The 288,358-nt window shown below is 38.7% G+C and overlaps 1 protein-coding gene across 1 annotated transcript; it reads left to right on the top strand.

Moving 5' to 3' along the window:
* Positions 1 to 98,422: 98,422 nt before the first annotated feature.
* Positions 98,423 to 270,079, top strand: TUSC3 (tumor suppressor candidate 3). Its single transcript, XM_060778557.2, has 10 exons — positions 98,423 to 98,636; positions 161,729 to 161,898; positions 191,817 to 191,934; positions 193,744 to 193,884; positions 195,945 to 196,085; positions 206,640 to 206,729; positions 237,744 to 237,807; positions 256,375 to 256,449; positions 260,166 to 260,256; positions 269,574 to 270,079. Exons 1-10 carry the CDS (start codon positions 98,517 to 98,519, stop codon positions 269,587 to 269,589), a joined length of 1,026 nt encoding a protein of 341 aa, XP_060634540.2. The 5' UTR covers positions 98,423 to 98,516; the 3' UTR covers positions 269,590 to 270,079.
* Positions 270,080 to 288,358: the final 18,279 nt, after the last annotated feature.

Below are 288,358 nucleotides of genomic sequence, written 5' to 3'. Positions count from 1 at the left end.
ATAAAATTGTCCCAAGCATTTCAAGTTTCATCCTGATAGCCATAACAATGGAGAAACAACCTCTAAAGTTTTCCCTAGAGTTTAAAGGACACCAAGTTTCCTGGAAATTCAGGTAGTCTGTACAGTGGGATCAAGAGCACCAATCTGCTATCCAGACAGGATCCTGGTACCATCCCCTTTCCCCTGCACTGATCAGTGTAGAGAAAAGGGATGGATCATGGCCACTCTTAGGCAGTCACAGAGCATGTCAGAATGGGGTGGCACATGAACTGCAAGAAGAAAGAGATATCATCCCCTTTCTTCTTGTTGGTTACATGGGCACGCTGTTCTAACATCAGCAGAGATTCCACAATAGCATGGAGGTTATGGCTGGCTAAGAGCAATGGCGGCTATATGGAGGAGATGACAGTGGTCCCAGATGTGTGCAGACAGTGGAGTATATAGAAATCAGTATATTTTATGACTCCATCCTTCCAGGGTTCTCTGCAGTTGAAAGTACTTGGACTCGGATGAAGCTTGGGCTATTTACTTAGGGAAATAAGTTTTGGTACTTTACCCAGGTCTTCCTACCCAAAGGACTCAAGACTCCAATTGACCACAGAGAGTCCCCTGCAGTATTTCTATCTACCAGCCTTACAGAGTGTAATATAAAGCTTACATTGGCTTTCGCTTTCTGCTAAGATAACATTTACTACAGCTACCTTAGTGGAACAGGGTATATCTACCACCAGATGTCACCTAGAATTGTCCAAAGTAATGTTTTACTCTGCCAAACAAGGAATACTTTGCTAAACATGGGCTGAACATGGGCTGAACATGGACTGCATGGACTGTCCTGGCCTTCACTCCAATGGACACGATCTTCTTCCTCCAATATATCCATGGGAAGAATAAATTTAGAGTTGCACCTCATCTCCAGTTAATAAAGAAGCATGCTGTGCACAGAACCCATTTGTTTGCACATGAGCTCTGGATTAATGACATTAAATTTGAACTGTCTTGTTACTTGGATAAACAACGTAATATATCTGTCTTGCAATGTAACAAATGCACAGAAGAAGCAAAAATATTGTGTTTAGAGCTAATCAGAAGGCAAACAAAGACAATGAAAGTAAGAGGGGAGGAAATGGAAAAAAAAATATGAGATGGCAAACAGCAGGAACACAAGCACATTATTGGGATTCCGTTAAAAAAAACTTTTGAAAAGCAAAGTGCAACATACAAAACATGGGAAGCATTATTATGAGAGGCTTGGGATGTGAAAATGTATTTTTTATTATTATTTACCACATTTGTACCCTGCCATTCTCCACCCCGAGGGTGGACTTTACACATCGGCAATAATTCAATGCCATAAAAACATACAATTAAATAAACATTTGTGTTAAAAACCACAGAATTAAAAGTTAAAAATCTCTTGATCTCGATTTAACTGTGCTTTTTCAATCCATGCCTCACTTTATTTGGATCAGACATATCTTCATGGCCTGACGTTAAACCCATGTACCAGCGGGATTGAAGACAGCTCGCAGGTTCGAATCTAGGGAGAGCGTGGGTGAGTTCCCTATATCAGCTCCAGCTCCTCATGCGGGGACATGAGAGAAGCCTCCTACAAGGATGGTAAAGGTTCAAAAACACCTGGGCGTACCCTGGGCAATGTCCTTGCAGTTGGCCAATTCTCTCACACCAGAAGTGACTTGTAGTTTCTCAAGTTACTCCTTACACGTAAAAAAAAATGACCTGAAAGTGAATTCCCAAAGGCAGAATAATACAGTAAAAGAACATATAGTTAAAACATACAGACATTGATGTTAAAACAGTATTAAACTTAGAGTAGTAGTGAAATAATTAAAGTATTACTTTAGAACAAGGATTAAAAACAGTACTGTATCATATAAAAAAAAACCCCTTATCTTGTTAGCAACCAATTTCCAAATGCTAAGTAGAATAGAAAGGCCATAGAAAAGGGAATAAGAAAGGAGCCATGCTAACATCCTTGGGAAGAGAGTGTGGAAGCAACCACAGAGATAAATACATCTCCCCCAATGTGTGAATCTACTTACAATTAGTTTATCTAAACATGCATTTTACCCCATCAATGAAAGCATTTTTGGTATGTGCTTTTTCAATGTACACATTTTAGTCATTCACAATATAAGTTGCTCACATTATTTTATTTGAATTTCCATTCTCAAAAAAGCAGTGTATTCTAAAATGAGAATTCTTAAGGAGAAATTAGGGGTTTTTTTTCCTCACAATGAGGCTGTTGTGTAAGTATGTGTATGTGGAAAAAAAATGACTTTTGATGGAATTATTGAATACAACAAAATCTGTTCCCATGTTCTAGGAGTGGCATTATGTTAATCTATGTGTGGGAAGGAGTTCTATGATTGTAAAAATGTAAACCACATAACAACTTTGAAAGTAATAATTCAGTCATTTCCCCCTCCCATTAGTTAGAGCAAATACAATTTATACAGATTCCTGATAGATATGTTCATTTTTTTTATGAAACCACATGCGACGCTGTTCCTGAAATGCATTTCCCATGGCTAGATGCTTTCATGCTTTCGTATTTCAATTGATCTCACTTTCTCTGGGATAGAGATTAATACTAAGCCTTAACACAAGCATTAAGGCTTTAGTTTCTAAGGCAAATACAGACAATTGGATTTGGAAAATGCATGAGCTAAATGCTAAGAATGCCCTCACCCAATTCTTCAGGAATTGAATTTATTGCCATGAGAGAAATTGGGAAAGTTCAGATGGTTGCTGAATTAAACTGCAAATAAATATTGAGGAAAAATAATTAATAGGAAGGTATAGTGAGAAGGACTATGCAGCTTATCAGTTATCATGTCAAAAAATGTTCTTTTCCTTCCTCTATAATAACAAACATACATCTTTATACTATCTGTGATCCTATTATCTCCCCCATCCCGGTTCAAACTGTGGTCTTAAAAAATCTTATTTAGCTTACAATGTACTAAGAACTTTATCACAGGGTAGTGGCAAACCAGCATAGAATCAAGACTTTGCTGATGGCAGTGTGAAGTATCCACTGTCACTTTGCCACCTCCCTGTGACAAAACCATCTCCTGCTATTAACTAGAAAACCCATAAATAGCCCTGATTGTGCCATAGTCCTGCAATTTTTGTGGTGAGATACCAGACACTTTTGTGCCACCATTCCAGTGATGTCCAGGGGAAAGGATTATCCTCCTCTCCCACTGTCCCCTCACTGTAAAAGTTTTTTAAAATAAAAAAATGACCTTTAATATGTGGAATTGTCAAGTTTCTTTTACAGGTTAAAAAAATTAAACAGGAGAAGCATCGCAGTGGGAAAGCAGAGTTGCATCTCTCATTTGGAAGTGCTGCCATGGGACCTCTCGCTGCCAGAGTGTCATAGTTACATGACACTTGCAGCAATATGATAATGAGAATCACCATACTGATACATTGTCAGTATCCCTGAACACTCAAATGGCATGGGATAGCTGCATTATGTGATAAGGTCCTTAAGTCATGCATTTCACAAATGAATGAGTAAAGCAGAATAACATTAGCCTTAATCCTGGGGGTGGGGTGTGGGGAGGAATCATTGTTAAAATATATATTATTTACACTCCTTATCATGTCTCTGGATATCTTAGCTTCTTGGATGTCATCTGCCTAAAAGAGTACAGCATTTTCCCAGATACTTAGTTGAAGCTCTTGATTAGAGGAGGGTGAGTGAGGGTGACAATATTATTGGGAACAGTAGCTTATCAAGGCCCAGAGTGATCAGCCCAAAGGCTAAAGAGATGTTTGGAGAAACACAAGTACCAAGCAGTGAGAGGACAACCAGGCCCGTAGCCAGGATTTCGTTTCGGGGGGGGGGGGCTGAATTTTTTTTAAGGGTGTTTCGGGGGGGGGGCTGAGTCTGAGTGAAAGAGGGTCTAGCCTAGCAAACCTTTTGTATCATTACCCCAATACCCCCATGCATATGGGATATATTGAGTATGGTGATCAGATCATGATATGAATAAACATAACAGTCTAAATAATGCACCAATAAGGCCTTTTCACGAACCACCATGAAAATTTTGGCTGAAGCCCCCCGAGCCCCCCCCCCCCCCCCGGCTACATGTCTGAGGACAACAATCTCAAATAAACAACCAGTATCAAATAAACAGGCTTAGATGTCTTTACACTAATGCTCAGAGCATGGGAAATAAACAAGATGAGCTGGAACTTTTAGCTCGACAAAACAGTTACAATGTAATAGGTATAACTGAAACCTGGCTTAGTCCTATAATTGGAATGTAGCAATGGAGGGACATAACCTATTTCAGAGAAATAGACCAAATAGGAGAGGGTGTGGAGTAGCATTATATGTCAAAAATATTTATACCTGTGAAGAGATGCAAGACTTCAGTCCTGGAAGCCAGGTTGAGAGCATCTGGATAAGAATTAAGGGAACAAGGATTGGAAAAGATGTAGTCATAGGGGTCTACAACAGACCTCCAAGCCAGACTGAAGAATTGGATGAAGCCTTCCTTGAGCAGAAGAATAAACATGCAGAAAGAAGAGACGTAGTAGTAACGGGAGACTTCAACTACCCTGATATCTGTTGGAAAACAAACAAATTCTTCACTTGCCTTGCAGACAATTTTCTTGTCCAGAAGGTAAAAGAGGCAACATGGGGAACAGCTATTCTGAATCTGATCCTAATCAACACTGAGAATCTGGTCAATGGAGTGGAAGTGGTGGGATCATTAGTGACCATGTGCTCCTGGCATTTGTGATACAAAAGGAAGAGTGTAACTAAAAGGTCAAACATGCATTCAAGGGCTCTTCCACACAGTCCTACATCCCAGAATATCAAGGCAGAAAATCCCACAATATCCGCTTTGAACTGGATTATTTGAGTCCACACTCAGATAATGTGGGATTTTCTGCCTTGATATTCTGGGATATAAGGCTGTGTGGAAGGGCCCTAGATGTTAGGAGAGCTGATTTCTGAAAAATGAAGGAAATACTGAGTGTGATTCCATAGACAGGAATACTAAAAAGGAAGGGTTAATTGGAATGATAAATTGGAGTTTCTTAAAAGTGAAATAGTGAAGGTTCAATTGCAAACAGTGCCAACAAGGAGAAAAAATAGAAGAAGTTTAAAGCAATCAGAATGATTGCACCTTTCCCGCATGGCAGGGGGTTGAACTAGATAGTCCATATGGTCTCTTCCAGCCCTATGATACTATTATTCTAATACAATTGGAAAGCCTACTGAACTCTACCAGAACTCCAGGAGATGGAAGGAATCAGGTCCTCCTTTCTGTGCTCTCAGGAAAGATTTCAGTGTATTCTGTTTCTTTGTTGCATCAACAACAGAATATCTGGGCTTAGTTTTTCATTTCTTCCATGACTAAACTTGTGTAATTATGTTCTGTTTGAACAGAACATGTTGCCTGTAATTCTTCTTATAGTGGTTTCCTTTTCTGCTGACATGTTTGGACTTAAAAAAGAATATTGTGATGAATTCATTCCCTCTTTTAAATGTCAGTTATTTCTTATTCTTTTTGTTATTATTGGATTTTTATGCATTGAATTTTTTCACATTGCCCTGGTAAAATATTTGGTGGTTTGGGGAGGCATGATATAATTTTAATAAATAGATGTCATATAATTTTGCAGGTATAGCTATTTCGCAGACCTGTGGTCACATGGGAGAAGACTATTGTGCAGAACTCTATATGCATAGTATCAAAACATGCATAGTATCAAAACTGATATTTTGGGACCTACCAGGGCTAAGGAGAATTTCAGCTGGTATGGAGATAAGGGTTCACTGTTCTGCATAGCCTCTTGCTCCTTCAATAGACAGAAGTAGCATTTCAAATATGAATAGAATGGTTGCTTTCATACAAACCGATGCACATGTCCTTGATATCAATAGTGTAAGAAGATCAGTTTTCATAATGCATTTTCCTAGCTATGAATTCATTGTGATGCCCCCCCCCCCCAACAGATTTTTCAAAGCACAATTTACACATAGACCTTAATAAACTTGAAATATGCTTGGGAAATGTTAATTTCTTCTTTACGGGATAACATAAGTGGGCCGGTAATCAGCAATAGCCTTCCTGACAGCAACAGTTATATAACCTGAAGGGAGAAATTAGTACATTAAGACTGCAAGACAAATGTTCCAATGCTTGGTCTCCTTAGGAAAATTAACGTCTTTACCATCTGATCTTCAGGGCTGTCAGACCAATCAAAACCCTACCAGTGCTGTTTAGGTTGCTTCTGAGGGAGTAGAAAAGGATCCCCCACCACCATTTGCCAGCTGGTGCTATACAAACATTTCCTTTGCACATGAATATTCCGGTTCAGTGCCATGTTTCTGGCCCTCAAGCAAGCCTCTGCACATGCATTCTGCCTTTATGACCTGTTCTGCATTTATTAAGCAAACCATACATTCACACAGGGCTTTGAAATATTACTTTTTTGGACTATACCCTCACCCACAAAGGCAATGTTACTAAGCCCTGGCACTTTAATTGTGAATTCATGACAGCTAGTTTTAACTATAGATGGTCTGTGTTTTTAAATTATGTTGTTTTATTTTGTTTTATGTGTCGATAGTGGTTGTTTTTATCATTTTATGTCATATTGTTTAATACTCATATATCATTTTATGTTATATAGTGTACATGGAGTGCCTTCTAAGCTACCCCGAGACCCTTTTGGGAGATGGTGGCCAGGCCTGTAGCCAGGATTTTGATTGGGGGGGGGGGGTGAGTTTGATTCGGGGTGGCTGAGTCTGAGTGAAAGAGGGTCTACCCTAGCAAATCTTTTGAATTGTTACCCCAATACCCCTATGCATACGGGATATATTGCATATGGTGATCAAATCATGATATGAATAAACATAACAGTTTAAATAATGCACCAGTAAGGCCTTTTCGCATACCACCATGAGAATTTGGGGGGGGGGTGAAGCCCCTCAACCCCCCCCCCCCCCAGCTACATGCCTGATGGTGGCAGAATATAAATAAAGTTTATTATTTATTATTATTAAGCTATATCTTTACATAAGACAGTTGTCTTTGTGGATTGGTTAAGCATGACTTATTAGTCAAAGCCAAATCGATGCTAAAAAGGGGTGAGGATTCTAAGCTACTGATGGGAGTTTATTGTTTTGCTTCATGGAGAAGGGAATTGGGAGGAAAGAGGAGGGATTTGCATGCCCACAGGGACACCAGAGATGCCATGACTTCTAACCAATTTGTTCTGTTATTTTAAGTATAATTTTAGTAAAGTTCACTGAGAGTTTCCCAGTATACTGTACCTCAGCCCTTCTGCACAAATAAATCTCACATCAGTCTCAAGGAAACCAGCAATGGTCGCCAGTAGTCCATAAGGTAAAAAACAGACCAACAGTCATGGTGTAAGATAGTATTGATAATACCATATTTTCTCAAGTGTAATGTGCATCTTTTTTGGCTAAATGCATTGCCAAAATTAGAGTGTGCATTAATATTCAGTATTACAGTAATCTTAGTGCAGAGGCAAACAAAAATAGAAAGTTGCTTCAGAAGCACCATGAAACTTGCAAACAGGGGTCAGCTGTGGGGAAAAGAGGAGGTAAAGAGAAAAGAAAATAAAGTTACTTGATTTTAAACCATTTTCTTCTTCCTTTTTCCAAGGTTAGAGTGCTACTGAAGCCAAATGGAGGACTTGTGAGATGGGGAAGAAGCCCGGTTGGGAGGGGAGGAGAGGGAGCAGTTGATGCTTACAAAGTGATTTTTTTACAACTCCTTCATCTGAAATATAAATTATTTTTTGGACTATACCTTCATTCATTGGTATTCATTGAGGGTCTCCTTTCAAATATGAATTATCACTTATCCTGCTTAGCTTCCAAGATCAGATAGGACTTAACTCGTCCCACTTTAAAACTTCCTGCAGAATTCTGTAGTTGTAGTTCAGTGAGCCCCAGGACTTCTCTTGTCGAAAATCAGATAAGCCCCTCCCTAAACTACAAGCCCCAGAATCTTGCAGAAGGCAGCCACTGAAAGTGGGTGCAGACTCAAAATCCTATTTTTGGAGGGGGTAGAGAGAGGATGGATGATTTCCTTTGGAGTATTTAGTCCCCATAATTCCTTCCAGTAAGTCAGAGGGATTTCCATGAGATTTGTTTGTGGTTCCCTTTGCAGCTCTAAGTAGATTTGGGGGCTAAAGTCTAGGACCCTAGCATAGCCCTCCTTGGATGCATCCACACTGGTATTAATGCAGTTTGACACCACTTTTAATTGCTATTGCTCAGTACTATGCAATCCTGGGAGTGTAGTTTGATGAGATACCAGCATACTTTGGCAGAGAAGGCTGAAGATTTATTATTTATTTATTTTATTTACCACATTTGTATATGGCCTTTCTCATCCCGGAGACAACTTACGACAATTCACAGTCGGCAGCAATTTGATAACTCAACAATTATAAAATACAATTAAAACATTTAGCATATAATATAAAATCTGTACAAAGTCATAAAAAGACAGATCTTGTAAACTACTGCCCCATGGTTCATAGCATTGAACCACAGCAGTGAAAGTGGTGTTAGACTGCATTAATTCCAGTGTAGATTCACTCATGAACTTTGGAAACACCTAGGATGCACTATACTGTAAGCATGTAGGCTGTTTTATAATACAGAGAATACTATTATTCAGTCTACAGAATGCCGGGGTTTGTAGTTTGGGGAGACACCAGCCCTCTTTGGCAGAGAAGGTTAAAGAGCTTGTAGAACTACAATTTCCAGGATTCTGTAGCATTGAGCCAGGGGAATTAAAGTGATGTCAAGCTTCATTCATTCTATAGCATAGATTCACTCAAAGAAGTTGAAGTATGATAAATAGGGAAGGCTTCCTTGAGGGAAAGGTTATGTATTTCTCTGGTTTTCATTTCAATTGCTAGAAGATTTGGTGTCCTAACACTTTGGTTGTTAAAGAAGCAATTCTAAGCAGGCAGAAACTGTAATGCACACCTTTTTTGGCCAAATGACAAGGAGTGAATTTTCTGCTGATACACATGACATTCAGCAGAATTATTATTATTATTATTATTATTGGTTTCAGGGTTTTGAAAATTGAGGTGCGCAGTACATTCGCTGGCTCACAAGTTGAATAAATACATGTATGCAAACATAATCAACACTATCTTACTTATTTTGGTAAAGAGGAGGTAGCCTTGTTTTCAGGCACTAATGTTCATTAGAGAATATCTTACTGTCATGCCCTCTAGAGGCATAATGCCATATTGAAATGCTTCATAACACAGAACCCGATACTCCTATAATCTTGCATTTGAAGCTGCTTCCCATATGAAAAAAAAAATCAAACTTACAATTTTACTTCCAATAAATGAAAATATATTCAATGTTGTAATAAAAGATAAAAATAAATTTTGTTGGACCTCATCTTCACAAAAGTAGCATTTTCACACCTCTCAAAATCTGTTGTGAGAAAACTGCACTCATCTTGGGTGTTTGCCCTGCTTTAGGATTTATTGACTCATTCAAAGAAATAAAAGTATGCACAAAGCAATGCATGTTTTGAAAATGTCAGTGGTTATCAAACTATGTATGACTGAAAAAAAGTGTAAATATGCTTTTAACATTTGGAGACCATTGAGTAAATTCAGCAAATAATGCAAAGAAATGCACAAATTTTTACTACTGAGAAACAAGAGACTACTACAAAGTCCAACCGGAAGTCAAAAACTGTGGTCTAATTATTTAATGCTAATTGCCCTACAAACTCTAAAGAAGGGGGAGGGTCTGCCTATCTTTAACCTGGTAAGCGATTTCAGTGGGAAATAACTGAAGTTAGTTTCCAATATAACCCTATAACTGTGCTTAGAAATCAATCCCACTAAGTTTAACAGGGCTTGCTGCCAAGTGGCTATATGACTGCAGTCTTGCCACCTCATCACACAGGGGTTTTTTTGGCCCCTGGCTCCTCTTTGGCAATACATCCTGCTGAATGCCATCATATGACACAGGCCGTGGCCCTGCCCCATCAGTGGCCAAAGTGGTGAGGAAGCATTGCAAGATGCTTCCTTGCCAAACACACTGAGTAAATCATCTTTGGGTAGCTCCAATGGAGCTATCCACTTTTTTCAGGCTTTCCCCCCATCTGATGGGGGGAACAGCAATATACCAGCATACATTGCCACACTTCCCCTGTCTGATGGGGGACGGGGCAGGGCACCAACACATCTTGGCCCGATATGCCACCCTTCTCATTTTTGATAGGGGAAGGAGGGAGGGTTATGGCTCGCCATGAGGTGCCACAAACATCTTCCATTTCATCAGTAATTGCTGCTGAAAAGGGAAGGGGGCATCAATATGATGAGGTCCATGGTCTAGATCTAGTCCATCATTATGGCAAATTATGTTTTCATGTTCATTTTAAATGTATTGTCAAAAGAGTTTACCCATTTTTTCCCAGGATAAATATTTCCATTTTTATGTTCAGCTGCTGGCATTTTTCCTATTCAATGACATCTATAAGAACTCAGGAACTGACTTGTTAAACAAAACTCTAACCTTTTTTTTACTGAACCCACCTGAACAGGCTAGTGGTAGCCTAAGTGTCTATTAGTGATATGCAACAGATTTGGATTAAATCCAGCCTGATCCACAGGGGGTTCCTTCAGTTACGCTTGACATTTCTTAAGACACAGTGGGTTTTCTGTTGAAACTTTGTGCAGGGTTTGGGTTTATAGAAAGCAGGAAACAACAACAAAATATACTTTAGGTTTCATTTATATGAAAACAAGTAGGATGTAAGACAGACAAAAGGTAGGGTTACTAACTGACAAGAGTTAGTCTAATCCAGTGGTTCTCACCCTGTGGTCCATGGCCACCAGTGGTCCACAAAAATTAAAATATGGTCCACAGCCTCACCATTGCAACAAGAGCAACTAGTCTCGCGAAACCCTCTTATAGTGCCAAGGCTTATTAAATATGGTTTTCTATGGGTGAGCAGATGGAGACTACTGGATGGCATATGTTCTGTATCAGATACTAGAGATGATGTGGTCTATAAAATAATAATATAATAATAATAACTTTATTTTTATATCCCACCAACCATCTCCCCTAGGGGACTCTGGGAGGCTTACAATGCAATTTTCTCAATCAGCACCCCAAATAACCAAACCAAATCTAAAGTTGACCAAAAACTGATTCATAACCCTTTTGGTACTAATATTGGAAAGTGGTCCTGGTCAAGGTGGTCCCTGGTCAAAGTAGTCCCTGGTCAAGTGGTCCCTGGTCAAAAAAGGTGTTGGAAACCACTGTTCTAGTCCCATGGTATATAAAGTAAATGTGTGGCTTTTTTGTTCCTCAAATAGCTATATTTTAAGGGAGGAGTTGCGAATTTACTGTACAGTTGCTTCTATCTTACTCTCAGTGCTTGGAATTACTCCTACCCTGCCCTTTCAAAATTTGGAAGACTCTTTGCCTCAAGATACTAGCATTAATCATGTTCTTTTCTTGCAAACTGAAAACATTGAATGAATCCCTCTTTCTCCGGGGAAAATTCAGGATCCACATAAATCATCAATTGAAACTTTGCAAGCTGCTTATTTTGGTTTATTTCCACGTGGGGCTACTTTTGTGACATTTAGTGAGGGAAAGATCCCAGGAAGTAGATAGGAATCTTCTCCTTCCTTTTACTTTAAAGAGTTATAGTTCAAAAGAATGGCTTGCTGTAAGTTTTAAAAGTAATCTTGACAGATTTTATCCCTTTAGAGTCTGTAAAAACTTCATCCATTTCTACAAAGATTTTTTTATAGAAAGTCACGAATAGTTCTGTTAAACTTTGACCCAAATTATATGGAAGTTGGCAATTAATTTTAAATGGTTAGTATATCTGTAAGTTTCATTTAATTCTGACAAAGGTTCTAATTTTCAAGTGATAACACAATGTAACACGATTTTTGTTCCCGGGTTATAAATGTCATTTCTTAATTGGTTCTATCCTAAAAATATGGAAAAGTGCTATTAGATTGCAAAAACTTTGTTTTTGCTGGACATCCTGTAGCACATTTTGTTAAAGTTTTTCAATGAATACCTCGTAGAGACTCAATTCAACATAGTTTGTGGCAACCATAAAAATGAAGTTTCTGGTGTATGACAACTACTTTGAAAGAACATGCTGCACAATTAAATAGGAAATAACACTTTCAAATGGGGAACAGATTTTTTTTTTCAAATTTTGTTACATAATGTAATTGATGGGAAGAATTAACATTCCTTTTTCTGGAATGAATTAAATTAGGGTTGCATTTTGTTACCATCTATTGTAATGATATAGCATCTACAGACTTACCATAAAGAGAAGATTCCCAGTTATTCATCAAATAACCCAAATCTGTTAATTAACATATGCTGAATCGTGATGAATATTCTATTGTCCTAAAGGTCACCTTCAAGGGTCATAACGTTTAAAATATTAATAGGGGAAACTAAATGTGAAATGGGGACACTAGTCTTGAGTGTCAAAGGTCATCTACTTAATATTTTAACAGGTTGCAAATTAATATCAATAAATCTACAAACCTGGATGGATTAAGGGATCAAAGCATCTCTCAATTATTTTTCAAGGGCACCCAAAATGTAAGGCAATTTTGTTATTATAATATAACATATATATTGTAATACCATATTATATACTAAGATAATGATGCATTTTATTAATGTATGTTATAGAATATGTTATCATTGTATACTATCATTTTAGTATGTAATATATATGTTATTATAAATCATAAAATATTGACAGAAGAAATGTATTTATATCCTCTTCATCATTTCTATATCACTGTAGAGATAGAGCAGTATACTCTTTGACAGCGGAACACTGTCAGACCAAAGATTTATCTTGAAAGCATCTTGAACATATATTTGCCACACATAGATATTCATTATCAAAGAATGAGCATCCAGATACATTTTATGCTTATTTTCATCTCAGATTCTTTGTTCAGGCTAAGAAAAACAACTTGCTGTAATATGGATTACTTGGCATCATCCTTAGGTTTCTTCCTTTCATCTACTATAAAAAATAGTTTATTTTTCAAAATGCAGCCAACTGCATGTATGATACATGTAGCTGATTGTAGTTGTATCATGTATAAAAGGTATCCACGTTCAAGTTTTTTTTCTAATGAGCTGTGTAGCTACATGCTCCCAGACTATCAACATCTTTGAGGCAGGGCCAAGCTGTGTTATGAGTCCAAATTTCATGTTTTTTTCTTCCATAGGATGGTTCTTAGATAACATTAATTTAGACAAGGCTCATTATAAAGAAAAAAACTGACACAGAAGGTCAGATTTTCAAGAAATGAAGAAACTCAATGGAGCTACACCAATTAATCCATTCTGAAGATGTGTACATTATTGCATAGTTGCCATCTGGAATTCAATTTCATTAAGATTCTTTGGATTTAAGTGCTTGAACTATATGCCTTTTCCTGCTGAAATGACACATAATTCATTTCCTTCTTAAGGCCAAACTCGATGTGGTGGTAAGCAAGCATCTGCCACCAAAAAGAGTTGCTTACACTGCACATTTAGCTTCCTTTGCTGTCAATACAGTAGACTTTGCCTATGCCCCAATGTCAGTACTAGTGATACAATTTTTAACTAATTTCTGTGTCAAATGAAACAAAGGTTAATTTTGGAAATTTCTGCTGACCACTAGAAAGCCTTCAAATTTCAAAGAGCATTTGCAGTTCGGGACATATTCTACATAAACATTTGGCATTCGTGCACAAAAAAACACAGTATTTCCCTGCAATATTCTCTGCAGATATTTTTTTTGTTTTCAGCACACATACAAAAAACCATATACTTTCTATTACTGATTACAATACACATAAACATGGCAAACATTCAATGTCATTTAGACATACAACATATGTAGACAGACACAGAGGCAATTTAATATTCCATTTTTTCTGGCTTGATTGCATGAGCATAATGGCTATCATATCCCTGCTTAACCTTCTCTTCTCCAAGCTAAACATATAAAGGTCTCTAAGCCACTCCACATAGTAACCTTCACAGAATCATAGAGTTGGAAGAGCCCTCATGGGCCATCTGGTCCAACCCCCTGCCATGCAGGAAAAACACAATCAAAGAAGCCCTGACAGATGGCCATCCAGCTTCTATTTAAACGCATCCAAACCTTCTTGAAAATCCTAGTGAGGCAGGGTTTGCCTGATGAAGCATTCAATTTGCATCTTGAGATATTAGATGAAGAGCCAAACCAAATATGAAATAGATGCAATTAATTGGCAAGTTTTAAAATTATAAGTAACTGCCTTTGTTGTAGTAGAGTGTGCTGAGCAAGCTACAACAAGTAGTAGAAGGGCAAAGAGGGCTGCTCAGGTGTTGGATCAAGAGCAGCAAAGAAGCGAATTAGGGAAATATTCATGACACCTACAGATACTGAGTCATTCGAAGGGTTTACAGATTCTGAGATGGAGGAGGAGGGAGAGGAAGGTAGAGGTTTGAAGCGGGTTACTCGGGATCAAGAATCAGAGGAAGAGAGGGAAAGGAAGCAGATCCGTGAAATACTTAATGCTCCGATTGAAGTGGAAGACTTCATGGGGTTCACAGGGAGTGATGGGACTGGGAGTGATGACTGGGAGGATGGGCTAGATTGGACCCGTGTATAAGAGATCAGGGACATATGTACTCAACCCACCTCAAGTGAGGAGTTTGAAGGGTTCTTGGGAGACTGGCAACCTGGAAATACATGGGGTGATCTAAGTCTTGATAGACGCTGGAAAAGCTGGAGGGATGGGCGGTGGCGAGCAGCTGTGGAAGCGAAAGCACCTGAGAACGATGAGGACAGGGTTGAGTCCAGCTCCACCTCTGATGAGGAGTTATAGGATAAAAGTAAGGTATCAAACTATTGGAACTTTGCAGTAGGCAAAGTGTTGTATTGGGCTTGGGACTTTGTTGCTGCCTTTACTGTCGCCTTGGGTCCTGGTACTGCAGATCATTGTGCTTCCGTGCTTCTACCGACTGGAATCCTGTAAGTGCTGACTTCTACTCCTTGCTGACTTCGGATTGTTTTTGGATGATGACATCACGTTTTAAACTTAACTTCTGCTTTTGGACTTGCCTCGACCTTGGACTGTTTCCTGACTACGTTTTCGCTTGCTCCCACCTTGTTACCTTGTATTTTGTGAATTCTGAATTTTTGAAGCAGTTTGCTTATAGTTTTTGTTATACTGGATTCTCACCTGATGGTTGAGGAAAGCGGTAGACAAGTAAAGTAAATAAATAATAAATTATATCTCTGAATAATCCGGATTATTCTCCAAGTTGCGTTTTTTGCTTAGCAGTTGCTACAGACTTTGTTTTATTCCTAGACTCACTGAATTCAAGTGTTTCTAAGCTATTTCTGTTTGTTAATAAACCTTGTTTTCACCTTTTACTTGTGTTTGGCTCCTTTAAGGCTTCTGGTTCACGACAGCCTTGGGAAGGCTGGGTGTTTTTAAGACAATGATATTTCATCATCAGTTTTAGGTGAGTTTGTAGTGAGAATTTTAACTGTTTTTCTCTCCATCATGATTTTAACAGAAATGTTTAGCTGAAGTTGCATTTGTATTGCAAGCTATGAATAGGAAATATTTAGTCTTCCAGATTCGGTTCCAGAAGCTTTAGTCAGCATGGTCAATAGCATCCTGGCAAGTGGAATCCAAAATATCTGAAATGTGTTAGAGGTGTCAGAGGCAGCAATGTCAGCATATCTATACTCAGTAACTATTAGTTTAGATGTGTCTCTCAGAGTTTAGGCATATATGTTCGTGCTATTATTTGTATTAGTCTTATTTGCATTGACATTTCCATTCCCACAATACAGGCAATCTCCAAGTTGAATTTGTATGTAAGTCAGAACAGGTATATTTTTAAGTGTAACTTCAGCCAAAATATATATGTTTTTGCTTTGGATAACATAGGGAAGGGTTAACACCCCTGAGGTGTTTGTTTTGTTCTCTGTGCCCCTCTTCAGAAGATATTGTCTCACTTTTTGTCCCTGTGATAACTGGATTTATAAAAATGTGACTTGTAGTGGAAACAAAGATTGGTGATAAAACTTCAGTGGAGACACTTTTTCCCCATGATAATTCTTCCGGGAGTGAATTTCCTTTTCCCAGGGGTATATTTCTCTCTCTTCTTGTTGTCTCATCCTTGTTCTTAACTATAAGTCATTTGCAAAACAGATCTTTGTAACTTGGGGACTGGCTGTACTGAACAATAAGACTGAAATTACAGTTCCCATTGTATTGGACCACAATATTATTTCACATCCCAACAATGCATTAGTGATGCTTTGTCTGGGATTCTCTGCATGTGATTACTTGTGCAACAAGTTGTATGCACAAAACCTTTACCATTTCATTGATGCTAAATGTGTAATATTATGAAATAGCATATCATGTTCAATTATTCCCTTTTTCTGATTTTTCACATAAATCTGATCAGATTCACTGCCCCTTCAGGATACTTATCTGCAAAATTGAACATATAATTTTACATGAAGAGCAATTCACAGCAACACTTGAAACTCCTGCCAGATGCTCAGTTTAAATCAAATTTTGTATATCTTATATCAAAACATAAATTATGCAAAGGTGCAATGTGTGGGTCCCAAAGCAATGTCTTGAAAACAGCTGGCAGGGAGCAATAAGTGAGATCTGGGAAAAAGTCTTACAATGAGGATTACTTCTGTAGAAGATTCTGGTCATCTGTACCCTTTCCCAAAATACTGATTTTATCCCTCTCTTCCCTGTTCTTCCTCTTTCCTCTCTAATTAGAGAATGTTCTGCCATAACTGAAAATGCTCAGTATTTATTGGGCTTTTTTATGAAAGGTTCCAACCAAATAACTCGAGTTTTTCAAAACTGTAATTTCTACAAATTTGATCATCAAAGGGCTGTTAATCAAGCAAAGTTCACATTTCCAAAAATTAGGCAAGCTTTAACAGGCCTTCCTCTTCAATCTATTCCTACAGCTACGATCAATGACAGATATTCTTATACCCCTCTAGCCCTCCAATTGTGTATTTGTAGAGCCCCAAAAATTGAGGTTTGCCACATTATTTGCTCTCCTGCTCATTATATTATGAACCAAAAATCAAATTCTTTGAATGTATTCTGTTTTAATCAACATTTCAATAATGTTTCAAGGAAGATTTCCTAACCCCTGTGTAATACTGGTTCAATGATAACTTGCAATGCTTCTTCTTTTTGCTCTTACATCAATGAAAATTCAGGAAATTTTACCATTAATATTACAGTTGATTGCTCTCGGGATGCTCTTGTCTAATCTAATTTTAATCCAAATTTTAGTATTGTATACTTAAAATATGGTATCCTATTTTAATTGCATTGATTTTTTTCAATAAGCTAGTGTAATATGCTAATTATTTCATGTTTTAGTATTATATTGTTACACTTTTATACCATATCAATTTTGTAGGTAAATGCCCTGCGTTTTAAGTATCAATACTCTATACCACTGGAGAAATTACACTGTCTAGCCGGTATTGCACCACCTGACATCTGCCAGGAGGTAGCAGCCAATAATGAAAGAACCAAGGCAATGACATCTCCAGCCCATCCCCTGTTCTTATATCAGCCAGCACGCCAACGCCTTAAATCAAGAAATAGTTTTCTAAGATATACACAGATACTCACAGGAACACCTCAGCAAGCGAGAGTCCAAAATTGGCAGGCTAAAACCCGGAACCTCAAACCATGGCTGATACCAAATGAGAGACTTACTCCTGGGTAACTAGGAAAGTGCTGAACAGACTGCACCACGAGATGCAAAGCCAACCTTAGAAATGGGGCTACAAAGTGGAGTCCATGACATGTGAGTGTGGAGAAGAGCAAACCATAGACCACCTATTATAATGCAGCTTGAGCCCTGCCACATGCACAATGGAGGATCTTCTTATAGCAACACCTGTGGCCAGCTATTGGTCAAATGATATTTAATAGAATGCCAAGTTTTTAAACTTTGTGTTTTCTCAAATACATTGGTTTGCTCCTGATACAATAAATATAAATAGCTTCAATAAAACTACTATACACATTTATCAGTCAGATAATGCTATATTAGTTAGAAATGCAACTCCATGTGATTTATTGTGTGTATGAAACATTCTTTCTGAACATGTGGTCGCTAAAATCCACCAAAGGTTAAGTAAGTGGTGGGACTGGCTAAAGCATCTGAGTCATGGCCATGTGACAGGAATTGCAAGATTTGGATGATTTCCTTTGTCCCTGGGCATGACAGGTAACCAGTGTGGGTATATAAAGAGTGGAGAGTCATGTGCTCACTCTTTTTGAAGATGGCCAGAGAGAGACCACCACCATCACCACCACCACTCTAGATAACTGCTTCCATTGCTGAAACACTCTTGCCATCAAGATGTTCCTTCAAATGTACATTTGTGATCAATCCTTCTGTAATTTATACTCATAAGATCTGATCCTACAGTCTAGGGCAGTAGAGATTAGTCATACTCCCTTCTCTCTGTGACAGCCATCAATATATTTAAGAGAGCAGGTTTGAACATGCCCAGCTCCTTCAACCTTTCATCATATGTTTTGTTCTTCATATCTTTTATCATACTGTTGTCCTTCTCTGATCTCATTCCAATCAGTCTACATCTTAGTTAAAATAAGACTGCTTTATAGGACCATCATACATAGGGTCACCATAAGTGGAAGCATATCAATTAACAACATGGACTGTTTTTTGAATTAGTTATTGGACTTCAATATCTTTATCTATGTATCCTAGTTCTCTGCTTATATAATCAATCAAAACATGGAAAGTCATTTTGACACTGCTATAAATAGCAGATGATTTGTTTCAAAAATAGGTTTCCAACTGTCTGCTTTTTATTTCATTAGAACTGGAAAGTCAGAGACTATCTGAAGAATATTCCAAATTCACTTCTAGGTAACTAGAATGCAAATATACAATAACACATTTCCATTCATTATTTGTTCCCTTTCTGCATTTCTCATCACATTCATTTTTCCGCCAAAGACAAAAATGATGCTAATTTTTTTGACCTCTTTGCATTAGATAGCCATCAGCAGAGTTATGCCTAAGCTAGACAAGTGGACAGAACAAAATAGGTTATTATTTCTTTGACATACCTGCAAACAAAAATGTCAGCCGATCCCCAACAGTATCACCAGTTATGCCTGTGGGAGTCATGCAGGAGGATAGTAATTCAGAAAATAACTTGTGCCAGCAAATCATTATTGCAGTTGGTTATTTAGAAACAGAATACCTAGTACTTATATGATTTCAGATGGAGGTTGTAAAAATCTGAATGGAACAACAATATTTATTAAAATATACATTGCATTCTGGTTTATCAATAGTTCGCAGAATGTAAAATCCCAGGAAGATTTGATTCCATAGAAAATGAAGGGGGGGGGGGATTCAGAAATATAACAAAGCCCACTGGCAGAGCAGTCTCGTTGGTAGAGCAGGGACAAAATGGAAAGTAGAGGAACCACGACAAGAACTGGCATGGTATATTAGTTTGAATGTTGTATCACAACTTCAGATACCAGGGTTCTAACTTCCTCTTTTTCATGGAAAGCCATTTGGTGACCTTGAGCAAGTCACAGTCTCTCAGCCTTAGAGGGAGACAATGGCAAAATCCCCTCTGAACAAAACCTTTTAAGAAAAACCCATGATAAATTAGTCTTAAGTCAAAAATGTGGGTATGTGTGTTTAGGAGAAAGAAAATGTAGGAAATCAAGCTAGTTTATGTTATAATTAGATTACTGAAAAGCAAAGAAGGAATCTATGGGTGAATAGACAGTTAATTTTCTAACTTTTTTTTCTCAATTTGACTGAATTACAATTCAAATTCCCCCAATTAAACTTAAAACAAAAAATATAAACACATATACTAAATTAAAGCCACCAAAACAGTACTAGAATAATCCTTCCCTCCCCATGGCTTTCCCCACAACCCCTGTGTATCCTTTTATTAAATATAAAAAATACAATTTATATATACAGTAATGTTATATATACATTGCAATGTTGTGGTGCTAAATGTCTTGCTTATCCAACTTTCACTCAACCAATGTTCTGTATTATCCAACACAGTCTGTCTCCTGCCAGGATCCACAACTGTTTCAATACATTGCAATGTTTTGGTGCTAAATTCATAAATACAGTAATTACTACATAACGTTACCATGTACTGAACTGTTTCTGTCAATTTGTTGTAAAATATGATGTTTTTGTGTTTAATTTGTAAAATCATAATATAATTTGACATTTAATAGGCTTTTCCTTAATCCCTCCTTATTATCCAACATTTTTGCTTATCCAACGTTCTGCCGGCCTGTTTATGTTGGATAAGTGAGACTCTACTGTGTGTGTGTGTGTGTGTGTGTATCACAAGTGACTTTTCCCCCGTCAAGACATAGTGTCTATCAGAATATAGTAATATACTTCTGTTTTACTGGTTGTTTAAACTTCTGCTACATCTACGAAAATGTATTTAAAAGTAATGCCTAAAGGTAAAGGTAAAGGTAGTCCCCTGACATTAAGTCCAGTCATGACTGACTCTGGGGTATGGTGCTCATCTCCATTTCTAAGCCGAAGAGCCACTGGTAAACTAACATTAATACAGTTTGAACATTTTGGCTAAAATTAAATTCTTGTAATTTTGTTTTTTTAATATATATCTCATATCAATACCCCTTCCCATTTTTGTCTTTTTTTATCTAGATTGATTTTACTGTGTTTCAGCATTTTCTTCAATGTAATTTTTTGTATTTCCTCCTTCAAGATTGTTTTTCCTACATAAAAGTCTACATTTTATTTTAGTTCTTCCAGAGTTATGTTTGTTAACCCAGGCCCCTTCTCAAAGTTTTCCTTGTATAGCAGGCCATCCACCTACCCATGAGTAAATGTATACAATTTGAACATTTTGGCTATAATTCAGTTCTTGTAATTTCATCTTTTGATATTTTATCTTATATTCCTTCTCATTTTTCTTTCTTTCATGATAATAATATTTGCTGGTTTAACTTGATCATAACTGACAACAGATATAAATTTACAGGATTTGATTCTCTGTTTTATTTTTCATAATAATAGCAAAAGATGTTTAGCCAATAGCATCATTCATATTTCACATCATCCAAGAATGAAAAACTTAGCCAGTAAGTTAAAGCCAAAAACCAAGTCTTTCTTTCTAACTCAAACAGAACCAGATTCTATCTTTAGTCTTGCTGATGTCATATATTTGTACAAAACAAGGCTTTATGCAAAAAAATTGGCAGGCCTGTCTTCGGTTTAGAATCTATCCTGTTAATTCACATCAGATCTCCAAAACTCCTAAAAAAGCTGGAAGGGTTTTTTTTTTAATCGCCATTAAGTCCTAAGGCATCAAAAATAAGTATTACCACATTGGAACATTGTGTGTGCCAACAGAACCAAAACTGTTGGTAATGATGCATTTTTTGAGGTAATGATGCATTATTTAACCTGTGTAGACTCAGTCATAGTTTCTTGTCTGGAAAGACCTGAGGCCATTTCATACTACAGCAGTATGATTGCATATTAATAATGACCAAGGCTTATATAGAATCCTGGGATTTTTAGTTTAGAGAGTGATATTTAGAATATCAAACATTAGGGAACATAAACGGCATGGAACTATTGTGCTTATCTTCCATTTGTAGACTTGCCATAGGCATTTTGTTGGCCATTGTTGGGACTGAATGTGGGTGTCTTCAACACTAAGTAATTATAACATTATCATTCTGCATTAACTCCTATGAAACAATCTTATGAAATCTTGGGATTTAATATTTAGAGAAGGGCATACTTTCTAAGCCAGGGTACTCTAGTGCCCCAGAAAACTACAAATTTCAAGATTTCATAGAATATTACCATGGTAAATATAGTGACATCATACTGTAATAATTATGTCGTGTAAAATGATACGTACTAGTATGGAAGAACAAAAACACTTCATCCAAGTTATTATCTGAATTGAAAAGAGAGTTAGGTCATGTCTCCTACAACCACTTCATCCAGAGCCAGTCCCCCATGTTATGCTGTGAACTGGCCCCAGATTCACTATGAAGGTGGTCATGTTCACCAGTCAAAACCTTTTGCAGTGTTGTCTTGATGTTAAATCAGTCCAGCCGGATCGAGACTGCATCACCCCATTGGGCTGTCCCCTTGTCATCCATGTCTCTGCCACTACTCCTTATTGGCAATCTTCTCCTTCTTAATGATCACCAAGGTGCCCCATTCTGACCTCAGAAGGTGCAAGAATGACAGCCAAGTGCTCTCGGGTAGCCAATGGGGCAATGACATGGGGGACAACCTATCCTCTTCCCTGTGCTGATCAGTGCAGGGAAAAAGTAATGATAGTGACATCTCTGTGGATAAAGGATTGGACTAAAAAAGAGCCAATCCAATTGCTGTAAAGACTCTGGATACTCCAGAGTTCCCTACAAATTCCAGATTTTTTTCTGACTTTGCTTAGTGCAGAACAAAGTCAGGTTGAGGGCACAAAACTCTAGATACTTACTGGAGGTCCCTGCACATTATGAAGACTGGCAGCACTTGATCGAGGGTGCCAACTGATTTTAACTAGTGTAGACAAGCCCTTAAAACCATTGAATATGACACATTTGTTTCAAAAATGGTACAAATTAAAAGTTCAGAAAACCAAAGCTTAAATTACAAGCAGAATGAAAAATATAATATCTATAATGCTTTATTACTTTGCCTCGGGTGTTTACTCATGTATGGCACAAAGATTGCCCTTATTTCTCTAGCTCCAGGGGATGAAATCTAAAGAAATCTAAAGAATACATCTTGCCATGCCAAAACAGATTGTCCCTAGATGCAAATGTTGCAATCTGAGTGCCACTGCTCTGCCCCATATGTCTTTCACTTTCAGAACTTCTCTGGTGTGACTGCTTGGAAGTAAATGGAATTGACATGATGAAGACTCATATGGATGTAAACCTGTTTACATGATCAGTGCTGCAGGGCTTTGATCTTCAAGGTCAAGCACTTTTTTCCTGCTCTCTCCGTGCTAGGGCTGCTGGTTGGAGAAGGGAACTGCAAGCAGTGCAATCTGAGTTTTGAAACAATAATTTCAACTCATCATCATGGTCCCTGAAATCAGGAGTGAATCCAAATCCCACAATGAAGTTTTCCATCCTCAGAATTCTTAGATGTATAGTTTGGTGAGGCTTAGGAATATCTACCAGAAAGATCTAGCACTTTATTTCAGTGAATAGTTTCAAGCAATGCAAAGCTTTTCACTAAGCTTCAGATTGCAGAATTCTGTCGGGTATACCCTCCCATGACATGTATAGTGATTTCAAGGTGATACATGTGTATTGTATGGATATATTTCCATCACACTGCATGCCACAAAGGTCTCCGAACATTTGTATTTCTTCTGTGAATAGCTGCACTGATATTTAGCCTGATGAGACAAGATCATATTGCCTTTCAGACTACTACCCATCAAACCCTCCATTATTACTCCTAGGTTGGTCCTATCAGTTATGGATCTCTTCATCCAGGCTGGTTCTACCAAACTAGTTACTTCTGCTTCCAGACTATCCAACATCTATCTGTCTGATCTAGGTATTTGCCAAAATCTGGAAGTCCTAAGCATTCAGTTGGAAAGTGATATTTTCACTCTTCCCAGGTTGCAAAGGGAGAAAAGATTGTTTAAACTGGTTATATCTTAGTATTTTGGCTGAAGAAATGAATTGGGGATAAGGTGATAGGCTTAGCTTTTCCCCTCTACTTCCAAAGGGCTCTTTCTTCATTATGAATGAGGGTTAATGTCCAAAGCCATAGTTGCCTGTCATGGCAGTACATCCAAGAACCAGATGCCTGGAATCCCACTGGTGTCTATGAAACAAGTTTTATTTTGTCCTTGGCACCTACCTCTGACAAATGGCTATGGGGAATTAAAAGGAAATAAATGATCTGCTCACATTGTGAGCAGTCCAGCAAACATTTGGGTGTGATGTTTTAGCTCAAGTTCCTATCAGAGCAGAAAACTGTAGGGATCAGTTGTCATTAAAATAGCAGAAAGCAAGCTGAGCAAGCCACTGCAGTATTATCTTCTACTCGCTCAGCTGAAACCACCGTTACTGCTGCTGCTGACATTTCTTTTCATTCACTTGTGCCTCCATTACTTTCAGTAAGTCTACCACTGTTTGTTCATCACTCATAATAATACTGCTGTATATGCACATCAGGGATTCTGAGCTAGCATGCTCTATTTATCTAATTTTATTGCCGTTATTATTAAAAAGGAAAGCCTTCCACTGTTCTCAGTGATCTTCTCAAAGTCTACTATTTGGATTATATTGTGATATCTTTTTTTTCTTTTTTCCTCAGATTAATAACGCCTAGAAATGGATTGGTCTGTTGATAAATCTTTCAGAAACATTTCCTAACATACATTCACAGAGGTCATGGGATCATCAACACCTTCTGAGTTTTCATTAAGTCATCCAAATAACAATGTGATTGCTACTTGTCAGGAAGCATGCGAGGTATTAAAATTTCTAAGGTGCTTGGAATAGTTACATAAATATTGCTGACCACATAAAACTCTGGTCTTGCTATTTTTTAAGCCCTTTGCAGAGAACTGGCAATGGTATGACAAAATGTGTAAGACTATATGAGATTGCAAAATCCTGTTAGAAAGATATTATATTTTTAATAATTAATCACAAACTCTCAGCTGTTCTCCTGTAATTTTATCTGCCTTTGTTTGTCATTGTACATGCTTTAAGTCAACTCTAACTTATGATGAGCTTATCCTAGGGTTATCTTGGCAATATTTATTCAAAGCGGGTCTGCCATTCCTTCCTTTTAGGCTGAGGGAATGTGAGTGCCAAAGACCATATAGTGGGGTTGCTATGATTAAATGTGGAATTCAAACCCTGGTCTCCCTGAGCTCTAGACCAACACCTAAAGCAATGCACCATGTTTACCATTATATCATCACACTGTCCTGTTTAAAACTGGTGAATGACCAGATAAGCACACCTATAGTCCACAAGACCTGGCAGAAGGCTACTAAGGCTTACATGGGGTTACAAATAGAAATGTAGTCTAAACAGTCCAAGGTTCAAAGGAAGAAACCAAAAAGGGAGCTGCTAGGAAGATGAGTCCAAAAGTACATTCTAAATTTCAGGAAACCACAGATGGCAGACAGAGTTGTAAAGATGTTTGAAACTGTTGTTCTCTAGCAATGTAATGGTCTGGGCTCAGCCGATGTATATCCAGCAGGAAATCAGCCCGTCTAGTCTAATTTGCTTATATTTAAAGAGCAACAGGGTTTTCCCTGATCTTTTAAACCCAGCATTTTAATTTGTGTCTCTTTTAGTAGTGGAGTGAACCTGGTTCTTTTTCCTGATCTGCACCTGTTACATGGGACAGACCAGGTTCTACCTCCACTGGTGCCATGAACCACACCAGGGGATGGGAGCCATTTTCCACTGGTGAACCACATAAGGTGACCAGCATATTTTGGCATTCTAATAGTGATGCAACATCACTTCTGGATACTATTTTGGCCAATTTTCAGTCCATATTTTATGTTTATTTATTTATCTGTTGTGATGAGAAGACAGCTTGGATGACTCTTACCAGTTTTGATTGGCATTAGCTTGTTTGATGGTAAATCTGAAAACCTGGGAACTTTGGAGGAGATTCAGGGACTACACTTATGCACCTACCTTTTTTTGCTCATTTTAACAATTAATTGGTCTAATGGTTTTTAGTATAGGACTACAATGAGAAGAGCAGAGGGTGACTCCCCAATCTAGCATAGAAATCCACTGGGTTACCTTAACAAGCCATATTTTTCAGCCCCAGAAAATCCCATGATAGGTATGCCTTGGGTCACATAAGTAGAAAATAACTTGAAGTCACACAATAACAGTTCACCCCATCTGGATTAATTTGATACTCTCTTACAATTTCAGATCCTCCCCATCTATCATATAAATATACAAATAACTATACAGACCTAACTTAAAGAGTTGCTGTAGTGCATACAACGGAATATTTGATAATCCAAATTCTTTGGAGCCACAACTAGCATGGCCAATAGTAATTGACTGTGTGAGTTTTAATTCAAGATATTTATTATTATCCCTGCTTTATTGTAGTTAAAGCAAGTTAACAAATAATAAGAGAGCCGACATTGTGTAGTGGTTGAGTGTTGGACTACATGACTCTGGAAACCTGGGGTTAAATACCCACTTGGCCATGGAAACCCATCTTATGGTCTTGAGTGGTTCAATCTCTCCCAGCCTCACAGGAAGGCAAAATCATATCTCCTTTGTCAAAATCTTGCCAAGAAAATTGTGTGAACCACATTAGGGTCATAATAATTCAGAAGCTACCTGACAATAAAATAAGGAATAGCTATTCCTTGATTACTTTGCGCTGTGATTTGGATAATTTTGTGAGGAGGGAGATGACCATTTTCTGCTTTGCCTCAGGAAGCAAAATGACATGGATGGCACCACAACTGTCTTATTACTGAAATCAAGCATGTGATTTCAGAGGACATTTTTTAAAACAAAGAATCAATATACTAACATGTTGAAGCCAATGACAAATCTGTAGTGATGGGCATAGTTATGGATGGCTTCATTGTGCCATTTTATTTATTCTTCAAAAACTAACTTCTCAAGTTCTGCCCAACCACTGCAACACTCAGCAGCAACCACTGAACTGTTTATCCTTTAGAGAAATGGCCCCATCGACTCTGGGTCAATACACCAATTTGTGTGCTTTCGTATCTGAATTTAAACCTGGCTTTCTCTTTCCTCTGGGATCCAGTTCAAAGCTGTGAAAAACTTAGAATGACCTGGAGAGAAGGCAAACGTTATTTGAAAAAAATCAATGAGGATATCTGAGAAGCCCAAAAAGGGGAGGGAAGAAGAACTGGTACCACAACTATTAGCCAGCACTTGCTGCCAGAGGAAAAAATTCTTTGCAGCCTAGGGATAGGACTAATAGAACATTCAAGGAGCAAAAACATGTTTAGAGGAAGAATGAGAGAAGACAGATTAGAACAGATTTGCTAATCAGATGCATACTATATTGGATTATTAACAAACTCCCACACACTGCAGACCAATTATAAAGATTAGGGGATTTATTTATTAGCAGATTCCACCAGCTGACACCATTTGCAATGGAATGTGGCTTCTTTAAGTAAAAATCAAAAGCTGAATAAGCTGGCTGAAAACCTTCTGGCTGAAAACCTTTCAAGAGCACACTGGCCACCACCACACTTAAAAGAGATATTTAGCTCTTGTCTTGTCTTGAGTTATCTTTAGGCTAGAATGTGCTGGATTCGCACTCAGGCTTTATATTCTGAGGCAACAATGAAGATATTACTTTTTAAAATATACGCTAGCACCATTTAACCTTTGATTTCTTCAGTAAACCGCTTTAGATCTTTACACACAGAGACACACTGAGGCAGTGATTGTGAACCAAGAACAATGTTGTTTATTTGAGAGAACTTGAACAAAACAGGCATTAAGCTTAGCTGTTTCAATGTTGAATAAAGCGTGTGGTTTCTTCAAACAGTTCAAAACTTAGTTGCAAATAACCCTCCTCTTTCCTTCCAGAAACTACTGACAGGAATTCCTCTCTGCCTGGTATTCCTAAACTCCACACAGACAGTCCTTTCCTTTTTTTTTTTTTTGGATCTGTCTCTTCACTCCTCCACCAGCTATCTTTCCCAATAGCTTTAAAAACCTTCTCATTAACTAACTCTGCTGACTAACCGACCAACTTCGGACTTCCCTGTCTCTTCTCTTCTTCACACCAAAGCCTAACTCTTTCTTCTTTGACACCCAGACTCAATCTGAGCTTTCAGGTTTTAAAATGTCCCCTTAAAGTGTTTTTTTCTTTTCTCAAGGTAAGCTTTGCTCACTCTCTCCCAGCCAATCATTAACTCCCCTCTTCCCTCCAAGCTGCTCCTAAGCCTGCCCCCTTCAGGAAATGAGTTTCTAAGATGATGCCCCCAGGCACCCATCTAAAATGGCTGCTGAACTTCCTGGGCATACTTTTCTTAGCCTTTCCTAGCCTAACAGGTAGGGAATTCATCACACATACACTCCAACATTTCATACATAAAAGCTGTGGCACATTTTGTTAAGACAGAAAAAGTTATTAATATGGAAGAACAAATGAATTAGAAAAGGAATGTGCAGAGCCTATTGGGAACAGCACAATGTTGCATGCTCCTCTTCTCTCGCCCCTGCTCAGAAGAATGCGCAATATTTTTGCACTTTTAACTCAGTTTGCAACAACAGAGGTCAGCTGAGGACTGTTGTTGTTTTAGCCCAGTGGTTCTCAACCTGTGCTTCCCCAGATGTTTTGTCCTTCAACTTCCAGAAATCCTAACAACTGGTAAACTGGCTGGGATTTCTGGGAGTTGTAGGTTGAGAACCCATAGGCTGAGAACCACTGGTTTAGCCCAACCATTTCCCACTTTTCAGAAAGGGGAGGAGGAAAAAACTGGGGCATTTTAAAAGCTGCTGAAACACTGGAAATGGTTGGATAAAACATCATCATCATCACTATTATTATTCCCTGATTTTCCCCAAAATTGGGACCTCAAATGGCTCACCATTTAAAATGCAATATATTTACAAATATACAAAAAGTAAATATTACAGTAGAATTAAATAATTATTAAAACAATTCAGTTAAAATACTGTACTTTTTAAACAGAACTATGCATTGTGCAGTCATTTTTGGTGTCAAAATAATTTTCTCTAGATCCCTCCTGCATTTTATTTCCATTCTTCTTTGATGTCAGGTTCCAAGAATACATTTTCTGTTTGTTCTGAAACTCAATGACATTTCCCCCAATTTACACATTAGTTTGATCAAATAACCAGATTTGTGCAACTTTCATCCCTCCATTGATTAAAGAATTACGGTATTTTCAATTATGTTCAAATAGGCATGTACCCTGTTTCTTGGAAACTCCGAAGCTTTGCACATTGGCAAATATTCATGGGCCTCATGAGGTTCAAAAAGGCTAGTTTACTTAAGTGTGCCAATTTCTTTCCATCTCCAGATTACATTTATCCAAAATCTGAACTGAAATTTAATTATGCTATTAGCCAGATTGAATTGAAACCAGGTTCAGTCTCACTTAGAACAAAAGAAGTAAAAAGTATTTGCCAATTTTCCCTTTGGACAGCATCCTGTTACGTACTTACATTATCATAAACTGATTTATGATCACCTAGAGGAGAATTGGGAGCTCATCTACATGGACATAATAACCTATATTCATCATGCCTGTCTTCACAATATTCTTCAATTTCCAGTATGTATTGTGAGGACAACTGAGTTAATCTGGTTTAGCCATGTGTGCGTATATGATATATTTTATATACACACACATACGATGTGTGTGTGTGTGTGTGTGTGTGTGTGTATCAAGAGATGATCTGGAAGGATTTTTTGCAGAGAAAGGAAGGTGGATTATACCCAGATTACTGCCATTGCCACTCCCAGATGGCTTCATCTTCTTCTTCGTCATGTGGGTGCCTCTGTTGATGTTAAACTCTATAACAGTCTGGGAGCATTGATGGTGACATGAATGGTAAGATAGAATTATAGAATAATAGAATTGGAAGAGACCAATGAGCCATCTAATCCAACCCCCTGCCATGCAGGAAAGCATAATCAAAGTATTGCTGACAGATGGCCTTCTGACCTCTGTTTAAATGTTTCCAAGGAAGGAGCTTCCACCATACTACAAGGCAGAGAGTTCCACTGTTGAACAGTTCATACAGACAGAAAGTTCTTTCTAATGTTCAGGTGGATTCTCCTTTCCTGTAACTTGAACCCAATGCTCTGAGTTTCAAGGGTAGCAGAAAACAAGCCTGCTCCCTCTTCCTTATGTTGTTCCACTAGAACCAATTTGATCTTGATTCAGCTGGGCCACCTGGGCTTTGACTTGGTGCAGTTCATTCTGGTGTGTGTGACTTGTTTCAGACTAGCCCCAGATTAACCAGCCTGTGTACGGAAAGACAAAGACATGGTACAACATTTGTATTCTATGGAGAGAAACAGAAATCTCCAGGACAGTTTTTAAACACAACGAACAACATGGCCAGAATGTTGCACGAGGGCACTAGACTGCTGTAGGACTCATTGGGCAATGGGACTCCTATGGTGAAACAAGACACTATGTAGGATGCTTTAATATGCATTGGCACAATTTACTGGAAGCATTTGTGTCCTGTCTGAAATGTAGCTTGTTCATTCGTTCAGTCGTCTCTTCGTGACCTCATGGACCAGCCCACGCCAGAGCTCCCTGTCGGCCGTCACCACCTCCAGCTCATTCAAGGTCAGTCCAGTCACTTCAAGGATGCCATCCATCCATCCATCTTGCCCTTGGTCGGCCCCTCTTCCTTTTTCCTTCTACTTTCCCCAGCATAATTGTCTTCCTAGGCTTTGCTGTCTCCTCATGATGTGGCCAAAGTACTTCAACTTTGTCTCTAGTATCCTTCCCTCCAGTGAGCAGTCGGGCTTTATTTCCTGGAGGATGGACTGGTTGGATCTTCTCGCAGTCCAAGGCACTCTCAGAACTTTCCTCCAGCACCACAGCTCAAAAGCATCTATCTTCCTTCGCTCAGCCTTCCCTAAGGTCCAGCTTTCACATCCATAGGTTACTACAGGGAATACCATGGCTTTGACTAGGCGGATCTTTGTTGCTAGTGTGATGTCTCTACTCTTTACTATTTTATCGAGATTGGACATTGCTCTCCTCCCAAGAAGTAAGCGTCTTCTGATTTCCTGGCCATAGTCTGCATCTGCAGTAATCTTTGCACCTAGAAATACAAAGTCTGTCATGGCCTCCACAATTTCTCCCTCTATTTTCCAGTTGTCAATCATTCTTGTTGCCATAATCTTGGTTTTTTTTATGTTTAGCTGCAACCCGGCTTTTGCGCTTTCTTCTTTCACCTTGATTAGAAGGCTCCTCAGCTCCTCCTCGCTTTCGGCCATCAGAGTGGTGTCATCTGCATATCTGAGGTTGTTAATGTTTCTTCCAGTAATTTTCACCCCAGCTTTGCATTCATCCAGCCCCGCACATCGCATTATGTGTTCTGCATACAAGTTAAAATGTAGCTATAACATTGTAAAGTTACAAATCATAGACTCAATGCAGAATCTAGGGCTATATAATTGACTGTGCACAAGCATGTTGATTGGGTGTTCCTGCGTGGCAGGGAGTTGGACTGGATGGCCCTTATGTTCCAACTCCATGATTCTATGAAATAATAATTCTTTATATGTTTCACAAAGAGCACCAAGGTTGTTGCTTTCGCCGCCAGACTCTGAGTGTATTAATGAGCGTGAGACCAGAGCTCTTCAGGGCTTGCCTTGATTTCTCTGTTGGTGAAATCTTTTGCGAACTTTCATATTTGATTACACTCTGCTAGAAAGAGACACTACTATCTCTCACATTTCCAGCCCAAACTCTCACATCCTTCTATTAAGGAAAGCACAGACAAGCAGCAATTATAGAAAGACAGGATCACTGATGGCAACATGTAAGCAAACTATACATGCTTAGATGTTTAACAAGTCAGACACAATAGCAGATCATACAAAAATACCATAACTTATACCGAAACTGTTTGCACAATTTGCTCAGATAAGGTCTATGTAATATGAAAGGCTTTGCAAAAAATGTGTAACCCCTTCCCATACGTACAAACACACTGTTTCAATCTTACCTAACAGGGAGGGGGGAAAGCTGAGAGTTTTCATTCTTCTGTGATGGAATGGTGTAACTAGGTTCACCTCTCTGGAGCAGACCTAATGAAATCAATGGGAGGTAAAGCACAACTGTGTTAAGACCCATTGATTTCAGTGAACCAGAATGGTATAGTTTGCTTAATTTTATATATTATAGGTAATATGATACCAGAAACAAAGCAAGAAGGAAATCAAAATACATTTTTTAAAAAGAATGGGGGGGGGGGAATCAAAAGCTAACTTCCCATCTTCTTCTCAGCAGTTATATATAGAGGTTGAGTAACCCTTAACCTTAGATATGCAGATGATACCACTTTGATGGCCAAAAGCGAGGAGGAGCTGAGGAGCTTTCTAATCAAGATGAAAGAAGAAAGTGCAAAAGCTGGGTTGCAGTTAAACATCAAAAAAGAAAACAAGATTATGGCAACCAGACTGATTGATAACTGGCCGAAGAGGGAGAAAACATGGAGGCAGTGACAGACTTTGTATTTCTAGGTGCAAAGATTACTGCAGATGCTGACTGCAGCCAGGAAATCAGAAGATGCTTACTTCTTGGGAGGAGAGCAATGACCAATCTTGATAAAATAATGAAGAGTAGAGACATCACGCTGGCAACAAAGATCCACATAGTTAAAGCAATGGTATTCCCTGTAGTAACCTATGGATGTGAGAGCTGTACCATAGGGAAGGCTGAGCAAAGGAAGATAGATCCTTTTGAACTGCGGTGTTGGAGGAAAGTTCTGAGAGTGCCTTGGACTGTGAGAAGATCCAACCAGTCCAAACTTCAGGAAATAAAGCCTGACTGCTCATTGGAGGGAAGGATATTAGAGGTCAAGATGAAGTATTTTGGCCACATAATGAGAAGACAGGAAAGTTTAGAGAAGACAGTTATGCTGGGGAAAATGGAAGGAAAAAGGAAGAGGGGCTGACCAAGGGCAAGATGGATGGATGGTATCCTTGAAGTGACTGGATTGACCTTGAAGGAGCTGGAGTGGCCACAGCCGACAGGGAGCTCTGGCATGTGCTGGTCCATGAGGTCATGAAGAGTCAGAAGCGACTGAACGAATGAACAACAACCCGTTATCCAAAAAGTCAGTGACCAGATGAGTTTTGGATTTCAGATTGTAATAGTTTATGCTATTCCCATATACATAATGAGATATCTTGGAGATGGGATCCAAGTCAAAACATAAAATTCATTGATTTTTCATATGTGTACTGTACACCGCCATGAGTCGCCCGTAAGGGCTGAGAATGGCGGTTAATAAGTGCATCTAATAAATAATAAATAAAATAAATAAACACCTTATACACAAGTAATTTTATACATGATATTTTCAATATTGTTTTTGTGCATGAAGTAAAATTTCTGTATATTGAACCATCAGAAAGAAAGATATTACTATCCCAGCCACCCATGTTTTGGACTTTAGAATTTTGAATGTGAAACCTTTAAAAAGTAACTATTCCTGCCTAACAGTAACATAAGCTCACCTCTTTTGATAACCAACCTTTGCTAATACTTAAACAGTGTTGACAGTTCATTTCCCTTTTTTCCACAAAAGCTCATGAGGAGTTCCCATTTTTAAAGAAATGATACTAATGTCCTTTCTCTAATCACTCATGAAAATTGATCCATTTCTGCTAAATCATTCAATTTCAACAACCACACATCTATAGTCATTAAATCTTCCATCTTTGTGCATACAATAAGGTTGCTATTGTGTTCATATATTGCAGTGGTCTCCCATGGTTCAGCTCCAGCTGCACATCCATCAATCCAAAAGAAGCAATAATAGTTTAATTAATCTTTGAAACCCTCTGCATAAATGTATGCATTTAAATCTGATACTTCATAGGTTTTTCACACATCCACCACAAACATCACTTTATGGTGCTCAAATTCCCTCTATATATGGGGAAAGTAGTATAGTGGTGTAGATCAGTGGTTCTCAACCTGTGAGCCACCAGATGTTTTGGCCTTCAACTCCCATAAATCCTAACAGCTGGTGAACTGGCTGGGATTTCTGGGAGTTGTAGGCCAAAACACCTGGAGGCCCACAGGTTGTGAACCACTGGTATAGACTAAGAATCCAGAAGATAGGTTTTCCAACCCACTCAGCTGTGAAAACTGAATGGGTGACCTTGGGCATGTGACACTTTCTAAGCTTTGGAGGAAGGCAATGGCAAATACATCTTTCCAAAAAAATAATAATAAGCTCTTTTAGAATAATAATAAACTACATCTAGATCCCACCCTTATTTTTAAAAAAGAAAGAAAATCCTGCATGCTAAATTGTGGAATTACAAACACTCTGTTAGAACATATCATATTTTAAAAAATTAAACTGCTTAAGTTTTGTTCTTGGAAACAAGGCCTGAATTACTAAAATGCAGAGCCTTGTTCAAAAGGACACATCAATTCTCTAAATATCAGTGTGGTTTTCCCTTTACCACACTGTCCTACATAAATACCTCATCTTCACAGGAAAGGTTATTTATTTTATCATGTCCTTCATTGAAGTCTTGGCTTCCCATGGGGATTTAACACACAATTGCCCTGAACAATCAGGAACTACATATCCTGGCTGAAAGGAATTCTACAAGGATAAATATTTCACAGATGCAGAGTCAAAGGACTTCAGCAAAGTGAAGGTTGTGCAAAAACATCTTTGATGAATGCAGTTGCATATTTCTTGGTGAAAACTTATTGCTTGTTTTCCTAATTTCTTATTTTATTCACACACAAATACTTGCAAACACAATATAGTTTTGTCTTGTCTTCAAGATTACAATCCAGAACATTTCATGCATTTTTAATGGACTTTTTAAAGCTACCATATAAGAGTAACTAATTATTGGTTGTTTAGTAGCAAACATTCCACAGTTTAGTGTTCTCTGCCTAAGGAAGTTTCCTGTAGGAGATATAAAGTAGGCTATAAATAAATACAACAACAACAACAATATTTGTTTATTTATTTACTATATTTATACCACACTTTTCTCACTCAAAGGGGACTCAAAGCAGCTTACAGATTATGGCAAAATTCAATGTTGTATTATACATACAAATAATAAATAAAAAATAAAACATCTCAACTAATAAAACAGTTAAAACATTTATATTGTTTTAAGACACCATAAAGAAAAAAGATCAGAAAATGTTGAGCAACCAAAAGGAAGGAGGAAATCCTGATGGCTCTTTGTCATAGTGTATAGAGCAACAACACCCCCTGGACTTGAGCCCAATCCTCATGGCACCAAAAACAGCTGGACACTGAATCGAAACAAACCACCTACTTCTGTTCTGTTTGTGTATTGTCTATACAAACCGGCATTGAATGTTGCTGTGTATGTGTACTGTGATCTGCCCTGAGTCCCCTTCGGGGTGAGAAGGGTGAAATATAAATAAAGTGTTGTTATTATTGTTTGTTTGTTTGTTTGTTTGTTGTATTTATATACAATAATACAGATTAAAATATAGTGCCAAGTCCTATAGTCATTATCAAGCTGCTACATTCAAGTCAGATTCAATATTGCACTACTCCCTGAATGCCTGTGTGAAAAGCCATATATTTAGCTTTTTCCTCAACACCAGGTGGGAAGGGTCCAGTCTGATGTCATTGGGGAGGGAGTTCCATAGCCAAGGGACTGAGAAGGCCCTCTCTCTCGTTCTCATAGTTGCACCTCCCCAACAGATCTTAAGGCTCTAATTGTCTCAAAAAGAGATATGTTAAGACAGGTAGGTTGGACCAGAACTGTTGAGGACTTTATAAGCCTAAGCCAGCACTTTGAATTGAGCCTGGTAGCAAACTGGCAACCAGTGGAGCTAACGTAACATGGGGATTGTACGTTCCCTGTATGCTACTCCAGTGAAAAATCTGACTGCTGCCCGTTGGACTACTTGGAGCTTCAAAACAGTCTTCAAAGGTAGCCCCACATAGAGTGCATTGCAGTAGTCTATATGAGATGTAACCAGGGTGTGGACCACTGTGGCCAAGTCTGACTTCCCAAGGTATGGGCACAGCTGGTGCACAAGTTTTAATTATGCAAAAGCTCTCCTGGACACCACTGAAACCTGAGGTTTCAGGCTCAGCAATTAGTCCAGGATCACTCCCAAGTTGTGAACCTGTGCCTTCAGGGGGAGTGCAACCCCGTCCACCACAGGATGTAACCCTATACCCTGTTCAGCCTTCTGACTGACCAGGAGTATTTCTGTCATCTCTGGATTCAATATCAATTTGTACTCCCTCATCCAGATTGGCACAGCTGCTAAACACCGGTTCAGGACCTGATCAGCCTCCTTAGCAGCAGGTGGAAAGGAGTTATAAAGATGGACATCATCTGCATGCAGATGGCATCAAACTCTAAAACTCTGGATGATCTCTCCCAGTGGCTTCATGTAGATATTCAACAAGATGGGAGACAATACTGTACCCTGCAGGATTCCACAGAACAAAAGCTGTGGGGCCAAGCAGGTGTCCCCCAACAACACCTTCTGAAAACGACTTTTGAAGAAGGATTAGAGCCACTGCAAAACAGTACCTCCAAGTTCCATTCTCACAAGGTGTCTCAGAAGGATACAGTAATCTATGGTATCAAAGGCCACTGAGAGGTCCAAGAGAACCAACAGGGACACACTCCCCTGCTCAAGTTCCCTACATAGATCATCTACTAAGGAGAACAAAGCTGTTTCAGTTCCATGGCCTGGCCTAAAGCCAGACTGTGATGGGTCCAGATAATCAGTTTCTTCCAAGAATACCTGAAGTTGCCAGGCAACCACACATTCCAAGACTTTTCCCAAAAAGGAGAGATTGGAAACTGGCTGAAAGTTTTTTAGTTGAGTGGGGTCCAGTAATAATAAAGCAGCTACCTTCACTAATGAGAGAAACAAACTGGGTCTCGAGGAAAGTTACTTTTCTGTTGCCGGTGAAGTTAAAAATGTATTGCCCACCTTTTATTGCCCTTTGTCCCTAGTCCCCACGTTGCCAAGAGGAAAATGTTTGCTTGCAATGAGATTCCTCCAGGACAACTGAACTACAACAGAAATGACATCTGATACAAAATGTAGGCTTGTGACTCTACAATTATCATGTTTCATCTCCTGTATAGTTTTTAACATATTTTGCCTGACAAAGAAGCCAGTGGAGTGACAAAAGTTTGTGTGATGCATGTTATGCATTGTACTTGGCCAGTAAAGCTATTACCTTTTTGAGAGTTTTGGATTTTGTTGCATTTTGCTGAATGGCCAGTATGGCTCCCTGTGATTTGCTTCCAACATTTCACAGCTGAAAGACAGGGTACAGAGGGATAATGTTATTAACAAGAAAGCACAGAATTATAGAGTTAGAAGAGACCACAAATCCAACCCCCTCTCATGCAAGAACACACAATCAAAGCCAAAAGAAAGAAAGAACACACCAAAGCAAAGAACACCTGGAACTTATATTCAGTTTTTTAAAAAGTGAGGTTTAAAAAGAAAGAAAGAAAGAAAGAAAGAAAGAAAGGAAATGTAATCAGTAAATATAATTTTGTGTGGGCATGTTTGAGCAGAAATGATTCACCACAAATATATTATGTACTGTGGAAATATTCTGAAATAAAAACAACTCTATCAGTACAGCTCTCACTCAGATATCTCACGGCCCAAAGAACAGATTGAGAGTATTTACCTGTTCATTATTATGGTCCAAATTGTTTGTCCCAAAATCTAGTCATTCCATTGAATCAATTACTGATTTATAAGATACTTCTTAAGTAAATCCTTTTGGTCTATTCCAGTTCAGAACGGCAATTATCTCAAGATCAGGGGAGATTGGGTTCTGCTTCATTCATTATTTATCGTAATAGATATGATAAATATGTCAGAAAAAGATCAATCCATTTTAGCATATAATAACTCTATTGTAGCCAGCACCACAATCCAATGCTCTTATTGTGTACCCTCTTCCCTCCTATAGTCTCCTCATGATCTAAAAATAATAAAGAAAATGTTCCAGAGTCTGTTAAGTGGCCAGAATAGTTGTTGGTACCAGAAAGAGCTCCCCAACACAGGAAGGGGGGGATTATTTTTATGCTACCATAAGCACCATTATTTTAAGACTTTGAGACAGCAATAATTAAGCATCTGAAACTTTAGGCTCCTTTTTCATGAGAACTATGATTTAGGAAAAGTAGGAATTTCACACTGTGACCAAGGCACTCCCATCTGGACCAAGTATGGTAGCCCTAACAAGAAACTTAGCATGAAAGTGTTAACTGTGATACTTCAAAATATTCAGAATAACCTGAAATTAGGACATCTTGCACATACCACAGGGAGGTACAGCATATGGTGCAGGCCGTTCTTGTCAAAGTATACCTTAAGGTAAGCCGTGCCATTCCCAACTCATTTTCAGAGATGACAAAAACATCTTTTTTAGGATTACCTTGTCAGAAACCTGTCAAGTAGATTAGAATCCCAAAAAGGGTGCTCGCATGTGTTTTGAATTTAATATAATTGACTTTACACAATGCCTGTGTCAGAAACTGAAGAATCAATTGTGTTTGGGCAGTGAATTGTAATAACATAAATTCTCAGAAAAATGACAGGGTAACTATTTGACTATGCAATGAATGTGTATTTTCTATGTGAACATAGTTAACTTTAAAAGTACAAGTAACTAAGAAGAAATGTTTAATCAGGGACAAATTCTGTCCAAGAGACTGGAGTGAAGCAGGCCATTTTGTCCTACATAACAAACCCTACTTAACAAAAGTCCTGCTCATTGGAGACTCATAGTAAACCAACACATGGCCATGAAGAACAATTTTGCCTAACCTCACTATTCCCAACACACTAATTCATAAATCTGAATACAGCCTATGCATAAATGTACCAAGGGGAAGATTCTACTCAAACTTTTGAAGTGAAGATGCCAGACAATATACTCTCCCAATGCCTAACATGTGGGTTGTCACTGTGTGCACAAAGGAAAAGGAATTCGGGTATCAAAGTCCTCCCTTCCTTGATAATATTACCACATATAGGGATACAAAATGTTTATTTTGTCCTCATCAACAAGAGAAAATAATTCCCACAGTTTTCCATACTACATGAAAATAGGAGGGATTCTGCACTCTGTTTTCTTTGCAATACCTTTCAGGACAAATGGTATATTCTTGTTTTCAGCACACAAAAAACTACATTTATTTTTTGCACAGATGAATTTTCCCCAAAAGATATCCTAGAATATGAAAGCTCTCAGAGCGGTTCTCCTTTCCAAGTGTAAAGATGTCCCTTTTCACTGAAGGAAGTAACTAATGCAGTTTATATAAAAGATGTAGTGGCTTCTAGCAGGGGCCTATGGGCACCAGCACTCTTTGACAGAGAAGTACTCATAAGACTACAACTCCCATGATTCCATAGCATTGAGTCATGGCAGTTAAAATGGTGTCAAATTGCCTTCATTCTATGTGTATATACACTCTTAGTCTCAGTTCATATACTTGTATCAGAGGAAGTAGACAATGGAAGCTTATTCTGCCAACTTTCTTCCCTTAGTTTCTAAGGTGCTACAAGATCCCTTTACAAAGAAATTGGTGTAAGGTTTAGAGCTCTGCCCTGCCCTGAACTACAGTGGCTGGTAGTTTCCATGCTAGTAGGGTGGTGAATATAATGCATGTTTAATGCTATTCTGAAATAGCTATCCAAGGTGCTGAAACTATATTGGGATAGAATAGTCACAGCCCCACTAACTGGACCTGAGGTTTTCTTTGTCATTTTCTTTCTTTCAGTAGAGCTTGCTTGAAACTGACTTGTGATGGGGTTAAACCCTTGTGCTGCTGAACTGCTGACCTGAAGATTGGCAGTTCGAATCTGGGTAAGCTCCAGTCTGTCAGCCCTAGCTCCTGCCAACCCATCAGTTCAAAAGCATGTAAATGTGAGGATATAAATCGGTACTGCTTTGGTAGGAAAAGGCAAAGAGACACTCTAATAAATCTTGCCAGCACATGACCAGGAGGTGACAGCATAGGCTCCTCTGCTTGAAAATGAAGAAAAGCACCTCCCAAGAACCAGAGAGGAGCACCACCTCCAGAAACCGGGAATGAAAGGAGAAGCCTTTGCCTGTGTTTGTGTGTCTAATTGTATATGATTGTAAAAGCACTTAATGTTTGCCTATGTATGCAAATGCTGTAATCCACATTGAGTCCCCCAGGGGAGAAGAGCGGAGTATTGTGCTAGCTTTTCTGTCATACCTAGAAAGGCTTCTTAAGAAAAAAATTGGCTCACTTCCTATTAGGGCATAATTCATAAGAACTGAAGTTGTTCTTAATTATGGCTGTTTCCTCTGATAATGCCTTTAAGGATCCTTAAACCTGTCTAGTATACCTCAAATAAAACTGTGTTTACAACCTCTAATGCATTAGATTTTTAATCAGGTGACATGTAATGTTACACTCCTTATAAATGGTTTTAATGCTGAAATGTTAAGTATTTCCACAATCAGGCACTTTATAGGACTTCTTTTCCATTACTGATGTGAGGGAAGGTTTCTTAAGACAAGAAGGCAAGCTGTTTTCTTTTGCTTGGAGGATTTCAGGGTGGGTGAAATCAAAGTATGTCTCATGAGCGCCCAATGGTGCAATGTACTGAAGAACATGTGCTTAACTCTTTCAAACAGCCATTCTGTGATGTGCAGTGTTAATGTGCTTGGCAGTAACATGTAGTAACTAAACTGTGAAATTGAGTTGCACAGTGCCCAAAGTCAGACGCTTCAAATGAAAGGAACTCTTTGACTTCAAAGGAGGCGCATGTTGAAAGGACACAAAAGCTACTCCAGTCAAAGGCTAGCCATTACAGAAGTCACTGCAAACCATGACAGTGGGAGGTTATAACTGCAACAGCAAGAGATATTTCAGAGTAAGTGACCTAGCATTTAAATATATTTTACAGAATAAAGTAAATCACTTTTTTAAAAAACAGTCGAGCATAATTATATTCATGTTTATCAAAAAGCCTCTATCACATATCTTATAAAGAGAATGTACAGTAAAAATTGTGTATAGTTGCCCCTTTGTAGCTATGGATTCAGTATCAATGAATTCAACCATCTATAGCTTGAAAATACACCAGCACCCCTTACCAGAAAACCTTGATAGTGTCATTTGATATAAGGGACATCATTTTGCCATTGTATATTATGAGACTTGCACATTCATGGATTTTGATCCTAGAACCCAACCACTGTACATGTAATATGTTTGCATCAAGAGAAGTAAAGGCTAGAGCAAAAATACATAAAGATTCAGATGGGAGGTGCTTTTTTTCCATTTTTTCTAAAAGCTCCCTCCCCACGCCGAAAAATGGAAAAAATGATTATTAAACTTTTTATTTAAGAATGATGAATTGATGTTTAATATATTTATTTCTCCAAGAACACTTCCTGTATGAATATGAAAATGTGGATTTTTGGTCAAGCCTTTGGACATATTGTGCAATAGATAAATATGAAATTATCTGCAATGACTATTGGAATAATCGAGACTATGACTTTGGATAATATGGTTAACAGTGAAGGTATTATTTATATGTTTAAAATATTTTATGTATTTTATAATTCTTTTTATAAGCATATTTTAATTGTACATTGTTTTGGAAGGCATTGAATAGCTGCCAAAATGTAAGCTGCCTTGAGTCCCCTCCAGAGTGGAGAAAGGCAGGGTAAAAATGTTGTAAATAAAATAAAATAAAACAATGTAAAAGGAAGGCTTTTATGTAGGACTATGTACAGTGTCAAACCAGTTCTTGGTTTCCTTTCTCGGGTTTTTTCAATGTGTGTGCTTTGTCCACTTAACACAATATTGGCAAAATTAATGAAGTTCATTATAGGTTCTAATGTTCCTTACAGTTCAGGAACTTGGAGCTTCATTTGCCATTTTTTATAAAAGAAATAACATTTATATAAGTAAAACCATTTTATTATTTTCAGAAAAACTTGTACTTGTACTAAACCAAATGTGATTATATTTAAAACTTCCTAGGTCTGGATCCAACTCAATGAAATGACACTAAGCTGTACTTCATAAAACATTTGATGAATTCATTAACTTTCCCAAACTGCCCAGATAATACTGTATTGCTGACATAAAAATCCAACATCAATTTTTGAAAATAGTTTTTTATAATGGTCAGAATCCTGTGTGACAGTGTATCATAGAGTCACGTGCTCATGATGGTTCCAGAGTCCATAGTAATGTTCCATGAATGGGCGTTGAGGGGGTGGGGAAGGAAGCGGAGGCAGTGGCAGGAAGGAGGTGCGGAAAGAAGGACAAAGAAGGCAGCAAGGAAGAAGAAGTGGAGCCCCACTGCCAGAGACCCCCAGAGCCCCATTTTGGGACTGGCAAAACCACACCCCGCACAAAGCTGGATGCAGTAGAGGAAGAAGTAATGTTCCACAGTCATGATACTCACACAGATCCTAGATTAGGGGCTATGTATGGACCATGAAAGACCCACATCTGCACTTACAAGGAATCAGCTGAAGTCATTGGTTAGAATCTGTTCTCTATTGCTTAGGAAGGAGCTGATGGTTGTCCCCACTCCCACTCCCCTTGCATGAGCAATGTCCAGTGCAAGGGGGAATTGTGACGTGGGTCCTTCATCTACCTATTACCCCAGGAGTCATTTGTGGTAGAGGTAACGGCCTCCCAAGTGATGGGGAACAGATGCCTGTTGAATACAATGACTGCTTACTGATAAGCGGGGTTTAGGATAGAGTCGGAATTTAGTATGCGTCATCAAATGATGATGTATGGAGAAAAATTATTGAAAAAGGATTAAAAAATAAAGAAGTAAAATTACCTCCACAAGAAGAATTGAAATTTTGATATGTAAAAGCTGTGGCTGATGGGGAGCACAGCGGTGAGGGTTAGAAAATATGTATAAGCAGAAAAATAACACTAGGTGCCAAAGTTAAAATATGGTAGGTTGTATTGAATAATATGTATCTGCTGCAAAACAAACAATGTATAACAAATGTATTGAATCATGATAAAATAATAAAACATATATTAAAAAAGGAATTTAGTATGCAATGCCATTACTATGGTTCTCGCGTATATACAAAGAAAATGCAGGATTCCAACCAATGACACCCTCTATCATCCCCCCCCCCCCTCAATTTCCCTGTTCCCTTTGACTTCAACTAGCAGTTGAAGGGAAAATAGATTTTTCTAGCAACAAATGTACAGTCCTGAGTTATCCATACTGCAAACAAAACTATTTGGACTTGGCTGGGTCTTAAATAAGCATGGCCTATTACCTTTATGAATAACCCGCTCCTAGTGGAAAGAAAATTTCTAAGAATGTTATTAGAATCACTTGTATTTTTAGAATCCCATTCCTCTCTGAATAGTCATGATGAGTGCTTGCACTTCAGCATTTGCCAATATATCACTGCATATATACATCATATGCAAAACAGCAAAAATCAACCAACAAGAATGTGTCCTGTGCTCATTATATCTCTCCTGCTCCTGTTTTCTATGCATTTCATTCAGTGTTCAGTACGTTCCAGTAATCAGGAAAATCTGGAACATATTGACAATTGTCCTTCCACAGCATTTGAGTATTGATGTAGTCACCCCTGCAGCAATTGTAGAGATTTAAAACGAGCGATAATGGAAATCGCTGCAGCCTTTCTCATATTTGTGAGTGAGTCACAACCATGTTAATGTGTGAGCTTGGCCATTGTTTTATTTTAGAAGTGGGGGTTACTTACCATAAGACAAGCCTGCAGAAAATTGAATCAGTTCATTTGTCAAAATAGGTATACAACATTTTTCTTCCAAAAAGATGTTGCTGTGTGTTTGTAAATTTGCATGTCATTTCATTGAATAATCAATAGCATGCTTCCTATCACTGAGCAGATTAAGGAACATTTTACCTAAACGTGAGCCCATAAGCAAGTAAGCAGACCTCACTGTTTGAGTAACAAGAGATGCAATCAGAATGATTAACTTTATAGTACCAAGTGTGCCTCTGTTAGCTATTCGACCTACTGAGTAACAAGCCCATAGCCAGGATTTCGTTTTTTTTTGGGGGGGGGGCTGATTTTTTTTCAGGGGGGGGGTTCGGGGGGCTGAGTTTTGGGGGGGCTGAGTCTGAGTGAAAGAGGGTCTAGCCTAGCAAACCTTTTGTATCATTACCCCAATACCCCCATGGGATATATTGAGTATGGTGATCAGCTCATGATATGAATAAACATAACAGTTTAAATAATGCACCAGTAAGGCCTTTTCACGAACCACCACGAGAATTTGGGGGGGGGGGGGACTGAAGCTCCTCAAGCCCTCCCCCTGGCTACATGCCTGCTGAGTAAGGGTGAAGGCTGTAAGAATGCAGCCTCTTCTCCTTTTCCAGTGAAGCCCAGCACAAATAATAATAATAATAATTATTATTATTATTATTATTATTATTATTTCTTACCTGCCTCTCCTCAAGGCTGAGAAAGTTATCATAACACCAATGAATGTTGCTGAAACATCTTTTGGAGAACACCACTTGCCATTGTGACAATTGGCATTTTAGAAATGATGTTTCTTTTTAAGTACTGCCCTTTTTAATGTAGCCTTGAAAAGGAGGAAAATTGGTAAATTAATGTACTTTTCTATGATAACTCTATATAATTAAAGTGTCTAGATCTTGCTTCCCTGTTTAATCCTGTCTCACCTTCCTTCTTTGTAACAGTACACATGAGGTAGACTCTTCTTCTCTCCTCTATAAAGTAACATACACAGTCAGCCCTTCACATTTGCAAATTTGACTCTTACAGATTCAATTATTTTCAGCTATCATTAAAATAATATCTCTATGAATCTTTAGTCTTTCTAGTGTGACTCTATTAACCTCCACCACAAGTTGATAATAGATCCATACTGCAGGATCTAAAGATTCCTAGAGAGATTTTCTTTCCTGTAACATTGTGTTTTTTAAAAACTTCCATTGGGGTCCTGCACCCTCAACCCTAGTGAATGTGTAGAGCTGACTGTACATTAGGCTTGTGCATTAATCAGTTTAGCCATTTTCCTTTGGCCAATCCAGCTTCTTCAGCTGGGTTGGGTTGCTGTAACAGCAAGGGCCCAGACATCACGAATTCCCATCTCTAATGGGACCACGTGGCATTTGATCACTGCTCCTCCATACTTATTTGGCATCACAGTTGCATCCTGGCTTCAGTGTATTTTTTTTTTTTTTGCTTGGCTTCTGGCTTGGTCTTTCTCTTGAATCTTTTTGATTTTCCTTTATTTTCTTGATTCTTTTTATTTAGTGGGTCTGTCTAGGAGTTGGGAACATGCAGGATGGGTGTGGGGTGTGTGTGCACGTGCATTTGGGGGCTTGGAAAGTCACACTTTTAGTTTCTTTATCTCCTCCCCTCCTCTACTTCAGAAAATACTTCCAATAGATAATTATTATTAATAATCACAATCCCAGCAAACAAAAAGAAAAGCCTCATTCTCAGAAAACTATTACCACCTCTCCTGTAGAGTAGAAACTCTACAGGAGTTGCCTCTCCTGTAGAGTAGAAAGTAGAAACAGCTTTAAGGAAGCATCAAATCCACAGAAAGACATGAAGGTGAAAAGGTCACGACTCCAGGCAGGGCAAAGAGATGGCTTTTTAAAGGAAGTCCAGAAAGATCGCTCCAGGTCAACTGCTCTTTCTTCCTTGGGAAGTGGGAAGTCTCCTTAAAATGCCTTGGAAAGCTACATGCAGGGAGAGCACACACATACCTGTAGTGCCTGTATCCTCTATAGTAGACAGAAACAGCTTTAATGAAGCATTGAAATTGGTCGACTACAGACAGAAGGAAAAGCATTGCAGAAAGAGTGGTATTGAAGTCTCACGCTTTTAATCCATGTATATAATGAAGGATATAAGGACAAACAATGCCTAAAATGACAAGAAAGGGTGTTCTGGGAAGTCCCCTACCCCATAATAGGCATGATAGGGTGCTTTCTTAACCTCGTTGCTGATACCCAGGCTCCCTTGAAGGAAAAAAAGAAAAGGGTCCCAGAAATAGAAAGCAGACCCTCGTAAATTTCCCATTGCTGCCAATGGGCTGGAGCAAGTCATATTTTTTGAGTGGGGACCAAAAAAGACTATCCAGCTATCCACCCATTTTCGGGAGGCACGGGAAAACAGATATGGGGGTCTATCGGAATCTGGACAGCAGAAACAAATTGAGATTCAGCCAAAATGCATAAGTCTACTGTACATCATCCATTTTACAGAAGAAAAGAGGAAATGGAAGAAAAGGAGGAGGGAGGAAAGGAGAAAAAGAATTTCTGTTGACATCGAGTTCTTTTAGTAAAGTGGCAGAAAAATGACATTTTCCGATATCTAACTCTTCGGCACTTATTATCAAAATATGTTGTCGGGATTCATGATCTGTTATGAAGCTTTTGCTTCAAAGGATTTTTGTTCCTTCTTGTTCATGGCACACATACAAACAAAACCTGAAAAGAAAATTTGTCTTCCCCCCACATGGCTCTTTTCAAATGTTGTTCATACTGTTCATCTCTGACAGATATTTTATCTTCTTTGGAACTCAGTGGGATATCCACGTTGTGCCAACATTTTGTTCAGCACATCTACATCTACACCTTTCACCCTTGTATTCTTTGGTTTTCCTACCTCTAGATCTGAAACTTTTTTTCAAACACATTCATATATATTAGAATATTTTAAAATAGTGAATTTGTTATTGACCATGACTCCCTAGTATGGCCTGACCTTACAATCCTTCACTGATACTTTATTCCTGCCTTTGGAAATCCTTGCCAAAGATTGTGGAATGATTTTGCAGCAGTATTTGCTTTTGATATTTCATGCTGTGGGTGATCCTTTCTATAGGCCCCCTGCTTCTGTGGAACAAGGCAAAAATGAAAGAAAGAAAACCAGAGGTGACTTCTGAAGTGTTCTAGATACCTTTCTCCAAAGCAAACAGGAAAATGTTTCGGTTCCTTGGACAGTGCATTGTTTGGAAGACTGAATGGAAAATGTCACATACATTTAAGAATTTTAGTCAGAAACTCCTATTTGTACACAAAATTAATAAAACAAAATTTACAAATATATCTCTATAGTGCTTTCAGTTATAAATGTTATGGGCATCTAGCTCATAGATGTCCAACATCAGCATAGCATAACTCACAAGGTTAAAATTGGGAAGGCATATGTGGCCATTTAAAATTCTAAAAGATGGGGAAATCTATCTTTTTCATTGTCTAAAACATTGGAATTTTGTTGATGTTGGTAAATTGTCATTAAAAGATTAAACTTTTACTTTATTGGATGGAATTTTCATCCATCTATGTGTGAGGGAACACGGAGTGGTTAACCTGTGGCAGCCTGGAACATACATGGGAGCACAATGATAAAACGACGAGACCAGAGACAGAGGTAGTACGGCCAGCAAATTATTAAAACTGGTTTTCTTTTCTTGTTCCTTTTCTTGTAAATGCCTCATAAAGCAATGGTGCTATATAAATAAATAATAATTGCCTTTACCCTGTGGGTGGCACCATTTAAGATGCTCAAAAGCTGGAGATCACATGAAGCACCTCATGGAAGATACTGTAAACTTAGAAAGTGAATGTGGTGAGGCTTCAGCAAGATGTCTGAGTTGGGTGTGTGGCTAGGAGAAGGGAACTGCAGGGTCAAGGCACCATAATGACCAGTAAGGTGCTTTGGTGAAGAATTCATAGAAGGTGGTATGTGTGTGAGAGAGACACACACAGAGCACATAGTAGGTACTGGCTACTAGCTACTTACTAGCTCCCATTCCCACTCTACCCTTTCCATTGGTTATTGAGGAATGTTTCTGTAGAGCTATATGTAATATCTGTAGAACATGCCTATACTTGCACGATTTCTATGCGTCATCAGTCATTTTGTAGCTTAATTTGTGCCCTGAAGTAATTGCCATAGAAGGAGGATTCCTTCCTGTTCCAAAACATCCATATGAAACTATCGCATGCTCCTTAGGTTTTCTTTATTCTGCACTCAGCTTTTGAAATATTGGTAAATCAATTATTAATGTAGTTAATATTTATTTAATATCCCCAACGAGGGACCCACAATGACTCAAACATGAGTTAAAACAAGGTATCTTAATTATAAAGTCAGTTAAAAGTTCCTAAGTGCAAGAAAAAATTGCTAACAATATAAATGTCCATGTGAAGACAATAATTGTTAAATAATATACATGATATAATGTATAATGATAATTAATAGTCATAGCTATAGTCATAAAATCTATTTGTTGATTAAATATGAACTATTTATCTTAAAATGTCCCTGTTCAAAGTGTGCAACTAAGTTTCTTTGTTGTTGTTCATTCGTTCAGTCGTCTCCGACTCTTCGTGACCTCATGGACCAGCCCACGCCAGAGCTCCCTGTCGGCCGTTACCACCCCCAGCTCCCTCAAGGTCAGTCCAGTCACTTCAAGGATGCCATCCATCTTGCCCTTGGTCGGCCCCTCTTCCTTTTGCCTTCCACTTTCCCCAGCATAATTGTCTTCTCTAGGCTTTCCTGTCTCCTCATGATGTGGCCAAAGTACTTCAACTTTGTCTCTAAGTTTCTTTACATAATCAAATATTGGATTCTAAAGAAATGTAGAATGGTATTTCTTACAGATATTTCTGATATACCAGAACGCTGGCAACAGATTTCAATTCAAAAAATATCCTGCACTTTGCATCTAAAATGCAAAAGTATATTTTTTGTTTGGGATATAAACAAAAAGCACATGTATTTATATATGTGAGGCTTCATATTTACATAAATGTTTTATTACTTCTGGTTTGCACACAAGGATCAATGAATCTGAGAAAAGCAAATATGCTAGTTAGCTAAATAAGATTTCTATGAACTTGTGTGTGTGTGTGTGTGTGTGTGTATGCACACACATTTGCCTTTACATAGCATTGGGCCCATACTTACAAGTGGCACCATGAAGAGAAATCACTTGCAACAAATAGGTATCTGTAAACTTAATGGAATGATTTCACACAGAAAGAGGACAGGAAGGAAGCATTTGAGGGAAAGAAACAAATACAAATCCTGATGCCAAGTTAAATTCATTTCTGCAATATGGCAAAACTGTGCTCCTGCAAAGCTTGGGGAGAAATGGATTCTTAAGTTGATAGCAAAGGACATAGTGATGGATCTCAAGTTCACAAAAAGTGCAAGCCTATGGAGTTTACTGTAGCTCCAAGGTCTGCAGTATTCCACATATGCAGCTACATGCCATCTAAAATGAGTGCTACAAACTAACAATGTGGCTTCTCGCCATATTCTTGATAATGTTCTTGAGAAGACTAACACTTGACTTCTTATCCTAGAGTTCCTGTTCTGCTCTGAAATAAAGTATGACTGAGAGATTATTTCCACATCTAAAAGTGAATGTTTCAGTTCATCACAATAAACATGCACAAGATATTCATAGTGACATGGAAACTCTGGAGCACACTTAAGAATATATCAACTCATTTCCCCCATTTCTAATTCAAGCAATGCCTTAAGATTTGTCCCTGAACATATATGTCAAAAGGTTCAGGTCTGAGATCCCTAGATTGAGTCATTGTTTGGATTAAATTAACAATTAAATTAAAAATTAAAAACGGTTCTGGCCCAACTTACCTATCCAAATGCATATGAACCATCTAGGACCTTAAGATCATCTGGGGAGGCCCTGCTCTCATTACTGTCTTTATCACAAGTATGTTTGGCATGGACGAGAGACAGGGCCTTCTAGGTGGTGGCCCCTCAGCTGTGGAGCGCCCTCTCTAGCAATATCAGATCAGCCCCCTCCCTTTTAACATTCCAGAAAAGAGTTAAGACGTGGCTTTTTGAGCAAGCGATTGCAAACGCAGAGTAACTGATATAGGAAAATGGAACTACTAGACGATGGAACCGGACAATGTTTTTAACAAGGAGGCACTATGGATTTATGTTTTTATTTATTTTGTTATGGTTTCTATTATATGTTAATGTTTTAAATTGTATTTGTGGTATTGTGGACATTGAATTTTGTCCTGTAAACTGCCTTGAGTCACCTGCGGGCTGAGAAAGATGGTATACAAATACAATAAATAAATAAATAAATAAATAAATAAATAAATAAATAAATAAATTCTGTACCCTTCTACTTAGAAGTCAGTCATTGTATTCAGTGGTGTTTAGTTCCAGAAAAGTGTGTACAACACTTTTATTATAGGCAGTGCTTATCTGTACACAAAATAAAAGCCACATTCTGATCTTTTGTTGAACACACTGATATGGATTAAGCCTATAAAAGTGACCTTCGTCTCCTCTATATGTTTGACTTATGCATGAGGAGAATGTCTCAAATTGACCAGATTTGAAAAGGACATAATGTAGTCTGAATTGATGCTTGTGTGAATGAGACTGTTGTCTAAAACCATGTGACAAAATGGTGTCCGGCTCACCAAAAGAATTATGTCACAAAAACTATTTGTTTTTATGCTTTTAGGTTCATGCTCAAGCCCTATCTGTAGACAAAGCCATTTAGCTGCCTCAGGTGGCAGAAGCTAAAATGTAAGCTTGTACCAGAAAGTCTGCTCTACACCTCACAAGCTGGCTTGTTACCTTCAGGTGCAATGTGGCCTCTTACCTTTAAAAAGCTATGTTGAAGAAAGACCCTACTACCAGTCCAGTTACTGTTTGTATATGAACTGGGAGAGGGGGCTTTCTTTTCCTTTGACTTTTCCTGTGTTGGGATATATTGTACTGGATATATTGCAGTTTAAAATACTGTATAACTTTGTTATTAAACAAAGTATTTACTCTGATTAAATTAAGTATTTAAAACACACACATACACTAGGTTTTAAGAAACTTTACACTTAACAGAAGTATTTCCATTAGCTTTCAACTGTATGGAGTTCTGCCTTTTCCCTCTACCCTGTTTCCACCTTTGAAGTTATTAATTCCCCCCTCTCTGTAAATGGAGTGTTTTTAATGCATTTGTCAGTGTCTTCACATAGGAGATACGAGCATAGAATGTGATTACTTTTTGAAAACGAATACATTCAAATTGCTTTGAGAGACACTGGTTAACAACATGGATCTGGGATTGAGGATCAAGAAGGTAATATTTGGTGATGGCTATTTGAAATTGATACATGGATTTAATTTATGCCTTTCTTGAATTTGCAGGAGTATTTGCTTTTCCTTGTGTGAGTGAATATGTGTTTTTAAATGATACAGGCATCAACAGCCCTGGCATAATGATTTAAATGAGTATTTTTTCACTCACCTTTTGTTCAAAAGGCCCTTTAAAGCAGGAATGAATTTCCATGTGGAAAACAAGTATCTCTATTGAAGATCTAAACTATAATTAACCAAACACTGGAACAAGTTATTACTGGAGACTCAGCTACAGCTATTATACCTAGAGATAGACCACATGCAGTGGTCAAAAGGAGGCTAGGAATAAAGCTCTTAAAGAGGCAGACATGGGTCAAACTGAACAGAAGCAAATTGTGTAGTTGAAGACAGGCTGGTAGATGTATTTCACTTTAAGGAGACATGTCAAGGAGGAGGCATACCTAATAATAGGGCAGCACAACCTGTGGTTCTCTACGTGTTTGATACTCTAGAACCCCAAGCCAGCTTGTCTAATGGTCAGTAATTCTGGGAGCTGAAATTCACTCAGAGGGCCTCAGGTTGTGCAGGTCTAAGTGACCTGTCCAGGAGGCATATCAAAGGCATATTTTAGTTCTAGAAAGCATATCAAGCTCCTTTGTGAGACAAATTGCTCTCACCGAGGGCTTCTTAAAGTCTAAGAGGCATCACAAATTGACAATGTCGTCTACAAATTGAGGCTTTGAAATCCAATCTGGCTGGAACTAGTGGCAGATAATGGCTCCCATGGTGAATCTACTCTGGGGATTTGTTTGAATGATAAAGGTGCTGTCCAAGGTGCTGATCCCCTTGGGTAGTTGTATGGAAGCCACCAGCTGGAACTATAATCTACAATGTGCCTTTTCAATCTTTGATCATCCAGTTGTTTGAATGGCAACTACCAGAAACATCCAATGATGACAGATTACAGGAGATAAAGTCCAAAATATCTGGAAGACCAAAGACTTAGATTAACTGGCCTAGAGAGAACCATAAGAAGCAATTCACTAAAGCCCAACTGCTGCAAAGTATACTATGGGGGAACACTCCTCCATATAACCCAGAACTAGGCCATTTAGGGCTTTAAATGCAAACAGTGGGATTTTTAATTGAGCTTGGAAACCAATCAGGAATTAATTATTTTAAAATTGTTTTCTTGAACCTGTCATAATCAACAGTCCAGTTGTTTTTGAGAACTCTTCAGACTGAACCTCAGTAAAGTGTGGTCATCTAGTCTACATTTGGACAGAGCATGAAATAGTGCAGTTGGGTCATATATCTCTAGGAAATAGCACAGAACAACACAATGTGATATAAGTGTTCCTCTTCTTTGACACCACATGGATAAAAAAAAACTCAATGTGAAAGCAAATCCAACGTTCACAATGGAAAGCCACCCAACAGATATTGTATACCTCACCACAATCCATTTTAGTCCCCATCAATATTATTTGATCTTGCCTGGATCAGGCTGCAGTTTGTTGGTCCTCATCCAACCCATTAGAGTTCACAAATACTATCTACATAGTATTTCACTGCTTTGTTGTCAGATCATCTTAGGTATCTCATTACCATTTTAGATATGGAAGAACTGCTTTCATCTTATTGTTTCTCTGAACACTGAGGAGACTGAAGTGTCTATTAGACTTTGAAAAACAGAAACCCTTTCAAACAATTTGGCCACAATTTTAGGACTACACTTTTAAAAGTCCCCTTTAAAGGCTGTTTGTCTGTGGTGGGAAACTACATTGTTAATGGTATGGATATATAATATGAATTATTTTGTTTACACTTACATTAATTTTCAGAATTACATCCTGAAGTTGTGGCAAATAGTCATGAAATTTCCCAGCCTAACTCTTCCTCCTTTATTATTATTATTATTATTATTATAACTTTATTTGTACCCCGCTAGCATCTCCCCAAGGGATTCGATGAGGCTTACACAGGCCGAAGCCCCAAAACACAATACAACAAAACAATACCCAAAGCAAATTAAAACAGTTAAGCAGAAAAACAATAATGGTAAACAATACAACAAGACACTATTAAAACTGGGCTGGCCGGAGTAGGGGTATTGGGTTAAAAGTGCTGGTGTGGCAGGAGGGATGTAGGATTAAATATAAGTGCGATGTGCAGTGTGCAGTGATCTTTCCACCACATTTGGGCAAAAGAAAGCTACCCTGCTGACAACATCATATGTAACATTTGAACCTAAAGGAGGGAAGAGACCAAGGTGAGATGGTATTAATGGTTTTAGTGCTGATCCTGTGTTACACTTGGAAATCAATGAAATTTCAATGTATGCTTTACTGACTGCCAAAATGAATATAGATGCAAAGTATGTGCATTTGTGTTTTCCTTCCGTGCATTTTTATGTCCCCAATATTTTAAATATATTTCTTTCTTTCTTTTCAATTTCCCACTATAGAGACCTTGAGGCCCAAGTACCAAATCCCAGGAAGTATCCTAAGAGTGAAAGAGCAAACTGAATGACTGGAACTCAAGAACTGGAAACAGAGGGTAAATTAGATGAGTTACCCTTTCCAAGTACTTTTAACCATTTCCAGAAACAGAAGAAAACTATAAACATTTTGGTATGTAGGATTGTTGGGTCTTGAATTCTGGATGATACTGTCCCATTTTGGAATGGAACAAAGTAAACAAGATGTTTCTGTCTGGTTTGAGCTTTGGGCAAAGCATACTATATCTCCATTTCCACTGCTCTACCAATACATATCTTTCCCCTAAATGGCCTATCTTTTAATTACTACTAAATTCTTTTCCAGCTGCTCATTCATCAATAACATTTTCATCTTGTAAACTTATTCTGTAGCTCCTATATCCATCAGTTAGACAGTGTGGATTTTTATATACACAGTATCAGGACACATTCAATATCTTAAAACAGCCTTGAAAAACCCCAAAGACATATGAAACCATTTACAGCTCCATCACTTTCATAATCCATTACAGCCAAATCTCTGAATTTAACCATAGGCTGCCAAAGGATCTAAGTATTGTAATCTGAGAAAAATAGGGAAGGGAAAATCTAAGCAATGTGATATAAATAGCACAATTTGTTTTTCTTATATTGTCTCTTCTTCAAAAAAAAAACAAGTATTGTGCGTAGGGCTAAATAATATTAGCTGTAGTCCTAAATGTATGTAAGAGAAAGAGAGCAAGATTACACTGTCATTGTCAAGCAAAAACACAGGGCGTGTTTCCAATGTTACAAGCAAAGCAGAGCAGTGTTGAGAATCCAGCTGCTAAATGTACACCAAACTCATGAGAGATGATTTCAATTTTTTAACCTTTGACTCCCTTCCACTAGTATTATTATTATTATTATTATTATTATTATTCTACATTTATACCCCACCCTTCTCACCCCAATGGGGGACTCAGGGTGGCTTACAGACCGTGGTCACACTACACATATAATAATAAACAGGATATATCAATTTAAACAATTAGCATATCAATTTAGACATACAGTAATCAACATGACATATCAATTGAACAATTCAAATATAAATACAATAAATAGCTTAAAAATAAACATTCAATCCCAACCGAAGTGGGCTGATGACATATCAATTAAACAATCAATTACACAAGTCAATAAAAATACAATAAAACATATTTAAAGTAAACATATAATCCCAACCAAAGTGGGTTGATGGAATAAGTGGCCAGAAGAAGCAAGCAACAGGTAAGGTGGGGGAACCCCAAAAATGAGCACTCACACAAGTCTTTCAATATCTGGATTATGAGTGATATGGCCATTAAAGTAGCCGTGCAGCAATGCAGTGGGGGCCATGTTCTGTCCTTGGAGCCTGCTGGATCAGCTGGCTGGAATGAGAGTGTGGCTGCAGGTAAGACCAGGGCTGAGCAGGCTACAAAGCTGGATGGCAAATACTCAGACCCCAGGGTCTCTCCTGCAGTAGGGCTCAACAAAGCTCTGTTCTGTTTACTGTTTTTCCTTCATTTCATTTGTTGCCATTTTAATCAAAGTTAAATGATTTGGTAAAGTTAGAGAACAACTACCGATGTCTATGATTGGCTCATTAGTTTGCTTTCTACTTTTATTAGAATTCCAAGAATCACTAACCAAAGTTATGTGCAAAATGGTAGCCATTATTACAAACAGGTGAAAATGGCTCAGTCTAACAATAACCAACAATATTTTATGAACGTGGGTGATCTGCATAATACCTGAATATATCTACATCTGGGTCACAGCAGAATGGGGGTTCTAAAGGCATAATTTAGAGATGAAATGCCTCACAGAAAGAGCCTTTACCCAATTTTCACTGACAACCCATTTCTTTTGTCTCACAATTTAATCAACAAGTAGCCCCAGATTACTATCTAAATTTTAGCAAGCCCCTTCATCTCTCTGTGAAGCAATTTTTGAAGCCATAAGAAGGATGGAAGAGTTTGCTATAGAAAGTATAGAGACAAGGAAATCTGCTTTTGTTCGTCCAATTGCATGTGTGTTGGGGCACCTCTACACTATACAGTTAATGCAGTTCGGCACCCCTTTAATTGCCATGGCCCAATGCTATGGAATCATGGGAGTTGTAGTTTGCTGAGGCAACAACACTTTGGCAGAGAAAGCTAAAGACCTTGTAAAAGACCTTGTAAAAAAACCCCATGATTTTATAGCATGTAGCTGTGGCAATTAAAGGGTACCAGATTGCATTAATCCTATTGTGTAGATGCACCCTATGTCTGATTCAAAGCAATGACACCAAATGGATGGGAAAAAGTAGACTCTAATAATGCAGATGTATTGTTACCTCCATTGTATTGTATTAGATGTTAGCATTGAAGACCAAGATACATTGGTGATGGGTTAAGAAGCAGGTCTGTTTAGCATAAAATCTAGACCTGTTATATTGTAGATTGCTTAAGAAGTTCTATGGTGGAAGAAAGGCAGGACACAGCTCTACCAAATAAATGAATGTGGAAAGGGCAAGTTAATATTATGAAGTTTTGGGCACCAACCTTATCAATGTGGGAGAACCTAAACTAGAGGGTTCTGAAGACTGGGAATCTGGAGTTAAACTTGAGGTATTCCTCTAGTGCAGAGTTTCTCAAACTGTGCTCCTTCAGATACTTTGGACTTTAGTTCCCACAATTCCAAACATCTGGGAAGCTGGCTGGGATTTCTGGAGAAACACTGGAGAAACACTGCTTTAGTGTGTTGTGTGTGTGAGGGCATGTAAATACTGTGCTTTATAGGGGGTATTACTATTTAGTGCTGGGGAAAATGGAAGGAAAAAGGAAGAGGGGCCGACCAAGGACAAGATGGATGGATGGGATCCTTGAAGTGGCTGGATTGGCCTTGAAGGAGCTGGAGGTGGTGACGGCTGACAGGAAGCTCTGGCGTGGGCTGGTCCATGAGGTCATGAAGAGTTGGAAACGACTGAACAAATGAACAACAACAAAAAATTATTTAGTGAACTGGGCATTATGACACCATATCTTTTGATTTAGCATATTTGCAAATAGAACGGCATCTCAATCTCCACTCTGACAGATCTGCAATTAAATTATTCATTTTAAGATTATATATCATACAGCTGTTCTGCGTAATTTATATAGCAGGTATCATCAAAAGAAATGTTACATTGGCAATGATAACTTTATTTATGCTCATATTCACCTGGATTATTTAAGACTAGAGTCGGGTAATAAATCCCTGCTGTGAATTGAATGCAGAACATCTAGCAGTCTGACACCTCACAGAGAGCCATTGGCTTATGTGCTCTGTGCCTTTTTTATTACAGGACCCATATCTTTTGGATAAATGAGTGTTTAGGTTTTACGTTTCATCTTCTCATGTTGAAGGGAAAGCGCTTGCCTGCTTGGGTGGACAGAGTAGTATCATCTTTCTCTTCCTGCATCTCCTCCAGCTCATCAACCCAGTGCCATCTCAAGAATTATTATTATTATTTAAAACTTTTGTATCCTGATCTTCTCTACCTCCATAGGGGGACTCAGACCCTAGATGTTCTGCATTCAATTCACAGCAGGGATTTATTACCCAACTCTAGTCTTAAATAACCCAGGTGAATATGAACATAAATAAAGTATTTATATGCTTGGGCTCCTTTTGTTTTATCAGTTTTATACTTATTTAATTATACAATGCTTTTGGCACAAAATAAATGCATGGCTTGACTTTAGTTACTAGATGTCAGCTGCAGTTAAAGAATGTGGACTGCAAGGATGGTGTTGGTTAAAGGAGGATATATTCACCTCTTTCCACGTTCCATGCTCACCATCCAATGATGGTGCTGGGGGTTTTATACCAGAAATTGCAACACACTCTTTCACCCCTTTGATTATGAAGCCATTGCAGGTAAGATTGGGGGTGGGGACCTGCAATGGCATAATAATCAAACGGGAGAAAGAAATAGTTTGTTGCAATTACCGGGATTGTGACACACCGGGATTGTGGTGCAACTGGCTGAGTGTCAGCTGCATTAAGATCACTTTGACCAAAAGGTAATGAGTTCAAAGCCAGCCCGGGTTGGAGTGGGTTTCCAACCAATTGTTTGTAGCCTGTTGTCGAACTTTGCAACCCGAAAGACAGTTGCATCTGTCAAGTAGGAAAATTAGGTACCACCTTAAAGTGTGGGGAGGCTAAATTAATTAAATTAACTAATTTATGAGGCCATAAAGAAGACTCCAGCAGAGCATTCCAGCGGGAAGCATGCGGGGAATGCGAAAGTACTTCATCAGCATCGCAGATGGACAATGAAAAGCAACAGCTCCCCTGGCGGCTAGAAAAAGTTAAATAGCTTCTGTGTATGTCTGTATATGTTTGTATGTCAAAAAATGGCATTGAATGTTTGCCATATGTGTACACCGTAACCCGCCCTGAGTCCTCTGCGGGGTGAGAAGGGTGAAATATGAAAGCTGTAAATAAATAAATAAATAAATAGTGTGTCTCAACAGTTATTCTTTTTGTATTGCCGAAGGCTTTCATGGCCGGAATCACTCAGTTCTTGTGGGTTTTTTCGGGCTATATGGCCATGTTCTAGAGGCATTTCTCCTGACGTTTCGCCTGCATCTATGGCAAGCATCCTCAGAGGTCTGCTGGAAATGGGAAAAAAGGGGGTTTATATATCTTTGGAATGACCAGGGTGAGACAAAAGGCTTTTGTAAGTTGGGCTAGGTGTGAATCTTTTCAACTGACCACCTTGATTAGCATACAATGGGCTGACAGTGCCTGGAGCAAACTCTTCTTGAAAGGTGATTAGATGTCCCTGCCTGTTTTTCTCTCTGCTGTTTTAATTTTAGATTTTTTTTAATACTGGTAGCCAGATTTTGTTCATTTTCATGGTTTCTTCCTTTCTGTTGAAATTGTCCACATGTTTGTGGATTTCAATGGATTTCAGAGAAGCCATTGAAATCCACAAACATGTGGACAATTTCAACAGAAAGGAAGAAACCATGAAAATGAACAAAATCTGGCTACCAGTATTAAAAAAATTCTAAAATTAAAACAGCAGAGAGAAAAACAGGCAGGGACATCTAATCACCTTTCAAGAAGAGTTTGCTCCAGGCACTGTCAGCCCATTGTATGCTAATCAAGGTGGTCAGTTGAAAAGATTCACACCTAGCCCAACTTACAAAAGCCTTTTGTCTCACCCTGGTCATTCCACAGATATATAAACCCCCTTTTTTCCCATTTCCAGCAGACCTCTGAGGATGCTTGCCATAGATGCAGGCGAAACGTCAGGAGAAATGCCTCTAGAACATGGCCATATAGCCCGAAAAAACCCACAAGAACTGAGTTATTCTTTTTACTGTAATGTTGTTTTAAATAATTAATTTTATTGAACCTTTACCTGAGATGCTATGACACTTTATTGACTGACAGACTCACTGACTGATTGATTGATTGATTGATTGGTTTTTATCCCATCTTTCTCTTAGGATTTATATTGCTAACCAATTCCATCAATAAAATACAAAAAAAAAAAATTCTTGTGCTTGACTATCTTCAGTAAGTCTCCAATTGCTAACACTAGGAATGTAATGCAGGGACAAATAATTTCAGGTCTTTACTCCACTAAGGAAGAGTTTTGCTCATTAAAAAAAAGACTTTCTGCATTTCAGAAATTGCATGCAAAAAAATCAAAATTCCCAAAGGTTTTTTTTTTTTTTTTTTTTTTTTTTTGGAGAAGGGGACACAAAGACTCTCATGTAAATTGGGCATTTTTCAGCCACATTTCTCTGTGTCAAGATAATCTTTCTCAGCAAGGTTAAAATGTTTATGCTTGAGTTCTGTTTTGGAGAAAGGCCTAAGATGTAGAAACAGCTAAAAAATAACCATCTGTGAGGGAAGGATAATATCCTTGTCAACATTACTCCTTATTGCAATCCTATTATAGAGTTTTCTTGTTTTTTTTTTTCCAGAGAGAATTTGCCACTGCCTTTCTCTGAGCCTGAATGTGGCTTGCTCAAGACTTCCATGCCTGAGCAGTAATTTGAACCTATCTCCTGGATTCCTTGTCCAACACTTGAACCATCTCCTCGGCTCTCCTATAAGACACTTTGCATTTAGACAAACTCCTTAATAAGTGTAGTTCATAGTTCCTATAACTTGCTTTACCTCTGAGCAGAGTATCATTCTGAATTCATTCCTTTACTCATTCTAATGGCAGAGTAGTAAAGGAAAACATATTTGAATCTGAAAATCTGAGGAACCCTTGTGACAAATTGAAATCTAGAGACTTGAAGGTTTGATTATCCTAATATTAATTCTTCCCTGAGAGTGGGAAACAGTGAATGAATGTGCATAAGAGCTATTTCCCAGCTCCAGTTCACAGATTTATGGCCTAATTTGACCCTGTTAAGGTCATATCCACTTGTTTAAATCTGAAGCCAAATTTGTTTTGAAAGTCACACATCCTTCTCCCTCCACCTCAGAAATCTGTCAGTACAAAAAGGCATTTCTGACATGTCAATAAGTCTACTGTCTGTGATAATTTTAGGTCACATGAGCAGAGTGCTTGCAGGGTTTTTTCCTTCCTGGCATGCATGCAGACCTATGTATTTCCAAATAAATCAATTAATAACCTTTCTTCTCTTCATGTCAGTCTTTCCACCCACTTGATTTCCCACTGGATGGTTTCCCCCATCCCATCCCCTTCCCCTCTCCTGTCCAAGTTACTGAGTGAGCATAGCAATTTTTACTTTAATGGCCTAAACTGACCAAGAATGCATTTAATTATCTAAAAGAGACACATACACATCCTGCTCCCTCCATCTGTCACAGAGGCCCATGCACCACCCACATATCCTTCTCCATGTCTTCTGTCCACTCCCTTCCCAGCATCCTTCTTGAGTGAGTAATTGAGTGGATCAGCAGACATGCCCTCCTTCCCTGTCTGATCCTCTTCTCATGCTCCAAGTCACTATCTGAGCAACTGATCAGGGGATCATGAGGATGGCTGGGCACCCCTAACCCCTGAAAATATGTAGGAACAACTGTATGTGATAAGAAGTTAATACAATAAAACATTTCATGTAACACCTAAATCCCAGCAAGCAGAGAATCTCAGACCTTCAGCAACCAGAGGTGATCAAAGTTCATTGTGGGAGGGGTTCCAATGGGATTTCCTTTAGTGTCCAGACCTGGCAAGCATGGTATCAGCATTTTGTTTGATTTCATTGTATGTAGGATGGATGTGTTTTTGAATATTATTATTATTTATTTTTTACTATATTTGTATACTGCTCTTCTCAGCCCTCAGGCAACTCAGGGCAGTATACAATGGCAATGATTTGATGCCCCAAAACACCATAAAACGTTTAAAAGCATTATCACATAATATAAAATCATAACAAGAGTATTAAAAACATAAATCATTTGCGTCTCCTAATAAAAAACATTGTCTAATCTCGTCGTCCAGTCATTCCCAATTCCTATGTCTTTTACCTTGCATTTTCAAATGCTTGCTCAAACAACCAAGTCTTGACTCTTTTCCAAAATGTTAAGAAGGAGGGGGCTGAACTAATGTCCCCAGGAAGGGCATCCCAAAGTTCCTTCAGATATTCAAATATGAAGTGTTAAGCATACATATGTACAATGAAGTAAGAAAAATATGGATGCCCTTTGGAATCCTGCCCAACATGAACTTTGCTCACCTCCCATACATACTCGTATATAAACTGAAAGTTTCGGAAGACCTGTTGGCCTTCAGTTATACAAATATTCACTGAACATTAAAAAGAATGAGGACACAATTCTTTCCAGACCTAAGTAAACTGAAAGTTTCAGAAGATCTGTTAACCTTCAGTTATATTAATATTCACTGAACATTTTTTAAAGGAGGACATCATGCTTTCCAGGTCTAAATAATCCAGCCACTAACCTGTTCTGCTCTCCAACCACTCCATCCCACCATTACACTTTGATCCCAATTCAGGGCTCAGGACACATATTGCAAAATAAATAAATAATACCACTGCTTTTTCCTAGAAATTGTGAAGTCAACATTTTTTTAAAAAAACAATGACTTTAAAAATGAGGAACTGGGGACGAGGTCAGGAAGACACCCAGCCAGCATTGTCCTTGTGAGCAGTGTGGAAAATTGTATCAATGTGTACACATCTGTACTTTTGGAATTAAATTGTTTTAATGTGTTCTCCTGCCTTAACAAAAGAAGCTTTTTGTAGAAAACAAAAGGGGTTTTCATAGGAAAGCCTAATACAAATTGAAGTTCACTCTAATGAAAAGGGTACGAGAATATATCTTGGACAAGAAAATGAGACTATTCCTTCTTAGAGATCTTTGCAAGAAATACACTCTTTTTGTTCATCACCAACCAATTATGTGTTCCTTCCACACTAAGTATAAATGAAAGCAACTCTGCAAAGACTTATTTAATCCAGAGAACCTTATTACCTCTTCATTAGACTGAAATTGCCAACTGTCGTAATGCAAACAAGCACAAATGTGTGCTATTCCTGTTCTAGTTTGTCCCTTCTTAGAACCTGTAGCACCTTGCTGATTTAATCCATCATACAGCAATAAAACTTGGAAAAGGCTATGCTGAAAAACGCTTTCTTTTTGTTTAAATGCTTAAATCCTTCTTGTAAGCTATATTCTATATTTAATACAATATTGACCACATCACATAACAATCTGTGTCTGCCAGAAGATCAGATAATAATGACACAATTTCAGAATCCTCTCAAATACCAATTGAAATTATGCAAGTATGACTATTGGGTAGAAACAAATCCTTTTTAGTTCTCCCCTTCGATTATTAATTTGCAGATTTTTTTTCTATGTTGCTTGTCTCCCAAAGTGGGAGAAAGAAAAGAAAATGAAAACTCTCTTGCCTGTCTGGATTTTATAAATATTGGGGTATTTTGTTAGCAATATTTATTTCAACTAGTAGTAAGAAATTTTAGGAGTTAGTATAGTTGGAAACTCATATGCTATTATAGACTACCAATCCTCAAATCAAGGAATTTGCTCTAAATTAAGCAAGATGAGTTCCTTTTTTTCCAGGTGGGTATTGCATTGCATAATAATAACAACAATAATAATAATTTAATCCAATATAACAGCCAGCAGAGTGATCTTGTTTGCTGTGGACTCATCTTGTTGTGTTTCTAATAATAATAATAATAATAATAATAATAATAATAATAATAATAATAATTTTTCAGGGGCAGCGTTGATGGAATCATTCCAGGAGTTGTGTATGATGTCTGTAGACAGTCCACATTTTGCAGGCATATAGTAGGGTTGGGAGGACAATGGCTTTATAAACAAGCACCTTGGTATCCTAAGGATGCCCCAATCCTCAAACACACTCTGCTTCATTTGGAAAAATACTACACTCACAGAGTTCAGGCAGTGTTTTGTATTTCAGTGTCAATGTTGCCTTTTGTGGAGAGGTGGCTGCCAAGGAAGCAGAAATGGTCAACATTTTCTAATGTTATACCATTAAGCTGTATATCTGACATTGCAGAGGGATTGGATGGTGACTGCTGGAAGAGCACTTTGGTTTTCTCAACGATTAATGAGAGGCCGAGCTTCTTGTATGCTTCTACAAAGATGTTTAGAGTGGCTTGTAGGTCTTCTTCTGAAAGTGCATAGATAACGTTGTCATCAGCATATCACAGTTGTGTAACAGATGTTGTTGTGACCTTGGTTTTGGCTTACAGTCTGCTGAGGTTAAATAGCTTGTCATCTGTCTGATAGATGATTTCCACTCCAGTGGGAAGCTTCCCATCATCAAGTAAAGTATCATAGCAATGTAGATGGAAAATAAGTTTGGGGCAATAACACATCCCTGTTTGACACCTGATTCCACCTTAAATGGGTTTCTTTGGGAGCCATTGCTGTCCAAGACTGTTGCCATTGTTAGAGATCATTTCTTAAGTAGCAAACAGTAAGTGTTGCAAAGATCAATGCAGCAGGGAATGAGCCAAACCACCTGGCCAACATTGTATGGTTACAGCTAGGGTGAGGCAGCTGCAAGGGGAATAAAGGAAACAAAGCACTGCTCCTTGTTGTGGGTTGCTGGAGCTGGATTGTTGGAGAGGTGTGTTTGGAGGAGTTCGCTAGAAGGAGTTTGGAGTTACACAAGGCTTCTGTCTCAAAGAGAACATTTGGACTCTGTGTATGTATATATGTTCTTTTATATCAACTCTGCAAAAGACAAACAACTGGGTTTGTTCCTTGGTCAAAGGCAAAAAGCTTCTATGTCTCTGAGTGTCTACATTGATCTTCATTGCGACAGCCATCATGTCATCATGGAGGAGCTACAGGATGTTCACAAATTTGTTAGAGCACCCGATTTTTTGGAGGATGGTCCAGAGAGCACTACGATTCACTCAGTCAAATGCCTCTGCAATGTCAATGAATGCCATGTACAGAGGTTGATTTTGTTCCTTGATTTTTTTCTTGGTACTGTTGTACTCCAAGAACAATATTTCAGTGGAAGACCTCCGGGGCCATCTAGTCCAACAAGCTTCTACCGTGCAGAAAAAGCACAATCAAATCACCCACTGTGTGGTGGGAAGGAAATGGAGTTTTGGAAGTAAGCAAGGAAATGAGGGAAGGATCTGGACAGCAAGGTACGTGAGGAAAAATGCTCTTTTGTGGCAAGGAGGCTTTTGACAGCTATGAGGTGGGCTAAGAGGAGGAGCAGGAAAGAAGACAGAAAGCTTGGAGGGAGGAAGGAACTATGGGGCCCTTCTGTATGCTTCGTGGAGCTCCAAGATCTCAGTGGAGCACACTTTGAGAACTGCTGCTACAGATTATTAGTTTGATGAAGCACCAGAACCCTTTAACAAAGAAGAGGACATTCTAAAACTACAACACTCATGATTCCAAAGCATCAAGCCATGGAAATTAAAATGGTGTCAAACTGCATTCTGCTATGTAGGTACTTGTAACCTCTTGGCAAATTAAACTTGTTCCTAACTTCTCATATTCTGGCTTGACACTCATATTGTTCATTCAAGCTCTTTCACTTTGAAAATGGCAAAGCATGATAATCAACAACCAATTATGTATCATGCGCTCTTTCTCTCTTCCTCTCCCTGTTTGTGTGTGTGTTAATATGATGCTATTAATGTAAATAACAACCACTTGTCAAGTTCTCCTCTGAAGCTTCCAAAAAGACCCTAACAGTTCACAAAACCGGTGCCATTACAGAAAAGACCACACACTCAAACTCACAGGAAAGTATTTTCTTTGCAAAGAAAACATGGAACAGAGTCTTTAGCCGTCTCTTTTGGGCACAGTCAAGCTGCCTGCTTTCCATGAAACCAATTGTGGTGTGAAATTGCCTGGACTGAACTGTGCTCGTCCTTTTTTTGTTTTTAGTATTGCTCTATTTCCCATTACAGGATACAGTAAAAAAAGGGTAGTTTAGATTTCATTACCATTGAAGGACACTTCCATTTGGGTTGTTATTTCAGGGTCCAAAATTGCTTTTATTTCCTAAGTATATATTGGAGGTGGTTGTTCAAAAGAACTTAACTAATAGGGTTCCTGTGGGGAACATGAGTATTAAGCTACCAAAAGACAAGGGGTTTTTTTTTGTTTTTTTTTTGCTACAGTAGGTATACATGGAGGAGGCCAGTTTGTTTCTTTTATTCACTTCTTGTTCAAAACCAATAAATGTCTGCATAATGTAGTCAGAAAAATTCCACAGTCATGTTTGCCTGTAAACTGATATATGAATGTTGACATAAGCATATGAGGCTTTCCAGTAGCAGAAAAGCTTCATACTAACTAATAATCAAATCTATAAAAGTTAAACAAATATATAAGAAGCATCTTCTCTTTCATCATCTATCTGCTCACCTGATGAGATCTTCTTTGGAAGCTGTCTTACATAGTTCAACAATCCCAACATTATTTTGGAATAAGACTGCTTACAGTTAGGTTTAGCTATGTGGCCTTCTCAATGGTTGAAGCTAGATTCCAACATTCACTGCCAAAAGAGGGCCATCTCACTTTCTAAGAACCATGTGTAAATTGGTGAATACCGTTTTTATATGAAAGTAATCTCATTGATAAGTCACTCTTATAATTAGTTTGTACTTTCTGATATTTTGAAAATTTTTGACTGCTGTGCATTGCATCCTTCATATCCTGTTTTATGTTATGAATGGATGGATGTATTGAATCAGATAAGATAAAGAGGCTGTGATTATTCTGTTTGAGGTGGAGGCTAGTAGTGGAGTTGATGCTGTGGATGGAGAACAAATCTCTTCTGGATTTTACAGCTGATCTCTTTCAATAGCTGTTATAGATTGAGCAGGGTCCTACCAGAATTTAATTCTGAACAAGCAGAACTCCCATCCATCTTGAAGAAGTGATAGGGGGAACACTGGTAAAATCCCCTCTAGATCAACCATCCTGACATGCAATAGATATTCAGCTCACCCTGATTTAGGAAAGGGGTTTCCTACAAGTTTCCCTTTTTAATTGCCATGGAGCAATGCTACTGAATCATGAGAACTGTCATTTCACAGGACATTTAGCCTTCTCTGTCAAAAGGTGCTGGTGCTTCACCAAACTACAGTTCCCAGGATTTCGTAACATTGAGATAAAATAACGTCAAACTGCATTAGTTCTACACTGCAGATGCACTCTTATGACTTCATTACAAGGCCTTAGGGCTTGGTTTCCATGCATTTCAGAAATGGAGCCCCACGGGAATCCCACAGAGGCCATCACATGACATAACGGCACTTCCACTGGGACCTCATGGGGCTCCATTTCTGCAGCATGTTGAAACCGAGCCCTAAAGCTGTTTTTGGGAGTTGGGTGTTATCCGACTTCAAATGGGGAAAAAGCAGCAGACAGTGGGGAAAAGACGGGCCTCCATGCAGAAAGGATGTGGGATGGCTGGCCATACCAGAAGATGAGAAAAGATGGAAGGAAGTAGAGTAAGATGGTTCATAGTATGTTGTACATACTATGAAAATGTTATGTAACTGTTAAGAAATCTATTCCATTCTGTAGAAAAGGTTCATCCAAACTATTTTTGTACTGGAGGTAAATCAACAAGTAGCACCATTCTTACTTCCCGTCCCCTGTCATGGTTCATAGCAAAGTTATGTAGGATCATAAGATGAAACAACAAAACAGGCAAACAAACAAAATCTCTCCACAAACACCACTTCTTCCCTCTGGCAGTAACAAAAATTCAATAATAAAGATTTTAAAAAATGAATCACAAACAAATTGCTCTTTCACTGTTCAGTGACAGTTTCTCCTTCACCAGACATATAAGTTCTGAAGTGACTATTTCATCCTCACAAGACAATCTGGCTCAGCTTTAAACAGAACAGACAATTTCTAACATTTTTCTGGAATACGTTTATATTCCCGGCACTGGATAATGCAACAAATCATGTTAACAACTAATTGTTTTAGTTTTGTATGTAGATTATCCATTTCATTTTGTATGCCCCCCTGCAATGAAATTGGCATATTAACATCTGTGTAGAGAGACCAAGGAAAAGAAGTGATTTCCATTTTATAAATGTAATTAGCATTAATAGGGAAACATGCACTTTGAAATTTCAGATAATATGGTTGCTTTTATTTCCTTTCCCTAGTTGATTACAAATGATTCCAAAGTAAGCCTTCCTCTAATTAAATTGTTCTAACAGCGATAAGTCGGCAGGATGAGCTTGCAGGGCTCAGTGGTGCTTCATGTTTGCAATAACCTTTTTCAAACGAGGATAATTTTTAAAAAATGAAAGAGAAAGAAACTAGATTATCATGGGGTTTTTTCCAAGTCATGGTGTAAGGAGATTTAAATCCTTATCTTTGCACAATAACATTTTTAAGAATTATATTTCCCTGTTGTCTTTGAACAACTTCTATTAAGTCCAAGTCAGACATGTGTCAGCCATTTCAAAAGAATTTGGCTTGAAGTTATTTTAGACTTTTTATAGAAGATCTCCATATAACTCAGTTTTTCTCCCTTTTAACACAAGTATTTTAAAAGCTAAACATAGTTGGAATTTTGAGATGGTTTTGTAAACATCTCTGTAAATGCATTGCCTTTTGAAATACTTCTTAATATAAATTTTAAAGATTTTGCTTCACAGTATGGTAATGAAGCTTTCTGTCATGGTTGAAACCTGAAGCTCAATGTGGGAAGAAGATGAGCCATTTGAATCTGACATTGCTGATAACATCAAACGAAAATACCTCCCAAGCCACCCAAATGATTCTACACTCCAGTCAGCAAGTGTTATCAGGAATTATCATCATCATCATCATCATCATCATCACTTTATTTCTTAATTAGTCGCTCTCCACCAAGGTGCTCCGAGCGACTTACAATTTAAAACAGTTTATACACAATATAAAACATTCAACATAAAAAACATTCAACATAAAAACATTCAACATAAAAACATTCAGCAGTGACTATGGCAAAATTTGATCCGGTTACTTAAATGTACAACCAAACAGCCAAGTCTTGAGCGCCTTTGCAAAAGGTTGCAACTCCGACCTTGCTCTAATATATGGAGGCAATGAGTTCCACAGAATTGGAGCATAGATCGAAAAAGCTCTACGCCTTGTAGCTTCCAAATGTGCCTCCCTAGGACCCGGTATGTAGAGGAGATTTTCCTAGGTGGATCGAGGTGACCACTGATGGGGAAAAGAAATGAGGCAGTCCCTAAGATATAAAGGTCCTTGGCCATTTTGAGCTCTAAATGTCAGGATCAGTATCTTGTAAGAGATCCGATGTTCTATTGGTAGCCAATGCAGTTGTTGCAGAATCGGTGTAATATGGGATCTTATAGATGATCCCGCTAGCAGCCTGGCTGCCGCATTTTGGACCATCCGAATCTTCTGGGTCGTTGACTTTGGAAGGCCAGCATATAAGACATTGCAATAGTCCAACCTGGTGGTTAGGTGGTTAGAATGCAAGATATGTCAAATAGTTAGTTCAGTCCTGTTGAGTCATAGGTTATCTAACTAAATGAAGGGCCAAACAAAAGGGTGGTCACCAGTCAGACCAGGAGTTGTTATAACAATTCAGCAGCCCAGATACAAGAAACCAGCAAGATACAAACAGAGTCACAGAAGCATAGCCAGTCTAAGGCAGGAAAATAGGAATGTCAAAGAATAGAATCAATCATCCAGATAAGACCGTTGTGATCAACAGATATGCTGGGGAGTTACTGAATGATGTATGGCAGCTACCTCCAAACACCAGATTCCTAATTATTCAGCATCTCCTATTTAACAGAAACTGGGATCAAAAACACTTTTTGTTGTTCAAAAAAAAAAAAAAGGATGGTGGCATGGCTTCAGCATCTGTCACCTACTGCTGGGGAACAGGAGGCGGCAGTGCCTCAGTCTCTAGCTCCTCAAACTCAAAGAGATCGCTGTCTTCCACATTCTTGGGCATTTTGTATCTGAACCATCCAAGGCACACACTAGCCAAGTGGCCACATTAAAAAAAGAAGTGTTGATCTTCAGTTCAAATGTGAACACCTTTTAAATGGATCAGGTAAAACTTCAAAGAAATAGATGGAAATGAGCCTTTCTTCAACCATAGTTGGCACAAGTTGTTCACTTGGAGCTTTCCATAGTGCTGAAACCATTGCTGCAGCTGGATGAGTGCCTTCTCATTATTTCACAGACGAAAAACAACCAAAGAAAAAAAACAAGTTCTCTGCTCTCTGCAGCATATAACCAATTCGAAGGGAAACCAATACCAACCCTAGAAGCAGATGATCCAGGAGATGGCTTATAATGACAGGATAAAGTGGTGGGATGCTAGACTTGAGGCCACCTCTGATGGGCTAACCCTCCATAAACTCATGAAATATGTAGCAGAAGTAATTCATCTTTACATAGAAAGTTGGCAGTTCTGCAGGATGACCACTATAGTAATGTTATTTTTATAGAGAAAGCTAACAAGTGATTAAACTGAAAGTATCAGAACCCACTTAATAAATGACATGCCTGACAATAATGTGCTGATACTCATTGTATTAAACCATAGTGAGCAAGTGAGGCCACAAGTCTGAAATAATCATTCAAAGTTTATTTTTAGGTCTTGACTCCTCCAGATTCCACAGGCCACCTTTTCTTTTTTATAGTTAAAAGGTTGAATTTCATGGCCAAAAGGTTGAATCATGATTTTTTTTTAAAAAAAAAATCTTTTTCAGCAGCAGAAATGAACTTTCACCTGTTTCCAGGTTTTGCCTGGAGGTATTTTGATAATCTCTTCAGCCTCTGGAGGCTTCCAGGGGCAGAACATTGGATCCTAGACTCATTACAGTTGCCCACCCCTGAATTTAGCTGATGGTAATAATTCATACACACCTCCATGAAGCACTCAAATGTTAAGTCAATGGGACAACCTAGCAACCTAATGTTGCTAGATTTTCCAATTAGCAATGCAAGTTGACATTCCATGATATATGAGGGTGGACAAACCAGAAATAGCTATTAAAAAGTTTGTGCTGTACCTAAATACCAATGAAAAGTGCAGTGAGTCCTCCACATTTCCTAGAGTAAGGAAGGAGAACTCTGTGTAAGTAGAGAAACCATATGTAAAAATGCTGGATATTTACCTCTCCAAACGTATTCTCCCCTATGAACCATCTAGATTATTAAGATCATATGGAGAGGCCCTGCTCTCGGTCCCACCGGCCTCGCAAGCGCGTCTGGTGGGGACGAGGGACAGGGCCTTCTCGGTGGTGGCCCCTCAGCACTGGAACTCTCTCCCACTGGAGATCAGAACCGCCCCTTCTATCCTGACATTTAGGAAACAGGTGAAGACTTGGCTATGGAGACAGGTATTCGACGAGTGAGTCAACACCCTGAGATATAGATGGAGGATGATGAGCAACGATTTTAGTCTGACGACTGACCATTGTAGTTATTGATTGTAATTGCTGTTTTAATGTTTTAATGTTTTACTGTAATATGAATTATGATGTTTTATTGATTGTATGTGATATTATGGTTGGAAACCGGTCTGAGTCCCTCAAGAGAGATGAGAAGGCCGGTATATAAAACTTTTAAATAAATAAATAAATACCTGAGAGAACCCATCTCTGGGAATCTCAAGATCCTCCAGTGCAATTCTGTGGTCAGCTTCCAGCAAAAGTTGACCATGGAATCACACTGTGGAATCTAGAATTTCCTGGAGAGACCATATTAGTCAAACTAACATATAACCAAATCTATAAAAGTTAAACAAACAAATGTGGAAGGTCAACTCTTGGTGCATCTACACTTTCATGCAGTTTGACAACCAGTGCTAGGGAATCTGAAAGTTGTAGTTTTACTATGTTTTTAGCCTCCTCTGCCAAATAGTGATGGTGCCTCACTAAACTACAATTTCCAGGATCTCATAGCATTGAGCCATGGCAGTTAAACCAAATTAATTATACAGTGTAGATGCACACTATATTGCTTTTTTAAAAGTAGCTTTGTAAAATATTGTCTACAAGAATTATAAGATTCACATATTGTGATCTTCATGAAGAACATACAATTGGGGTGGGGGCCGGGGGAAGACATTTTATTCAATCGATATAAAAGGAAAGGCTTTTGGCTATCAAATCAAGAACATCCTTTAAAACAAGGCATACCTGACAACCCTACAAATGATGCCTATAAACATTTATTTTAAAACAATAACTTTCCGAGTGTCCCAACCCACAATTTTTCTCATCTTTTCATAAGCAAGATATTTTCAGCAGTAGCTACCTCACATCTCACTCTTGGGGGCAAAAGCAAGATAAAAATAAAATGATTGATTGAATGATTGATTGATTGATTGAGTGCTATAATTGTTTGGTTTTGTTTCAACAATCTTCTCAATTATTTTGGTTGTGTTAAAAAACCTGCATCCAAATCAACACTGATTGCAGAACTGGGGGGAAAAAGTTGGAAAGAGTGTGCATAATTAAATCCAAATTGTTTCACCAAGATCCAATATACTCAAGCACACTTCTAGAAAATTAGCTCATATGTGGTTTTAGGTAGAGAAATAATGACAGCAGATAACTGAATGTCTGTTTTTCTAGATTTAAAACTAGCCTTCCTTCTTACAAAATAAGAAATGGGGAGGGAGGAATATCCAGGAACCATTTGGTTCATCAGGATTTATGGTATAAGAGCTTCTTGCTTGATTGAAATGTTGTCTCTATACACAAAGAGGACAGATGTGTTGCATTAATAAGTGATCTGTGATGCTGTTAACATCAGTTTGCCTGGTAACAGTTAGGCGCCGCATACTAATGCCTCTAAAAGAAAAGATACATATGTTTGAATGGGCTTTTGAAACAGCTGCATTGCCACCTGCTTTAGTTTGATGAGGACATTTCTGCTTTTTATGGCTGTCACCTCAGATTTTGCATCAGGTAGCTGTAGGGTTGAAATGACTGTGTTTTTCTTCTTTATGATCAGGGATGACTGTGGAATGAACCCACAATGAAAATGCCCTAAAATTGGTTCTCCCCACATTCAGCTTTTAAGTGGGACAGTGCTGTTTGCTGTTTTTCAGCCCTTAGTCAAATGGAAATGTTTCTGTAAACCTATAGACATTATATTCTATGGATAATCCAAAACAATTGGGCATGGGGAGGGTTATAGGGCACAGACTGAAGATGGAGCACACACTTTGCAATGTATGAGAAGAACTCTCAAAATGAAAGACAGGCTACAGCCTGGTACCCCAGAAAGCTATTGCCAAAACTGAGGCATCTTCAGATATCTTTCTATGTTTCTAGGTGTACTATACAATATGCCCTCCTTATCCACAAATTCAATGACCATTGTTTCGCTTATCTATACTCTAAAAAATGAGGGACTCTATAGATCCTCCAATATGATTTTATGGTGTGCCTATGATCCTGATACAGTCAAAATATAGGGATTGCTATTTTCTCCCGTTTCAGGTATCCACAGGAGATCTTTGACCACATCTGCAACAGATATGGTGATAATACTGTATGTAGTTTAAGGTATTCTCTGCAACTTTAGATTCTTTTCTTTTGATTAAAACCTAATAAAACAGATTACTAACTCAAAAATACCATAATTGCTACAACCTGGTGGGGAAGTACTGGAGACAGTTGAAATAGAAGAGGGAGGTGGAAAAGTGGTAGGGAGAACAGAATTCAAATGTCTCTTTGTTGTTTCCTGTTCAGAAGCAGCCACATCTGTAGAACAACCATAGTAAGAGGTGTATGTATTAGGGCTGGGCGGTTTCGTTTCGTTAATTCGTAATTCATTAAAAATTCGTTATTTTTTTTGTTAACGAAGCGATAACGAACCATTCTGGAGCAACTTAAAAATGAAACGAATTTTTCAATTCGTTTCGTAAATGCTTCATATTTCGTTATGTATTCGTTTCGTTATTGGTTTGAGGTCGTTTCGTTATTATTTCCGCATGTCTAGGGGAAGTTTTATAGTTGTTTTTTGTTTAATTAGTGAAAAATTTTTTATAATACCACACCAACAACAGAGGGAGAGGGAAGCTTCAGAAGTTTTTTTAGCGTATTGCGCGATCGTGGCCGCCATTAATGAATCAATTCGTTATTGTTTCGTTATTGTTTTGTAATTTTTTTACCATTTACGAAATTTTGTAAATATCGAACTTTTTTTAAGGAAAATTTCGGAATTCTTTTAAATATCGAAACGCAAAAAAACCCCCAAAAAACGAATCGATTTTAGAAACAATTTTTTCCGTTGTTACCCAGGCCTAGTATGTATATGTTCTCACGTGAAATCTCTTTAACTTCCTGTTTTAAAAGCAAGGGTTAGCTGAAAAGGTCACAGGCACCATATTGGACACTATTATCTACCATGATCGGGATTGCTAATACTACTGATTAAACTATGAAAGTCTTGTATATTTCCAAAGGTTTGTCTCCCGTCTCACCATCCTGTAAACTATACATTATAGGCAAGAAATGCCATTGATGGAAACTATTGCTTTTGAGGCAAGAACAATCAGTTTATTTGTTTGTTGGATTATTCTATAATATGTCTTTTTCTTTTCAATTTACATGTTAAAACAGTGAAACAAATCTATATACATGTATATATGCATGAACAAGTACAATACTTCCTGACATCTATACAATATTTGTATTTGGTTATATTCTCCTCTTCTCCAACCCAATTTAGTAACTTCCTGTCCCTTGGGTTGGAGACATCCATATATGATTCCATTCTCCCTTGCTATTACATTGTTTATCTATTCTTCCTTCTGGCCTGATTTTTATTATTTATAATTCCCAACAATGATTCTAACGGGTTAAATTATGAAGCCTTCTTTTAAAAAAATGATTCTTTTTTTTCTTTTTTTAACAAAGTTTAGAAATAGTTCCCAGTTCTTGATAAAGTTTTGTGTGTATGTGTGTGTGTTTTTCTTTATTCTGCATGGTTAATTTGTCAATTTCTGCTATTTTAAAGACTTTAATCATCCACTTTGAAGCATGTTTATTAGTTTGGATGAAAGATTGGCTAACCTTAAGAAATGAGAGACTGTTAAAATTAGAAGGTCATAATTAACATTTTGGGTGGCATGCCTATCTTTGGTATCAAAAAGCAAAAGTACATGCAGATTTTGATCACCATTTTATAAGATGAGCCATACTAAGGAAAATTAAACTATGTCCAAAACCTTATTATTAATTTCAACAAATGAAGCTTTTTACAAGTTAGATAAGAAGAAAGGAGAATGCTTGATTACATACAGAGATTTAACAATACATGAAGATGATAAATGCAAATTTAAAACTCAAGACCTGAAGGAAGCAGGACTTCACCTACCATGGTACAGATATAAGCAACTGAAAGAAAGATTTGAATCAGACAATAAAAATATGGAATTCAAAAGAGACCAGTCAGAAGGAACTGTATACTAATGAAGAACATTTTATTGGAAAAAATATATAGAGTATTACTGAAGATGGAAATGAAAACAGAACTGATAAAGGATTGTATAGTTTAAAATGGACACTAAATATCGGGCACAACATAGAACTAGATAAATGGGAAAATGTGTGGACTATTGGCTTAAAGTAAATTTGGTGCTATGACCTTAGATAATTTTTTTATAAAAATGATGAACAGGTGGTACCTAACCTCAGCAAAACTAGCTAAAATGTATCAGAGAAGAAACAACGAGTGCTGGAAATGTAAAGAACAGGAAGGAACTTCCTTCCTCATTCTGGAGGCCTCTTAGTGAAAGCACTCACCTAGCCCTGGCTTTGTCCCTTTCAAGCTGAAAATAACTTTTTCAGATTTCTCTTCTCCCCCCCCCCCCAAAAAAAACCCCTTTCTATTAGTTTGCTCTTATCTTATCTTAGTTTACTATTACCTTAAACATTCTGAATTGACATTAAAGATTTTGGTGAAGCATCTCCTCCTTGTCTTTTTATTATTCTTCTGAGGAGTGCCAATGCTCTGCTCGCTAGCTTTTCAGAAGAAAGGTCCAACAAGATCAAGGAGAGATAATTTATATTATCTTTAAATTCTACCTTACAGGGAGTATTTTCCCTGCCTAGTGCATTGAATTGTCATCTCCTTCTCTTATGTATGTCGGGGGGGGGGGGGCAGCATAGAGCATAGCTTCTTAAACTTTTTCCACTTGTGGCCCCCCTCCTGCCTGAGAAAGTTTTATGTGACTCTGGGTATATAAAATAGGTCCAAAATCAAATATTTACTGCTAATAAACCAGCTTTGCAAGGCTTGCTAAAGAGGCTGGTTTTCCTTGTTATGTAAAGAAGCTGGTTTTCCTTTTTATAGAGTACAGTGGAAGCATTTTCTGCAGAGTCCATTGTAAACCCTACACATCATTGCTAACAGATTTGTGTAAATGTCTAGGTGATGTTGAAAAACCTCCTACAGTTGGCAATTTTTTTGTCACTGCAACATTGAGTTAAACAAATCCCATTTGGGGTCAGGACCCATAATTTAATAAACAGTGTGTTAGCGGATTATATTTGAACCTCCTTCTTCATTTCATCTCTCCCACCTCTCAGCAACACCCAAAGCTTCACACTGCTTAACTCCAAAGCCCTTGCTGTCTTGCAAGATTTTTCAATTTAAATTAATCTTTCCTAATTCTAAAACAACTAGGTTTTCATGGAATCACTGGGTTGCTATGAGTTTTTAGGGTCTATACTGGAACATGCCATACAGCCCAAAAAACCCACAGCAACCCAACTAGACTCTGTTAGGTAGTTGTTTCTGTATGTACTATCTGCCATTCATGAAGCTCTATCACAATATTTTTTATGCTTGCTATGCCCCTACCACAGTGTTTACAATGAAATTATTCTTTAGATCTTGATTATAGTGTCTTCAATAGCAGTCCCCTTTTATAGATTTCTGTGTGAATATGGGTTACTGATTCCAACTTGTCTAAGATTCACTATTCTGAGGTCACAATATCATTTCTATGTATTTGAATGCAGACATGTATGTATAAGTTTATTCATGGGCTATGAAAATATCTGATAACATCCCTTTTCATAGTGAGCATGTAGATTGACTCTAATGAAAATTCTGCCTGTGGTATTATATCTAGTGAATTCATAATGCAAATAATCAAAGAATAAACATGGATTTATCAACTACACATATTTTCTACAATCTAATGCTCCCCAGATAATTGCTAGCCTGATAAAAAATTAGTTCCTATTGAAAAGGCCAATAGTTAGGACAGGGAATGTTAAAGTATAGTATGTCTGGTAGTTCCCAGGCAAAGGGATGATGGGAATTGTAGTCTACAGCCTTTGAGCATAATCAAGTGAAAAAATCGATTGAGCTACAAACATGAATTAGTGCCTTAAGATTTTTAAGAAGTGTTCATTGAGGTGAGTACTTGTAAAAATACTAAGGCTAACTCAGAATATCAATGTTTATTTGGAAATTGCTTCATTTCCCCTGGAATACATAAGAATATATTTCAGAAGCCACTAAATACTTTATTTAAATGCGTATCCAAGTTTTAAAGGGCACCCCATGCCATAGGTGGAGGGTGTAGGAAACAATAGATGAATAGTACAAGGAACTTATCTATAACAAGGATATTATGAAACCATTTCTTCTGCAAATAGAAAGGGAGCTATCCATTTTTTTTTATTAAAACACTGTTTTTACCAGCTCTATCTCAGAAGAATGCATTTAGATATACTGGTGCTTTACAATGGGTTAGGTCTAACTATCTGGAGAACGATTTAATGTTCACCGACACCCTCTCTTTCAGAGTTAACCCATAACTTCCAAACAAATCTTTCCTCCTGAGGCAGGAGCAATGATGAAGTTGCCTTCATGCTTGAATGCATTGGCAATACTCTAGCCAGAATTGGAGAAATGTGCAGACAGTGCTACTGATGTTATGTCAGCAGAAATGAATGAGATGAAAGCAATTAATCTAGCCTTCTTGAGAATTTTCAATGTAGGCACGATTGAAGAAAAATGAGGCAGAAGTTGTTGATGTGGGCGGGAAAGAATAGAGCTTGGGAGAGTTCCTTTTGGAGACTACACATCTCAGAAACCCCAATAATTTTGTCAGCTTTAGTTCAAAAAAGCACCCTTTGAAGAACTCTGGGGTGGGGATTTTTAGTCTGAGCAGCTAAATATCTGAGCAATAAAGTCTGGGACTTTCCCATGCCAGCAATGTGGTGATTTCAAATATTTTGTGTGTTTGAACTTTAAAGGAGCCATTGAAAGTGCTCAAATATTTTAAGGATAGGTGTTAAACTAGACTAGAACTCAGAATGAATCCCCCACTCAGTTACCATTGTCTGGTCATTTTACAGGGATTCATTACTAAACTCTCCTCAGGCCAGAGTGGAAAACACATGGCACTCTGTTAGCTCATTTATCAAGGTTTGGAGAGTCAGGGGTTTGTTAGTGCCTCTGAGAAGACAGCTCAATAGAAGCAGGGTGTCTCAGGTGAGCCTCCCCTTGACAGGGGAATCACTTTCAAGACTGGATGCACAATGGTCTACATGTATCACGATGCCAGGGCTCTGATTTATTCAGGTAGAGATGAATCAAACAAACACCCAGTTTGTGCTAAACAATTTAATTAAAGCAGCACTTACTGCCTGGCTCTTTTAATAGTCCAAAATATAAAGCATAAAGATAGCACTCAGCCACAGAATAAACAAAAACTGACAGCAAACACTGTTGAAGGTTCAAGATAACCCCATAGTCAAAAGGTCCAGTCCAGTGGTCAAACACTGAGAGTTCAATGAGCAAGTCCAGGGATCAAGATTCTATATCGTAGTCAAAAGCCAGTCCAAAGATTCAAGGTTCCAGGATTCCAAAGGTTCAGGAGACAGGTCAGGATACCAAAAATCCACAAACCTGGGGGAAAACCAGCAGCATCAACCACCAAGATAAAAAAAATACTTTTCTCCCAAAGATCAGTCCCAAGGCTAGCTCATTATATCCATAAACACCCATCTGCAACCTATCTCTTGCATACCTCCACTCTTAATTGCTTTCACTCATGAACTCTTACTTACAGATTACTCAACCCTTTAGAATTAAGACTTACATTGACCCTTCCATCACCAACTGCTAGGCCTGCCACCACCAACTACCATCAACTTCAGAGCATGATACATGACAACATGGGACTTGAACAGGGTGCCACTGTTCAAGGGAAAACATGTTGTTTAATTCACCTCTTGTACAACTGCTTCCTTATTCTTCAAAGTCTTCATTAATTATTGGCTGGATGACTTCTGAGTATGCTCAGTAATTGGGTGTGCTCAACTTTCTGATCAAATTCCAAAAGAAGAAGTTGTGGCAAAGAAATCCATTAAAAAAAGACTCTTCAACTTGACTTACATAATTTGATATATCGCAAATGACCAGGTCTCTGAATGTTTATTTTAGAAATGTATAGCCTGAAAACCTTTTAAAATAATATATTCACTAAATAGTACACTTTCAGTAGAGGGATAGGAACGGTTTGTAGGAGCTGAAATGGGTGGAGAAGGATCAAGAGGAGCTGTGTTTGTGCGTGTGTGTGAATAGATGACAGGGTGAGCGGATGGGGCATTAACAAACTTTAGTTCTGCTTGGAATTATTCCCCCTTCCCACACACACACACTTTTTGCAGTCATTATTTTAATTTCTTGACTCAGTTTCTTGGCCTCCTAGGAGTAACTTTATGTATGACTTTGTGGATTGTTATCATTATTTTGTTGTTTTTTATTTATAATCAATTGTTTAATTACTGTTTAAAATATTTTAATGTATTGCTGATTCTTGATTGTTTTTATGGTCGGCATCCTATGATGCTTTTGTGAGACTGCCCTGAGTCCCCCTTTGGGGGTGAGAAGGGTGGGGTAAAAATATAGGAAATAATAAATTATTTGCAGAGATGGATTGAAGATGTTCATGGTTGATTTGGGGATGCTTGTGCGTAATATCCAAATAACTAGTACTTATCACTGTTCCAAAGACTGTTTTCCATGCAGAGCTATTCCACCTCTACAGACCATATTTTGGCAATGATTGCTTTTATACACTTATGCATACAGATTCAATATCTTTATAACCTACAAGAAGCATATGCAGGCATAAGACAACCTTATGCTTATGTTTTCAATGCAGCAGTCGGTACACCTCCTTCCCATCACCACTAACTTTACAGCCACTGTAGACTGCTCTCATGACTACCACATGACTGTTTTCTGCTTGATGGAAAGACAGGGATTAGAAAATTATCTTTCAATGTCCCCATAGCTAATGCACATGCATACATGATCTATTGACTTCAAAAAGACTTCTACAGATAATGTAAACATTTAATTTCTCTGATCTTCCCTTGCTCTTCACCAAGCACAGTATAGCCTTGAAGTGAAGGAACTCCAGCAGCTCTATATGAGTTGAGGGTTCGTGAATAGACTGCTATCGTATGCAAAGCCATTTGTGTGTTGCCGGAGCAAATGTGTTATAATGCATATAATCAGACTGTTCAGCTAATTGAAGTTTCAGGGTCGATACAGAAATGTTAATGCTGCCCTCTGTTGTACTTTGCATTTTATTTGTGGGTTATTTGTCATTCCGTTATTTAATTTCTATCCTATCATTTTGAAAATAGCTCACAAATGCATGCTGCGGTGGTAGGGGAGGATGACTTCAGAAATGTTCTTGAAAACTGTTTAAAACTGTTTCAGAGCCCCAGCTACCTGAAATTGAGCTTTGATTACCTCTTTCCTTTCATAGAGGCAAGAGGAGCCACAGAAATATCAATTGGGAAGTAGTTTGGAGGGAATGAGTAGGTCAGGGAAGAAAAGGCAGTGGTATTGAGAAGAAAGGAATCTCTGGGATCAGAGACTGGAAATAGCTAATTGAAGTACATATTAAATTATTTCAACTATTTCACCTAATCTTATAGATCCGTCACTTAACACTGAATTTTAAAATATGCATTCAGATATTAAATTGTTAGAATTTGCCTCTTCTTTAGTGAAGTTCAGAAAAGCAAGAACTGGAGGAAATGTGTTACATGACACCATCATTAGTCAGGCTAATCTGTCTGATATCTTTAGGAAGGCAGCAGGGAGAGGGGTGAGAAAGAAGTATCCAGAGCAAAAGAGATGCATTTATGAAGAACTGGTACATCTGGGGAAGAATAGAAAATATCTTGGAATAGAATGGGTGTGGGGGCAGTGATCTGTTTGCTTTGTAGGAGACCAAAGCTCTCAAGCAGCCAGGGACCTTTCAGAATGTCAGACTTCAGGTATGAAAAGCCTCCTGTCTCTGCCTGAAGATCTTGCCTGGAAGGAAGCTGTTTTCATGAAACCCATCACCTTATTATTTCTCTTTAATTTCTTCTTGTCTCTCAGTATTCTTCCTCTTCCTCCTCTTCTTCTTTTTTACCCACCCCTTTATAATTACTAGGCTTGGTGGATACTTATCAAAACTTATTTTGGATGTAAGTGGTTCGATTCTAAAGTCACTTCCAAATTTTTCCAAAGAAAAATTCAAAACTTTCCAAAACTTCAGAAGCTTCTGAATCAAGTCATTAATGTGGACGCACATGCACAATAGAGAAAAACACCACTGGCACTGGGGAAATTTCAGGGGATTCTCCTTCCCTCATGTTTAGACCAATCCTGATGAAACTTGCTACTTTGGTAGGACACATGGACCATGGTTAGCTCACCAAATTTCATAACTTTTGACTTATCCATGGATTTTTGGTGAATTTTTAAAGTTTTTATTAAAAAACCCATTTATAATAGTAAAGAAAATCTGTTCCTGGCTTGAAAGTATTATTTCCTGTTTGATTGAGTGGTCTTTACTTTGAAAGTAGTTGTTCTGCTCCAGAAACTTTGTTTGTGTGGCACAAACTGTGTTAAATTGGTGGAGAACAGAAATCATAATGCAGACCCCATCAAGGGACATCTAGACTGACCCCCTTCTTCTGGGCAGAAAGGCAGCATCCAAACTCTCCTGACATCCATTTGCTTCCTCTAATGAGTTGGAGGGGACCCTTAAGACACATCCATCCATTTATTCCTATTTGCAGATGCAATCATTCATTTTATTTTATCATTACTTACTGACTGTAAAGGACTGCCTGGCTGGCTGTGGCTGGCTACCCCAGCGCCTTGTTTATGGCAATCAGACCTAAGTGAAATGATTGGGTTTTTCAGCAGTTTATATTTTCTTGGCTTTGCAAAAGTTGCTTATTGCTTTGCTGCCTTCTTTAGACTCGTTTGTAGACTCAGTTTATTTTATATTTAGATGAAGACTGCTACAGATTGCTATTTTTGGGTCCTTCAGCCATTTTGGCTAATGAGCAGGTGTGAATTGTGGGAAATGTAATTTGACAGCAGGGCCTTTTGGAATCTCTACCATTGGAGGCCTGGCCTTCCCAAACTACAGTTAAAGATGGCTATGATGGCTTCTCTTCTTGCAGCGCCAGTGGAAATAATGAAATTTTAAAAATTCCCTTGCCTTTACCAAAGTTGCTTAATGGTTGTGAAAATTAAAATAACCTTGGGAGACATCCAGACATTATAGAATATTTCTGGGGGGGAAAGGTAAGTGATTCAAATATGGATTGCCCTCTCCCCACCTTTCCTGCATGGTTCAAAACTGCTTCAGATGTCCAAATTAGTATGTTTTTCCAGAATTTCAGTTATTTCAGAGAGAACCTATCCAACCCTAATAATTACAAAGGTAAAGTAAGATCCATGCAGAGAAGAATGGTTATGTTAGGTATCTGATCATTAAAACAGCAGATGCCACAGATGGCATTTGGGATCTCTGACTTCTGCACATAAAATATCTTCTTTGCCACTGGCCTTTGCAGATCACACTTGCTGACTGGGAGTGGGGAGGTGAAAGGGTTCAGTGATTCAGTTATGCAGAAAAATGTTCTGCATTTGCAGAGAGATTCTTAAAATCTTCACATTAAGAACCCACTTTTGATTAACTGATGGATCTTTGTAGCTATCCATTTATTGCTATACTTGTGGAAGACCAGTGCCCTCTAACAGAAATAAATAATTCTTTATTAACCAATACCAGACACCTGAAGAGGAAACAAAATATGTATGCTAATGAGGGAAAAGAAAGAGCAGTTGAAGTATTGTTGAGTCAGACAGGTCCTATTCCTTTTGGGGACAACCTTCCCCAACCTGGCAGTTTCCAGATGTGTTGTATTCCTACCATTTCCAAGAAAGAAACCTGTTATGGCCTCTATAGTCCAAACAAAGAAAAAAAATCAGCAACAAATTGCATGGTCCCGAGGTCACCAGTTCAACCTCTGTGCCATTTGCTGTAAATCCTAGGACCTGACCTAATATTAAGAATTTCATTGAAATTGAATTATTTCAATTGTTAATTTGTGTTAGCAAATTAATTTCCCAGTTTCTAATGGTTGACATTATCAATTTAATTTTCAAACTTAATGTTCCAAGTTCTGATAGAAATGCACATAAGAGAAACATAGAGGCCCCAACTAATTTAGTTGAGTCAAGGGTCAGCAGTGTTGTGAGGATTCATCATGAAAATTGCTTCCTGGATGAAAAATGATAATGGGATGAATCATCAGCAAGTTGCCAGAAATCCCAGCACATACTGCTCATGGGTCAATAAAATTCACAGCCCTTAGGGAAGGTGAGGGTGCTATCAGGATGAAAGGGCTTGTGGATGCAACAGTCTTAAATAAAACAATTTTCTTCCAAGCACAACCCCTGTGTTTGGCTTCATTTGTCTGACTAGTATTAAGGAATGAGAAGACCTGGAGTGAAACAAATTAACGAAGACAGACAAAACAATGTTCCAGACATGGTAAATTCAGCCATGAGTTCTATGGAGCATTCAATCTAAATCAAACCTCAAAAGGTCCAACTAAATTTATCAAGGAGATAGAAGAAACTTTTCCACTGGGATAGAGAACAGGATTTGTTCTGAGGGGGTTGTTTTTGCCTTCCTCTTAAGTTGACAGAGGATGACTTGACCAAGGTCAACCAGTAGATTTCATGGCTCTGTCTAAAGCCCAACACTCATACACAACCCTACATCTCACATCATTCTCCACCAGAAATGAACCAGTGTCACTTCTCCTCCCTGTAGGTATCTCATAAGTATTCTGGGAATAGAATGCTGGTCAAGAATAAGGCTTTTGTATGATTTTATATATCATATATTGTGGCCAAAATCCTACATCTGAACATTTATTTGTGGCACATAGCTGTGATACATTTCCAAACTGTGGTATATCCTCAACCCACTTTTTCGGTGTGGCAGTATGCCCTTCACATCAAGGTTGACAGAACACTAGACAATGCAGCAGAGGTGCATTTTTGCCCATTTCTGTAAAAAAAAATAATACTGGAAAATGCAGTGACTGTAGTTGCAATTGAAAGGTTATTTGTAGCATGGTGATTGCTCAGTGTATTCTAATGTATTTGAGTGCTTAGTTTCCCAAAGGGAAAGTAACATGTTTTCCATAGAAAGAAAAGTTTTATGAAAAGCATATTTTACTCAAATTGCAGAAACTCTGATGGCACTTTTTGTGGCATGTGGATGTTGCACTCGCAACCAGGGAGAGATCAGCTCTTGAAGGCATGGAACTACCTTGGTATGTTAAGACAGCTAGCCTTCACTAGAAAGCCCACAATGACAATATTTCATCATAGCCCTAGGTGTGTCAATTAGTTTCCGAGCAAAGTACAAAGTGTTGGTTTTGATTTTTGAAGCCCTACATGGTTTGGGCCCAGGTTACCTGCAGGATCACTTTCCTCCATACAATCTACTTATGGGGAGGGGGCTACTCCAGCCAGCCAGAACCCCACTGACAACTGTCACACACAGGACCTTTTTATTGGCCACCCCAAGACCATGGAATGACCTGCCAGAAGAGCTCTGACAGCTAAATGAGGTGCTGGCACTTAAAACACAACTGAAGACCTATCTCTTTTGACAGGCCAATCCAATCAATTTTAACTATGAATTTTTAAAATACAGTAAATGCAAGAAGTAGAAATATCTTTTAATATTATATAATGTTTTATGATTATGTGTTTTTAGCTATGTATTATTAAATTTATTTATTTATTTATTTATTTATTGCATTTATTAACCGCCGCTCTCAGCCCTAGGGCGACTCGTGGCGGTGTACAGCACATAGAAGACAATTTACAATAAGCCAAGACAACAACAACATATTACTAATACACAACATCTAATTATACTAAAAATCCGCTTCGTCTTATCATGGGATCATAATCAATCTCGTAGTCGTAGTCCATTCCGGTTGTCATTTCCAATAACATAGCACTCAGTTGAAGGCCATCTCGAAAAGCCATGTTTTCAGGCCCTTACGAAAGGCCATAAGGGAGGGCGCCTGTCTAATTTCAGCAGGGAGGGTGTTCCACAGCCGGGGGGCCACCACCGAGAAGGCCCGCTCTCTCGTCCCCGCCAGGCGTGCCTGTGAGGCAGGCGGGATCGAGAGAAGGGCCTCCCCGGATGATCTCAAGGTCCTCGTGGGCTCATAGGCCGAGATGCGGTCCGCAAGGTACTTTGGGCCGGAACCGTTTAGGGCTTTGTAGGATAACACCAGCACCTTAAATTGGGCCCGGTAGCAAATCGGCAGCCAGTGGAGCTGGAACAACAAGGGCGTTGTATGCTCCCTGCGTCCTGCTCCTGTTAACAACATGGCCACCGCGCGCTGGACTAGCTGAAGCTTCCGGGCTGTCTTCAAGGGCAGCCCCACGTAGAGAGCGTTGCAGTAGTCGAGGCGGGATGTGACCAGAGCGTGTACCACCGTGGCCAAATCAGACTTCCCAAGGTACGGGCGCAGCTGGCGCACGAGCCTAAGCTGTGCAAATGCTCCCCTGGTCACCGCTGAAACCTGGGGGTCCAGGCTCAACGATGAATCCAGGATCACACCCAAGCTGCGAACCTGCGCCTTCAAGGGGAGTGCGGCCCCATCCAGCACAGGCTGTAACCCTATACCCTGCTCGGCCTTGCGACTGACCAGGAGTACCTCTGTCTTGTCTGGATTTAATTTCAGTTTGTTCGCCCTCATCCAGACCATTACAGCGGCCAGGCACTGGTTCAGGACTTCGACAGCCTCCTTAGTAGCAGGTGGAAAGGAGTGACAGAGTTGGACATCATCTGCGTACAGATGACACCGCACCCCGAAACTCCGGATGATCTCACCCAGCGGCTTCATGTAGATGTTAAACAGCATGGGGGACAGTATAGAGCCCTGAGGAACTCCACAGGTCAAAGGCTGTGGTGTTGAACAGGAGTCCCCCAATAACACCTTCTGGGTACGGCCCTCCAGAAATGACTGGAGCCACTGCAAAGCAGTACCCCCAAGACCCATCTCTGCAAGGCGCCCCAGAAGAATACCGTGGTCGACGGTATCGAAGGCCGCTGAGAGGTCCAGGAGCACCAACAGGGACACACTCCCCCTGTCTAGCTCCCGGCGCAGATCATCCACTAAGGCGACCAAGACCGTCTCGGTACCATGTCCCAGTCTGAAACCAGACTGTGCCGAATCCAGATAATCCGTGTCTCTCAAGAATACCTGGAGTTGTGAGGCCACCACGCTTTCCATGACTTTGCCCAAAAAGGGAAGATTGGAAACAGGCCGAAAGTTGTCAAATTTAGTGGGGTCCAATGATGGTTTCTTCAACAGCGGTTTTATAATAGCCTGTTTTAGGCTCGCTGGAATCTTGCCTTCCCGAAGGGAGGCATTAACCACCACCGTTACCCACTCAGCCAATCCCCCTCTGGCCTCCTTCAGAAGCCAGGATGGACAGGGGTCTAGGATGGACGTGGTGGGCCTCATTCCTCCAAGTATCTTGTCCACATCCTCGGGTTTCACAAACTGAAAAGAATCCATCAAAATGGGACAAGCAGGTGCTCGTGTCACATTCACGGAGACTGCATTTAATATGGTGTCCAGCCCAGAACGGATCAAAGCGACTTTGTCTGCAAAGAACCGAGCAAATGCTTCACAGCGCGTGGCCGAATTGTCAGGGCTCCCGCCTGAAGTGGGGGGAGTTAAAAGACATCTGACAATCCGAAACAACTCCGCCGGACGGTTTTTTGCAGACGCAATAGTGGCTGCAAAGAAAGTTTTCTTTGCGGCTTTTATTGCCGCGGCGTATGCCCTTAAAAAGGACACAAACCGTGCTCGATTTGGCTCGCTTGGGTCCGAGCGCCACACGCTCTCTAGTTCCCTCTTCCTTCGCTTCATCACTGCCAGCTCCTCAGTAAACCAAGGAGCTGGTTTAGCTCGGTTACTTGAGAGGGGACGTTCCGGAGCGATCATGTCAATTGCCCTGGTCATCTCCCCATTCCAGAGAGCGACCAAGGCCTCGACATGATCACCTACCGAGGTGGCGGGAAAATCCCCAAGAGCCGTCAGGAATCCATTCGGATCCATAAGCCTCCTGGGGCGGACCATCTTAATGGGTCCTCCACCTTTGCGGAGGTTAGGGGGCGCAGTGAGCCTAAATCTGATCAGGAAGTGGTCGGTCCATGGCAACGGAGAGATGGACAACTCCTCCACACCGCCACCCTGCTCCCATCCCTGGCAGAAAACCAAGTCCAATGTGTGTCCAGCACAGTGGGTGGGGCCAGTTATTCGTTGGGACAGCCCCATGGTTGCCATGGCAGACATGAAGTCCTGAGCCGCTCCTGTGAGGGTCGCCTCGGCATGGATGTTGAAGTCCCCCAGCACAAGAAGCCATTGAGACTCCAACGCCAGGCTCGAGACCACCCCCGCTAGCTCAGGTAGGGAGACTGTAGTGCAGCGAGGTGGACGGTACACTAACAGAATCCCTATTCTGTCCCGGTCACCCACCCTCAGGTGGACGCATTCAAAATTTGTGGTCTGCGGGATGGGACTCCTGGTCAGATGGATGGAATCTCTATAGACCACTGCGACCCCGCCTCCCCGTCCTCCGGATCTTGGCTGGTGTTGTATGGAGAAGCCTGGAGGACAAAGCTGGGTGAGGTTTGCGCCTCCAGCTTCATCCAACCAGGTCTCCGTGATGCACGCCAGATCTGCCCGCTCATCCAGGATTAGATCCTGGATCCAGGTCGTTTTTCCGTTGACAGATCTGGCGTTCAACAACACCACCTTCAAACCGGAGGGCCCGCTCACCTGGTTACACCAATTTACCTTAGGAGACCGGTTGGGGGTTGTTAATATAGATAAGCGGTCTGAATTAGGCCAAATTTGAGGTCTCCTAAATGTGATCCAGCAGGACATTTCTCTTGATCCTAAAGCAGCAAACCCTTAAAGGCATATCTTTTTTTTTTCAGAATAGGTAACCCAGCTGGAGAATATGTGATATAAATAAATGAGTAAATAAATAAATAAATAACAACCTGAAACATGGTCAGAATGCATTTATGTTCTCATAGTCACTATCTATTCACCAAACCATCAGCATAAGTACTCTGCTATTCTAGGTCACACTGTGTGGCTTCCAGGCATGCTAGAGGGACATCTCACATCCTTTCCCAACAGAAATGAACCATTGGCCTTCCACCTTTCCCTTTCCATCTGCCACCATGGCTACTTGAAATGTTTATATCAGAGTGCAGGCACAGAAAGGCATCTATTATAGATAAGTGAAATTGTTAAATTAATTAATGGATGTGCAGTGTCAGCTAGCCACCTTTCAAAAGGATCATCAAGGTGAATGTATCAGAGTTCTTTCAAAGTTTTTTAAAGTTCAGATAAAATCACGTTAGTGCCTTACTTAAGCAATAGGACTTGTAAGAATTCTCATGTTAATAATATCTTTGTGAAAATGCCATCTATATTAATTGCCTCTTGGGCTTTTTTCACTAGTTATTTTTAGTACTGGGGCTGTAGTAAGTCATCCTTAGGCTGTGGATGTTTTTCTTCCTCTTAGCCATTATTTTAGTTATTATTTCAGTTCTTTAATTATTATTGCAGTTCTTTTTCGGCCTTTTTCAATTCATAATGATACGCTGGCACTCTTCTAAAAGCTAATCCTCCTGTTCATTATGCCATTTATAGTATTGCAGTTGATTTGCTTTTCCTCATCTAGAGCAAAATCTTTTTTCTATGCACCTATACTTATTTTCATTTTATTTCAGGAGCCTGTCAATAGACCTTCAATCAGATTGAGACTATTTGATATAAGTTTGTTTTATAGCAGCAGTCTGCAAACAGCCCCTTTTCATGTGGCAATGACCAAGATGGCCCAAGACCAAACAGTATCCTAGATGAAGAGCTTATATTGGGATTCCCTACATTTGTTCAATGCAAACTGGCATTACACAAAAGTCTCTTGGCTATCAATCTGTTCAATTTCTCCTGAAGTTTACAGCAACTTTGCTTGGGAGCCACATTTGGAACTTGGTGGAGCAAGCAAAGTGAAGTTACAAGTAATATAATTTTTCATTCTGAATGATCTATGATATCAGATCTACTGGAATGACAAAGAAGTGAAATGGAGAATAAGTTAGAAGAAAAATTGCATCTGAGTTCATACCTAAGCACTGATTTTGTAATGAGAATATTAATCATGGTACATCATATCTAAATGAACAGCATTTGACAAAGTACCTGAGAGCAAAATCAGATTTTACTGCTTTTATTTTGCACCAGTCCTGAAAGCTTAGCTTACTTGGCAGCAAACAGCCATGAAGGCACTGAACCAAGAAGTCTCAGTTTGGCAACCACTAGACACAAAGAACTTGTCAACAAAACAGAAGTTGAAAGTTATTTCCAAGTATACATCTCTAAGGCCTACAATCCCTCTATTCATTAGAGTATAATCTTCAACTGTCCCAATTTGCAGGGATAGTTCTGAATAATGTTTTGTTGTTTCACTTTTAATATGCTTTTAAAAGGTTTACCTGTATTCTTCCCACTTTCCCAGTTTGAACCTATCTTGCTTCAATTGTTGCTTGGTCATAATGTTGTTTATGTGTTCTGTTAGTACTCCATATTTGCTGGGGTTAGAATATAAGACCTGCTCAAAAGTAGAGAAGACCTCTCTGGGAATCTCTAGATCCTGGAGTGCAAATCTGTGTGCAAGTCCAGCTGGAATATAACAATGGAATCAGATGAGGATCTGCAGATAAGTAGAGAAGTATTGTATCTTGGAATCTCTAAATCCTCCATTGCAAATAATAAAACCTGTAAAAATGAAACTCACAAATGTGGCAGGCCAACTGTAATATGGTTCAAATCCCGATCATGTCATGAATATATGTTTGGTTTCAATGAAACTGTATGAAAGATGTACGATTGAGACTTGGAGATGCCATTCCAAGAAATGTGGGCTGGAAAATCAATGAACTCATGGACTGTAATTAAAAGTTGCTGATGAGAACTGCTGATGACCAGAGACAAATGATTAACTGATGAACTCTTGGTGGAAAACAACATGTTTACATACCATAAGAAATATTGCTATATAAGAGACACTTTACTATTCCAAAACTGTTGCAGGTGGGAGGAATCTTATCCACCAATCTTCTCCAAGGAACAGAGGAACATGGTGTATTTGCAGAATGGCAGATTTACTGAGAACGTAACTTGGCCTACTTGGGTCTCCTTTCCAGGAGAGGGATGAAGAGATAGTAATGTATGCATGATGATGAATGAATGTTTATATATGTGTGAACATAGTATCCCTTTTGTTTGTGTACCTAATGTAGCTAGAGTCTGTGTCTACTTTCTTTCTGTGTGTTGTCTGTGGTATACTCTGTCTCATTGTGAATGAAATAAAGTAGCATTTTAATGCTTTTAAATGTTTAAAAAGTATTCATGGTAGTCAGAGTTCTGAATTTAGAAATACTGTTCTCTATAGTTGCATCTTCATAGCTGAAAGCAGTAGCTAAAATCTGACACCTACATAATTGGGTCTCCAAGGACTGGATCTAGCTGCCTGGCCTCATTTATTGTTTTGTTCATGCTGTTATTGACATAGACAAGCATAAGTTGCATTTCATGAGTAATGGTTTGACTGGATGTTGTACAATGGTCACATCCACGTTATGGAAACAGAAATACCAATCCGCTTCTGAGTATACATGCTCTATAATGAGTCTCCTCTTATTTTGTAAGGGGGCCCAAGGTTCTACTATGGAGTGACCCTGAGGTTCTACTACATGCTTTACCATGAGCTTCTACTGTAGAATGCAGAACATATCTCGGTGCACATCTCCAAGTATTAGCCATATGCTTTTTTTTGGGGAAAGCAATAAAAAGCAAATCTGGAAGATAAAGGGCCACTATATCGAGCAAGTAAAAAAATTCAAATACCCAGGACTTTGTTTCAGCAACAATCTGTCATGGTCCACCCATTTAAAATACACACTGGCCTGGGCTCAATTAAGCAACAGTGCTACCAGGAGGTTATTTTTCCACTCCAGAGGCAACCAATATATCTCCCCAGCTCTACAAGTTTATCAAGCAAAGGTGATAGCACAACTACAGTACTCTATGGAGCTCCCATTTGGTTAATCCCTAATAATAGTGCCATCCAATCTTTCCACTCAAAATTCCTCCACAAATTATTTAGTTTCTCAAACTGCATCCCATACACAGTTCTATGTCTAGAATCTGACCATACAATATAGAGGCCACTATCTGGCTTTTGTTGTTCATTTGTTCAGTCGTCTCCGACTCTTCATGACCTCATGGACCAGCCCACGCCAGAGCTCCCTGTCGGCTGTCACCACCCCCAGCTCCTTCAAGGTCAAGCCAGTCACTTCAAGGATGCCATCCATCCATCTTGCCCTTGGTCGGCCCCTCTTCCTTTTGCCTTCCACTTTCCCCAGCATCATTGTCTTCTCTAGGCTTTGCTGTCTCCTCATGATGTGGCCAAAGTACTTCAACTTTGTCTCTAGTATCCTTCCCTCCAGTGAGCAGTCAGGCTTTCTTTCTTGGAGGATGGACTGGTTGGATCTTCTCGCAGTCCAAGGCACTCTCAGAACTTTCCTCCAGCACCACAGTTCAAAAGCATCTATCTTCCTTCGCTCAGCCTTTCCTAAGGTCCAGCTCTCACATCCATAGGTTACTACAGGGAATACCATGGCTTTGACTAGGCAGATCTTTGTTGCCAGTGTGATGTCTCTGCTCTTTACTATTTTATTGAGATTGGACATTGCTCTCCTCCCAAGAATTAAGCATCTTCTGATTTCCTGGCCACAGTCTGCATCTGCAGTAATCTTTGCACCTAGAAATACAAAGTCTGTCACGGCCTCCACATTTTCTCCCTCTATTTCCCAGTTGTCAATCATTCTTGTTGCCATAATCTTTGTTTTTTGATGTTTAGCTGCAACCCGGCTTTTGCGCTTTCTTCTGGCTAAACTATCTGGCTAAACATCATAAAATTTTGGCTATATATTCACTATCAAAGCCCAGTAACTCTGTGACCCAACTCACCTTGAGCAAACTCCACCACTCAAAATGGTGTACAACAGTCTTAGCAAAGATTGAGGAATTGGGCTATGATAGCAACTTCTTGAACATGCTAACTTTCACTGAAATCTCTACCCACATTAAAAAGAGGTTGCTAGAAAGGGATTATAAACAACTGCTGAGCTTGGCCAATAAACCCTGTTTGCCTATGAACATGGCAATCCTATTCATACAGGAAAACCTAGCCTTTTATATTGCAGCACTCACTAACCTCTCATACAGGAGAGCCTACATGCTGACTAGATTTCATATTATGCCATCTCCACTCCATAGAGAAAGACTCAATGGTCTACCAAGCGAGAAGAAGCTTTGTCCCTGTATCACAGGACAACAAGATTCCATCCCGCATATTCTTCTGCACTGCCCACTTTACCAGGATTGAAGATCTAGTTTACTACCACAAGTTATAGATGCGTTGAAAAACCATACTGACCCAAACAAAGTAATTATGCTTTTAAACTGCCAAGATGTTAACCGTTGTCTTTCAGTGGTAAGATTCCTGAATGAAATCTGTAAAATGAAAGTGTAGCAAACATGAAGTTTCCTTTTTATAATTTACTAGCTTTCCCCTGCCACACATTGCTGTGGCCCAGTATGGTGATCTGGAAAATAAAGTAATGAGAAAGTGTTGGTTTCTAATATATGTAATTTATTTATGTTTGCGTTGATGTAGAGATTGTCTGGTTGATCTACTCTGGAGCATGCCACATAGAATTGTCCTTGTTTAGGGGTCCCTTTCAAATCTATGATACTATATCTCTCTCTGTGTGTGTCATATATTTCTCTTTATATCTATGACTGGATGGCTCTTTGTCAGGAGGGCTTTGATTATGTTTTCTTGCCCTGGTAAAGGGAGTTGGACTGGATGGCCTTAAGTATTTTCTGTTGGTCATGGAAGTTCTGTGTGGGAGGTTTGTCCCAATTCTGTCGTTAGTGGGGTTCAGAACGCTCTTTGATTGTAGGTGAACTATGAATCCCAGTAAGTAAAATTCCCAAATGTTAAGGCCTATCTCCCCCCCCCCCCCAACTCCACCAGTGTTCACATTAGGGCATATGGAATATCCATGCCAAATTTGGTCCAGATCCATCATTGTTTGAGTCCACACTGCTCTGTGGATGTAGGTGAACTATAACTCCCAAATTCAAGGTCAATGCCCACCAAACCCAGTATTTTCTGTTGGTCATGGGAGTTCTGTGTGTGATGGAGGCTCCTACTTTGGAAGCTTTTAAACAGAGGCTGGATGGCCATTTGTTGGGCGTGCTTTGAATGTGAGTTTCCTGCTTTTAGGCAGGGGGATGGACTGGATGGCCCATGAGGTCTCTTCTAACTCTATGATTCTATGATTAAATTCCATCGTTGATGGAGTTCAGCATGCTCTTTGATTGTAGGTGAACTATAAATCCCAGCAACTACAACTCCCAAATGACAAAATCATATTTTTTTGAGTGATGGTCACTCCTTGTATAGTGAGACGTTTTGTTACCAAATTTGGTGTGATTTCGTTCATTTGTTGTTTTGTTTTTAAGGTACTCATTATGCACAGAGCATTTTATATATATATATATATATATATATATATATATATATATATATATATATATATATTGTAGGTGAACTATAAATCTTAGCAACTACAACTCCCAAATGACAAAATCATATTTTTTGAGTGATGGTCACTCCTTGTGTAGTGAGACGTTTTGTTGCCAAATTTGGTGTGATTTTGTTCATTGGTTCTTTTGTTTTTAAGGTACTCATTATGCAAAGTGCATTTATATATATATAGATAGATATTGTATTTTATACTGTCTTGTTATATATGCCAACAAAGTCCTATTGGATTGGATTGGATTAGCCATATGCCTTTAAATGGTCAGCATACATTGTGCTAAAGTGGTATCCCTTCTAGGGATTGCATAATGCAAATGAAAAACAACTTCACTGGCAGTTATTTATGCTGTCCTACGGCAATTCAGAATATTAGCCAGTGTTACCATTTTCTAAAATGATCAAAAGCACATTTCCCTACTTTTCAACAAGCTGCATGCCATCTTAAAAATCTTGCAATGCCCACCAAAATACTTTTCTCTCCCATCAGTAACCCATTAATGTTTAATAAGAATACACCCCAGAGCTTAAAAATTACTTTAAAATGCACTAAGTCACTCATTATGAAACCAAAATGTGGAGGAAATAAACTTGTTACATTTTGCTGGAGTTCCTTTAATTAAAACATTAAAAATGGGTAAAATGAGGTAGGTGAGAATCCTTCAAAATGTATCCCAAAGGCAACTGTTTTAGTCTGAAGAAGAAAGTATGATTCCATGAAAGCAAATCACCTGTTACTATGATTCTATGAAAACAAGTCAATTGTTACTTTGCAAACATTGTTGCACAAAATTGAAACATTAATTGCCATTAAGCTATTTTGCAAAAACAACAGCTGGAATTCTTTATGGCAATACAAATGTGCAACCTAGTGTTATACACTCTAAGCTGTTACATATTCATGATTCTTATGTAGCTTCCAGTTCAGTGGCTACATAGGGATCATGAAAGTCTCCAGTCCCTATTACTGAGCAACCGTCCCTGTGATCAATGGGGGCCTGGTTTGCTGACTGGAAAGCAATCAGCTCACTTTGTGTGAGTAATCTCCAGCACAAGGGGTAATTGTGTCAAGGGTTCTGCTTCTGCCTGTTTCAATGCAGGTGGCTCATGGAATAAAATGTGAACATCCTTTAGCTGTTTCCCAAGTGATGGGGAACAGATCACTATCAAACATTGCCTAGTAAATGGGAAGGATTTACTTTGAAGCACTGTATGGCCCTTGATCAAGTGTGCCTCCCATACAGGATTCCAACCTCGTTAATATAATAATAATAATAATAATAATAATAATAATAATAATAATTGCAACTGCAAAACTGCAACTGCAAAATAACTGTCATCTGCCACCTTACTTGGATCTGCACACATCATTCGAAAATACTCTCCGAAGCTCTAGGTGCCCTTACTGCCTATTACAGGGAAAACCAGCTGATCCCTAACCCATCTAAAACACAGACATGTGCTTTTCATCTGAAGAACAGACAAGAATCCCGAGCTCTGAGGATCACCTGGGAAAGAATACCACTGGAGCATTGCAGTGCACCCAAATACCTGGGAGTCACTCTGGACCGTGCTCTTACCTACAAGTAGCACTGCCTGAACATCAAGCAAAAAGTGGGTGCTCAAAACAATATCATATGAAAGCTGACTGGCACAACCTGGGGATCACAACCAGATACAGTGAAGACATCTGCCCTTGCGCTATGCTACTCTGCTGCTGAGTATGCATGCCCAGTGTGGAACACATTTCACCATGCTAAAACAGTGGATGTTGCTCTTAATGAGACATGCCGCATTATCACAGAGTGTCTGCGCCCTACACCACTGGAGAAATTACACTGTTTAGCAGGTATTGCACCACCTGACATCTGCCGGGAAGTGGCAGCCAATAGTGAAAGGACCAAGGCAGAGACATATCCAGCTCATCCCTTGTTTGGGTATCAGCCAGCACATCAACAACTTAAATCAAGAAATAGATTTCTAAGCTCTACAGTGACACTCGCTGGAACACCTCAGCAAGCGAGAGTCCAAAAGTGGCAGACTCAAACCCAGAACTTCAATCAATGGCTGATACCAAATGAGAGACTCCCTCCTGGGCACACAGAAAACTGGGCGATTTAGAAGGTGCTGAACAGACTGCGCTCTGGCACCACGAGATGCAGAGCCAACCTCAAGAAATGGGGCCACAAAGTGGAATCCACAACATGCGAGTGTGGAGAAAAGCAAACTACAGACCACCTGCTGCAATGCAACCTGAGCCCTGCCACATGCACAATGGAGGACCTCCTTGCAGCAACACCAGAAGCACTCCAAGTGGCCAGATACTGGTCAAAGGACATTTAATCAACTACCAAGCTTGCAAACTCTGTTTTGTCTGTTTGTTAAAAATTTGTTTAAAATGTAATACGATTGTCTGGTTGATACTGACACGATGAATAAATAAATAAATTCGAAAATACATCACACAGTCCTAGACACTTGGGAAGTGTTTGACTTGTGATTTGGTGATACGAAATCCAGCATATAGATCTCATTTGCTGTGACATACTGTGTTTTTGTGTCAGTAAAATAATAATAATAATAATAATAATAATAATAATAATAATACAGTTCCTTGACAAAATTGAAGGAAAAGCTGACAGGGAGAAGACCTTGTTATGGCTCACAAATGGAACACTGAAGAAGAAGACAGAAGGCCTGATTCTTGTAGTCCAGGAGCAAGCCATCAGAACCAATGCAATTAAGGCCAGGATTGAAAAATCAGCTGATGATCCAAAATGCAGACTGTGCAAGGAAGCTGATGAAACCATTGATCTTATCCTCAGCTGCTGCAAGAAAATCGCACAGACGGACTACAAACGGAGGCACAACTCTGTGGTCCAAATGATTCATTGGAACTTATGTCACAAGTACCACCTGCTAGAAGTAAAGAACTGGTGGGATCATAAACCTGCAAAGGGTCTGAAATTTATCCCATTCATTTCATTAATGCTTCTTTTGTTCTGTCCATTCGGATGGCATGAAACGGAAAGGCCCTTTCTGAAACAAAAATGCAATTGATACAAAATGCAGGTGGGCCTATTTTTTGGATGGATTGTGTGGGGCCTAGCAGTGCCTGCAGCCAAGTGCCAAGTAAGGAGTGCTCCTTACTCAGTGCTCAGCTGCAGGCAACCTGGCACTTTGGGTCTACGTGCCTGAGCCTGGCAGGGCCTGTGGCCAAGCACTGCATAAGGAACACTCCTTACTCGGTACTCAGCTGCAGGCCCTGCCAGGCTCAGGCACATAGGCTGGGAAGCCTGCACCCGTACACTCAAAGTACCTGGGCCTACGGGTGCAAGCTTTGGGCCTATACAGTAGGGCCTGGCAGAGCCTTCAGCTGCACACTGAGTAAGAAGTGCTCCTTACTTGGTACTTGGCTGCAGAACCTGCTAGGTGTAGCAGGCTCAAAGCCTGCACCTGTAAGCCCAGGTGCTTTGGGCCTATGGGTGAAGCCCCCTTCCCCAATAATGAAAAAGAAAAGAAAATGAAAACAAAAAACAAATATCTGACCTCCCAATTTTAGGAGGCTCAGATGAAATTTCAAGAGGCTCAGGGGCCTCACCGAAAGCCAAGACACGAAATGGATCAAGGTAACTCCTAAATGCACATGACTAGTATTTACAATGGACTGCTGAGTTTTTCCTTGGATTCCCTTATCAAAACCAAACTTTGATTTATCATTTTGGTTTTATTGTTTTAATTATATTTTACTGTTATATGTTATATCAGTGTTTCTCAACCTAGGGGTTGGGACCTCTGGAGGGGTCGCGAGGGGGGTTTCAGAGGTGTCGCCAAAGACCATCAGAAAACACGTATTTCTGAGGGTCTTAGGAACCCTTTGGCAGAGAAGGCTGAAGATCTCTCCGCCTGACCTTCTCTTCCTTTTTGGTGTTGGTGAACTACAACTCCCAGAATTCAAAAACATCCCCCCAACCCCACCAGCATTCGGTGTTGGCTGTGTAGGTAGTGTGCCAAGTTTGATGCAGATTCATCATGGACTGGGTTCAGAGTGTTCCTTTATTGTAGGTTAACTATAAATCCCAGCAACTACAACTCCCAAATATCAAGGTCTATTTTCTTCAAACTCTACCAGTGTTCACATTTGGGCATATTAAGTATCTGTGACAAGTTTGGACCAGATCCATCATTATTTGAGTCCACGGTGTTGGTCATGGGAATTCTGTCTGCCAAGTTGGGTTCAATTCTATCATTGGTGGAGCAACTACAACTCCCAAATGACAAAATCATTTTTTTCAGTGGAGGGCTTATATATCTGTGGAATGACCAGGGTGGGACAAAGGACTCTTGTCTGCTGGAGCTAGGTGTGAATGTTTCAACTGACCTCCTTGATCAGCATATAATGGCCTGGCAGTGCCTGGAGCAAACTTTTCTTGAGAGGTGATTAGATGTCCTTGTTTGTTTTTTCCTAGTTACAACAGACCTCACTACCTCTGAGGACGCTTGCCATAGATGCAGGCGAAACGTCAGGAGAGAATGCCTCTAGACCATGGCCATATAGCCCGAAAAAACCTACAACAACCTAACTGTTTGTAATAATTATTTGTTATCGCTTTTGTTTATTGATGTGTTGTGGGCTTGGCCTCATGTAAGCCGCACCAAGTCCCTTGGGGAGATGGTAAAGGTAAAGGTAGTCCCCTGACATTAAGTCCAGTCATGTCTGACTCTGGGGTGTGGTGCTCATCTCCATTTCTAAGCCGAAGAGCCAGCGTTGTCCGTAGACACCTCCAAGGTCATGTGGTCGGCATGACTGCATGGCGCGCCGTTACCCTCCCGCCGGAGCGGTACCTATTGTAGTGGGGTACAAATAAATATTATTATTATTATTATTATTATTATTATTATTATTATTATTATTATTATTATTATGAGCATTCAGCACTTTGCATTACATAGTTGGGTGTTAGTTGCCTTGAGAGTCCCAGTTATAAACAGAATGAATGAACAAAGGGAGCCTTCTTTCTGAGGCAAGGTGCATGGGATCCAATATACTTTTGGCAACGAGGGCAAAGCAACAGCAACCCAAACCCATCCTCGTGGGAAAGAGAAACAGGAGGTTGATCAGAGTGATGGAGGAGGTTGAGAGAGAGAAAGACTACATTTCCCAGAAGGTTTTGCAGCGCAGCCTGCCTGTGTGCAGGCTCATTGGCCGGCCCAATCAGCGCCCAGGAAAACGGCGTGGATAACGGCGTTCTCCTTGGCCAGGTACTCCGGAGGAAGGCGACGCGATTGGGAAGCCATGGCTTCATCCTCACCACCGCCACCACCTTTCTCCTGGCACCTGCCCGCAAGGGGCGGCCTCCTTTTCCTCCTCCTCCTCTTTTGTGTCCAGCTCGGGGAAAGCCAAAAGAAGAAGGAGGTAGACTCGTTAGCTTCTCGGGGTTTCCATCCCTCCTGATCCCTCCTCCCTCTTCCCAGTACAAAGGCGAAAAGAATACCCAGCAAACCCCTTTGCCCCCCAATTCCCACCACATTGCCAGCCTCTTGTTTCTTGAATCAAGCATCTTCTGTCCCTTCCTTGCAACCTCAACTGTGCTCTTTGTGTCTCAGCATCTCCCTTTTTGTTTCCTTGATTGTGGCTCTTTTTTGTTGCTGATTAATTGTATAATAATAATTATAATAATACAGGTGTTATTATTATTATTATTTGATTTTTTTGGGACCTGAAATATTTGGGACATTGTTTTCTTTTGGATTTGGGAGTCCTTGCACTTGTATGTGATCTAGCCCCCTTATTTCCTGTACATAGATAGCTTGGGCCCCTTCTACACTGCCATATAAAACCCAGATTATCTGCAATGTATTTTCCTATAATCCAGGGCCCTTCCACACAGCCATATAACTAAGGTAAAAATAAAGGTTTTCCCCTGACATTAAGCCCAGTCGTGTCCGACTCTGAGGTGTGGTGCTCATCTCCATTTCTAAGCCAAAGAGTCGCGTTGTCCATAGACACCTCCTAAGTCATGTGGCCAGCATGACTGTATGGAGCGTCGTTACCTTCCCGCTGGAGCGGTACCTATTGATATCACATTTGCATGTTTTCGAACTGCTAGGTTGGAAGAAGCTGGGGCTGACAGTGGAAGCTCACGCCACTCCCCAGATTCAAACCTGCGACCTTTCAGTCAACAAGCTCAGCAGCTCAGTGCTTTAAACCACTGCACCACTGGGGGCTCCCATAACCCAGACTATCAAGGGTTGTTGTAGGTTTTTTCGGGCTATGTGGCCATGTTCTAGAGGAGAGAATGCCTCTAGAACAGTGGTTCTCAACCTGGGGTCCCCAGATGTTTTTGGCCTTCAACTCCCAGAAATCCTAACGGCTGGTAAACTGGCTGGGATTTCTGGGCGTTGTAGGCCAAAAACATCTGGGGACCCAAGGTTGAGAACCACTGCTCTAGAACATGGCCATATAGCCCGGAAAAACCTACAACAACCCAGTGATTCTGGCCATGAAAGCCTTCGACAATACAGACTATCAAGACAAAAAAAAAATATCCCATAATATCTGCTTTGAACTGGGGGCCCTCCCACATAACCCTATATCACAGAATAGAGAGGCAGAAAATCCCACATTATCTGAGTGTGGACTCAGATAACCCAGTTCAAAACAGATATTGTGGGATTTTCTGCCTTGATATTCTGGGATAAAGGGTTGTTTGGAAGGGCTCTGGGTTATTTGAGGGTCCTTCCAGAAAGGCCCTATATCCCAGGATCTGATCCCAGGTTTTCTGCTTTAATCTGGATTGTCTGAGTCCGCACTAACAGATAATCTGGGATAAACAGAAAACCTGGGAACAGATCCTGGGATATTGGGCCTGTCTAGGAGCCCTTTCACACAGTCCTATATCCCAGAATATCAAGGCAGAAAATCCCACATTATCTGAGTGTGGACTCAGATAAACCATTTCAAAGCAGATATTGTGGGGTTTTCTGCCTTGATATTCTGGGACATAGGGCTGTATGGAAGGGCTCTGGGTTATCTGAGGGCCCTTCCAGACAGGCCCTATATCCTAGGATCTGATCCCAGGTTTTCTGCTTTAAACTGGGTTATATGAGTCCGCACTTGCAGATAATCTGGGATAAATAGAAAACCTGGGATCAGATCCTGGGATATAGGGTCTGACTAGAAGGGCTCTGAGGGTCCTTCCACACAGCCCTATATCCCAGAATATCAAGGCAGAAAATCCCCCAATATCTGCTTTGAACTGGGTTATCTGAGTCTATGTTCCAGTTCAAAGCAGATAATATGGGATTTTATTCAGCTATGTGAAAGGGGCCCCAGTTCAAAGCAGATAATGTGGATTATCTGCTTTGATCATCAGGATTATATGGCAGTGTAGAAGGGGCTGTAGAGATACCCAAGCATAAACACACAAGATATTTCTGTTTCACATGCACATTTCATATGCAATTCCTAACAGCCAGTAAAATGGTTGGGATTTTTGGGAGCTGAAGTCCAAAATACCTGGAGGGCCAAAGTTTTCCTATGTCTGGTCTTCACTGATCATATAATGCAGAGTCAAACTGCATTATATGGCAGTGTAGATCCAGCCTAAGTCTTGATATTGATGGTTTCTGCCTAGTGATGTCATAGGATCACATGGCTGAGGTATACCCTTGGTATTACCTGAGGTTTGATTTTAGGACCACAACTCCCTCCCTTTGTAGATAGCAGAATCCATGGATGCACAAGTGCCATTATAGTAATCCTGATATAAAAACAGAAAAATCTCGGTTTGATTGAAAACATATTTTCAAGCAATGGGTGGTTGAATCAGCAGATGCAGAATCCATGAATATGGAGGGCCGCCTGATATTGTCTCCATTCTAAACCAAGCCAGAGTTCACTCATTGTTCCAGAATTTATTTGAAAATATGAAACTGTTCATTTGCAACATTAACAAACTGTTAACTTCTTGAATCATGTAAACATCAGTGCTGTGCCCCCTGAAGTATCGAGGTGGGTAGTATCCTTAGGTTCTTTCATCTGTAACAGCTGTGGCCTCTGAGCATGTGGATACTGTTTCTTGTGGCAAATTCATAAATAATTAGGTGGAAGCAGAGGGATGGAATTCCTGATCAAACAGTATCCTTCTAGGAACTGAATATTGCTTTTTCATCTTTTTTTTGCATTTTTTTGTTTTGGCATTGCCACTATTTTAAAAATTCCTATGGCACTTAAGCCAATCTAAAACCAAATTGCTTGTAAAATTCTGTTTCTTGTCTTGTATTCTTGCATTTTTTTCCTCCCCAACTGTGCGATATCTACTAAAGGACTAAAAAAAACTGTTGTGGTTAGCTTATTGGTGGTTTTATCACTTTGGCTTACTTTGGATTAGCACCTTGCTTGAATTTTACTGTTTAAGAACCCAGAAATATGTTCTTTTCTGCATCTCCTCCAAATTGTTATTGCCAGGGACTTACTACTGCCTCCTGCCAGGGCAAGTTCAAGGTGTTTTAGCAGTGAACAAGAAAATACTCTGCTTCTGTAAGATGAATTGTAGTTCAACATTGGCAATAAGATGGTTACCATTGCAGTTGTGAGGCAGCATGGCAGTTCAGTGGATTCAGAACAGGTCAACACACACTGTTGCCTCTTTTTAGTATTGTTTCCTGAGTTCACTGTCAAATACTGGACTCCTCTCTTCTCCCTTCTGAGCCAGAGGAATATCATATACAAAAGCCCTCCACATTTGTGGGTTTCAGTTTTGTGGATGTGATTATTCATAGATTAGCTTAAGAGTTTCTCTTTAGGAGTCTCTAATGGCCCTTCCACACAGCCCTATATCCCAGAATATCAAGGCAGAAAATCCCACATTATCTAAGTGTGGACTTAGATAACCCAGTTCAAAGCAGATACTGAGGGATTTTCTGCCTTGATATTCTGGGATATAGGGCTGTGTGGAAGGACCCTAAGTTCTCCAGTATTTTTTTATGGTCATTGTGCTGTCACGCGCTGGGCCTAAGACAATGTCTGTTTATAGGACGTGCTTTCTGTATGCCCAATGGGATACTGGGGTGCCTCAGCTAAAGGGTCCCACAGGTTTCCAAACACAAAGTTCTGTAGAGGCTCAAAGTAAGTCCAACAAAGTTCTTTATTAAGGAACAAATGAATAAAATGCCATATAATCTTGAAAAACTGGTAGCTTTCTCGATCTGCCAACAAGGGACAGGCAACTACTTGATAAACTGTTCCTATCTTCTTTAGGGAAACCTTCCGACTCCTCCTTGGGCAAACTTTCTTAACCCTGATGGAGTGAGGCCCCAACTTCCGGCTCCAAGCTGCGTTATGGATAGTCCGAATGGTCCCTTACCAGGCAACGGTTGCTCCAGATCTGCCAAGCTGGTGTCCTTTTAGTTTCTCAACGAAGGCTGTGGAACTGTAACTTTGCCCAGCAAAGCTGTAGAGGTTTTCCTTTTTCCCCAGCAAAAGTTGGCTGTAGGTCTATTTCTTTGACCCCGGCAGAGCTGTAAGAAGCGAAGCTTTTTACAGGTGGGGTAGAGAAAAGCCCACACGTCCTACTGTAGGGCTCCAAACTGTGAGACTGAACTGAAAGTCCCCCTTTCCCTCCAAAACCTGGGGAAAGGGGCGGATCTAAAGGCTCTAATGATGATTGATAGGTTGTTGGCCCTATGATTGCAACCTGGGGAAGCCACCTGATTGCAAAAAAGCATAGCTTGAATAGATTCATACAAACTAACAGTGCAGGAAAAAGAATCAAATCTCCTGGCACAGCTGTGACAGCACAGTCATCTTCTGCCAGAAGTCGACTATGGAGTTGTGCTGGAGGACCTACAGATTCCAGAGAGTACTTCTCTGTCATCTGTAGGTCCTTCAGTGTTTTTCAAGTGGCCGTTGTCACTGGAGTGCCTAGAGATTCCTAGAAAGGTGTCTACTCAGTTTTAAAAGTAGGATTTTTATTCACTGTTTTTTCACTGTTGTGGATCCTATGCCCTTAGCCCCATTAAATTTGGAAGGATAATGGCCACACACCGATAAAGCAACATCTCTGTACTTAACATGAATAAATTGCCCCCCACTGATCTTCACTTAACTGCTAATAGGAATTAGAATCCCCAATTTTACTTATAAGCATGGAAAAGAAGGGAAAAGAGGTTGACTTTCACATCGATTAGACAAATTAATTACCCCTGAAAACCTTTAGTTTAGCTGTAAAAATTAGCAGAGTTCTGTAGCACATAACCACATGTTGACATTTCTAAGCCACTTTTTGCGTGCCATGATGTGATACGGTGTGCTGTCAGATTATCCTGTTTGGTACGTTCTCCCTGCAAGAATGGCTAAACCAACTGTTACATCTTAATTGGACCTGAATTTGTGCTTCTCTTTTGAATTAAACCAGCTTCAAAAACTATCTTTAAACTCTGGTTATAGGTGTATCAATAGGAGAATCCTCAATAACGGGAAAGTTTCTTTTGCAGATAGTGGGTCAAATAGGCGAAGTCAGTCAGTATGTATGAACAGGATCATCCAGGATTGTTTGCCGATTTGATTTGTTGTTCTTTCTGAATGTGACTGTGACTAGTCAGACTCTAACAATATATTATGATAAATATAAATTATTGGACGCATGTTTACATATGACAAAATTTGAAGTACAAAAGCGGCCATGTGTTTTAACCACTTATTCAGTGGTGCGTCTGGTCTCTTTAAATTCCATCCATTGTGACTCAGGATGTACAGGCAGTCCCCAAATTACAAACAAGGTAGGTTGTGTAGGTTTCTTCTTAAATTGAATTTGTAAGTCAGAACAGGTACTTTTGAAAGTGTACCTCCAGCCATACATATATATAGCTTTGGTGTTTGTTTGTGCCTTTCTGTCCCTATGAGAATTGAATTTTGAAAAATTTGTCTTGTTGTGAATTGATGAGAAAGCTTCAGTGATGACTCCTTTTCCCTTCCTCGGGGTAGATTTCTCTCATTCACTGCTGATTTTATTTATTTATTTATTTATTTGATACACTTGTATACCGCTAATATCTCAGCCTGTGCGGCGACTCATCGCGGTTTACAACTTGTTAAAATACAATAGTCACTTAAAAATATAAAATAAGATATCAAAATACAAGACATAAAACATCCCCCCCCCCATTCTTATAATTTAATCAGATGTTTGTAACTCAGGGACTGTCCGTACATATGAGCAGGATATCATAATTTAAGATAATGGCAAATACTGTGTTGCTGATCTTCACAGCTATTAGGTTAAAGTATCCAATCATAACTATCTTTGGCCTGATTAATATAGAAGGGTTAATTTTCTAATAAATAAAAATTGAATTTTGAATTATTTTTAGCAGGGAACCATATGGCCTTATCAATGTTTTGGCCTCCGTCTGTCCATCATTCTGGCCAAAGTAAAATTCTTAGGATGTAACATTTATTTTGATGAAAGTTCAATTGAAGATAATGAAAGTGTGTTAGAAACAGGTTGTCAAAAGTTAAGGATCTCTTTCTGGAACCCAAAGGAATGCATTGTTCAATTCCTGAAGTGAAATCAAATGGTTCTGCATTAGACACCTATCTCTTTTGCTCTAAAAGGTGTCTGAGCATTAACAGACTGGGAGATAAATCACCTTTCTCTAAGAGACAAATAACACACACTTCCCGAAAGTGGGGAGGGGAGCATTATTTGACCTTCTGTGAAACAGGAGAAAAAAAAACATCTTTATTGGAAGGATAGGTTAACTTAGCTGCTGCAGGATTTGTTTACATGGTAAGTTGCTTGATACTAGTTACCTTGTGTTCAAAATCTGCTTGGCTAATTTCAAAGTGTTCATTTGCTGGTCTCTGAAATGTTCAGTGTGCTCAAGACCTGTACATAGGACATAATGTAAGAGTCCACTCATTGAAATTAATCCTATTCTTGTCATCTCCTTAAAAAGAAAGAATTGTTAGAGCAATGATTTTTAACTTTTGATATGGCAGATATTTTGGGGTTCAACTCCTAGAATCCCTTGCCATTGGCCAAGCTGGCTGGGCTTCTGGAGGACTGAAGGTTGAGAATTCTTATGAAAGACTGCAGATGGGGAAACAATAAAAACAAGAAGAGAATCTCCACGTTTGGTGTTATTGGTGGAAATTTTACACTCTAAAGCAGGGGTCCTCAAACGTTTTAAACAGAGGGTCAGGTCACAGTCCCTCAAACTGTTGGAGGGCCGGATTATAATTTGAAAAAAAGAGAATTAATTCCTATGCACACTGCACATATCTTATTTGTAGTGCAAAAAACACTTTAAAATAACACAATAATTAAAATGAAGAACAATTTTAACAAATACAAAATTTATTAGTATTTCAATGGGAAGTGTGGGCCTGCTTTTGGCTGATGAGATAGGATTGTTGTTGTTGTTGTATGCTTTCAAGTCATTTCAGACTTAGCTTGACCCTGAGTGAGGGTTGGGTAAATGACCTTGGAGGGTCGTAGTTTGAGTACTTCTACTCTAAAGCATAAGGCAATAAGCCATTGGAAGAAAGAGTGGGGCATGCCCATTATATATTGTCTATATTATTGTAAAATAGTATGATTCCCATATCCATGGGGAGATATGTTCCAAGAGCTCCCATGGATATAAAAACCATGGATAATAGCAAACCTTATATTTTGACTATATATGGGCTGGAAACATACTATAGAACTGCACTGGAGGACCTAGAAATACCTACAAACAGTTCCACAGAAAATATTTTTGAAGAGTATATAAGGCCCTGTCCACACCGCTCTATATTCCAGGATCTAATCCCAGGTTATCTGCTTTAAAATGGATTATATGATTCTCTACTGCCATATAATCTGGGATCAGATCCTGGGATATAAGGGCAGTGTGGAAGGAGCTTAAGTGGAACCATGGAAATCCAATCTGTGAATAAGAGGTTTATGCCGTATATTATTATATTAGGACAACCTTGTGGATCCTTCTGGGTCAAAAGTTGGCATAGACATCAAGTAGAAATAATAGTCAAATTAATGTATTGTCGAAGGCTTTCATGGCTGGAATCACTAGGTTCTTGTGGGTTTTTTCGGGCCACAACAGACAATTCCAACAGACCTCACTACCTCTGAGGATGCTTGCCATAGATGCAGGCGAAGCGTCAGGAGAAAAATGCCTCTAGAACATGGCCATATAGCCCGAAAAAACCCCACAAGAACCTAATAGTCAAATTGTTTGAACAGTTTTCAAAATGACTCCTACCATATGTCTGAAGGCCCTACCAGGCAGACCCTATATCCCGGGATCTGATCCCAGGTTTTATGTTTATTCCAAATTATCTGGCAGTGTGGACTCATATAATCCAGTTGAAAGCAGAAAACATGGGATCAGATCCTAGGATATAGGGCCTGTCTGGAAGGTCCCTGAGAGAGAATAATTTATTTGTTGCAGGTAGCCCAAGTCAACTGTGTTACTGCTCTTGCCTGATCTTGAGGTTCTTTCTCCCTTGAATAAAAGAAATGCAAGAGGCAGTGATGATATTCCTGCTTCTAGCGTTCTTTCTCCACAGCCAAATGTGTAGATGCCAAGAAAGCTAAATAGACTAGGAAGGGATGTAGCAAGGAGTAAGAAGAGATAGTGGAGTGGTTATACAAACATCACCATATATATTAAGCAGAAGAAACCTGCTGTTTGCCCTTTCTGGCAATCCAAGTAGCAGCCATTTAGCTCCATTTTTAGTTCCTAAGCCATATGAAAAGTGCTTTAAATGTTAGACCAAGTTCTTGACTCCTTTCTTCTAACTCCGTACTTCTGGGACACATCAGAGAGCAGAATCAAAACTTTCTGTTTGCTAGACCTAGACTTGTACTTGAAAATCTATAATCCCTTTCCCCTTCGCTCATTAGCTATGGATACTTAATTGGCCTTCAAAAGCTTTGGAACTCTTCCTGGTTTTCTGGTGGCTGAGCCAATTCTTTTTTCATTTCCTTAGAGATCATGGGGCGAATTGCATCTGGTCTTGGCGGTCTGATATGCCAGATTCTATTTTTAATGTGTTGATCTTACCTGCGTTAGTATTAGGAATGATATTTATTTGCAACAATAAGTAGTCTCTTTTCATAACTGTGTGACCTCTGCTTATGTTTTCTAGATCCTATGTGCTTTTGTTCTTTCAGTTTCAGCAGGTAGCATGCATGTAATTTCCTATCCTCTTCTTTTGATTTAAAGCAATAAATTGAAACTTTGTCTGCACCATCAAAGGAACAGCAAGGGCAACAACAGGGATGTAAATCCTGGACTATTTGTCCTCACATGTGAGGACGAATAATCAAAGTAGTTTTCTCCCTGCAGTGTGAGAAAATGAATATTCCTTAGGAATGTTCTCTCTGCATTCAAATATCCTGAAATATTGCACAGGAATTATTTGGAAGAGGAAAAAAGTGTTCTGCATTATAAACCAATTTTCTGCAGACAAAACAGAAGTTTTTAAGCAAAAAGTGCTCCCCCCCCCCCTTGCAATAACCTCTGTGCCACACTTCAGGATATCTAATCCCAAGTGAAATTTGCAGTCGGTTCTCACTGGTCTGTTATTCTACCTGATGGGAGTTCCCAGTTGTCAATTGACCAAAACAAACAATTGTTAATATTATTTTCCTCTCTAAGTGGTGATATTTGGTTCATGAACTTTCCCATGACTGTTCTCCACAGCTTAGTGTAACCTAGGTATTGGAAAAGGAGATACACTAATGATGGACCACTATGATTTTACTAAGTAGTGGTGGCATCTGTTTTGTAGACAGGTAACCTGTTCTTGATATTTGATTCTCTGAGGCAGTTTTATTGATGATACGTTCTGTTGAATTACCTGGAAATGTTCTGAAGTGAATGGTAGTTCTAGCCAAGGAAATATGGCTGTGGGTTCTCCCTCTATAAACCATCTCGGAGATTAAGATCTTCTGGGGAGACCCTGCTCTCAGTCAATAAGCTTTCCAGACTGTACTCATGCCTAGTCTCTGTTAATTCAGTACATTTCAATCAGTACATATTACAAGTTATAAGCATGCTTAAATCATTAAATACTTTTTCAGCTGTAGTGTTTCCCAATGAGATGAAAGTACTGTACATACTCGAGTATAATCCTAGTTTTTCAGCCCTTTTTTAGGCTGAAAAAGTCTCCCTTGGCTTATATTCAAGTCAAGGTTATTTATTATTTTACTCTGATATTATTATTATTTTATTACATTTATTATTTTACTCTATTTATTATTATTACATTTATCATTTTTCTTTATTATTATTACATTTATTATTTTACTTTATTTTTATTACATTTATTTTATTACTGGTATTATTAAATTTCCATTATTTTACTCTATTATTATTATTATTGCATTTTTATTTTATTCACTTTATTATTATTGGAAGGATATGTAAGCATATTTACATTGAAGGAGGTTAGAATAATGGTTTAATCAGAGTTGGGCAGTTTTATCTTAAATTACAGTTTTATGTAAAAATTCAAAAAACATTTAACCTACTGATGCCTCAATTAATGTAATTTTATTAGTATCTATTTTTATTTTGAAATTTACCAGTAGCTGCTGTATTTCCTACCCTCGGCTTATACTCAAGTCAATCCGTTTTCCCAGTTTTTTGTGTGGTAAAATTAGGTGCATCAACTTATATTAGGGTCAGCTTATATTCAAGTATATACGGTAAGTCTTTAAAAATATTACACACTCATATCTAATATAGCACAACAAAGCTGACTTCTTTGTTGTGTCTGGCTTTTACCCCGTTCCAGAACAAAATAAGGGAACATGCAAATTATTTCTGATAACTGTTCCTTGATATTGGCTGACAATCCATTAATTCACTTCTTAACTGTGTCATTTGACAAAGTAGTAAGGAAAGCTCTGTGGCAGCTTTCTCATTGAATTTCACAGCATCTTATATACATTCTTCAGCTATTGTGTGCAGTTTTGTGACTTGCTGTTTGTGGAGAAATTTCAAATGAGGCTCGTACTGCATTTTCATTGTCACAACCACTTGTAGTCTTTTTGAAGTACTCACTTACTTTCCCAAAAATCCTGCTCCTTATTTTGAAAACATCAACTACAATGCACTTTGTGACATGTAAGCATAAAAATTGAGATGTCTTCACAATTTTGACAGTTTCGTGGGTTCATTGGACAATACATCATAATCTAGCACACACTGTCATAGTGACTTGTCTTCTGGGCCTGTGCATGTGAAACTAAGCAACAGTTTTGGTTTTTTTTGCTGTAATACCGGCACTTTTTAAGACTACTGGTTTTGTTGTTTGTTTGTTCAGTCACTTCTGAATTTTCATAACCTCATGGACCATCCCACGCCAGAGCTTCCTGTCAGCCCTCACCACCCCCAGCTCCTTCAATGTCAAGCCAGTCACTTCAAGGCTACCATCCATCCATCTTACCCTTGATCGGCCCCTTTTTCCTTCAATTTTCCCCAGCATCGTTGTCTTCTCTAAGCTTTCCTGTCTTCTCATGATGTGGCCAAAGTACTTCATCTTTGCCTTTAATATCCTTCCCTCCAATGAGCAGTCGGAATTTATTTCCTGAAGTATGGACTGGTTGGATCTTCTTGTGGTCCAAGGCACTCTCAGAAGTTTCCAACAACACCACAGTCCAAAAGCATCTATCTTCCTTCTCTCAGTCTTCCTTATGGTCCAGCTCTCACAACCGTAGGTTACTACAGGGATTACTGTATTACTAGATTACTGGAAGATGCTCAATTTTTCTTTGGGCTAGATTCACTCCCATCAACTTTACCAATACTTCTGTGTTTCAGATTTAGCCAGTGATCCATCCTTTCAGCCAAATCATATTATTATGAAATTAACTGCAATAACATCAGAAAGTCACTTTATCCAGCAATAGCTAAACTGAAGAAGAAAAACAATAATTTTCAATAAACCGCTGTTATCATTCCAAAGATCATTCACTCATTCACACTGACTAACTCCAACTTTCTTTCCATGAATACACTCTATTTTTAACATGTATTTGAGATCATTCAGAAAACAGCTACAGAATTCTTGCAAGCAATTGACATTCTGAGAATGTGATGGCACAACATGGACAACACTAGAGTTCAGTGCAGCTTTGAAGGCAGCTTTGGCAAGAAATGCCATGTGTTTTCTCTTAAACACTCATCAAGAGCTAAGGGTTTGTTTTGTTATATTCCTAATCTTGGAATGGTTTGAGGCAGTGTAATGATGTCTTTCACTGGACAGAAGACTCCTGCTCTTTGAAATCAATATATGACCATCTATCTCTGTCCATCTGTCTTTCTTTCTGAACTGCAAAAGTTCATATTTCTTTGAGGTTTTGCATATCCTCATGAAGACCTTGTGGTCATAAGTTAATAAAGACCTAGAAGATGCAAGGTAAAAAAAAAACACTGGGTAAGGAGAATAAGAGGTAAATTCTACAGTTGTCAAAGGGACATTTCTTCATTATTCTTGAAACTGTTTGGGAATCTCACTGTCTGGTTTGTTGTAGATAGGACCGTAGCCAGGATTTTGATTCCCGGGGGGGGGGGGGGGCTGCATTTGATTTGGGGGGGCTGCATCTGAGTGAGAGAGGATCTACCCTAGCAAACCTTTTGTATTGTTATTCCAATACAACCCCAATACCCCAATGCATATGGGATATATTGAGTATGGTGATCAGATCATGATATGAATAAACATAACAGTTTAAATAATGTACCAGTAAGGCCTTCTTGCGGACCACCCTGAGAATTTCAGGGGGGGTGAAGCCCCTCAAGCCCCCCCCCCCCGGCTACATGCCTGGTTGTAGAAGTACGTTTGTCATTTGATACTAATTTAGAACAAAATGATATCCAGATATTAACAAACACAGCCTTGTCTATCTGAATCTATACTGTCAAGTTGCATATTGACTTATGCAACCATGGATTTCATAAGCAAGGAATACTCAGAGGTGGTTTACTATTTTCCCCCCTGAAATATAGTCTACAGCATTTGGTGTTCCTTGATAGTCCACCTAAAAGTACTAACCAGGCTTAATCGTACTTGGCTTCTGAGATCTGATAGGATCTTGTATCTTTAGAATATGTTACCAAAAAGAAGTACAGTTTTCCCCTCTATGTTTTGCTCAGATCCTAATCTTTGTTTTCTGGAATATCATTGTTCCAATCTATTGAATAGAGTCTTCAGCTTTCCCAGTTGCAGTGTTTGCATGCCAGACATAAAAAAAACTCTGGCAGAAGTCTTCTCTTTTGCAAAGATGAAAAGGTCTGGCACCTCCAAATCTTTCTCCTTTTTAGGAAAGATAATCTAGCTCAAAATGCTGTGTGTGCATAAAATGATCAGAATCAGCCTTTGGATCAATTTCGTCTTAATTGTGCTACATTTGACTCTTAGCCAGGGTGCTATTACAAGAAGCCAAACGGATGTCAGTAAACACCAAAAGGTTAAGGTGTCCTCTTTTACATTTTTGGAGAAAGTTCCGAAGCTTGCAGGGATTCTCGATGAAGGTTACATTGGCCAACAAACAAATGATGGACAGTCATTTTCTACTCAAAAAACCCAAGAAAGGAAGGGAGCCCTATTTTTAGATGTTTAATTCTATTTTCATTGAGGGTTTTCTATAGATGATATTTGCCCCTTCTTATGCTGACCTTTGTAAAGACTATGGTAGATAACCATTTTTTTAACATCTCAGGCCATCTTCTTTAAGTTACATCCAAATTTGTATTTTCGGAAAAGGAGACCCACCATAGCATTTGCATCACAAACTACGTTACATTGGCATCCAAATAAACTAAGAAAAGCTTTTTGTTAGATTTATTCGCGCTTTTTCTTGTTTGCTCCTTTGTCTCCTGTTTAAAAATAGATTTTGTTTTTGTTTTACATGAAATATTTGATTGTATTTAGGTAGGATTGAAATCTGACTTGTATATGGATATTGTAATCTGAAGCTGCTTTTCCAATTCAGTAGAGAATTTGAACATGAGCTTTAAACTTGCTTGCTTCTGTTGGCTTTTATTGTTGTCTCTGAATTATATATAAAAACAATGCAGCATATTGTTCATAAAGGTAAGATTCTAGGGAATTGTGATGTGTTTCCAGATAAAATATACCGGGGAAATGTCTACTTTATATCATTATTTAAAAAAAAAAATCAACTTAGAAAAAAGATTGAGTATAAGATTGAGTTTCCCTTGTGGAAAGGGTAAAAAAAGCTTAATCATCATAGAACTACACTTCATTTCAGGCTATCATTTATTTATTTACTATATTTATATTTACTATATTTATACCCCACCCTTCTCAACCCAAAGGGGACTCAGAGCGGCTTACAACTAGGCAACAATTTGATGCTGCATAAACAGACATACAAATAAAAACATATACATTAAAAACCAAATTAAAACATCTAAACATTAAAACCAATAATGAACCAGGATGAAACAGAAGTAAGCAGTAGTGTACCTGTTCAGTATCATGGCTCACAGTTCAAATATATTGCTCAACACTGGGCTGCGACATGTACCATATTTACTTGAGTATAAGGCGAGGCACCCCCTCGATGGACTGTCACCTTGTCGTGGTGAGGGGGCTTGCGTGTTCCGATGAACCTGTGGGCACAACAACTGGAGTCGTGCACTCCCAGGAGTGGCCGCGGGGGAGGTCCCAGACCAAGCACAGTCCGAAGACTCAAAGACCTCAACGGCGGAGCAGGCGGAAGATAACATGGCACATGTTACAACGGCTGCGAAGGCGGAAGAAGGCTGCAACAGACTGAGAAGCCATGGTCATTGTGTTAAACTACATCACCAGTGGAACCTCATCTGTGAAGACTGTGTGTTGTTCAGTTGTGCACTGACCTCCACACATTAAAAAAACCCACGCACAGGCGTCTTCCAAAGAAAATAAAAACCAACCAACCAAAGTCCCATGGCGATCAGCGAGTGGCGACGGGGGCAGGACTGTGAAATCTGGAAGCCCCTAGTCACAGACTGGCACATGGGCGGTGGGTACGGACTCAGTCGTTCTACCTCAAGGTCCGAGGCAGTTGAGTAGTTCGGCAGCTGTATCCACGACTGAGCAGCCCTATTGAGGACCCACTCTGCTCACCCCACACGGGGAGGGGGCTAGAAAAGGTGCCCTAAACATAGTCTGCCTCACTTATCCCTGACTGGACTGCCGCGTCCAGTGGGGTCACCATCCTGCGGCCAAAAAAGAAAAATGAACTTCGGTACGTGGAACGTACGGACTCTGATGGACAACGGTGACAGTGAACGCCCCGAACGCAGAACTGCCATCATCGCAAGGGAGCTGGGACGCTTCAACATCGACATAGCAGCCCTTCAGGAGACCCGGAGAGCAGGAGAGGGACAGCTGAAGGAAGAAAAAGGAGGCTACACCTTCTTCTGGAAGGGACTGCCCGAAAAAGACCAAAGAATGCACGGAGTTGGCTTTGCCATCAGGAATGATCTGGTGAAACATCTGTCCAAAGCACCCACTGGCATCAACGAATGACTCTCAACCCTCCGAATCGATCTTGCCAAAAACCAACGGGCAACCATCATAAGTGCCTATGCACCAACACTAGACGCTGATGAAGACATCAAGGAGAAATTCTACTGTCAGCTGGACAATGTCCTATCGGGGATACCTAAGGAGGACAAAATCATTCTCCTGGGGGACTTCAATGCAAGAGTCGGGCGAGACTTCGACCTGTGGCCAGGCACCATAGGAAAAGACGGGGTTGGAAACAGCAACTCGAATGGCATCCTGCTTCTCACCAAATGTGCGGAGCACAACCTTGTCATCACCAACATGCTCTTCCGTCAGAAAAACAAGTTCAAGACATCATGGAAGCACCCACGGTCAAAGCATTGGCACCTCTTAGACTATGTAATCACACGTGCCAGAGACCGCCGTGACGTACTCCTCACAAGAGCCATGACAGGTGCTGACGACTGCTGGACCGACCACAGGCTAATCCGATCCACGATGGCTATCAAGATTGCCCCCAAGCGCAGACTCCAAGGAAGAAAGACAAGGCGCAAAATGAACACCCAAGCCCTTCAAGAGCCCTCCAGGCGAGCCCATCTCCAAACAGCACTCAAGGACCATCTACCCACAGTACACCCCGAAAATGTTGAGGAACACTGGAACAAACTGAAGACCTCCATCATCCAAGCCTGCGAAGAATCTATTGGATACCAAGCCAAGAAACATCAAGACTGGTTTGATGAAAATGACATCGAGATCCAACAGCTAATCGACAAGAAAAGGAAAGCCTTCCAAACATGGCAGAGAGACATCAACTGTGCTGCTAAGAAAAAGATCTACGCCAGTGCAAAAGCTGAGGTCCAAAGAAGGACAAGAGAACTCAAGAACATCTGGTGGACAAAGAAGGCTGAAGAAATCCAACACCTGGCAGATACCCATAATGCTCAAGGATTCTTCAAAGCCATAAAGGTCATCTATGGGCCAAGAAACCATGGCATACAGCCTCTACGCTCATCAGACGGAACCAAACTCCTGAAGGACCAAAAGTCAATTGCACTACGTTGGAAAGAACACTACCAAAGCCTCCTAAACCGCAGCTCCAGTGTGGCCGAAGAGGTCCTCTCACAAATCCCGCAACAACAAACCAGGGATGAGCTTGCAGCAGTGCCTAGTTTGGAAGAAGTCAGCAATGCCATCAGCCAACAAAAGAACAACAAAGCCAGCGGACCGGATGGGATCCCTGCTGAAATCTTTAAAGAGGGAGGACCTGCGCTGACACACCAACTCCACCAGCTCATAGAAAAAGTGTGGGTGACCGAGAAAATCCCAGCAGACTTCAAGGATGCCACCATCATCACCCTCTTCAAAAAAGGGGAAAGAACAGACTGCGGAAACTATCGAGGTATCTCCCTTCTAACCTCCGCTGGGAAAATCCTCGCAAGAATCCTTGCAAACCGCCTTCTGCCCCTCTCAGAAGACACCCTCCCAGAATCCCAGAACGGCTTCCGCCCCTCCAGAGGAACTGTGGACATGATCTTCACTGCACGACAACTCCAAGAAAAATGCAGGGAACAAAACCAACCTCTGTACATGGCATTCATCGACCTTGCAAAGGCATTCGACACAGTGAATCGCAGCGCTCTCTGGACCATCCTCCAAAAAATCGGGTGCCCAAGCAAATTTGTGAACATCCTGCGGCTCCTCCACGATGACATGATGGCAACAGTCTTGGATAGCAATGGCTCCCAAAGTGACCCATTTAAGGTGGAATCGGGTGTCAAACAGGGATGTGTTATTGCCCCAACTTTATTCTCCATCTTCATCGCCATGATACTACACCTTGTTGATGGGAAGCTTCCCACCGGAGTGGAAATCATCTATCGGACAGATGGCAAGCTATTTAACCTCAGCAGACTGAAAGCCAAAACCAAGGTCACAACAACATCTGTTATAGAACTCCAGTATGCTGATGACAATGTCGTCTGTGCGCATACAGAAGAAGATCTACAAGCCACTCTAAACACCTTTGCAGAAGCATACACAAAGCTTGGCCTGTCACTGAACATCGAGAAAACCAAAGTGCTGTTCCAGCAGTCACCAGCCATCCCCTCTCCAATGCCAGAGATACAGCTTAATGGCGTAACATTAGAAAATGTCGACCATTTCCGCTACCTTGGCAGCCACCTCTCCACCAAAGTCAACATCGACGCCGAAATACAACACCGCCTGAGCTCTGCCAGTGCAGCATTTTCCAGAATGAAGCAGAGAGTGTTTGAGGACCGGGACATCCGTAGGGAGACCAAGGTGCTTGTCTATAAAGCTATTGTCCTCCCAACCCTGCTATATGCCTGTGAGACGTGGACTGTCTACAGATGTCACATGCAGCTCCTGGAACGATTCCATCAGCGCTGCCTCCGGAAAATCCTGCAAATCTCCTGGGAAGACAAGCGGACAAACATCAGCGTGCTGGAGGAAGCAAAGACCACCAGCATTGAAGCAATGGTCCTCCAACATCAACTCCGCTGGACAGGCCACGTTGTCCGGATGCCTGACCACCGTCTCCCAAAGCAGTTGCTCTACTCCGAACTCAAGAACGGAAAACGGAATGTTGGTGGACAGGAAAAGAGATTTAAAGATGGGCTCAAAGCCAACCTTAAAAACTCTGGCATAGACACTGAGAACTGGGAGGCCCTGGCCCTTGAGCGCTCCAGCTGGAGGTCAGCTGTGACCAGCAGTGCTGCAGAATTCGAGGAGGCACGAGTGGAGGGTGAAAGAGAGAAACGTGCCAGGAGGAAGGCGCGTCAAGCCAACCCCGACCGGGACCGCCTTCCACCTGGAAACCAATGCCCTCACTGCGGAAGAAGATGCAGAGCAAGAATAGGGCTCCACAGCCACATGCGGACCCACAAGGAAACCCATGATGGAAGACCATCTTACTCGTCCAACGAGGGATCGCCTAAGTAAGTAAGTAAGGCGAGGCACCTAATTTTGCCATAAAAAACTGGGAAAACTTATTGACTCTAGTATAAGCCGAGGGTGAGAAATGCAGCAGCTACTGGTAAATTCCAAAATAAAAATAGATACCAATAAAATTACATTAATTTAGGCATTGGTAGGTTAAATAGTTTTTAATATTTACATAAAACTATCATTTAATAAGATTGATTAGATCATTGGGTTGTTGTAGGTTTTTTCGGGCTATATGGCCATATTCTAGAGGCATTCTCTCCTGACATTTCGCCTGCATCTATTGATTAGATTATTATTATAACCTTCTACAATGTAAAAGTGCTTACGTATCCTTCCAATAATCACCATAGTTTATTTTAACTATACATTTTGGAGGAAATGCTGTGTGTATGTGAATAAGGAAAAGTGGGATAGACTGGTGCCAAGAGAGGAGGAGAGGAAGGTGTGAGCTACACAAGAGAGGAGGAAAGGGAGGAGAGCTGGGTTCCTAAGCCTTTCCTTCAGCCCCAAGCCTTCCCCCCAGGAGCCTCACCCAGGTCTAAGCCAAGAGGAGTTTTTTCAGCTGAAAAAAGGGCTGAAAAACTAGATTTATACTCGAGTATATACAGTAACTTGTTATGGAAGGAACTCTATAAGAATGGTATTCATTACAAAAGGTTGTTGCCAGGCCCGTAGCCAGGATTTTGTTTTTTTTTGGGGGGGGGGGGGGGCTGAGTTTTTTTGGGGGGGCTGAGTCTGAGTGAAAGAGGGTCTAGCCTAGCAAACCTTTTGTATCATTACCCCAATACCCCCATGCATATGGGATATATTTAGTATGGTGATCAGATCATGATATGAATAAACATAACAGTTTAAATAATGCACCAGTAAGGCCTTTTCGCGAACCACCATGAGAATTTGGGGGGGGGGGGGGAGGCTGAAGCCCCCCGAGCCCCCCCCCCCCCCCGCTACATTCCTGGTTGTTGCTCTAGAATTACTAGAAAAAACTTGCAAGAGACATTTTGGATAGATATCCTGTGGCTCTTGTTTCCCATCATCACTTCTCTCTGACCATCTTCATTACTAGCAACCTTTTTTGATGCTAACTACTACTATCCCACCACAGTATAAATAATTCCTCCTTTCTTCTGAGAGCATGTCTGGGAGTGTATTCTCTTCCTTGCTTTTTAAAAAAACATTCAGGCACAATATAGCTTTTCTGCTTTTCTTCCTCTTCCAAGATAGCTGATGCATCATTTTCACTTCTGTTCATGCATCTTGAGGCAAATAAAAGCATCTGGAACACTTCTCCTTCCTTGGCAAGTATTCCTGATAGCCCTGAAAAGAAAAGTGATGTAGTAATTTTGCTGATGGATCACTGGAGAAATCAATTGAAGAACAAGGAAAAGCTTAGTGAGGTGATGTGGCAGACAGTTGACCGGATATGAATGTTTTAATAAACTAGATGAATGCAACTGATTACTGGCAGGTTATAGTGGTGAAAGGTTTGAGTTATGAACCAGGACATCCTTGGATCAAATCTCAGCCATGAATTCATCTAAGTGGTTTTAGGAAAGGCATTATCTCCTAGCCACTATTGAATCCAGAGATAATGAGAGACTTCAGCTACTTTACAAGGTTGTGGGGGTGATTTAAATGCTAAAAGTACTCTGTAAATAATGGTTATTACTAGGTATGAAATGATGATACTGGGTATAATGGCAAATAATTTGAACTAGATAATATCCACATTTTCCCCTTCATCCTACCATTGTGTGCCATTATTATTCTAAAGATAGGATGGGTTAAGTGAGAAGAGAATGTACTATGCCTGCTTCAAAAAGTGAACACTGGAGAAAATCTTGGATGCTTTCAGAAGAGTGTCATTTTCTATTTTTAGGTGTATGTTTTAAACTATTTTAATACTGTGCAGAGTTTAATTCTATTGTCATGTTGTTCTTTGGGTGTTTTTAGCTTGTTTTGAATTGTAAGCTGCCTCGAGTACCAGAAGAGATGGAGGATAAATAAAATGAATACTATCGTAATGCTAAGTATTTAATGGAGATTGTTGTTAATGTTAATTTTGCAAGTTGCATTTTTCAGTTTTGATATTTCTCAGAGTAAACAGTTCAGCAGATGATAAGAATGCTAGAATCTTCATTAGATAAAGTCAAGTCAGTGATCCATCTCATTTTGAGGAGAGGAAATAATAATAATAATAATAATAATCATCATCATCATCCTTATTATTATGGCTCACATAACAAGTGCTTCCCAGAATTAAAAAAAAAAACAATTTTGTGTTGCGGTCTATCTCTCAAATATGGTGGCAAACCCCAAAATGCAATGGAGAAAGAAATTAAATAAAATACAATCAATAGCATAGTCAATTTGGTCCTTGCAGCTCATTATTAATACTCAATTCATAGCCAGTGTTAATTAAAGTGAATTTAGGTATATTTAAGGTTCATTTATATATAAATAAAATGAAAAGAGATTATGTGAGTGGGGAAACTGTTTGACAATGAGTGGAGGAATTTTAATTAATTTAATATTTAATGAAGTATTAATTTTAATTAATTTGAGCCAGTTTAATCTATCTAAATAAATAAAACTAAGTTTCTGTCTGTCTGTTATCATATCACACAAAGATTTGTGAGCTCTAGGGTATGTTTGGAATGGTGTCATTTGGAGTATAGGCAGTCCCAGAGTTACAAACATCTGACTTACAAATGACTCACATTTAAAGAACAGGGGTGAGACAACAGGAAGTGAGAGAATCTACCCTTAGAAAGGGAGATTTACTCCTGAAAAAGTTATCATGGGTAAAAGGTGTCTCCACTGTAGCTTTATCATCAATTCTACAACAAAATCCAATTCTCACGGGAACTGAAAGTGAAGTGAAATCTTTTGAACAGTAGAACAGAGAGTCAAACAAACGATGGGTGGTTTTAACCCTTCCCTATGCTTTCCAAAGCTAAAAAATTGTGTATTTACAGCTGGAGTTAAAAATTAAAACTTAAAAATGCACTTGTTCCAACTTATAAACAAATTCAGCTTAAGAACAAACCTACACAACCTGTCTTGTTCGTAACTTGAGGACTGCCTCTACAAGCTATGTGATATACACAAAAGTCATTTTAAGAGGACCTGGGAAAAAGCTCATTATTTATTCTTTGGACTTTCATCAAATTTGGAGAGTATATTTAGAATAGTTTGACCCAAATGACAGGCACTACAGCAGTGCACTAAATTCACTCAGGGAGGACAGGGACCATCTCAATTATATTTTCTGTCTTACAGCATTACTGTGGCATATCATTCGATTTCATTGAGTTGAGTTCAGTATTTTTTGCAAGCATTACTGTACTTAAGTAAACAAACTTAAGAATCATTAAACAGACTAAACATGCCAAAGGATCACGGACTGAATCAATAAAAGGGGAAACTAATTCTTCTTTGCAGAAAGGCATGGGTCCAATGTGATTGAAGAAGGCAATTGTAAGGTCTCTACTGAAAAAGTCTACCCTGGACCCCATCAGCCAGTCTCCCAATATCTCATTTTGGAACAGAGTACTAGAACATATGATAGTCTTCCAGACAGATTCTACATTCTTTTCAGTCTGGTTATAGGACTGAGACAGCTTTAACTGACTTGGTGGATAACCTATACCAAGAACTGAACAGAAGAAGTATATGCTTGTAGGTTCTGCGGCATCTCATGGCTTTCAGTATAATTTTCTGTTGTATTCATCTGGCCTGTTGCTCTGAGATAGAGTTGGTGGAACTGCTTTGCAATAGCTGTGGCCCTTGAAGGAATGAGCTCAAAAGCTGGTGCTGAAGCAGTCTTGTTTGACTTCTTGGCCTCTAGCATCTTCCAGAACTTTTTGTCCCATGCTATTTATCATCAACATAAAACCTTAAGGAGAGGTTGTCCAGAGTTTTGAGGTCTGATGTCACCTGCATGTTGATAATTTCTAATTTTTTTTAACTTTTCCTTCCAGCTTAGCATCAGTGAATATGTTTCTGTTCTAAACTGGAGTCCAACTCTACCTTTTCCTCTTACTTAGGTTCAGTGAATCTGTTTCTCTTTTAAAATGGAATCTACTGTCTCTAATCGAGTGAATGAACCAGCAAAATGGAAGCATAATCCAAATGAGATAGCAGAAAGCAGTATTATCTTTCAATCAAAAGCTAAATCGGAAAATAGGATGCTGAATGGATTTACATTCCCCTATGAAGAAACAGGTTTGCAGTTTCGATATACTCTTAGGCCCCTTCTACACTGCCACATAATCCAGATTATCAAATCAGATAATCTACATTATCTGCTTTTAACTGGGTTATATGAGTCTACACTGCCATATTATCCAGTCCAAAGCAGATTTTCAGAATCTGCTTTGGACTGTAGCTGCTATCAAAAAGGAGTCAAACTCATTGGCTCAAAGAGCTGCAGCCAGATTACGCTATGTATGTAACACAATTTTGTTCCTGGTTCATAAATATCATTTCCTAACTGGTTCTGTCATAAAAATATGGAAAAAGTTCATTAAACTGTAAAAACTTTGTTTTTGTGGTACAGCCTGCAGCACATTTTGCTATAGTTTTTCAATGAATATCTCATAGTCTCAACCAACATAGTTTGTGGCAGCCACAAAAACAAAGTTTCTGGAGTATAACAACTACAGTACTTTCAAAGTGAGTACTGCACAACTAAACAGGAATAATACTTTCAAACCAGGAACAGGAAGTTTTTCAAATTTTGTTGCATTGTGACATTAACTTGGGTTGTTGCCATGATCTGCAACATCTGTGACAAGATGTTTGCCTATGCCTTCAGCATGTGCAAGCTTGTTTCCTTGTTGGAAGAAAAAACATAGCAGCTTGAGGCCATGTATCTACAGTTTATCAGAGTGGATGATATTTTCTTGGGAGGAGTGTAACAGATTCTCCAAGAAAAGAAAAAAACTCAGCCAATGTCTCTTAGGAAAAGGGCAATTCTCAAACACAGATGGAATACCAAAGTACATGTACTTGGAATAATATGAAAAACAACAACAGAAGTGTCAATGGCCATGTTGCACATTTGGAGCTGCACAGTTTATTCCAAGCTCTTCATTCAAAAATTATGAAGTACAGCAATGGGGGAAAGAACCTCATTCCTCAGAAGACATGGAGGTGACTTTGGAAGGTTCTGGATGGAACTGCTCCTGCTAATTTCCAGAGGAAGAAGAGCCATGGTAGTAGTAGGTGAGATGTCTTGAGAGATCTAGGGGAAATGACACATCATGTAATGCAAATACTAGACACATCCAACTCACCAATCATTACCCCTTGCATCTGATTCACACTGGGAAAAATGATACTGTAAGATGCAGCCTGCAGCATATGACAAGGGGGCTATGAAACTATGCATGAGAGGCTGCAGGAATTTAAGGCACAATTCCTGGAGCCTATATCATTGCTCTCCCTTTGAAAAACATAACCAAGGAAGAGGGAAAAGACTACTGGAGTGAACAATTGGCTAAATAAATGGTGCAGTTGGGAAATATTTGGGTTTATGAAATATGACTTTCAGCAAGTGCAAGGTTGTACTTCACAGAAGTTGGTAATAATGTATTTGCTAAGAGTCTTGGAAACCTGATCAGGAGGGTTTCAAAATTAGTTGCATACTGGGGAGAAACAGTGCTGCAGAGTGCAGGAGGACATTGAATACTGTGGAAAAGTGCTTCAATGATACAGAGGGATTTGGACCAATAGTACAAAACCTTCATGAACTCCATATGCTGGGTTGAAATTGAAACTGGGTTTGCCACACTAAACCCACATAGTGCTATTGAGGAAACTTGGGAGTATCACAACACAGAAGTATCTTTTTTTAGTATATGTTTATGTAAGTCAGTTCCAGTTTGTATATATGTTCTGGAAGGCAGGATGACCCACCAAACAATCATACTTGTACAGGCAGTCCCCAAATTAAGAACAAGATAAGTTTGTTCTTAAGCTGAATTTGTATGCAAGTCGGAACAGATATATCTATCTATCCTTGGATAGTATAGAGAAGGGTTAGCACCCTAACTTTCTGTCTTAGTGAGAATTAAATTTTGAATTAAATATTGTCTTGTTGTGAAAACAAGGATTGGTGGAGAAATCTTTTCTTCATGAAAACTCTCAGGAGTCCCTTTTGAGGGATAGATTTCTCTCACTTGCTGTTGTCTCACCTCTGGTTCTTAACTATGAGTCATTTGTAAGTTGGATGTTTGTAACTCAGGGGCTGCCAGTGTGTGTCATTGCTTCTTTGTTCTGGGTATTCAAAATGATACATTCTCATTTCAATGAAAGGGGGGTGATAGAAAGGGGATTTGGTACAGTACAGTGACCTATGTCAGTTTTTGTTGGATTTTACTTTTACTCATACTGTGAGGAGTTCTCTCATGGAAAAAAGTTTTTTAAAAAGTTTGATGATCCAACTTTTGTTTGTCATTCACAATAAATGAAATTCAGTGCTATACAGCCCCAAAGCACTCTTGTAATTAAATTGTCTGAAACTTTGTCCCCATCCCAGATGTCTCTAGTTGGCAGCCTAGCTTCCATAAGGCAGATCAGCAACTTAATTGATCTCTCCCCTCAAACTTTTCTGCAAGTACTTAAGCAGCAGTTGCTGAGCAGTCACATGGAAAATCCAAACTGTTTGTCCTGATATTAAGGTGGTGATGAGTAAATGTCATTGCAATGAATTGGTCAGAGCAAAGATGTTGATGTTCTTGTTTTTGAAGCACCATATGAATTTTAAAATTTGTTTGATGGTTCATAGAAAAAAATAGAAAATATGTATAGATATTTAATATTTATAGACAGACATATTTAAATGGGGATAATAGAGTAATAACAATGAGCACTAAAAGTTTGTGGAAATTAATGTATGTGCATTTTAGTTGTAAAGATTATAGGAATATTATAAAGCAGCTCTTATAAATATTAAGTAAAATTACTGCACTGAAAATGACTTCAGAGATCTATGAAAAGGGCTATGTGTTCTGACGCCCCACTGACTTGCTGAAGTAGTATGACATGGTCTGACTTAGGAGGGACCCTAACATTTCATGAAATCTGTGTCATGAAGTTCATGTTTGAAGTTATGCTTGGACTAATCAGAATGAGAAGGTAGGGAGACATGCCATCGTAAGAACAAATCCAGGATGGGAATTTTTAATGAAGGCTTTTTATCACCTTCACTGGAATATAGCACCTAAATTTGTGTACAATCTGTATATAATGCAAATCATTCCAGAGAGGCAAAATAAGGATGAAGAAAAAAAATAGAAACCAGTTGTGGCAATTATGTGGTTGGAGATGTTGATACAGCTTCCAATGTCCATGACTATAAACCATGATGGTTGGGGCTTCTTACACCATAGATTATGCTGATTGGAGTTTATAAGCACCTGAGGTGGAGAAGGAGTACATGTTCTTGCATGCTGTTGAAAAGAATAGCATTGAAAACACTAACCCTAGTGTTAGAGTTAGGGCTTCCAATACATGAGATTCAACAGAAGTGATGGTATGAGAAATGAATCATACAATGTACACCTCCAGTGTGATAAAATTTAGCAAAATTTGCTTATGGTGGAAGCCAGTAATTTAACTTTGATGCTTATGTATGGAACTCACCATTATCTATAAATCTGTGAGCAAAGAACTAACCAACCACTGGCTGTGCTGCTACTGGCTGTACAGTTCAAGCAATGTGCCACGGATCTGTATCTAGTGTGTTTGAGCACTAGATGTTTTCATTCCTTGACTTTGGCTATAAAACGCCTCTATGCTATACATTTTCTAGCCAAAGTCAAGGAATGAAAACATCTAGAGATCCTGAGTAGGAATGAGTTTGATAACAACAAACCAGCTCAGACTGGAAGACCAGGAGGCTGGACGGAGGAACTTTGGGAATTAAGGGGGTGGAGTTTTGGGTATTGAAACTGAGAAGCTGCTCGTGTTTTCTTCATTTGTAACTTTGTTGAATAGCAGTAACCTAGTAGTAATTTCCAAGACTTCCTTGTGAGTGAAAGGTTCTGCAATCATCACAGAATTCTTCTAAGGCTACTACTCCAGGGACTATTTGAATAAGTGAACTAAGATTCATTCTGTTACCAAAAGTAAGATTGGGGGATGTGATTCCATACATGCACACACATACACCAACTGTGATTTAATCTTTCTGCTTCCTGGTACATCTCTTGGATTGTACCTTTATTTTATGACGGAATATTATGATGATGCGGAAAAGCATCTACTTATTTAATTTTAAACCTGTCACACTGAGAGTGGTCCTCAAGGTGGCTTTTCAAGTGGATAAAGGCTTACTACTTTGCACTATTAGTGTTGCTACCGTGTGTCAGATCCTTTTTATGGACAGCAGAAAAGCTAATAAATGGGTAATTCTGCCTTGCTGACTGAAGTACCTCTTTTATGGAGGAGTTTCAGTCAAAAGAGTCACATCAGTAAAATGCAAAATACTTATTGCCCTACTCTTGCAGGCTTGCACTTAACTTTATAGTTCCACTGCCAGAGTTCTACTTCTTTTTTTTAAAAGATACCCAAAGCCATTGGGAATTTGGCTAATATTACAGACTGTGGTGGAATGGACAGAAAACTTATCAATTTTTTTTTTCCTGGGGGAAAAATAAAAGCTGATAGAAGTGGCTCAGTGTTGTCTAAAAATCATACAGAACCTCCTTCCCAAGAATCTGAATGAGATTTTGAATGAAGTCATTGCAAGAGGAATCTGTCTTTTCCTCTTCACTAGCATAATGCTGGGCAGCTTCTTTCGTTCTTCTCAGACAAGAAAAGTATTTCTTAACTCACTCTTAACACCAATTTGTGTATCTTGGCTCTGGGAAAAGGGGGAATAGGTACCAAACTCCAGATCTCTTCCTGTTCCCCAAAAGCTCATGAGGTTTTCTCAGGTTTTGGTATGAAGTAGAAAGGATAGCCAATCATAGATAGTCTGGTTAGTTGATAGGACATGAGATTCAAGAGCAAGAAGGAAAAAAAGGATGACCCAAACAATTACTGTGCGGTCAGCCTCACATTTATACCAGACAAGGTTGTGGAAAAGATAATTAAGCAAGTGGTTGCAAACACTTAGAAAAGAATGAGGTCATTGCTAATAGTCAACACAGATTTATTGAAAACAAGTCATGCCAGATTAATCTGATCTCTTTTTTTGATATAGTTACAAGCTGGGTAGATTCAGGGAACGCTGTGGATGTAGCGTATTTGGATTTTAGTAAGGCCTTTGACAAGGTCCCCCATGACCTTCTGGCATACAACATGTGAGCTAGCAAAACTACAGTTAGGTGAATCTGTAATTGGTTAAGTGGATAAATCCAGAGGGTTCTCACCAATGTTTCCTCTTCATCCTGGAAAGAAGTGACGAGTGGAGTGCTGCAGGGTACTGTCCTGGGCCTGGTTCTGTTCAACATCATTATTAATGACTTAGATGAAGGGTTAGAAGGCATGATCATCAAGTGTGCAGACAACACCAAATTGAGAGGGATAGCTAATACTCCAGAAGGCAGAAGCAGAATCCAAAATGATATTAACAGATAAGAGAGATGGGCCAAAACTAACAAAATGAAGTTCAGCAGTGACAAATGCAAGATATTCCACTTAAGCAGAAAAAAATGAAATGCAAAGATACAGAATTGGGGGGGGGGGGTGCCTGGCTTGATAGCAGTACGTGTGGAAAAGATCTTGGAGTCCTTGTGGACAACAAGATAAACATGAGCCAACAATAAGATGGGGTGGCAAAAAAAGCCAACGGGGTGTTGGCCTGCATAAATAGGAGTATAGTGTCTAGATACAGGGAAACCATGATGCTCCTCTATTCTGCCTTGGTCAGACCACACCTGGAATACTGTGTCCAATTATGGACATGCTCTCAGAGGGTTCTTTAAATGCAGTTTTCCTGCTTCTTGGCAGGGGGATGTACTGGATGGCCCACAAGGTCTCTTCCAACTCTATGATTCTATAATTCTACATGATGACCATGTATAAATATGTGAGGGGAAGTCATAGGAAGAAGGGAGCAAGCTTGTTTTCCGCAGCCCGGAGACTAGGACATGGAACAGTGGCTTCAAACTACAGGAAAGGAGAATCTACCTGAACATTAGGAACAACTTCCTGACTGTGAGAGCTATTCAGCAGTGGAACTCTCTGCCCCAAAATGTGGTGGAGGCTCCTTCTTTGGAGGCTTTAAAGGAGAGTGCTTTGAATGTTATTTTCCTGCTTCTTGGCAAGGGGTTGGACTGGATGGCTCATGAGGTCTCTTCCAACTCTATGATTCTATGATAAAGTGAAGGTTCCTTCCAGTTCCTTCCTTAGATCATTTTACTTCTATAACCACATTATCAATCCTCATCCCTACAAAACCACAGTCTTCTTGTATGGATTATTATTTTGTTAGTAGTATCACACTGCAACATTGGAACAACCTTAGACTGTTTGGGCATGGCAGCTAAATTCAGTTTGGGGATAGGCAGGGTTCATGCACTGGTCATACCTGGTATGGGTGGTCTCCTTAAATGAACCTGTGAATGCAAACAATCTGCTAGTGTATTTTCCTGTAGAGTGGGCTGTGCCTCACTCTAAGGAAAACTACACAGTTGCTTCCATCCAAGAGGATTTCCACATTGGTTGTTCCAGCCAGACAAGCTGGGTGAGTGGGTTTCCATCAGATATCATGCAGATCAACTGATGAATGTCATTGGCCAGTAGATTGGCTGACAGATGCCTGGATCAGGACACATGCTTTGGGCCGCTCCATCCATTATTAAGAAATAAAGTGTCCTTTTCCATTGTAACAAAATGTGGTCTATCATTTTTTCTGCTGAAGCGAAGTCCCATTCACAATTCTGGCTCTGTAAATGGAACTGTAAACAGCTATGCCTTTTTTTAGTGGGATGCTTAGGTTCTGAAAAAAGAGTGAGGCAACATGACAAGTTAGTGAAAAGAGTTGAATCAGACTTTCATGGGGGCTCAACCAGATATGAAGAAAGAAACAACATTGTGAGACTGTAGAGCCATGGAGACACGTAAGAATATTTACATTGCACAGAGAAAATGCTTTCTTGTACAGAAACAGTGGGGAAAATGCTTGTATATACAAGGAAGGGGCTTTAACTAATGGTGCTGGAACCCAATAAAATGTGTCTTTCTGTGTATAAAGACCTGTATGTAGTGTACCTACTAGTAGAGATTATCTCCTGTTCCCTCTTCCATTTTGGATTCCTGATACAGAAGAATTGGAGTTTATGTGAGCTTTTGAAATAAAATTCTGGGGCTTGATGCTGCTACATCTTGGATAAATCTAAACATCAGAATTACATTTATTTTTGCTGTGAAAGTGACATGGGTCCTAAACCAAGCTGAAAATTGTTATTTCCTTGAGTAGCTACATACTACTTGGATTGGTAGATTTTATTTTGTATTATACAGTAACCTTGAGTAATAGAATCAGCAGGGTCTAGTTGATGTATTAGTAAAGGTTAAAATATTCCCCTTTAGCAAAATATGCCAATGCAAATATAATCCTATTTTGATTCATATGTTAAATCTAAACCTTTGCAATATATGGTGAGATCTAGCTCATATTAAGTCTTATGCATTAATAACATTTTGGATTATGCTAAAAGAATCTTCATGCAAATCATCATGAATGTCAGCTTCTAATCTAAAGGAACACCCTTAAGAGCAAAGGAATCACTTTGAATGATAGATTCCTTATGAACAGTGGTATAAATGTTTAAGGTGTCCATAGATGGAAATAGGTTAAACTTGACAACCATCAGAAAAAAAAAATGAAAGCATTTTTAGGTGACCTAGGCTACATGCCTGCATGAACCTGGGATACAATGCTATTGAACATAGTAGGATAGTACATAGTACATAGTAGGATAGAACGTAGTAGGATATACTTATGAACAGGTATGTACAGGGTTGAAAATTGGGGTGAAAATTGCTGAAAGAAACATTAACAACCTTAGATATGCAGATGACACCACTTTGATGGCCGAAAGTGAGGAGGAGCTGAGGAGCCTTCTAATCAAGGTGAAAGAAGAAAGCGCAAAAGCTGGGTTGCAGTTAAACATAAAAAAAAAACCAAGATTATGGCAACAAGAATGATTGACAACTGGGAAATAGAGGGAGAAAATGTGGAGGCCGTGACAGATTTTGTATTTCTAGGTGCAAAGATTACTGCAGACACAGACTGCAGCCAGGAAATCAGGAGACGCTTACTTTGTGGGAGGAGAGCAATGACCAATCTTGATAAAATAGTGAAGAGTAGAGACATCACCCTGGCAACAAAGATCTGCACAGTTAAAGCAATGGTATTCCCCATAGTCACCTACGGATGTTAGAGCTGGACCATAGGGAAGGCTGAGCGAGGGAAGATAGATGCTTTTGAACTGTGGTGCTGGAGGAAAGTTCTGAGAGTGCCTTGGACAGCGAGAAGATCCAACCAGTCCATACTTCAAGAAATAAAGCCTGACTGCTCATTGGAGGCAAGAATAGTAGAGGCCAAGATGAAGTACTTTGGCCACATCATGAGAAGAAAGGAAAGCTTAGAGAAGACAATGATGCTGGGGGAAATGGAAGGAAAAAGGAAGAGGGGCCAACCAAGGACGAGTTGGATGAATGGTATCCTTGAAGTGACTGGATTGACCTTGAAGGAGCTGGGTGTGGTGACGGCCGACAGGGAGCTCTGGCATGGACTGGTCCATGAAGTCACGAAGAGTCGGAAACGACTGAACAAATGAACAACAACATGTACAGGGTTGCATACAGTGAGGTTGCACACACTAATCATTTATAAATTATTTTGAGGCATAGGCTCATGCCAAAGCTGAACACTTCAGACCTGAGAAAAGGAAATTGGCACACTTACAGCCGAAAGAAAACTGACTTATCAGAAACCTAGTAGAACAGTAAAGATGAGTTGTTATTTCTTGATAGAAATGTATGAAATAAGGATAAGACAGAGTGCTTTGTGGTATTGTGTTATAAGAAAATAAAGTTATTGAATCCAGAATATTCACATAAAGAGCACCTACACAAATTGCTATGGTTGGAAACATCAGCCCCCACCCCCCCACCCAACACTACCACAAAAACCCTAAACCAGTTTATTATTTTGACCACACCTGCAATCCAACTCTGAGGTGCTCTAGGGATGAAGAAAATTTTGTAATATTGGATGATATTGTCATTTCTGCATTGACTAAATAAATACATGTTCAGATTGCAATAAGATAACATTTTTAGCAGGGATAACTTGACTGTGCCTTTGAACAGAGGCAGAAAGAGTGAGAGCCAGGGAAATTGCCATTCAGTTGAATGGCAGAAGAACAAAAAGATTACTTATAATGGCTAGAGAAGTGTATCAAGACTGGGGGGCATTGTACGGTAGGTGGGCAGATGCTCATGCAGGCAGTCTGCAAGTTACAAATGTGATAGGTTCTGCAGGTTTGTTCTTAAGTTGAATTTGTTTGCACATAGGAACAGGTACATTTTTAAAGAGTAACTCTAGCCATAAACACACTCATGCACACACACACACATTGGATAGCATAGGAAAGTGTTAACACCCCCGTGGTGTTTATTTTGCTATCTTTGCCCCATTCATAAGATCTTATCTCAATTTTTGTCCCTGTGAGAATTGAATTTTGGAAAAAAATGGTTTGTTGTGGAAACAAAGATTGGAGTAAAGCTTTTCCTCCTGATAACTCTTTCAGGAGTGAATTTCTCTTCCAAGGGGTAGATTTCACTCAGGGCCTTTCCAGACTAGTCCTGTATCCCAGGATCTGATTCCAGGTTTTCTGCATTAAACTGGATTATATGAGTCCCTATTGCCAGATAATCTGGGATAAACAGAAAACTTGGGATCAGATCCTGGGACATATAGCCTGTCTGGAAGGGCCCTTACTTTTTGTTGTCTCACCCCCATTCTTCGCTATGAGTTGTTTGTAAGTCGGATGTTTGTAACTCAGGGACTGCATGTACTTTAACCATTTGGGGGATAGAGTATTAACCAAAACAGCAATAACAAAAACCTCTTTCAAATTAGAGATTGGGAAAAAATTGGCTTCTAGCTTTGTATTCCAATAAAGATAGATATTTTCATTTAACCGTACAAATACCCAGCTACTTTGATTTACTTTAATACGGCCTCATGCTGACTAGTGGAATGATCTTGTTTTTCATCCATTGGTTTCTACTGCCCTCCTCCAAAGTGGGCACAATTAAATTTGCACAAATATTTGGAAGCAGACATTCTAGCTAAGGCACTTTAACCACTGTTCTTGTATCTATCCCTCATATGCATAAGATATCTATATTTTATATTCAACAATTCATCCTCCTCCTGCCGTTTTGAATACAAAGCTCTTGTAGTCCTCAACTAATCAAACCTTTAGCATTGCACAACTTTTTATGTTCATGTCTCACAAATGTGTCTGGTTGAGGCCTGAAGTATTCAGGGACTGACCTTTCATGACTGCAGTATTGTTCATGTTTCAAGTGACATAGAATATACTGAACAAATTGTTTAAGCCTTCACAATTTTTGTTAGTACATTCATCTTGCAATGCTTCAATATGTACTAGGATTGGCACCCTGAGGCTCCGTCCTCTTTATTGTAGTGTATTATTCAAAATTCATTTCAGTGATCCTTCCAATTTTTATTTTTCAAAGTTGGCTAGGATTCTTTAGGGGAGAAGAAGAGAATAAATTAAATGTTTCAGAGAAGAATGCAACCACATGCTGCTTAATGTAATTGGAGTGTACCTTCTTCTCATTCTCAACCTCTGTGAGAGGCTCTTGAGGAGGCACACAAGCAGTGACTAGACAATGCTTTATTTTATATGCTTCATACCAAGGTGTAAGGGAATTCATCAGCTACTCTCTAGATGAATCAGTATGTGTACATCTAATAGGATATATTTGGCAATGGACAATTGTGCCTTTACCATAGTGGAAAATATTTCCACTTGTGTAAAGCTGAGCAACACAAAACATTCGTGAAGACCAGAATTTGAATCCTCACTCAGCCTAGGTGATCTTGACCAAGTCACGGTCTCTTGGACTCAGAGGAAGACAGTGGCAAACCTCCTGAATGCATATTGAATACATATTGCTACTAAGAGAGGACCATCACAAATCAGAACTGACTTGAAGGAACATGACAACAACAACGGCAGACTATCCAGTTGTTGATCATTCCTCCACTTATGACATCTCTCTGAGTTATATCACTTGGGTTTTGCCTTTCACTTGGGTTGAAAGGCAAAACATATGCAGAAATTGCACACTCCACCTAGTGCAATCAGTAGTGCTTTCCACAATGTCAAATATGCCCTCCTAGCTTGGTCACAGGGCATTGGTTCAGGAAAAGGGAGTGTAGTTCGCCATCCACATTTGAAGGTTAAACGTTTATGAATTTGGTTATTCACAGATTTGATTAAAAATAACTAAAAGTGGACACAAACTGTTGTACTCATTGAGGAATTTTTTTTGCAACTATTCATTCTTTCCTTCAAGAACAAAAGAAGCAGAGATTTACATCCATCATCAGAGGATTGAGGAAAACTTGAGTACAACTTATGAGAAGACAAAAGTGATATGTAACAGGGAAGAAACTCTTCCTTTCCTGTGTCCTCAAGCAGGATCCGATTCTAGATTGCTACTTATGTGAACAGAAAGGGTCCTTTGGTTCATGAAAGGGCTGCTCTGAATTCAAGCAACTATAAATTACTAAATTTAAAATGAGAGCACTACAAGAGGCGTGTGAATCATGGGCTCTTCCTCTTGGTTGCTCTCTTGAGAGAACTATTGCATTTTTTAATTTCCCTATAACCCACATAGAAAGTTGATGGAATTAGTCTTCAATCAAGAAACTTAGCACAACATAGAAAATGTTCACTAGAAGTGAAATATTTTACCAATTTCAGTCGGGTTCAATTGTAGACAAATATCGTAATTTCCATGGAAGACAAGAATAGCAATCTGGGGCTCTTGCCAAGAATCTACCAAAAAAATAAATAAATCCAAGTAATGGTCATTAAAATTGCCTATAAAATGCATTGTTTTCCAGAATGTGATGGTGGCAGCCATCTTTTATTGTAATGTTAAGACTCCTGCTTTTAATGCAGAGATGTGAAGGGCAGTCTCCCAAATAATAATAATAATAATAATAATAATAATAATAATAATTTAGTTATACCCCGCTACCATCTCCCCAAGGAACTTGGTGCAGCTTATATGAGGCCGAGCCCACAATACATCAAAACAAGCAATAACAACAACAATAACACAATTAAATAAAACTCATAAACAAAAAAGCAATATACAATGACAATAATACAACACACAATTACAATCTATGGCTGGGCCAAATGTAATTAAAGTTAAAAATAATGCTAAGCATGAATAAGGTAGGAGAGATGGGGCATTGGTGGGAGCGTACAACAATCCTAAATCAATGCATTTGGAGGGCACAATGCTGAGAATTCATTATTCTGGGAAGGCACACTGGAACAACCAAATCTGCAGATTCCTTCCCATTAATTTTTTCCTGCATGATTTTTCATGCCTAAAAACTTTTTAAAAGCTTTAAAAACAGAACATCAAAATTGTTGGTCCCACTAACCCATATACTTTTCCAGAAAGCACACACACACACACAAAACAAAACAAAAAAAACAAGAAAATAGGGTGAAAATGAAGCCAGAAGTGCCATCATACTCATATAATTTCCTATTCCAGCATAGCGGCACTGTATTACCCATCAGGGGTTTAGAAAGATGACAAGTGATTTATATCATTGGTGCATTCACTCACCTCCAGTGTATCCTTGTGCTTTGCTTCCTGTTGTACTTAGATTAAAAATTAGAAGTCAGCTGCCAATTTGCTCTCTTCTGTTTTCATCAGTTGATTGGGGATTTTATTTGGGATTTTATTTATTGGTTACTGTTTTAGGCAACATTTCCTAGATTCCCTTAGTCACCATGGTTTACAACTCCCAGAACCCTCTTGAAAGGAATTGTGGTCCTAAAATATAGTTTTTTAGAAGCCTTGGAATTTTTCCACTTGGATCATTCAGTGCTGCCTGCAAACTTCGTTGCTAATAATGTGGAAATAGGATTGTAAGATCAGGCTTGTAAGATAAGACTTTTCTGTCTGATTTGTTGTTCTTCCAAAAGAGAGGAAATCCTCATGTGTCTGATATTCTGTAGACGTCAGATATTTTTAGAAGGAATGTTCAAAGTGTGTGTTGGTAATGCCTGTAGGTGTAAATACTATATTCCCCAATACAGCTACTTCTAAATATTACTTAAAGCTTTATGACCTGAAATAATAATTTGGATGCTGTCCAGTTACTAAACATTAATTGGAAGAAAGAAATGATGAGACAAAGCTATCCAGACTATTTGTTAAGAAATATAGGATATAATTAGGGCTCCAAGTTCAATTGGTAGATTAATCCTCTAAAGACTTAGATGATTAATCAGAGACAATTTTACCAATAAGGGCAGATTTTAATTGGAGAAGTTCTGTTTGAGGCTCCTTATGTTCTATGATGCTTCCGCTGGAGACAAGAAAAGTAAATACATAAAAAATGGCATTTTCTTCCAACAGTGAGTGGTATCTTTAATTGATTTATACTGACACAATATTTCACGTTATTTCAAAGTTCTTCTTTCTTAAAGACATCTCTGAGGTTTGGGGAACATTCAAACGTTAAAAATGCATTTAATCCAGTTAAAAGCATGTGATTGATCAAGTAAAAATTATTTATTAATAAACAGAATCAAGTATGATGGTATATGATCTTAATGAGTACACTTGGGAACTTTCCAAGAGCAGTTGCTGAGGGAAAAACTGAAGAGTAATATTGGGGCGAGGTCTATCAAATCAGTGGCCAAATCCAGTCGATACTCCCAACTCCATAGAGTAGGCTGATAGAATCTATGAAGTTTGCTGAAATGTTCACGGATTCAGTATGTGTCTACTGCATTGCAGTTTGATTAAGGTTAATGTCTGAATGGAGTTTCCAGAGTTTTTCCGAAAAGAAGAAACAGTCAAATTATATACAAGAGCAGAGCTATGATGTAGTGCTAGACTACATACATTTTACTTTATTAATTAACAAACCCACCAAGAAAATCCAACAAATGCTACGTTCAGCAAAGGACAAGAGGGATCCTCTCACCTCTGCAGGAGTCTACCGTATACCATGCAGCTGTGGACAAGTCTACATAGGGACCACCAAACGCAGCGCCCAGACACGCATCAAGGAACATGAAAGGCACTGCAGACTACTTCAACCAGAGAAGTCAGCCATAGCAGAGCACCTGATGAACCAGCCTGGACACAGCATATTATTTGAGAACACAGAAATGCTGGGCCACACCAACAACCACCATGTCAGACTACACAGAGAAGCCATTGAAATCCACAAGCATGTGGACAATTTCAACAGAAAGGAAGAGACCATAAAAATGAACTAAATCTGGCTACCAGTATTAAAAAACTCTAAAATTACAACAGCAAAACAACAGAGAGGAAACAACCAGGCACAGATTAACACCTCCCAGCAAGAGATTTTCCCAGGCTCAGGCAGGCCTTCAAATGCTAATTTAGGTGATCAGTTGAAACATTCATATCTAGCTGCAGCAGAGAAGAGCTCTTTGCCCCACCCCAGCCATTCCACAGATATATAAACCCATTGTCCTAATTCCAACAGACCTCACTACCTCTGAGGATGCTTGCCATAGATGCAGGCAAAACGTCAGAAGAAATGCCTCTAGAACATGGCTCTATAGCCCGAAAAAACCCACAAGAACCTAATTAACATGTGGTTTTTGGCAAGCAACCCATTGCCTGAACACAAGAGTAATTCAGCAATCTGTGGAGGAAGGGCTGTGAGAGTACAGTGCAAGTGAATTGCCACTTGGCATCCTTCTGTGTTTTGTTTTCTGTTGCTTTCTTTGTCTCATCTCAGCAATGAGATGATGCAATGGGTTAAACCCTTGTGCCGGGAGGACTAAAGACTGACAGGTTGGAGGTTCGAATCTGGGGAGAGCACAGATGAGCTCCCTCTGTCAGATCCAACTCCCCATGTGGGGACATGAGAGAAGCCTCCTACAAGGATGGTTAAAACTTCAAAGCATTTGGGCATCCCCTGGGCAATGTCCTTGCAAACGGCCAGTTCTCTCACACCAGAAATGACTTGCAGTTTCTCAAGTCACTTCTGACATGAAAAGAAAAATCTCAGCAAAGTTGAAACTCAAACTTTCAATATAAAGAGAAATACAGTTGAATGGTCAACTAGTCCAAAGGGCAGCAGTCAGATTACTCACCAGAGTGTCATACAGGGAGCATACCACCCCCCTCTTATGTCAGCTCCACTGGCTGCCGATCCAGTTCTGAGCACAATTCAAAGTGCTGATCTTGACCTATAAAACCCTATATGACTCCGGCCCAGCGTACCTGTCCGAACGTATCTCCTTCTAAGTCCTGCCTAGGAATTTAAGATCTTCTGGAGGGGCCCTGCTCTTGGCCCCGCCCTTGTCACAAATGAGTCTGGCGGGGACAAGGGACAGGGCCTTTTCGGTGGTGGCCCCTCGCCTGTGGAATTCACTTTCCGGGGAAATTAGATCATCATCTTCCCTCCTCTCTTTTAGAAGGAAATTAAAAACATGGATATGGGACCAGGCATTTGGGTAATCTGGCAGATTGACAAGGACAATGACGACAAGAGCTTTGGAAAAGGATTATGATAAGATGAATGGCCCACTAAATACGGAACTTAGCGAAACAATGGCCACTAAGTTAGCTTTTTAAGAGATGTTATTGTAATAATTTTATGTGTAATTATTTATAATTATTGTTGATATGTATTTTTGTTTAACTGTAGGCATTGAATTGTGCCGGCTGGAAGCCGCCCTGTCCCCCCTAGGGGGTTGAGAAGGGCAGGGTAGAAATGCGCGAAATAAATAAATAAATAAATAAATAATGGTCTTCAGAATTAAAACAATTTGAATTCAGAATTAAAACCATTAGAAGAAAGGTGTTACATAACACTAAGAAAAGCCCCTTTCTGACGTGGATGTAGCTGTTGGCCTGTGGGGCTCCTTAGGACTGATTCCTATCCCTATGCTCAACTATAGCATGTGTTTTTCTCATGGAATAAACCCTCATGTGCACACTATTTAACAATTTACTAACAGCAAAGAGAAAAATGAGAAGAGTATTTATTCCTTTTCTTTCATCAGCCTCCATTTTTCTCAGCATTTTCATTTTAGTGGCCAAATTCGTAGAACTCTGTGTGTTTATTAATATCACTCTATTCTGCCTTGGTTAGACCTCATCTGGAATACTGTGTCCCACAATTCAAGATGAATATTTTCAAGCTGGAATGTGTCTGGATGAGAGCATTTAATATGGCAAAGGGTTTGGAAGCCAAGCCATATGAGGAGTGGCTTAGGGAGCTGGATATGCTTAGTTTGGAAAAGATTGAGAGAGAGCGTGATATCCATTTTTAAATATTTGAAAGGAGATCATCTTGAAGATGGAACAAGCTTGATTTCTGCTGCTCCAGGGATAAGGACATGGAGAAAAATATTTGAACTACAGGAAAGGGGATTTCATCTAAATATTAGGAAGAATATAAGGAGCCCCCGGTGGCGCAGTGGGTTAAAGCACTGCGCTGCTGAGCTTGTTGATCAAAAGGTCACAGGTTCGATTCCGGGGAGCGGCGTGAGCTTCCGCTGTCAGCCCTAGCTTCTGCCAACCTAGCAGTTTGAAAACATGCAAATGTGAGTAGATCAATAGGTACTGCTCTGGCAGGAAGGTAACGGCGCTCCATGCAGTCATGCCGGCCACACGACCTTGGAGGTGTCTACGGACAACGCTGGCTCTTCGGCTTAGAAATGGAGATGAGCACCACACCCCAGAGTCAGACATGACTGGACTTAATGTCAGGGGACTACCTTTACCTTTACCTATTAGGAAGAACTTCCTGATAAGAACTGTCTGACAATGGAATATGCTGCCATGGAGTGTGGTGGAGTCTCCTCCCGTGGATATTTTACAACGATCTGGATGACTATTTGCCAGGAGTGCTTTTATTGTGCATTCCCATATGTTAGGGGGTTGAATGGAATGGCTTTTGTCATTCATTTAAACTATATACCATATTTTCCAGCATACAAGATGGGAATATAAGACAAACCCCAACTTTTCAAGACAAAATACAGTTAGGGATATACTCGCTGTTTAAGACTACTCCGCATTCCATGGAGACCAGTTGGGGATGGTGGCCCCCTGGGCTGTCCCTGTGGCCCCCATCACTCTTCTCACTCTACTTTCAAAGCTCTCCTCCGTCCCCACTATTCACCTCCTCTGCCTAAGCCCAAGGAAACACCTCCAGATGACTCCCAGCTGCCCCGGGCGGCAGCGTGCCTGGGATGTACTTACTGAGGCATTCTTGGAGGCATAGTTCCCTGACTCCTATGGCTCCCGGAATGCCTCAGTGAGCACATCCCAGACACACTGCTTCCCGGGGCTGCTGGGAGTCATTGTCTGGAGATGCAAGGAAGCACCTTGGGATGCCTACTCCCAGCAGCCCCGGCAGCGGCATGCCTGGGATCTGCTTTCTGAGGCATTCGGGGAACCATAGTTCCGGGAGTCCTACAGCTCTCGGAATGCCTCAGCGAGTGCATCCCAGGCACGCTGCTGCCCGGGTCTGCTGGGAATAACCATCTAGAGGCACAAGGAAGCACCTTTGGATGACGATTCCCAGCAGCCCCAGCAGTGGCTTGCTTGAGATATGCTCCCTGAGGCTTTCCGAGAGCTGTAGGACTCCTGGAACTATGGCTCCCAGAATGCCTCAGCAAGCATATCCAAGCTTTCTTAGGCCTAGGCAAGCCCAGTGGCCTTCAGAGGAGGTGAGCATCGGGGGTGGAGGAGGGCTTTGAAAGTAGAGCAGGGAGAGCAGCAAGGGCTGTGTGGACAGCCCAGCAGGCCATCACCCCCGCTGGTCTCCATGGCAGTACGGCCTCCCTATCCTCCTCCTCTTCCCTACTCAGGTCATGCCACTAAGGGAGTTGGATTTTATTATTTTAATTATTATTATTTTAATTTTATACCCGGTGTACTAGACGACTCCCAACTTTTCATAAGTTTTTCCAGGGTTAAAAAGTCATCTAATACGCCAGAAAATATGGTAATTCTATGAAATCAGTTCTTCACAACTGTTCTAATGCTAAGGCTGTTTAAAAAATATCTAACTAAACAGAAGAAAAAGAGGCAGGGCTGGCTTGACAGAAAAAGGAACTTCACAAAAAGGAACTGTTGGAGACATTTTTAATGGAGGCATGTTTTTATTTTTCTCTGTTCTGTACCAGTGCTTCATATTATCTCCACCCCGACATACACTTTATTAAAAAAAAGCTCATTTTTATTGTAGTGAGCAAGCAATACTCTACCATTAACTATTAAAAAGATGAAATCTTCTTTCAGTAGCAGATGTTAAAAAGTAGAAAGTCCTCTTCCTCTCATTGGAGCAGTAGAAAAGAAGCTTCCTATCCCCAATGGGCAATCGTTTTTGGCATTGACCCTGCTGGTGTTGGTTCCCACCCCCAGATTAGCTTTTCTCAGCCCAGAGAAATAACACAGTCCAAGTTGGAAAGGTGATGGTTCCTGCTGGGATTGTTTGCACAGGGCCGCAGTCCTGTGCAGAGGTAACAACTCACAGGAAACTCAAAACAGTTTGTTCCAGGAGGCTCGCTGGTGAAACTGTACATTTTGTGATTTGGTCTGTCAGCTTAGCTACAGGTAAACAGTTCCAAACTCAGCAGTCCTGTCAAATTTTAATTGGAATAGAAGTGCAAAGTAAATAAAGATATTTGCAGATGTGTTTGTTTCGCTTATGCATTTCAGCTTCAGTCACAGAATTTGGCTTGCTGCAGGGTTGAATGGAAGAACTGGCCAACCCCTTTTCTTAAAGGGCTTTTCCCTCCACTGTGCTGTAGAGCCAGCTATAATCTCTGCTGTAGGACAAACTATAATTTAATATTGCAAGCACAATCACAGTTTAAATCCATATATAGCTTGGTGTTGTATAAACAGTAAAAAAGATTGTGTAAGAAATATATATGTGCATTATTGAAAAGTCTTGGGTGCCTAACATGGTCCCAGCACTGGACTTGACTGCAGGATTCTTCTATCTGTGCTGTTTGTCTAGGTAAAACTTTGATACAATCTTAAAGCCCTAAATAAAAGATATCATATAGATGCAAATGCTTAAAACAGCAAGCCTTTTTGTTGGTAGTTTTGAGTGCTGGGATATGATTCTGAAGATCGGAGTTCAAATTCTTGCTCAGCTATAGAAATTCACTGATCGGCTTTGAACAAGTAATATGCTCTCAGTTTAAGAGGAAGGCAAAGGCAAAGATCTCCTAAACAGATATTCCCAAGAAAATCCCACAACAGGTTCATTTTTGCATTGGCATAAATTAGAAATGACTTGAAGGCACACAAGAATAAACATAAAAGAAATTCCACTACTGTATAAGATCTTACCCTTTTGTTTTCTCCCAAATGCACAATTAAAAATCCTCATACCTTATTCAAAGGCAGAATCCTTATCGCTGGCAACTGCAGTTCTTTTCCTCTCTAGTTTTTTCTTTGTTTTTGAACTCATCTAATAAGGGTAGCCTCTTTAGAGTTTGCTGCCTACTGGACCAAGCAAATATATTAGTTAGCCCTCCACTTTCACATGAGTTAGAGATGCAGGACCATTCTAGAAGTAGAAAAATCACAGACGACCCCCCAAATGATATTTAACACTCATTTAAAAATAGCTTTACTGGTGAGGTGGTTGAGTTCACTAACACAAAGGGAAAGGGTATAGGGAAGCAGGAGGAGGTCTATAACATAGTACGGTGTGGATGGACAGAGAGCTGCTGCAATCATATATGTCATGGGAAGCTCAATTCTAACCATTGAAATTAATGGAAATGATTTTGAATGAAGCGGTGTAGGATCAGGCAGGAGAATGCAAATTCTTCCCAGTTCATTAAGGAAGATTGTTAAGGAAGTGGTCTGCAAACACTTAGAAACAAATTGGGTCATTGCTAACACTCAACACGGATTTATCAAAAACAAGTCATGCCAAACTAATCTGATCTCTTTTTTCGATAGAGTTACAAACTGGGTAGATGAAGGTAATTCTGTGGTTGTAGCATATCTGGATTTCAATAAGGCCTTTGACAAGGTCCCCCATGACCCTCTGGCATACAAACTAGTCAAATGTGGGATGGGCTAAACTACAGTTAGGTGGATCTGTAATTGGTTAAGCGAACGAACCCAGAGGGTGCTCACCAATGCTTCCTCTTCATCCTGGAAAGAAGTGACAAGTGGAGTGCCGCAGGGTTCCGTCCTGGGCCCGGTCCTGTTCAACATCTTTATAAATTACTTAGATGAAAGGTTAGAAGGCATGATCATCAAGTTTGCAGACAACACCAAATTGGAAGGGATAGCCAATACTCCAGAAGACAGGAGCAGAACTCAAAATGATCTTAACAGATTAGAAAGATGGGCCCAAACTAATAAAATGAAGATTGACAGTGACAAATGCAAGATATTCCAATTAGGCAGAAAAAATGAAATGCAAAGATACAGAATTCTGCCTTGGACAGACCACGCCTGGAATACTGTGTACAGTTCTGGGCACCGCCATTGAAGGGAGATGTTGACAAGCTGGAATGTGTCCAGAGGAGGGCAACTAAAATGATCAAGGGTCTGGAGAACAAACCCTATGAGGAGCGGCATAAAGAGCTGGGTATGTGTAACCTGAAGAAGAAAAGGCTGAGAGGAGACATGATAGCCATGTATAAATATGTGAGAGGAAGCCACAGGGAGGAGGGAGCAAGCTTGTTTTCTGCTGCCCTGGAGACTAGGACGCAATGGAATAATGGCTTCAGCTACAAGAAAGGAGATTCCATCTGAACATTAGGAAGAACTTCCTGACTGTGAGAGCTATTCAGCAGTGGAACTCTCTGCCCCAGAGTGTGGTGGAGGCTCCTTCTTTGGAGGCTTTTAAATAGAGGCTGGATGGCCATCACTCGAGAGTACTTTGAATGCATTTTCCTACTTCTTGGCAGGGAGTTGGACTGGATAGCCCGTGAGTTCTCTTCCAGCTCTATGATTCTATGATTTTTCCAAAAGACTGTTCTATTACTGCCTTCTTGGAAATGGATTACAGATGTTGACGATGGTCTTATACCATTCAGCTCAGTATAATGGAAACGTGCTATATACTTCCATCAACTTGCTTCTCATGAAGGAAATGCTGCTGTGCCCATGACTTATATAGAGCTTTTGGTGTAGCATAGTGTGGCTGCATGAAAGCCCTCGCATCTCCATGAGGTCAAACCCCACATCTCCATGAGTTCTAAATTCTTCAAGGCAACAGATGGTTGAGGCAAGATGAAGACAATGATTTTGGCCTTCCTTATTATAGTGCAGCTCATGGATTCCAGAGATAATGTTATGAAGCACCATCGTGCTATATAAAAATTATTACTAGCTGTCTTCTGAATACTGCTTTGGTAACCCTATTGCGTTTGACTTCACAAGTTCTACCAGCATTTATTTTATGTTGCACAAAGTGAGGATTTGCCTAGCTGACAAATCAAACCTGCACAGAAAGGGGGAAAAACTTTTTCTTAAAAAGAAGTTAATGCAGTGTGCTTTCATGCAGAACTCAAGCTTGCTTTGCTTTCGGAGAGTAAATTATAAGTTTGTTAGCTGAAACAGCAGTTTGTTTGTTTTTTTAAAGCAATTAAAGCTCTCCACTGTTGTTACATGGAGAAATTCCCCCTCCCCGCTGCCTTTTGAAATTAAATGAGCAATTTTCGTATGCAAAATTGTCTTGGGAAACTATTATTTTTCCTAAACTGTGTGGTGCTAACCCCCATTTTCTGGTGTGCATTGATTTATTTTGTAACTGTGGGGATAAATTCTGAAATTGCAGGGTGTTGGCAAAGAGATAGTTTACAGCCAAAATGTGAGTTCTTAAACATGTAACAGAAATTTTAGTAATCTGCCTTTTGAAATAATCAAATCGGTAACTGCCACCCTCATGGTTTTACATGTTTTAGATATTTCTTGGTAGCTTTGTTCATAAAAACTGATAAAATAAGTTTGTTAATCTACTTGTGCTACTCATCACTTGCTTGTTCAGCTGATATAAGAAGTAGTAACTTAGGAATAAGAAGTTATTTGCAAAATATTCCTTTTCTCATCCTTTGTTGTGTTACATGGTTTTCTATTTTAGTCTGCCTAAATATCTTTTAATGCTGTTTTACTTTTTTGCTTTGTATTTCAAATCAAAATTTAGTTTAATTGTATTTTAACTTTTGTACTCAGTCTTAAAATTTGTTGTGTTTTTTAAGGCATGTAGACTGCCTTGAGAGTTGTACTGAGAAAAAAGTGGGATATAAATTAAATATAAATAATACAGATGACACTCCACATTAGTAGGCTTAACTTTTGCAGATTTGATTAGTCATAGATTTGACGAAAATGTTCTCTCTAAGAAGTCCTTCCACTGGATGTCAATCATGTTGCCGTGGTGAAGAACCTAGAGTTTCCTAGAGACGTGTTCTTTCGGGGGTTTTTTTTTTTTAAATAGCACTTTTGCAGGTTTTTAAAAAATGGAACATAATATTGTCTACATCTCTTTTCAAACCTTAGTGGCAAAGCTTCTGCTCTAGGTAGTGAAGTTTTTTTTTAGGGGGAAAAAATCTGAAATTGTGGTTTTGGAATCAGGCTTTTGGCTAGCAGGCACAACGGCATTTTGGACATTGAACTTGACCATATGATGATTGTTTGATAATGGAAATGGCTATATGTCTGTATAAGTAATGTTCTTATTTTAATATATTATGTATTTATGCTTTTATATTGTTGTTTATATTGTGATATTGCAGCATCGAATTGTTGCCAGTGTTAGCTGCTCTGAGTCCCCCCTCGGGAGTAGAGAAGGATGGGGTAGAAATGTAAATAAATAAATAAATAAATAAAAATTGGGCTTAATGTTTAACCCGAAAATTGGTTGTACCTTGGTCAATGTATCCATGCAGTGCAAAGTTTTCATTGGGATTGGACAGAAGCTGAGGTGTGGTCTATCAAGACTATTGGCTAATTTCTGAGAGATCTTACATTTACTGTTTTCAGGCAGATAATGCAGCCCTAGGTTGATATTGATCTCTGTAAGATGTTACTGGCGTAGCTTTTAAAAAGAAAGAGTAAATACTGAGAAAAGTTAGTTTAGGCTTAACTAGTAAGTGACCTTGAGTTTCATAAAGATCAAGTAGGCAGAATATATTGTAAAGAACAAAAATAACTTTCTGGCCTTGCATTGCACATTTTAGTGCAAATATTAAGACATAAATAGTGTTCAATTCAACAAGTATTGTTTTATAAATTGAAAGTGAACATTGACTCTTAAAGCCTTCTCTAACTAGGTAAGTGGTGTATGAATTTCTCATAGGATCTTTTACTATTCCCAACTTTCTCGCTCAAAAGTAAGGTACATCAAAAACAATTTGCAAAGCCTCAGGCAATTACTATTTTATCTTAAAAGAGTTGCTTATGAGTAACACCCCTAACCACTCTTGAATGTTTGTGTATAGGTAGTCTTAGTTTGGTACGATTTGCTGGGTGGTGAAACCTGCATTGCATTTTTAAAAAAACTGACCTGAGCTTAAAATGCGGTTCTACTGTAAAGCCTTGAATGTTTGTAAAGAATGAATACTCATAGAATAACTTTGGAGGGCAATCTTGCTGAAATTCTACTTTGTCAGGGTCTTGCATTTAAAACGAATTGCATTTTGTTATCAAAGACGGTGCAGGGAGAAAAAGCCATGTCAGTGTAAAATTCTATTGTGGATGTTTGCCTTGCTCAAGACAGATAATTCAATACAGAGAATTGTGTTTATTTTGAATGTAATTCTTTCTAAAAATAGACTGTTTTTTAAAGCCAACAACTGGGGAAGATCACAATCCACAAACTGACCTTTGGTGTTTTTTTCTTTTAAAAAATCGTTATTTGTACAAAATGGAGTGCCGTGCCCCTAATGAAAGCAAAATTGAACCATTGAAAGGTGGGGGCTGCGGAAGGTGTTTTCCAAAGGATTTATTTTTTTATGGCCACACAAGATTGTAGCCTCTTCTCTTTCCCCTTTGCCACGACATAAAAATCATGCAAATCTCCCCTGCTGATTAGTAGCCATAGTAGAGCCAGTGTTTTAATGCCAACTTTGGTGATTGTCTCTTTGAATTCTAACATACTTACTACGCAATAAACATAACCATACCAAAGCATCTTCTTTTTCAGTGGTAACAAGCCGTTGAAACCTAAAATGTACTACTTAATTTACAAAGAAATTGTACTAATAAAATGTAGAGGGCAGATGCGATTTTAAAATGCATAATTTTTGCCCTAAAGCTTAGCTTTTTTTAAAAAAAGTGAATGGAATGAGAGCTGAATCATTCATTGTAATTGTTGCAACACAGTCTCTGTGGCATTGCAGAAAAATATATATGCAAAAAAGTAAAACTCTTGTCAGCAGTTCTTACAAATGCAAAAGTTAGGATGTTCTCTAATGCCTTCTAATCTTTATTAGTTTAATTGACTCAAGGGTTTTGCTCACGGCTTTTGGATCCCACCAAGATGGGGATAGACAATGATGAAAACGACACACGGGTCAAAATTAACCAAGCTAGGGCAGAGGGGCGGTTGTAGACTATAAGAGATCGTTGTGCATCTCACAAACAGAATAATTAGTATTTACAAGCTGGTCAGCCACATCCAGTTCCATACCAGCTCATTCCACATACACATGTAGAAGGTTTAATCAGACTTAGTCATCTTTGTAAAAACACAAGAAGTATGTTTATTTACAAATACTAAAAGTTTCCTAACATCTCATCATGAGAAACTCCATAAATGCGAGGCAGAGAGAGAATGCAGAATGAGGCATTGACAAATGTAGACTAACTGCTGCAAGAAGAAAGATGATGGCTAAGACCAATGAACAACAAAAAAAGACCCAAATAAGTGTTAAACATCTAGAGCAGGGGTCCTCAAACTTTTTAAACAGAGGGCCAGGACACAGTCCCTCAAACAGTTGGAGGGCCGGATTATAATTTGAAAAAAAAAACATAAATAAATTCCTATGCACACTGCACATATCTTACTTGTAGTGCAAAAAACACTTTAAAACTATATAATAATTAATAATGTAAAATTTATTTTAACAAATACAAACTTATTCGTATTTCAATGGGAAGTGTGGGCCTGCTTTTAGCTGATGAGATGAGATTGTTGTTTTTGTTGTTGTTGTGTACTTTCAAGTCGTTTCAGACTTAGATTGACCCTGAGCGAGGGCCAGGTAAATTACCTCGGAGGGCTGTATCCGGCCCTCAGGCTTTAGTTTGAGGACCCCAGATCTAGAGAGTCAGGCAAACCAGCAGCTACTGAGTACAAACATGCCAACATTGCTAGCTATAACAAAAATATTGTTTGTCCTGTTGCTTTCCTGAGCCACCCATAGGAGTTTCTTATGGGATGTGTGAACATTTGCCTGCCAGTTGTATTGATACTTAACCATGAATAATGGCTTAAGATGGACCTAGAACCTTAGCCCTCCATATTGTTCAGTTTCAACTCTCAGGAGCCTGAGCTTCTATGGACAAAGCTAAGGGACTGTTATAAGTCTTTCCATTACTGGTGTAAAGCTTCATATTCCAGTGGATTAGTACAGATTGAGTATCATCTGTTATCTGGAATTCTGAAATCTGAAAGACTCCAAAATTGTCCACCTGGGTGGCTGAAATAGTGACTCCAATGCCTACTGGTGGCTCAGTGTATTCAACGTTTGTTTGATGCATAACATTATTTTTTAAAGTTGAATGAAATTACCTTCAGACTATCTGTATAAGGTGTATATGAAACATAAATCAATTTCTTGTTTAGTCTCGAGGACATCTTATTATGTAATAAGCAAATGCAGATATTCCAAAATCTGCAGGGGGGGGGGATCTGAAATTCAAAACACATCTGGTCCAAAACATTTTGGATAAGAGACAGTCAGCCAGTACTGACTGGAGGATAAAAGAGCCCCTTAGGCTCCTTCCACACAACTGTATAAAATCCGCATTGAACTGGATTATATGGCAGTGTGGGCTCAAATAACACAGTTCAAAGCAGATATTATGGATTATCTGCCTTGATATTTTGAGTTAAATGGCTGTGTGAAAAGACCCTTAGTTATGTTTGCATTGTTTAGTTGATGCCCATCACTCTACTCTGTCTTTCAGATCAGAATAATATGTTGCCTCTAAGTTTCAGTGTCAGTTTTATTAGTGTATGTTGTGGCCTACATGTAAGATATTGATGAGGCTTTGAATAATCTGTTTACATGTATGGATGTAATAAAAGTAGATTGATCCATGCCAAATACAGTATAGCTGTCAAACAGTGTTAATGTCACACTGAGCCAATGGTTTGGAACTCTGGCTGTTAAGTGCTCCTAATGCATTTTACATTAGCAGTAGTTATGGGAAATCATAATATCTTTATGCTCTGATTCAGTTAACTGTGTCCATTTCTTGATGCTATAATTTTTGTATGCATATCTTGTAGGTGATTTACAAACTTGGGACAATGTTCTGCACAGAACAGGTTTTCATTTGAATCCTTGTCTGTAACCTTCCCATGACATTATAGCTGAAAATTGATTAAAGATTTCCCTCTAACATTGTAGATGTTTACCTTTCCAAATCCTTTACTTATCCCTCCACCCTTCAGATCACTTTGTCTTGCTTTGTTATTATGAAGTCCTATACTAAGATCTGCCTATATACTACATCAGTGACCAAAACAATTTCTTTCTGTACATAACAAGGTTTATTTTCTTCTTTAAAGCCCATGTTGAGTTAATACTATCTAATATGATTATTTAAACATGGAAAACTTTGGGGTTTTTTTTTAAAAAAATACCTTGCCTTTCATCCAGGTATGTTAATTGTGTAAGAATTGTGTGCAACTTTTAAAAAAGGGAAATATACATCTGTTTTTTTACATTTTTGCCTTTTATTATTTTTTTCAAAAATAACTGTATACATGAAAATAAATTTTGTCTGCACAAAGGGCTAAATATAGGTTTTATTTTTTAAAACAAAAAAAAAATAGAAACACAAACTGAAGGGATCTTTGGCTCCTTAGAGGCTAGAAGACTGTAGCTACCACCAGCCTTCAGCATTAGGGTTTGCTGGCTAGAGTTGATCAAAATTACAATCTAGGGCTATATTTGTCCATCTCTGATGAGAATTCCAAGTTTGGAAGGTTGTGCATAAACCTGATCTAGTTTGAACTTAATATATATACTTCAAGGGTATTGTTTTCATATAAAATGTGAAAGCAACATTTTTTTGTAGAATAGATGCACAGCTTTAAAGTCACCCTGCTAAACATTTATGTGATCTAAGCATTGAAGCAAAGTATTTGGAAATCCTTGAGGGAGTATCTACATATTTGACCTAAAAGTCGTGGTTCTCAACCTGTGGTCCCCCAGATGTTTTGACCTTCAACTCCCAGAAATCCTAACAGCTGGTAAATTGGTCAGGATTTCTGGGAGTTGTAGGCCAAAACACCTGGGGACCCACAGGTTGAGGACCACTGGCATAAAGAGTACAAATGCTAACCCTTGTGCAGCTGCTACTTTGTGCCCCCCCCCCAAAGATTGAAAGGAAGTGGAGTGCATTAGCAACTGACAAGAAATTGAGAAGGTATGAAGAATTGTTGCGGAGTTTCTGTAACACTGCAAGCAGAGTATCCAAATACTTGTATCATCTCTATGTTTTCTTCCTGCAAAAAGTGTGCTGCTGTATAAGCTGCATTTTCTTTTTAAAGAATGTAATCCTTAAATTAATGATAGGAAATCTCAGGTCTAGATTCTAAATCAAGGTATTCTGGGATCTTATACTGGTTCTCTAGGATTGGCCCTTTACAACATCATGATCTGGTAGTTTCACAGGTTTTGTTTGGGGTTCTATCCCCATTGTGAGAGGCTTAAGTACATTTCATAAGCCTAAGGATGTAATTCTTCTCAAAGGAGGCAATGAGTAATTTTAATGATGTTCTTTCTGCTGCAAGAACATTAAAAGCAGTCAAGTTTTTGAAGGCAATTCACATTGTGCAGAAAACAGCATTTTCTTTACAGAAAATATTTTAGCACAAAAAAAGCATGTGAATTTTACCCAGACTAAGCTCACAATTACAGCATTTTGAACACAGAACAGGTACGTGAAAGTTTTGTTCAAAATAAGTCCCAAACAAATTGCAAGTATTCTTGTCAATCCATGATTCATCTGGTCAGGGGATCTCAATGTTTAAAAAAAAACATGCTTTTTAAATGATCTTCCAAGTATTTAGAATATTCTTTCCACTCCTACATAAGACTGTGTCACTGGTAATAAGATCTTAGAACTACTTTTTGGACCCAGCCTTTTTGTCTTTGGTGTTTCCCATTACTGCAATGCAGCCTCTAAGAATTTCTCTAAAATTAAATGTGGCCTTTGAGTAGAAAGAGATTCCCTGCATATGCTCTAAATGATTTGTGTGATTTGAGTTCTTTCAAGTGGCCCATGTATTGCAGTTGGCAGAAGATACTGTTCTCATTGTCCTGTCAATAGAAATGGTGAGAAAAACTGTAAGAAAAGACTTTCCATGTGATGGGGTACTATCTGTTGAACCTCTTCCTGGACAGAGTGCATCTCCCTCACAGTCCAGTTTATTCTGTTCCTTGTACTGCAGTATTCATTTCTTTGAACTTTGATGTAATCTTAGTTTCAAGTGTCTTTTGAATGTTGTGTTCTTATTGTAGATATTTTAGTTTTGAACATTCATGATAGGTTTAGTATGTTTATTGTTAGTTGTTGTGTGTTACAAAAGCAATGGAACAGAAGGAGGGATTAATAGATAATGCTTTCAAGGTCAGAACAAAAGTACAAAATTCTTTTTCTTGGTTTTGTTCTTGCATACATGAATGCAAAAATTCAATTTTCTTTTCACTGGGATGGAGCACAGGGGTTCTTATACAGGGTTTTTGGTAGATTCTCAGAATATTTAAAGTGAAAATTTCCATGAATTCTGGAGCAAAACAGTGTGTGCCTTTTTTTTGTGCATAGTACACAAATCACATTGTTTTTTTCTGTTAAAAATGCCGCTCTTCTGGGTCTTGTACAAGCAGGCAAAATATATGACTGTGGTTAACAGCTTTTTCATATGTATTCCATTTTTAAATTGCTGGTCTAGATGTTCATAAGATCTACATCCTGCCTTGCAGTTTAAGATCATCCGGGGAAGCTCTGCTCTCGCTCCCGCCAGCATCACAAATACATTTGGTGGGGACAAGAGACAAGGCTTTCTCGCCCCCACCTGTGGAACTTGATTCTCACTGAAGTAAGACTGGCTCTGTCCCTCCTGTCATTTAGGAAGGAATTGAAGTCGTGGTTCTGGGACCAGGCTTTTGGACAACAGACATAGGTAGCACTTTGCACATGAAATTGGATATGGAATTGACTGGAATGGTGATACGACTATTAATACTGTTTTTTACTATTTTAATTAATGTTTTACTTATTGTTTTCATTGTTATTATATTGCTCTGTTATATGTAGTGGCATTGAATGGCTGCCAAATGTAAGCTGTCCTGAGTCCCCCATCAGGGGTTGAGAAGGAACGGGATAGAAATACCGCAAATAAATAAATAAGATGTGAAGAAACAGTGTATGGAAGCACACAGATTAATCTGGGTGTTTATTGTTTTTTATATGATATTTAGCAACACTATTTCTTCCAGCTGTAGAATTACCAAAACCATTCTGCCATTTCTTCATTTTTGCATGAACCAACTCACATTTGCTGCAGTTCTCTGGTACCCCCACATTTTGAAGCAGAAAGTTTGCTTGACTTCAAAATAACTATATACTCTGTTGATAATCACTTTTGAGTAGCTGGTTGTCTTTGTTACAGCTAAGGTGTTGTGATACCCTTCTTTGGGAACTGAGCCTTGCTCCTTGCCCTTGCTGCATTAATATTATCCTGAGCTGAACAACCTGTACTCTCAATTTATTTTCTCCTTTAGTATTGGCTAACGTACTTCCATAGTAAAACTCTTAATGGGTCATGCAGCAAAATCTTGGATTAATGAGTTTGACTTCTTCATAAAGTAAGTTGCTAAGGCTGGTAGCCAATAAAAAAATAAGGAGAACATTTTGACCTTGTTTGAGCAGATTGTGGTTAGTTACACACAGAAGCAATTTGGGGAGTCATTTTTTGAGAACAGTTGATAAAACACTTCTGTAAAGACCTTCAGATATGCTGCCTTCTATTTCTTGTTTTACAAAGAATTGTAGGCTAAGTCTAGAATGGCTTTTGTAGCTGAGATCATTCCTTCTAATAACACATTCTTGTGGAAAGTGCCATCAGGACTATCACAAAAGTAAAGCCACTGTGAAACAAGAGAGAAATATATAGGTAGGCCAAGGGAAACAAAGTTTATGGAAGTATAAAAGACTAAACCAGAAACCCTCCACATCTACAAATGTATATCAATGATAGCTGATTTATGCAGAGCAACAAGTGAAGAATAAAATCAGAACTTGCATAAGGAGGGAAGAGTGAATGGCCATGCCTTGAGGACTGTATGGTTGGAACTCAGAATATACAAATAGAGGAGTGGTATAAGGAAGCATGGAAAATAGGAATAAATGATAAATTGGCATGTATATTAAAGGTTAAAAAAGGTACATGGAAACAAAGCGATTTTGATGCTGTATGGGGAAGATTTGTGGTAAATGGATTAAAAAATAAGGAAAATTACCGTCACAAGAAGAAATGAAATTTTGGACAGATGAAATGTAAGAATGGTGGCTTGAGACGGGTGGAGGGGAGCACTGTGGTGAAAAAAAGGAAAAAAGAGAAAAGGGGGGGAAATGTCAAAGCAAAACAATAAAACAACATGTTAAAGAGGTTGATGTACAAAATGCAATAGTATGTAATAAATGTGATAAATCAATAAAAATTATTAAAAGAAAAAGGAACTCAGAATAGGATAACTTTATAAAGACAGGGTGATTTATTGCTCCACAGTCCTGCAGGTGACATTTGTGTATTTCTAATTTAGTATTTCCTTAATTGCATTTTTGTATGTTTTCTTGAAATGTTGCTTATTTGCAGAAAAAAAAGATATGAAATACTTACTTGGAACATCACCTGGGGGGCGGGGATCTTTACATTGTTTTGTAATAATCCCCTCCCACATTGCCATCCACATAGATTTTTCTTCTATTATGGACAGTGTTGCCTAGTAGATTAACAGGATTGTGTCAAGATTGAGTTCTATCCTTTCCCTACCTTGCTGTGACATTTCTGCTGAGGGAAAAGAGAGAGGGGGAGTGACTCCCATAGTTTATCTCACAGAAATTCATTTGAGTTCTGCAAAGTAGTGTCACCGTAATGCTGCAAGCTGTGAGACCACATGTATTCCAGGGGTGTGCTTTGAGTATTGTAATGAGCTGCAGAAGTGCTGAATACAAAATCTATTGCAATTGTTGCAGCCACTTATAGCCAGCTATCAGAATAGAACTTTTTGTATGCAAAGTAGTAACGTCACTCTACAGATGACATTTTTTTTGAAAGTTTTGGTAAGCAGCCATCTGGCTGAAGACACTACTTTGATGACATATTTTATGATATACTTAAATGCTTGGATTCCATAGTTTTATCGATCTTCTAAACCATATGTCTGTATGTTTTAGACAAATTAATATTTTGATGATGATTCCTAATGTATTTTTTCACCTTGTGCTGGTTACTGCATGTGTTTTTGTTGGCTTGCCTCAAAACTTTTGGAGCTGGAAAGTTAATGTATCATTTCCATATTCTGGGAAAAAAATGACCTTCATATAGGTTTGAACTAATTAATCACGAAGGCCAGTGAATTGCAATCCAGCTGATAAAAAAGGGAAGAGCTTGATAAGAGTTGTTGTTGTTGTTGTTGTTGTTATTATTATTATGTTGATTTATACCTTGCTTTTTCTTTCCACAAAGGAGACTCAAACAGTTCAGCAAATACTTCCATGAACTCCCTTCATTATATGCGATCCAGGCCTGCACCCACCTTGAAAGGCACAAAGCCTGTGAACAAAGGATAGCACCACAAACACAAGTGAGGGGCACATCACTTTCCCCTATAACCAAAACAAAGACGCCATCTAAGAAGGGCCTACAGCCCCTTTCCAAACACAAGGAACATAAAACAAAACAAAGATAGATGGTGCCACAAGCTAAGAACTTCCTGACCCCCTGAGTCCTCCCACCACAAGTGAGGGTGGAGGAGGCAGTACCAGCCCCTTGCTGGCCTGCACCCCCCCCCCCCATACTCACGTGGCCAGGCACTGGAGCAGGGCAGCAACACATCTTTCTCCTTCAACTTCTTCAGGCCAAATAAGTTGGGCTAAGTTCAACTCACCTAGGCCCCCACCCACAACAAGTCCTTGCTGGACATTTTAGCTGTTTGTCTTCCCCTCGCCGGAGGGGAGCAAAGTGCTTCCCCGCCCCCATGCTGAGGGTGGGAAAGGTGTTTCCTTCATTATATGCATCTGATGCTAGATCCATCCCTCTTTTCTCTTCTTCTTATTTATTTATTATGTATTTATTCCATACACTTGTACCCTGCCCTTCTCACCCCCAAGGGGGGACTCAGGGCGGCCTCACAGCAAGCACCATTTAGTGCCAACACAATCATAAAAACATTCAACAAAATCATTAAAACAAGACATTAAATAAACAGTTGTTAAAAACACCCCAGTTAAAATCAAAGCCAGTTCATTGTTACTTCGAATTGTCACTTTGAATTGCTTCAAATAGTATGTTTCTTATTCTGAAACATACTAATATGGATATCTCTTTGAAAATATATTCTGTTGATGTCCTCTTCATTGTGGCCATACTAACCCATTCTTCCAGGGAATTGCTGCAAGTAACTCTGTAGATGCTTTCTGTATTCCATGTTTATCTTTTACTGTCCACCTTTTAAATGCTATCTCAGTACTAGCAGCAGCTACTTTATATTGGCATTCATGCTGGACATTTTATTTTTAGAGACTCCATTGAGATGATTCTCTAAAGATGTAACAGTGAAGTTTTCTTTCAGTTCATTATGTTGTCTGAAGCTGGGGAGAGGGATCTTACAGCCTCTGTCAGCAGAAACAGCCTAGATCAGAGGTTCTAAAATATTTTCAGCTGCGCAGCCCTTTTTGAAGCAAAAGTTTCTTGTGGAACCTTAAAAACTGTTTATATATTATAAATTATTGTATATATAATGTGTGTGTATATTTGTGCATGTGTGTGTATCAGGCATGGGCTGGGCCAGTGGCAGATGGAGAGTGTTTGTGTGAACTAAAACACACAGTGCAAAAAAAGGAAAGAAAGAACAATACAATATTTGAAATGAAGAACAATTTTAACCAACATAAACTTAACAGTATTTCAGTGGAAGACCCCAGGGGCCATCCAACTCCCTTCTGCCATGCAGGAAAAGCACAATCAAAGTACCCCCAACAGATGGCCACTCAGCCCAGTCTCCTTCTGCCATGCAGGAAAAACACAATTAAAGCACCTCCCCCAACAGATGGGCATCCAGCCTTTGTAATAATAATAATAATAATAATAATAATAATAATAATAATAATAATAATAATAAACAATAACAACAACAGCAACAGAAACCTCATAGGCTATCCAGTCCAGCCCCCTTCTGCAATGCAGCAAAAACACAAACAAAACATCCCTGAGCAGTGGGATGGAAATAGGGTTTTGGAAGCAAATAAAGCTGGTGGGGAGGGTCTGGGTGACGGAAAAAGAGTCTGGGCAGTGAGGAAGGTGGGGGAGAAAGGGTCTGTGTCCTGGGAGAATGCTGCTGTTGTTTCCAGCAGTTCAAAACTTTAATTTCCCTGCATTTCTCAGGAGGAGGAAAGAGGAGGAGGGCTGCTACATGGCACTGCAGAGTCCTAAGGGCTCCACAGAGCATAGTTTAAGAACCCCTGGCCAAGATTCTTCCTCTCCAGACCACTTCTCAAGCAATAGCTTCCTCTTCTGCTTTTTCTGTGGGTGGGTGGGTGGATGAATGGTTCACATAGGAAGATTAAACTGCTATGGCTTGTTCCCATGTTTGGATTTGGCTGACTGTGGTGCATAAATGGCTTCTCCCATGGATCAGTGCCTCAAACGGCCTCTCTTATTTTTCAAGCTTCAAAACATTACAATTCTTAAAATTTGTAAGAATGTATAAGTACAATATAACTCTCATGTCCATGAAGGATATCCTGTGGATATCCAAAACTTTGAATAATAGTGTACCGTATTGAAATGAAGAACTTCTGGCCCAATAATACCATAGAGGTTTCATGGAGGTCCTAGAAAATGCCTAGAGAGAACAGATTTAGTTGGACATGGGTAAATGAAACCATGGCCACCAGTCTCGCAGATATGGGGGTCAGACTGTAGTTTTTATAGAAGCACATGAAATCTAATACAATTTTTTCTAATGACTTTGACTGGTTGCCAGTGTTTGCCATTTTTGGTAAACATGGTTTGCCCATACATACCATGTTGGATTCTAGTAGAGGAATGGCACAAGCTTTTCTCCACCACGTTCCTCACTTCATTTAGAAACCCAGATCTTCATATGAAAGGCGGTATAAATGTCACATTTCACTCAGTCCTTGCTTTCAATTATATTGCACAAGTGAGGCCATTGTACCCATGCGATTCCAGAAAGAGCAGTTATAGTGCCCTGAGGACTTGCAGGCTTTTCCTCATGAAATGAGTCTCTGAACTGGAAAGTACATGAATGAGTCCAGAATCCTTTGGATAAATATGTTCTTTTTTCCTTTGCCACACCCCACCCTAACAGTTCTTTGGGTGTATTTTCATCTAAATTGTTCATTATATTAATTCCCCTTTCATGTTTCTCTCCTGTTCTCAATACATCTATATTCTCAATACCTCTAATCCCAATCCTATATAAGACCTCCAGAGTCCTTCCAGTGAGATTCTGTTTCAAATATTAAGCTATCAATTAGCTGAGCAAACAGCAGCTTCTGGTCTTGAGCTACAAATTTCTTAATATAGTACTCAAGGAAGGATCATATTTTGTAGAACAGGGGAAACAGTTGCTGGCAGATGGAAGCACCAGCCTGTCTTTCAAGGGGACTCACTGATCTTTGCATAAGGAACAATGTAAATCAAATACTCAGTCTACATCTTATATTCCATGTTTTGTCAGATTGCTTCACCTTTGCTCTTACCAGCAGTTTACTTGGACTGTGGGTGGCTGTGTACATGTGGATGTATTGTTGCTGTGACCCTAAAGCCAAGGAATTTTATCAGGATGGCAGAGATTAGGCAAAGAAACAGGGAAACCATACACATTCAAAGAATATGTATGGTTTCCCTGTGATATATTGAAATTTTTGCCTTTCTTAATCTTAAGATACCAAATTCCAAGGGAGGGCACAACAATATGTTAAATACAATATCAAGTAGATAAGATCCTTTTTCGTAAAGAAAAGGACATGTTTGGGCAGATGCTTGCAATCTGTGATTGGATTATGATATGAAGATTGACAAGCTCATGCAACTGTGTAATTTTCTCTTTTTCTATAAAGACCACTTCTAGTGGCACTTCTAGTGGCACAAGTAGTTGTTGTCATTAGCCTGGCTGCACTGTGTAGCCTTTCTGTGCCTCTTCAACTCCTTCATAGTCTAGTGTTGCCTTAATTCCCAGGTGCATCTGCCCTGAACATCCATATGAATTTGAATGGCAAAAAAGATACAAAAAACAACAGGTTCCCAAGTTACGAACAAGATAGGCTCTGTATATAAGCTGAATCAGGTGTAACACCAGCCACACACACACACACACACACATACATATAGTCTCGTTTTGGCTAGCATAGGGAAGGGTTAACACTCCTGTAGTGTTTATTTTGCTATTTGTGCCCATGTTCAGAATATTTCATCTCACTCCTTGTCCCCATGATAATTGGATTTTGAAACATGGCATTTGTTGTGGAAACAAGGATTGGTGATAAATCTTCAGTGGAATCACCTTTTCTCTATGATAACCCTTTCAAGAGTGAATTTCCCTTCCAAGGGGTAGATTTCTCTCACTTCCTGTTGTCTCACTTCTGTTCCTAACTTTGAGTCATTTGTAAGTTGGATGTTTGTAACTTGAGGACTGCCTGTACTGAGAACTGGCTAGAATAAATGGATAGGATTTTATGCAAAACAAAAAAAAATGTTAAATTTGGGAAGGATTTGCATGAAATCTAATATGTTAAAATTGATTAAATGATTTTAATTTTAAAAAGAAAGGGGAAACATTGATGTATTGAACCAAAAAGGGATTGTTAGAATCTGAGATTTAGGTAAAATTGTTAATATCAACATTGTTCTTGAGATCTGTATTTTAATTCATAATATGGGATTATTTTTAGCCAAAGCTGAAAAGTAGTAAGAAGTATAATTGTTTAATAATTACCTTTGCTTAAGGGGGTGGGAAATCAGTTGTGTTTTTGTTGTTTTTATATAGTTGGGGAAGGGATAGAGTTTGTCTATTTGTTTTAGATGGGATTGGGATGGGATGGGATAAGGATAGGGTGATGTATTTATTATTATTATTATTATTATTATTATTATTATTTTGTTATTGTTTTAATTTTAATAAAACTTTTTTTTAAAATCCACATATATATTAAGATGAGAGGCCTGCCTAAATACAGCATTACATATGCTATTATTACATATAGCATTGTCAAAATGCTGAAAGATCTGTTCATTCTAAAAGTTCGTAGTGTTACTTGTTCCCACTAGGGTGGGTTTTAGGGAACCTTCCATGACCCTGATATCTCCTGACTCATACATGGTGAGTTTGGAAAAATGAGAAACTAGGCAAGGATCAGAAAGCTACAGCCTCAACACCTGTTTTCCGATAGCTGGTTCATTACTATGCAGATGTCATTACAATGTGACAGCTGTAGAAACACAGCCCACACCAGTATTCATTGAGGGCACAGGAAATGAGTCTGGCATGGAGGGCAGCCATAGTCCACAAGCTTATAGGAAGACTAGAATGGGGAACTAGGAAAGGAACACTCAAAAAGCTGTCTCTTCTTTTAGTTGAACATTTGAATGTGTTTTTTTTTCCTACCTCTATTGGACACAAACCTGATTTGTGTTTAGTTTATTTTGGGATGTGGTAATGGATAGCTTATAGACTTCTGTAATACTAGAATTTGGCTGATTTTATCTATAGGTATAGCTGAATGTTCTAAGAGACATGGAAGCCCACTACACCTAGATGTCAGATCTCCAGATAGAGGCATCTCCATCCCACTTGGCATTTTTCTAGAGTTGCACAGACCAGGTTAGGTTCCTGGATCCTGCCCCCTCCTTGACTTCCAGAACATATTTATATTCTTTTCAGCTCACTGCACCTCTCTGTGTTTGCAGTGAGGAATAAGAATGATTCTCTTTCTCCAATTATCTCCTAACCTTCTTAGGCAATTTTTCTGTTTTCCCTGCCAGAGAAGTCCCCAACAACTTTGTCATAAAGTATTCTCCACCAGTGCTCTCTACCTCCAAACTGACAATCTGATGACAGGGTTTTTTTTTATCACATGACTAAATTATCTGTTAGAAGGCACCCCAAAATCAGCACTCTTCCTTCTACACGTCCTTTACATTTCTCAGAGTTGATTTTTTTTTATTAGTCATTTCTCCCATGGAGACTTTGAATACTTTATTAACAATTTGGACTGTTAACTCCTTGAGGCTAGAAAGAAACTTGGTTCATATACATCAATAATGATAGCAACTTGTGAGTGTGTGTGTGTGTGTGTGTGAAAATATCCTCCAATATATGTTAGTCAAGTCAAGCATTGCTTATATTAGGCTGACAAAAATAAAGTAAAGGTTTGGGGTGCTCTTTGGTGTCTCCTCCTTTGAAAGCAAATGGCTTCTCACAATGAAGTCTTAGCCAAAACAATGATATTTTACCATTTTCTCTGTGCAAGGTCTCTTTCAGGCTTAAAACTAGGAGAATGGGTTTTTGCAGCTCGTATGTGATATAACCATGTGCCATGGTCTTTTCAATGGGTCACAAAGTCCTGCCCATTCCAAGAAAGGCACCTAGTCTGCTTAGCAAATAGGAGGTAATCTATGTGTTTCCTGTATGGGCTATGGGCTTTTAGCCCATCTTGCCCCTACTTACAACTCCTAAATGCGTTGTCATAATCACCACTGCTTTGTGTTTATATGAAGGTGTCCTTACTGCCTGTTCCTATATGCTTTTTAAAGTGAGGATATGTGGCTGTAGATAAAGCTTTCCCTCTTGTCTTCACTAGTGCTCTGTTGCTTAGAGTTACATCGGAGTCCTTTTGCACTATACACTTATAGAACTGTGTTTTCACTTTAACAGCAATGATTGGATCCTGAGGATTTCTAAGATTCACAGTTTAGTGAGAAGTAAACGTTTGGCCCAGCGTACCTGTCCGAATGTATCTCCTTCTACGTCCCACCTCAGAGTTTAAGATCTGCTGAGGGGGCCCTGCTCTCGGCCCCACCTTTATCACAAGTGAGACTGGTGGGGACGAGGGACAGGGCCTTCTCGGTGGTGGCCCCTCGCCTGTGGAATGCACTCCCGGGGGAGATTAGGTCATCAACATCCCTCCTCTCCTTCAGAAGGAAGCTAAAAACCTGGATGTGGGACCAGGCCTTCGGGTAAGCTGGCAGATAGACAAAGACAACCAATGACGACCAGAGTAGGAAAGGACAATGACGATGCTAGATGGATTATGGATTATGAATTGGTGAACATTGACCACAAGATGATTTTATTGCTGCTAGTATACTGTTTGATTGGTTTGGTTAGTTATAATTGTTGACATTATATGGTAAATTTGTGTATTATATATTGTATTGTATTTTGTGAATTGTTAGGCATCGAATTGTGCCTTTTGTAAGCCGCCCTGAGTCCCCACTAGGAGGTTGAGAAGGGCGGAGTAGAAGCACCCCAAATAAATAAATAAATAAATAAATAAATAAGTATTTAAAGTTTTCAGCAAGAAAGCTGTACTGTCTCATATAGATATTTATTTATTTATTTGCACAAAAAGTCCCAGTGTTGGATATCATTTGAAAAAAGTCTAAAAAGTATTTTAATCTCAGCCATAAGGGTGAAAACTTCCAAAATTGTACTTGACTTGTTCTATGCCTTCAAGTTGTTCCTGACTTATGGAAGGCAAACCTGTCTTGGGGTTTTCTTGGCAACATTTGTTGAGGAGCTGAGTTGCCTTCCTCTGAGGCTGAGAGTATGGTTTTGCCCAAGACCATGCAGTTAGTTTCTACGGATGAATAGGGATTCAAAACCTATTCTCCAAAGCCATAGTTAAGTGCTCAAACCATTGCATCATGCTAGCTCTTTCACTTGCTTGCAAAAATTCAATAATATTTACAGTATATCCTAAACCTGCTTCTAGGTCTTGAATTGTTCACACTTTCTTTCCACAGGGTTACCATACTGTAGTGCCTTTTGGCCTCCAAATGTAAGTTTTCATTTCACTGTGCATTGGCAAAGGTGTCACTGAAGCGCAAATAAAAATAAGCATTTTCTGTTAGTTATAAGCTGTATACGGAGTGAGAGGGTTTGGCTTAACTGGCAGATACCTGGTTTGAAACCAAGGTGACCTGTATCCATTTTTAAAATTATGTACATGGTAAAAGGTATTCCAGATGCATATACATTATTCAGGAACCAGTGAAATTTTGTTGGTAATATGAAAGTAGAAGAATTCATATGAAAGCAGAAAAATGTAAGATATTTCAAATGTATGTTATAATAATTCCCACATCTGTATTATTACAAAATTTCACAGTGGATAGGTAATTTTGAGCAAACATAAACAGTTATCTGATTTTACACAGACTTGAACTGGCTAGGATTATGGATCTTGGTTGTGCTGTCCTGCCTTTCCACCCCATCCCAGGCCTAGCCATATTGAGCCGCAAAGTTTGAAGGGATGCTCTATGGAAAAAATGGTTTAGGCATTGGGAAATGCTACATTATCAAAGACTGCAGTCAGAGGATCTGTATAGTGAGTTCTATTCTCATTCAGGGCAAATGTATCAAGAGCTGCTTTGGTTCTTGTCACTATAAATACAGCGGAAAACACAATTTAATTCTGAACAGAGTTTCTGTGATAGGTACCTATTCAGATGCTGGCTTTTTAATGCACCATTTTTTGAATGGAAGCTTGTATGTGCTCGTCAAGATTACTGGCTGGGAGAAGATCTCAGTGGAGGTTGGTGATTCCAGTGTAAATGAATTGTGAATCTCTTCAGGTTTTACTTTGAACTTCAAAGGAGCTATCCACGGTGCTGAACCCTATCCCCAAAATAGCTTTAGCACCATGGATAATTCCTTCATAGTTCAGGCTAAAAATAAGTTCAGCATTGTGGTTTACCTCCCTTAGTTTGGATTAATATCCACTGACATCAGAACCATCCCCTCTTCTGCAAATTTTGTAGATTTAACATAATGTCTCCTTCCTTGTCCTGACCTTTCCATCAGGAGATTATTCCAGTATCATGCATTTATAAAGCTTATCTGATCCAATACAAGATGAAGCAAGTTTCTTTTTGTACACTGTTGTCTTTTCTTTTTAAAAAACAATGTTTGAATTAGAACTACATCTTGGAACATGCTCTGCTTTTTAAAAAAAACAACACCAACTTTTCCCATTGTATTCAATTCCAGAATCTTTTAGCTGAGAAGGTGGAACAGCTTATGGAGTGGAGTTCAAGGCGCTCAGTCATCCGCATGAATGGAGACAAATTTAGAAGATTTGTGAAGGCTCCACCTCGCAACTACTCAGTGATTGTGATGTTTACAGCTCTTCAGCCACAGAGGCAATGCTCTGTTTGCAGGTGTGTTATATCCTAGGAAACAAGTTTTTCTTGTCGATTCCTATCCTTGTCTGTTTTTATCCCTTTCCACTCCTTTGTCTTTAAAAAATATTTTATTGTGAAGGTTCTTTTTTTAACTGCATAACTAAGCTGTAGTCATTGTAAAGCTAACTTTCCTCATTTTATTGATTCGTTTTATCCTTTACCTACTTATTACTTTCTATTTCTACAGAAAACTTTGCTTGATTTTTCACATCCAGCTGGGTTGATGATCTTTGATGTTCTTAATTTGATGTATTTAATTATACAAATGTATTATTATTATTATTAACCTGTAAAATATCTTGAATGCCACTCTTGGAAAGGGATGGGATATAAATAAAATGATTGGAGAGAAGGGTTAGTTAATGTTTATATTGAATGACTTAGTTTGTTGATGTTTATATTGAATGACTAAGATTGTCAGAATTGTTTGGCACATCTTAAGTCAGCTTACAGTTTGTTTGTAACATTTTACAATGCAATTTCCATGTCTTGCACTCAGTCAGTATTTTGGAGCACATTGACCAATTGTATAGAAAGCAATGGGCCACAAAAATAAGAAATTGTTTCCTTAATTTGCACCTCCATAATCTAGATTTTATTTTTCTCCAAACAAAGCGAATCATCATCTAAGCAACCTATATCAGTTAAGCAATCAAGAGCTCTGACCACCTAACATGTTTATTAATGTTTGTGCAAAGAGTTCATTGAGACTATTCCCCCATCCCTGAAACACTTGATGGCATTCATATAGCTTATGAGACCATAATAATACTTTTCTTTCTTTTAATGGGACATGCATTATTTGCTTCCCTCTTAAATCCAAGGGCCTTTTGCATTCCCTATATAATGTGCAAGGGTTGAAAAAGATTTGAAGGACTGTAATATGATAGGAAACATTGCAGTGCAGTGATGGACAAGGAGACACAAACATTTTGTGTTGTGCACTGGCATCCATCTGGCCAGCATTATTGTTTGATGTTTATCAGACATTCAATCAGGTAGGCTGCATCTTTGATCAAACCACTTTATACATTACGTTTTGTACAATTCTGAGTTTGCTTCATATAGCATTATTTGTTGCATTCTTTTCAGTTTGTTTTTAAAATGCATGATCTAATTGGCTTGCGAAATGGAACGTGGTCTTTTGTTTGTTGCTAAGAAACTGTTTACTCCTTTGGATGATGAAGTTCAGAAATAATGAGAATAACTTAACTGGTTGTTATTACAGTTATTAACTGAATAGCCAGCAAACAGGTTCCCTTGTGTCAGACTGTGTAGAAATGTTTTGTTAGTATAATTTAATACTGTATAAATATTGCCATTTGCTAAGAGAATATCCATTATTGCAGTGGGAAAATGACTTAAGGTTCATCCTGTTGGATGTCATAGACCCTGAACACGTCCCATTAATTTCAGTGAAATTCATTTCCAAGTAAATATTAGGACCGCAGGCATAGTCATTTCAGCAGAATGCAGCCGGACATCTAAAATAAGAAATAATTAATTCATTGCTTCGAGTTCAAAACATTTAAAATAAATGTGAAATTGAGATCTGGCTTTGCTTTAGGGCATAATGTGAATTAAATGAATTGGATTATGCTGCACCTGAAAAATAATAACAGAAAACCGAAGTCATTCAAATTGCCAAGTAATTAAAAGTGAGGAGTTCTAAGTATATACAGAAGGTGAATTCCTTACTCGGTATTCAGTGTCCAGCCCAGGTTTTTAAGAAAATGAATGTAAAGAATGCTCAGAAATATTCCTCAGAACAATTTTGTTAAAACTTTTTTTCAGCTGCACTGTTTGTTTGTTTGTTTGTTTTTTTTGGGGGGGGGTATCTTTTTTGTCAATTTTAATGAGTGCTTAAATTCATATATATATTCACCCAAATGTCCTAGAATGTTAAACAGAATCGTTGAAACATGAACAAAAATGCTCATAATCTCACTTAGCTGGTATAAAAGTGTTCATTCTTGCTAGTGAGAATGAAATAAGCAAAGATCTACATTCCCAATTGTATACAAATTAATATTCACTGATTCCAATTATAACTCTGCCTTAGTATTTGTTTCATTCAGCTGGCAACAAGTTTTCAAAGTAATTGCACACCAAATATAATGTCAACATTTCAAGTGTGAAGTGAACAAACATTTGGTAGAAGTGTTCCTGTCCTTTCCTGTCCTGTCCCATAAGCAGAAAGTAATTTTTTATGGCACAGGAAATTTTAACAGAATTGTATTGTTGTTGGTTTATGTAACTCATCCCCAGACCTCTATATACATTAATTGTGTAGGATCTTTAAAATGGGCAGGATTCTGTTCTTCTGGATTGTACCCGACTGTAACTCCAATCACTCCGAGCCATTCTAGTCAAAAGTGACTAATAATGAGAAAATATGCTAGTCTCTTTGAAAAGGTTGTATGCATTTTTAAGAAGACATTGGGAAATTCTTTAAGTATTCAATCAATTGTAATCCAGACCACCTCTATAGAAAAATGCTTGAAATATATACAATAGAATATTTATTTATGCACATAGACAGACAAGCTAAAGATGAACATGCATAGATATACATATTTGAGACAGTAACAAGTGGTACTTAATTTTTGTAAGAAAATGAGAGTCATGGTTAAGACTGTCTTCCTGCATTTGTCTTTTCTGTGATCATCCCACTGCATACTGAGCACAGAAAGTTGTTTACTGAGATTTTCATTTTGTTTTTTCCCCCCGAGAGATTTTCAGAGTTGAAGACAAACTTTGTGTATAGGCGGCAAATACTGCAGTCTGAAATAAAGTGGGTGTGAAATGGTTAGAGAGCCAGGCTTCAGTGTTTGCCATTGATCCTTGCCCCTCCCAGAGGCAAGTACAAGGAGAATAAATTATGAATAGACTTGCTTAATTTGCTTGAACATCCTCAGGCTGCAAGTATATTTTTTTCTTCTTTTTCCCTTTTCCCTTTCTCCCCCCTGATAAACTAGGAATACTAGACCATGACACAATAGGGCAGCATTTAATTGTATGCCTTTCCACTTGTCAAAAAGTTCTTCCTTAGGTCATCTGAAGTTATTCCCTCCACCATGCCTTGGATGTCTGCATTAATGAAGGCAGTCGGAGCACCAGTTTGGTCTGTCCCTTATCATTAAGGTTCAGTTGATCATCTGGGGGCTAATCATTCACTCCATGAAAATTACTTTCTTCCCATCTCCTATTCTATCAAGCACCTAAGTGAGACTATCCATTTTTCTCTGCAAAACTGGTGGGAAAGCTACCTCCTCTTAGCAAAATGCTGCTCTTCAGGCTATTAACTGCAGTTGCACAAAAGTTTGATTGTATCTGTTCAAATAAACTGAGAAAAATTAGAAAATGTCTAGGGGAGATCTCTAAAAGTGCATCACCAGTCTTAACTGTAACAGAGTCTAATACCCAATATCTTTTCAATGTCAGATATGTCAGTGCATGCCAGGTGTTTTCCCACATATTCTGTATTCTCAGGTCCTTTTTTTCTGGGCATCTCTTTGCAAGGCTACTACATAGGCCTTCAGGGGTTTGCTGTGGAAAGGGTGTGTGTGAGGTCTTCCTCATAGAAACATACTGAGATTAAGAAGCTTCCTGGATGCCTTACAACCAAGTGCAACTTGGGATGGGGCCAATTTCTCCATTTGTAGATCTTAACTTATAGGGTTGGAGGTCAGGGATTAGACCTGTGGTGTCAAGTCTTGGAAACTCTCAGAAGGCTGTGAAACAGCATGTGGACAGGGTTTATTTCTGTCCACAAGCTGAGGTACAAGGCACAAGGTCTAGAGTAGGCATGGGAATGGTGCAGTCCTTCATATATTTAGGAGTTGGACCTCTCATCATTTCTTCTTATTAACTCTGCTCACGCTGCTGGGATCTGCAATTCAACATCAGGAGGTCCACAATATTTCACTCTCTGTTCTTAGGATTCAACCATCTTTGGACTCAGGAGAATGGTTATTTATAACATTTAAGTCTTTCTTGGTCTTATCAGAATATATGAATTTCCCCTGTTCTTTTATTTAAAAAAGACCTGTAGCTTTCTGTCTACCCAAAAAACCATTTGTATTATTATCAATATTTAAATCCCCCCAACCACCACCAAAAAAATAAACCTAGATTATGAACACATTATTGTGTGCCTTCAAGTAATCTTTGAGGGTTTGTTCTTGCCTTCCTGAGAGAGTATGGTTTGCCCAAGGTCACCCAATAGATTTCCATGGCTGAAGAGTGATTCAAACACTTATTTCTGGTTGTTCTAGTCCAACACTTAGATGACCACTGTGCTGGAACAAGTACAAATGCAAAGTTCAACACTAAAATATAATTAAGTTATTCACAATATGTAAAAAATACCCATTCATTTCAAAAGAATAAAAAGCAGTTTAAAATAGCTCAATAAAACAATACAACATCTTTTTCTTTTAAACAGTCCCCTCAGGCAGATAGGTGCGGGATATAAATACAGTTTTATTATTGTTATATTACAAAAGCTTTCCATTCTAAAAAATCTTTGTCTGCTGATGGAAATCCAGCAAGGAGAGGACCTTTCCAGTATCACTAGGAAGAGAGTTCCAGAACCTAGAGGCAGCCATTTCAGAAATCATATCTCCTGACTCTCAAACCCAGCTATGTCTCTGAAGGACTCAGTAAAAAGCCTCTTCTAAAGATCTCAGGCCACAGACAAGTTCAAATGGAGACATATGTGAAATCTTGAAGATCCTTTCCTGTTTCTTAACTCAGGAGGAGAAAAGAAAGAGTCAAAGTCATTAAAATATTTACTTAACCGGTAGTACTCACTTGAGCACAATCCAGTATGAAATGCATTGCATGACATTATTGTTCACAACATATAGCTATTATAAATAAAAATGTAATGTTCGTTTGTGGAGTTAACTCAAAAACCACTGGACGAATTGACACCAGATTTGGACACAATACATCTATCAGGCCAACAAGTAACCATCACTCATAAAAACACAGCAGAAGAGACTTAAAAAAACAAAAATTGCATTACAATGCATGTGCAAAACCCCATATATATACCCAAATATATATATACACACACAGAAAACACATATACACAGACTTGGCCACAGCAATGCATGGCAGGGGACGGCTAGTACTCATATATAAATTAACCTCATGTATTAGTCTAGGGCAGGTTTTGGGACCAAAATTATGGATTTTAATGTGATCCAGAATTAGATCAAGGCTCATTCTCCAAGAGGAAAAGGAACAGTGCCACCTTAATAGAACTGTTGCCCCTCACTACCACTACTATTTTCCTGCTCAAGCATTCAAAAGGTCTAGACGTGTCTTGTGGTGGATTACATAGAAGGGATAGTTCTTTTGAATTCTCTGAGGCAAGTTAAGTTCTTGCCTTTTGCCACTCTAATCAGAAAAGGCGATGGTTCCTTTTATATATATAAAAGTTCACATACAGTGCTTACATTAGCCCATGGATAAGGCGACTCAAGTTTTGGGGATCTGTTTTTTATTAAAATGTCTAGACTTATACATGAGTATGCATATTACTTCAAACAGAAGTATGGCGAGGGATGACTATACTAGAGGCAACAGTCTTTGTACTTATATATTCTTTGTACCCTTTGTGTGTGCAAAGACCTCCCTATTCAACGTCGATTCATAGAGGGGATGGAATGCCCCACATCATAATGTGCAAGGCTATATTGGAGCTCACCAAAAGCATTAAAGCATTGGCAAGGTTAAAAGTGTGAAATAAGAACCTAAGTGGTTACATTGAATCAATGATAAAGGTTAACGTTTCATCCTCTAACTGCATTGGAAATCCATTTTATAACCTGTAGGAAGGATTATGGTAATATTATTTCATAGAATATGTAGCTACAATGCAGCCTTCCCTAAAGGAAATAAAATATTGGCTAAATAAAATAAATGCTTTGAATGGAAATTCAAACAAGAATAAAAATTAGTATTTCTCTCCGTAGTTCTTTCTTTCCCACACTAAAATATCAGTTTTATCTTCTGTTTCTTTTCCTCACTCAGAGCATGCTAAAATTGACTACTAGACCTCAAGCAATCAAATTGTTTTCCATCATCTAGATGCCTATGTTACATCTTTACCGGTTCCATTAATCTAAAATCCCGGATCTGTGTGTGCCTTAACACCAGAGAAAGAACATTTCTGTTGAATGTAAATAATCTTTTGCCTAAAGTTGCCCGGTGCAGACTTTTAGGGGCTTTGCAGTCATTAGAATTTGCAGGGAGCAGTGTGATTGCAGGAGGAATGGTATAATTAGGTATTCCGTAAGGCCTATGGAAGCATGACAGGAAGCTACAAAAAAGGAAATCTGTCAGGTTCTCTTGTTTTGGTATTATCAGGGAGGGAGAAATACTCTTCACAATGCAGTCCTATGGAAATAGGACTACCACGTAGTTCTGTGGGACTTATTTTTAGATATGTATGCATAGGAGTAGAGCTTTAAGATGCTTACTACCATTATGAGTAAATAAATCAATCCAGTTAAAAAGACACAAATGTGGCCATCCATAAAAGCTGTATGTCCAGGAAAATATGTTTCTGCATCTCTAGCTTTGAGTATGCTGGACTACGAGTCTGGGAGATGGAGGTTTGAATTGTTACTCAAGTATGGAAACCCGTTAGGTGATCTTTGACAATTTATATTCTTCCAACCTCAGAACAAAGCAGTGTTAACCTCCTCTGAATAAATCTTGCCAAGAAAAATGTTTAATAGGATGGCTCTAAGTTGGAACCAACTTGTAATACTCTCATGCGATCATGCAGATGGCTCTTAACTGCCTCTGAGCAAAAAAGATATGGGAGAAGGAAATGGAAGACTTTCTTCTGCTCTTCCTACTCTCCTTCCTGCTGTAGCAGGAGCTGTGTACTGTTTTAGTCCAAGGGCTGATTGCCCACTTCAGACCAATCCATCAGATCAAATGGTATAGAACATAGGTCCCTAAACCCAAGCTGTCCCCCTCTGTTGACATCATCAAGTTTGTCTCATAAACCCATGACAGCTTTGAAAAAGGAAGGCCTGGATTTCGTTGGGTTTTCATTGAAGACTTAATTGGTGCTTGGAGGAGGTACAGTTGGGTTGTTTTCTCTTTCTCTGATCAGTGACCAAAAACAATGGCTATTACACTTCATGTGTATTTGGGTCCCAACCTCATGATTGGATGCAGGATGTGTAGAGGAATTTTCTTTATCTCGATTCAAGTGGTTGAAGATAACAATGAGATTTAATATCCTTTCAGCTGAAAACATAAACACTGCAATGGAGAATCCTCCTGCACGAGAAGGAATGGCTTCAGTAAGTAAGAGCAGCTTCAGTAGGCAGGCTCTCCTATACTACAGCAAGAGATTGATACTGCTATTTATTAGGACAACATGTACTTGAAGCCTTGCCCATTGAATTGAGGCTGAACATTAATCAATATTTTCAGAATTTCACTAGCTGCTTAGGTCTAAATATTTATTATAGTACAAGTAAATGTTACTTTAGAATGATGGAGAAGGTTACAGTTCTTCTATAAGGTCAGTATGTGTCACCTTAAGCTTGTTTGATGCCCTTAACATGCCAATTGAAGGAATTTCCATCATGCTATTTAGCAGAATATCCCATCTTATTGTACAATAAGGGCCTAAGATATATTGCTGATTCCTACTAGAACAAACCTAGTGAATCAGTGGAAAATGGATAGGTCAATACTTATGTAAATTTCATTGATTTAGTAGGTTTACTCAATAAGTACTAACAGTAAAAACCAGGATGTTTCCTTTGACATTTGGGGTGACTAGGGATACTTTCAGATGAGGGGGAAATAAGGAACCCAGTAACATCAACTATTGAGAAGCACAATAATTTTGTTCATTTTTTAAATTTTTTGCATTGGATTGTAGAAGCTGCAGATTTGCGTTCTGGTTTTCTGAAATTCTGTATATTATACAGAGGAGCAAGCAATGGAATAAGGCATTCACTACAATGAATGAGGGTGTCCTATACATTTGGGGAAGGGTTTGGAAGTTTTTGCAGCTTTTGAAATATAGTTCCCACCAGCCTTAGTTTTACCAATGGTGAAGCAGAATCATTCATTCATTCAACAGAATGTGGAGGGCTGCAGTTCCCTTGGCCATGGCCTACATTTTAATCTCTATTTAGATCAGGTCCACAAACATTACTTGTTATGCAGAAGTTTCATTCTCACCTTCATAAAATTAGTATCTTTTATGCTGTGTAAGTTGAAGGGGCTGGAGTAAATGTTGGTAATAAAGAAGACTATTCTACTTTGTCAAATAGTCTTTTCACAAGACCCATGCCAGACATAAGATTGAAAAATTGCTTGTGTTACCTGATACCTGCTGTGGCTGCTGTCAGCTCTACTGTTCATTCTCAATCAAAATTCCAATATGAGGAATTAGGCGATCTGTGCCACCTATTTTGTTCTTCACATTTCTGCTATTATGAATGATATGCTTTTAATGGTCACTGTTTTTGCCATTTTTCCTGGATGAGCCAAACAAGTGTTTTCTGAAGTGGTGAGTTGATCTTGTCACAAGAGCAAGGTTCATTGCTTAGCAGATTGGTCCAAATTAGGAAAGCAATTTGAGCAAGGAATAGAAGAAAAAATACAATCTCAAGGTTTATTTCTATGGTACACATTTTGTGAAGGTCCAAAGTGAGATGACAAGATATTTTCAAAGCCCACCTTATATTTACAAATTGTTTTTTTTTCACATAATATTCAGAAGAATATTAGCAACAACTTCAAAGCACATCCCTACAACATAGTGCCTCTACAACATAGAATTAATGAAGTTTGATACCACATTAATTGCTTTGGCTCAATGCTTTGGAATCTTGGCAGTTGTATTTTTCAAAGTTCTTTAACCTTCCCTGCCAAAGTACTTTGTTGCCTCACCAATCTACAGACCCAGACTTCATTAACATTGAGCCATAGCAGTTGAAGTGGTTTCAGACAGTATTAATTGATTCAGTGTAAATGCACTGCATGTGTGTCATCTATCAATATTTTCAGACTTTCCCAGAGATTACTCTTTTTGTTCTAATCTGTTTATTATAGCAGATAACATGTTCAGCATATCTGGCATTCAGTCACCTCATTGTTTGACACAATTAATTAAATGTAATTGAACAGTCGTAAATTAAGGAGAAAGCTTCCCTTTTTCATCTGCATGTTATCAACAGAACAGGCCCATAGCCAGGATTTTGATTCGGGGGGGGGGGGGCTGAGTCTGAGTGAAAGAGGGTCTACCCTAGCAAACCTTTTGTATTGTTACCCCAATACCCCCATGCATATGGGATATATTGAGTATGGTGATCAGATCATGATATGAATAAACATAACAGTTTAAATAATGCACCAGTAAGGCCTTCTCGCGGACCACCATGAGAATTTCGGGGGGGGGGGGGCTGAAGCCCCTCAAGCCCGCCCCCTCCCCGGCTACATGCCTGCAACAGAAGATGGAGTTTGGAAGGTCTAAGGAATAAGGGTCTTTTTATTCCAAGGAATGAAAGTCTCACGCTTCTGAATCCAGCTTTAGGATGATGTTGTGGTTGTCCTGGTAATTACTACTGGGGTAATACAACTGTGTGGTTTTATTCTAGCACAATTGCCTTGAATAGAAATATATAGGAAGAACAAACAAGGAGTAGTGGTTCAAAACTAGAAAATGGGGATGACTAAGCCAGTAGAACTGAGTTAATATTGGCTGAGTGTATAGAATATTCTGTCAGATTAGTATTTTTCTGTTGAGGGAGTTGGATGACAGATGTGTGTGTATAATTTAAGAAAATAGTGATGTTTCTTTTCAAAATATTTTTTGTCATTAATATCACTGCTTCTTAAACTGTTGATCCTAATACCAAATGGTGTAGCTCACAAAAATGGACAAAAGTTGAATATTTTCAGAATGCAACCTACTTACACAAAGCAACAATGTGCAGTGTTTACAGTGAACTCTGCAGAAATTGCTTCAGCTAGACTCCACAAAGAGGAGAATCAGCCTGTGCTGCAAGCCTTTCACATTCTGATTTATTACCAGTAAATGCTTGATTTTAATATCTATTTCATATACCTATACACCTGGGGTTACATAAAAATGTATTGGGCAGAAGGGGGTCATGAATGGAAAAAGTTTAAGAAGCCCTGATTTATATAACAGCAGAAACACATTCTAGATTAAATCTAGAATATGTTTTGCTATAATATTATAATTTAAATACACGGTATCAACATTTTATAATCCAAACAGTTTTACTCAAACAGTTTTTCGGGTGGCATACAACAGATTTTCAGAGAAAAGGACATATCAGTCTTTTCCAGTTTAAGCTTCTTAAACCAATATATCTCAGCAGAAACATTCATGAATTACAGCCCACTGCATCTGAAACAGTGAACAGTGGTCTATGGAAACTTATATTGAAATAAACTAGTTAGTGTTTCAGAAATTGACTCCTTCTTTTTATAGAAAATACTATTGTTGTTCAATATAATGGAATAAATTTATCTTATTGGAGGTAGGAATCGGACAGCAAGGATGCAGAGAATACAATTTGAGGTCTCTACCCCCAGGTGGCATGACTATCACTGCAATTGTGCTTATGGACCTATAGCAGCTTTTGCCACCAGGACTACAACAAAGCAACTTTTACAGAATGTCCTATTTCCAGGAATTATGTGACTAGATGAAACACTCTTTCCATTTTTAATGCTCAGATATAATTTAGTTACTTGAGGCTTGCCAGTAAGGACAGAAAATTTATTGACCCCCTAAAATTACTCACTAGCCTGCCTGCACATACAATGATGTCACAGTTTTACTTAAAAATGCAAGTAGTATATGCATACTATCCTCAATAATGTTCCCTTGTTTAGCCGCCTGTAGTATTTTGTTTTTTTTTTTTTTTTACATTTACACCATTATTGAAAGGCTACTTACTTACAAAACTGAATGACTTCAACTTCTACATTACAAGTTATGGACCTAATTCCGTGGGAGTGAACAACTGCAGTAGGCACAGGAGAGCCAGTTTTGTATCCCTGACACCCTTCAAGACCTCAAAGACTGGACCCTTCCCCAAAAGATAAGGCATAAGCAGTTGGAAGTCTGCTTCTGGTTTTTTTTAGAGATAATCTTTCATGATGTGAAAGATTAGAGATAATCTTTCACATCATACTGTGTGATGGAGTTGCAGCTCATTCAAAAGTACTTGGCCATTATATGAGAGGTTTTTTTTTTTTTTGCTAAGTTGTTTGGTAATTTTATTATTAAAGAAAATAATGAAACAGTTTAGTGGTTTTCACACAAAAAAGGGTTTTCTACATAGTAAGTAATATTTGTGCTCATAAAAACCCCAAAGTGTGAATATTGCCCAGAGTAAGTCCTGAAATGCAAAGATTCCCATCAGTTTAGAAATCTCAGCCAGGACATCTGAGAAATATGGTTTTTTATCTTCTTTTTTTTCAAATATATTCCATTCCTAATCACCTTGAGGCTTCCAGAAAACATAACTCAGCATTTTGAGGGAAGATAAAAGGTTTTATCAGAAATGTGATGGTCTAAATGCAGCAGAATCATGTTTGATGAACTTCAGAGCCACAGGTCCACACTTTGTTCACGTTGAAAGAGTGCAGATACTCCCAATTTGGCTAGGAAAGATAGAAGTACATCCAGTCACACTTATATTAGGAAACCCAGAAGAGCTTCATTTTCTGTAGCAAGCTATACAGTAGGTTAATCTGAGACTTGTTAAACCATCGAGGTGAGCATCAACCTTCAAAATCAAGTCTTCTTCTTGGCATACCTCCCCCAGTTCAATTGTGACCGTGTCACCCTTAAAATAATAGAAAACCCATTTTCTAACTGATTTTTTGTGTGTTCAAAGCAACTTAATGTGCACACAAGACAGTAGTCTCAGCAAGCTTCAAGAAGCTACAGTTTGCTGGAAGGAAAATATGCAGAAGGGAGGGGGAAAAACCTGAAAACAGCACAGTGTGTGGCCACAGAAGGGAGAAAAAATAAACAGGAGAAATAATAGAATCCTGAATTCTTTGTTCAGTTCATTTCTTCATTAAATAAATTTGTGCTTATTGGGTGAGATTCTTTAAAAACTTACATTTTTATTATTTCTTTGCATATCTGAGACTTCTTGCAAAAAAATAAAAATAAAAAATCAGATAGATATGCTCCCCATTATAGCATCCTGACCAAATGTATCATTCCCTTGCAAAAAAAAGGGGGTGGGGTAGAAAAACATTTTATTGTCACTCAAGCTGAAGCTCAGCAGAAAATGACAGGATTTCTAGTGTGTTGTCTTAACTGTGTTGAGGATGAGAAAATTCATTAATATTCTTAATTTCCCCATCGGAAAGTGAACCTATATGGTTGCCTGAAACACTGAGCCAGAGCTCTTCATACAACATTACATTACAGGTCTAACTTATCCATAATGACTCACAGATTCTGACTTTTCCTCCCTATTTGTGAAATATGTCCCTTTTGTTTGTCTCGGTGACTATCCAACCCCCAAAGGAGACATAAAACTTGTATGAGCTGAGTTTGAGAAAACTGAGTAAAGAATAAAGAGGACTTAAAAATGAATAATATGACCTCTTTTTTCATCAGTATGAGATGTGGCGCAGTCATTTCTTTGAAAAAAAATTCTGTATCTTTTTCCCCTTTAGCTATCCAAACATTCCTTCTGAATTAGGTTTTGACTTGGCTTACAGGTTGAATGTGTATCATCACTCTGACTCAGTTTAATCTTTATTCTAGCCAATAATGATACATATTTATGGATCCTGTATCCATGGATTCAACCATCCATAGCTTGATTTTTAAAAAATAAATTTCCCAAAAGCCAACCTTGCTTTGCCATTTTATATGGGACAAGGACACCATTTTATTATCCTGTTGTATAGAATAGGATGTGAGCTTTCACAGAGCTTGACAATCAAACTCCAGCAGATACTAAGGGACCTTTGCGCTTGAAAATTGTACAAATGTTTGAAGTCATAAAACTTGTGCAAGTGTTTAAAGTCATAAAACTTTAAAAAATGATGTACAGGTGGTACATTACCCCGCAAAGATTGTCAAAATGCTACCAAAACATGCCAAATAAATGCTAGAAATGTGGTGAACAGGTGGGCACTTTCTACCACATTTGGTGGACTTGTGACAAAGCAAAGAACTTCTGGAGAGAAATTCATGAGCAAACACAAAAAAAATACTGCAAATAAATTTTAGAATGGAACCAAAATATTACCTGCTAGATATGTAAGATCTAGATAAGGCGAAAGACAAAGAACTCCTGTTTAGTCATATAGCTACAGCAGCCAGGATAACTTATGCTAGATTTTGGAGAAATCAAGAAATGCCAACAGTTGATGAATGGTTATTGAAATTAATAGAAACCATGAACATGGATAGACTGACCTACTTTATGACACCGTACCAAAGAAGAAGGAAAATACAAATTAACTGGGAAATACTAAAAGATTGCCTCAAAAAAAGAAAAGATGAAAATACTGATACGGAAATTAGGTAAGTGCTACAAAAATATAAATATTATATGTTGGAAATGTGGGAAGGTGGAAGGATCATACTTCCACATGTGGTGGTCGTGTGAGAAATCCAAAACATATTTTTTGGGGGAAATCATGATATATTACATGAAATTTTGAGTATAAGAATTCCTTTGAAACCAGAGATATTCCTGCTGGGGATAATAGATCAAAACTTAGACAAAGATACTGATAAACTACTATTTCTACTGAACACGGCTGCAAAAATTTGCTACGCAAATGTTTGGAAAAAGGAAGAGATCCCAGAAGAAGATGACTGGATAGGGAACATTGCAGATATCAGAAATATGGATAGATTAACATATCTAATATCTAAAAATAAGGGGACCCTGATAAAAGTAACTGATTGGACGTAAGTGACAGAATATTTTAAATATAAAAATAGAAACATATTGATATAGGAAAAAGAGAGAAAAAGATGGAAGAAGAACAAGATACAAGAAAGAAAAGGAAAAAACCATTTGGAAGACACCCAGGAAGTCAACAAGCTTATACATTCTATTCCTTTTTCTCTTTCTTTCTCTTCCTTTTTTTCCTTTTTCCTTTCTTCCTTTTTCTCCCCTCTACCTTTTCTTGTTCTACTTTAGACTATCCAAAGTTTTTATATATAATATATTTTGTTTTTAAGAAACATTCTCAATAAAGATTATTTTTTAAAAAAAAGAAAATACTGATTTAAAATTGTAGAATTGCCTCTATTTAAACAAGAAATCTTTCCCTAGGGAAAAGTACGATAGCAAGATAGGGGGAAAGAAAAGTAAATCAAGACACAGAAGTATAGAAGAACCAGTTACTATTCTGAGACCGCCACCACGATGCAGATGTGTGTGTGTGGTTTTTTTCTCCCCCCCCCCTTTTCTCCTTCTAAAATTCTTACTTTCCTGAAATATATTGTTCACCCACTTTCCATGTAAAAGAAACCTCTCCTTTTTTCATTTTTTCCTTCTTTCTTTCTTTTTAAATATTCAATGAATATTAATTAAAAAATTTAAATTTGGCACACTTATTTGGGGTTAATTTTCATAGAATCATAGAGTTGGAAGAGACCTCATGGGCCATCCAGTCCAACCCCCTGCCAAGAAGCAGGAAAATTGCATTCAAAGCACCCCTGACAGATGGCCATCCAGGCTCTGTTTAAAAGCTTCCAAAGAAGGAGCCTCCACCACACTCCGGGGAAGAGAGTTCCCTCGTTGAATGGCTCTCACAGCCAGGAAGTTCTTCCTAATGTTCAGATGGAATCTCCTTTCTTGTAGTTTGAAGCCATTGTTCCGGATCCTAGTTTCCAGGGCAGAAGAAAGCAAGCTTGCTTCCTCCTCCCTGTGGCTTCCTCTCACATACTTATACATGGCTATCATGTCTCCTCTCAGCCTTCTCTTCTTCAGGCTAAAAATGCCCAGCTCTTTAAGCCACTCCTCATAGGGCTTATTCTCCAGACCATTGATTATTTTAGTCACCCTACTCTGGACACTTTCCAGCTTGTCAATATCTCTCTTCAGTTGTGGTGCCCAGAATTGGACACAATATTCCAGGTGTGGTCTAACCACGGCAGAACAGAGGGGTAGCATGACATTAATAGCAAACTGTAGCTATTCTGCCCTCATCAACCAGCACATCTAGCTTAGGTAGCCCCCCTCGCTCGGTTTTTAATACATTGTTCCTGATCAGCGATTCACTGTTGGAAATGTAAACAAACATAAGCTAATGAGCTTGCATTTCCAGAAAAGGTAGAACACTTGCTAATTAGTGGGTGACTTCAAATTGAAGAGAGAGAATACATTAATTAAACAAACTAAGATATATTGCCCAAGAGTTTTTATGGTTTTACATAACCATTTTCCAAAAAGCCAGACTAAAGGAAATGATCAAATGGAAGCGAAGTGATAATATCGTTCTCTTCTTGCATTAAAACCTCAGAATTTCTGTTCTAGTTGGTTTAGCACGCCCCTGCCCTATAGTTATTACTTAAGCCTTGGCAGGATGCATTTGATGCTGCTTGTCTGCCCTCTACAGGTTGATTATGAAGATGCGATGCCAATTTGTTAGGAAGTTAGATAAAATTCAGTGTACAAATAAGCTGTTTCCCTTTCCAGCCATGCTCCTAGATGGGATTTGAAATGAAGGGCATAACTCTCAATGTACCCATGGACAGCAAAACGCAAATGTTTTGCTTTTTAATTCCAGTGATTGGGTTGTTTTTTTAAATAATAATAATAATCATAGTATGGAAACTTTGTTTTTCCTCGCAGAAATTCACTTTTGTACCAAAGCAGCCTTCCAAATTCCATTTAGTTACAGTATCTCTTACCCTTGGGTTACTGGTGATTGCATTCATCTTGCCTGAATGCCTACTGTTTTTCTGGGTCAAAGTGCACAATTGCTCTGCAGCAGAAGTAAAATGGATCTGGCCAATCAGTTTGTAGGAAACAATAGCTTGATATAACTTGGGAAAAGGTACAAATGATTTTAGATGGTTTTTCTCTTCTCTCCACCACTCGCAACAGCTGAAACGCCACATAGTCAATAGCATTGAACATATGTTTCAGAGGTTGGAAAGAGCATCAATCTCATCTGCCTAAGAATTGGGATGTTATTGTTCACTTTCTTAGAGATAGTTGTACATGTGGAAGAGTTTTAGGGTAATGCTTAAGATTTAATAAAAGCTTTTTGTGTGTGTTTATGTGGCTGGGCAGGCATGTAGCCGGGGGGGGGGGGGCGGGGGCTGAAGCCCCCCCCCCCCGAAATTCTCATGGTGGTCTGCAAAAAGGCCTTACTGGTACATTATTTTAACTGTTACGTTTATTCATATCATGATCTGAGTACCATGCTCAATATATCTCATATGCTTGGGGTATTGGGGTAACGATACAAAAGGTTTGCTAGGGTACACCCTCTTTCACTCAGACTCAGGACCCCCCCCCCAAAACAAACTCAGCCCCCCCCCCGAATCAAAATCCTGGCTACGGGCCTGTGGCTGGGTGTGATCAATAGTACATTTTTATATATAACTAGCCATCCCCTGCCTCGCATTGCTGTGTCCCAGTCTGGTGATCTGGAAAATGAAGTAATGAGAAAGTGTTGACTTCTAATATATGTAATTTCTTTATGCTTGTGGGTCAACTGTATTTAATTCTGTTTTCTTGCCCTGGTGAAGGGAGTTGGATTGGATGGCCTTAAGTATTTTCTATTGGTATGGGAAGATTGCCCCAGTTCTATCATTTGTGGTGTTCAGAATGTTCTTTGATTGTAGGTGAACTATAAATCCCAGTAATTACAAGTCCCAAATGTCAAGGTCTATTTCCCCCAAGTTCCATCTGTGTTCCTAGTTGGGCATATGGAATATTTGTACCAAGTTTGGTCCAGATCCATCATTGTTTGAGTCCATAGTGCTCTCTGTATGTAGGTGTACTACAACTCCCAAACTCAACATCAGTGCCCACCAAACCCTTCTAGTATTTTCTGTTGGTCATGGGAGTCCTGTGTGCCACGCTTGGTTCGATTCCATCATTAGTGGAGTTCAGAATGCTCTTTGATTGTAGGTGAACTATAAATCCCAACAACTACAATTCCCAAATGACAAATTTACAAACATTTTGGGGGAAGGAAGATTTGTTAACAAAAACAATGAATTGTCCATCCTAATTTTTAAAAAACAGTATCTTACCTTTAAAGGCAGTCTTATCCTAATGATTGTTGTGGGTTAGAGAAAAAAATAATCCCCAACTTGAAGTAACTTCAAAGAAACATTTTCCTTTTCTTCTTCTCCCAAAGGCAAAAAAGCTAAAAATCTAAAACTAAAAATCCTTTCTTGTTGGCCAAATTGGCACAGTGACATGTGGCTTGATCTTTAACAAACTTACTTGGGAGCAAATCCCAATATGTTCTTCAGGGCTTGCTCCCTGACTGTGGGCCTTTATGTGTTTTGTAGGTAGGTAGGTCTCACTGAACACAGTGGATTTATTTCCAAGTAAACTTTAATAGGAAGAAGGAGTGTGTGAATCAACCACTTCAAAAAGCATTTTTCAGTCTCTGCCCCCGAGATACATAGCTGGAAGTGTTTCTAGTGTTAATATGAATCTTAGGTCATGCAGGAGAAAGTAAACAAGATTGATCCATAGTCCTAAGCTATCATCGATAATCATACCTAGTGAAATCATTATGGTGTTTCAATTAGGATGTGAGCATCAATGTAAAGGTAGCCACACTGTAGAACAATGTGGAAGGTACAAAGAAAAAATCTGCAACAAAATTATACAACGAAGTATGGACTCAGATTTCCAGATGTGCTTACTGGAAACTGTTTCACCACTAAATTGAACTTTCTCTCCTTCTTAAACGGCCAAAACCTCAGATCTGTAGGGACAATTTAGACTTCTGGAAGACAGATAGTTCACAAGACAGTTTACTTTTAGTATGTACCATAGTTCTCTTGCTTCTGCAATCAAATATATGGTAGTTGTGGAAACACTGTACATTCTTTTGTAGGCATATCTGATATCTCATCTTTGATCTGCTTGCTATTCAGAGTCTAAAGGCTGCAGATTATTCTTGATCAAGTCTGAGCTTTTGTGTGTGCATCTGTGAATTTCAGATTTCTGAGTTATTATGTAATTGTAAGAATAGGCTATTGAATACAGGGCATATGGAAGACACAGTCCATGCCCCCTGTATTCAGTAGCCCACGCTTGCAACTCTTTTGAAGAACATGGGCTAGCCTAAGGCAGTGGTTCTCAATCTGTGGGTCCCCAGGTGGTTTTGCCTATAACTCCAGAAATCCCAGCCAGTTTACCAGCTGTTAGGATGCCTGGGAGTTGAAGGCCAAAACATCTGGGGACCCAGAGGTTGAGAACCACTGGTCTAAGGGCTCTTACTGTCTTTCATTCTCACTGACTTCATTTTGTGTGAGCAAGTGCCCTAGAATGATAGATCTGGAAGAGAGCAGAAGGGCCATCTAGTCCAGCCTACTGCTGTGCAGGAACCCACAATCAAAACACCCACAACAGATGACCATCTTGCCTTTGGTTGAATACCTCCAGAGAATGAGACATCATCATACTCCCAAGGCAGTGTATTCCACTGTCAAACAAATCTTACCATGAAGAAGTTATTCCTAATGTGTAAGTGGAATAATAATTCCTCCTCCTCCTCCTCCTCTTCTTCTTTGTATTTTGAATCCATTACTCCATGGCCTAATAATCATCATCATCATCACAATCATCTTTATTTATACCCCGCCACCATCTCCCCAATCGGAATTCAGGGTGGCTAACATGAGGCCAAGCCCTTTTAAAAATACAATACAGCACAGTAAAATACAGAATACAAAAACAAAAAACAAAATGGCCTAGTCTCTGGAGCAGTAGAAACTCCATCTTCAGTATGACACCTTTTCTAATATTTATCACCACTCAGTCTTCTTCAGACTAAACATATCCAGCTCCCTAAGCTGTTCCTCATGGGGCTTGGCTTTCAGACCTTTGACCATTTTGGTAACCCTCCTCTGAACATATTCCAACTTGAAAATATCTTTCTGGAATCGTGATGTCACAGCTTTCTAGGTGAGGTCTGACCAAAAGGGGAAAAAAAAGAATTGTACTATTAATATACAAGTTAATACTTGTATGTTTGTATATTTTAAGTTGTACCAGTTGTCCCCTGCCACGTGTTGTTGTGGCCCACTCTGGTGGTCATGGGGGTTCTGTGTGGGAGGTTTGGCCCAATTCTGTCGTTGGTGGGGTTCAGAATGCTCTGTGATTGTAGGTGAACTATAAATCGCTGCAACTACAACTCCCAAATGTCAAGATTCTATTTTCCCCAAACTCCACCAGTGTTCACATTTGGGCATATTGAGTATTTGTGTAGAGTTTGGTCCAGATCCATCATTGTTTGAGTGCAGAGTGATCTCTGGATGTAGGTGCACTACAACTCCAAAACCAAAGGACACTGCCCACCAAACCCTTGCAGTATTTTCTGTTGGTCATGGGAGAACTGTGTTCCAAGTTTGGTTCAATTCCATTGTTGGTGGGGATTCAGAATGGTCTTTGATTGCAGGTGAACTATAAATCCCAGCAACTACAACTCCCAAATTACAAAATCATTTTTTTAGTGAAGGACGTACATTGGGTTGTTAGGTGTCTTGTGTCCAAATTGGGTGCCAATTCCCCCAGTGGTTTCTGAGTTCTGTGAATACCACAAACGAATATTACATTTTTATTTATATAGATTGCAATGCTTTAGTTGTGAGCCACTTTGAGTCTCCGTATGGAGAGAAAAAGTGGGATAAGAATATTTCTTCTTTGATCTGGTACTATACTCCTATTGATGTAGCCTCGAATCTGATTGCATTTTTGAGCTGTCACATCAAGCTGAATATGTTTAGCTTACAGTGTATTAAGGTGCCTAGTATATGTACCACCAAGCCAGGTATCACCCATCCTATATCTGTATATTTCATTTTTTCTCCGTAAGTATGATACCTGACATTTCTCCCTGCTAAAATTATTTTAATATTATTTCTGCCTTTATACAAAATTTTCTTTTACAGAAGTACTGCCCAGACAAATCTACTTTGTTACCTGATGTATGCCTGTAGTGAAATCCCAACAAATTGATTTTGAGTCTAAATATTGAGGGGGGAAAGTCAGCATCTTTGTGGCTAGCTTTGTTGATAGCATATTATATGCCTTGCCTCCTTCACATCTCATTTCAATAATGCAGGTTTTCTTTACAGCTGCAACTCTACACCCACATCATTTAAAAAAAAGAAACCAAGATTATTTTCTGAATTGAAATAACAGTATTTGTTTAAAATGTTCTTATTTCATTTTAATGCATTAGGTGCCAGTATGAGATATGCCTACATCTGAATTAATTTGATAATATCTGTAGAAGTGGTTCAAATATATTATGATTTTTTAAAAATAAAGATCCCTCCCTGATATTTTTATAGCATTTCAAATGTTTAAAATTGAGAATATCAGAGGAAAAATAAATCAGCAGTGGCCTTTTGTTGCTGTGGCCTAAATATCTGAAAGGCACCAGATCCTTGATAATCTTAGGAGCCCCCGGTGGTGCAGTGGGTTAAACCCCTGTGCCAGCAAGACTGAAGACCGACAGGTCACAGACTCAAATCGGGGAGAGAGCGGATGAGCTCCCTCTATCAGCTCCAGCTCCACATGCGGGAACACAAGAGAAGCCTCCCACAAGGATGAAAAACATCAAAACATCCGTGTGTCCCCTGGGCAACGTTCTTGCAGACGGCCAATTCTCTCACACCGGAAGCTACTTGCAGTTTCTCAAGTCGCTCCTGACACCACAAAAAACATCATAGGAGTTAAGCAGGACTAGCTATGGATAGTACTTAGATGGAAGATTACTAAGGAATATCAAATGCTGTAGGGTATATTTCAGAGGAAAACAACCTTTTGAGTATTTATTGTCTAAGAAACCCAATGAAATGCATGGAGTCACCATAAATCAGTAGGCAACTTGAAAGCACATGCACACAAACCAAACGGAGGCTAAGATTCAAGGATGGCCCCTCACTTGTAGACTTTCTTCCTTTGATGCCAAGCTAGACAACTAGTACTGAAAAAGAGATTTCTATCTCAAACCCCCACTTCTGGTCATTGTAGACAGTACTAAATGCACCCATGGCAGCTCCCTAACTTTGTAAAAACAATGAAGCCTATTTTGAAGTCCCAAGTTGGTTTTAGATGCCATTTGGAACAAAAATCCCTGTCTTTCACCTTTATTCCAATCACAGGAAAAAGTGATCTCGAGATTTCGGAGGCTTATTTATTTATTTATTTGCCATGCTTATATACCTCCTCTCTCAACCCGAAGGTGACTTGGGGCGGTTTATAGTCGACAAACAATGCTACCAACATACATAAAATATAGTTTAAAACTTTAACATATAATATACTCCATATAAAAGCAATAAAACAATAAATGCCTTAAAACACAATTCCTCAGCATCTTAATAATATATAATAATAAACTTTATTTATAACCCACCACCATCTCCTCAGTGGGAACTCAGAGTGGCTTACATGAGGCCAAGCCTGAACAGCAAGTTACAATAAAAATTAAATCAAAACACTACCAAAAACCCAAACAGTAAACAGCAACATCATAATAACATAAAACATGTAAATGCATAACAATATAAAGTTACAATAGACGCAATCACAATGACAATGGGCGGGCTAAAAGCACTTGTCACTAAAATCATTTTCCGTCGCATCGTCCAATTGTTCCATGGTTCTGAATTATTCTGTTACACTGCATTTGCAAATGCTTGCTCAAAGAGCCAGGTTTTAACTCTTTTTTGAAATTTTAGGAGGGAGAGGGTTGATCTAATATCTCTAGGGAAGACGTTCCATAGCTGAGGGGCCACCGCCGAGAAGACCCTGTCTCTCATTCCCACCAGTCGCATCTGCGAGGAAAGTGGGACCGAGGGCAGGGCCTCCCGAGATGATCTTAAAATCAGTTTAGAAACGTGTTTAGCTAGCTTTTTCATCTAAAAATAAAAATCCATAGATTGTATTAGGCTGATACAAAATCCAATCATTTGTTTGCTTTCCCATCTAATCAGGTCAGATTAATATTGCTCACACTAAATATATTCATGTAACTAAATATTATGGTATCACAATTATATATTTAAGCGTCCAGCACATTGTCTTCATATTTCAATGTAATTCTTTGTTCACCTATGCTTTTAATCCTCTGCTGCTTCTTATCATTGGTTTATCCTGAGTGCAGCATTGTTGCTGTGTGCCTTCAAGTCATTTCTGACTTATGGTGACCCTAAGGTGAACCTATCAAAGATGTTCTTGGCAGAATTTGTTCAGTAGGTGTTTGCTCTTGCATTCCTTGCCAGAATATTCCTTGCCTCAGAAAGACCTATGACATTTGCGGGGTTGCCATAAGTCAACAGGCAACTTGAAGGCACACACAATCACACTTGTTCATATATTGCAAGGCATAGTATATTATAGCACTGTTAGATTCAGTATGTATGCAGTTCTTGCACCTGAATATGAATGCGGATATGGCATAACAGAACATCAGAAGCTTCTTTTTGCCATGTTCTTTCATTTATTTCCCTCAACTCTTATGCTTCTGTAATAACGATCTGTGAAGAATATTTCCTGGTCACCAATGTATCGTGCAATGCATAAAACAAAGGTATAATACATTTGAGTCCTCTGGATCACAACCATCTCCATACCAAACACTCAGGCAGCACACACAGCTATGTGTGATTGGATGTACTTTTCAAGGACAAACAAGTGTAGAACATTCCAGTATCAATAACTGTAATTCAATTTAGGACACTCCTTGTCTGTACTTGGTTTATAAGAACAGTACATGTTCTTTACAATGTTTAAATGAAATTAGGGACACTACTTCAGGGTCAGATCTATGAAAGAGAGGCAGGAGGATCAGTAAGTAGAGAAAGCAACAGATTTGAAAGCAAACACTAATAAAACGCATGCACGATTAATAAATCCAACTGCCCTGCAAGCATACTCCATTATGAAAGAATCAAGTGATTATATCTACCAGATATAGACATACCAATAGTGTCTACTCAGGTCTTGGGTGAACAACTGTGTTAAGGCCAGGAACCAATTAAAAGAAATCTAAATTCATTCAACAAAAACTTACTCTAAAATAAGTTTTAGAATATTTTCCTGAGTAACTACAATAATCCAGGAAAGTGGAACTTCTGGGTATGGGATGCATTCATTATTGAAAATACCCACAAATATTTGAATGAATGCTATATTGACAATGCAAGCTTGTTTTCTGTTGCTCTAGACCAGTGATTCCCAATCTTTTTTTTTTGTCCCGGCACCACTTTGACCAGGGAGCACACTCCAACATTAGTACCAAAAGGGTTACAAATCAGTTTTTGGTCAACTTTAGATTTGGTTTGGTTATTTGGGAAACTGATTCAGAAAACTGCATTGGATACACAACATCAGCTCTAGTTTCTGATAGAGAACATACGTTATCCAGTAGTCACCATCTACTCATTCACGGAAAACCATATTTAATAATCTAGAGCTGATGTGCTCTATCAAATGCAATGTTTCGAATCAGCACCCCAAATAACCCCAGGAGCAGGCCAAAAATGGAAGACACTGAGAATCTTTTTTATTTGGGCTGTGTTATTATCCATAGATTTTGTTAATGCTTGTGTAAAAAAGGGGGGGGAGGGGGCCGTTCAAAAAAATACAAAAAGCGGAGGGAGAGACCCAAGAAACAACAACAATAATAATATTAACAACAACAACTTTATTTATATCCCGCCCCATCTCCTTGGAGGGGTGGCTTACAAGACAGCAACAATACATACAAGAGCAGCATAAAAGATACAACAAAAGCTAGGACAATACAAATATACACCAAAATAAAAGTAAAAACATAAGAATTAAAATTTAACATAAAACATCTCAAATCAAAATACAGTAAGCAATAAACATAGCAAAGGGCATAGCATAGGAAGTATACCAACCGGTTTGGATATCCCTGCCATGAATCAAATTAGAAATCAAACTAAACAAGTATCAACACCAGGGTAAAATAGGCAATAAATAATTGACGGCAGAACATTAAATTGAAGCAGGGTTGTTCATTGCTTCAATATATTGGGATATATGACTGTGTGGAAAGGCCCTCAGTTCAAAGCAGATATTGTGGGATTTTATGCCTTGTTATTCTGGGTTATATGGCTGTGCGGAAGTGCCCTTAGCTATCTGAGTCCACACTGCCATATATTCCAGTTTAAAGCAGATAATGTGGAATTTTATTTATCTCTGTGGAAGGGATCTGAGGGCCCATCCATACTGGCATCTAATCCAGTAGATCAAGGGAGATATTCTGGGACTAGGCTAGAGGGAGCAGCATCTTCACCTCACCATGCTGTTCTCTGCCCACGCGATCTCCTACCAAGCCCACCAGCACCAGGGCCCCGAGCTTCCATGATTGGGTTGGCAAGGAAGGGCTGCTGCAGTGGTCGTCACAAAAGGGCTGAGGTACCAATGCCATCATCCCCGAGGAGCCCTGCTGGAGCCAAGGCCAAGCAAAGTCTGGGCATGGCAGCTGTCCCATCTGTGGGTTGGGAAGTGAGGGCCCTCCACAAAAAGAGGAGGATGAAGCCAGGGGGGTTCCTTCCCTCCCTCTGTGGGAATGGGGGCAGGGGCATGTAGCAGCCGCAAGTGGGAGCAGCAGCAGCAGCATTGTCACACCTCAGATGGGAGAGAGAGAGAGTGACCCGGGATGGCAAAGGGGCGGGGGCAGGGAGAGGCTGATCAGCTCGGTGGAAAGTAGTGGAAATAAAATAAATAAACTAAAATAAAGAGGAAGGAGGTTCACAGACCGGATTTTTGTTCTCATGGCCCATTGCTGGTCTGCAACCTATAGATTGGGAACCACTGCTCTAGAGAGTAGGGGCACTTCCGGACACAACCAAAACTCAGGTTTAAAATGGGGGGGGACATTCTAGGACCTGAATGCAGGGCCTCACACAGACCTATTCTGGGATTGCCCCCCCCCCCCGCCCACCATCCTCACAAGTTTTCTCTGTATCAGAACAAGGTAGAGGAGGACATCTGATGAAAGGGTTTAATAACAATCACACCAGAGATGCGCATATGAGGTTCAGTGCATAATGGAGCATTAAAAAAACAAAACAAAAAAATACCTTTCCTTGGATCTCTGTCTTCCCCCATTTGTTAATTCAAGCTATGTTTAACATTACAAAGTGTAAAAGACAGAATTTGGGAAAGTTGTATTTGCTTTCCATATGCTTCTCGAGCCACCTGTGTCTCCGTTTGACAACTGATCAGGCTGTTTCGGGCTTTTCAGAAATACACATGCTCTAGAGGAGTCCACACAAGATGGAGAGAAGGAAAGCACATGTTTTCCATGTCTGCTGGGATACACCAGCATGGAAAGGTGTATGTTTCTCAGGAAGAATCGGGTTTAAAAGGCACCTTTGAAACATGTGTTTTCCAGCCCTTAGCCCGATTCCTCCTGATTCCTCACGTGCTTTATCATTTAGCCACCCCCCTTTTTTTAACCCACTTCCTCTTGGGTTTTAATGCATGTGTCGAAGAGCCATAGGATATGGAGCAATGGATTCAAACTACAGGAAAAGATATTCCATCTAAACATTAAGAAGAACTTCAGTAAGTTTGGTAAGAGCTGTTCAACAGTGGAATATATTACCTTGGGAATGTGAAGGAGTCTACTTCACTGAAGGTTTTTAAGCAGAGCCTGGCTAGCTACTAGCTATTGAAAGTACTTTTATTGTGTATTCCTCCATAGTAGAGAGTTGGACTGGATGGCGCTTGCTCTCTTTTCTAATGTTATGCTTCTGTGAATTTAATCTTGGAGGAATGTTTGATAGAAAAAAACCTGGAGTACAGCTTGCCTTCTCCAATACTGGACTATCTAAGTTTGCTTTCTTTTTGTTAAAACTGCTCTTCAATGTAGCTCTTGAGAAGAGGTTCTCTGGAGGAGCAGATATTCTTTTTAAAAAACCAAATCCAAAGCATCTCTTCAGTATAACTCTTCCCTGATAGTATGAGATCTCCAAGAAAGACTTACTTTCTAGTAGTTTTGTTGGGCGGGATTGATCTTCAGGAGAGAAATGGGAGATTGTTCTTTCTTTTTAAAAATGACACTTCATTTCTTTTCTGGCCCTGGGCTCCTCTTGAGTTGCTGTTGAGAAGAGAAAACATCCAAGAGATTCTCACTCTCCGTGGTTTTGGGGTATGTGTGTGCAATTTATCTGATATCTTTGTGGCTTCAAGGAGTGGCCTTGAGAAAGAGATCTTGGGAGCATCATTCTTTTTAACAGCTTATTTTTCTGCTGATGACTGAGGACTCCTATCAGGACTTGCCAAGTTTTAACAGAATTTTGTTCTTATCCCTGCGAGCAAGTGTGCAAAAAAAGTAGTGCCTCATATTCTCTAGTCTTGACAACCAGTGGGATTTGTTGCCAGGTAAATAGGTATATAAATGCATGTTATGTAAGATAGCCAGGAAGCCATTACTTGAGACTACCTTACTTACTTGAAACTGGTAAGTTCTTTCTTTTAGTTGGAGCATCTATGTTTGTGAATTCTGTGTGATCATCCCATCCTCCTTATTTCTGTTTCCTATGATTTACATAACATCATTGTGTGTATGTGTGTGTGTGTACATAGGTACAGAAGAGGGAGTAGGGTGGGCACATAGAAGTAACCGTGGGTGGCAAAAGACGAGAGAAAATGAAACATACGGACACCTATAGAAGAATAAGATCAATATATATTTGTGTGGAGTTGCCATTTTCACATACAAGAATATAATCCTTCAATATGATGAGATCTACTTCTGAGTAAATATTCATAGATTTGTGATAATAAAAATCAATTCTTATGTTTCTCTCTCACACACACAACCACACAATTCCTATTACAATTGGCCTTCTGTATCCACAGATTTTGCATCCAAGTATTCAACCATCTGCAGCTTGAAAAAAGGACCATTTCATGCAATGTTGTATATAATGGAACTTGCACATCCATGAACTTTGCTATTCAGGGGATTGAGTTGGGGAGGGGAGTCTTGGAACCAACAACCAGTGGATACCAAGAACCCACTGTACTAAGTTATGCTTTCCCCAACTTCCTTCCTATTTTACTTCCTCTTGAAGACAGAATTCACTTTTCCTTGAGCTTTTGAAATTGTCACACAGTAGAACATTCTTTTCTTTCTTTCTTCCTTCACGGAAGGGGATTTTCTCAATTCTGCTTTCTTTGACTAGCCAACATTAAGCTGTTTGGGCCATTGGCACCCATGGATACCTCATTTTTTTACTACCAGTACTCAAAGAGAAGAGAAATTATTATAAATGACCTACATGTGAACATTGCCCCAAAGGAGAGGTCTTTGAGGCTTAGAGTGGACAAAGCACAGCTTATTTGATAGGTACTTACTTTAAAAGGAAAGGTAAAACCACCAACTGTTCTTTCTTATGAACAGTTCTGCACATGTACAGATAACTTTGCATGTATGATCACTATGCTATGTGAGCAACCCTAATATAGTGTCACTTTCAGGCAAATAATATCCTTACATGATTTCTTAAGTACAATAGAATCCGCCGATGAGAGGTTGAATAGCCTGTCTCGACAGCAACAGCATTGAAATGAAATATTAATGTCCACATCCTGCTCTTCATTAGAAATTCTCACACAATTCGTTTATTCCTCCTTTTGTGCCACTTGTTAAGTCTTGTTTTATTGTGGCCTATGTTTATTTTAGGAAAGTTTGTCAACATGAGGCCTCGAAGATGAACAACCTCTACAAGAAGCATACCAATATGGTTCTGGAATGTATTAACAATGGATTGAACATTTTTGTGATAGTAGGCTTTTCATAAAGATGAAGCAGTTGTCAAAACTTTAGGCATTGGCTTGGCTGCCTTGCACATCCAAGTGATTTTCCCTGATACTGAACAGAATGCTCATGGAGGTGAAATGGCCAACTCTCTTCTCTTAAAAAAAAAACACCCTGAAAGCAATGCTACAGTGCAATGCAGCATTGTTTTCAGGGGGCATTGTTTTCTGAATTAAAAAGGAGTGCCTTCAAGTCCCTCAGGTCAGCCAAGTTTGAGAAACCCACTGCATTTATGTCTTTATTGCAAGCCTACCACTTAGGCTGGAAGAGCTACCTTTTTCAAGCTGTTGATGGGCCAGAACCTGGAAAATACTCACAGGGCAAAGTTATGTTGACTACAGTTCCCAGCATTTGGAATCCTTGGAGTTGTAATCTAAAAAAGTAATTTTGGCAAACTATGACCTTCTCCTACCTTGATAATGTGTATGGAGCACTTAAAAGTACTATAAATGACTGGAGCGGTGTACAGGGAGCACAGAACTCCCATGTAACGCCAGTTCCACTGGCTCCCAGTTTGCTACCGAGCACAATTCAAAGTGCTGGCTTTGGCCTATGAACAGCCACGGCCCAATTTACCTGTCCGAACGCATCTCCCCCTGTGAACCACCATGGAAGCCCTGCTCTTGGTCCTGCCACTATCACAGGTGCGTTTGGCAGGAACGAGAGACAGGGCCTTCTCAGTGATTGCCCCTCAGCTATGGAACTCCCTTCCTAATGAGATCAGGTCAGCATCCTCCCTCTTGCCCTTTAAAAGGATGATAAAAACGTGTCTGTGGAACTGAACCTTTGGGACTATGTAATGAGGCGGCGATAGGAACTCTTAGTATGCCAACCAAAATCGATATGGCTGTTGAGACAGTTTTAGCTAGAGGATTTTAATGTGAAGATAAGTGATTTTAATGTTTTTGTATGTGTATGCCATTTATATGTTGTGCTCCGCTCTGAGTCCCCTTCGGGGTAAGAAGGGCGGAATATAAATGCTTTAAATAAAGAAATAAATTATAATTTGTATTGTAGGTTAAGTATCCCACAAGAAATGTTTGAACAAGACAATTTTGGATTTCAGATTGTTTTCCAGATTTTGGAATATTTGCAAATACAATCAGAACTTGACATTCATTCATATTAGGGCACAGGTCTCCTGTGAAAGTGGGGAAAACATTAATGAAGTCATTATTTTTTTCACCTAAGCGAACATCTCTTTATGCTTCAGCTACTCCAACACAATTCTATGAGCAATTTCTACTAGAATCATTCAGGATGCGAAGTATTCTTTCCAAGAAGCTCTAGGTTCTCTGACACAACTTCTGGAAGAAGTAGATGATGGAATTGCATTGGAGGACCTAGAGAAAATATATTAATCAAATCTGCAAAGCTGTAACCTACTAACAGGAAGGGCCTATTGGGATGTCTTTGAGATGGGACACAAATCTAAACATGAAATTCAATTACGTTTCATATGCACCTTATACACATTGCCTGAAGGCAATTTTACATGCACAATTTTTTGTATTAAATAGAAATTGCATATGTCATACCATCAAAAAGCAAATGTGCCACTATCTGAATCACCCAAGGGGGAATTTTGGGATTTTATAGTATTTTGGATTTCTGGATAAGAGAACTTAAATTATGTTTGCAGACTTTTGACTCTTTCATTTCCATATTCTTTGTCAGATTATACATTTGTTTATATAAGTTCCCAATAATAGATATAGTTTCTTATGTGAGATTAATGTATATAGTTTTTAAAGATATACTTATTCATAAGCTAAAATGTCTCTCTATCTTTACATGTATAGGCAGGCTAATGAAGAATACCAAGTCCTGGCTAACTCATGGCGCTACTCTTCAGCATTTTCAAACAAACTTTTCTTCACTATCGTTGATTATGATGAAGGTGCTGACGTTTTTCAGCAGGTGAGAGCATGAATTCCTAAATGATAAAACAGTTATGTGTAAATCCCTTTCTTCAAAGGATATATTTCTGCACTTCATTGTTTTAACATATCAGAAATATTCTGTGTGCTTAAATAATAATAATAATCATCATCATCATCATCATCATCGTATGCTTTTTAAGTATAAGCACAGCAGAGATTAGTTTTGTTTTTGGATTTTTTTGCATCATACTTTATTTCCTGGTGAGGCACTAAAGATGAATATATACAACACTATTGTACTATATAGAAAAATTAATGTATGTCGATGTTTAGTCCAGTTTAGATTGAGCAATGCTTGAGAGCAGAGGTGGGTGCAAAGAAGTTGGGGTGTACGAGCCCTTCTTTATCTGACCCCCCCCCCCCAAAAAAAAGGTGAGCTGCCTTTACTGGAAATTTAGGCGAAACGTGATGCTCTTTCATGATATAGAATTATATCATTATGAATCCATTTTAGTTGTTATTGCTTTTTGTATATAAGTCTGGGGCTTGTACTTTCATGGGGGACAAGATGGCTGAGAATTCTAAATGCCACTCCTAGAACTGCAAATTTAAGAGATCCATAGGATGGATCCATAGTAGTTAAAGTAGAATCCAAGTTCTATCATTGTGTAAAGTGATAAGGGCCATGGTCTGGAGCAATTTAGTTCACATAGAAGCATGTCTCTTGATCCAATGACTTAAAACACAAACAAACTTGTGTTTGCATTTACCTTGTCCCAGATCACAAAACAACTTGTGATCTGGTTCCACAAGGCTGCCTGTTGCCTTCTGAAATGTTTCCCTCAACCAAAAATAATTGAATTTCCTTGTATGTCATAGTTTGCTGCTTCATAAGATATTGAGCTGCCACTGAAGGTAGAGATTATGTTGTACCTGGAATAAATTCAATTATTTAACATGAAGCTTGATAATAGTGCAAAATTAGAAACTGCAACATTTAAATAATGTATTTATGTAGCATAATTTTGTTGTGTAGCGAACATACTTTCTTGGTAATGAAGGTGGCCATGCATGTATATACGTAGCATTAGAGACAATCTTTTGTTGGTAGCAGAGTGCTCTCCTTACTCCCTCCTTTCTCTCAAAATTCAATGTAAACATATTAATTCACATGCATTAGAATCTTGTAATGCCACCATTGCATCCCTCAACGCTCTCTCCACACACCCTCCAAATGGGAAGTTTAGCTTCACAACTCTGTGTGTTTTTATGAGTTCCCTGCAAATAACTTGCTCCTATTTTTATCTCATTAGAGTCTTTTACTTGCTTTATCCTGTATGTGTGGCCCTCCCATTGTTATTGTGATTGTGCTTATTGGAATGTTTATAATTTTTTCCTTTATGTAATTTTGATGGTGTTGTTTATTTTTAATGCTCTGGTTTTATCTTGTTGTAATATGTTGTCCGGGCTCAGCCCCATGTAAGCCGCTCCGAGTCCCCATTGGGGAGATGGTGGCGGAGTATAAATAAAGATTTATTATTATTATTATTATTATTATTATTATTATTATTATTATTGTAGGTATAATAAGATATTTCTTATTTTCATTAATGAAAGATAATGGTCACATTTAGTATTTATATAGCTTTCTGAGTGTTCAGACTCTTTCACATATATAACATCAGTAGCTTCTCATAAAAGTCCTGTGTCTTTTAGTGTTACCTAATAGATTGGGGCTTACATGCTGTGTTCTAAAGCTACTGTAACTGTTATCTAAAAGGGTGAGAAAGACAAAGAACAGATATGCTTATTTAATATTTGATGGCATCTTCATTGTCTCTTGTAGCTCAATATGAACTCTGCTCCCACGTTCATGCATTTCCCTCCAAAAGGTAAGCCCAAGAGAGCTGACACATTTGACCTGCAGAGAATTGGATTCGCAGCAGAACAGTTAGCTAAGTGGATAGCTGACAGAACTGATGTTCATGTAAGTCACTCGACAAAAGTAAAGAGACTGATTCACACTTATCTCCATGTTCTGTGACAATTGACCCTTGGAACTACCTACTGACTTGCTCCCTTAAGAGTGCTCCTCAAAAAACTATTAAAATAATAATAAAAATACCAGCTATGCTACTCCATCACACTGTAGTAACCAAGAAAAAAATAAGTATTCAGTCTTGCATCAGAAGCTAAAATATTAATCTGGCTGTCGTCTAGCAGAACATGAGAAATATAGTGTACCAATTAGTTGATTAATGTGAGCACATACTTGAAATACTGCTTATTGCAAGTAATAACTCTGCAGGTCTGAAGGGGGTTTTAATGCTATAGATGTGCAAATGGTAAATATACTGAAAAGCCTTATTTAACTATATACAGGCAAAAATATGGAATGAAACTATTTCTTTAAAAGGTAAAATTGATATATTTTCGGAATTAATCTAGCAATGTATCACAGTGAGAGAATCCCAATAAAACAGCTCTAAGGAGTGAGACACAGTTGGAGAAGGAATGGGTGGGGAACTTGAGTTCACTTCTCAAATCACACTTATCTGTATGTCTGAAAAAAAATGGGACAAAACTCACCAGGGAGTTCTTTTATACAAACTGACTGAAATGAATAAAGACCGCATAAGAGATTTTTTGCTGCCATGTAACTCTCTTTCATTTCACCAGATCTTGTATGGGAGAACTTCCCAGTGGAAGTTCATTCATCTTGTCTCCCTAATTTAGAGTAACAATCTTTTTGCTAGACTACATCATTTGTATATACTATAGTACTTTGAAGATGTATGACTGCCTCAGTGTGGTTTAATGCTTATTGTGGAAGGCTTAGAGGGCACTCTGCTCATGTTATTCTTGATCTCTTTCTGTCTCTAGCATTAAGGAACTAGAAGCAAAAAAAACCCCTCTTGAATCTACCCCGATATAACTAAGTCCACTGCCACCTAATGGCTAGGCTGTATAAAAGCATTATCCACACAATAGCAATATAAAAATTTGCAGAAAAGCAATATATAAGCAGCATCTATGAACTTAGTTGCTAAGATTTCACTTTGTACTTCTTAATAGAATCTTCCTAGGACAATAAGTTGCATTTCTTAGTGACAATCAGGTTATGTGTGGGAGAATATCCTGCCAAGTGAGGATAGATTGCAAAAAAAAAAAGTGAACTGAATGTCTTTAGGTTTTCTATATAAAAAAATGTAATTTCATTTCTAGTGCTTGAGCTGTGATGTTGCATTCTTCCTCTTCTTGGCCATTACCTATCTCTTTTTCACCATTATAGTAAAATGTCCTTTTTCTTTTATTGGTGAATCTTATGCCACTGGCAGTCTTCCCATCCATGTAGAGGCACATAGAGGCAATTCTGGTAGGATTATTTTTGCCAAAGATGTCTTATGCTGCAGAGTGGTGAATATTTTTAGCCCATTCTGACAGTTTCTACTGTGCCATTATAGAGGCTTAAATACAATGTACAATGTATTGGCACAGTAATTCCTGGCCCCAACAGCAAGGGCAACTGGAATCAAACTGTCCTTTATTAATTCACAAATTATGTTTTCTGATTATTAGGAAGAAGTGAATAACCAAGAAGTTAGAATATGATTTTGAAAATATTTTTATTCATGTAAAAAAATATAGTGGGGATACTTTTCTACCAAAGTCAGACTTGTTCTTCCTTTTGACAAGAAGGCTATGTGTGCATAGAAATACTTCCTGAAAAAAGAAATTTAGTATATTTAATATCCAGTTTATAATGCCTTATTTAGCTTATTTATTTTTTAAAAGCTTATATAATGTTACCTGACTGTTCTAGGGTAAAGTCTGTTTAAGGACAAGACTTTGACTCTTTGTGTGTTATCATCTTTAAAAGAATTTGTTCTCCCCTCAGAAAAAAACATCAAAAATATGTATTTTACAATGTGTGTGTCATTGTTTTTTGAGTAACCTATATGCAAGGTTAATTCACTTGAATGGTATATGTATACACTGTTATATATAAGTGGCATAATATGTGCTGTGTTTTTCCTTCTGTTGCAGATTAGAGTGTTCAGGCCGCCAAACTATTCAGGCACTATTGCATTGGCCCTCCTAGTATCACTGGTTGGTGGTTTGCTCTACTTACGGCGAAATAACTTGGAATTCATCTACAACAAGACTGGCTGGGCAATGGCAGCACTGGTATGCAGATGTCTGAAAATGTTTCAAAGTTCAATAATTTATTTGTTTATATAACAAGTCTCATTTGCACTGCTAATGAGAAAGCACTGCATTAATAAATAGGCTGAATTGATTACGAAATCATAACAGGAACAGCTGGGCCAAACCTCAAGGGTGATATCCACAACTGCTTGGTAAGGGCATGAAATTATGAGGTTGCCAAATACCCTGGCTAATTGTAATTGGTTCCAGTATCGTTGGTAGAAATTAGATAAATTTACACTCTTTTCTAAAGTTCAAAGGCATGAAGGTTCCACTTTCAGCTTGCTGTTGCTTTGAACTTGACGTTCAATGTTTATGCAATTAAAACAGGGATTATGCTATTTTATTGGTTATTTTAATGTTGTGTCTTGTTAACTGAAATTTGTAAAACAGAGCTAGGCTCTCCAAAAGCTGACATGAAAGAACCTGGCAAATCATATTGATTGTACCAGGTATAATTTCCATCCTTTCTTTCTAGACTTCATGTTTTGGACTTTGGAGAATTTCTCCTACAAACTTTCCTCTGAGGCCATTTACTTTAGTTGTCCCATAAGAATATCACTTTGGCTACTTAAATCTTTGCAATTAAAAGAAATTTTTGATTTAATTTTCAACACTCATTATTCTTACAGTGAATTTGGACTGCTAAGTACTAGTTTTTATTATATTATTTTTTATGCCTTGATTTTGAAAAAAAATCTACAACCCTAAAGACAAAAGAGAACTGTCACTAAAAACAGTGCCTCTTTACCCACCTTTGCAATAAATTTACAATGAATGAATATGCTCATGTATACATCTAGAAATTTTAGTAAAAGATCAACCCAAAAACCTGCTTCAGCTTAGCCACAGGGCAATGTAAATACAACACTTTAACCTTTATCAAAAATGGAACCGCCTCCTTTTTTTTTTGAGTAGAATGGCAAAAAGTAATAGTCTGACAGAAGTACCGAAAAGATGCACTAATCCCTTGATTTTCTCCACCTCAATGCTTTTTCTGGCCTTTTTCAGTAGCCGCGTAGAAAGGTGGCAGTGGGGCTACTAGCCTCCTGAGATGATACTGGCCCTTTTCCTTCTGTGTATAATGACTTCTGACTTATCAGCCACTCAAAATCAGCCCTTTACTAATACTGGATACAGCATACAGTACCTGACTAATACCTGAATAATATATACAGAATATTTTGCAGTATACCCAAAATGTAGAGGCCTTTGGATCACCTAGATAGAAATACAAAATACAAGAGGAAATATATTTCCCTCCAGGTATCCTAATAGTGTTGGGCTGCGGCTTTTCTTTGATACCATTGGCACAATGTGTAAATCATGTTTTGTTTTGTTTTTTTTAAAAAAAGGAAAAAACATTCCATATTTTTATTTGAATTTTGGAAATCTTGTGGATCCCAAAGGGATTTCTTTGGCAAGGAAAACTCAGAGCTCATTTTGCCAGTCTCTTCCTCTGAAATACAACATACAGTATCTCATATTCATTCACTGTTTTCCATCCAAGTGCTAACCAGAACTAACTCCACTTAGCTGACAAAATTAGATTGCAACTAATGACTTTGGATATATCAAAATGTATTTCTTCCAGCTCTGTGATAAGACAATGACGTGACAGTAACGGTGTATGCCTCTCTTTATTATTATGGCCATTTTCCTGCTCTCTGGAGAATTTGAACTTCCACCACAAAATAAAGAAACCAGACACAGAAAATGGATCTGAAGGATCATTTCTTGGCCTATTTATTTATAACATCTGGAACTATCTATGAATGAAAACACAGTTAAATAATTTACCTATAAAGATGTAACTCTTCAGTTATTAGCCACCTAGTGAGAATTGTCCTTGGCTAGGTGTCACTCCCTCTGACCACCCCAGGGCATATGAGCACCATAGATCCCCAAGGCCAACCAAATTTCTTTGGCTGCACCTTTTGGCGATAATCACTGGAAGGACATCCCAAATCTCATAGTTTTTCAAGAGTGAGAACCCTCATTCCTAAGGATAGCCCCTTATTACAGGCCCCCATCTCCCAAAACATACAGGGACTGGTTTTGGAGTCAATCCTTCACTATCTAATGGGGAGGGTGCCACACAGTGCTTACTCACAAGACAAATGATAGACAGGTGCAGATTGGCTTTAAATAACCTACTTACCCAACCTTGTTACGTGATGAGGGGCCAATGAAACTAGCCGGCACCAACCAAATCTGGCCTTCTTCACAGGGGCCTTCAAATTCCCACCCATACCTTAGGCTTCACCTAACTGCTGCAGATGTGATTACTTGTTGAAATCTCAAATAGAATACTGTGTCATGCATTTTCTTGAACATGGTATACAAAGTCTCTTTTTGGGAGTGTAATTCAGAGAATCCAATTGAGCAAGCTTCCTTTCATCAGTAAAGCTTTGAAGATGCTTACAGTCATGTTAACTTGGCCCAAGACAATATAGTATTTCTCTGAGAGCAGCTAAGCAGCAGAGAAGAAGTTCTTGCTATGTGTTCAAAGGGCCCATATACTTGAGAGAGAAAATACATGGTAATATTTAAAGAAAGCTTCATTCTAAAATCTCCCATATTTTGTCTATATGAGTGTTCCTTGGAGGCTTTCATTAGTCTCTGTGAAATGTATGCCAGTATACTTTCTCTGAGTAGAAGAAATAAATAAGCAGACAATCCAGTCCAACAATCTTGCATATTCTGCAAATATTCTTCCTCTGCATTGATGGACAAATCTTGTATTTCTTCAGTAATTGGTGACATCTAAGACATCTCTCCTTTTTTATAACTGACATTGAAAAAAAACCCCAAGTGGTCAAAAATTCTTTTGGGCCATTTTTAAATATGTTTTTCTCCAGATTGCTTCCACCTGCACTGTTACAGTTGTGTAGAGCCTTTCCATTACATTCAGAGACCCTCTGGTCCCATGGTGGTCAAAAACATACTTTGAAATTCCAAAATATTATTGTGTTTTATATTTTATTTTATATTTTGATTGATGGATGGATTGGCTATGCTATGTCTCAAAATACTAGGGGCATGGAGCATTTTTCCACCACATTTTGCAGACTCTTTCTGCCAATTTATAAGGGGGCTTTTTAAAAACTCAAGACATGGTCAAAATGTCCCAGAAGCAATTTTATTTTTGTGGAGCAAATGCAACCCTCAAATATCTCCCAGGGAGATGCTAATGCATCCACCTAGCTTTCCACAACTGCATACTCCTGTTGTGGAGAGACACTGGGCTACTTGCTAACATCAAAATGTGATATACAGTATGTAAAAAACTAGAGAAGTCTAATGTGAAATATAATTTTACCCTGTTGTCAGGAAGACATGGTCAGAAGATGAATCTCGGTGATCTCCCACCTCAGTTACTGTCCTGTTCCATCTAAACCAACACCATTTTTGTTTCTGGGTTATAAATGTCATTTCCTAATTGGTTCTATCATAAAAACATGGAAAAAGTCTATTAAACTGCAAAACTTTTGTTTTCGTGAGACATCCTACAGCACATTTTTCTATAGTTTTTCAATGAATATCTCATAAAGCGGTGGTTCTCAACCTGTGGGTCCCCAGGTGTTATGACCTACAACTCCCAGAAATCCCAGCCAGTTTACCAGCTGATAGGATTTCTGGGAGTTGAAGGCCAAAACATCTGGGGACCCACAGGTTGAGAACCACTGTCATAGAGTCTCAAACAATTCAACATAGTTTGTGGCAGCCACAAAAACGAAGATTATGGAGTATAACAATGACTTTCTAAGTAAGTTCAACACGATTCAACTGTAAATGACACTTTCAAATATATTTTTTCTAATTCTGTTTCATAGTGTAATGTTCCACTAAAACACAAAATGGCAGAACTGCTTACATGAGCTTTGAGGGTAATGGAAGTAGACCAGGACAGTCTGTGGTGAAAAAAAGCCCCAGATATTGGAAACTTCTGACCTGTTCTAGGATATGCCCATCAAGAGACTAAGGACAGGGGGGAAATCATTTTTCAAATACTTTAGATTTCACATAGATGATTTTTAGGTTGTTCTGGGAACAGTAGTTCAAGAATTTCCTTAGTAGGTAATGTAGACCTGCCCTGGAGCATGAGGTGATGTCAGCGTCATCTGCGTAAAGCAGTAAGGGGATTTTTCTATTTCCAACCTTGGGCAAATGACCATTGGAGTCCAGAAGGGTATCCTCCATATCATTTATGAATATGTTGAATAGGGTGGGGGCAAGGATGCATCCTTGACATACCCCTCTGGACATGAATATGTCACCAGAGAGTTGGCCCAGGTTGCCACATCTGATCTGAAGTTTGGTGCCCCTGTAAAAGGCCTTGATGAGGCCTAGAAGTCTTGTCTTTCAATGTCTTATTCAGCTTTCTTCATAGTTTGTTTCTTGAGATGAAATAAAATGCTGATTTCAGGTCCATGAAGGCCACAAACCGCTTGCCTTGTAGTAGTCTGACATGTTTCTCAGCAAGATGTGAGAGCACTAAACAGTAGTCACTAGTTGAATAGTTCTTCTAAAAGCTACTCCAAAGTGAAATAAATGTACAGACAGAGACTACTGCCCCTGACCACAGTGCAGCAGAATCAGAGAGAAGTTACTGAGTCAGTAAAAAGCAATTGTTGCCAGCGTTCATTTGGAATTATTTCTCCCAGACAATCTATCTAAATGGAATGGCCACATGACTCTTCTAAGTAAAAACAGAAATAGCAGTGGTGGTGGTGATGGCAATGGTGGAAAAGCACTCACTTCCATCATTAATTCCGCTTCACAAATATTGACCCTGATTAATGTTCACCCATTGTGATTAATGAATGAGAAATTTGTGAAATTTGTTTTGTTCTTTTTAATTATTTATTCAGGTTAGAAGGATTTGTGATGACAGGGGTTCACATTGGCAGCAATGTGTTAGGAACTTCCTTTCTATGTTCATCTCCCTTCTTCTTGATCTATCTTCTCTTCACCATGCGTCAATCTCACGACAATTGCTGAGTGCAGATTGAGTACAGAATTTGTGTTAAAAGGAACTTTGTTCCAGTCTCCTGGTCAGTCATGTCGTTCTGCTTGAAGGCAGGTTTGGTAATTACCTAAAGATACCTTAGCTAATCTACCTTTCCCTTCTTGGAATAAAATGGGTCAACTTTAAATATAGTTCTTGGGCTCCTTGGATGAAGAGTGGAATAAAAGTATTATTAGGGACCATAAAACATCCATAAAATGATTTGAACATATGCAGAGATATTAGTGGCAAATAACAAATTGGATAACAGCATCAGAGTGAGCACCACTAATGGGATTCAGAGGATTTGATGGCTTTAAAAAATACACCCTACATTAAATTTTATCATGGCACAGCAGCTCAAACTACTGAAATAAAGAGTGGCTATATATTACAAAATAGGAAAGGGTTTGATTATTTATTTTTATACTGAAGTACACAAGGCTTCTATGGAGTTGTGAACAGAACCTGCAGAATTACTAGTGTGAGTATCCTTAGGCAAGGAATCCACAGAAGTGGTTTTGCCAGTTCCTTTCTCTGAAATATAGCCTACAACACCTGCCATTCATTAGCTGTCTCCCATCCAAGTATTAAATAAAACTGACCCTGCTTAACTTCCAAAATCGGAATAACTGATGAATTATTAAGTTACATATATATAACTAATTACTTAAAAGAAGTTACTTCTGGGCCCTTGGAGTCTGTGGTTTGTATTGTGTGAAATCTAAGACAGCTGAAAGATATAATATTAGTGGAGATGCACTAAACACATTTATGAAAAAGGAAATAAAATGAGAGCATTCTAAAAATTAAAAACCACTTGAGGGGAAAAATGAAAAGAGCTGCTTTTGAGTGCAAATTTCTCCCTGTTTCCACACATTGAACTGCTCTAATAATCCATATGCAGATTTGGAAAAGTTATATAATGATGTGAACTCACTTTGCCTCCAGGTGGCAAGTGAATTCAAATGGCCCATGAATGTTGTCCGTTAGCTTCCACATTAATTGTGTTCTAGCCTATTGCATTTAAATACCTAATTTGTTAAGGTGGTGAGAAGAAGTCTCAATCTGGTATATTGAAACAGCTGAAACAGGCTGCTATGCAGTTGATATGTGGCAGTCAAAACCACTCTGTTCATGATTCATATCGGTCAATGGATGTCTTGCATTTGGAAGTTTGTGTGCAGTCTCAAAAATATCTAATCTCAACTGCCTGCAGCTCTCTCTCAGTCCTGGGAATGGGATTAGCATAAATATGCTTATTTTAGCCTCACTAAACCTTAGGATGACTAACAGGCTCATTAACCTGTTTGGGTCCATACAGACTGTGAAGGAAACAGTCTGATCCATTTCATCCCTATTGCTAATGGAATACCCTTTCCCCTCCATAGATAGAGAGATAATAGGAGCTTCACCACAATGCCTTCTTTTTCTTACACTCATAGGTATGGCATATTGATTTAATTTCAATATTCCACATTCATGGTGTTGCCATTTTTCTATGTCAACGTGGATGGTAATAGCACAACGGTGATCTAAAGGGAAGCAAACAAACAATGACTTTTTGAGGCTTGAGCTTCATCCACACAATGGTTCATGGTATGAGCCCCCAATCCAGCTGTACACTTAGCAGCAGTGGCTACATTGGGGAGTTGCCTGATCTTTTAAATTTGCTATTGCTTTGCTTTACACATTGTGGTAGATTGAACAAACAGGTGGCTTCTAAGATCCATCACCTCTTGCTAGATAATAGTGTGGCTGGGAAAATGGATCATAGAAGAACCAAAGCGAGTGTTGATACTAGCAATCACTGTGGGCAGTGACATGGGCAACTGACCTAGATAGCTAGGTGCTGACACCAGAATTACATTAATCATAACCGGACTATAACTTTGTAAAGCCTATAGCAAGGGTTAATAAATATTCCTCTTTTATCTGTTTTTGACATAGTCTTAAACATAATTTAGATTCAGACTTCTGTCATTCTGTGCAGAAAGGGAGAATTAATGTATATAAGGCACCTTTTTCTTCACAAAGTTTCTTTTCCAGAGAATGCTGCTTTCTGTGCAAAAAAATATTACTGTACAGAAAATCACAAAATCCTGCATTTGATTAGAGAGTATTTTGAGCACGAAATTCCTAAATAGTGAAGAATCTAAGCAAATCTAAATTGTCTTGACAGAGAGTTATGATCATTGCAAGAATAGCTTTTTTAACTGAATATTTGGAAGCAGAAAAATATTCTTCACATTCCTAGTCTAATAAATTAGGTTACTTACAAAAGTCTTAGCAGAAAATAAGGAAATAGAATAAACTGGTGCAGAGGGAATCATCTCTACACACATTGTCACCTTTTGATGAACATTTTGCAAGCAGTTATGATCCAAGAATTGGTTGTGAGTGGTGAAAATACAATCCCAAAACTTCTCATATCACCACCACCACAGTGATGGTACTTTTTGCCACTGTCTGTCCAATAGTGCTGAGGTGTTCACAATCTGCCAGCCTGCGTTATTTTCCCTCTAAACCACTGGTACATCTTGACATACTTGCAGGGAGAACTTGAAGGCAGTTCTGTCCTGGACTTTTTTCCTGATACATTGTCTTGACATAGATGTGTCTTAAAGGGGAAAATAATGGAGGGTGACATTGGGCTTCAATGAGGCGCTCTGTCACCCCTGCCATACCTGGCTTAAAAAAGAGTGGATGTTCCAGGAAAAAAAATATTTCTCCCATCTATTTGATGTTTCAGCACCCAGAAAACAATGGTTCAAGACTGTGGTGTCAAACCTTTTCATCTATGATTTATTTTACAAGCATTCCACTCTCCAGCAGACCTATGCAGACTGATCGGCTATTTCTAATAGTATTTCCCATATGGCTGGGAATGGATTCATAGCCAATTAAGCTGTTTTAATAAGCAGGTTATACATTACCTGTAACCAATTTGGAGGTGGGACCTGGCATTTTAGATTTCTTAAAATTTTCTCTTACCTATGACTGCATCACATAGTGTGTATTATGGTAATCCAAACTAGATATAGTCGAAGCATATATCACCTTGGCTAATGGACTAACACATTTTATTGACCTAGTTTTTCATGAACTGCAGCCCATATCATCAGATGGATTCTTCATAGATTTCCATTATTCCTTTAATTTTTCAGTGGACACTCTAAAACGTATTGTTTATTCTCTTTCTCTCGATGTTGATTGTCATTGCTCTCTTTTAGTTCAGTATACCAAATATCTTATGTATCTTAACTGAGATTCCTTTGCTGTCATGGCCATACATTTAATTCATGACAAAGGAAATGAAGTGCTACACTTTCCCGAGAAATAGACCAGAGGGAAGCTTGCTTACAATATTCATAGGATATAGACTGTAATGGCTACCACTGGCTACCAATCTGCTACCGGGCACAATTCAAGGTGCTGGCTTTAGCCTATAAAGCCCTAAACGGTTCTGGCCCTGCTTACCTCTCTGAACGCATCTCCACCTATGAACCGACGAGGATGTTAAGATCGTCCGGGGAGGCCCTGCTCTCGGTCCCGCCTGTGTCGCAGGCGCGGCTGGCGGGGACGAGAGACAGGGCCTTCTCGGTGGTGGCCCCTCGGCTATGGAATGCCCTACCCGTAGACATCAGGCAGGCCCCTTCGTTGCTGGAGTTCCGGAGGAGGGTCAAGACGTGGCTCTATGAACAGGCGTTCGGTCAACAAGGCAACTGAACTCATGAAGACGGTATAAATGAACAAAGGAATGGTAGAAGGATTATGAGAACGGAATCTGATTTTACTGAGGCGTTGATGACCACGTTGTTTGTCTTGTATTGTCTGTCGTGTATGTTGTGTTTTAATCTAACTGTCATTGTTATATAAATTGCACTGTAAACCGCATTGAGTCGCCGATTGAGGCTGAAAAATGCGGTATAAAAATGAAGCAAATAAATAATAAATAAATAATAAATAATAATGTGAAACAATCAACACTTTTCAGTTTCACACAGAATTTTGTTGCTTTCCTGGTGAAAATATTGTATTTTGGCAGAATCAGGGAAACTTCCAATTGAACAGAATAAGACAGAGTGACATTTCTTTTACAATGTAGTGATGTTTCAGCTAATTTAACTTCCACTGAAGAATAGTACAGAATTCTTTTTTTGTTTAAAAAATCTGCTGAATTTTGTTTTTGTTTCTTCACACAATGGACACATCCATCAAAATTTACAAAATTTGGTCCTTCACTGTTGTCACATAATCACCACTCCCTGAAAGAGCATATTTCTAGACTTATACCCAAAGGAGCCCTAAAAACTTAACAATTTACCAGGCCACCATTATGGTAGTCCTGGAGTCCTGGCTCATAGAAATGACATGCCTGGAGGACTCCAGGACCATCATAATGGTGGCCCAAAAAGATGTTTTAGGTTTTCAGGGCTTCTTTGGGGGTCTTCGGGGTGACTGGGTGCCATCACAGTAGTTACCGCAATGGCATCTAAACACTCCACCGACAAAGCCCTGGGGTTTTTTTGGGCAGTGTGGGGACTTAAATGCACACCAAAACAGGTTTTTAAACCCACTTTGTCACACGTTTAACTGCTGCCTGGAAGCATCCTTAGTCCAGCCCAGGAGAATCTAGAAGAAGCACTGAGCCACTTTCACTGCCATAGATCTGCTGCTGGTCTTCTAAGGAAATTGCAGTGATGGCTGCCCCCCTGAAGCAGTATTGGTGTTTTCTCCTCTCCATAGAATGACTCCTGACTATTATTATTATTATTATTATTAAACTTTATTTGTACCCCGCTAGCATCTCCCGAAGGATTCGATGCGGCTTACACAGGCCGAGGCCTCAACACACAACACAACAATACAATCTAAGCAAATCAAACAATTAAAAACAGAATAAAGCAAAATAAACAACAGGCACAATACACTAAACACAATAAAACTGGGCCGGGCCAGAGCAATGGGTACAAGATTAAAAGTGCTGATGTGACAGGAGGTGTATATAGGGCTTCCAGGGCAAGTGCGATGTGCGATGTGCAGCGATCATTGGTTCTGATAAAGTGATTATGGGACTTGGTGGTGGAGATTTCCTAATCTGGGAAGGCGCAGATCATATTTTTTAAAAAAAAAAAACATGATTTTGCCCCCCAAATCTGCTGTTGACTTACACATATGATCAACTTATACATGAATATAATATGGTAATTCAATCCAGCTCTGAGTTTAAATAACTCTTTACTGATAGTGGAAATAAATCATCAGAGAGATTCTATACAACATGATCTTAGGCTGGCATTTGTTTTCTGAAGCTTGGATGCATCACACCCAACCCGTGCAGCCTCATTCCCTTTCTTCCACTTTTCCTATCTTGTTTTAACTGTAGTAGCACAAATCTTAAAGTGAGGAACCAACCTGAAATGTCTCTTAATTACTGACAGATTTCCTGGGAACACAACCCTGTTGACCTATATTGCCTTCTTTTCTTTCTCTGAATGGTGTCTTCTCTTTCTTTTCAGTGTGTCGTTTTTGCAATGACTTCAGGCCAAATGTGGAATCATATCCGTGGGCCCCCATATGCTCATAAAAATCCTCAGAATGGGCAAGTGGTAAGTGCTCTTATTGTACCACTATATAAAAAGAACAATATCACCACAGAGGGCTATACATTCAAGTGGTAAAGGAATTGAGTATGAAAATATGTGAAGATTATTTACCTTAAGGAACAGTTTGATAGCACATAAACTTAGTGGAACTCTTTTGTAGGACTGTGCAGTGAACCTAAGCAGACTAATATCTGTAACTGATGTTCAATACATAAAATTGCTTCAGTTTAATGTCTATCTATTTTCTTTCAACCTTCCTAACAGTTGGATAAACTGTATAAACATTAGGATCTCTCCATGGGATTTAAAATGTTTTATAGTTCCCTGATACCTTTTTTGTATGATAGCAGGCAGGGGACTTTATCCAGATTGTCCTACTCGAAGTTTAAACTGCTCAGAACTCCTTCAAAGTAGATTCAGGCATAATCAGAAAACTACCAGAACCCCAGTATAAAAGAATGACATTAAATGTATTGGTTACAGTAATGGAAAATAGATCTAGATTATAAACAATAATAGCAAATGAAAGCTTACCAACATCCTTCAGTATTGCTGTAAGAGCTTCCTATTTATGACAAAGTGTATTTTGGGTCACAGATTCTTAGGCAGTTAGATTCTTCTCATACCACAAAAAAAAGGCCAAGAACATCTAACTTGCCAATGATTTCTTAAAATATATGTCTGGGTTCTAGAAGCTGTCAAAAGTTGCCAGAATGGAGGAAAAGGCAAAAAAGAAAATAACCCTTTTCATTAGATGAGTTTTATGGGAAAGTCAACTTCCCAAGGAATATAAACATTCTTTTTTTCAGCACAGAGGTAGCAGGGGAATGAAATTTACAACTATTGGTATATTTTTGTATTCTGAATTTGCCATACCCATCTATCTCAATGTAAAGGAAAATGAGCCTTTAATGACTAAAGTATCTGTGTTTGGATGCAGAAAAACGTTCCAACTCTATTCTCACCAGTCGTCTGCTATAGATCTCTATATAGTGAATATTTGAGAGCTGTCAGTACTCTGGCCAACTAATTAAACTGTGTGGTTATGCCTAGTGCATGTTCAACCTGTCCATGTGTGTCTTGTTCCATCTTGAGTGATTCTTGGTTTTCAGACATGGTAGGAAAAACAAAAATTATCAAACTATTTTATGAAATATAGAAAATGCTATAGTCATTTATTTTTCATACTTAGTAATATTATTTTTTCAGTGTATATGCAAGACCATTTGAGAATGTGTATCTATTTCATCAGAGTACATATAAGATCTGGAAGACGCAAAGAACTGCAAAAAAATCAGTGTATTGATGAAGGCTATGAAGTGTATTATTTATTTATTGAATCACGTGCAAACTACTTTTGCATTTTACCCAGTTTTTGTATCCTATCCAGCCAATGTTGCTAGAAACAATGGCAGCTAAATAAACATGGACATTGGATCATGAATGAAGCATAGAGTGTTTGAGGATCGGGACCAAGATGTTTATTTATAAATCTATTTTCCATTCAACACTATTATATGCAAAACATGGACCATCTACAAACATAACTCTCAGCTTCTGAAAAGAGTCCATCAGTGTTGCCTTAAAAAAAAGCCTACAAATCCCTTTCGGAAGACAGCTGGACAAATGTCAGCATTCTAGAAGAAGCAAAAGCCACCAATATTGTAACAAAGCCTCCCTGCCATCAACCATGTCATTTAAATGTCTGATCACCATCCCCCAAAGTAGTTACTTTATTTTCAATTTAAGAATGTAAAACAGAATTTCAGTGAATAACAAAAGAAATTTAAAGTTGGACTTAAAGCTAATCTTTAAAAACTGTGGCATAAACACCAAGAACTTTGCAGTCCTGTCACTTGAGTGTTGTAACTGGAGGTCAGCTGTAACCAACAGTGCTATGGATTTTGAAGAGGCACAAATACAGTGTGAAAGGAAGAAATGTGCCAAGAGAAAAGTGCATCAAGCAAATCCTTGTCATGACCACCTTCAGTCTGGAAATCTATGTCCTCAATGTGAAAGACGATGTGGATCTAAAATAGGCTTTCACAGTTATTTACCGCCAAGACTCTATCCTTGGAAGACAATCATACTTTGCCCTGAATGACCTCCCATAATCATGGTTTGTTTGTTGTGATGTCTGAACCCTGTAGTCTGACCAAAAGAACAACCTATGGTTTGTTATTGTTGGCTTATTAAAAGAGACAGACCGGATAGTTCTATTAGGATATAGGGAATTAAGAGAAGTAAACTGGGGAAAGGTAGTATGGAGTTAAATAAGCCCAGCTTTACAAGGCATCATAGTACACATGCACAGAAATAATTGTGGTTTATTTAGCCACTCCTATTGCAGCAAAAGCCATTTGGAAAGGGACATTAGCACACTGCCTCTTCCCTGATATGATCGCATCTGAGCTCACCCATAGTCTTTTAAAGAAAATCATGTCAAAGTGATTGATTTGCAGACCTTGCCTTTTTCACCTCCATATTGTCTTCTGTTTGAGGACATTTTGTAGAACTATGACCTGTGTGAAGTGTGTGCGGGGGAAATAATATAACTGTAACAAAAAAGAAGCTCTAACTTTACGTTTACCAATGAATGACTACAAAGAAAGGTTAAAAGATAGTGAAAAAATATACAGTATAAACATGTTGATATAATTTTATGGATGATTGCTTGGTCCAGCAAATGTACAGTTATCATTATGTCCAATGAATCACATCCCGAGACATATGCTGCTGTTGCATAATCATGCTTTCTGACTTCAAAAGAGGATCCAGGTAGCTATTGGGACATTTCAGTATTTTTATCTTCCTTTTTCTTTTTATGTTTTGTGGGTTTCCAAGCGTATGCCTCTTTGAGCTTCCCGCTTGGATGAAAAAGCAAAGGAGAAGAAATAAAACTGATGAAAATAATAAGGGAAGCTGTCACAAGAAAACCAAATGTCAAGGCTTTGACACAAAGACCTTCCTTTGCCTGGTTTGCCTCCAAACATAGAAAAGCTGAGATGGCCCACATTCTTTCACTGTACTTTGAAGGCTATGACAGAAAAGTATTTTATTTCTATGAAGTGTACTGTTTTTTTTTATCCAAAGAGTGGTTGAGTTGGAAGCCTACATAAAATCTAATTTATCTTTGCCTCTCCCTCGTCCACCCACCCGCTTCACAGCAAGCTGCACTTCCCACCATTTTCAAGCTTTCTCATTACCAGTTAATAAAGAATAATTTGCTTAGTCTTGCGAAGGGAAATCCATTCTTAGTTTTCTTTGATGCCTCATATCTTAATTAGAGTAAGGGAAAAAGGCAAAGAACTGAATTTGATGACTGATCGACTTGGTGACAGGAGGATAGGAGCTGATTGATGACAGAAAATGACACATTTGGTCTGGCAGCTTTGTTGTGCAGAACTTTGACTAAAGAGGTAATAAATAAGTGTGTCACTAAAACACTGTGTTTAGAACAGCTCAGATTTTTTTCATTACTCCATTTCACTATTTAATTTATTATGCTTTTTATGTAGAGTGACAGAAGGGTGAGAGATGGCAGGGAGCAGACACTGGTACTAACAATTAATTCAGTCTGTGTCTATGCGTGTGTGTATGATATGTGTAATAAATTGTCAGTTTTAATAGATTCACCCCAGTTTCCAGCCTAGATAAAAAGCATGATATTTTCCCTTGCTTTCTCTTGACACTTTTTGCAAGGTGTGATAGTTACTCATATGGTGACTTGTTTTGTTTGCTTGCTCAAGAATGGTATCTTCTGGGATAGAATGGAGGACTGTATACAATGAGCATATGGACTTCATCTTCCAAGAGACATTGGAGACTACAACACGTACCAATAGATATAAAAGCCTGGGTCTTAGACTACATTTACACTGTAGAATTAATATCTTTTTACACTACAAATAATACTTTGGCTCAGTGCTATGGAATAATGAGAGCTTCAGTTTCACAAGGTTTTCACCCTTTCTGACAAAAAGTGCTGATACCTCACCAAACTACAAACCATTGCATTCCATAGTTAAAATGGTATCAAACTGCATTAATTCTATAGTGTAGAAGTACCTCTAATTCCAGGAGCATCCAGATTTATTTACAAAGCATGGAACAGCAGCCAGATTCTCTACCCATGTTGCAAAGTTTCTCACCTCACTAAGAAATAATATAAAGAATTTTATATTGTATTGTATGTCACTTCCTTTTTGATCTTTTTTCTTTTCTTTTTTCTTTTTTTGTCACACCGTCTCACCCTCCTCTAAACTGGCAAGTATAATAAAAAGGCTACAATAAATAATAACAATAATAATAATAATTTTAAAAATTTCATTTATATTCTGCCCTCTCTCCCCAAGGGGACTCAGGGCAGATTACAATGAAAGATGGCAAACATTCAATACCAGATCCAATACATAAATAGAAACATAAAGCAACCCGTTAATCTACATCTAACATAATAAATATTAAACATAAATTATATAAACAACATTTAACACTCATTTAAAATCATTATTAAAAGGTAATACGGCTGATGGAGTCAACAAGGTCAACTCCAAAACTGAGTTAGAGTATGGTGACGAATTCGGAACTGGACTATTGAGTGAATGTCATCTTCCTCTCCATATTCCAGTGTACAGAAATGAGTTTTTAATTGTTTTTGAAGGAGAGGAAGGAGGAGGCCATTTCTATTTCTTTAAGGAAAGAATGCCGGGGGGGGGGGGGGGCGATCACAGAGAAGGATCATGGTGAAACATTGAAAGCCTGCGAGAGGAAACTATAATATTTAGTCTGGCTTTATGTCAGTGAGATTCTGGACTTTGTTTTTAAAGTCTTATCAGTGATGTTTTTGTGAGAATATTTCATGTTTATTCTTTTGCACTTTTGTCCCTGCATTAAATTCTTTTTATTACTGCCAAGCAGCTAGAATAAATCCCTTTTCTCCCTCATCAGGAGTGCATAACAGTTGAAAAATATTGCAGTATTCAAAATGGCAAAATAGTTTTGTGTCACCTTATTTTTTATAAAAAGTATTAACTGCCAGTCCCTTGAGAGTTGGGAGGAAAGGAAAACAGTACAAGCAGTCCCCGAGTTACAAACATGAATTATATACTACTCATAGTTAAGAACAAGGATGAGATGTCTTCTGCTATCAAAATCTATAAAAAAAATCTGGGCTTGCAATTTAAAAAATTGTCTTAAATACAAATTCACATTAAGAACGAACCTACAGAACCTATCTTGTTCATAACTTGGGGACTTCTTGTATATTGAAAGTCCTAGGCAAATTAAGGTAAAAACATACAGACAAAAACCCTGCTGGTTCCATGCAGAGTCCTTAAAAGCACTGATGTAAAAAAAATCTAATGGTAAAAACGTTAAAAACAATTAAACCACACAACACTCCAGTGATTCCGGCTGTGAAAGCCTATGACAATAAATTACACTATCATATGAAATCATTTTAAATCATGATGATAACAAACTAGAGAACAGAAATTCCATTAAAAGACTGGACTGCATAGTTAGTCACCAAATGCCTGCTCAAATAAAAAGGTTGTTATTGGCTGAGAGAAAGATGGAGAAATCATGTGTTGAAAATGGAAGGTTATACAAAGCCAATATTTCAAATTTTTACTTAAGTTACTGGAACTACGGCAGTTAACCACAGGTGAAATGAAAATTGTTAAAGTGTTTCTCAGTATAGTAGTAAAACCTTTTTCACATATTATTCTTATTAAATTAAATAAACTGTATAATTGTAAATACTGCATTTCCTTTTCATGCATTGTAAAGACTAGTACATGATATTGCCTTCCTGTCTTCCACCCACAGAGAGCTAAACGGAAGCATAGAAACTGCAGTTCGGCATCACTGATTTTGAAATGCTTAGTAATTCGGCTAGAGGACAAACAGTGCCATAATTTTGTCTCTTTGCCTTAGAAATGAATCTTTGAGTTCTGTTCTTCTTATATATGTGCTATGGCAGATGATTGAAATGGCAAATGTAAAACCGATTTCCCTTTCTATGTTGTGGACAAGATGTGGAACATAGCTGGCTGCCTTCCACATCTTAGAAATACGGTTCTAATCCTTCTTTTCTTTTCCCATTGTTTGTTTTGATGAGTTAGGCTAAATATTCCAAGACAGTCCACAAAAGAAACAAACAGGCCCAACTTACTTGTCCGAACGCATCTCCTCCTATGAGCCAGCTAGGACATTAAGATCATCTGGAGAGGCCCTGCTCTCAGTCCCGCCTGCAACACAGGCACGCCTGGCGGGGACGAGAGACAGGGCCTTCTCAGTGGTGGCCCCTTGGCTGTGGAACGCCCTTCCTACAGATATTAGATCGGCCCCCTCCCTATTGATATTTCGGAGGAAAGTGAAGACCTGGCTGTTCGAGCAGGCATTTGATTAGGCAGTGTAATGAATATAGAAACGCGGAACAACGGATGATGAGATTGGATCTTGATTCTACTGATGAGACGCTAATGATTTGTTATATTGATTCTTAATTGTTTATTATGCTACTGTTTTAACTGTCCCTTAACTGTTTTTATAATGTTTAGCATTGAATTTTTGCTGTTGTTAACAGCTTTGAGTTGCCTAAGGGCTGAGAAAAGCGGTATATAAATGAAGTAAATAAATAATTAATTAAATAAATAAATAAATAATAGAATTAAAAAATGTAGAAGCTAAAACCCATTTTATTCCCAACTAGAGAAGAACCAGTAGAAAAAATGGGAGCTTGGTAGGCTGACACATTTAGGTGAAACAAACTCATTGGGTTTACTCTAGTTGGGAGTAGATTTGGGCCACACTATTTTATACAGAGAAAATCCAGAAATTGCCAGATCAACAAACCATTCAAAGCTGATTACTAATTGGAACTTTATCTTCTATTAATTTATATAGTTTGCCTGACATTGGCTGACCACAGTTCTCTTTACCTGGTAATAATATATATTTCAACTACATTTCCAATGTGGATGTCTTCAGCCCTTACGAAGTCTTGACCATTTTGTGTTTAAAGAAGCAAGTCTGCTATCCTCTGTCAAGGGCAGGAAGCAAGACATAATGATGTATGGTTAAAGGTCACAAAGCTTAATGAAATGACATCTTCCAAGAACAAAGTCAGTAGATGCCTGTTCTAAGAGAACAGAGTGAAGTTCCCATTTTTTTAAAAAAAAACATAAAAACAATGTATCAATTTATCTCTTAATTACAAAAACTTCAAAACTGACAGTGATTTTTTTTTATTTCTAGCCTTTCCCTTTCCCTAATAAGATTACTTTTAAAAAATAAGAAATGTATTTTAGAGTCTTGATTTAAAGCTGAAATGAAATGGTTTTCTGTGATTTATTTGTTTGTTTAAAACATTTATATTCCGCCCTTCTCAGAAGCACAACATACAAATGACAAACATTCAATGCCGGAACATAAATAAACTATAAACAAATACAAACATTAAAATCAATTATCTCAACATTAAAATACACTGTTTAGCACTGTCTTGATCATGATAGAGTTAGCCATCGTTCATACTCTAATATGATCTGTACTTGATAAAATAATATTTAGAACTTGTGTGAATGTTGCGCCAGGAAAAGACATGTAGAAATCATTCTTACATCCAAACAAAAAGAAGTTTAGTTTGCCATCTATTATTTATTGAGAACTTGTTTAAGCCTCTACGAGAGGGTTAGCTTATAGTATTGGATTCTGTACAACACAGTTATGTTGTGGTCATTAATCTGATAAATTACGAAGACCGTATAAAGTGAAAATTGTTAAATTAGTCGCACCATTATAGTTAATGACTCTCCTTTTTTGGCAAGCAAGTTTATTATACATTTGTTACATTATAAATGTGTATAAGTGAGCTTTGTAAAATTACTTTGCATCCTTAGTTCCAATTTGTTAAATGGATGCTGGGATGTGTGGAAGATGTTCGTATTTGTTTTTACCCAAAATAGCAGAAGTCCTAGTTTGTAGAGAAAATGTGTAATTTTATTTATTTATTTATTCATTTATTCATTCATTCATTCACTAGCTGTACCCGCCACGTATTGCTGTGGCCAACCTTCCCTCCTTCTTTTTCTCCTTCTTTCTTTGGGGGGAGATGTAGCACATGCACACTCACACACACACACACACACACACACACACACATGTGTGGATATGCCAATGTCTGTGTTTAAAGGAAGTTGTGGAGAACACCTACATGTGTGTTAATTTTACTATATTTCCTCAACTCTCCCCGTAAATACACACAGTCACGCGGGAAATAAGTGGCTCTGCTGGAGTGCATGTCTTGAGGGGTTGTTGTGGGATGATATTGCATGTGCATTAATTCGACTATATTTTCACAACTCCACACACCCATACACACTCACTGTTGCTCTGCCAACGTGTATGTTGCCAAATTGTAAAAGATGGATAGACAGAAAGAAAATGATTTTTAATTCATATAGCAGTCCCAAAACATGCAAATATGAGTAGAGCAATAGGTACCACTCTGGCGGGAAGGTAAGGGCGCTCCATGCAGTCATGCCAGTGGCCACATGTAGGAATATAGATATCCTACTCTACCTTCCCAACTGTCCTCCCTCTGTGACAGGCCTTCATTGGCCGGGAACTCCCCCCCCCCCCCCCCAGCTCCTGGCTCCCTCCTGTTTTGCTTGGCTTTATCATCCCCACCAGCCAGCAGAAAAGGTTGTGATGGAAACAGCTGCAACGGGCTCTGAGCCTGGGATCCATCTGCTACTGCTGCCTGTGCTTCTGCCTTCTCCTCCTCTTCCTCTATGTGGGTCCTTAAATTCTCTCTTGCCTCAGAAGCTTGGTGAGGGCTGGAAAACTTGGAAGTGCCCACCTTTGCAAAGGCATGGGGAAGATCCGAGCGGAAGGGAGATAAGAGGCTGCATCTCTCTCTCTTTGTCTCTCCCCCTGGGCTATGCAAGGCACGCTCTCCCCTCTTTCCCATGCTTCCTTCTTGCTTTCCTCCCTTCTTCCTTTCTCTCTTTCCTCTGTTGTCGCAGCAGGCGAGCAGGAAGAGGGGGAAAGTTAAGAAGAAGGGGTCATGGCGGCCATGGAGATCGCCTGGCAAGTGGCAAGTTCAAGGGGAAGGAACGAGGGAGAGAAGGAAAGAGGCATAAGAAGGAGGAATGAGAAGGAAAGGAAGCTGCTGGAAGGGAGTAAGGAGAAGGACTTGCAAAGCTTGCAGGGAGATTCCTTCCCCCCCCCCCCTCCACACACACACACAACTGTCAGGGCGAAATGCCTCCTTTGCACCTGCTCGCCTCACCTTTCAAAGACCCTTGGGACCATGAAGAAAGGGAAGGGCAAGGAGAAGGTGAAGGTAGAGTGACCTGTAGGGTTTAATATTATTTTTAAAAGTAAAATGTCTAATAAGAGAAACAGAAATGATTATAGCTATTTTTCTGAAATCAGTAAAGATTTATAATTGCCGTGTACAAAATATAAACAGTCATCCTTCCAAATTTGTGGTTTTGAGTTTTGCAGGTTTTGATTATTCACAGTTTGATTAAAATGTTCTTTCCAGGAATCTCTAGGTCCTTCAGTGAAATTCTGTGGTCAACTTCCAGAAGGAGATAACCATAGAGTCCTGGAGAAGGACCTAGACATTTAGAAAGAGTGTTCTCTTGGTTAAAAGAAATGCCATTTTGACTTTCACAGAAGATGTGGAAGGCATATTGTAGCAATAACACTAACCATATTTGACACTTGGAGCTGCAACTCTGATATATGTATGTATGTATGTATGTATGTATATGTATATATTTACTAGGCTCTGGGCTGTGTTAACTAAAAGTGTTCAGTATAATTCGATACCTATTTATTTTCTCTTATTTAAGTTGGTACCTTTGCAATATAAAACATACTTCTCCCCACTCCTTTTGTGTGTGTTCTGCACTTTTTGTATCCCATAAAAGATTACACTAATTTTTTTATTTCCTTTAATGAAATATTAACATTCCAATTTAATTTGGTAAATGAGAAATTTAATGTATCCTATAAATTCTGCAGCTGATGTCATTCCTTCTACATGAGAGAATGCTAATGTTGTGTTCAGGCATATTTGGTGGACATCCACTTTCCCCAAAGTAATAAAATGAATTTTTCAGGATAGCACAACCTTGGATCTTGAGTTTTGTTGTTAAATGCTGTCAAGTTGCCTTGAGCTTATAGCAACCCTATAAACACTTTGAGTTACCCTGTTTATAACAATGCTACTCAGATCTTACAAATTCCAAATTGAGTCCATTGGCCTGTAAGGTGGTCTTCCTCTTTTCCTACTGACTTCCACCTTATCAAGGTTATTGTGTTTACTGTATATCAGTGATATGATAACATGAGCTCAGTACCCTGACAAGGCATTTTAATTTACCGTATCCCCATCCCTTGTTCCTATAAATACATGATATGTTCTCCAGGTGTGACATAGAGGGTCCCAGGCATGTAGCCGGGGGGGGGGGGGGCTTGAGGGGCTTCGCCCCCCCCCCCCCAAAATTCTCATGGTGGTTTGCGAAAAGGCCTTACTGGTGCATTATTTAAACTGTTATGTTTATTCATATCATGATCTGATCACCATACTCAATATATCCCATATGCATTGGAGGTATTGGGGTAATGATACAAAAGGTTTGCTAGAGTAGACCCTCTTTCACTCAGACTCAGCCCCCCCGAAACTCAGCCCCCCCCGAAACCCCCCCTGAAAAAAACTCAGCCCCCCCCCCCCCGGAATTGAAATCTTGGCTACGGGCCTGGAGGGTCCTCTCACACTACACTATTATAACAGTATGATTCCACTTTAATTGTCATGATTCCATCCTATGGAATACTGGGATTTACAATTCAGGAAGGAATATTAAGAATTTTCAGCCAGAGAGCTGTAGTTGCTCATGGAACTACAAACCCTAAAATTCCATAAGATACAGTCATAGCAATTAAAGTGGAATCTTATTACTGTATTTCTGTAGTGGGAAAAAAGACCCAGAATCATAAAATGTAAATCACATCATGTCCCGGGTTGTCGATTACATAATACCATTCTGATATTTCTAGGACTTGAAAATGCAACGGCTCCACATTTATAAATGTACTTTGAAGCTGTAAAGTAGTTAGTAGAAGGTGGTGTGTGCGTGCATGTGTTTGTAGACAATATGCTTCTTTTGAGTCCTACCATTGCACAACAACATTCTGCATTTTGATGTTTGATCCCATTTTACTTCTTTGCCTACTTTACTTGATATTTGTTTATTTAAAAATTGAAAATATGGGTAATAAGCTGAAAAAAACTGGCATTCAATCTGTCTGTATGCATTCTCAAAAGCCATGCACTATTAGATAAATAACAAATCTTTTTTAAGATCTCTAATTTCATTCAAATGTAATCCAACTTAAATATTCTAGTGACAGTTATTTGTCTGGGGAAATCTTTTCCTTTTGTTAGCAACAAAATAATAATGTTGAAGTATCTTGACAACTATCTTGACATCTGTTTGCTTATCAGTAGTAACTGAAAAGAACTCATTTTTGATAGGCATGTTAAGAAAATTGTATAAGTATAAATATTCCAACTGTCAAAAATGCACTGAAATAAAGAACCACTTCACAATTTTATATATGGGATACCATTTTATTATGCCATTCTTTGTAATGGGGTTTGCACATCCACAGATTTTAGTATCCACATGGGGGTCCTGGAACCAAATGATGAACTGTATTTTGATAATAATAATAACAATAACAATAATAATAATTATTATTATTTATTTATATCTCGCCACCATTTCCCAGAAGACTCAGGACGGCTCACAAAACACTCAAGATGTGATATGCAAATACAACAAGTGCAAAACAAAACATCCGAGTAGACAATAAACAATCAACACAACATCATAAATTCACATTACCCCCTGGTAAAAACAATAAAATACAGCAATTGCTGTAGATAGAACAACATTACTTATTCTATACTTAATAAAAGCAAAGGAGTCAAGAGGTAAAACGTAGTTCTAAATTGGGCAAGATGTATATTATTGCAGTCTTTTACTTAATTAACATAACAAGTTATCTGCATGCATCAGAATGAGTTATACCCTCATGGGCATTTCTTTCTGCTTAGACCAGTGGTTCTCAACCTGTGGGTCCCCAGATGTTTTGGCCTTCAACAGCCAAAAATCCTAACAGCTGGTAAACTGACTGGGATTTCTGGAAATTGTAAGCCAAAACAGCTGGGGACCCATAGGTTGAGAACTGGCTTAGACTTATGAGCAAGTTATAGCGTAGGAGAAGCAGTGGTGTGTTACAGGGATCTCCTTTTCAATTGCTGTGTTACACAGAGTTATGACCCATATTTTGCATGTTATGCTGATGAAACTGCAATTTAAGCCATACCAAAGTAGTTGGATGTAGTTTATCAAAAATATCTGAAATACATTCTGCTCCCAAGTAGAGCTACTTTCGTGTGTATTATGCGTGTAATCATGGCTTTAAGGTTATTAGCTATTGGTGTGTGTATGTCTCTGTTATTTTTCTTGTAAAAAAAATTAAGCGGTACTTACAGTTTGATAGAAAGTGGGTGGAGATCTAGAGACAATTTTGTTGATAACAGAATGGGATGTCTGTCCCAACTGTAATTAGTGTCTTTCTTTAATTTTAAAGGGGTTTTAAGGGAGAAAATTACCTAGGTGTTGATTTTCCGTTCAGCCAACCATTGGACAAATCTGCTTGAGTTGGAACTGACCAACTGGATGCCATCTAACATGATAAATTCTTCCCAAAACTGGGCATTCAGTAATGATTGCAAATATATTCTAAATATCATATTCATCTGAATTCTCCATGAGAGAAGAGGCTTCTTGTTTCCCTCAACAACCATTTCATCTGCTTTGATGTGGTGGAAGATAAATCTGTCCTGACATAAACAGACAACCATGTCAACATACAGAATTTTTCAGTTGGTATTTTTATGCTGTTGGTAAACTATATTTCTGGTTAATTCCATCACAAACATTTAGCTTGAAAGCACCACTCTTGTAGACGTGCCTACTTCAGGACTCATAACACTGAGTTTTTGTTGTCCATCAAGGTTTGTTGAAGTGCAAGGTGGGGATGTCAGTGTTTTTCTTCCAGCTGTCTCCGAACTCTTCCATCAGTTTCTGCATGCAGCTTCATATCCCTGTTCTTTTATCAATGTGTAGATCTGATATCTGTCAAGCCTTTCTATTATACCAAAATTTTGTGTGGAATAAGTCCTGAATTGTGAATAGCATTCAAAAATTTGTGATTTCAAAGACTTTCAGAGCGGGAAGAAAATTAGTAAAATGGCTCATTGTTTCATTCAAGTGGGAAATTAATAAATTACATCCTTATCCATAAGCACTACTTGGTCAATAAGAATGAGCAGCTCCCCTTGGCTTTGCTCTAGTGTTTCATGACTTCACAATGCCTTTGTTTCTGCTCAGGTTGAATTCCACCTGAGCAGAAATAGGTGCCAGTTTCTTCCTCGGGATAGAAATTGCACATACACCTTTATGTTTTACTCATCGCACACTTTCTTCCATTTTTGCCTTATGGGTTTCTTCATCAGTGATAGGTTTTACAAGCTCTCTGCCTTCTCAAACAGATATATATGTTGTGAGTGATTGGATGGGCAGGCAAATAGGGAAGCAGTTTGAAAAGTCTGCAGCCATTTTCAAAGTTGGCAACATCTATATTGGGTTGCTGTGAGTTTTCCGGGCTGTATGACCGTGTTCCAGAACCATTCTCACAACTTCAGGCATCCTCAGAAGTTGTGAGATCTGTTAGAAACTAGGCAAGTGAAGTTTATATATCTGCGGAATATCCAGGGTGAGAGAAAGAACTCTTGTCTGCTTGAGACAAGTGTGAATGTTGCAATTTGCCACCTTGATTAGCATTCAATGGCATTGCAGCTTCAAAGCCTTACTGGTTGCCTTTGACACCACATTGAGCATTTATATTCATAGAAATAGGTACGGATAATCATGACGTGGAAACTGATTGACAAGGTGGATGGTTTCCCATGCACTTTACACACACACACACACACACACATGAAATAACATTTAGTTTTGTATTGTATTGTCTCTGATGTGCCAGCTGAAATTACCAAATGTCTCTCCATCACCTCAGTGTTTGGATATACAGAAGGGTTGCTGTTTACAACAGTCAGGGATTTGGGATCTGTGCTTAGTTATGGTTAAACTGTCAGGAGTCTTGGAATTACTTCAGAGTCTCTGGAGTCAGCATTTATGATGGCAAGATGAAGAGCAAGCGGCTGCTTTGATGTGTGGGCTGAGGCCACGCTGCGCAGCTTCTTTTAATTGTAATATCATATACAGTTCATATACAGGTTTTCTTTAAAGACCTTGCATCTTTTCAGATGCATAATGAAACAAAGAATCAAATTGGGTTACTCACTACTTAGATATTCTCTTTATATGTGTGCCATTTAAGTCAACTTTGAAAAAGCACATTTTTCAGTTGTAATGTTTCTTCTGTTCGTTTTGAAAATGCAAGTTTGGTTATTCTTGCTTCTTTTGTTATCACTGGGTCAAGTCTCACAAAGAAGATGAGAGCAGATTCAAATGAATTGAGGTTGCATTTTAATTCCATCAAAAACCAAGTGAGTTCCTCTCTCTGAACATTCAAGTCAGATAAGGGTACATCACACATTATTAAAAGTACTAGTTTTAAACAAGACAATTAAAAGAATAACCTTCAAACTTTCTCTGTGACTTTCTGTAGCTTTCTTATCAGTCACAAAAATGTCAGAATCATAATGCGTGTACTCATGAAGATTTTGAACTCTGAATAAGGGGAAGCTTCCTTTTGAGGTTATATTTGCTGGAATGGAAAAGATAACAGTATTATCAGTGTGTTTTTATAGTGTAACCAATTTATCATTGCATATACTGAAATAGTTTTAATGTGCTTCAAATATTAGTCCAGCGATAACTATTTTGGATTTGTGAAATGCATTCACAATATTGCTGTTTCGGTTGAATGCAGCATGAATAGAAATATCAGGTTTGTTTGGGCGAAATTAGCTTTCATTTTTCCAGCAATTCATTCTTATTGTGCCATACATTAGGATATATTCCCATACGAAATGTAATAGCCGTATCTCACGTGTGCTTAAGATTGACCTTTGTACTGGATGAATAGAAAATGCTGCTCTAACTCAAAAAAAATTTTTTTTATGTAATCCAGAAAATTATAGCATGGATTACTAAATGTCTGTTCTGTGTAGAATGATGACAAGCATTACTGAAAATGTTATCAAACATATTGAAAAACATGTACCCCTGAAGAAGCTCCGTCATGAATCTGAAGATAATTCCTGCTTCACTAACTTTGAATTCTTTCTAAGTGGCAACAATTGTATGGGTTGAAATGAACAGAGACCAATATAAACCCTATTTCTTTTCATGTTGAATGCAACCACTTTTGTGTATGCTCTCCCCGGAGGAATATTAATTTTGCTGTGCCGTGTAGCTGCACTACATGATAATAAACATTACACATCAATATTTAGATGTTATAGAGATTTAAATCATCAAAATAGAGGTTTATTGCAGCAAAATGTCCGTATAATGATTTGAGCATAAATTTGAACAGAATAGTGAAACCCATTTGTACTACTAGAACATCAGCCACATCCTTTATGATTTAAATTTTAATATGTTAAGTGTTTATGTAGTTATGTTCCTAAAATAATTGGTACAATAAAATGTCTCATCCTATAAAGCTTTCCCCCTAATAAACCTTATTCACACTAGAAGTTCCATTAACTCAGTAAAGACGCATGCACATATTTATAGGCACTCTGCTTATACTTATAGTGCTTTAAATGTCTGTTTTTGATGTTTTTAATGAGACCTGAATAGTTTGGATAGAAATAATCTGTGACACATGTTTGTCTACACAGAAATTGGCTGGTGGGGAAGATACATTTACAGAAAATGCTGGGAGCTCACTAAGAATGAATCTGAGATAAAAGATAGTTCTTCATAATCTACTTTGGTTGCTTACATTGGTTAATGGAATACATTGTTCAAAATAGAGTAAGATGAAATGTAGGAACTAGACTCAGATTGCAAATAGATTGACACTGAACAAGGTTTGTTGGAATGTGGTGAAGTAATTTTTCTATAAAAGACACTGGCCCATTCTCATCTCTTGGCCAACGCATAATGTTTCCAGCTTTAAGCCCATTCACAGGCTACCCTTCACTGAATGCATCCTATTGCCAAAAGCCAAAGCTGTGAGCAACTTATTACAGAGGCCTTCCATTAATGTACTAGATCAGTATAAAAAATCCAGATGGGGTAAAGAAGTGAGTCAACCTGCAAGAAAAAGATCTTCAACAGAATTGGGAAAAGATCAGAAATTTAAGAGGAACATTAGTGCAAAAAGAAATAGGATAATGCCAAAATGGGCTCTACATTAGCTGACAATAATAGCGCACATTCTCAGAGCTTGTGTATGTGTTGTATAAGCACGTGTTATCATTTTGCAACCAAAGAGTTCTTCTCATGACTCAATGGCTGAAGAATAAATTGATTCTTGTTCAATAGTTGAGTTTTGCAATAATGAAGTCTGGTGAAATGACACTGGCTATATTTATAGGATCTAGCATCATTGCTTCTTGAGTATATTTATTCAACCAGCATTAGTCCATGAACCAATCCTTTGAATACTACAACTCTAAATGAGAATCACAGTTTGTAGATCATGGTTTTTCTTCTTCCCTTTTTTTAATGCAGGGAACTGGGAGGTGTCAGGGACTAAGGAGTCTATGGGCTCCATAAGTCTCACCTCTGGTTTAAAAGTAGATACTAAGTAATATCATAACAAACTCCAGTCTCTGCTATGTGGCAGTCAAATCAATCTTAATGGCAGTCCCAAGAACAGGGCCCCTGAGACTGATTGTTCCTATGTCAGGTATGGAAAGATGCTGGGAGCCTTCAATGGTATCTGGTCCTAAACCAATTCTGAATGGTCAAAACCAACACTTTAAATTGAGCTTGGAAACACAAAGTCTACCAATACCATTGGCACAGCATTGATGTGATGTGATCAGAAGTTTTGCAACCTCATCACAAATTTTCAGCAGCATACACCGGCTCTGCCCTACATCACCCACGGAGCCCATCGGCTCCCATCAGATGACACCAGCACATCTCCGTAGGTGATGTAGGGTAGGGCCAGCTCATGGTGCCACCACAACAACATGGGAGGCTTCCTGTGTTGTCTTAAGAAACAATGAGAGGAAACCATGTGATCAACATTTCCCCTCATGTGATCAAACAAATCTGGAATCGGGCGATGTGAGGTGGTGGATTCCCCATGCCCCCCAAATGATGCAAGGCAATTCTGGCAGCCTTATGACAATGTCTATGGTCTCAATAAACATCCTGTTGACTAGATTCTTCATTTATTGAAGTTCTAAACTATCAACTGTGCTGGTTCTATATTGTGTATGCAACAGTCATGTAGTTTGGATATATCTGAATTGCTCCCTCGGTCATATGACTACAATTAAAGTGGGTAGATTTATTAATAATATTAAAAATCTAATGAGAATCAGTTTTCACGTTTGCAAAATATGAAGAGTGTGTCTCTTCCTAACTGATATTATCAAGTAATTAAGGTGAGAGCAAACATGTTGAGATTTATAAGAGCTGTGTCAACAGCAATTATTACTTCAAAAAATAATGGTCACCTTCTTTACCTTTGTACATAGTTGTATAACTTCTAATGTAGTAGTGTATGTAACTTCACAGCTTTTTTCTACTTCATATATATCAAACATTATCAAAGTGCTCTTTTTATGTAAATTAATGTCAGTTGTTGAAAGCAGTTAGATGAAGTGTTCAGGTAATCTGGGTGTTGTGTGTAAAGTCAGATAATCTGAGTGAATTGAGCACACCTCTTGCATTTGGTAACTCATATCACCATCTCTCTTCATACCAAGTGGTCCTTGCCAAAAGGGCAATGAAAATAATCTCATTTAGTTAGAGGACAAGCTGGCAGGTTTAAGTTTGAAGCAGCACTCTGTGTAGTGGCATCTGATTGTGAAATATCATAAAAGAAAATACTGGCATTAAAAGCATTTGAAAAGAAAATGTGAGATCAAAAACAATGTGGATACAACCCAAAAACATGCCACAAGGAACTAAATTGGAATAATTTCAGTGTTATTGATATTAATCTAATTCCTCAAGAATTTATTAATATCAGTAGTATAGCTTAAGATGAAACATTGCTTTTATCCACATACAGTATTCAATCCTACAAAGAGCAAAATTGGCATCTATTGGAGATTTAAACTTTGAAAAATGATTGAATTTCAAAATACAAGGACAATAATAATGTTACAACCTGTCTGAGGACTATGAAGAACTATGTATTAAGTACTCATTGCACACCAGCATGTATAAGTAAACCTGTCACCTCTCTTAAAAATGAAAAGGTGGTGTCCAGTTATTTTTTTCATTTTAATTGCCAGTTAGGTAGAATGTTGAAGAATTGAGAAGTTGATCTTGTGGCAAAATACAGACAGTCCCCAGGTTACAGACAAGATACCTTCTGTAGATTTGTTGTGAAGTTCAATTTGTTTATAAGTTGGAACAGGTACATTTTTTCCATGGAACTCCAGAAAAAGATAAGATAGATAGATAGATAGATAGATAGATAGACAGACAGACAGACAGACAGACAGACAGACAGACAGTTTGGATAACATGGGGAAGGATTAACACACCTGTGGTGTTTGTTTTTCTGTCTGTGCCCATTTTCAGAAGATTTCACCTCACCTTCTGTCCTCGTGAGAATTGGATTTTGAAAAATTTGGCTTGTGCAAACAAGGGTTGGTGATAAAGCTTCAGTGCAGAGATCTTTTCCCCATGATAACTATTTCAGGAGTGAATATCCCTTCCAAAGGGTAGATTTCTCTCACTTTCTGTTGTCTCACCCCCATTCTTAACTATGAATCATTTGTAAGTTGGGTGTTTGTAAATTGGGGACTGCCTTTATAGCACAGGGATGGGAAAGGTTTTAGCACTTATACCACATATACTATAACCTTTGAATGCCAATATCCTGAGGCAAAATTTCATTAAAACAAAAATAAAAAGCAGTCAGCTTTTACAAGCCTTTGAATGTAATATACAGCTAGCCTCTTCATTTAATAATAATAATAATCATCATCATCATCATCATCTTTATTTATAACCCACCACCATCTCCCCAAAGGGGACTGGGGTGGCTAACATGAGGCCAAGCCCAAAAATAATACAACATAATTAGACACAAAACAGCAAAAAAAATTATCATAACATATATGAAATAATAAATAAAATAAACAGTATAAAATAACATAGTAAAATCAAACACAAAGGGTGGGCCAGATGTATGAGATAAAATGTTAAAAGGTTTAAACCCTGGGTGAGATAGGAATAAAAAGTGTATTTGTAAGAAAGGAGCCCAAGGAGGAGGAGGAGCGGGGTATAGCCTTTATTAAGGACAGGGGGAGCTTTATTATGAGGGCAATTGCAGGTGGGAACAAACAAATGGGTTGAGTAGTCACTCTCCGAAGGCACATCGGAAGAGCCAAGTTTTAGCTCTTTCTTGAAGGCTGCTAGGCTAGGGGCTTGCCTGATCTCCCCAGGTAGCGAATTCCAAAAGTGATGTAATAGGTCCATTTGAACTTCCTCCAAGATCTACATGCTGTCGGCTCATTGATTCCTGATTATTATGCAACTTGATTATCTAAAAGGTTTTTTTTTTTTGCCTCCATGTTTTGCAGCATTAAATAATGGAATGAGCTTGCATTTTTAATTGGGCTTTAAGGGCAATTGAAGATTCATAAGTGCCTCCCCTCTGCTACTGTACTCCTGGACTGGGAACCGAACTCACTTTTTTATTGGCTTTACCTTCTACAACAACTATGTGAAGAGCAGGGATAGCTTTGCCCATCATTTCGGCCAGAGTTCGTTTGTTATGTTATGTTTCTGTCTGAGGATGAATCAGCTGGAAGATGCATGTCTCTTTGAATTTATACCTATCTGAATTACACCTGATGAACTGATTAGCTACCATACATTCTGGGAATAAATTAAAATCTTAAGTGTTCACTCATAACAGATCCACAGTTAATGTCTTAATCCAGTCTAGCCACTTTTCCTGCTTATGGAAAATCATTATAATTCTAAATCATTATCTGCGGGCAATAACTGTTCTGCATGTAAGACCCAGCTTGATGTAGTGGTTTGAATGTTGTATTGTGATCCTGGAGGCCAGGATTTGAATCCCCTCTCAGCCATAGAAACCCACTGGATGACCTTAGCAAGTCATACCATTAGGCTTAGAAGAAGGCAAAGCCAAATTCCCTGTGACAAATTTTGCCAAAAAAAATATTAAGGTTGCCATAAGTTAGAAGACACACTACAACCATAGATAAAACATAGGATACTGTATTGACACAGAAGGAGAGACAGGTATCACTCTATCATACCTAGGTTCAGCAGTTGATGAAAGCCCCTCCTGCTATCTCAACTTCCACCATCCAGTACTTGGAGGGAGAGAAGAAGAGGCAGGCCCAATTCCTTTGTACCTAAGCCCAGCATCAAAAGGCCCACCAATACTCTAACCTTTGATCAAGAGCAAAGAAGGAATATGCACTGGAGTTAATCCTTTCCCACATTGCCATTTATTTAATATTTATTTATTATTTAAAACTTTTATATACCAGTCTTATTCCAGAGCCAAGTTTTCACCAGCTTTCTAAAAGTCAGGAGAGAAGGGGCAGTTCTGATCTCCAGTGGAAGAAAGTTCCAGAGCCAAGGGACCACCACCGAGAAGGCCCTGTCCCTCGTCCCCACCAGACACATTTGCGAAGGTGGTGGGACCGAGAGCAGGGCCCCTCCAGAAGAGCTTAACAACCTTGATGGTTCATAGGGGAGAATCCATTCGGACAGGTAAACTGGGCTGGAGTCGTTTAGGGATTTATAGGTCAACGCCAGCACTTTGAATTGTGCTCAGAAGCTAATTGGCAGCCAGTGGAGCTGGCGCAACAGAGGAGTAGTATGCTCCCTGTACCCCGCTCCTGTTAGTAATCTGGCTGCCGCTCGTTGGACTAATTGCAGCTTCCGGACAGTCTTCAGAGGCAACCCAATGTAGAGAGCGTTGCAGTAGTCTATATGGAATGTAACCAGAGCGTGGACCACCGTGGCCTTTTACTTCTGAGTCAGTGTATTAATTAGATTGTAAGCCTGAAGATAGGGGACTATTTTGTTCCTAACACAAAACAACCCAATGGTAATGTTATGATATTTTATTTTTAACACATACAGAGGAAGTATTCAAGATCAATTCAGAAAAGAGTCACTAGGGATCATGTTGAAAAGTTTCAGTATAAAATAAGACTCTGTTTTATATATTACAGTGAAGCCATATGGATAATGAAAAACGATGGATTGATATAAAAAGATGGTGTGTCATAGTAGTGGATTGTCTTAATGTGTAACCTTTGGGCCAAACTACATTGCTAGGACAGCATATGGAGAAATATAATAGCTTCCACTGGACAAGTAGAAAAGAAAAGGCTGCATTTTAGCATCCTATCTCTTTCACTTCTGAGCAAAACATTGTACTGAAAACAGGGCTAAACTTGGAGGAAAGAACACTAAAATGTAAGATTATTTAAGATTAATGATATTTTGGTATTATTATAATTACCATCATCATCATTATATTTATTTATATCCCGCTATCCTCTCTTAAACTCACATAACATTTAAACAATGCACATTACAATTTAAAACATGCAACATACAAACATTAAAATGGAATTAAACATAAAATTGTTAAAAATAAATACAATTACAATCATATCCAAAGCCAAAAATAGCAAAGGCTTGGAACAAATACTGATGAAAGTTTAGGAAGAAACTGCTAAAGCACTGTTACAGCTGAATATTAACAACACAAAAGTAATGACCGCTAACCATATGCACAGCCAATTTGAAATGTTTTATATATTACAGTGAAGCCATATGGATAATGAAAAACGATGGATTGATATAAAAAGATGGTGTGTCATAGTAGTGGATTGTCTTAATGTGTAACCTTTGGGCCAAACTACATTGCTAGGACAGCATATGGAGAAATATAATAGCTTCCACTGGACAAGTAGAAAAGAAAAGGCTGCATTTTAGCATCCTATCTCTTTCACTTCTGAGCAAAACATTGTACTGAAAACAGGGCTAAACTTGGAGGAAAGAACACTAAAATGTAAGATTATTTAAGATTAATGATATTTCGGTATTATTATAATTACCATCATCATCATTATATTTATTTATATCCCGCTTTCCTCTCTTAAACTCACATAACATTTAAACAATGCACATTACAATTTAAAACATGCAACATACAAACATTAAAATGGAATTAAACATAAAATTGTTAAAAATAAATACAATTACAATCATATCCAAAGCCAAAAATAGCAAAGGCTTGGAACAAATACTGATGAAAGTTTAGGAAGAAACTGCTAAAGCACTGTTACAGCTGAATATTAACAACACAAATGTAATGACCGCTAACCATATGCACAGCCAATTTGAAATGTTAATGTTCAAGTGGCAGTGATTTATGACAACCCAGGTTAATGTGCCATTGGCGTATGGGCATTAAGATGCAAGTTGGCTAGAGCACAAAGTAAGAATATTTAAACATGCACATGAAAAGCTTATAAAGACAAGTAATTTCTCTACAGTATGTCATTCGAATTTATTTTATTCTATTTCCTGCCACCACATGCAGTTTTATTTGTATGAACTAATTTAGTCGCTAGATAACAAAGATCTATGTACAAATGGCCACAACACCAGTGGCAGAAGAAGTTGGCTCCCAATGGTACATATACATTTATGGATAATATATTGTGATTTGGGGTGTTACAGAAATTTATGGGAGAAATGCAAGTAGGGCACGCCACTCCTCAAAATAGAGGGCTCCATAAGGAATCTTGGAGCTTCAAACTGACAATTGAATTTAAAGAATGCCATGCCAGTTACACAGTTAGATCCTGGGAGAAACTAACAAGATTGTTCTAAGGCATAGTGGCCATATATCTTGCCACCATCTGTGTTACCCCACTGCTTGGATAGGGCACAAAATTAGCTGAAAGTCAGGCTATGGAATGACCAGTTGTATTGTATTTGCTTTTGTTAACAGCCTTCAAGTCGATTGTATCTTATGCTGACCCTATGAATGAGACACCTCCAAGTCACCTTCTTGTGAACAGCGTTGTTCATATGTTATAGATTCAGGGCTGTGGCTTTCTTTATCTGTAATGCATTTTCCCCTTTGCCTGCTGCCTTCAAGCTTATCAACCTTTATTGTCTTTTCTAGTAAGTTCTCTCTTCTTATTATATGACCAAAGTAGAACAGCCTTATTTTAGACATCTTGACTAATGTCATATTGCATATACCATGGAAAAACATTGTAATAAAGTTACAGCCACTTGTAATTCATTCCTTATTTTATGTAGTAAGTATACCTTCCCTTTCTACCTTCCTAGTATGTGATGCTAATGCTGCCCAGTGGTTTTGCAAAGTGTTCTTAATTATACCATTTATCTATGCTGATACCCATTTTAAAGCTTTGTAGCTATTGTAGAGAAAGCTCAGTTACATCCTACCCTTCACCTAAGTCATGCTAGATAGTGTGTTAGTACTCTAAATAGAGATTTATCCACCTTTCATACTGCATTGTCAAGTAAGAAAATTAAGAAGTCCTCAATCAAGATCTAACATGAGACCATTGGATGGCCTGCTGCAAGCTAACTTGTTTCTTAAATTTTCCCTTCCACCTCAACACTTGTTCTTCCTTCTTATAACTCTATATCCATCATTTAAGAGTAGCTGAATTTCATTTGGATGACCAGTTGTCAGAGTTGTGAATGACCATGAATGTTTGTTTGATTTTTTTTTGTCATAATCAGATTGCATGATGCTGCTAGTTTTTAGCTATACGGGTACTGTGATCTGGCCCCCAACAGTGAAACAAGGCAATTTTATTGAAAACTGTTCCAACTGTTGTGCTCTTGGTATCTTGTTCACTTCTCCAGGTCAGAAGAGGCCATTTGGAATGCTGTGAACACAGTGCATGCCTATCTCTTTAAAAAAATCTTTAACTTGACAGAAATGCTCTCCTCTGATTCCACCTTATTAATTTAAATGGAGTTTAATTAATGCCCCCACGCAAGCATCTCAAGATTATTATTTTTTTCATCACCTGTACCAAGTCATTGAAGCACAAAACCCATGCTGCTTTATTCAGGTAACAGCACTGAAGACCACTGTGGCATCTAAAATATGCAATCATGTTTAAATTTTAATGTGGGCTATTGCAGAAGCTAATTGAATTGCCTTGAGGAGTAAAATGTAACTCACACAGGTCTTGTTTCCAATTACCGTTTTCTATTTTATTTACACAGTTTAACAGGGAGAAAGGAATGAGTGCAATCTACATTTAATGTAAGTGTCTTACTGAACCATGACAGATATCACTCTGGAGATCCCAAGCATATGCAGTATTTAGAGAAATTTCAAAATATAATCCATTATGGCTATCATTGATTACTCTGGAGAGGGTGTACAAGTATATACCATCTCTGGACCAGTAATGGTAAATAAATCTAGGAGCACATGTAAATGATTGATTTGGATTTTGAGAAACACACACACACACATATATATCTTCACCTCTTACCACCTTTGGTGAAAATTACAAACCCAAAGGGAGATACCATTCAAAAGCTTAGGATTTTCTGGGATACAACATAGAAAGTAATATCCGAACAAACATACCTTTATAACTTTTAAGCAGTAAATTAGTTTCTTATCCCTCCTACTTTCTCCTAACGTAATGCCCCACTTCAGAGCACAAGAGAGACCACAGCATCCCATATTCATAATCATTAGTCATTTTTGGTATGGCTTCTGGGAATTGTTGTCAAGCATACAATTTCCACCTGTTAAGGGAGTAAAAAATGGAGCTACGACACTTCCTCTACTGGTTCCCTTCTTATGCTCCCCAAACCTGGGAGACCTCCTAAGTAGATTTTCTTGTGGGTCCAGTAGTTGTAGGAGAGAGTAAGTGACACGTCTTTAGTAACTTAGACCTTGATTCTTAACTTTTAGAAGTTAGGAGAGCAATTGTGAGAAGTTACCTCTTTACCTGTCCGTTATGTTGTCTTCTCTGTGGTTCTGCCAATATCAGTACTGACCCTTATCATTAACTGCTGTATAGGTCCCATTTGAAAACCCTATACAAGTGTTCAGTATAATTATTATTAAAAAGATATTTGGTGAAATATTATGAAAACATAAGGAAGATAGAAAAGTAGCAAACAGAAAAACAGTTTTAGATTTGATAAGTCATGAGTTCTTCCTCCATTACGATCTATAATATTTTATGTTCCAATTGTGCTAGACATATAATTTCAGTATTAATAACTTAGTGATATAAACCCTTGGTTATTTTTTTTCCCATATCCCTGAGAACTAGGCACACGTTTATTCACTAAATTTTGTTCTTGGAAGAAGCAGTGAGTAATTTTAACAAATTTCTTTTTACTGTGATGAATTTTTTTTAAAAAAAACTGCAATAAAGTTTTTAAGACTGTGTGCAGTTTGGGACTTATTATATGCAACATTCACATATTTTCATTTTGCACAGAAAGAAGAATTTATTTTGGAAAATAATATTTTTGTACAGAAATATTACTGCGAACGATTTTATTGATTATCCAGTTGCCTTATCAAAACGACAGTGCAAACACAACATACTTCTAGTTCTCTTAAAATACAGATATTTGTCAGCTTGAAACCAATGTGCAGAAATATTACTGTCTGTACAGAAAATGAAGTTTACTGGGGAGAAAGCTGCTTGTGAATTTTGTACAGAATAGGTCCCAATCTACAGTATCTTAGGCACAGAAAAGGACGTGTTCTACAAAGAAATGCTTTTTTTCTGCATAGTAAATGCAAAAGCTTTGCATAAAAAGTAAAGAAGCACTGTTTTTGTAAAATAATGTGCTTTCACTCAAAAACACATAAAAATACTATTGTGTACTTTTGCTTAGAGTTATTTCTGGGGGGAAAAAACTCCAAATGCATGAATATTAGGAGAAAAATGCTCATAATACTTGCCTCTCATCTATTATTCCTGACTAGGTTTCTTGAGTATTGGAAAAATGATTTTTCCTTCATTAAAAAATTTGCATTTTTTTCACTTTCTACTTTGAAATCATACAGACTTAGAATTAGCAGTTTATTATTGCTAGTATTATAGTTTATATCTAGAAAGGGTTGTATTAGCACTTTACTTTCGTAAAATAAATGCATCTGTCATTTATTTACTTATTTATTTGCAATATTTCTATCCTGCCTTTCACAAACCCAAAGGTAACTCAAGGCGGCTTTACAACATAGGCAGGTATTTGATGCCATTAAAACAATGTAAAAATTACAATAAATATTTAAAACAGAATGATAAAATACATACATTAAAACCTTTAGAAACACATAAAACCACTACCTTCACTATTAGCCTCATCGTTCAAAAACATAGTCTATCAATTAGCATTTATAACTGAAATAACAGTCAAAAATCCTTTCTGAACAGGCTACAGTGAACTGACAACTGGCTCTGACTAGAAAAAAGGTTTGGCATGATTGCAGTCACTGCAAAATTTAGGAGATTAAATCCTTGATCTTCTACAGTGTTGTAAGAAAATGATTTTTTGAAGCATTGACCTTTTAGTGGGGAGTTAAGTCATACTGAAGTCTGCTGGGCCCCTTGGCCATTGTGACTTGCTGTTACAGTGACTTTGATCACTAGAGTAGATATGGAAAGGAATACGTCACATACCTTTGGTACAGATTCTTTTTATAGTTGCACTTGGAGTTCAACTAACATGTGAGAGCAAGTGAATGTGTTGATTCAGTTAGGCCCCTGACTCCATCTTTTCCTGCTTTTGCCTTGAAAACTCCACATGCAGATTTCAGTGTGAGAGTGATCTAATTAAATAATATGAAGGTACCACAGAAGAATTATGGATGCTAGAATTCTTCATGCATTTATCCTGCACCCAGAAAGGAGTTCCATAGTTCACATGCTGTTGAGATCAGGTTGTGGTAGTATATTTGTCATCAGCATGGCATTGTTACTGGAAAACTCTTCCTGTCTATATGATGATATCACCTAATATATTTCTTAAATTATGTGAATTATTATAAAAATGTAAAAGTATCTGCACTAGCTTTCCTCCTAAAGGATATGGTTCAAGAGCTACTCTACTGTTTTCCCATATCAAAGTGTGTTTCACCCCAGTCTAGAGACCAGGAGGACTTTCTTTTATAGCACTTTAGAGTCATGCACCTTGAGAATTTTCAGAGAAATATTGGGCAAAAAAATCATGCAAAACCTAGTTGAAGCCTGTCTTGGTTCTGAACGCAGAAATCTCAAAAAATTTATATTTAGCTAGATGCTTTTCAACACATAGTTTGATCTTATAGTGATTCCTCCACACCTTCATAGATCCTTTAGTGGCTAGAAACATATATCTGGGGGCAGTCTCAGAAAGGTCCTAGGTTGACCCACAGTCAATTTTAGCCTATTATCAGATGTCCTCATCCATCTAGGAGTTAACAGTTCCTTTCATATTACCTTGGAGTTTTAATCCCTCTCCCCTCCCATACACACACACACACACATCATATAACCAAAAGTTTGGGTATATTCAAAGTTAATTTGAGAACTCTTGGAAGATATATACAAAATTGGATTGGGAGAAAAGCAATTTTAAATTGTCTATGAATCCAGACTCATTGTTGCTGGGATATTTTTTAAAAAAATATATGTGATACTTGCTGTTTTAGCATAGCGCATACTGCTCATCTTGATCAACAGATTTGTCGGAAGGACCCTTTTCTCCTATTTCATGGATTTAATAAAGGAGGGCATCAGAACCCCCTAATATTCAGGATTTAAAAGAAGAAAATCTACAGAAGTGAACTAATGTTTTCATTGTGCCATTGTGACCTCCAAGCTATTAGCTTTCAGCAAACACCAGTTCCTTGTTCACCTCCCAGGGCACAAAGCTTAAGAGGCTCATTTTTAGATACTCTTTCCCCTCTCCAGCAGATAATTCAAGAGTGTGCACCAATAATTTCCTGTCATGAATCCCCTTCTAACGATATGCTCCTGCAATAAGAGGATATAACCTTCCCAGTTGCAGCCAAAGGTCAATTCTCTTGGACCTAACCTCTTTGGAAAGCATTGTGAAATACTTTCTGTTCCCTTGTCATTATGAGGTTAGGGATGAGTGGTTTTCTAGATAGTTTGCTGTGGTATGGGCATGTCTAGGAAGCTAGCTGAATTTGGCCTTTTGAGTGCCTTGACAAAAACTGATGCTATCATTTGATACAGTGGTCGAAGCAGGAGAGAAAATCCAGCAAAAGCAGTAAATTCATCTTATTTTGAGATCACTCAACTCATCAAACTCACTGTTCTAATGACTTTTTATTATTTTTAAGTCCATATTTTAAATTGTTCTAATAATGTTTATTTATTTATTTATTTATTTGGGGTTCTTGTACCCCGCCCTTCTCACCCCGAAGGGGACCCAGGGCGGCTTACAGCTGCAAGGCGCACTTAGACGCCTGCTACACAAACAATCATCACAAAAAATATAACAGTACAAATTCCCACAATTCAACATTATCCAATAAAATCAGTAAAATGATAAAATCAGTAAAAACAATACAAACCTGGATCTTCCTCCTACCCATCAGTGTACAATTAACTCAAAGATCTGTTTTGGTTCCATTTCGACAATCCTGCCGATCTTACACATCTGATTGTCTTATTTGGTTGTCATTGTCTAATTGCCTGGTTGCCCAAAGGCCTGGTTCCACAGCCATGTCTTCACCCTCCTCCTGAAGGAGAGGAGGGTTGGTGCTGTTCTGATTTCCCCCGGGAGTGAATTCCACAGGTGGGGGGCCACCACTGAGAAGGCTCTGCTTCTCGTCCCCACCAGCCTCACTTGTGAGAGTGGTGGGGTCGAGAGCAGGGCCTCCCCAGATGATCTCAAACTCCGAGGTGGGACGTAGAGGGAGATACGTTCGGACAGATACACTGGACCAGAACCGTATAGGGTTTTGTAGGTTAAGACCAGCACCTTGAATTGTGCTCGGAATTGAACCGGCAGCCAGTGGAGCTGGCACAACAGGGGGGTGGTATGCTCCCTGTATGTCGCTCCGGTGAGCAATCTGGCTGCCGCATGCTGGACTAGTTGGAGTTTCCGAACAGTCTTCAAGGGCAACTCCACGTAGAGCGCGTTGCAGTAGTCTATCCGGGATGTAACAAGAGCGTAGACCACCGTGGCCAGATCAGACTTCCCAAGGTACGGGCGCAACTGGTGCACAAGTTTTAATTGCGCAAAAGCTCTCCCGGCCACCGCCGAGACCTGGGGTTCCAGGCTCAGCGGCGAGTCCAGGATCACTCCCAATTAATAGTTTAATAGTTTCCTTAATAGTTTCCTTCTGTGTTTCTAACTTTGTATGTTTCTAACTGCAGTTCTCCTTCCACATTTGCAGTTTTGTTCACAGATTTTAGTCAAACATCTCTTGGAATCTCTAGGTCCTCCAGTGTGACTGCATGTTCAACTTTGTCCATTCAAGCTGGAGGACCTAGATATTTCTAGAGAGAACATTTAGGTCCTCAATGTGAGAATCCAGTAGAAGTTGATAATAGAGTCATTCTAGAAGAACTAGAAATTCTTAGAGATTCTTTTGGATTTAAAAAATGCAAATTTATTATTCATGCTTTTTGCTATCATGTTCTTTATCATTTTAATATTTAAAACATCATGAGTTTCCTGGAGGAAAATTGAGGTATAAGTGGTGGTGATGATTAAAATAAAGGCAGCAATAATAGTTGCAGTTAATGTGAGAGAGACAAGGATGTGAATGTGTGAATAAATGAAACTTCTTTTGGTTTACATGCATAGTGTCCATCAAACCGATTTGTAGAATTGCATCAAACAAACGGATGCAGCACGAATGGCTATATTCTCTTCTGTTATTAAAAATGCCTAGAATTGGAAAGTTGACAAAGTAAAGGCACTGCTCCATGCTTCTTTCAATAGAACAGACCAAAAAAATTAAAAAAGAAAATGGATTTACTGAGAAGGGGTTGTGTCCCAGCATAGAATCTCCTTGGAAAAGAGAACACATGAGGACTGAGGCAAACATTTGACATGCTAATTACTTATTTTAAAAGCCACTGTTTAACATATGGGATTTGTTTCATTATAATGTCACAGTTATGATAAAACTGCACAGAAAAACATTGACAGGTTCACATTGCTTTGAGAATACGAGAACTGACTTCTAGATCAGGCCAGAGATTAATTTAAATCACTGTTTCTCGAACTCTACTCCTCCAGATGTTTTGGACTTCAGCTCCCATAATTTCTAATAGCTGGTAAGCTGGCTGGAACCTTTGGGAGCTGAATTCCAAAACACTTAGAAGAGCAGAGTTTGAGACACACTGATCTAAACTTTTGAGCTCTGTTGCCCATCAGCTACCTCCAAGAAATATGCAAACCTGATACAGAAAGAACAACCCTCTTCACCTACTTTCCCCAGCATTTCTGGCTATTTACTTTCAGGTGAAATCAATGAAGGTGCGGCTCTACAACTGCATTTAAGGGCTTTTTTCATCTTTTTTGTGGAACTATGTGCCTTGTAACTTGTTTTGTCAAGCTTGTGGTATTCTGCTTTTATTGCCTTATACATCATTGTTATGAACTACCTCTTTCACAAAAATATGATAAGTCTTTTGCACCACCTAATCTATTGTTTGTTTTCTCTCTTCTTCCTAATTTTCAGAGCTACATACACGGAAGCAGCCAGGCGCAGTTTGTGGCGGAGTCTCATATCATTCTGCTTCTGAGTATCCTTCAAATGTTGATGGATGGAAAAAGGCAAGCCAAAACAGAGTCCACTATTAAATGAAATTGCATTGACAGTGAATATTATTGAGGTTTTGAGCAGGTATTTCATTTCCTGCCTATTTACCGTATGATTAAAATGATATCCAATATTTTTGCTGTCTTATTTGTAGAAAATCTACAGCAGTTTTGTGAGGATTTTCACTCTACTATAGCTATTTCATTTTCTGCATTCAATCTGGTTTCCCAATACCATGCTATCTATGCTATCTGTTTTCTTTCTATTGTATCAGAATTCTGACCAGCTTACAATGCACTGAGATCAGCTCATCATGTCAGCAATAGTAGTCATGAAGCAATATGCAGACAATTTTGTTTTTTGATAAACTTGTCTGTCATAACTAAAAAGAGTAGGTTTGTTCAGACTGAATGCACAGTTTAGAAGTGGAATCAAGTTACAATTTCCTGCCAGTGAGCTCACAGCATAGACATTCATGCTAATGCTAATGCGTGTATATACACCCACGCATATCATTATATGATCAGGAGTCTATTCCTGTATATCTTTAATGGATTAGTAGATCATAGAGGTGAAGCAAATATCATTTATGTATTGAATCAGAAAGCATATTCCGTGCAGTGGAGCAAATTACAGACAGAGAACCTGAGTGGGGATTCCAGTCTAAACAAGTTTAAAATTCAAATAAACCATTGGAATAGGGAAAATGTCAGATCCATACCTTTGGTGTAGGCCACCCATGCCAGTGTAAGGTGTTGTGTCTCCGTAAAGACTCTCACTGTTTACCCCTATTTAAGTACTTTTTAGTTAGAGGGGATTAACATTTCATATAAAGTTTTCTGGGGGGGGGGGGGGGGGTCAGTCTAGATTTTATTTATTTATTTATTTAAAACATTTATATTCCTCCCTTCTCACCCTGCAGAGGACTCAGGGCGGAGCACAACATATATACAGCAAACATTCAATGCCGGGACATAAAATCATAAATATATACCAACATTAATATCACTTATATCCACTTTAAAATCAGTTGCTTAAAAACCATCTCAGGTCACCATTCTATTATTGCTTCATTGCACTGCCCCAAAGGCTTGGTCCCACAGCCAGGTCTCCACTATCCTTCTAAAGGACAGCAGGGAGGGAGCTGATCTAATAATGCCAGGAAAGGAGTTCCATAACCAGGGGGCAATCACTGAGAAGGCCCTGTCACCCATTCCCGTCAAACATGCCTATGATGCTGGCAGGACCGAGAGCAGGGCCTCCCCAGAAAATCTTCGCAGTGGTTCGTAAAGGGAGGTGCATTCAGATAGATAGAAAGATAGCCTCTTTCCCTTTAAGTCACCTCCCTCCCTGCCTCTTTAAGAACCCTCTCAAGGCAGAGCCTCAGGCAAAGCCCTTCTTGTTCCTTAGAGAATCAGCCATTTTACAATAGGAAGGTGAAGAGAGAGGAAGGCCAGGAAGGTTCGCAAAATAGCAACTCACATACAGTGTTCAGATGGAGTTATGTTGGAGCCAAGCCAGAGACATTTCAAGTTAAAATAAAAGTTAGTTCCAATCAAGCATTACTCCAAAGACAGACAGACACCAAGAAGAGAAGAAACAGCAGATGAGTACAGTAATTCAGAGCCTCTCTCTCAAGGACTTTAACTCCCTTCCAAGGACCGTGCCAGTAGGACCCAGGAGGAAAAAAGGGTTGAAGCCTTTTTCAGTTATTATATCTTGCTAACTGTTTGCCTAAGTGTCTTCCATCTGTTTTCTGTGCAACCATCTCACCTTATAAGCAGTTAGATAGCATGGGGGCAAAACAGTAGGGAGACATCTCATATCAACCCACACTCTAAATAGGCGAAGGACGTTAGTTGAAATGGTGATGTCTGATACTGTCCGTGGATGCCAAAATCCTAAACTGCAGGACTTATGAACTACCAGTCAACTTAAAGGTGCCCATGGGTACTCATCAACCCAAAAACCTTAAGAAATTCCTAAACCACTGCACCAGTGTGATGAGATCAATCAAATTAGTATTCATGTTTAATCATAATTTGCCAAATTCTGCTGAATCAAAAGGGCTGATGGATGGGTGAAAATAACCCCTTGCCCATCTCCTGCACTATCATATCATCCTTTGCCTGAAACATCGCCCATCAGTCTGAGGTTCCCAGCAGGTGAGCATTCGACACACAATTGGATGATTGCACTAAAAGTCATTACTAATCAGACAATACCTTGGCCTTTGTTAACAAATTCATCTCTTTTAATAAATTTAGTTTAGTACTGCAAGTTTATGGTATCACTAAAATTAGTTTTCTAGTGCAGCCAGCTCTCTGTATCCACAGATTCTGCACACATAGATTCAACTATCCACAGCTATGTTTTCTCTTTCATGTGCCATACTTGGTTGGTGGAATAACTTTTCACACTGTTTTTTCTCTCTCCTGTGGCACAGATATTTATACCTTTGCAACTGACAGTTCCAGCTTCATACAATGCCATGTAAGGGGAGCATAAGTGAATCCCTAAGTAAAAGAATGTTGTGAGGTTTTGTGTGTGAAATAAAAGCACTCCAGTTCCCAAGTTACTTTTGATAAATACATCATTCCTAAATTAGATTAAGTACTCACAGGATTGATAGAACAAATAACTTCACTTGGCATCTTAATTCGTCCTCCAGCAAGAGTTCTGAAAGTTTTATGTCATAGTTCAAACCAAATGATGGACTGCAAAGAGCTTTCATGACCAATCTACAGACTTCCATATGAACTTTTACTAGTTGCACTTTAGATCATTTATTAGCTTTATCCTCTTCGTGACAATTAGAAGCTCTGATTTTTCTCCTTTAAAAAAATCTTCATACAGGCAGAAAAATGATGGAAGTTCAATTTCCTAAACAATGCTATTGAACTTATCAGTAGAATTTATTTTTTAAAAAAACAACAGTACTGTTATAGCAACTTGTTTTTTCTGGCATTAGGAGTAAAAATATAGGTTGCAATTTAGCCAACAATGAACACATTTCTGTGGGTTAGAATTTGATCCTCTGATAGCTCTAGGGTTTGCATTTTGATCTCAAACAGTTGATCATGTGGTGTTCATGCAACACAGCATTATCTCTACTTTATGGCAAGAAATAGATAATCTCAATTGTATACAAGGAAACCAAGTAGGAACATGTCTTTTGAAAGTAGAATTGGGTGATCCCCCTCCCCTTTACTGGCTCTGTGGCCAGCAGGGTCCTTACTGCTGCTAGGATGTGTTAGTGCTGATATCTGCACACTGGCACCTGGCTATTGGACTCTAGGGATGTTGAGGTGGATTATTGTCTCTTTTTTTGGATGGAAATATGAAAGTTTAATAATGAAAAACCTGTTTCTATAATTATGATTCAAGAAGTCCAGATGTTGACATTCCCAACTAATCCTCTTCACCACTGTAGGTCCAAATGGCTTCATGACTACTTTTCCTCCATGATGCTTCACACATTTCCTATTTTGGATACAGGAATAAATTTCCAGCGATGAGCCAGATTCATAGATATCTAACATATAGGTGTACTTCTTTGAATACCATTGCCATTAATTGTCCAAAGAGCTCACAATACTGCATCAGTTTAGATATACTCCCCTATTCTGGTGGTTCAGTTATATAGAGGTGAGTGGCAGAAAACTCAGGGAAAGTGAAAAACTGCAAATAATAAAATTGCCATTATCTTTTTTACTTGAGAGAACATCTCTCTAGGAGTTACAGACAGTCCCCAGAATACAAGCATGATGGAGTCTGTAGGTTCGCACTTCAATTTGTATGTAAATCAGAACAGGTACAATTTTTTAAAGTTTTAACTCCAACCACTTTATAAAAAAATTGGGTACCATAGGGAAGGTTAATATTCCTGTACTGATTGCTTTGCTTGCTGTCCATGCCCATGATCAGAAGATTTCCCCTGACTTTCCGTCCCTGGTACAATTGGATTTGGAACATGTTGACTTGTGTAAACAAGAATTGATGATTAATCTTCAGTGGAGACACCTTTCCCCCTTGATAACTCTTCTGTAGTGAATTTCCATTCCTAGGGGTAGATTTCCTCTAATTTCCTCTTATCTCATCCCCATTTGTCATTAGGAGTCAGATGTAAGTCAGATGTTTGTAACTCGGGGACAGATGTTTGTAACTCAGGGACTGTATTGGGAGATCTAATTGGGGATTAGATCTCCCAATACACGACTCTATGGTCAACATTGCACTGAAGGACCTAGAGCTTTCTAAAGAGAGCATGTTAATCAAATCCATGAATAATCAAATCTGCCAAAATCAAACCCACAAATGTAGAGGGCTAACTTTATAGAACAGGGGTCCTCAAACTAAGGCCCAGGGGCCGAATACGGCCCTCCAAGGTCATTTACCCGGCCCTCGCTCAGGTCAACCTAAGTCTGAAATGACTTGAAAGCACACAACAATAACAATCCTATCTCATCAGCCAAAAGCAAGTCCACACTTCCCATTGAAATACTAATAAGTTTATATTTGTTAAAATTGTTCATTTTAATTATTCTATTGTTTTAAAGTGTTTTGCACTACAAATAAGATATGTGCAGTGTGCATAGGAATTCATTCATGCTTTTTTCAAATTATAATCCGGTCCTCCAACAGTTTGAGGGACTGTGACCTGGCCCTCTGTTTAAAAAGTTTGAGGATCCCTGGTGTAGAGAAACTCTGGAATTCTTACAGTCATATTAGTCTTGTTGCTATAGCTAGTCCAGTTGGCATGCCGGCATGTTATCTCTCAAAAGGCAACTGGCATAACATTGCACATGATTATGCTAGGACATGGAGGAGAAGTTCAGATGTAACTCCCTGTGCATAAATCATTTCAGTCGCACTGGCTTCTAATATCCTTTTTGTTTTCTTGACAGCATGCTTGCTTAAGACAGTTTTCAGGTAGTACAGAATTAAGTCTGTAAACGTACTCATAAGAGGCTGTCAAAGCAAACTGCCATAAGCTTACATGGATTGCCCTCCTGCTCCTCCTGCTGCTTCCATCTAGCAAGTTTCATACAGTATTGAATATTGTGCCTGTCTCATTTACATCAAAGTAAATCCAGGGTAATTCTGTCAAAGTGTATTCATTTAGGCCTGTCTAAAGCTTGCTTAAGGGATAACAAGGCTCACTAAGTCAGTTTTTTCTTGCACAGCAACATTTTGCAAGGTAAACTTGCCAAATATGTGCATTTTGTTCCCAGAAATGATACAAATTGACTTCAGTTTCCAGTTTCCTTTACATGCAGTGCATTTGAGAACAGATATTTTCAGGAGAAGAAAAATTAATGCTTTATCTTAAACTGGCAAAGCCCTGTTTTCTTTGCTAAGAGCAACAGTTCTTGTTATCAGGTGCAATTGAAAATTAAACTTTATGTTTTGTAAACAAATTTCTCACTAGATCAGTTGGAGGATTATTGTCTGAAGGTGCTGTATGTAATTTACACACACACACACACACATATATATAATTTTAAGTAGAATTGCTCAATATTATAGTTGCCTTGAATGTTGTTTCTTTCTGTCTGTCTTTCTTCTTTTCCTCATCCTCCTCCTTGAAAAATAAAATTAGCAACACATCATGCCAAAGGGTGATTTTATTCAAAGGAGTTAAAAAATGTTAAATACATATGAACCAATAAAATAGAAATCAGTTTTAAACATCTTCACCTAAGTTAAATCCTCATGACACCAATATGCATTCATGCTTGTTTGGCAGCAACTATGATCTAGTAGTTTTAACTTTCATGTTCTCAACCTGACTTCCAAAAGTGCGTAGTAATAAAATAGAACTTTTCACGTGTATTTAAGTCAAGTGTTGAACTTCGAATGAAGCTCAAACAGCAGAATGATAGTGTGCTTTACATAGCTCTTACTAGGCTATATCTGTATAGATTCCTAATGGGGGAACTGTTTTTGGAAGACTCCACCATGGGAAAAATTAAAGCCGGGGATAGAACTACCATATTTCTTTCCTTCCTGTAGGCAGTATTTCTCCCAAAAGCCATAATTTTAAAACAGAATCGAAGTGTACCCACAGAAGCATACATGCAGATATAGACACTACGCCTTTTTCTTTTCTTTCAAAGAACCCTTTGCAGCCTCTCAATTTTTTGTCTTCCTGGCTTGTTTTAAACGCAGAAGCTTTTGTTTTGTTTCAAAACCAAAACGGCCCTGGACCTCATCCAAGTTGAAGACAAAAATAGGGCAAAATTCCCCCCAATCCTATTTCCTATTAGAGGGGGGGGGGTTCTATTTTAGTCTACTGCTTTTTGAATTGCTATCAAATATTATCCTGTGTCTGGTATCTCCAAACATGAAATCCAGAACATCATGCAATGGGGCCGGGAATCCTTTAAGTCTGTTGTTGTCATCACCACCACCACCATCATATCATCAGGGTGTGCTAGACAGGACTGTAGTATAGCTTCTGGGTAGAAAATGCTTTATGTAGGAAGGAAGCTAGTATGTCATGGGAAATGATTATATTAAGGATAGGCAATAAACCCAATGAAACCCAACATTAGTTTGCTATATGGCATAGTCTTCTTATTAATGATTTGTCCCTGTAATGCAGTCTAGTGAGAACTTCAGGGCACTTACAGCTTTTGCAGCATGCTTCAAATTTAACACCTAGTTTTAGCAATAGCAAATGGGCAACATACTTTTGAAATTCAGATGGGGAGCACTATTGTTCTCCCTACTTTTTCTTTATCAGCTTTTCCATTCCTTGACTGTGCTTCTTTGAATACCACCTAGGACTTCCCACTCACCCTGCACAGCATATGCATCCACATAGCTATAAATTATCTTTCATTCTTTCATCCTACATTTTGGTCTAAGCTTGTTTCTGTTTCCTTGAACTAGAATGCTGAAGCTTAGCAACAGAAATTTGTGCTGCATTCAGACTCGCCTTTCCAATAATATTCCACTTACCTCAATATAAGTAATAAATATTTTCTTTATTTAAAAGCTTTTCCATGTATTTGCTTATATGGCAAGTAATACATTTGAAGGTCAGTCTTATGGGAACTTACAATAACTCGCAGGATTTCTTTCCCCTCTTGATTAAGTCTTTTCTAAAACATATTGAATGCAGTTAGAACATTGGTAACTAAGGCTACTAAAAGTATTTGGTTTTCTCATAGATGTTTTAAGGTCATTTTTAACATGGCAGCTTCTTGCTCTATAGTCTTGAAGAATTTCCATGTATAACATTAATTCATGGCTTGACACCATAAATGTACATAGATAAATCGGGAAAAGGTTGTTCTGTACCCTGGAGATTTTACAATCTCAATTTCAGCAGGGAAGTAGTCAAAAGAAGTAGGTACTCTATAAAATCACGTATACGTATTGAAATTTGATCAAAAACCAACCTAAACATTTTGGGTCAAATATCGATGGATCAATGTAAGTACCGTATTTTAACTCTTTTATCAAAAAGGAGCCACCCCCTTCTTAGACTACAGTGGCAAAGAGCAAGAGATAAATCTGTTTTAGAAGAATTCAAAAGAAGCACTGACCCCCCCCCCCCCGCCCCTCCTTTCTTCACTACAATAACATTTCTGGCCTCTTCCAAGGTCTGGGAGGGAAAGCGTGACAGCTGACTGAGGCAACTGGTCTCCAGAGGTGCCCATGGCCCTTTCTGCTTTCTGCAGAATGACTCTCAGCTTAGCCATGGGTCACTTCAAAATCCATTTTTTTGCATAAAAACCTGCCCTCAACTTACACATGTGCTCTACTTAAATATGAGTATATACAGTATTTAAGTAAAATGTATCTTTAGTGTGATGCGATGTGCATAAGAAAAAATTACTTTCTGCAATCTGGTGCACACCCAATATTCTGGCCTACCTTTGATCATTAGTGTTGCTGGCTCAGGAATAGGGAAACTAGTTCAGTACATTTGGAATGGCCTTGATGCAGTGATTACGCTATGTAACAAAATTTGGAAAATTTTCAGTTGCTAGTTTGAATGTGTTATTTTCTGCTTCATTGTTTGGTCCTCACTTTGGAAGTAGTTGTTATTCTCCAGAAACTTTGTTTGTGTGGCTGCCAAAAACTATGTTGAATTGGTTGGAAACTATGGTGAAATGTGCTGGGGCTGGAGGTTTAGAACAGCTGGTAAATCATCAGCAACTATAAGATCTATAAATTGAAAGGTTGCAAGTTCAAAGCCCCGGGTTGGTGTGAGCGGCCGACCATCAGCCCTGCTCACTGTAATTAGCTGTAATTAGATAAATTAGGTACTGCTAAAAGTGGTGGAGGTGTTTTACAACGCCATAAAGAAAAAGAAGATCAGAAAATACTGGAATGAGGAAGTCCTGATGGCTCTTGGTCATAGAGGATGGAATGACAGCACCCCCTGTGGACTTGAGCTCAACTGCCCATGGCATCGAAACAACACCTCTTTCTGTGCTGTCTGTCTGTGTACTGTCTATACAAATGGCATTGAATGTTTGCCATGTATGTGTACTTGTGATCTGCCCTGAGTCCCCTTCGGGGTGAGAAGTGCGGAATATAAAGTGTTGTTGTTGTTGTTGTTGTTGTTGTTGTTATTATATCCTGCAAAAACAAAGTTTTTGCAATTTAATAACTCTTTTCCATGTTTTTATGATAGAACCAATTAAGAAATGACATTTTATAGCTCAGGAAAAAATATCATGTTGCATAGTGTTAGATATGTGCACGCCTATCCTCCTGAAATTGGGAATTAGGGCTAAAGTTTCAAATCTGCAATATCCTTTGAGGTGAAACTTGAAGGATGAGAGAGAAGTATCAGAATGTAAATAATTGGGAATGCTGTTTGAAACATAAAGGGAATAGGCTGCCATTTACAGAACAAATTATATAAGACACTACAATCAGATCAATTAGACAATAGAAGAGAGAGAAAAAGTAAAGAAATTGATAAGAGACCTGGGACATCACATTTTCCCAACAAACACATGTATTTGTTTTACTGTATACTTCTGTTTCCACTTCTCTAAAGTAAACACAGATATTTCTTTCTTCAGAAAACAAATCAATGTTTCATCTGATATCTTGGGTTGTAGGGATTGTTTTTTCCTCCTCAAGTATAATTGTGTATCAGTGTTTCAACATTTATTTGGGATTCTTGTTTTCAAGCTTTTCAAAACCTATTTTCTCCAACCAGTGTGATTGGCATCTTTCTAAGTAGCCCAGGTGTTATCTCTGAAAAGGAAAGCTCTGAAAGTTAGTGGTCTGTCGTTCGGTCAGTGTAGTTCCGTACTTTGCTTGTTGTACCTGGTCTGGGCTGAAATGGATTTTAAATTTTTACCTTCACGGATCTAATGATTTCAGATAGAATGTCAGTCCACAGCAGCAGAGATCATCAAAAATAGTCCAGCATCATGCGATCTTACCTTTGGGGTGGCTGATTGAAAAACAATATACCTTTCAACTGCTTGATATTCCTTTTGGAATTATATACTCAGCTTGATGCAGATAATTCCATTCTTCTAATGAGATGACTGAAAAACCTATCCTGTTTTTCTGCAGCGATGTAGCTTTGAGTTTCAAGTGAATTCCTTGAAATTCCTGCAAATGCTAATATGAAAAGCCTCTCTCTTCTTTTTGAGCACAAGAATGTATTATTCTATAGCCTTGGAAAGATCTGATTATCTTTCTCAAAGAGATAATTCCCAAAAGAATGGCTGCTTGCAAAAATAAGGAGGCAGGTGAAGAAGTTGAATCAACAGAAATATTGATGGAATCCTAGAGTGAAGGCCTGGGGAACTCCAAACGTAAGATAATAATTCAGGATGCTCCAAATATATAGTTAGGCAATGGACACAGCTTGCAAAGAGAAATAGGTCACTAGAAAAGAGATTATTCTGTAAGTCACCTTGAGTCCCTCTCTTGGGGAAAAGGCAAAGTAGAGATGAAGTGATTGATTGATTGACTGAATGACTGTCTGACCGACTGGCTAAAGTATAGATAAGCATAGGCCTAAGTACAGTTTTCATTCATGTATGTACTAGCCTGTTCTATATCCAGGGAGTTCTTTGGGGAACAGTCTTCCTTGCCATTGCTAAATGCACCAGGTGGGCTGATTGGAGAACCAGGTATTTTAGGCCCAATTTAACAATCATCAGGAAGATTTGATTAGTTTAAACATTTCATACACAACTGCTCACATTTTATTTTATTTACTCTCATAAGCACTGATTACTTACTTAGGCAATCCCTCGTTGTCCGAGTAGGATAGTCTTCCAAGTTCAGTGTACTGGTGGGTCCGTAGGTGACTATGGAGCCCTATTCTTCATCTGCATCTTCTCCTGCAGTGAAAGCATTGGTTTCCAGGTGGAAGGCGGTCTCGGTCGGGGTTGGCTTGGTGTGCCTTCCTTTTGGCATATTTCTCTCTTTCACCCTTCATTCGTGCCTCTTCAAATTCTACAGCACTGCTGGTCACAGCTGACCTCCAGCTGGAGCACTAAAGGGCAAGGGCTTCCCTGTTCTCAGTGTCTATGCCAGAGTTTTTTAGGTTGGCCAACATTCCGTTTTCTGTTCTTGAGTTCAGAGTAGAGCAACTGCTTTAGAATATGGTGGTCGAGAATCCAGACAATGTGGCCGGTCCAGAGGAGTTGATGGCAGAGGACCATTGCTTCAATCCTGGTGGTCTTTTGCTTCTTCCAGCACACTGACGCTTGTCCGCTTCACAAGAGATTTGCAGGATTTTCTGGAGGGCAATGGTAATAGAATCATTCCAGGAGTTGCATGTGACATCTGTAGACAGTCCACGTCTCGCAGGCATATAGCAGGGTTGGGAGGACAATAGCTTTATAGACAAGGACCTTGGTATCCCTATGGATGTCCCAGTCCTCAAACACTCTCTGCTTCATTCGGGGGAAAACTGCACTCACAGACCTCAGGCGGTGTTCTATTTCAGTGTAAATGTTAACTTTTGCGGAGAGATGGCTGCCAAGGGAGCGGAAATGATCAACATTTTCTAATGTTACACCATTAAGCTGTATTTCTGGCATTGGGGAGGGCTTGGCCGGTGACTGCTGGAAGAGCACTTTGTTTTTCTCAATGTTCAATGACTGGCCGAGCTTCTCGTATGTTTCCGCGAAGGTGTTTAGAGTGGCTTGCAGGTCTTCTTTTGAATGCGCACAGACGACATTGTCATCAGCATATTGGAGTTCTGTAACAGATGTGGTTGCAATCTTGGTTTTGGCTTTCAATCTGCTGAGATTAAATAACTTGCCATCTGTCCAATAGAGCATTGATGAATTGATGTGTTAATATTGGGAAAAAAGGGAAATATTTCTGAAGTATACATGCTGCTGGCAATGCAATGCAACACATAAATGTGCCAAGACATATGGTAAGTGCATCTGAACATGGCCAAGAATGCTTAACCATATTAGAGAATTTTGTTGCTGCAGTGATTCATTTATATGACTCCCTGATAAGCTTCTACTCACAAGGTGTCATCTGCATAATGCACACATACTGCACCTTCCAAGGGGTACTGCTGGCAGTGTATTAAACTCTAATCATTGGGTTGAATGTATTATTATTACATACAAATTTAACTTAAGAACAAACCTACAGAACCTATATTGTTTGTAACTTGGGGACTGTATATACAAAATACCCTTGCTACCCTACATGCTCTATATCATAGTCCTCCTACTGATGTTTCAGTAATGTACAGAGGGCCATCCTCCATCAGAAAGGACCGATTTGTGAGCTAAATGGCTAGACAGGAACAGCATGCTATATACAATGTGCACTTGAGTCATGCTTAAATGCTCCTGACTAGAGGGCAAATCAGAATTTCAAGGAACAACTTTAAAGACGAGAAAAGGATTTCAGAGAAAGACAGTCCAAAGAGATCAATAATATGCTTGTAATATGCTGTAGTGGCAGGGAAATAAAAATGTTGTAATCAAAAGTTACAGAAGGAGTTCCAATTAGTATTTGATGCATCTGCCTAATGACACAAAGTGTGTTGTTTAACCTCAGTGTCATTTCTCGGTTTTTTATTAACAATCTCTTTCACTTTCTGTTAGAGGGTGATGACACTTGTGTTCGAGCAGATTGTTCAAAGACTTTTCTTCCACAAGAATCTCCAAATTCCAGATGGCATACCTAAATCATAATTTTTTAAGATTTTTTTACAATTTTACTTGGGTTTTAGCAACAAAAAAACCCCCCAATTTGCAATAAGACACATTTTAAAGTTCCATAGCGGGGAGTAGATGTAGTTTGGATGTAGTTTGATTGTGTCTTATCCAAATTCTTTTTCTTTGTAGGAATAGTGTGCTTCTCTTCTCCATTGCAACCCCAGTGTAGTATATAAAGGAAGCACGTACAGCACAGCTATAGAGCCAGAGGTTTTATATCTGTTTGCAAAGATGTCACCTATTCTCTGCTGGTTCAGTCAGAAAGTGTTGTAAACAGCTTAACCATCGGGGCGCTTTCCCATTTTGGCAGGTACTGATTATGTGAAGGTGAGGACTGAATGAGGGCAGTTTTCCTCCGGACACCAGATTGACAGGTTGCTTCAACTGCCACTCTCAGCTTGCTCTTTGAAAAAAATGACCTGGGCTTGAAGAGGCTCGGCATGGAAGTTACTACTAGTGCTTCCTATTTTCTGATGTTCCACTACAACCACCACTCACAGAGACACACTTTCTTCCCAGAAATGTTGCTATCTCTTCAGCCATAGCCAGGCAGTGCAGAAGGGAGGATTATACAACCACTGGAACCAAAGAGCATTGGGAAGCTGGCAGCATTCTTTGCCTCGTTGGCCATGCTTGCAGGCACTGACCTCTTCAATGCTGCCAGAGTTTGATAAATGTTGGTAATTATTACCCTATGAATAAATGCATTCAATAAATAATGGCTTGGGTTAGATTTGGAGTCATTGGGAAGCTTTAGATTCAGACGTCATTGTGAAGCTTGAGGTTTTAATTTAAAAATTAAAGTGGATACTTGAGTGGCCAGCTCAAGCCAATGACCTTTTATTTATTTATACACTTGTAATTTATTTGCTCGGGATATCTTGGCTCAGATGTAGCATCTGGTTTTTCTGTGAGATTTTACTTTTTCAATTTTCCAGATGAGTTGCCTGAAGGACAAGGAGGCCAAGTGTCTGCCCGTTCACATACAATGAGTGAGCAAGTCTCCCAGCTTTATTTTTATGCTTTAAAAATATGCATGGCCAGACGTGCCAATGTCCCTTGCATTCCTGAAGGTCATTTTCTTTTTGAATGAATCAGTACCTTTGGTTTTCAATAGACCTTCCTACATCATGGTTAGAGCTATCTTGATGGCCTTTGATTAAATACCTAAGGAAACAATGGGAGGTGGGTGCCCCAAAATTCTTCTGGGTATTTGGAGTTTCAATTATTTGGACTAAGACAGTTTTCATTCCATTGGAATGCTGGCTAACTTATTTGTATTCCACTACTGCTATAGTACATGTTAAAGAACAACCTTGATAGCCATTTTTATGTATTTTAATCATTCTTTTAGGGTTTATGTTTTAATTGTTCATTATCTTATTTGTATAATTATGTCTATTTGATTACTCATATTGTGTTTTTCATTTTGATGTAAATTTCACTTTTGTTATAAGTTAATGGTTATTATTTTGTGTTATTTTGCATTATTTTGAGGTGTCTGTATTCACTAGGGCTGGGCAACCACGGAAAAATTTGTTTCTAAACTCGATTCGTTTTTAGGGGGTTTTTGCGTTTCGATTTTTAAAAGAATTCTGAAATTTTCCTTAAAAAAAGTTCAAAATTTACGAAATTTCGGAAATTACGAAACAATTACGAATCGATTACGAATCGATTCGTTAATGGCGGACGCGATCGCGCAATACGCTAAAAAAACCTCCAAATGGGACAGGGGGAACTTCTGAAGCTTCCCTCTCCCTCTGTTGTTGACTGTTGGTGTGATAATTATATATTTTTTTCACTGATAAAACAAACAACAACTATAAAACTTGCACCAGACATGCGGAAATAATAACGAAACGATTTTGAAACGATTTTGAAACAATTACGAAACGAATTGAAAAATACGTTTTGTTTTTTAGTTGCTCCTGAATGGTTCAATATCGCTTCATTATCAAAAAAAATAACGAATTAATAACGAATTGCAAAATTAACGAATGAAACCGCCCAGCCCTAGTATTCACTTATGGGCATTGGCTGTTTTCCTTTTTTGTGTGTAAACCAGCCTGATTCCCTCGAGGAGAGACAGTGATCTATAAATAAAATTATTATTATTATTATTATTATATGATATTTACAAATGGATTTATTATATTTGATTAGTTGTTATTTCTGAATTTTGTACTGGCTGCTCTGAACTTGTATTTTGTTGAAAATTTCAGTTTTTTTGTGTCCTTCTCCCCAGCTGTGAGTGCCCACAGAGAAAAAACAGCATGACACAATATGTGCTTAATACAGTTGTATTAATACATTGCAATGCATGAAGTTGATCCTCACTTTAAACAATGCATGAAAAGGACCTTGTTGCAGTCACGCAAATGTTTGTATTATATTTTCTTTTTCTTTCTTTTCACATTTTTATCACTGCACATCTAAAAACACAGTGGAATTGTATAACAGATAACAAAAGATCCAAGAAACTAAAAACTGTAGCAAACTAAGTAAGCAAATTCCAAAGTGTATTTTCAGGTTCTTCTAGCTAAGCTAAAACTCTTGAAAGACTGGAAACCTAAGACAACAATCAAATAATGGAATGGAAAAAACCCTTCCGTTTCATTAAGTGAATCAAATTGTTGATTATCTAGTTTATCATATTTTAGCTTTTAGGGGTGAGAGGAGATGTTAGCTTAGGTTTCTGCCTAAAGCACCCAACATTTCTGCTCACCTTGGAGAAGGAAGGATGGAGATGTAGTTATCAATATCAACTTTAACTAATGAAGAAGAAAAAATAAGATGAAAGAATACTCACCATGACATGGGAAACAAGGATTCTTATTAAAGATTAAATAATATCCATCTTGTGTTCCTGGTAAAAGAAGCACAATGAATAACTATTCATGTTCTAGCTTTGGTCTTCACTCATGATTTCAGGAATCAGATAGTTGAAAATGCCTCTCCCACAACCTTTAACACAAAATTGAGTTTCTTCTTTTTTAAAGAGTTTGATTGACAGAAGCAATGTCCACAGTTAAATGTGTGACCGGAGTTTAAAAGTATTTTAATGAAGCTACAAAGGTTGTGATGAGACCCACCATCTTGGAAGTTGCATTGCTTTTCAAGTAGGAGAAAAGGTGAAGGCACCTTTTAAGACAGTAGTCAGCTGTGACACCTGTGTGTCATCTAAAAACAGAGCATGCTTGTTTTAATCAAAAATCTTCATGTTTATCCTAATAAAATGTGTTAATATTTAGCCACCCTACTAAAACATTTACAGTTGATCAACCGAGGTTACGACCTAGAAATAAAATCCATTAATCACTAGCAAGCTTTCTTCTGAGCAGATTGATATATGCTACAAGGTTTGTTTATGAGTGACAGCCTTTTTAACCATGCAAACTCATGAAATGTTGATTTTTACATTAAACTTTCCAAGGACATGGGCTCCTTGTAAATATTATCCTCATATAGGAATTAAATGCAGTTGCTCTTATTGCCTGACACCTTGTTGACGAAGCTAAATAAAAATGTTGTGATCAACATTTTCATGTTTCTATGTCCAGGTCACATTCATACTTACTACACAGGGATTGATTACCAAAAAGGTAATCAGCTGTCACAGTTATACAGGTTGACCATCCCATATCCAAAAATCCGAAATGCTCCGAAATCCAAAATTGTCATCATGGGTGACTGAGATGGTGACAGCTTTGCTTTATGATGGTTCAGTGTATAAAAAACATTGTTTTGTGCACAAGATTATTCAAAATATTATATAAGATTGTCTTCAGGCCATGTGTATATGAAACATAAATTGACTTCATGTTTCAGAGATATCTTATTACGTATGTATAGACAAATATGGATATTTCAAAATCTGAAAAAAAATTCAAAATTCAAAAGCATCGAGGGATATTTAAACTGTATAAACTAGTGCAGTGAACATTTATCTGTGTGGCAGCATCTCATACAGATTAATTGGTTCTAGCCAACCCCATTTAAAGATAGGAACAGGCCTGTAGATGCTCAAATTACTTTAGGACTATTCCAAAGGAAAAACGTGAGCTTTATTGTCCATTCTCGTGTTTGGACAGACAGAGGCCTTCTTTGCCAAAGAAAGTGGTTTGCCTCCCAGATTTTGCTTATAGAAATTGGGGGAGGCTATGTAAGCTTGAATTCTTTATCTTATGTGGAGGAGATTAAGGGTTTGTTTGTTGGGCCCATGGAGACATGCCCTGGTGCAGCTTAGGGTTGCAATGCACTACCAGCTCTGAATATTATGATGTTGTTGTTGTTGTTTTAATCAGTGAAGGTGTGTCTGTAAGATTTCATACCCTCCAACTCCCTTGATTTGTGTAGGACAGTCCCAAGTGAATCTCAGTTTCCCCATTTTAAACTGCTTTTAAAAATCTCTTTCTTTCACTTTGTCTTTCATCCTTAACTTATTTCAAGTTATGCAGACTGAGTTCAAAGTGCCAAAGTGCCTTGCATTCGGTTAACTCAAATGAAGGGGTAGAAGAGGAGGCAGTATGGTCTTCCATTTTTCCCTGTAGACACTAACAAAAGTCAACAGCTGTAATCTCTCCTAAATTACTTCATTAATGTGTTTTGCCATCTTGCACACCCTTTGATATAGTTTGGCTAGACATTTCCTAGTTTCCACTTGTTAAAAATTGCAGGATATGTTTTTTGTTTGTTTTGTTTTCATAACTTATATTCTGCATCCATATATTGTTTGTGTATGTGTTGTCATAGTACATAAATAGCTTTGTTTCATTTTGGTAATCCTAAAATGTGGCTGTCACCTAAGGAGATCACCCCCCCCTAGATGGTAAGACTAATAAGGGAAGTAGAAGCAGAGTCACTCTTCCAGGCTGCTTGCTGTTGTTATATAAGAAAAGATGTGTCTTTGAAATGCTTTGTACTGTTATCAGCAGAGGAATTCAGATACCATTATAGATCTGAATTGTTGCAAGAACTATTTTCTATCAACGGTGTCTGTCTATAGGAGAAATCCCAAGCCAATTAATGTTTTGGGTTAAGCAAGATGGAAGTGACTTCTTGAAAACATTGAGTATTGTTCAACCAAGATCTTTTGATTCACTTATTTTCTTGGAAGACAGTTAATCACATATGTGGCTGTCTTCCACCTAATCAGTTTGGCATATCTATCTGTCTATCTATCTATCTATCTATCATCTACCTATCTTCCTGTTTAGTGAGTTGCCAATCATGTCTTTTTACCCCTAAAAACGCCATGCAGAAAGGCAAAATGACATATTCAACTTCAGAAATAAGAAGGTTAGCTTATTTCATGTTTTATCCTCAAGTTTTCCAAGTTCTTGATAGTTATGTCTGTTTTCATATTATTAACTATTGTAACAAAATTTAATAGTAAAAGACAAAAATCTTTAATATCCATGTATACCATTGGGTGTTTACAGCAAAGATGATGCTGAGTTGATAGTTTTTCTTTAGTTAACTTGGATACAAACAATGCTATTGCTGTTGTTTTTAAACACATACATTATAAAGTGACAGAGTTCTTTTTTTCCTCTTCCCCTGAAGGCTAAAAATAGCTCTGTGATATATCAATCCTCTTGCATTGTTTTATTCCGACTACATGGAACAGATGTTAATTACAGTAGTAACGGTTGCCTTTCATGAATACTTTTTCAGGCAATTATGTGAACAGCTTAGGATCCTGGCAAATTAGTTAAAATTATTTTATCATTATGTGCTTGTTTGCATTTGTAAAGGCTAGCAATTAAGTGCCTAAAAATGGCTAGTGACTGAAAACACTTGCCGCTGCAATGATTTTCCCCCATTCTTGGGGTATATGACAAAGATACTATCCATCTCAGAAACATTAGTTGAGAAGCAGCATCACGTGTGCTATCTAAATGGTTAGGTATGCATCAGTAATCAGAATTAATGTAATTATTTTTATGCACCCTGTATCTGTCTCCTGGTGACGTTCATTTTGTTCTACTAGACTTGCTACATGAGCTTTCAGCATCGTGTAGGTTTGAGGGCATTACAGTGCTTGATTCATGTAACAAAACACCATTAGTGTACTTAGATTCCTTAAACCATTTGCTATTCTAATTTCATAATTTAGAGAAATCCAGGACCAGGAGAAAAGAAAGTTACATATGCAGTGTTGATGAAATGTAGGAATTATCTCCATTTTAATGCTCCTTTTTCTCTTGACAGCTTTGCATATATTTACAATTCATAAACAGAATGTGCTTAACACTTTTTTTTTGAACCGTAAAATCAGTAATTCCCAACTTTAGAGATGCTTTGCTTTAGCTTTGTGAGATTTCTGCCTTTCCATTGTTTCCTTGACAGCAACAATATAGATGCTGCTATCACCATGGGAATGGTTCTTTTGAATGAAGCTGCTACCTCCAAAGGAGATGTTGGCAAAAGGAGAAGTAAGTTCTTCAATGTGCTGGGTCAAATTATGGCAGTTTTTATGAAGACATTAAAATATACTAAGTCCTACCTAAAAACTCACAGTTTTAAAATGTGTGTTTATTTTTTCTAGGCTATTTGCAAATATATATTATATATTCACCAACACATATATACACACAGACTTGGGATCCAAAGAGCTTCCCGAAAGGTGGCTCTTGCATTTCAAAAGAAATTATTCAAGTTGGTTGAAAAAGTATTGCTTGCTGGTCCCAGTAAATTATAACAGGATCTCCATAGCACTGTACACGAAACTAGTAGCTGTTCTCAAAATAAATTGGAAGAATGTCTGCATGTTGGAGGGACAGGGAAGAAAATGGATTGTGAACCAGGCATGCACTGTAATAGTTTTAATCCTTGCTTCCAGTTGCAGTCTTAATCTGCATGACATATAGTTTGCATTGCTTCAAGAAACTTTTTTTTCTTTTCTTCATTGGTTAAAGCTCTTTTGCTGCATCTTACACATACAGAGATTCCTTGGCTACATGACCCTGACCTACATTTACTGTTTAAAAAGTAATTCACACAACTCATTGTGCGGATGGTGTTTTTTCTAGTTTTAACCCTCTGCTTCATTGGAACTAAGTTATCACTGCCTTCCTTCATTCAGGGGTAGGATCCGGTTGCTATGAATTTGACAATCTGTGGCAGCAGGCAATTAAGTTGTAGCCTTTTTAAAAAAATGAAGCTTCTAAAATAAACCCAAAATAATGTTTTCTGAAACATATAATTCAAAGTTCATGCATTCCTCTAGCAAAGTCTCAGCACTATGAAATGCTTGCTACATTGGCACCCACAGTTTTCTTTTTCTTTAAACAGCCATTTTCTTGTCATTTACAAAGACAAGGAAAAGCAAACTGTTTGAAATCTTTTTAAAAAATGGATTGTGTTACCTTAGATAATATAAGAAGAGTGTTTTCAGGTAATTTCGTACAGGGACAATTCTAGTTAATGCCTATTCATTTCACTGTTCTAGTAGCTTTTCAAATGCTCTCTTTTTTTTCCTCTTCCTCGTACTCTTCTCTTTTGTATCTTCTCTTCTCTTTCCAGTTTAAAGTAAGTTCAAAATATAAAAACAGTTTGTACACAGTTAACTTATCAGAAGGGGAAGACATGAAGGGACAGATTCTTACCAAAGTGGAGTCAAGCAAAAGCAAAATGCTGCAGTCTTTCCTGTCTTGTGTGTGCCTTCTTATTAATAACTTTTACCACTCAAAATAGGAGCCCCCGGTGGTGCAGTGGGTTAAACCCCTGTGCCGGCAGGACTGAAGACCAACAGGTCACAGGTTCGAATCCGGGGAGAGGCAGATGAGCTCCCTCTATCAGCTCCAGCTCCTCTTGCGGGGACATGAGAGAAGCCTCCCACAAGGATGATAAAAACATCAAATCATCCAGGCGTCCCCTGGGCAACGTCCTTCCAGACAGCCAATTCTCTCACACCAGGAGTCACTCCTGACACGACAAAAAAAAAAACCACTCAAAATGGCCAGACTCAATTGCTTATTACAACAACAACAATAATAATGACACCAACAACAACACTTTATTTATATTCCTCCCTATCTCCCCTGGGGGACTCGGGGGCGATTCCAGCAAACAAAAAGGCAAACATTCAATGCCTCAATAACAATAAATACAAATATAATAATCCAAAATAACCCCAAAATAATGTTTCAGTGAGCTACGCCTCCAGTGACTCCATTCCTCTATGCTAGCCAAAAATTACAACAAGTATAGAAAATCACTTGGTAGCCTTTATTAGACAATCTGCAGAAAAGGACCAACCTGGGAGATAATCCTAAAAATTGTTATCTGTAAGTTACAAGTTTCAAAATAATTTATGATATAATTTTTTCTTTATTAGCGTACAAAGTTCCTAATTGGTTATATAATACTTGTTTTCCTACGTAATGTATAAAAATTGATACATTGTCTCATTTACGCAGCACTTGCCTATCTTGACTACAAAGCTTCAGACCATAATTTGCGTCAAATTGTAATAGCAGAGAGCATGATTATTTCTATGTAAATGAAGACATTTCATTTACAGGTTATGTTCATGAGGTCTATGGCCACCATATTTTAAACCAAGTAAAGCATGGCGATGTACCCTCTATCACTATGAAACTATATTTATGTGCCCTTTGTTTTAGCTTTAGAGTTAGCAGTCCCTGGTCTTGACCTTGATCAGATACATTAAAATGCTGCATTACCATGGAAATGTGCATGTATGTGCATTGGTGATTTTTGGGGGCAGCATCAAAATTTTACTATCTTAACCACATTCTGCTATTGCATAGCCATACTTGTCCTTCTTTTCATCTCTAAAATGTTCAATTCAGTGATATAAGGCCAGTTTTGTATGAATCAGGAGAAGGCATTTCAATGATATGTGGCCAGTTTTGTCACCCAGAATCTGATGGCTGCCATTTCACTTTCAAAAATTGGTTGACGAAAGGTTAGGTTTTGTGGAACAAAGGACTTTTTGGGATTTGATAATACAAACAGAAAAAAAAGATAATAACGAAGATATATAAAAAAACTACAAGAATGCAACAAAGAAAGAAAAGAAGAAAATGCTTACATGAAGAGGTGGAACGAAAATATAGGAAGGAAAATAAAGAAAGAGGAATGGGAAGAAATTTGGTCTAAAAATTTAAAATATTCATATGCAACTGACCTAAAGGAAAATTGGATTAAAATTTATTATAGATGGTATATAACACCACATAAATTAGGAAAATGTTATAAAAAATGTAAATACAGAATGCTGGAAATGCAGGAAAAAGAGGGAACTTCTACCATATGTGGTGGACCTGCAAAAGAGCAAAAATCTATTGGAAGAAGATAAAAGAGACAATACAGAAAATGCTAAACATAAAAATATCTCTAAAACTGGAACTATTTTTATTGGGAATGACAAAATGCAAAATGGATAAAAATACAGACAAATTATTATTTTTACTAACAACAGCAGCTAGAATATGCTATGCTAAGTTATGGAAATTAGAGAAAATACCAGATATAGAAGAATGGACACAAAAAATACTTGATATAAGAAACATGGACAGACTCACATGTCTACTATCTAGACCTAAAGATACACCGATAAAAGAAACAAATTGGGAAAAAGTTACAGAATACTTTATAAGACAATAATTTAAAATAACTGGACTGGACCTCAAGTGAAAGAAGGAGAGAAATTGTATAAACAAAGAAGAAGAAAAGAAAAAGAAAAGGAAGGCACCCCAAATAACGATACCCAGGAAGTCAAGGAGAACTCTAAATATTTATATATATATTTTAATTTTTTAATCTTTGTTTTCCTTTTCTTTTTTGTCATAACTATCTTTTCCTACTGTCCTATCTCCTTGCAAATATTCCCCCACTTGCCCTGTAACTTCAGAAAACACTCCATAAAAATGATATTATAAAAAAAATTGATTTTTTGTGATGAAGAAAAATAAGTGATTAGAAGTTTTGGCCATTTGGATCACACTCTGATGTTGCTTGTCCATATATATATATATATATATATATATATATATAGGTTTTCATCTATTAAATGTTGTAGTATATATTATATTACTTTATATTTAGAAAATGTCTGTTTTAACCAGTATCAGAGCTTTTGAGGGAAATCTTATATATTGTTTGATTTTGTTTTTCCCCATAGTAATATGCCTGGTGGGATTGGGTCTCGTTGTTTTCTTCTTCAGCTTCCTGTTGTCCATATTCCGCTCTAAATACCATGGCTATCCATACAGGTAGGTCACAGATAACATAGCTATATATTTAATTAATGGTTGTCAATCAGTTACCCTTCCGATGTTTTTAGCAGTGATTTATCAACCCCCTTTTCTTGTATCTGATGAGTTGGTTGGGATGATCACATGCAAATGTGTAAAAAAAAAGTACTTTGGTCTTTGAAGTGTAGTTCAGTTTGCTCCATTGATATATCAAAGGAAGACAAATATACATTGTGCAGGATGAAATATTAACCCCCCTCCTCCACCCCCAGTGTTCCTCCTCTGAACATAGTCGGAGTATCTCTATAGCTATTTTAAGGTGAGGTACTTTAATGAAGTCCCATGTCCCATGGGATTTGAGCAACAATAATTGGATTATAATTTTCAGAATTGCTGGTCCTAATATCGCTGATAAAGTTGCATAAGGACAAATGATACCTGCACCTCCTAACTGTCTGCAATGGCTTCTGGAGCATATTCTAGACTGCATACTCTGTTCATGCAGGGTCTGCAGCCTGCTGGGCTACTGCTGAATGTTCATCCAATAATGTACCCAGGTTTGTCTGCCATTGCTGTTCTTCCAAGCAAAAACTTCAGACTTCTTGAGAACAAGATTTGAAAATCACTGATTTTGCTACAGAACATTCTGACTCACATGATCTAGGACCTCACATCTTGGTCATTTCTTTTATATTCCTCACAGCTGAGTTTCCGTTTCCCTTGTCAGTTTACTTCATGTTTAATGCTTCCCTCCCTCAAGGGCACATACAGAACTATACAATAATAGCCGCTGTTAAAAATATTCTTTCTCTATAATTTTTCCACCTCTATCATTTTGTCCTAAGCAATAGCCTTCGACAGGAGTGGAGGCACCTGCCCATATTTGAGGCTTATTTTCAACCAAGCAATTTTGTTTGTCCTCTCTCTCTCTCTAGATAGATAGATAGATAGATAGACAGATAGACAGATAGACACACACACACAAACTCACACACCGTTGGGGGGCTCATGGTGCAGTGGGTTAAACCACTGAGCTGCTGAACTTGCTGACCGAAAGGTTGGTGGTTCGAATACGCGAAGCTAGGTGAGCTCCCGTTGTTAAACCCAGCTTCTGCCAACCTAGAAGTTCAAAAACGTGTAAATGTAAGTAGATCAGTAGGTTCCGCCTTAACCACATGACTTTAGAGGCAACTATGGACAACGCTGGCTCTTTGGTTTAGAAATGGAGATGAGCACCACTCCCCAGAGTCAGACATGACTAGACTTAATGTCATGGGAAACCTTTACATACACACACACATGCACATATGTGGGTGATTTCTATATTGTTTGCCAAGTAACTGGGATGATTTAACTCATACTTAGTTTTCAGTTTAGAAACCTTCAAACAGATGGCAACACAGCCGTTTTTAAAAACTTACACTTACTGGTTGTGCAGTCAATATTTTATAAATATTCTGGCCTTGTTATTTGTTCTGATGCTGCATCAATGTCATCCATTCTTACACCCTTGTTCTTAGGGACTTCTTACCTAACTCTCTGGGGATATTCTAGTCACTGAGCAAAACATTGCTGGATTCATTAAACTTTCCTTGAAAATCCATTTTGTCTCCTGGGGTATTCTTCACAGGCTGTTCTACTGTCTTGCCTGTCTACTTGGCTCCTGTATGTTACACATTCTCCCTCCAGGCATACAAGTAATTCACATTAGTTTTAATGAAATATATATATATATGTTCACTAATGACAACAGAAAAAAACTAAGGTGTCATGTTACTTAAATAATATGTTGATTTTGGAGGGTGGAGACTCCCTTTGATACTACTAATTGCTTAACCACAATTTAAAGTTATTTATCTTATTCTTTTAGTCCATATCCTGTTCTATCACAAATGTTTGGGGTTTTTTTTTGTTTAATGGGCAATCTTCATGTCTCTTGTGGTTTAGAGGGAAGGTTAAGTAATGTGGCAATATGAACCACGCTGAATTTTCTGTTTTTTAAATAGAGAAGAATCACATGCCCTCTATATATCTCTTCTGCATCCAGAACATTTTACCTATACTGTTCAAGCGAGGGTGAGGACATCCTGTGATTCCAGTGGTTGAGCATTCTATTGTGTAGGAGCTACTTCTGATTCCAAATGGAGAGAGTGAGGACCATTGCCACATAGGATCTTGCCACACTTCTCTGGTAATATCAGAAACAGTGTGCTATGTCTACTAGAGCAGTGCATCTCAAGCTATCTGACATGGGGGAATCAGCAATAATATTTACCTCCAGTGTCTCAGCAACCAGTACCATATTCGTTTCCACTGGCTACTATCATTTCTTTCATTCTAGGAAACTCTGCAAAAACTAGCAGCCAATAGCTCAGGTATTGGCACCAGTCCAGGGTCCACCATTTTGAGTAGCCTTGCAGTCTTTTCCTACCAAGCAAGATTATTTATTTATTTACATATGTCTGTTTCACCCCTTTAACCAGAGATTTCAACGTGAAGTACAATAAAACAAATCCTTTTTATAATATAAAATTTTATTGTGATATATAAAAAACAGAAACATAACAATCTTCAAACAATCGAAACACAAATATTATTTCCGCAGCCCCACCACCTCCCCATTCCACCACAAATGACTTTAAACACTACGTCATAGGGAACTAGCATCTTAATAAAATTCTATCCTTATCATTACATTAATAAATTCCCAGTGTGGCTATTTCAAAATTTCTTTTTGTCTATTTTTTAAAAAATATCCAAAGGCAAGTCTCCATTTTCTAACACAATCTTCATTGTTTCCTCCCCTTAAGCCATTGGAGAGGTTGGCCATTTGAATATACTCGACTGATTTTCTTCTCCAATCCTTAATGAGTAGTTCTTTTTCCCCCTTCCAAGACTTAGCTATTATAATTCTCACCACCACAAAACTATATTAGTAAATTTCTAGTAAATCTTCTTTACTGATTCTGTCTCGAAACAAACCCTGTAGGCATCTTTCTGGGGGTTTTCTTGACCTTTTTAGAAATCATTTTATTAGTTTCTTTCATTACCCTTTTCCAGACATTTTTCCCTCTTACATGTCCACCAAACATGGAAGAAGGTGCCTTGCTGCATCTCCAACATTCCTCCTTTTCCCTTAGTCTCTGGTTCAGGAAATAATTACTGTTTTTATTAGACTATCTTTCAGGTTATACTCTAGAATATATTTGTTTAACCTGGAGATCAGTCCTTTATTTTATTTTTCTCCGAGATATTCTCCAACTCTGGTTTTCTTATGGGGACCCAATTTTAATATCTTTCCTAAATATATCCTGTAGTTGATAATACCTTAACCAGTCATTTATACTCAACTCTTTTCTTCCTTTTAAATTCCATTGTTCATTTTCTTCCATTAGGTATTCCCTATATGTTCTCCATTCCTCATAGGCTGGTTTTAGCACTGCTTCCAGAGGTCGCAGCTATAAAGAGGTTTTTGGCTCCATCCCTTCCTTATATCTTTTCCACATTGGTAGAAGGCTAGCTCTTATCAGATGCCTATTAAAATTTTTGTTAGGGTTATCTTTCCTGTATCATAAAAAGGCAATAAAACCAATCTAACATGCCCTTTGAGTGTCTTATAAGAGAGAGAAAGTAGAATATAAATAAATATAATAATAATGATAACTCATTTAGTATATGTTGCTGTGGCCTTCAAGTCATCTCTGACTTATGGTGACCTTATGGTCAGGTGCATAACATATATGGGCAAGCAGACCTTCAACTATCAAGATTCCAGGCCCTTTAACTACCTTCAGTTCAGACCAAAGGTAGATTGGCAGCCAGTGCAATTGTTTTAAAGCCATTTTTTTTTTACTGATATACCCATCAGCAGTCTAGCTGCTGCATTTTTCACCAGTTGCAGTTTCCTAGTCATCTTCAAGGACAGCCTCATATAGTTCCAGGGCAGCCCCATTCATTCCACAAATTTGGAAAAGAAAAGAAAGCACCACTTCCTAGCCTTGGCCTATGCCCTAGGCCCTCTCTCTGCATTTGTTTCTTTCAGAACTTCTGCAGTAGGAAACCTAATTGTATGTCACCATTTCTTCCAAGCTTAGAAAAATATCTGAAAACAGACCATTTTTACTTCAAAGACTGCCTTTGTCTTCCTTTGAAGCTGAGAAGAAGTGACTTGCCCAAGGTCACCCAGTGGGTTTCCAAGACTGAGTGTGATTTCAATCCCTGGTTTCCAGTGTAATTGTTCAATGCTTAGACCACTGCACTATGCTGCTTAACGTTGGTTCCTTCCTCATTTATAGCCTTCTATTATATTACCCTTTCAGTGCATCCCAGTGCTACAATAGTAACATTTGGGGGGTGGGGGGAGAGAGAACATTTGTCTTGGAATTTCTAGATCCTCCAGCACAATTCTATAGAGTTGCACTGAAGAACCTAGAGATTCCTAGATAGAATATGTTAATGCAAATGAGTCAAACCTAGAAATGTGAAAGTTCAACTATATTTATGTGCACTTTATACTTCTTCAAACTGTAAGGAAAGGAAGCTGTCTCCTAAGTTCTCTCTATGTAAGCCAAGTATTGAGAATGTAGGTTGTTTCCCCCATCCTTCCTGCACTAGTCCAGATCGCAATGATGTTCCTGCACCATTCCAAATGCTACAACATTCAAATACCACCATTAGAGCCAAATGTTGAACAAATACGCATACAAAGGCAGAACTGGAAAAGACCTCCAAGCTCATCTGATGTAATCCTCTGCTGAATACAGGATTTGTAATGCAGGATACAATTACAGCATCTTTGACAGATGGCTTTTCATCCTGTGCTTAAATACTTCCAACAAACGGGAGTCCATCACCTCCCAAAACAGTCTGTTGGGCAATCCAGATGAACAGTTAGCCTCATTTCAAAGCTCTGTTCGGATAGCTTTTCTCATTAATGTCTCCTAAAATTTAACTAAAACCAGCTTCCTTGCAATTTTCATCCTTTTATTGTAGTCCTACGCTAGTAGATTGGAACCAGCACTTTTAACTGTGCCCAGCAACAGACCACCATCAGTGAAGCTGTTGCCATAACTGAGTTTCCTGTAATCAGCCCTTGTCAGCAGTCTGGACATAATGTTTTGGACTCTCTGAAGTTTCCAAAGGCAGCCTTATGCAGAGCATATTACAGCAGCACAAATGGAATGTGATCAAGGCATGTGTTACTATAGCCGTATCTAACATCTCAAGGAATGAGCACAGATGAGTTCAGGAATATGATTTTAATTTGAGATTTCAGGAGGTGGGTGTAATTCAGTCCAGCACATGCTGAATCCCTGTTACCTGATCTTCTTTCAAATAACCAAAAGCACCTCTTGTTGTCTCAATTAAACTTGAATGTATTCAACCTCATCCAAAACATTGTTTGATGAGGTTGAAAACTGAAAGAACTTCCTTTGGATTATATGGAAAGGAGAAATAGAGTTGTATGTCGTCATCATACCCATCTTGCCCCAACATTGTGGGTATTCTGTTCCAGCAGTTTCATGTGTATATAAAACAGCAGGTTTTATATACTCAGCACAACTGGAACCCACAAATCAATAACTAGGATCACCCACAGCATCTTCTGAAACAGCTCTACTAGATGATGTATATGCCAACGTTGAAAGAGAAATGTGATTTCTTTGCTGATGCTATTGTCATAGCTAGACTTTCCAATGGGATCTAGGCTATGCTTGATTGTATCCATTCCAGGTTTTCTGTCATCAGTTCTGTCCTCTGCAATGTTAATTTCATCAAATCTAGTGACTCAAGGTGGTCATTTGCCTCCATTTCCTCTTTATTTTTCAAGCACAGAGATTTACCAAAGCTTCAACAGGACCATTTATCAAGTTAACAGGATCATAAATAACCACCAGGAAGCCATTCAGATGTATCACACTCCTGGGCTCAATCATTCTATTATTAGTACTAGTAATAGCACAGTGTTGGTCTAATTCCAGACCTAGCTACAGAAAAGACATAATTTTGGGTTGTTGTATGTTTTTTGAGCTATCTATGGCAAGCATCCGCAGAGGTAGTGAGGATGCTTGCCATAGATGCAGGTGAAACATCAGGAGAGAATGCCTCTAGAACATGGCCATATAGCTCAAAAAAAACCTACAACAACCCACTGATTCCAGCCATGAAAGCCTTCGACAAGACATAATTTTGTTTACTTTGGTAGATGACCTATGCAAGGAACTATACAGGGAGAGGGTATCCGTGCTGTATCTCCTGAACCTCTCTGTGGCTTGCAATACCATTGACCATTACATCCTTCTATTACTCTTTGGGTTCATACTTGGAAATGCCATTTTGCAGTGGCTCTATTCTTTCCTGGAGGATTGCTCTTAGGGGATAGTGCTGGAGAATACTTTAGCCACTGGTCTGTGTTCCTCATGGTTCAGTCTTGTCCCCTATGCTATTTAACATATGCATGAAATGCTGGAAGAAGTTACCCTGAGTTTTGGGATCAAGTGTCACTGGTATCATTCTATCTAATTCTAAGGATACTGGTGCCTGGTTGCTTTAATGCATTGGATGAGGGTAAACAAATGGCAGCTTAATCTAGACAAGACAGAGGTGTTCTTGTTCAGTCAAAAGACAGTTTGGGTATATTCCTGGATTCAGCTCTGAGGCTGGAAACCTAAGGGCCCTTCCACACAGCCATATAACCCAGAATATCAGGGCAGAAAATCCCACAATATCTACTTTGAACTGGGTTATCTGAGTCCACACTGCCATATATTCCAATTCAAAGCAGATATTGTAGGATTTTCTACCTTGATATTCTGGGTTATATGACTGTGTGGAAGGCCCGCTAGATTTTAGCAGTGACCAGGGATGTGCAACAACAGTTAGTGCAACAGTTAGTGCAACAACTACACCATTCCTGCAAAAGTCATATCTGGTAGCAATGTGAAACACAATTGTAATCTCTTGTTTGGATTACTGTAATGTTTTCTATGTAGGGCTTCATTTGAAAAGTGCTTACAAATTTCAGTGGGCATGAAGAGTTGCAACCAGGTTCTTAATTAGGACTGGTAACAGGGAGCACACAATTCCCAATGGAGCACAACTCAATTGACTACCAATCTGGACACAATCCAGAGTGCTGATTTTGCCATATACAGCTTGGGTTCAGGGTATTTAAAGGATCATATCCCCCTGTATGAGCCCATTGGAGCTGTAAGAGCTTCTGGAGAGCCTGTTTTCTCTGTCTTTCTTCCCCACCACTTTCTTCAGCTCATTTGGTGGGAAAGAGAGGTCATTCCACAAAGCTTATTGTGTGCTTTCAAATTATTTCCAACTTATAGTGATCTTAAGGCCATTGGGTTTTCTTGGCAAGATATGTTTAGGGAGGGGTTGCCCTTGCCTTCCTCTGAGGCTGAAAAGGTCACCCAGTGGGTTTCAGTGATTGAGCAGGGATTCAAACCTTAGCCTTCAGAGTCATGGTCCAATGCTCAACTACTACACTATGCTGGCCTCTAGATGCTGGCCTAGATAGGATTTATTTTGTTAGTTTTCTTATATACCTTAAAATTTCTTGAAGCACTGAACAATACTACCTACCTGTTAACTTCAATTAAACAGAGCCTCCAGCTAAGCTTCCGTATGGACAAACCATGTGATCAAATAAAGGGAAAGAAATTGCTTGGAAATTTTATCTCATACTCACAATATATTCCCCCAGCCATATGTCTTGGGGCTGTTCCTTTTACAAGTTTACAGATATGCAAATCACATTGGATGGTCTTGTAAGGGTATCTCACTGGAGCTAAATAGTCTGCTTTTTGTATTCACTTTCTTGGATGTGAATCTCTTCAGGGATAAAAATATGAAGTTTGCCAGGCTTTTCCTGGCATTAATTACACTGTTCTCGGGAGATCTGTTCTCCCTATATACATTTCTCAGCAGGGGATTTTCAAGGACACTAAAGAAGTTTAACCCTTGTTCCAGTGAGTGCCTTCATCTGGAGTATTTTCTGACATCAATGAAAAATTCTAGTGCACTGTAGGGTATAAAAGCATCCCTCTACCCAATAGATTTATTGGGACAATTCCTGTCTCAGCTGGTTGTTGTCTAAATGTACATGACAGATGGCAGATGCTCAGCAGCACTGTATAAAATAATTCAGGTGATGATTCCCTAAAATGTCTGTCTTATAGGCCTTGTCCTGTGTCAAACCTTCAACAAAATGTAATGCTGAAGAACTAAAAGATCCCATCTTCCTCAACGAGGGTCATGAATAATTGCTATACTTTCCATCAACTAAAAACTATTATCACAGTTGTTACTATGTTTGAATCACAGGATCACTTGTGTGAATAACTAACCTGTGAAGTTAGTCCAGACAGCTACACAGATTTGCAGTTCATTCTCAATGGAGAGAAAGAGGGACACCATCAATACTAACTTCTGAGCTTAGTATCCTCTGCATTAGCCATGCTGGTCAGGACAATGGAAGTTGCCGACCAACACATCCAGAAGATACAAGGCTGGCTAAAACTGATCTACACTAGCACTTCCCAGGATATCTGCTATGATGGGACAGTGATTCCCCCTCATCCCAAAGTTTCTTTCTTGAAAACTTATCAGGGTCAAACAGCCAAATAGATTTTATAAGGCCCATTCTACACTGCCAAGTAAAATCCGGATTATCTGCTTTGAAGTGGATTATATGGCAGTGGAGACTCATGTAATCCGGTTCAAATAATCTGGATTATATGGCAGTGTAGATTGGGCCTCACAGCTCAGGACTGATCTAGTGACCAGCACATTGAGTATCACTGATAATAAGACTGTCTCTGAGTTGCACTCATTCAAATTTTTTGATGCAAATGCCATTGACTTGGAACAACCTTCCATCTTCTCTATACGCCTTATGGAAAGCAGTGTGACATGTTTCTGAATACAATTGTGATACTATTTTCAAGTATTATTTCCAGTTTTGTTAGGGATGTGATGTTTTATAGTTGTTTACTGGAACCAGATCTTTGCCTCTCCTTGAGTCATACATGCCGATCATAAATGTGGTAGGTTTAATGTGCCTGTGAAAGTAGAAGGGACCTGCCAACTAAGATGATCTCATCCCTGAACTTTTTATGGTTTAATACCAAATATTTGTATATTATATTATATACTCCTCAGCAAAGAATTGTACATTGCATATTTTTCCATTTGATTCTAATGTACTAATGGGTATTCTTCACTCAAGGGCTTGCAAATCTCAATTTTTGGAAAACAGAAGGAAAGCGAAAACTACATGTGTGCCTTTTTTCAGCATTTAATCATATTTTTTTCTTTCTTTACAGCTTCTTAATTAAATGAATTCAAGTGAGATTAGCAGAAGGCTAATGTTTACTAGGAAGATAAGCAGCTCCTGATAGTATCTGCTTACCAACATTACATTTCTTCAAGAAACTTTGCACTTGGTTCATCTGCTTCCTGTGATAAATTACAGCATTTGTGTGGAGGACAATATTGTGTTTGTACCTTATTAGCAAGTGATTCATCTAATTTATAATGCATAGTAAATATTGGATATCTTAGTGAAAGATATAGTAAATAGGAATGGGACTATGATATGCTTGGTGACCCTGAATACAAATAAAGTTAACTTTATTGGAGAAGTCAGAGGGGGGTTGTTCTGGTTGCTGTTTGTCTTCTTGTAATTCTGTTGCGGCTGTGTAGATTGTAGTTGAGGAAAAAGTCAAAAAACATTTGAGATTTTGAAACTATACTCCTGTGGCATAAAGTAATGTAAAATATATTAGAATTAAACCAGCTCTACCTAATAAAGAAGACAAAGTCCACACAACCGTTGGAGACTACAAAGTCCTTTATTAGCATGCACGGCACACGAGAAAAAAAATGTGTCTTTTTTTCAATTGCCATTTTAAGACCCAAGGGTGCTGCATTTTTAACATTGCAAAAAAGGGGGGAAAGGGCCGGACTTGTTCAGGAATATTTAAATAGAAAACTAACAAGCACCCAACAATTCTTGAGTATTGCTGACCTCCCTTCAAGCAATTCTAAGGTTATTTCAAGGAGAATTCCTAATTTCCTCCTTCCATCTTATTCTAATATGTTACATAAGAGTAAACGAAGAATAACGAAACAATATGAGCATAAAATTGTTGCCGTAACACATAAATATTAAAAGTAATCCTGCCTGTTCAAGGCAATTTAAAAGGCTGGGCCGAGATTAGTGCAAGCTCAAAAATTCTAGGGGGCCTGGGAATTAAGTGCAGTGCTATAACAGGGTCTATGGCTGATTCATTCCCGGGGCTTATAAGAGGAAGCGACCTGGATAAATGGTAGGAAGAATAAGGCCATATTCAACAATGTCTTGGGCTGAGGTAGAACTAGTCATTCTCAAAGGTTTGTTGAAACCACCAGGTCTTCAAGCTCTTATGAAATGAGGGGAGGGATGGGGCCTGTCTAATTTTCCTGAGGAGGGCGTTCCAGAGGCGAGGGCCAACCACTGAGAAGGCCCTCTCTCTCATCCACACCAACCATACTTGTGATGGTGGTGGGAGTGAAAGGAGGGCCTCCCCAGAAGATCTTAGAGTTTGCACCGGTTCATAGAAGGAGATTCGATCACGGAGATAGGTGGGGCCCGAACTGTTGGCTTTGTTAGCTTTTCCATGGAGTGAGAAATAGACACTGGTTCCAGCATTTGACCAGTTGCCTGCTTATCTAGAGAGGCAGAGTATTAAGTGAGCGCAACTGAGGTAGCACTAATCTGTGGAAATGCTAAGCCCTTCCCCAAACACTCTCGTACTGCCTCTATCTCAGAAAACAGCACAACACTCTGAACATTCCAGACAGCACCAAAATCCACCTTCTAAAAGTGGGTTTTAAAATCCTGGGAGCTGGCAGCAGATCCGCACGCAGACCTGTCTGTCCCATAATATAGTCCCCCACCATCCTCACACAGTCTTATTTTGAAGCGGATCAAGATGGAGGGTGTATGGGGGACATTCTGCTGAAATCTTTCTTTTAAAAAAATCACTTGTTATGTTCTAGATGCAAATGTGAGTAGATCAATAGGTACCGCTCCGGCAGAAAGGTAATGGCACTCCATGAAGACATGCTGGCCACATGACCTTGGAGGTGTCTACAGACAACGCCGGCTCTTTGGCTTAGAAATGGAGATGAGCACCAACCCCCAGAGTCGGACACAACTGAACTTAATGTCAGGGGAAAACTTTTACCTTTACCTATGTTCTAGACTATATCCACACATGCGAATATCTTAATGTAAATATAAGCAGGTTCACATCTGCACATATGAGGTCCAGTGCATAACAGAGGGATTTTTAAAATAAAATCTTCCATTAGATTTCTCTCTTCCCCTATTGTTAATTCAACCTCTGTTTAAGATTATAAAGTGTAAAAGAACGTTTCTAATTGCTTTCCATTTGCGCTTCCCTTAAACCACCTGTTTGTCCATTTGACAGCCCAATCAGCAGATCAGCTGTTTTGGGCTTTTTAAAAGCACATGTGTGCTGGAGCAGTCTACACGGGGGGGGGGGGGGGGTGGTGAAGAAAGCATGTGCTTTGCATGACTGCAGAGATATACAGTCATGCAAAGATGCACATTTTTCAGCCGTAATTGAGTTATAAGCTTATCTTTTTAACACATGCTTTTTACCTCTTAATCCGATCCCTCCTGTGTTTTGGCTAAGTGTTGTTTAGCCACCATCACCACCCCCCTTTTCACCTGTTTCCTGGAAGAAAGCTTTGTTGATATTGTTGTCAACAGAATTCATATCCACTTTGGGGGCAACTGGCTGAGCCCTGTACTAAAGTGGCAGGGTGTCATGCCTCACCCCTTGATAGTTCATCTAAGGATGGAGCAAACTCGTCCAAGTCTTCAGTCTTCCTAGGGGTTTGATCATATTACTTCTTCCTTCCTCCTACTGAGAATCCTATTGCTCTGAAGGAGAACTTGACTGACCTCAGACTGAATGGAAGAAGGACTGGGATGCTTATCAGCTATTTGTTCAGTTCAATCTGCTTCATCCTCGAACAATAAACTCTCAAGAGGGGCATGACAAGGGGAACCACACAGTGGCATCCTTTCATGTGGAATCTCCCATCTATCATCCCAGATGGATGCCTGATAACTGGATTGGGCTACATGCCTCAACTGGAAGACAATTTACTCAATTCTCACAGATCCTCCAAGCCTCCTTGCAGATATACAATAAAATTGTGGCCTATTTATTACAATCCAATAGGTCTTGTGTGTTCACTCTTACACAGAGCTGAGACTACTGGTGCTTTTACTCCTATATTCCTATCAAAATTGGATTTGAAGGCATATGTTTACCCAGAGAGGATCTAATTCAGCTCTTCGTGTCCAGTGAGTATTATAGTTAATTTATTCAACTGCCCCTAGTTCACTGACCAATCTCATATTTTGTAATGTGAGTAAGAAATTCCTCCTTTGTGTCTACCTGAGTTCTCAGATTATGATGACATGGAATAATGACCCAGATTCCAGTGCACTCACAGTTAAAGTACACTTTAAGACCAAATAATTAGTGTTAAATAAACAGATGACTCACAAATATATCTGTTTACATTGGGCAGACTGAAAATATTTGAATACTCTGTGAGCTGCATGTCAAACCTGTATGTTTTAACAGATTCTGCCACCCAGAAAAAAAAAACCTCAAAGATACTGCACAATTTGTCTTAATACCGTATTTACTCTGTACATATAATTCAGGCTTATTCTGAAGTAAACATCACCAAACCCCTCAGAGCTGAATGCAAAGAGAAAATGTTTTGAGCTGCAGAATGTAAAAAACTCAAGGTAACCTTTAACAAAATTTAAACTGCAGGACTTCTTTATAGATCAAGGATTGAAGAATATATACTCACTTTATCACAGAGAGAATCCAAACGTAGGTTAAAGTTATGCTAACTGTGCCTAATAGTATGCTGGTGTTTCCACATTTAAATTCTTTTTTCACGTGACACAGCAATGATCTGGAATAACAAGCGGCTATGCACATCGCTTCTACCAGCAGGTTTTTCTTAGTGCTATAAAAAGAAACGAATTAAAGCTTTCTGGCTGCCTGTGCTTCTTTTGTGTTGTGTGTATTCCAGACTTTTGGTTAGTGTTACTGTTCCCCCATCGCCATTCATAACATATAGTTTCTTAATTGAATTCCTCTTATGGCATTCTGTTGGCCACAGGTTGACATTCTTATGGCATTCTGTTGGCCACAGGTTGTGGTCACATTTATTGACCCATGCATTCTGTTTATACTAAGAATCCAAATGCTTCACTATTCTCAAATTACGAGGGGTATTTTTTGAGTAAGGTCCGTTGGAACATAAGTACACAACGAAAGTTTATTTCAAAAAAAGTAAATTTATTTTCAGAAAGTACATACTTCACTCTATTTTTCGACATAGTTGCCAAGTTTGTTCAAACACTTATCATACCTCTGAACCAATTTTAAAATACCCTCTTCATAAAAACTTTCCGCCTGCTCCGATAACCAAATCGTCTGTAATCAAAGAAGGGCGACAGGAGCGGTCCTCATCATGGACGTTGTCACGGCCATCTTTGAATTGTCGTACCCACTTACGCACTTTGCTTACACTCATAACAGTATCACCGTACACTTCACAAATCTGTCGATGAATTTCTGCAGCAGGCAGGTTCCTTGCTGACAAAAACCGTATCATTGAGCGAACCTCACATGCAGAGGGTGAGTTGATAGTCTTAAACATTTTTAAAGCACAGAACAGAACCGTACAGGTTAGCTACAGAGCAGAAACTGAGCACAGTTGTTCTCGAGGCATGCCGGTACACGACACACACGCTCGTTGCAGTATGCACACGAACTACTAGTGTCTACAACAAAATGGACCTTACTTAAAAAATACCCATCATATTTTTCTTTCTTAAATCTCCATACTTTTCAAATAGGTATGGTTAGAACACATATGCCTATGATATTGACTCACCCTTTCCAGTGAAGGGAGGAGGAGAAGGAATATCTTCTGAAGGCAGGCATGAAGTAATTCCACTGAAGTCAATGGGGCTCCCTTCCAAGAGGTTTGTATTGTGGGGCTTGAGCAAAAGACAGGAAGGCATCTTTTTCTCAGCCCCAAATCAATAAATTTTTTTGCAATCCTTCCACACTGAATTCTCTTTCAGGCTTTTGGAGAGCAGACATAACGGCACTTTGGATGGGGAACTGGACTGGAATGGTTATATGGCTGATAATAATGTTTTAATTGTTTTTAATTAATGTTCTATCATTTTAAATTGCTGTTATATTGTTGTATCTATTATATGTTGTGGCATCAAATTGTTGCCGAGTGTAAGCCGTCCTGAGTCCCCTTCCAGGGGTTGAGAACGACGGGGTAGAAATGCTGGAAATAAATTTCCATACCTCCCACCTCCACACGCCTCAAAATGTGAAGCTGAAGTCTCACATTTATTTGCCTGAGGAAAAAAAACCACTGAATTTAAACCACATGTGTTCTGTGTAGTGCTTCTGCTGTAGTGCTCTGGGTAGACATGTATAGATTTATTTCTTATAGGAAAAAGAGACCATTTTTTCTGTCCTAGTTAATTTTTTTGCAGTTTCTCCCAAGGGGGGAACTTACTAAGTTGTTGTCTCATCAAGGATTACATGGAAATTGCAACCCCTATCCATATCAACCTGACATCAGTATGTCCTACTGACTCTAAGACACTTAGAGTGAGACCAGTTTGCAACCCAGATACGTTTATGTGTCTTCCTTGCGGAAAAGTCCAATTGAAAGTAGTGAGGCTTACTTATCAGAATTCCTGGCATTCTACTGGATAAAACTTCAAAATGCTAGGGGTTGTCAAACAACAGACATTTAAAAATGAAACAGAAGTGAAATGTCACACACACCCTTTAAATAAGTAGGTTTTTATGAGGCAACTGCATTCACACACCTAACCATTCCTGTTCTGAACTAACCAAACTGAAAGAGAATGCACATGATTAAAAGCCCACAGATACTATACTTGGAAGATTCATATGCATTTATTAGTAACATATCTTCATAATAGATTGAGGTCCTGTAATTCTCCAGATGTTTTTGGACCATGACTTGCATAAAACCTGGTAGTTGGCCATTTTACATCTGTACTAAACATACAGAACCATAAAACCAATCTTTATTATGACATAAAACTTTCATGGATTAGAGGCCACTTCATCAGGTATGTGACATTTTGCCATCTGTAGTCAACTTTCTGTGTCTAAAAAAAAATGTAAAGGATGGAGTTAGATTGCAATGAAATGCAAAAACATTCAGTGACAATTCAATTAGAGCTTCAAGGTATGCAAAATAACCATAATAGTAATTTGTGCTAATGCAATCATTTTAGCGTGGCTGAATAAATTATCATCAGTGGTAAAATAAGAAGCCAATGCCTGTACTTCGATCTAGACAAAAACGAGTAAATGTAGTTATTCCTTCATATCCAGCAGTTTCAAGCTTATGTCTCCCAATGAAATTCATGTAAGACAAGGGCAACTTTCAGTTTAGCCATAGTTTTCAGGGAAATGGCCATGTTGTTCTCCTAACTTCCAAATGTTATCTTTCTTGTGTCAAAGTGGTGTCCATTTAGGAGGTCACATGCCAGCCCCCCCCCCCCCCCCACCAAAAAAATCCCAGTTTTTACACATTTCTAAAGCAGTTCATAGACAAAGCGGGAGAACTTCCACCTCTCATCCATGCTGCTTCGTTTCTTAACTGTCTCTTGACATGTAGGGAAATGGGGAACGAGCTGGGTAGAAAACTCAGATCTTCTGAGTTCTCAATACATGTAGAAATAGGAGAAAATTAGAGTACAGGTCTTGGGAAGGAAAACAGCCCATAGAAGCAGTGTCTCAAGAACTGAGTTTGGGAATGAAAGCATCTCATAGAAGTAGTGTCTCAAGAATGGCATTTGGGAATGAAAGCAGCCCATAGATGTAGTGTCTCAAAATTGGGGGTTGGGAAGGAAAGCCTCCCATAGAAGTGACTTCAGGATGATGCCTTGTGTCTTCTCTGAGCACCTGGTTGAGCTATAGGTTGGAGGAGGCAATCCTGTGTAATGACAATAACTAAATACTCCTTTATAAAGATCACATAAAGAAGACAATTCTACACACAAAGATTATTACCCCCCGTTTCCTCAATTCCGTTTGATGAAGTCCTTATCTTCATGTGACAAGACTAGCTTACTTATATTAACAGGAGAAGGCAGAAGCTGTCATATGATATAAATACACTATACAATGAGCAGATAAATGGATCACTAATGTTGTTGATGCCTAATGATGTAGTGGATTGAGAGACAGAGCTGACAACTGGCCATTTTCCAGTGTCTAGCAGCTATGCATGTTTCTTTTATGCAGCTTGGCATTCCTGGTGAGCAGATGCTTTCGATGAAGTTTTGTCGCCCAAGCCCTATAAGAAAATATCATCAGTTAGGACATTGTCATTGTGCATAGAATAACAGAGTAATAAAGTTAGATATACCTGGGAAATGCTAATCCAACGTTCTGCTCACTATCTACAATAAAAGATGTACTTACAGCAACAAGCCTCTGCTCAAATAATTCCCATGAAGGGGAATCTGCCACAATTCACTACTGAGCAGCTACTGAAGTTAGGAACATTCTCCTAAGGCTTAGCCATTATCTTCTTTGTACAATTTATTGCTAGATGCCCTTAGCTCTTATGAGTAAGTGTGGAGTATAAATCAAATAAATAATAGTATTCCCCTGTAAATTTGTTTCAACTTGAAAACTATACTTGCACAAGTAACTTTCTGTCTTCAGGGGACAGTAGAGGTAAAGACGGGTAATTTAGGGCTGCCTGGTATATTGGCTCTTCCTCTTATCTGCTCTGTTGCTTCCTAACATGTAGACTGTTATTTTAGGGCTGGATTTAATTTCCCCATGCAACTTCCTTTCCCCACAAATACTTAGTTAGCTAATAAAAATGTCTCTTCAATGAAAATGACTTTTTGCAAGATGATTCCAACACCAGTTTCTGTACCAGCTAAAATGGTTCTAGTCCTCCTTCTGGAGCATCAGAAAACAACTTGGATCCACCTTGCTTTTGAAACCCTTTGATATATAGTACGAGGGTTGAATGAAAAGTAATGCCTCCACCTTCGTAATTTTTCAACAGATGGCAGTACTGGTATGCGGCAAGTACTGGCTTGTTCAGTAGACTTTCCTCTACAGTTCTATTTGGGCAGGAAGCCTTAGCATTGAACACTTGTGTGGTTAAAGTGCAAAGTATGGAACCCTGCGCAGATGGTCGGTCAATATGACTTAAGCAATGTGTAGTCATTGAATTCTTGATAGCAGAAGGTGTCACCCCAAAGGAGATTCATCAGAGAATGCAAGCTGTTTATGATGATTGCGTTGAAGTGAGTACTGTGCGTCATTGGGTGAATAAGTTTAAAGATGTTAAAGTGGGAACATCTGACTTGCATGACAAAGAGTTGGAAGTTCTGTGACAGCAAACACCAAGTTTCACAAACAAAAGGTTGACAGCAGAACTTAGAGACTGGATCTTACCACCATATGACATTCTTCATACAGTCCAGATTTAGCACCGTCTCACTTTATCTGCTTCTGATAATGAAAGAAGATCTGTGGGGACATCATTATACTTCTGATGAAGATGTTGAGAGAACTGAGATGCTGGTTGTCAACTTCTTCTGTAACGGCTTCAGAAAACTTGTTCATCATTGGCAGAAATGTATCCAATTGTCTGGTGATTATGTGGAAAAGTGAATAGTGGTAGTTAAAGAGCACATTCTAAGGATTATTTCTGCATTTGATTTATTAAAATATTCCCATCCAAATGCAAGTAACAAAAGTGGAGGCATTACTTTTCATTCAGCCCTCATACAACCCCTGTATCCACAGGGGATACATTCCTAAACTTCATATAGATATGCAGAATCATGGATAATGGAGAGCCCTATTGAAATGAAGGACTCCAAGCCCAAGAATACCATAGATTTGTGCTGTAAGACCTAGAAAATGCCATAGACTGAACATATTTTGTCAGACCTGGATAACAAAAACCATTGATAAAGTTCCCAGGAATACACTGGGAACTTTATCCCAGTGTATTCAGTTTTTGGCTGCTCCAAGTTAAACATACATGGCTGTTTCAACTTCTACTCACAGAATCTGGTTTCCAAATGCTACGTCACCTTGGTCATGCTGTCTCTAATTTGTTTATGTTCTCCTTAAATGTGGCACCTACTGGATGTTTTAAGAAAAACATATTAATCCAAGAGTGTCCCACCTAATGTGGAATAGAATGAAAGGATACATGCTGGCTAGGATTGAGGGGAGATGTCATTTCTCTACATTTAGAGGATCTCATCCCCCCACACCAGACATATAACTCCATATTTCAAACAGGAAGGTTGTAAGCTGAGTATATGTGAATCTTTATTTCAGGATGTCAAGAAGAAGTCACCTTGTGACAAGAATATTATGTTCCAAAGGTATCTCCCATGTGGAAAGCTGTGTGAGAGCTTGTGTGGGTCCTTGACCCCTGAAAGGACACCTGGTTTTTAAAAAATGTTTTACAACACTTGCTGTGAAAGAAAGGTTCAAAATGTTCTATGCACATCTCGGATATCAATACACTTCTTTCTGTGAATGCCTTCCATAATTTGATAGAAAGGAGAAAATGTATAATACCACTCTCTCCTTGGAGACTCTTGCAGTATTCAATGTTTTGTGTATTGGCAGTCTTTTATATTCAGGATTTTGAGTTATCTGGAGCCCGCAGTATGAAGCCCCCAAAGAGTCAATTGAAAAGGCTAATGTGGAAAAGCAGGAGAAGCAAACAGCTTGAGAGGCCAGTGGGTTTTTGTTGTGAGAAACTGCTGGTATTCATAAGAAATGCAAAAGAAAGGATTGTGTGATCTTTGCTTTCCATCCTCAATGAGAATTGAGCATTATTCAGCCTAGACATTACTACATGTTCCATGCAGATTCCAACTATAAAAACATGAGTGAACAATTGGGAAAAATGAAGGCAACAATAAAGTACATTGATTTCTTAAGTACTGGGATGTTATCAGTTTATTGGCTGTCTTAGTTGTGATATCTCTTCCCAAAGACTGATTTACTCTTAGGCTAAGCTTAATAGTCTTGTATTATTGAGGATGGTGTGGGACTAAAGCAAGCTTTGAAGCCTCACAATATTCACATATTTGGATTATAGCAGGTCTTGTTTTTAAAAGGCTCCCAATTTGAAATACAAAGAGAGCCAGGTGAATCTGTCCTCTACCCACTTCATTCATTTACAATTTCTGCAAAGTAAAATATGCTATTTGAGAATACAATTTCATGTGGTTGTTAAAATAAGCTGTACTACATGGGAGCATATGTCCCAAAATGTCTGCAGTCTGAAATGTATATATCATAAATGTGTTAGTCTTTAATAACATTTGTTGTTTTTTAAACTTTCCAAAGAAGAAATTATCTTTAGTACACAATAGATGAACATGCATCTGCCTGTTATTTGTTCCTCTAGTTCACACGTGGCCTGTGCTTTTTTCTCACTGGTGGGATCAGCAGCTTCTGTTGCCCAAAAAAGCTGAATGGATGAAGCGAGAGCAAAGGAGGAAACAGCTGAAGATTATTTGTAATTCCCTCCAACCAGGAAATGTATAGATGAAATGTTCACAGATATGATATAAAATCAAGTGATGGGGGGGGGGGGGGTCTCAACTCCAGGGATTCTTGGATGAAATTGATTTTCTTGATCCATTGCAGTCTGGTTTTAGGCCTGGTCATGAATTGGAGACAGCTTTGGTCGCTTTAGTAGATTACCTCCTCAGAGAACTAGACAGGACGAGTGTGTCCTTAGTATCCTTCTGGGTCAGCTCTTTGGAATGGTTCTTGGGGGCACTGCATTGCAGTGGTTCTGCTCCTTCCTGGAGGACTGCACTGAGATGGTGATGCTCAGGGACACCTGCTCAGATCTCTGGCCTTGCACCTCAATCCAAAGAAGCTCCCCGGATCCTGGATCAGTGTCTAGCAGCTGTGATGGACTAGATGAGGGCCAGCAAACTGAGACTTAATCCAGACAAGACAGTGGTCTTCCTGGCCAGTTGCAAGAACAATTGGGGCATAGAGTGGCAACCTATGTCTGATGGGTTACAATCCCCCTGAAGACACAGGTCCGCAGTCTGAGTGTCCTTCTGGACTCATCATTGATGCTTGAGGCTCACATGTCGGTGGTAGCCAGGAGGGCCTTCGCACACCTGCGACCATACCCAGAAAAGCCTGACTTGGCCACAGTGGTCCATGCCTTAGTTACATCCAGAATGGACTACTCTAATGCACTCTTCGTGGGGCTGCCTTTAAAGATGGTTCAGAAACTGCAGTTAGTGCAAAGGTTGGCTGCCAGATGACTAACTGCAGCTAGCTATAGGGAACATATTATGCCCCTACTCAAGCAGCTCCACTGGCTTTGACAACTTTCTGGGCTAAATTCAAGGTGCAGATTATCACGTATAAACCCTTATGTGCTTTGGGTCCAACCTTCTATGAACCAGCATGGGCTTTTAGATTGGCAGGGGAGGCCTTTCTCTCGGTTCCACCAATGTATCAAGCGTGGTTGGTGGGGACGAGATTGAGAGAGGGCCTTCTCTGTTGTAGCTCCCTGGCTCTGAATACCCTCCCAAGAGAGATTAGATTAGCCCCATCCTTGAATCTTTCTGATCCAGCATAAATACATGGATTTTAAGCAGGCTTTTGGCCTTGAGAAGGCTGAAATGGGCCCATATGAGGTTGACATTCTGGCAGTTTAGTTTGACTTGATGGCAGCTAGTTTTAACTACTAATGGTTTTGCGTTTTAAATTGTATTATTTGATTTTGTGTGTTGATAGTGGGTGTTTTATCATTTTTATTTGACATGTTTTATACTCCTGTATCATTTATGTTATATACTGCAGTGTAGGGTATTGTAAGCTGCCCAGGTCCCTTTTTGGGAGATGATGGTGGGATATAAATTATTATTATTATTATTATTATTATTATTATTATTATTACTTTTAATGTACATTATATCCAATTAGCATATGATCCAGCAAGCTACCAGCTTGTATTGGGGCATTCTAGGTGCTTAACAAACATGGCTGGCAGAAAAAAGACAGGAAGCTGAAAAGCCACAAGGGTGTTACTATTATGGGCGAGAGCTCTGTGGTCACATGTGTGGATCTGAGTTGGGCAGGTCAGAGATCTATGATCTGTAACATATTTAGGGACTCTCTGACATTGCTGAGTGTCTGCTAGAGCTCTTTCATACTTTTTGTCCAACAATTATAATATTAAACAGCCCACTTTTACTGCTTAACAGATTTTCCAAAACGCCGGGGAGATTACTCTGTGCTAATATTAATAATGTCTACTAATTTATGCACTGTGTTCTTAAAAACAAGAAGAGAGAGGAAACAGTGATAGGTACTTGAAGACTAAAAGATAAATGCCTTTGAAGAATTTGCATTGAAATGCTTATCCTGTGGTTCCTTGGTGCCCCAATTTACATTTGCTTTATTCTGCAAAGATATAGGGAACATGATTGAGGACTACCTTTTGTTTCCTTGTCAGGTTCCCTGGGATATGCAAGGCATATAAGAAACTTAATTGCATTGTCAGTATTCATTAAAATGAGTTGCAGTTCTCTTTCCACTATGAATCGAACAGTACAAAAATCATCATAGCTTCTCTAGGAAAGATGGCCCGAATTTCTCATTACTAGAGAACTGTACTTGAAAAGTTCTCAGAGTTTCAGGACTAGATGTTAGAAATATATATACAAGGAAATTCAAAGAAATGGATGTATATATGGGGAAGGGGATTCATTTCCAGGATAGCAACAGATATAAGGGGGGGGGGGAGAATGAGAACTAATCTGTGAATGGCTAATATACATTGGGGAGACCCACAAAAAAAGGAGAATCCCAAGATGGAATTCTGTAAGTCTCATTTTCTGATGAGACAACTCAGTGAACACTATGAAAATGTATCCAATTTGAACCAAGCCTCAATCCTGGCTCAGTAAGTCCAGTTCTAGTATTTCTTGAGGCAGAGAAGGTCACCTATGAGCTTATCAGAATTGAAGCAGTACCCTGACTCATTAGTACTTCATAAAGACAACACATGGTCTTCAGAAACCAGGGACCTCATCACATGAGGCTCGGGCTCCATCTTAGGATGCTTCCAGGATGGAGCCTGCCAAAGTCCATCACATGACACAGGGCTACTTTCAGTGGGGCTATGTCCTGGAATCATCCTTAGGTAAGCCAGGGACAGTGCAGGGTGAAGCTAGGTTCCCCCCCCCCCCATGTGTTGGAGAAGGGGGTGATCCGGAGCGCAGGATGACAGTTTCCCTCGCTGCCTGCCAGATTTTCTCAACTGCCCCACAGATGAATCTACTATTCTCCAGCTTGAAGACCTCAGTGTGATGAGGTCCCAGGTCTTTTTATGTTTCATTTATGTGAGAACCCTGTTTCCCCTTCCCTTCTGCTCCCTCACCCATATTGTGCTTTAGTCGTTATATTTATATTTTTAATGTACCAAACATCCCAAGTTTGTATGAAAATGTGACTATTTTCTGTGCTGATCAGTGACCGAAATAAATGATTTGATTTGATTTGAACCCCACGTAGAGTGTGTTGCAGTAGTCTATACTAGATGCAACAAGAGTGTGGACCACCATGGCCAAGTCTGATTTCCCAAGGTATGGGCGCAGCTGGCGCACAAGTTTTAATTGTGCAAACGCTCCCCTAGCCACCGCTGCAACATGGGATTCCAGGCTCAGTTATTAATCCAGGAGAACTCCCAAGCTGCGAACTATCCATACGTCATGTGAACTGCTCACAGGTGAGTACATCTTTATTTGGCCCATGCAGACACTGGATAAGGCAAAGAACAATATGGTGCATACTATCTAATTGCACATAATGAAGTGATTTTACTTTGATATTAAAGAAGACTTGCACACCAGCTTGGAATTTATTATGTTTTATGGAACAACCTGAGATGTTTCTAGTTCAGTTTAAGTTTTATTTATGCCTTCTTGCCATTCTACATGAACCGATATTCTAATCTAGAATGTGTAAACTCTGCTGTGGCTTCACTTTTGAGATGAAAATGAAATGAAATGATTTTATGGATCATCCAATTGGCCTTATCAAAACAGACAATATACACAACATACAGTATACATCAGGTCCAAGTAAAATTACAGAGATATTATTACCATTGAAAGCTTATCTGTAGGCCTGGGTAACAATGCAAAAATTTGTTTCTAAAATCGATTTGTAATTGGGGTGTTTTTTTGTTTCGATATTTAAAATAATTACAAAATTTTCCAAAAAAAAAGTTCGGTATTTACGAAATTTCGTAAATATTTACAAAACATTTTGTAAAGATGGCGCCCTTTTTTTTTCAATATTTTTAAAATATTTTTTAAATTTAATTATTAATTTAGTAGAATAGGGAGGAGAAATTATTATTGAGGGAAGGCAGGCACTCACTCTGGCGGGCCCTCTCGCTCGCCGCTCGCTCGCCGCTCGCCCTCTCGCTCGCCGCTCGCCCTCTCTCTCGCCCTCTCGCTAGGATGGGTTCCTTCCAGGAGGGGCTCTTTTTCCCAGGCTGCCAAACTACAACTCCCAGGATGCTACAGCATTGAGCCAATGAAAGAAAGAGAAGGAGACCTCCCTCTCGCCCTCTCGCTTGCCCTCTCGCTCGCCCTCTCGCTCGCCGCTCGCCCTCGCCGCTCGCCCTCTCACTCGCCCTCTCGCTCGCCGCTCGCCCTCTCGCTCGCCGCTCGCCCTCTCGCTCGCCCTCTCGCTTACTCAGCCGGCGCCGAGAGAGGAGAGCTCCCAGCAAGCCAGGCGGCCATCTTACGTATTTCCGAAATGGACGGAAATACAAAATTTTTTGGAGCCTGCCGTTTCGATATTTAAAAACACTTCCAGGTTTAAAAATAAGTTTTGTAATCGTTTCGTAATTCAAAAAATAACGAATTTTTTAACGAATTACGAATTAACGAAACGAATTGACCAGCCCTACTTATCTGCTTTTGTTGATTTATTTTATTTTATTGTCCTCAAGGCATCCCAGATAAGTTTCTAAAGACTTATGAGATAGCAGCCGGTACCTATTTGGTGGGTAATGTTTAGCATTGTGGACTGCTCAGTTTCAACTAAAACACCAAGCAGACTTATTGCCCGACCAACATGGAAACCAGCGCTTGTTGAATTCAAGGTACCTTTAGATTGAGATTGAACTCACTAAGCTGGATAATGTATTTGGGTACCTTTTGAACTTGTAATTTGCCATCTATATTAAAAGCAGCAAAGCAAAATTCAAGAACAGATCTTATTTTTAAGAATCTTTCAAGCTCTCTATGAAAATAGAGGTCAACTTGTCCAACTGGGCTGTCATTCCAAACATAATTCGAAAGTGCTATCAAAGGTTCTTTTTTATTATAAAAATAATAATGCAGACCTAGAAAAAAATCCAACAGGGTTACGCAAGTATTTACATATTCTGCAAATGCCATGTAAATATCATAGTTATTATGTAAATTTTGAACCTATGGATCAAAGCGCTCAGAATTTGCATATTTTCTCATTATGATGCTCAGCGGTCAGTAACAATACTTTGTCCCATTGACACATTTGATAAAGCAGTTTCCTGGTGTTTACTTTTCAGAACTGCTAGAATGTGCTGGCACTTGGCCTGTTTTTCTTTGTAACACAGGAAAAGGTGGAATAACTGGTAAGCATACCACTTAGCAGGGAAATGAGCTGTGCTTAATGTGTTAATGAAATATGCCAGGGTTCAAGTCATCTATCATGTCATCTACTCTGCAAAATGTTTTCTTTGCTCTGTGATTGGTAAGAGCTCAATAACAGAGATGTGATGAATGCCTGTGATCTTCCATCAGGAGAAAGAAATTCCACAGCTAGAATTAAAACTCTCAAGTTGGGATACTCCAGCCTTCCAAATTCAGGCATAATTAGAAATAATTATGCATGATATTAATTTGCATTCTAATTATGTAAATTCATAACATCAATTGTTGCCTCTTTTTTCTATCACTTTGTGTCAGTCTTACTACTTTTTAAAGAAAAGTAACTGCTCTTCTAAGAGAACTGATTTGACTTATGTTTAGACTGAAAACAGAGACCCAAATTCATTTCTGCATGGTCAAGGAGTTCTAACCATGGAGCATCACTACCTGTCAGGATATCCACTTCACAGGATTGTTGTAAGACTCGCCACTTCATCACACAGGTTGCTGCAAGTGTCGTAGGATGCTTGCAGCACACCTGATCTACAGAACCCCATGCCACCCATCACATGACACACACTCAGTTCTGGCAGGGCACCTTGGATCAGCTGTAGCACAGACATCCTATGACACTCCACCCAGAACATGGGAAGATTCCTGTATTCCACAGGGTCAGTGTGTGGAGCTTCCCCACATGTGATGGAAAAGCATCACTGCAGGCAATGATGAGCACGGGGCAATGGGATTGCCCCTCTGCCCCTCATCAATGTGATGAGGTCCTTGATAGTGTCAAGAAGCTACAACCATTGCTTAAAAGAATAGGCAATGGCAGTCCAATATCATCAAAGAGTCGGTACACAGAGAGTATTAGTCACAAAGGGAATTCCAAGAGAGTCAAAAACAAGCAAGGCTCACCAACTATGCAATGCATGAAGTCCAGGGTCATCCACAGAGGAAGTCCAAACAGAATAGCAGGCACAGAGAGTAGTCCAAGAGTCCAGTCCAAGGTGAAATACACAAGAAGCTCACCAATTGTCAAACACAAAAAATCCAAGAGTCAAGATCACCAGCTGAAACATCCACCAAAACTATTGCTTCTAGCAAGGTACTGTTTCAAACATCCAGCTTTTATGCTGCTTCTGCAAAAGTACTACAGCTGGTTATGCTTCTTTTGGGCCAACCTCTTTGATCTGCACAGCTGAATCACGTCTACCCTGAGTTGTAACCAGGCTGGGAGCATAAAGTCCTGCTCTTCCCCATGAAGAAGTTCATTCTGCCCACGCTCCACTGCTTCTGCAGGACCCAACTCCTGCTCAGGAATAGCACTCTTAGGGGTGCACTCTTAGGGGTCCAAAGTAGGACACTCTTGTCTTTCTTTGGACCTTATCTTTTGCACTGGCATAGATCTTTTTTCTTAGCAGCACAGTAGACATCTCTCTGCCATGTTTGGCAGGCTTTCCATTTTTGTCAATTAGCTGTTGGATCTCGTTGTCATTTTCGTCAAACCAGTCTTGATGTTTCTTGCTTTGATATGATAACATGGGTTTCAAAGGGAGAACAGAGAAACCTGGGACCTGAGGACATGTCCCCACACAGATCTTTAGGTCCTGGGGTTTCTTCCTGCACTGTCCTCATAGGAATTCTCTGCATTTGAACAAGATGGAAGGCAGAAGGGGGACATCTGGCAGAAGTTTTTAAAAAAAGAAAATCACTCAGTTATGTGCTGAACTGTATATGTGAATATCTTGATATAAATATAAGCAGATTTGCATGTACACATATGAGGTTCAGCACATAATATAGTGATTTTTTAAAAACTTCCATCAAATTTCTCCTTTTTCCTAATTGTTTAGTTAAGCTCTATCTAATATAATACAGTTTAAAATAAAGAGTTTCAGAGAGTTCTAATTGCTTTCTGTTTTGCTTCCTTTCAATCAGCTGTGTGTCCACTTCACGGCTCAATCAGCTGATCAGCTGTTGCGGGCCTTTTAAAAGCGGACATGTGCTGGAGCATTTGCCACAGGGAGGAGAAGGAAATCATGTGTTTTTGGTGAATGCAGGGATATACAGTGATGTGAACATGCACATTTTTGGCCGGAATCAAGATAAAGGGAGAATTTTTTTATCCTGCGTTTTTCATAGAATCATAGAGTTGGAAGAGACCTCATGGGCCATCCAGTCCAACCCCCTGCGAAGAAGCAGGAAAATTGCATTCAAAGCACCCTCGACAGATAGCCATCCAGCCTCTGTTTAAAAGCTTCCAAAGAAGGAGCCTCCACCACACTCCGGGGCAGAGAGTTCCACTGCTGAACAGCTCTCACAGTCAGGAAGTTCTTCCCAATGTTCAGATGGAATCTCCACTCTTGTAGTTTGAAGCCATTGTTCTGCATCCTAGTCTTCAAGGCAGCAGAAAACAAGCTTGCTCCCTCCTCCCTATGACTTCCTCTCATGTATTTATACTTTGCTTTCATGTCTCCTCTCAGCCTTCTCGTCTTCAGGCTAAACATGCCCAGCTCTTTAAGCTGCTCCTCATAGGGCTTGTTCTCCAGACCCTCGATCATTTTAGTTGCCCTCCTCTGGACACATGAGTGCAATGATGGACAGAATACAGTGCTTGATCAGGACCCAGTTCCCTTTCGGGGAGCAAGTGTCTTACCAGGACTTTTTCATGAACATTCACCAATGTATATACAATGCCAATGCAACATAATTAAAGATGAATATGGAACAATTGATGATGCACTTGGATCATGATTTTAGTAAGGAGATGTTGAAGATTGTGTTTTATGGCTTTGTCTTTTTTTAGAATATATGTTAATGTTTTAATTGTTTTTATAATCTGTGTTTAACTTGCACTTTATAGTTGTGGAGGCATCAAATTGTTGCCAATTGTGAACCGCCCTGAGTTGCCTTCAGGCTGAGAGGGGTGGTATATAAGTGTAGCAAATAAATAAAATAAATAAAATGCTATAATTCACTCTGAGTCCCCTGGGGAAGAAGGGTAGAATATAAATAAAGTGTATTATTATTATTATTATTATTATTATTATTATTATTAGAAACACAACAAGATGAGTCCACAGCAGACAAGATTAGTCTTCTGGCTGTTGTATTGGATCACACGTCGGACACTTCCCAAGTGTCTGACAGTGTGATGTATTGATAAATAATGTGTGCAGATCCCAGTAAGGTGGCCTTCTGCAGCTGGCAGATGGTAATTTTGTCCACGCCAATTGTGTTTAA

This window comes from Anolis sagrei, chromosome 5 (genome assembly GCF_037176765.1).
Source record: "Anolis sagrei isolate rAnoSag1 chromosome 5, rAnoSag1.mat, whole genome shotgun sequence".
NCBI classification, from domain to species: Eukaryota; Metazoa; Chordata; class Lepidosauria; order Squamata; family Dactyloidae; genus Anolis; species Anolis sagrei.
The sequence above is the reverse complement of the archived record's forward strand: the minus strand, read 5'-3'. Positions and strand labels throughout refer to the sequence as shown.

What these genes read in the sequence shown, in the direction of transcription:
- TUSC3 (XM_060778557.2), top strand. Translation starts at nt 98,517, where the DNA reads ATGGCTTCATCCTCACCACCGCCACCACCTTTCTCCTGGCACCTGCCC. An exon ending in AGGCAATGCTCTGTTTGCAG is followed by an intron (nt 161,899 to 191,816) that starts GTGTGTTATATC and finishes TTACATGTATAG; the next exon opens with GCAGGCTAATGAAGAATACC. An exon ending in AGATGTTGGCAAAAGGAGAA is followed by an intron (nt 256,450 to 260,165) that starts GTAAGTTCTTCA and finishes TTTTCCCCATAG; the next exon opens with TAATATGCCTGGTGGGATTG.